Below are 288358 nucleotides of genomic sequence, written 5' to 3' on the forward strand. Positions count from 1 at the left end.
ATGAATAGGAAGGGTTTTGAGGGATATGGGCCAAATGCTGGCAAATGGGACTAGATTAATTTAGGATATCTGGTCAACATGGATGATTTGGGCTGAAGGCTCTGTTTCCATGCTATACAACTCTATGACTAACTGGCTTGATAAAACTTATGAATTGGTTAGGTTCTTTAATGTTCCTGAACGTAATATTAAAACTTTTACCTCTAATATCCAATAGAAATGCAACAACAATGACACTGCCTCCCCAAATTTTTGGAAGAATTTGCTGCCTCACATCTACTGTTTTATTTCAGCCACCCCATGTTGACTACAAGAACACTTCCTAACATGCAAGAAAAACATGGCATGGATCACTGGATCATGCATTGCACACTGAAACTTTATAAACAGCTTGATTTTTAAACTTGAAAAAGGTATTCATTTGAACCAAGCACTATTAAATGAGTTGTGAAATGATAAAACACTTACAAAACAAATTCCATTGTTTAAAAAGACATAATTATCTGCTGAGTACAAATAAATTTTCATAGGGAGATTTTACAAGTTAGTATTGTTGACTCTCCCTTGAATTGAAGATATCTATTCAGGAAAGCTTCTGCCTTGTGTCAACATATGTTTATGCTGCTGTGAGATTTTATTTAATGTTTCCATCATAATTTTGCTTTGAGCTCGAGAGGAAAATCAATTTGAAAAAACAACATTCAAAACTAAATTATTCCGTAACTTCTATTTTTTCATTAGTTGGTTCTCTCTATATAAGCTACTGCCAGATCCCCAGTGAACATGGAGAACAGACATTCAGTTGGGACTCACAACTCCACTACATAGCAAAAGGTTGACTCTGGATGGAACACAAGCACAATGGAGTGAATGATGTGCAAAAGCAGCAAAAAGAAGAAGCCTTTCCATATAGTATGGAATGGCTTGGAGGAATTTTCTGGTAGATTGCTCAGTTTGTGAGACGTTGACACCTGAGGAAGGTATTGAGGCTTTGCAACAATCAGAAACTGTATCTAAAGGGGTTCAGGCTCTGATGGTATCCTAACACATACGTGAGCCTCCTTGACAAACTGTGTCAAGTCAGGGTCTAAGTGTGGACTTTACAGCCTGATGACATCTACCATCGATAAACTCTGCTCCTTGTGTTCAGCCAGCTGCATATATCTTAATCTTGCCATATGTTTATTGTTCTCTGTTTCTCTTCCTTCTCTTGTGATGTACCTCTACTTGGTTTTATTATCACCATCACTACCCATGGAGTTATGGGGCAGGATCTGCAGCTTCTGCCTCTAACAGCTATCAAAATGATTCTGGTTTTCATTGCATGAAGAAGGAAAATTGAATAAAGGATGATTCATCAATGATGTACAATAATAATCTTTTTAGTCTTGGAAGTTGGAGGCAATGAGCATCAGGGATGGAATAAGGGAAGGATGCTGACTTGGACCTGGTACAGAAATGTGATGAGGCATAGAGTGGAATTCTGTGATGTTCCTGGGTGTGGAACATGTGCTTGGTGGGGGGCTTGAGTTGGTGGGGGGGGGGGGGGGGGGGCAGGGCGGGGGGGGGGGGGGGTGAAAAACTGGCTTTCAGAAAGTGGAACGAAAGTTGGTTACACAGGTGGTGCTGGCTTGAGAAGGGGTCCTGCTTCCCGTTGAGAAGCAGCAGAGATCTACTTTTAAAGCATTGTCACATCATAGCTCATTAAAACACTAGCATGGCAGATTAAATTGTACCACTATAATTAAGTATGCAACAAGTGATAAATGTGCCTTCACATTCACAAGGTGACCTTTCTTGTGTAGTCCAGCTTCGGGTTTGGGCTGACAAGTAACACGCTCATCATACAAACACTATCAATTTGGGAGTCACTATTGACCAGTAACTTTACTAAATTGTTGATGATCGTATCCATTTCTTGCTATTTTCAAGTTGACTGATAACGCAATAATTAGTCTGGATTGGATGTGTCCTGCCTGGACAGGACATGTTGTAGCTACAGCAGCAGGATCCAAGGCTAAGAATTCTGTTGTGAACAACTCACCTTCTGCCTCTCCAAAACCTGCCCACCATCTAAAAGGCACAAATGTGAAGGAACATTCTGATTGAATGAATTCAGCTCTAACAACACTCAGGAAGCTAGACATTATTCAGGACAAAGCAGCCAGCTTGCATGTCACCACTGAAATCACCTTCAACATTCAGTCCCTTCACCATTGCTGCCCACTACCAGCACTGTATGCTATTTACAAAATGCACTGTTGTAATTTGTCAAGGCTTCTCTAACTGAAGTCTTTCAAAGCAGCAACCTCCATCATTTGGAAGGATAAAAATCTTCTTCCAAACTTCACATCATCCTGACATGGAAGTATATCACCATTGCTTCACTGTCACTGGATCAAAATCCTGGACCTCCCTTCCTACCACAGTCCTGTTAGGAAGTGTGAGTGTCCTGTACTGAGAGACCTGCAGCAGAGTTACAAGAGATAATGGGAACTGCAGATGCTGGAGAATCCAAGATAATAAAGTGTGAAGCTGGATGAACACAGCAGGCCAAGCAGCATCTCAGGAGCACAAAAGCTGATGTTTCGGGCCTAGACCCTTCATCAGAGAGGGGGATGGGGTGAGGGTTCTGGAATAAATAGGGAGAGAAGGGGAGGCGGACCGAAGATGGAGAGAAAAGAAGATAGGCGGAGAGGAGAATTATAGGTGGGGAGGTAGGGAGGGGATAGGTCAGTCCAGGGAAGATGGACAGGTCAAGGAGGTGGGATGAGGTTAGTAGGTAGGAAATGGAGGTGTGGCTTGAGTTCGGAGGAAGGGATGGATGAGAGGAAGAACAGGTTAGGGAGGCAGAGACAGGCTGGGCTGGTTTTGGGATGCAGTGGGGGGAGGGGATGAGCTGGGCTGGTTTTGGGATGCGGTGGGGGAAGAGGAGATTTTGAAGCTGGTGAAGTCTACATTGATACCATTGGGCTGCAGGGTTCCCAAGCAGAATATGAGATGCTGTTCTTGCAACCTTCGGGTGGCATCATTGTGGCACTGCAGGATGCCCATGATGGACATGTCATCTCAAGAATGGGAGGGGAAGTTAAAATGGTTCGCGACTGGGAGGTGCAGTTGTTTATTGCGAACCGAGCGGAGGTGTTCTGCAAAGCGGTCCCCAAGCCTCCGCTTGGTTTCCCCAATGTAGAGGAAGCCACACCGGGTACAATGGATACAGTATACCACATTGGCAGATGTGCAGGTGAACCTCTGCTTAATATGGAAAGTCATCTTGGGGCCTGGGATGGGCGTGAGGGAGGAGGTGTGGGGGCAAGTGTAGCACTTCCTGCCGTTGCAGGGGAAGGTGCCGGGTGTGGTGGGGTTGGAGGGCAGTGTGGAGTGAACAAGGGAGTCATGGAGAGAGTGGTCTCTCTGGAAGGCAGACAAGGCTGGGGATGGAAAAATGTCTTGGGTGGTGGAGTCGGATTGTAGATGGCGGAAGTGTCGGTGGATGATGCGTTGTATCCGGAGGTTGGTGGGGTGGTGTGTGAGAACGAGGGGGCTCCTCTTAGGGTGCTTGTGGCGGGGGCGGGGTGTGAGGGATGTGTTGCAGGAAATGCGGGAGACACGGTCAAGGGCGTTCTCGACCACTGTGGGGGGAAAGTTGCGGTCCTTGAAGAGCTTGGACATCTGGGATGTGCGGGAGTGGAATGCCTCATTCTGAGCGCAGATGCGGCGGAGGAATTGGGAATAGGGGATGGAATTTTTGCAGGAGGGTGGGTGGGAAGAGTTGTATTCTAGGTAGCTGTGGGAGTCGGTGGGCTTGAAATGGACATCAGTTACAAGCTGGTTGCCTGAGATGGAGATGGAGAGGTCCAGGAAGGTGAGGGGTGTGTTGGAGTTGGCCCAGGTGAACTTGAGGTTGGGGTGAAAGGTGTTGGTGAAGTGGATGAACTGTGTGAGCTCCTCTGGGGAGCAAGAGGCGGCGCCGATACTGTCATCAATGTAACGGAGGAAGAGGTGGGGTTTGGGGGCAGAGTTACAAGGCAGCTCACTACCAGCTTCTCTAGTGTAATTATGGATGGGCAATAAACATTGGCCTAGCTATTATCACATCCCATGGACAAATAAAACTGACATTGTATTTTTCTACTGGTTTCAAGTTTATTCTCCATCTGGGTAAGGTCAACCATTTGGAACCGAATGTGCTGGAGAATGTAAATTACTGAGCTGGTGGAAACAGGATGACTACAGAGTACAGGGTTTGAGGAGGCTGTTTAGCAAGAAGAATGTTTGACGACCGTTCCATCAGTAACATGATCATCACGTCATTCCACTGACCAAACCAGTTTGACACAAATTGCCACACCCTTTTCTAATCTCTGCTAGCTGATCTCCCGTGACATTGCTCACAGCAAGACAAGGGCAAATATAGTGTTAAGGTGGTGGGATTGAATTGAATTCTTCTTCAATATTTGCCTTCACTTTTACATTGCTATTCTTATAAATTACTATTTGACATTACTCACACGATCGTGCCACATTGTGATAATACTATTCCAGTAATAGTGCTGCATCAGTTCAGTAGTGGTTAAGGAGGGAGTATGGAAAACATACTTAGAGGTTGACAAATGTACACGGTCGGTTAGATAGGGATACGAATGTAAAATGAAAAAAAAAGAGAATTTGAAAAGAATAAAGAGAACACACAGTTTCAGGTGGCATAAGCAGAATCGATGTATTTGTGCCTATCAGGCTGAAATATACAGTCACCACGTCGTGCACCCACAAGAGCAGAACCCTCAACACACTGCCTCAGCACTTCCGGGTATGTTTCTCGGTGACGTTACGTTGCTGGGGAGTGACACACGGGTTACCAGGACGTGACGTCCGCGCCGGAACCAGTTGATGAAGCTGGCGGAGAGAGCAATGGGGAAGTGAGCGATTGATTGTCACTAGTGACAGCCCGGGTAATGTCTCTTAACACTATTTCCGACGATCCTGTTTGGTTTGTAGACAGTCTGTGTAGTTTATTCCAGTCGCCCTTATGATTGATAAAAGTGGCAGGGGAACATTGTTCCCCCAGCTGGCATTAGGCTGGAAACCACAACCACAACTGATGTCCTTGAGACAGATCTGCCTTGTAACCGATTTCCTGGTCATGAAGCAGAATTTTGTGCATAAACGCTTCACCCAGTTATGGACCAGTGTTTCCAACATATCAAAGTACACTGCGATGAGATGTGAGGGAGTCTTTGTCAGGATTATTCCAGGGTATTCAAACCTGATACGTACTGTGACTTTACTGAGTCATATTTTATCTTGCGTATTGACTGGATTCCGCAATATGTTATGCAATGTTGTTATATTTATAAATGCAAAATTCCCCATGAGTCCACCCTGGCTGAAGAAAGTTTAGTGTTTATGGAAAAGCAAAATGCTACAGATGTTGGAAATCTGAAACAAGCCCTGACAATACTGAAGAAACTCAGCAGGCCTGGCAGCATCTGTGGAGACAAAAAAAGGAGTTAATGTTACAAGTCTGATATCACTCTTCTTCAAAATAGCTCATTACGTGTTTCTCCGCTGTCGGGCCTGCTGAGTATCTCCAACCTTTTCTGTGTTTCTTTGCATTTATATAAACCCTTCCATAACTTATAGTCAATGAATTACTTTCAGATTTTACAGATCTTTGGAATATTAGATGGACCAAGTATTACTGCCAGAATTAAGGCGAAAGAGTTAATACACATGCTGTCATTCATGTGTGCGTTATAGTAGCATAATGAGGAGATACCATGTGAATTAGAAATCTACACAAGTTCTTAGATATTTTCTGTTGCTCTGCCTTGGCCCATGAAAATAATGGCTCAACTTCCCCAAGTTTCCTGAATTTGATGTGTCTGCATATTATTTGTAAGTTAAACTTTATTGCAGAAAGTTAGGGTCAGAATTCAATGGCGTAAGAATGTTTTTGGTGATGAAATTATGTTCCTGCAATTCTTCTCTACCTCTCTGGCTCAGAAAAAGAGCAGTCTCATTTTGCAAATAATGAATTGAAAAATCTTAAATTCTTTATTTTTCCTCTCGGTCTTTTTCTCTTTTTGATTTGTTTTTTCGTATTTCTCTTTTTGTGCCTCATTTAACAATTTTATTGTTTATTTCTCCTATTTCTTCCTCAGTCATTCAAGTAAGGGAGCTAGGACTAACAGCCTATTATTCAGTAGGCTTCCAGGTGCCCTTTAGCCCATCCAACTTGGGCAAAACATTTTCAAGCATAAAGATAGGGAATAGATACTGATAGGTGGTGTGAGATACTTCCCTCCAGAAAAGTCTAGATCTATATATTCCAATGTCCCTTTACTAATTTTGTCAGCCTCATTGGACAATTTAGTAAAATGTAGAGTTATTGACAACTAAAGAAGTTTCCTTATTTATCAAATGTATCTGTAAACAGTGTTGATACATCCACAGAGATAATGGGAGCTGCAGATCCTGGAGAATCCAAGATAACAAAGTGTGAAGCTGGATGAGCACAGCAGGCCAAGCAGCATCTTAGGAGCACAAAAGCTGATGTTTTGAGCCTAGACCCTTCATCAGAGGGCTCTCTGAAGGGTCTAGGCCCAAAACGTCAGCTTTTGTGCTCCTAAGATGCTGCTTGGCCTGCTGTGTTCATCCAGCTTCACACTTTGGTATCTTGATACACTCCCCACATTAGTTCATGTCTCCAAGTTGTCAATAACAACGATTTAAATACAGAAATCTAAAGTGATAGATAGGGGGAAGGGGCATCACAATAATTTAACAAATAACCTAATATAAAAAACTGATTCGCAGTGCAAAAATGTAAAGGTATTGCATGGCAAATTTATCAGATTAAATCAGAAAAACAGGCTCAGCACAGGAACAAGCTCTATAGCTCACTATGTCTGTGCTGACCACAACGACATTTGAAACTAATCTCATCTGCCTGCATATGGTCCATGTCCTTCTATTCCCTGCCTCTTCATGTCTGTCTAAATACCTCATAATTGTTGCTATCATATATTTGATTCTACCGTTTCTCCTGGCCACATGTTCCTGGCACCTACCACACTCTGGCATAAAATAAACTGACGTTACCCACATCCTTTATACATTCCCTTTTTGCTTTTAAACTGTACTTCTTAGTATTTGACATTTCTACCCTGGGAAATATACTCCCATTATCTTCCCTATCCATGCCTATCATAGTCTTATGTACTTAGCAAATGCTGCACTTAAATGGCCAGTGATAATGGGAACTGCAGATGCTGGAGAATCCAAGATAATAAAATGTGTGGCTGGATGAACACAGCAGGCCCAGCAGCTTCTCGGGAGCACAAAAGCTGACGTTTTGGGCCTAGACCCTTCATCTGATGAAGGGTCTAGGCCCGAAACGTCAGCTTTTGTGCTCCTGAGATGCTGCTGGGCCTGCTGTGTTCATCCAGCCTCACATTTTATTAACTTAAATGGCCATGTGAGGTATGATTTATGTTTGTGCAACACCAGAATTGATTATGAAATATACAAGGCACGTCACCATCTCAGAGCAAAACACTCATTGTTACACCATTCTATGGAAATTATCTATGAGCACTGAGAGATTCTGACACTCACAATAAAAACCAAGAACAAAGAAAATTACAGCACAGGAACAGGCCCTTCAGCCCTCCAAGCCTGCACCGATTGAGATCCTCTGTTTAAACCTGTTGTCTATTTTCTAAGGGTGTGTGTCCCTTTGCTCCCTGCCCATCCATGTACCTGCCCAGATACATCTTAAAAGACACAATCGTGCCTGTGTCTACCACCTCCGCTGGCAACACGTTCCAGGCACCCACCACCCTCTGCGTAAAGAACTTTCCATGCATATCTCCCATAAACTTTCCTCCTCTCACTTTGAACTCACGACCCCTAGTAATTGAGTCCCCCACTCTGGGGAAAAAGCTTCTTGCTATCCACCTTGTCTACACCCCTCATGATTTTGTAGACCTCAATCAGGTCCCCCCTCAATCTCCATCTTTCTAATGAAAATAATCCTAATCTACTCATCCTTTCTTCATGGCTAGCGCCCTCCATACCAGGCAACATCCTGGTGAACCTCCTCTGCACCTTCTCCAAAGCATCCACATCCTTTTGGTAATGTGGCGACCAGAACTGTATGTAGTACTCTAAATGTGGCCAAACCAAAGTTGTATACAACTGTAACATGACCTGCCAACTCTTGTACGCAATACCCTGTCCGATGAAGGAAAGCATGCCGTATGCCTTTTAGACCACTCTAGTGACCTGCATTGCCACTTGCAGGGAACAATGGACCTGAACACCGAGATCTCTCTGTACATCAATTTTCCCCAGGACTTTTCCATTTACTGTATAGTTTGCTGTTGAATTAGATCTTCCAAAATGCATCACCTCGCATTTGCCCGGATTGAACGCTATCAGCCATTTATCTGCCCAGCTCTCCAATCTATCTATATTCTGCTGTAATCTCTGACAGTCTCCTTCACTATCTGCTACTCCACCAATCTTTGTGTTGTCTGCAAACTTGCTAATCAGACCACCTATACCTTCCTCTAAATCATTTACGAATGTCACAAACAACAGTGGTCCCAGCACAGATTCCTGTGGAACTCCACTGGTTACAGGTCACCAATTTGAGAAACCCCCTTCCACTACTACTCTCTGTCTCCTGTTGCCTGGCCAGTTTTTTTAACCATCTAGCTAGCACACACCCTGAACCCCATGCGACTTCACTTTCTCCGTCAGCCTGCCATGGGGAACCTTACCAAACACCTTACCAGAAGTCCATGTATATGACATCTATAGCCTTTCCCTCGTCAATCAATTTTGCCACGTCCTCAAACACTTCTATTAAGTTGGTAGGACATGACCTTCACTGCACAAAACCATGTTGTCTATCACTGATAAGCCCATTTTCTTCCAAACGGGAATAGATCCTATCCCTCAGTATCTTTTCCAGCAGCTTCCCTACCACTGACATTCAGGCTCACCGGTCGATTATTACCTGGATTATCCCTGCCACCCTTCTTAAACAAGGGGACACATTAGCAATCCTCCAGTCCTCTGGGACGTCACCTGTGTTGAAGGATGCTGCAAAGATATCTGGGTTGGATGCTATCTGCACATTGGGTGGAGGATAAAGGGTTACTATACCTGGCTTTTGCATTGCACTAGTCACAGAACAAGGAACATTATTTTTAAATAGCTTCAGGTACTCACTTGGAAAGAACCCAATTTGAAACCTATGCTTTCTTCATTATAAATTCAGAATATAATTGTTCTTTGGTCTTATTCATGCATTTCACTCTGTGTCCTTGTGAATGAGAGTGTTGTGGTCAACAACTCAAGAATGTTTGATCTTAATCTAATTTTGCAGGCAACTTAATCCCAGAACTTTACACGTGACCACATGTGTGACAAGTCCCTGCAATTAACCTAACGTTGTTTGAAAACGTAATGGACTCATTGCAGTTTTTTTCCATTGCTGTGACTGAGTGTATTTCTGAGATGGCTCACACTCATTCTCTGAAGGAAATCTAATTATAATTAGTAGATGTCAAAGTGATGTCAATTCCTACTTATTGAGCTAGCCTCTCCTGTAATAAGCTTTGGGGAAAGAAAGGCGTGTGTTGACACATATTTGTCCCGTCACTCTTACTATTTCTATTTCAATGGTAGATAAGTTGCTCCAAGTCACTGTGAAATGTGTAAAAGTGGCTAGGAGTAATTAGTTCTAATTTTTAAAAAATGATATCCTTCCTCTTTTTTTCAGGAAGTATTGAGTACCATTTTGCTGTCCTTCCTCTGCTCTGACAAAAGACAGATGTTTACCAGTCAGGAAAGTGAACATGTGATAGTGGATCACTGTATTGTTAATTGATAATTTTCGTAGGAAAGTATAACAGTAGGCATCTTGCCCTGAGATGCTGAAGTGCCTAATATATTTCATATTCAGTTTTGATCTTGCAGGAACATGAATCATATCTCACATGGCCAATTAACTGTAGCATTTAACATAAAATTATGAGAGGCATGGATAGGGTGGATAATTGGAGTTTGTACGCTTTTAGATCAGGATGTCCAATTAAGATGAACAAATTATGACATAGAGTTGGTTAGCTTAGGCTGGCTGGACAGCTGCTTTGCATTGGGCAAAATGATGCCAACAGTGTGGGTTCAACTCTCATGCTGGCTGAGGTTACCATGAAAGACTCTCCTTCTCAACCTGTCCCCTTGCTTGAGCCGTGCTGACCCTCAGGGTAAACTTCCTCCAGTCATCTCTGTCTAACAAGACATCAACCCCATGATCCAGTAGGATTAAAGGCAACTTTACTTTTTACCTTTAATTTGCTAGGGAGGAGCAAAATTGGCCTAATATAAATTTGGAGAGGGGCCATAGGGAAGATATTCTGGCAAAAAGAAAATGTGGAGCTGACATTGAGTTTCTGTGCAAATATAGTAATGGCTACTTGCCAGGTTTTTCTGTCCTAGTTAATAAACAGTCAGGTTTTACATTCCACAGCAGCTCGTCGTTAAAGAATAGAGAGATTGTGTGATAATTTCCTTTTCAAAATTATATAAAATATTGCTTGTTTCAAAATAAGTCTTATTATGGAAGGCCATCTTTGAAATAGATTGTTACAGAAATCTAATGTACAATTCAGTGAGCTGCATTGCATTATACAATAGTAGGGAATTCGAAACAAAATGGAAGACATACTGGCACAAAAGTTAATTAAGCAAAAAAAGGACGCCATGTGAGTGCTAGATAACAAAGTGTGGAGCTGGATGAACACAGCAGGCCAAGCAGCATCTCAAGAGCACAAAAGCTGACGTTTCGGGCCTAGACCCTTTCTGATGAAGGGTCTAGGCCCGAAACGTCAGCTGTTGTGCTTCTGAGATGCTGTTTGGCCTGCTGTGTTCATCCAGCTCCACACTTTGTTATCTTGAATTTTCCAGCATCTGCAGTTCCCGTTATCTCTGACCATGTGACTGCTCCCATCTTTGATTCCTGCTGCCATTCTTATCACAGTTCCCATCTTGCTCCCAGGTATTCTGTCTCTTCCATTATTTCTTGATTATATCTGCTGTTACTCCTCTGCTTTTCTCTCCTCTTTATGATCAGTGCATGGTCAGAAAGGTTCCATTATCTTTGAAAATATAATCTTTTATTTCCTTAAAATAGCAGTTTTAAGGGAGAGAGCCTGCTGTGTTCATCCAGCTTCACACTTTGTTATCTTAGTTTTAAGGGAGATCTGGATTGGGGTGGGGCATGTAACTACCACAGAATCAAGCTTGAGTTATCAGAGATTTCTAACTATAAATCCTGAGAGAGATTTATGACCTTGTCAGCAATCCTTCTGTGTTGGGTTAACTGATATTTGTAACAGCCTATTCTGAATTATGTTTGAATGTCCGTGCCCTTGGCTAAGCTAACCTGTGTGACAGGATCTTCCAATGAAAGTCTGCAAGGCTTGCTGCTCACTGCAGGCACAAAGACAGTTGATTGTCACAGTTCCACCAGGGAGGAGCCTGCCTTTGTACTTTTCAACATAGGCAATGGTGGCAAAAGGCCCTGCATTATTCATGTATTTCTCAAGCCTTTTTTCCATTTTTGTTGTACAAATAAGTTAAATAGATAAAGTGTAGAAGGTAATTCATGTCCTTATTGCTTTGTTGTGGTTACTTGTCGTCTGTTACTCTGTGGCTGACTTCAGTTCAGTGTACTAGATGGATAGATTCCAGATTGTACAATATCTATTTTAAAAAACCGAAAGAGCTGCGGATGCTGTAAATCAGGAGCAAAAACAAAGTTACTGGAAAAGCTAAGCAGGTTTAGCAGCATCTGTGAAGGAAAAAAACACAGTTAACGTTTCGGGTCCAGTGACCCTTCCTCAATAGACGAAGGGTCACCAGATCTGAAATGTTAACTCTGTTTTTTCCTTCACAGATGCTGCCAAACCTGCTTAGCTTTTCCAGCAATTTTGTTTTTGTACAATATCTATGTCTGATCAATCTCAGGAGAAGTCTATAGACGACGCCATGTCTTTTACACATGTGATTCATATTTGGTGCTGCCAGTCTAATGCCCTGGTAACAGTATACATTTATTATTTCAAAGTGATAGTTTTCCTTTGAAATGTTTTGTCCATTGCCTTTTCTTTCCAATGATCTTGGTTTTCTTTCAGCAGTTTAAGTTGTTTTGCTGACATTTACTACCTGTTCAGAATTATCCATAGAAGTTGGTGGTGAACTATTCTTGAACAGTGTTGTGCATTGGTATGGGTATGCTGTTGATATTGATTGTAAGAAATTTCAGTATTTTGTCCCAGTGATGATTGGGGATTGATGCTTTATCACCAAGTCAGGATGGTGTGTGATTAGGAGGGAACTTTGCAGGTGGTTGCATACTCATCTTTCTAGATAGTAGGGACGCAGATTTTGGAAGGTTTTGCCAAGAATGTTTTACTGAGTTAATGCAATACATGTATTGGATCAGCCACATTGCATTGGTAGTGATGAGTTTGAATGCGTACATTGGTGGGTAGGGTGCCAATCAAACCAGTGTTTTGGCTTGACTGATGCTGAATTTCTTGAGTGTCATTGGCGCTACACGCATTCAGAAAAATAAAGAGTATTCCATCACACTCCTGATTCATCTTGTAGGCCATAGAGAGGTTATGGTATAGGTGTTACTTCTCACAAAATATCCAGCTATTGACCTGCCTTGAGCCACATTATATTATGAGGTTCATTTAAGGTTTTGATGAATGGTAACTTACAGGGTGTTGTGGGAAATTCAGTGACAAAAAAAACTTGAATTTGAAGGGAACAGAGTTAGGTTCTCTCTGGTTAGGGATGGTAATTCTCTGGCAATAGTGGTGCAAATCGCAAATTATTACTTTGCAGTCAAAGCATGAATGTTGTCCATGCCTTGTTGCACATGGGTATGACTGCTTTGCTGTCTGAGGAGTTGTGAGTAGTTTTGAACACTTTGCAACCACCAGTGAACACCCCCTTCTTTCAATTAGTGATGGAGCAGATGAAGGTGTTTGGGCTGACAAACTCCTACAGTGATGCCCTGAGGCTGACATGATTGATCTCCAAGGACCACAACCATCTTCCACTGTGTGAGAACTCCTTTGAGTGGAGAAGTTTCCTCAAATTCCATTAATTTCAATATATGAAGGTTTCTTGACACTACCCTGATGTAAAGAGCAGTAAATATCACCTCACCCACATAATTCAATTCCTCTATGTTTGACTTCAAACTGAGTACCAATAAGTAGGTCATTGTGGATTAAGCACTGCTTGTTAGCACTACCATGAAACCTTCTCTTACTTTGCATGTGGATTCAGAGAAAACCAATGAGGTAGTAATTGGTCAGATTTGATTTGTCCTGCTTTTGCTGGACACAAGAAATTATATCTTGTTCCTGGTGTTGGTCTCTATTTAAAAGGATAGAAATAGCTCTAATTTTCCAAGGGGTTCTGCAGAATTAACTGTAGGAGTTAAAATATCTCTGGACCATCTCTGCTTACTTAAGAGGTGCCCAAATTGTTTTTAATTTGTTTGTGGGCATCAATGGCGAGGCCAGCATTTATTGCCCATCCCTAATTGCCTTTGAGAAAGTGGTGGTGAGCTGAATTCATCATCCATATTGTGTCATTGTCTACCACATTGCTGTTAGGTAGGGCAATAGTAATACTAACAAATTGAGCAATCCCATTCTGATATTGAAATGTGATTAACGTCAGTTACTTACACAGACTACAACTAAACTGCGGAAATGGTGACATTGTACAAACCTATTTGGAGATTTCTCCTACTATGACATTAACGGTGTATCTGGGAAAATTGAAATCCATCAAATTAGATCATTTGGAAAGTTGAGCTGAGAGATGAGGTAATGTTGTCCATTGTGTCAAACTTTGTTCAAAAGCATATTTATGAACAAGATTCTCTGCATTTTACGTTCTTGCCGGATGCCTGGAAGTTGTTTTTTGATAACTGGGTTGCCAAAGTGCTGCTTCCTGCTCCGGAACCTGTTTGGCCTGAATCTGGAGAAACCAAGAGCCAGATTGTATATTGAAGTAGTAGTATTTAGTGCCTTCCTCGGCATTCTTCCCAGCATAATTGTATAATTTATGGACGGTTATCACCATAACAAATTTCCATTATCTTATGAAGTAGTTAGTACTAACAGCCTGATGAAAAGTACAGGTGCCATGACCATAATGTTACAGATGCTTTGGTGAGCATGCTTTTGGCATCAGCAATTTGCCAGAGTATTTGACTGTGACAATGTAGTTCTGGCTGTGTAATGGTCCATTTCTCTCAGCAACTGTTACAATCATTGTAATTTACATCATCCAGAGAGGATGTTTGAGAATTTTGTATCCTAGCTATATCATACATATTTTGTAGTCAGTCTGTTCAGAGATTTTATGACACACCCCTAGAGCAGGTGGGACTTGACCCAGATTCCCTGGGCATAGGGATACTACTACCGCACTACAAGAGCTTTCCTAGCGAAAGTATAATGAAGTCCTACCTCCACCTGTTTATTCACTGAATCAGTGGTGTGATATAGCCCCAAACCTTATTAGTAATACTCTTATCTCTTGGTACTTTGTTGCATTATTTAAATGCTAATTGGCAAGCTGTAGTTCATCAGGGATACAACAGCCTGTAAAAACACATAAATTAACTGTTTTATCGTCTAAGCTTATTGCTTTAACTAAATGCACCGGGCTTTTTGAAATAAAAATAAATTCTGGTGGGAAGAGATAAATTGTAATTTGTACTGTTACATGTCTATTTCTGATATCATCCCAGAAACTCAGACAATAATAATGACTTCAGTTCAGTAAAATGAATTGGTCATTTTGAGAAAAGAAAATGAATGAGAGTGAGGATTGATCCCAGCCATAAAACTAGTGGAGTTGAAGGACAAGTAACGGCTGCTGGTAGTGAGTTTTCTTTGACCCCCCAAAAAGCGTGATACATCTGGAAATGTAAAACAGCTTGAAGGCTTTGCATGCAATTTCAAAGAGGAAGGAAGATTTCTGGGATAGACCAGAGAAGCATGCAGGTCACGTTTTGTCTATAAACTTTGTTTGAACATCACTGCTAACTTGAAAATCTTTAAATCCGTCATTTCTGTCACGGAAAAATAATTATGAAAGTACATATTTATGTTGTAACTGCATTAAAAAATAAACTTGTTAAGGATGTCTTTGAAAGTCATTCGTTTACTTACACTCCTGAAATCTGTTGTGTGAATTTTTTCCCGATCAATCAAACCATTCTTCTGTTTTCATTTATTTAGGACTGAGCTAAATAATAAGAAGGGATAAAGGTGTTAATAAATTGGAAAAAGGCATAAATATGGAACATACTGCAAAAGAAACCACAGATAACTCTGGTCTCAGTGATGGTGGCATTCTTTCCAGAATGGCTCTCAATGACAACAAAGCTGGAATGGAAGGGTTGGATAAAGAAAAGATTAACAAAATAATTATGGAAGCATCTAAGGTGAGTTAACCTGACATTCACATTTTACAAAGCAAAGCAACGATGAAATTGTTAGTGCTTTTTTTGTTAGGGGATGCATAAACAATACATCTGACAAATAGCTTTTCTGTTGATTCCAACTACAGTAATTAATATTAATAAATAAGACAACAGGCCTAATGGGAAAGAGAATGACAGATAAAGGATGGATTTCCATCTTTGCAGCTGTTATAAAATGGATAAATTCAAAGTGCTTGTCAAAAATTTTTCTGCAGCACATAATCATAAAACCACTGTATGATGAAAATATTCTTGAACTGATTCCACAATGTTATCTAAAAACCAAAAGAACTGTGAATGTTGTAAATCAGGAACAAAAACAAAGTTGCTGGAAAAGATCAGCAGGTCTGGCAGCATCTGTGGAGTAGAAAACAGAGTTAACATTTCGGGCCCAGTGACCCTTCCTCAGAATGGACTGGGTTGTATTCACGTCTCTCTGCAGTTTCTTGTGGTTTTGGGAAGAACAGTTGTATGGTTCTCACTGCTGCTGAAGTATCACTTTTCCTGCATTTGTGTAAATATTTTGGGCTAGCTTGATGTGTTTAACCCATTTGTTTTTCATAAATTCTAAAATACATAAGCGTAGAGCTTTTGTCTTCTAGGAATCTCACTGATTTGATGCTACACCAAATACTCCTTTGAACAATTTTTTACTTTTTACAGGTTTACCCTTAATACTTCAGTCCAACTCAAAGTGATAAATTTACTTTACAGCCCTCAGTGTACAATTGTTACAATGCAGGCCTTCTTCCTGTCATGTTTGTACCTGCTCTCTGAATAACTTGATTTATTTTGTTATTGTCATGTGTAAGTGACAAGTGAAAAGTATTGTTTTGCATGCTATCCAGGCAAATTATACCATACAAAAGTACATCAGGGTCAAAGAACAGACTGCAGTATGTAGCATTACAGCCACAGTGAAAGTGCAGAGAAGGAAGACCTTGACTCATGTCAGCCTTCTAGTATTTCCCCTTAGCCCTGCACATTATTTCTGGTTAAGTGATCATCTGATGTTCCACTTGAATGCTGCAATTGAACCCACTTCCAGGCAATGGATTCCAGTGTATCACTTGCAGCGTGAAAAGGTTTTGTTTCACATATAAATTTATTTCTTTTGCAAATCACTTAATCTGTTTGAACAGCAACATTTTCTCTATCCTTCAGAGATAATGGGAGCTGCAGTTGCTGGAGAATCCAAGACAACAAAGTGTGAAGCTGGATCAACACAGCAGGCCAAGCAGCATCTTAGGAGCACAAAAAGCTTTTGTGCTCCTAAGATGCTGCTTGGCCTGCTGTTTTTCTCTATCCTTACTCTGTCCAGACCACTAATTATTTTAAAAATTTCAATCACAAAACCTCCTAGCTTCCTGTCGTCAAGGACATCAGCTGTAACATCTTCAGTCAGTCTTTATAACTAAAGTGTGTTTGGGTCATCAACTGAAACCATCATATTAACTCTAAATATAGTTGGTAAATGTTTATCTGTTTGAAAAGATCTCACCTATTGAGGGACATATTTCCACAATTCAAACGTAAAAGTTGTGTAATTCAAAACAACAGCAAAACATGAAGTTATTGTTAAAAGATAAAGGCCAAAAGAAGACATAAAGAGGCTATGAGATGATACCAATATATTAAGTGAGCGGACAAAGATCCGGCAAATTGAGTGTCATGTGGGAAATTTGTAAATCTGCATTTTGGCAGGAAGAATAATAAATAAGCAAGTGTTTAAATGGTGAGAATTTGCAGAGCTTCATGATGCAGAGGGTTCTCGATGTCCCAGTGCATGAGTCACAAGAGTTAACATGTGGACGCAGCAAGTAATTTGGAACTCTAGTAAAATGTTATCATTTATTGAAAGTGGAATTGCATAAAAAACTGGGGAGATCATGCTTCATTCATGCAGAACATTAATGAGACCACATCTGGAATACTGTGCAAAGTACTGGTTTCCCATTTTTTTAATTGATTTATGGGATGTGGCATCACCAACTAGGCCAGCACATATATTGCCCCCAGGGCCATTAAGAGTCAATCACATTGGAGTTACGTTTAATTCAGACCAGGTAAGGATAGCAAATTTCCTTTCCTACATTGGTGAATCAGAGTGGTTTTTAACAATATTCGATGGTGGTTGCACAGTCGTCATTAAATTAACTTTTGATTCCAGTTTTGTTATTGAATTCACTTTGCTCTAACTTCAATGGTGGGATTTGACTCTGTGTTGCCTGAACATTAGCCTGGGGTTCTGAATTACTAGACCAATGACATTAATACTGTGCCATTGTAAGCAGTTCAGAGATGGTTACTGCAATTGACTTGCCAATTACATCATATGAGGAAAGGCTGACTAGGCTGGGCTTGTGTCTTCTAGAGTTAGAGAAATAGGGGACAACTTAATTGAAACATTATCAGATCCTGAGGATCCTTGACAGGATTGATGTAGAAAGGATAATTTCCCTTTGGGAGAGTCGAGATTAGGGGCTGCTGCTTAAAAATAAGGGGTCACCCATTTAGACAGAAACAGGAGAATTTCTTCTTTCAGAACATCCTGAGTCTTAGGAATTCTGCAAAAGGGCAGGAACGTGGAATAATCAGATCAACCAAGAATGGCAGAGGAGGCTTGAGAGACTGTGTCGTAACTTTTGCTTTTGAATCATACGTTCATGTGCTATGCTTCTCTACATTCTCCCATTCTACATTTTTGTTTCAAGTTTGTAAAGGCAAAATACTGCAGAAGCTAGAAAGCTGAAACAAACTTGGAATGCTGAAGCAACTCAGCAGGCTTGGCAGCATCTGTGGAGCGGGAAACAGTTAGTGTTTCAAAATCTAGTATGACTCTTCAGAACTGAAAAGCGTTGAATTTTTTTTAATGCTTTAGACAGAGGCAAAGGAGGAGCATGAGGACATATAGTATAGAGGCCCAGTGCAAAAGACAAAGGGATTGGCAATAGTAATAGTGGAGAAAGAAGAAGAGAGATAATTGGATGTTGCTACCAAGTGCAAAGTAAACAAGGTACAAACACACCGTCTCGGCTGTGGAGAATGAGATGGGGGGGCGTTGATGCCAGATTTGAGGTGTTTGTCTTATGGAAGAAACTGAGTAGTTTAGGTTTATATTCTATGAAGTTTAGAAGAATGATAGGAGATCTAATTGGGATATATAAGATGCCGCAGGGACTGACGTAGTAGACATAGGATTTTTCCTCATGTAGACACTCTAGAACAAAAAGTTGTAGTTTTAGGATAACAAATGGCAGATTTAAAACACAGTTGAGGAGGAGTTATTTCTCTCAAAGGGACGGGTATCTGTGGAATTCACTACCCCGGACTCTGGTGAATGCAGGGACATTGACTCATTTTAAGGAAGAGATGGACAGATTTTTAATTAGTAATGGGTTGAAGGGCTATGGAGAGCAGGCAGGAGAATGGAGTTGAATCCGAGATGAAATCAACCATGATAATATCAATTAGTAGATCAGGCTAGAGGGGATGATTGCCTACTCCTGCTTCTAGTTTTTATTTTCTTATGAGAGGCAATGCAAAGTAAATGAGAACAGACATATAATGTAGTCAGTTTCTGAATTTAACTGAATTCAGTGTTGATATTTTGAGGCTGTAAGTGCCTCAGTGGAAAATTAGATGTTGTTCCTCAAGCTTGTGTTGAGCATCATTGGAACATTGTAGCAAGTCCAGGATAGAAGTATCAGCATGAGAACTTGGTGGTTATTGAAACAACAAGTAACTTGGACACTCGGGTCATTGCTATGGATGTGTCCTGCAAAACCACCCAGTCTTGCCAGTGTAGCAAATGGAACTTGAACCCAGGCTTCCTAGCCCAGAGATGATCACAAGAACCCAACATTTCAAGTTTAGATATTTTCTAAAATGTCTGTTAAGCAAAGTTATTATGCACCTCTAGGGCATGTGGGACTTGAATTCAGGCCTCTGGCTCACAGGTAGGGACACTACCATTACACCACAAGGGCCCTTATATACAAAGCACTTATGATAATCATTACCTGCTGGATATCAGTGTTCCATCTCAGCTTGTGTAACTGCATTAACTGCTAATCAAATTGAGAAAATTGCGAATCTTAAGACGTAGCAAGTCAGTGATGATACCTTGTTTGCACTTAGATGCTTAAAGTGCCTGATTTCTAATTAATCCCGAATGGTACTTTTTTTTTAATCCTAGGGATCAAAGTTTTATGAAAATGAACGAAAGAAAGAGCAACAAGTGAACCAGCGAATTCAGAAAATGTTACAGCAGAAAGCACAGATAACAGAGCAATGTCTAAAGAAAAAGCAGCACCAGGTAAGGTTCCGAAGGAAATAAATGCACATTTCCCAAGAGATTCAGAATTTGTCAGTATCGAATTTATTGATTTGCTCATTGGTTTGCAAAGGGAAATGGAAAAGAAAGATATGCTTAACGGAGGAAAAGGTTTTTTAATTTAAAATTTTTAAAACTATTTTTGTTTGGCAAGTTTGTCAGTAATCAGAGATAATAAATTTTAAATAATCAGAGATAATAAATTTGAAACAATTAGCAAAAAGTCCACAGGGGAAATCAGTTTTTTTTTGTTTTCAAACAAGGATTGTGAAGATTTGGAATGTATTCCCTGAAAGTGGTTGAATTAGATTCTGTAGGAGTTTTTAAAAGGCAATGGGATATATACCTATAATAAGAGGGCAGCCCTGTGGTCCTCCAGGACACTGGTCATATTACCTTTACTTGTACAGGACTAGTTTACTTGGTGAGAATGAACAGCTTGGATGTTGGAGCAAATTGAAGAGGTCTTTGAAAGATCATGCAGTGGTTATCTTTGCTGTAACATTATAAACTTGCCAACAAGCAATTGAAAAGTGAAGGAATTAAGCTACGTTTTTGTATAATTGATTTTAATTGCATGAGAGGTCAATTCAAAATATAGGAACAGAAAAATTTGGCAGGCTGACGTGCACATTGAAGATGCCAGGACATGTTTAGAAAGTGATTAAGAGGCATAATAGAATCACATGCCTTATAAATAGATGCAAAACCAATGAAGTCATAATGAACTGTTATAAAAGACCTGTTCAGTGTCAGCTGGGCTATTCGTCTAATTCTAGGCACTGTAATTTAGGATTTTTGTAGGACTTTAGAGAAGGTGTGTTCGTGATTTATCAGAATGGTTCCAAGACTAAGGGACTTGGCTTACTTAATTAGATTTGAGAGGTTGAGAATAATTTCCTGCAAAAAGCAAATTGAAGGAGGTTTGAGAAATGCGTTTATAACAATGAGTGATGAAGACAGGAGATAGAGAGCAATGGATGTCATAGGCATTAGGGTCAAGAACATGTGGACACTAGTGTAAGGTGATTGACAAAACGACCAGAGGAAAAACACCCGAAATGTCAGCTTTCCTATCCCTCTGGAACAGCTGCCTGGCCTCCTGTGCTCCTCAAGCTCCACACAGTGTTATCTATTACATGGTAAGCAATTAGGATGTGGAATGCACTGGCTGACAATTGTGCTGAAGAGGAAAAGCTTAGCAGGGAAGGGATGGGAAAGTGACACTGAGTTCCTCTGCCAAAGAGCATTGGCTTTAGAATGGACTGCAGAGCAAGGTCCAAAAATAGTGGCTTCACTCCTGTTACCATTTATTTGAAGGAATTCTGCACAAACAATACGAGATGTCAGATAAACAATCTAATAATTTAGCAACATTGGTGGAGTTGGGATTCATGACTTGATGAAGAGCTGAATGTCATCAATGTACACTTGAAAACGATTGCTGCCAGTTATGATGGCATTTCCCATGTGTAGTATGTTGATTAAAAAAAACAGGAGCAAGTAATAGATTCTTGGGGATCACCACATTAAATAGATGAAATTGTTCTTAGTCCCATTCAGATGGATAATGCATGGCGAGACCGAACACAAGTATTGTTGCCAGTGACGCCCACATCCTATGAATGAAACATAATTTTTTAATTCATTCAGAGGATGTGGGCTTTATTCATTCCTGCTGTCTACGTCAACATTTATTGCCCACCCCAATTTCCCTTCAGAAGCTAGTGGTAAGCTACCTTCTTGAACTGATGCAGTTCACATGTTGCAAATCGGCCCACATTGTTTTTAAGGAGGGAGTGGTGATGTAGTTCTAAGTCAGGATGTTGTGTTATTTGGAGGGCAACCTCATGTTTATGCTACCTTCTTCAAGATGGTAGAGGTTGTGGATTTGGAAGGTCTGGTCTGAAAAGCCTTGGAGAGTTGTCACAGACCATCTTGTAGATGGTACGTATTCCACTATGTTAATTTGAGCTTATAGGAACAAGATTTTCAGGAAATCTGCTGAAAAGTGTTGTTGCTATATGAAACTTGATACAAAATACCTCCAGCAGTGAGTTACTCTTGCTTTTTGTATACCTCCTGCTTTTAAAAGAATTTTGGAACATTTCAATATTTCAGAATGAGTTGATGTTAGTGTGCCACTACCATTCGTTTACAAAGACAATCCTGTAGTCAGTCCTACCAAAATAAATTATACTTGTGTCGTGCTTATTGAAGTAACCAACAGATGTAATTTTGCTTTATAGAATCAGAGAATTTGTACGGTTTAGAAGGAAGTCATCCAGCCCCTCAAGCCTACCTTCATTCTATAACCCAGTATCATTTTCAAATATTTCCCTTCAAAGATAACCTGGTCTCTGCCTCAACTATGCTTCGCCAATCACTGGTATAAAGAAACCTCTGTCCCTGTCTTTTTTTTTTGTTCTCATGTCCATGCAATGCACTTGACTATTCCCTAAACTGTTGTCCATTCAACTTCTTTTCCTGGTTCCCATGTTTGCTATTATTCCTAGCAGTTCCCTGTCCTCAAACACTATCCTCATTCCCTTCAAATTTGCAATATCACCATCTCCATGAAAACCTGACTGTGGACCCCTCCATGTTGACAAACTACTGACCTATCTCTGATTTCCATTTCCCCTTGAAAGTCCATGAAAGCATCGATCCCTTTAGATAATACGAAGCTTGATTTGCACTTAAGCATGTTGTTTTGGAGGCTAGACTCACTGGTTCAAAAAGCCTTCAAAAAGAGTGTAGCATTCTGAGGAAAAGAAACAAAAGTGCTGGGAGAAGCTCAGCAGGTCTAGCAACACCTGCAGAGAGAGAAAAAGAGGTTAACATTTCAAGTCTGAGGTGACTTCCTCAGAACTGATAAGGGCTGGAAATATTCTGCAATATTTTTCTTTTATTTGCAGCATTCTATATTTTTAATAAAAGGCAATTTTATTAGTTAAGTGTCCTTGCAATCTATTCCATTTTTATCATCTTTTTCTCTTACCTGGATTCCTACTTTTCATCACTTGATGAAATAGATTAAAACCTGTGCTTAATAAAATGGGCCCTACCATTCTATGGTACAATTTGGACCATCAGTAGGTTTAATTCATCATTGTCCCAGAAGACTGTAGGGCCGCTCTCTCATTAGATAGAGGTGACTGGTGGTGAGTTTAATCTGACAGTCACCGTGTCTCAGGTGAGTGACAAGTTAAGGCATCACCATAGCGTCATTCTGCTTTGCAAACCAGTTGCCCAGCTGACTGAGCTAAGTCGACCCCTCCTGCTGATTTACTAGTTAACATTTTCACTTTATGTTTTGTACTATGGTCATGCAGTATTGGATTTGTTTAGAGCAGTATGCTTTGATGTGCTGCACTCTTTGAACAGTAATTAATTTTTTTCTTGAGTACAAACGTAAAACAAATTGTAGACCTTTAACCATCTTTCCAAGTAAAGATCATTCAGTAATGTTTATCGCATTCAGTTTGTTAAGTAAAGTTAGGATTTTGATTTGTCATCCCCTTGTGTTGTGATTCAGATCATGGGTTTAACTGTGAAGAATTTTGAATGGTCACAAGACCAGGAGCAGTCAAAGGGCATGCTGTTAGGAAACATTCACATGATAACAGTTAGTCCTTTTATCTTAATTATAGTCATAACAGGACTAGCTGTGTAAGGAAAGTGTAGTATATGTATGTGTAACTTTTCAAACTTGATAGTGTTTTAAATAGACTACAGAAAATGCTGGAAATGCAGAGCAGATCTGACAGCATCAGCGGAGAGAGAAACAGAATTAAAATTCCTGGGTGATGATCTTTCATCAGAGCTCTCTCCACACATTATGTATCTCATGCACTTTCTTGTCAAAGTGCTGGATGAAGGAGAGCAGGTATTGGGGTTGAGGAATAAACTCAAAAGTCCCCCTGAGGAATTGGTGGCAACTGGCTCTGAAAGAGACAGTGATGTTTGATTTTGAGGTCATGTAGAACAGAATAAAATTGGGTTTATTGTCATGCAAAGTTTACATGTTGCCTCACCTGGCGCCATCTTAGGTACAAATCTTAGATACAAAACAAAGAAATAAAAAAAAGTTACATTACCTTACAGTTATTCATAGTATAAGTTAGAAAAATAAGAAATAAAATTAAAAAGATAAACATTACAGCCTTCCTATAAAGGGCTTGCAGTTGATCAACACAGGGGGCTTCCACACATGGTCCAACCGGGCTTGCAAACTGCTGACAGCCTTTATTTGTCCCCGGTTCGATAACTGTCTCTGCTCCACTCCAGGCATGCTAGCTGACCGAGCTCTGCTTGGGCATAATTTCCAGAAATGGGGGATAATAGAGTGAAATGTGAGGATATGGGAGGTGAAAAGGGAAGTACAGGAAATGGGAGTGACATTATGGAGGGCACTGCCTAGTCTCGTGGAAAGGGCATTTCGGCTGAGAAAATTGGACGGCATTTAAGAAACTCTTGTGCAATGTGACAGGATTGGTTGCTCTGCTATCTAAAGAAATAAGTGGAATTGTTACAGGAACAAAAGTGGGAATAAATACATTGGAGAATGTTGTAGTAGATATCAGTGCTTGCAATATGTAAATTGACTGATCACGCATTTGGATGGAGAGTTCAATACGCTAATTGCACTAATTTAATGAACTAGCTTCGACTATGTAAAGCACCCATTATGTTGTCCTCCCAATTTGAAAGATACACATTGTGACCATATTCTGCTGCTCGTGTATTTTTAATTGCAGCATGAATGCAATCTGGTTTAGCATTGCCAGCACAGTGATTTGAAGTGTTGCTTGAAATTGATTTTACATTTGTATCTGGCAATGGTGTGTTAACTGTTTTACCATTGTAAACAAAAATGCCACTTGACCGCCAAGAAAACAGTCCATTATTGGTGGTAGCAAGCAGCTGCCAAAAATGGTCTTTATCATAATGATGAGTATATGAGAAGTGTTGAAAAATTTGCACACCAAATTCTGATGTTGATCCTGATGCTGAGGATTGACAAAAAAACAATCAATACGGGTAGTTCCCAGGTTGTGAATGGTTTCTACTCTTAAGGTCGTTTGCAAATTGATTCATACACTAGTCAGAATGCAACGTAGGAAAATGTCAGGAAATGTACAGGAAATGTTCATACATCGGATCATTAAAATTATATTCCTAAATGGGATTGTTTTTGTAAGTATGGGGCATTTTTAAGTTAGATGCCCATAAAACTGGGATCCCCTGTTATTTATTGATCCGTGTATTCATCTCTTCGCACTACCCTTCCTGTTATAGAATCTCTTAACATAATAACATCATACACTTGCTGACATTTTTCTCCCCTTTCTAGATTACTAATTAGATAATTCATGATCACTTGATAAGGCCTAGTGAACCTTGCTTTTGATGGTTCTAGAGAGACCAGTCACAGTACTAATATCTTACCTCCAGCAACTAAATCCCAAACTTTGGCCTTTTGATCTACTGTAATTTTTATTGATTGTTATGCAGTTTTCGAAGGCAGCTGTCAAAATTTCTCTCTGAAACCTGACACATTGGTCAAAATTGTGCTCTTCTGAGCTTTGACTTACAAGCTTTTCTTTAATCAATTTGATGAATCCTGTCCCCTCATGCCCATGCATTACTTCAGAAGGATTGAATACTGTCGATTCATTGGGGACATCTCTAATGGGTAATGAGCAGATTCCTTTATCTTGGTCATTAGGGCATTCTTGACGATAAACTTCAATTATGCTCTTCAAAGTTGTCATCTTTCCAATGCTCCTTGAGATTGTGGCTGATAAGTGGAAGATGTAAATTGTTTTATTCCCAAACTATAAATTATTTATTTGAAGAGTTGCGACATAAAATTTGAACTTTGATTTGATTGTATATCTGAGGGTTACCTATGTCTTATGAAAAGAAATTAAACTAACATTTCCATTACCATTATTGGCATAATTTCACAAGAAAGACTGATTCAGTACAGGTAGTTCTCCTGTAACGTGATAGTTGCATTTTTGTGTGACCTGTGCTATAGAAAATCGCATTCTTGGGTAATCGCTATACCTGTATAGCAGAAAGTTAGTGTTATCCAAACAGCGTCCACTATTCATCAATCGCATTACTGCCAATTCGCGTTAACGAAACACATGTTGTAGCAGAACTACCTGTAAATCATGTTAAAAAATGTAAAACTATTAAAGATATTTAATTCCGCTGTAATTTTAGGTAATGTTCCTAAGCAATCTGTTACGACCCTGCACTGTTTTTCTTCAAAAGCTGGGATTTGAATTCAAGGTGCAGCTTTAATTGATGGTTTTAGTTTCATCTCTACTACATGGCAGGCCTGGCAAAATTTGACCCAATCTTTATGTAACTATGGCCAATAAAAATGTTCTAGTACTTTAGGTTTCATTTTCCAAATAACTGTACTTGGATGACATTGGCAGCTTGTGAGCCACTCGTAAAATTTAATTATGATATCAAGATGGAAATATGGCCTATTCCTCATCAGCTGATATTTGTGGTGGCCTGTTTTTTTCATTATTATTCTGTGCTTTAATTACTAACACATTGATTCTGATTCGGTTTCAGAGTAGGCTGTTTGGTGTAACTCACTTAATTTAGGATTCATCTTTGCATTTCTATTAAAAAAGATTTACTAAGCATGTCAGCCTCATTCTTTGTACCTTTGACCCTTTCATTTCGATCTTTGATCATTATTGTCAGATGACATGTCACTTGTAGGTTCTAACTTGTTTATTTATTATGGTGTTCTTATTCCCTAAAGTTACCTTTTCCATTCAAGATTGCCTACTCCTCCAATTTCCTTGTGGATTCCCATTTGATCGTTTCCCTACTTTCAGCTGTTTTGTGAGATATGATGAGTGTCTGCCAGAACTACTGCTTTTTGGAACTTAGATAGTTGATGTTTATCTAAATAAATCTTGTAGGTTTCTTGAATAATATTTTGGAACACTTCCACGAATATTATTCCCCTTACTTTCTCAAATTATGTTCTGTATCGGTACCCAAAAAGTACAATCTGCCGTTACCTCCGCAACAGACTTCAACAAGATGGCACAGTACAGCCAGACACACTAATCACCCTACTGTACCTCAGAGACATAGAGATGATCACAAGCCTACTCAGATCCTAGGTATCAGGGCAGCCCACAAACCAACAACCACCCTGCGACAGCTACTGATGAACTTAAAAGATCCCATACCCACAACCAATACAACTAACGCAAAATACAAAATACCACTCAATGACTATGAGAAACATTACATGGGTTAAACTGGAAGAAAACTGACAATAAGAATACATAAACATCAACTAGCCAACAAGAGACATCACCAATTCTCTCAATACATACAGACAAGAAAGGACACAAATTCAACTGGGATAGCACAATGCAAACAGAGATATATTAGGGAATTCCTGGAGGCCTGGCATTCTAACCAGAATTCCATCAAGAGAAACATTGAACTGGACCCGATTATACAAACCTCTGAAAAACAGAACCGCAAGTAGTGCCAACCACCCCAGCAAACCAAGGCATGTAAATAACAAGCAGGTCAGAACACCAGTGCTTCACCGCAGGCGCACTGACTATGTTACCTAGCAGGCTGATGAAATGTCTGCATCCAAGCTCTCTGGCTCAGCGAGCAAACCTACAACCTCACCCACAACTCGAGCTACAAATCTTTTCGAGAACTTTAAACAATCAAAATTATTGTGAAATTATAATTCCTGTATTATACTTAACAATATCTGCCATTTTTAAGACCAGTGCTTCTATGTACACATTTCTGTGAAGATGCACAGGGTTTTATGGAGACATTGCTAATCATATGACTCAAGGAATTTAAGGTGTCAGTTGTACATTGTGCATGTCTGGAGCTCTGTAGACAATGGGCTTTTTGCTGGATTTAAGATGTTTGTTATCAAATATTTTTTTCCTCAGATGCTGGAAGGCTGAGCCAGCTCACTGGAAGCAATGTTGACTTTCATTGTCAGTGTTAGCTCTCTGTGAGTGGAGGCTCCCAGGCTGTCCAGAGGCTCACTGTAAAGCTTGATGGTTTTGGGCAAAACAAAAGTAGCCAAATTGTTTTGGATTGAGGGTGAGGCATGTTGAACAGTTTTCCCACTCATCCTGTAGATTAGCTCCACTGCACTGAAAATCTCCACAGATATGAAATAGAATCTGTCAGGTAGGGTCATATGTGTGTTGATGCGATGTTCGACCCCAATTTGCACCAGTATTGGGATCTGTTGGTAGGCATCATCACCCGAAGGTTGCAGGAACAGCAACTCATATTCCGCTTGGGAACCCTGCAGCCCAATGGTATCAATGTGGACTTCACCAGCTTCAAAATCTCCCCTTCCCCCACCGCATCCCAAAACCAGCCCAGTTCGTCCCCTCCCCCCACTGCACCACACAACCAGCCCAGCTCTTCCCCTCCACCCACTGCATCCCAAAACCAGTCCAACCTGTCTCTGCCTCCCTAACCTGTTCTTCCTCTCACCCATCCCTTCCTCCCACCCCAAGCCGCACCTCCATCTCCTACCTACTAACCTCATCCCACCTCCTTGACCTGTCCATCTTCCCTGGACTGAGCTATCCCCTCCCTACCTCACCACCTATACTCTCCTCTCCACCTATCTTCTTTTCTCTCCGTCTTTGGTCCGCCTCCCCCTCTCTCCCTATTTATTCCAGAACCCTCACCCCATCCCCCTCTCTGATGAAGGGTCTAGGCCCGAAATGTCAGCTTTTGTGCTCCTGAGATGCTGCTGGGCCTGCTGTGTTCATCCAGCCTCACATTTCATTATCATAACTTGTATGTTGTCATTGCAGCAGGCAGAGGATAGTAATGAATTTTTGCTGGCAGCATTATTTAAGACGGCATTCCAGGCTGACAGATTTGGAGGGTTTTGTGAATGGATGGAATGCACATTGAGATTCTGGAAGGCGCTGTTCAGTACCTGGGAAAAGTAAATAGTGGAGGATTCTTGTAGTGATCTTCCTAGTGGCGGGTGGCGGGCGGCGGGGAGACCTGTCTGGTATTGATGCAGTCAGTCTTGTTACCCTGATTGAAGGTGGTCATAATTACCATGTCTTCTCCCACTCTGGTACCTGATTTTTTTTTCTCTCTCTTTCCCTTTCTCTAGTGTCTTCAAGGATTTTCCTGCTCTTATCCAGCTCCTGCTGTCTCTATCCCTTCCTAATATCCTTGGTTGTGATCTGCGTCTCTCTTGCTCTGGTGTTTTTGATGCAGCTGGCTATAGTGTTCAAGAAGACAACTCAACACCACATTCTTGTGGGGAATTAGAGTTGGACAGCAAATACAGGCCTTGTTAATGACACTTATATCCCATAATTAAATAAAAAGTCCTACATGCTAATTGTGAGTTGAATAGTTAAATAAATAAATAAATATATTTATTTTGGTAACTGTTCATATTTTTACAGGTAATATGAAAATTTTAGCCAGAAGTGAGCAGAACATTTTGGGTGTCACCTTTGGATTCCTTTCCAAAGCATTCCATGTAGAAATGCGGGCTGCATCATGATGATCCATTTGAAATTTGTGTTCTACTAGTGGGCCAAATGTCTTGAGTCACTTTACCTCATCTGATATTTATAGAATGCTGTATCATAAAATGACATTATTTGGCTCATCGTGTCTTTGCTAGCTGTTTGAAAGAACTGTCTAATTTGCTCCACCTTGCTGTATTCCAACAGCACTGCAAGTATTTCATTTTCAAGTGGATATCTGTTCCACTCAAACGTTACTGAATCTACTGCCACCATCCTCTTGGGAATTGCAATCCTGATCTTAAAGGTAGCTACATGGAAAAAAATGAAATTTCTTTATCTCCTGCTTAGTTATTCTGACAATTGGCTGATATTTATCCACTCACATTACAGATCCCCCTGCTAGTGGAACAGTTTCTTCTTATAAACTTTCTCATATTACCTCATAATCTTGAAAATAATTATTTCTCCCTGCTCTAAAGAGACCCAATCAATTTTTTCTAGACTTTACACCATTGAGGTCTATGGTGCCATGGTAGCATTATGTGAGAGACCTCGAAAGGAGAAAAGTGACAAAGCTGTTTGAGGGGAAGAAGCAATCTCATCCTTGCAAGCAGGTTTCATCACAGGCAAAAATAATTGTGCATGGCATGAATTGTTGTCTAATTTGTTTATAATGATTGGCTTGATCTTGTTATTGATCTTGTAGTTGGAGCAACTTGCAAATGAACTGGAGAAGAGCCGTGATCTTAGTCGCACAATTGTACATATTGACATGGATGCTTTTTATGCTGCTGTGGAAATGAAAGATGCTCCAGAGTTGAAAGAAAAACCAATGGCTGTTGGATCATTGAGTATGCTGGTATGGATTGTGATTGTAATCTGAAAATAACATTAATCTCATAAGATCTCTTGCAGTTTTTTGTTACACTAAGCATTACATTGTTCTGAAGTCTCCACATCTAGTATTGGATTTTAACTGCACAATTTTGATTGTAAAATATAATTTTTCAGTGTTGGAAGTGAGAGATTTGTGGACATGTTGCAACAGTTAACTTCTTTAAGTATTAGCAAGTAGAGCTCAAAAGTATCACAGTTTGTGTCTGTGAAAAATATTAGAAACATCTTTAACTAATACAATGCATGTATCAGTCATGAAATTGAAAGTTGTATTTGGAGTATATTGAGTTGACAAAGTAGTGCTTGTGCTGTTTTCTGAAACAAAATCAAATTACAGCACATTTGGCTGTTTCGAGCAATGACATTTACAAGAACCACAATATGTACTCACAAGCACAAAATACAATTTTGCTTCTGTATTTTTTACGATGAAGAAGGAAATATTGTGACGAATTTGATTAATATATGGCTACATCCTGAGTATGTTAGTAAAAAGAATTCCATTGCACAATTATGTTAACATTAGAGCATTGTTTTTCAATAAAACTGCGTATTCCTGTAGTATAATGAAAATTATTGTTGTACTTTGGCAAGATGAGATTTTGCAGAGTACAAATAAAAGATAACAAGTCCAGGTCATAGCTTGACAGAAAATGATCTTAATAATAATTTGTTTTGTTTGATCAGAATTTTATTTTCACTATTCTATTGATAGGAAGTTAGCTACTGCTTGACGCAACAGAAACACTGATAATGTTGAAATAAATACACAGGCAGAATTTCAAGTACCCTTTTCCTACTGATGGAAAGAATCAACGTTTAGGTTTTTATTTTGCTTTCCACAACCTTGAGGCATTCCACGTTGCATCTGAAGTGGAGTCATAGAGTCATTCAGCATGGAAACAGACCCTTTGGTCCAACTGGTCTGCACAGACCAGACATCCCATTCTGACCTTGTCCCATTTGTCACCATTTGGCCCATATCGCTCTCAACCTTTCCTATTCATATAACCATGCCTTTTAAATGTTGTAATTGTACCCGCTTCCACCCCTTCCACTACCAGCTCGTTCCATACCTAGACCACCCTCTGCATGAAAAAGTAGGTCCTCTGGTCCTTTTTAAATCTTTGCCCTCTCACCTTAAACCTATGCCCTGTAGTTTTGGATCCCCATCCAGGAAAATGACCTTGGCTGTTCACCCTATCTGTGGCCCTCATGATAAAACCTCTATAAGCATTGTTGTAATATAGGAAATACAGATGTGAACTTGAGTGCAACAAGGTCTCAAAAGCAGAAATGTGATGATAACTGGAAAATTTTTGGTGGTGCTGTTTGGTGGATGAATATTGGCCCAGAGCTTCAGGGAAAGTCCAACTATTCTTCTCCAACCAAGGACATGAGATCCATTACATTAATCTGTTGGGCAGGTGAACTCGTGGTTAAAATCCCACCTAGAAAACAGTGTCTCAACAATGCAGCACCAGATTCTTGTGCTTATGTCTCTGGAGTTGAAGCCACAACATTCTGATTCAGATGTTTCGCCATTACTTTTACGTATCCTGCATTTTTAGGAGCTATATAATTGTAAATTTACAGTATTTTGTAATATGCATTTTTGTCTGATTCCTTGTACTTTTTGCCATACCATTATATTTTTATTTTTTGGACATTTTCCATTTCTCTCTGCTTTCTTCATTGTTTCTGGTATTGTGTTCCATGCTATAACAATCCCTGGCTTAAAGAAAATCCTCTGAATATTTCACTGTTAATTTTGATCACAAAATGGAGTGTCATACCAAATCTTATCAAAGTAACTTCTGAGCACCGTAATAACCCTATTCATATACTGTGAAACATTTCCTTTCTTTTGGTGGGTTTCTTTTTGTAAAAAAAAAGTCTGTGATGTTTTCTTTTAATTCATTCATAGAAGTGGGTATTATGGATGAATGCCAGCGTTTATTGCCCATCCCTAATTACTGTTGAACTGAGTGGTTTGATAGGCCATTTCAGAGGGCAGTTAGGAGTCCAGCCAATTACTGTAGGTTTGGAATCACCTGTAGGTCAGGTAAGGATGGTGAATTTCCTTCCCTAAAGGACATGACTGAACCAGGTGTTGTTTTTTAAACAATAATCAACAGAAGTTGTCAATATGTCAGCTTTTTAAACCCTAGATTTTAAAAATTGAATTCAAATTTCATTATTTTCCAAGGCAGGATTCAAACCCATGAACCCAGAATATTAGGAGTTCTCAATTACTAATCCAGTGACATTACCACTATACTATCATAAGACCACAAGACAAAGGAACAGAAATTAGGCCATTTGGCCCATTGAGTTTACTCTGTCATTTAATTATTGTTGATAAGTGTCTCAAACCCATTCTGCTGTGTTCTCTGTGTAACCCTTGATTGCCTTGACAATCAAGAAGCTATCTATCTCTGACTTAAATATACTCAATGACCTGGCCTCCACAAGCTTCTATGGCAATGATTTCCACAGATTTACCACTCTCTGGCTGAAGAAATTTCTCCTTTCTACATTTTAAGGGGTCTACCCTTTACTCTAAGGCTGTGCCCATGAGTCCTAGTCTCTCCGGCCAATGAAAGCATCTTCCCAATGTCCACTATGTCCATGCCATTCAATATTCTGTAAGTTTCAGTTAGATTCCCCCCTCATCCTTCTAAATTCACTTGAGTATAGTCCCAGAGTACTCAAACATATCTCAGATATTAAGCCTTTCATTCCTGGGATCATTCTCATGAACCTCCTCTGGACTTGCTCCAGGGCCAGTATATCCTTCCTGAGGTAGGTACCCAAAATTGCTCACAATTCTCCAAATAGTCTGAACAGAGCTTTATAAATCTTCAGACGTACATCCTTGCTTTTATATTCCAGCCTTCTCAAAATAAATGCCAATGTTGTATTTGTCTTCCTAACTACCGACTGAAACTGCAAGTTCACCTTAAGAGAATCCTGGACTAGGACTCCCAAGTCCCTTTGCACTTCAGATTTCTGAATTTTCTCCCAGTAATCTTCCATCTGTCTGCTGGGCTAAAAGCAAGTTACTTTTGTAAGGTGACTTTGTCTAGTCCTGACCAAAATATATCCCTGAATGAAAACCCAATACAATGGATGATATGGAAAGTTGTTCTTCTCGGTGTTTGTGGGATCCCTACAGTGTGCGGTTAGCTGCTGTATTTCTTTATATTACAACAAAGACTACTTCAAAATGCTTCTTTTATTCTGAAGCAGTTAGATAGGTCCTATGACAAAGTTTGAAGGTCCCTAGTCTGATGCCCAATCTGCATGGAAGGGGTTGATTTCAGCAGAGGACAGTACCAATGCTTAACTATTCTGGGTTAGGGAGGCAAAAATGAATGATTATGTTGCTGAATGTTGCTCACCAGTCTGAGTGTACAGTGTGTGCAGGTATAGTTGGGATGTGCCCAGAAATTGTTATCAGCTGTGATGTCTCTTGCGTTGTATTACAGTCAAGACTTTCTCATGAATGTGAACATTTGGACAAGAACTGGAGGATGTTGAAACCCCTTTGTCCCAGCAGTGAGTAAGCAAGTTCAGGAAATTAAAAAGAGAAGGACATTTCAACAGGAATGAGTACAAAAATAATAAGACAGTTTAGTTGACGACAAAAATCAAAATCATCATAATGACTTGTTAACAATTTGTCACGTTTAGTCTTATGGGTGGGCTTTATGCATTTGTTACCTTCGCTGTTTGAGATCGAGAGATCTAGTCTTCGGCAGTTTGTGACATTTTCAAACAAAACGTTTGATGGTTTGTTTACAGTTCTTTGAAGAAGAATAAACATTTTGTATTTATTTTGGCTTTATACTATCGATGATATAAGAAAGCTGCTTTCAGCTTTAAAATATTTGGTGACTTAATATTTGCACATTTAAATTATTTAGCCAGTATTTATTTATCCAGTCTTGTGATATCGAGTTTTGAGAAGATTTGTAGCTCAGGCTGAGTTTCTGGATGTGAGTTTGCTCGCTGAGCTGGAAGGTTAGTTTTCAGACGTTTCGTCACTTTTTTTTATTTGAAAAAATATACTTTATTCATAAGATGTACAAAAAATAAAACATATTTATACACCTACCCAGTCATGCAAGCCGCTCCAGGTGACCCAGGGGGTACATACACCAACTAAAGGAAAAAAAAACAAAGAAGAAGAAGAAAAACAAAGCAAAGAAAATACCCCGGCAGTCGTCACCCCGCACAGTCCCGGTTGGCCCCCTGACCAGTTGGGGAAGGCGCCAGCTGGGCCCAGTTACCAGATAGGGCCCTTTTTTCCATTCTAGACGAGGGGTTTCATACGGTGGCCTTTCCCCACCGCGCCTTGGCGGCAGCTGCCCCAAGCTTTAGCGCGTCCCTCAGCACGTAGAACTGGACCTTGGACTGCGCCAGTCTGCAACACTTGGTCGGGGTCAGTTCTTTCAGCTGGCAGACCAGCAAGTTGCAGGCAGACCAAAGAGCGTCTTTCACCACATTGATGGTCCTCCAGGCGCCGTTGATGTTGGTCTCGGTGTGCGTCCCAGGAAACAGCCCAGAGAGCACGGAGTCCCACGTCACGGAGCTGCTCGGGACGAACCTCAACAAATACCAATGCATCCCCCTCCAGACCTCCTGCGCATAGGCACACTCCAGAAGGAGGTGATCGACAGTCTCATCCGCCTTGAGGGCAGCGTGCGGTGGCGCAGAGATTCTGGGCATGCATAAAGGATCTCACTGGCAGAGCCTCTCTCACCGCCAGCCAAGCAATGTCCTTGTGCTTGTTTTGAAAGTTCTGGCGATGAGGCATTCTGCCAAATGACTTTGGCAGTCTGCGTGGGGAACCACACGACGGGATCCACCCTCCTTTTCCCGAAGGGTCTTGAGGATACTACGTGCTGACCACAGCCTGACGGCCTTGTGGTCAAAGGTGTCTCCTTTCAAAAATTTCTCCACGAAGGACAGGTGGTACGGGACGGTCCAATTACTCGGAGCGTTCCGTGGCAACGAGGCCAGGCCCATCCTTCGCAACACCGGGGACAGGTAGAACCTCAGTAAGTAGTGACACTTGGTGTTTGCGTACTGAGGATCGACGTACAGCTTGATGCAGCCGCACACAAAGGTAGCCGTCAGGGTGAGGGTGGCGTTCGGTACACCCTTTCCCCCATTTTCCAGGTCTTTGTACATGGCGTCCCTGCGGATCCGGTCCATCCTCGACCCCCAAATGAAGTGGAAGATGGCCCGGGTGACCGCAGTGGCGCAGGTCCAGGGAATAGGCCAGGCCTGTGCCACATACAACAGGACCGAAAGCCCCTCGAACCTGACAACCAGGTTCTTACCCGCGATGGAGAGGGACCGGAGCGTCCACCTGCACAGCTTCTGCTTCAATTTGGTGATATGCTCCTCCCAAGTCTTAGTGCACGCCCCAGTTCCACCGAACCAAACACCGAGCACCTTCAGGTAGTCTGTCCTGACGGTGAAGGGGATGAAGGAGCAGTCGTCCCAGTTCCCGAAGAACATGACCTCGCTCTTACCCCTATTGACTTTGGCACCCAAGGCCAGTTCAAACTGGCCGCAGATGTCCAATAGTCTACTCACCGACCGACGATCGTTGCAGAAGACGGCGACGTCGTCCATGTACAGGGAGGTCTTGACCTGAAGGCCTTTGCTGCCTGGGATAGTCACGCCCTTCAGGCTCACGTCCTTCCTGATGGATGCGGCGAAGGGCTCCACACAGCACACGAACAAGGCAGGAGAGAGCAGGCAGCCCTGCCTGACTCCAGATCTGAAGGGAAAACTGTCCGATTCCCACCCGTTGATCGAGACTGCGCTAACGATGTTGGTGTAAAGCAGCCGATCTAATTGCGGATGCCCTCCCCAAACCCCAATTTGGAGAGGACGTCCTTCATGTAAGCATGAGAGACCCTGTCGAAGGCCTTTTCCTGGTCCAGGCTGACGAGGCAGGTGTCCACCCACCTGTCCTGCACGTAGGCTATCGTATCCCTGATGAGCGCGAGGCTGTCAGCGATCTTCCTGCCCGGCACAGCGCAGGTTTGGTCAGGGTGAATCACCGACTCCAGGACAGACCTGACCCGGTTGGCTATGACCTTCGCCAGGATTTTGTAGTCCACATTCAATAGTGAAGTGGGATGCCAATTCTTAATTTCTTCCCTCTCCCCCTTCCTCTTGTAAATGAGGGTGATGATGCCTTTCCTCATGGACTTCCACGTTTCCCCTGCCTGAAGCGCACTATCGTACATCTCCAGCAGGTCCTGGCCGACCAGGTCCACAGAGTGGAATATAGCTCGACCGGTAAGCCGTCGCTCCCGGGAGTCTTATTCCTCTCCAAGGACTTGAGGGCTCTGGTCAGCTCATCCAGGGATATCGACCGGTCCAGCCACTCCCTCGTGCCTTCGTCTAAGACCTCAGTGATAGACGACAGGAACGACTCGGAGGCCGTGCTGTCCGTGGGCTTCGTGTGGTACAGTCCGGCATAGAAGGATCTGCTGATCCTCGAAATGTCGGGCCGAGACGACGTCACCGAGCCGTCGTCCTCCTTCAGCCGGCTAAGCACAGAGCTCTTTTCGTGCACCTTCTGAAAGAAGAAACGCGAGCACGTCTCGTCCTGCTCCACGGAGCGGATCCTGGACCGGAAGATTATCCTGGAGGCTTCCGCGGCGAAGAGCGAGGCTTGCTGGCCCCTCACCTCGCGGAGGTCCTCCGTGACATCGACCCCCATCAACTGCAGAAGGAGCAGGCTCTGCACCCTTTTCTGGAGTCGCGACAGCTTTCCCCGCCTCTCTCTCACCTTCCGATCACCCTTGAGGACAAAGAACCTCTTGAAGTTCTCCTTCACCGTCTCGCATCAGTCACCCGGAGACTCAAAGAGGGGTTTCACGGTTCTCCAAATGGCGTACTCCCTCTTAAGCTCCTCTATGTTCTCTGGGGTCAACAGAGTCGTGTTGAGCTTCCACGTCCCCTTGCTGGCCGGCTGGTCGTCCTGTAAGTGACAGTCGGCCAGCAGGAGGCAGTGGTCAGAGAAGAACACCGGCTCGATGCCGGTGGACCTGATCGAGAACGCCCGTGATGCAAACAGGAAGTCTATCCTTGCGCGAATAGACCCGTCTGGCCGCGACCAGGTGTACCTCTGCTGCGCTCCGTCTGCAGGGGTGCTGAAGACGTCGAGCACCTTGGCGTCCTTCACCGTGCCCATCAGGAATCTGGATGTGACGTCCAGTTGACTCTCCCCACCCACTGTCCCCACGCCAGATCTTCCATCTGCATCAATGATGCAGTTGAAGTCTCCGCCTAGGATGACCGGCCTGGATGTAGCCAACAGGGGCGGAAGCCGCTGCAGGACGGCCAACCGCTCACTCTGTACCGCTGGGGCGTACGCGTTGATCAGCCTCAGGGGAGTGTTCCGGTAGGTGACGTCAGCGCTAGGAGGCGCACCCCCACCACCTCCTGAACTTGAGAGATGGTTACGTTGCGCCCCCACAGCAGAATAGCCAGGCCCGAGGAACGACAGTCGTTACCCCCCGACCAGATCGAAGGCCCACAGGTCCAGGCGCCGGACCATTTCCCATACCTGTTGAGGTGTGGTATCCCGCACTCCTGCAGAAACAGGAGGTCCGCCTTGAAGGTGGTCAGGTAGGCCAACGTGGACACGCATCTTGCGGTGGACTTGACGCTGCGCACATTAATGCTCTCAACTCGTACCCCCATTGTGGGCAGTGACCGCAGTACCCTCCCCAAGTCCAAGGTCCAGCCCCTCCATCTGTCCCTTCATACCCATTGCTCAGGCTAACTGCTGGACGTTCTCCGGGCTGAGGAAACTGTCCGTGCTGCCTTCCAGGTGGCATCCCCCCCGTCGGGGGTACAGAGGCAGGAGAGTCCGGCTCTGGGTCAGGCTGGGGACGCGCTGCTGTTTCCTCCTCCTCGCCTGCAAGTTCCGGGGAGCCCTCCAGGGCCCCAGCGGCACGTGACTGGGTGTCGGAGTGAGCCTCAGGACGCCTCCCGTCACCTGGAAGCAGGGTGCTGCTTTCCTTCTCTCTTGAGATCTTTAGCTTCTGCTTTGGGCGGGCCCTCTCCGACTCTCCCTCGTCAGAGGAGCTCTTATAGTCCCCCTGTAGCTGCTTCTTCCCGCCTGATGGTTGCGGTTCCTGGGCCCGCCGACGCGCCTTCCTCCTCGCTTTCCGGACCGTCGTCCACTCCCCTGGGTCACCTGTCGCTGCCTCCATCGACTCCGGGTTGTCATGGGGGGAGCGGAGCCTGGAGGGGCGCTTTGCTGGCCTCAGGACAATCATGCGGGGCTGGGCCCTCCTGCACGACCTGGCCCTCCTGCACATTAGTGGGGTCCTGGTGCCTTCCTCTCCTCTGGGGGGGGCTGGCCCCGCATTGCCCCTGCTGGCGACCTGGGCGTAGGTGGTCCCCCGCCACGAGCATGCCCTATAGAGGTGGCCCGCTTCCCCGCAAAGGTTGCAGCTTTTTTCTTGTGGGCAATCCTTTGCAAGGTGTCCCTCCTCACTGCAGTTCCTGCAGATGGTGGCTTTGCAGTCGGCCGCCACGTGACCTGACCTTCCACAGGCATGGCAGACTTTAGGTTGCCCTGCGTAGGTCAGGTAGTCCTTGCTCCCGCCGATCGCGAAGCTGGATGGTGGATGTACAATGCTGTCATCCGCGCCCATCCTCCGCGTCACCTTGACCTGCCTCTTACTGGTCCAGATGCCAAAGGGGTCCATGATGTCAGTTAGGTCCCCTTCCACCTTCACGTACCTTCCAAGGAAGGTCAGGACATCAGCTGCTGGCACATGCGGGTTGTACATGTGTACAGTCACCATTCGGCTCCTCTGTGCTGGCATCACGAACAGCGGGACAGCGGTCAATACAGAGAGGGGGCCCTCACCTCCTTTCTCCTTGAAAACCTCCAGGAAGCGCTTGCAAAGCTTGGCACTCCTGAAGGTCACGTCGTAAAAACCTCCTCCGGGGAAATCCTGCAGGCAGTAAATGTCCGCAGCAGCGAACCCACAAGAGTCCAACAGGACCCTCTTCACGAAGAAGGTGCGGTCCACAGGTGCACCTTCATCCACCTTCTTCACGGAAACACGGATGGTGTTCCGGACCCCCTGACGTGGGGCACGAGCACTTGCCGCAGCCATCGTTGCAGATTGGCTGCTCTCCTGAACCAGCATTAGGCCGAAGCCAGCATTAAGAGCCACCGGTTGCAAGGGTGCACAGCCAACCCGACGTCTTCCTTCTACCTCCAACACAGTGCTCTCCTCCTCTCGGAGGGGGTCTTTATTTTGTTCCAGATGTAAGCTGGTTCACTGAACTGGAAGGTTTGTTCCCAGATGTTTTGTCACCATTCTAGGTAACATCATCAGTGATTGTAGATTGATTTGGAGGCAATGTCCCATCCTCTGAGAAAAAGAACAGGAAATGACATCACCAACCCAAGGAAACGTAAACAGATAAATAGAAAGTGGGACATAACACCAGTGCTTCACCGGAGGCTCACTGATGATGTTACCTAGAATGGTGACGAAACGTCTGAAAACTAACCTTCCAGCTCAGCGAGCAAACTCTAATCCAGAGTCATGTGATATATTAGAGAGATTATTTGAGATGATTAACACATAAATGACTAGAGTCTAAAAATTACTCCTGATATAATGGTAGACTGTAGTGGAAATATAAAATTAAGAATACACTATCCTGTTTCCTGATGCCTGAAGGCAATTTTCTATGTTGGTGGCAATAGGAAATTTTAATGCCTTATGAATCATGGCCTGAGTTTATAAAATTTAATGCAATGGTTATAGAAATTACAGAATTATGTATATTTATGTGGCCCTTTCATGCCTTTGTGGTGGTCCAAACTGCTTTACAGCAAATGATCTATTTTTGAAATAATTTGAGCATTGCAAGTTGGTACTGCCATGGGAATGATCCATATTCAAAACTTCCACTATGCCATCTATATGAAATGTTTGTGCAATTGAATCAATACCTTGTTGAGAATGAGAATTTAAATGCTTGTTTTGAATTAAAATACAATGCGCTTTGCATTGCATGTTCTCGTCACATCCAAACTGTTTGAACAAAATCAACAGACAAGGGCGAGCATGGATGTCAGGAGTATGATCACATGTTTTCTTAGCTTCTGCTATGTGAACCATCGTAAATAGTATTCCAGCAGACTTATCCAAGGGAGGTAGCCTTTGGAGGCCCAGAAAAATCAAGGAATAGGTTTTCCACCATTGAGGAAAAAAAAAGTCTAAAAGGCATTGCTGGTAACTTCCAAGCTATTATGGCTGTAAAATTTAATGTATCAAGTTCTTTCCAAAGGTTTTTCTTCCTTTTGTATTCAGAGTGTCTGTTTTCCAAAGTAAGGTTTGTTGTTGCTTAACTTGTCACGAAACTCACTAGCTACATCTGCAACTTGGAGGCACCTGCACCTTTTCGTAGTTATCATCTTGAACTGTTTACTGTCTTCCCTTTCTACAGAGTTGCTGTAGAATCTTGGCAAATTGAAGTTAAAATCTTAAATGATTTGTCTCCATTGTTTCTTGACACTGGTGTTGTCAACTGAACAGTATCAATTCATATATCTTACTGCTGCGTGGAGTTTCCGTAATATACCTTACTTGAAAATGTGATATCTTCTCTTCCGTCATCTCAATACCAGGATTTGTAATAAAACAATTAAACGAAACAAATAAATTCATCACAAAAAATAATTCAGGATACTAATTTATACTTTCCACATAATTATGTTATGGTTAGCTGTGAAGAGATGCAATCATCCCTCTCCTCCCAATACATGATTCGCCATAACAGTATTTTACTTTACAATTTAGAGGCCAAGCTTTGTTTGCAAGTGTATCACGATATTTAGAGGCAATGGAGAATTTACTCAGATGGGTTTCCTTTGGTTAAGCATAGAATAGTGCAAGTTTGTTGAAAGTAATTTTTTAGCTTAGGAAACATACTATGTAAGATAACGCCATTCACATAATCAGACACATTCACAGATGGACATTGACAGCACTGTAAATTATACAACATGAGCACCATTGAGTTCAATTTACTTTCAAGCATATTTGAAATTTTTAATAATTCATGGGATTGAATTGCTGGTTTGGCACTTGATGTTGATGAATTGTCGTCTTGAACTACGAGAGTTCTGCAGTCAAGGTACACTCACAGTGCTGTTAGGGACAGAGTCCAAGATTTTGATTCAATGATAATGAAGGAACAGCAATACAGAGGAACGTGCAGATACTCACATCTATCTGCAAGATATAATCTACAAGATAGATCATAAAATCCCTACAGTGTGAAACAGGCCCTTTGGCCCAACAAGTCTGCACCAACCCTCAGAGCACTCACCATCTCCCCCCCCCCCCCCAATAACCCTGCACACCATGGGCAATTTAGAATGGCCAATCCACCTAACCTGCACATCTTTGGACTGGGGGAGGAAACCGGTGCACCCAGAGAAAACTCATGCAGACACGGGGAGAATGTGCAGACTCCCCAAAAGACCATTGCCTGAGAGTGGAATCGAACCCAGGGCCCTGGCACTTTAAGGCAGCAGTGCTAACCACTGTGCCGCCCCAAGATATGCTGCAACAAGACACCAATGCTCCATCAACAGCACCTTCCAAATCCCCAACCTCTACCACTGTGAAGGACAAGGGTAGCAGATAGATGGGAGTATCTGCATCTTCCTCTGTATCGCTGTTCCTTCATTATCATTAAATCAAAATCTTGGACTCTGTCCCGAACAGCACCGTGAGTATACCTTGACCACAGAACTCTCATTGTTCAAGATGACAATTCATCACCATCACCAAGTGCGCTTAGGGATGAACAATAAATGCTGGCCAAACCAGCAATTCAGTCCCATGATTTATTAAAAATTTCAAATATGCTTGGAAGTAAATTGAAGTCAATCGTGCTTGTGTTGTATAATATAACTTAATTACATGCTGATTATGAACACATGAATTTTTTTGAAGATTTTTGTGAATGTACTCCATAAAATTATTAATTCTTGAATATAGTTTTTTGTGGAGTTCGTTGAGAGTAGTTTTTCCTGATGCAATAACATTTATTCTTTCAGTCAACATCAAATTATCATGCCCGGAAATATGGAGTACGTGCAGCTATGCCTGGATTTATTGCTAAGAAGCTCTGTCCAAATTTGATTATCATTCCAACAAATTTTGCTAAGTATCGAGCAGCAAGTAAGGATGTAAGTCTTGTATTTGATCATTGCTCCAGAATTTATTTACTGCTTCTTTGTCTTCTGCTAAATTTTCTATTTTCTTTCAGTAATATTCCTGAGATCTGTTCCCTTGTCTGATGCTATTTTCTTATCATTTAATTGCACTAATTTCATTTAGGACTTGCCTTACTGATCCCAAAGATTCCTTCAATTTCTTATTATTGTGACATTTGTCTCCTTGCTGCTATTAATTTATTTATACCTGTATATGGGATGTGGGCGATTTGGATGATGGTGAATGGGTACCGAGCAAGCAGCTGCTTTAGTTCTGAGGAAGGGTTACCGGACCCAAAACGTTAACTCTGATTTTTTTTTTCTTTACAGAGACTGCCAGACCTGCTGAGCTTTTCTAGCAACTTTTGGTTTTGTTCCTGATTTGCAGCCTAACTACTATCCCCTAACTACACTTTATCTCCTCCTCAAGGATTATAAATCCTTCACTCCTGGAATCTTCTGCTCTGACTCCAGTTTTGTGGGCATTTCCCCTTCCTGATTTCACTACTGGTGGCCGTACCTTCAGTCATGTTGGACCCTCTTTAAATTCCTTTCCCTCTCCACCACCCATTCACTCTTTAAGACTCCTGTCAAGTGTATCTTTTTGTCCAAGCTACTGGCTTCTCTTAACACTTCCCACTTTGTCCATTTTTCATTTCACCTTTTTGAAGTGTTTGGGATGTTCTTTAAATTTAAAAAAACTTGTACAAATTGAATTTGTTGTGAACAATATAAAATTATTTTCTGTAAACATTTGATTTCCTTTCATTTCATATCAATTAGTACTTTCATACAACTTGGTACTTCATATTTATGGTTTATTTTGCTTAGCTTCATACTTGTGATGGTTGTACCATTCAAAGTTATACTGTTAGTCATCTGGGCTAATAACATTTTATTTTGAATCTTTTGGAAAGGTTTTTTAGTTCCAAGCTTTCAGTTGGTGATATATTTAAATTCTGACTAAGTACTGAGGTCCCCAAAAAATGCAGATGAGCCGTAATTCCAACTTCTAAATGACCATGTCTGTAAAAGTTTGTTTCTTGGTATTGCAAGTACTATTCCTTACATTACTTTGTGTTTGAAGAGTTTTTGAGTAGATATTGAAATATGAAATGGCTAAAGACCTATAATTGTATCTTAGCTTCTTGTCACTGTATTCCTGTACAAGTTGGATTTATGTAAAGACTAATTTTATGTAATGCAGTGAGACCCTTGTGTCCAAGAACCATGATGATAAACTATTAACCGGAACAAGCTACATAATTTGAAACTTTGTAAAGTATAAACAAATTCAACAGCAACATCACTCATAAAACCTCTTGACCTGTTCAGTCTGGAAGACTCCTCCATCCCATTACTTATTGTGGTGGGTTAACTGTTCATTAAAGTTTTTAAATTAATCTTTTTATTATGTTATCCCTCAGAAGCAATACATTTCAAGTTCTATTTATAGAATACAGTATCTTACTTGATATAGACTGAGGTGACTTTTCTTCTGGATTACATGTGGGTAAAGATTTTGTACCAGTTACTAGGCATTCCAGTGTCTTCCATTTTGTTGCTGTAATCCAATATTGAAATTTCATGCAACTAACTGACTATAGAACCAGAGATAGTAGGAACCAGTTCTTTTGTAATATTGTTCAGTATTTCCTCCTTTTTGTGTGCTTCTTACTGTATAACAGTGCGGTGTATTCCAACATCCATTTCTATAATTTCTACCCAGTGGTACAGTATATTTCACTATACTGTACCTTTTTTCTACACTGTATTGAAGCTCATATGTGCCAACATGGTGGTGGGCATATTGAGGGGAATCTTAACCAGCACCTGGATGCCTGGGGACTGGTAGTAGCAGCAGAATATGACAAAAAATGTTTCAATATTTTAAATCAACCTGTTCGGACATATTGTAGAACATTTTCAGCAGAGATGGGAATTGAGCAAATGCCTTCTGGCCCAGAGGCAGAGACAGTGCCATTTTGTCATTAGATCCACAAAAATGTGTCCACCTGATTTGCCCATCTGTTACATCTGTGACCACTGGTCCCAGGCAAGGCACGCTTAACAGTGGCAAGAAACTATTTGATAGGCAATTAAATAACAAACAGCAATACTTGGACAATTTCTCCAGCTATGTGTGGGCTCCATCCTCTGTCAGCATCACAATAGCTGCACGATGGGAAAGTTCAAGTTTTTCTAATTTTGAATGACAAAAACAGTAAGTGCGATTTCTTCTGGAGGCAGAGGCTTGCCATTTTATGAGGGAGGTTCTGGAACTGAAGTCACAAAGCACTGGGATTAACGCTGGGAAGCCATTCCCATCAGACCGACTATGTCTGTACTGTGATAATAAAATGTGAGGCTGGATGAACACAGCAGCTTTGTGTTCATCCAGCCTCACATTTTATTATCTTGGATTCTCCAGCATCTGCAGTTCCCATTATGTCTGTACTGTGTTTCTCCTGCTCCTGCTGCATTCCTTTCAACAACACTGCATTGTGGTAAGTAAGGCTGCTGACTGCCCTTCTGAAGGGATTTGTACAGCTCAACCACCGTCTTCTCAGGGCACCCGATTAAACCATTAGAAAGGTATAAGAGGAAACTTAATCATTAAATTGAAATAGTCTGTTAAAAGGCACAAAATGGATTCTTAATTTTCTTGTAACTACTGTATACAGGGAATACTTTTGTCATGACAATATTCCCCAGGCTGTCCCCTTTAATTTATAAGTTGCTGTTGGTTGCCAATTGGAATGCAATGGATAAAACATTTGTTGCATTTTGATAGAAAAATGTGATATATTATAAATTGTAACTATGATATAGTTTCATTCCTAATCAGAATCTCAATAAGCTTTAAAATATTTTCAAAACTTTTTTCCACTCTAGGTACAAGAGATACTGATGGATTATGACCCCAATTTTCTAGCAATGAGTCTTGATGAAGCCTACCTGGATATAACAGAGCATTTACAACAAAGGCAGAACTGGCCTGAACATAAACGAACATATTACAATCATGGAGAAGGTCATTCAAGTGGTAATAATGCTGCAGGTACTGGAAATCTGAAATTAAAAGAAAAACTGGGGGAAATATTCAGCAAGTCAGAAGTATCTGTTGGGGGGAATTTGAATTAATGTTTCAGGTTGTTGACCTTTCATTGGACCTGGAGGATGGTACTTTTGGCAAAAGATAATTGCAAATTCTTCAACGTTGCCTTTTGCTTCGATTGAGCTTTTCCGTCATGGAGCTTGGTGTTGTTTTATGGAGTCCAGTGCTCTAAAGCTTTGATCCTTTGATTGTGGGACTGCTCAGTTCTGACAATAACGCTCTGCTTCTACTTCTTGGCAGACAAACACAGTTTGTTTTGTAGCTTCTACAATTTGGTGAAACTGATGCTGCAACTGGCATATGCTTCAATTACTATTCATAGCACCAGGGTTAATCCCTTGGCTTGAAGACAGTCGTAGAGCAGGGAATATGCCAAGCCATAAATGCTACTTTAGAAATACAACCAGTCTGATTCCAATCTAAAACACAAACAGATTCTAAACAAGGTCTCACGCCTAACATGCATCGTCTGACCTAAAATGTCACATCATCTTTACTCTGATAAAACCTTTGGTTTTCTCAGCACCGTGACTTGAAAGAAATTTACAAATACATATTAATCAATTAAAACCTTCTAACTGATTAAAGATTTAACAGCATCTTAGGTTTGTTTAGTACATCTTCTTCAATGGGTGAACCTTTGATCTTTTACTTATAAATTCTGTGCCTGATACTACCACTCTCACTAACACCTGAAGAATGACTGAGGCTCCAAAAGCTTGTGCTGTCTAATAAACCTGTTCGACTATAACCAGGTATTGTGTGATTTCTGACCTTGTCTCCCCCATTCCAACACTGATACCTTCACGTCATGAATTTACAGCTTGTGGTTGAATGAGGTTCTGCTACTGCTGGTCACTCAGCACCATAGACACTCAGTTTTGAGCTGATTTGAATCTATCGATATTTAGCAAGCTGGTGCCACACAACATTTCGGAAAGTATGTTTTTCGTGAAGACAGGACCTCATATCTATCAGAACTATTTGGTAGTCCATTGTAGTAATACTGTCCTGGACAGATGCATCAGCAACAGATAGATTGATAAGGACTATGGTCAATCTATGGGTTGATTATTAAATATGTTAAGCAGCAATTTAGGTTTGATACGTTAGTTAACTAGACAAAAAGTGCAATCCTTGGCACCTGAGGATGGTTCACTGATACTAGAGGATAAACAGACAGCTAGCACATTGTGAAAATCACATTAAAATTGTGAAGGCACTGTTGTGCTCTCTCACCAAGTGTTAGCGATCTCTTCCCTGGGTTTTCCTTCTCCTCCTTTTCTAGTACACCATACAACCATAGAAGACCGCTGCCTGACGAGCTCTACAATCTGACAAGGACTGCTGCCTGACCCTAAACACTGGTTTTTGGGATTAGTGATTTAGTTATGTCAGTCACTTGTTTGAACTCTTTCAGCCAATTAGCACTAACACAATACTCACTATGCCAGAATAACTTTCCTCTTATTTGTTAGAAATTATTTATGTTTGGGGAAATCAAGTAATTGCTGTCGCAACGTTGTACAATATCTGATGCTACGTAGGAAATACTGGAAAAAATCCATGTTAAAGGGACTCCAATTTCTAATACATCGAAGTTCCCTGCCCAGAGTACATTACATGCCCTTGTGTTGTGGACCAGACCAGACCCCTCACAATATTTTTAAGAAGGTAGCGTAGACCTACCTTTCCCTGAGGCAAATGTGATGTACCGTCTTCCAGATGCAATGTGACTGGTCAAACTGTTTGGTGTTAAGCAACGCACAGTTTGTTTAAAACACTATTGTTGAAATACAACCAACATTTGGAAAACTAAATCAAATAACAGATACAGTAACTATTAGTAATTAACTGTTCCACTATAGTAACCTCCCATAAACATGCCCTTGGCAAAAAAAAGCAGTTCAGAAAATAGATTTATCTCACAGGTAACCCAGCAACAAAGATAAACTGTAGTTTCTAGCTGTAACCAAGAGAGGGAAAAGATAGCTTCTACCTCATCAAGCTCACAGCAGCAAGTTCTAAAATTAGAAACTAAAAAAACCTTGCCAGTTCTCACAGACCAGGCTTTCTACACCCAGCCAGACTGCCTCTATCAATCCAACTTAAAAAAAAACCCAAGGCCACACAAGCTGTTTACTTTTTTACCGACAGCTTGACACTGCTTGTTCAACTTTTCTTTCTTAAAGAAAAGGACAAAATAACCTCTTAAAGCCACAGCATTGTTACACTTGTGCTTTCTGTACTTACACCAAGTGATCTTCAACATGGAGGAGTACTATTTAATCAGCTGAGGGAGGGTGCTAGTGGTGATCAGAAAATGGGAACAGGGCACCGAGTTGGATGTTTAGCCACGATTGTACTGAATGGCAGAACAGGCTTGAAGGACTAAATGGTCTACTTATGCTTCTATTTTTGTTTCTATTTTGCTATGTTACGAGTTATTCTTGTTCATGCTTGCCTCACTGCCTTGAGACATGATGGGATTTTGGGCCAATGTTGAACATTCTCACTGGAACGCATTCCTGTCTGTATATCATTATGCTGTGACACTTCCTGCTTGGCCTGCCCTGCTGGGTGGGATGTGAGCAAGAAGATTGAATTATCCTGGAACAGTGCTCAGCTTTAGCAGATGAGGGTGGAAACCGGTAGTGTTTCAAGTGGTCCAACCAGATCTGACAGTGGATGGTTAAGCGGGTTGAGCACAAATCCTTTCAATTCTGCATGCCTTGGAGAAAGGTGGGTGAAGATGATAGCTGTGTCAGTAGGATGAGTAGAAAGAGTAATTGTGTTGGGGACCACAGCATCAAGTGGGGGTGGTTACATCAAACAGTCAATGCAGAAATATTGCTGTAAACAGAATGGAAAACCTACATTGTCGGGGTTTTGAAAGTACTGTGAGTAAATTGATACCTTTTTTCCCAATAGATGTAGTTGGATACTACGAGGAAGTGGTCAGAGATGGCATTAACTGCGGTTGAAACTGTGAGAGTTGTGAAACCATAAAAGATGGGTGGCATGGTGGCACAGTGGCTAGCACTGCTGCCTCACAGTGGCAGGGACCTGGATTCAATTCCACCCTCAGGTGACTGTTTGTGTGGAGTTCACACATTCTCCCTGTGTCTGCGTGGGTTTCCTCTGGGCGCTCCAGCTTCCTGCCACAGTCCAAAGATGTGCGGGTTAGGTGGATTGATGATGCTAAGTTGCCCCGAAGTGTTCATGGATGTGTAGATTAGGTGGGCTATAAGGGGATGGGTCTGGGTGGGATGCTCCAAGGGTCGGTGTGGACTTGTTAGGCCGAAGGGCCTGTTTCCACACTATCGGGATTCTATGGTAAGGTTGTGTTCTAGAAAATGATATGGAGACTTTAAATGAAGGAAGAGATGTATATCAAGGGTAAAGATGGTAGAGAACTGCTAGGAGAACTCGATTAATGTATAAACAATGGAAATATTTGACAGGACCACCAGAGGCAAACTATATAGCTTAATATATCAAGTTCCGATCAAGGGACTGAACATAAAATATTAATTAAAATTTTCTTGTTTCAAATGCTGACAGACATAGTGTTTGTGTTAGACCAACTAAGTCTTATGCTTAGTCTGATTTACTAAATGAAAGATAAGGTTTAATATAGAATAAATTAAATGATTAAGTAATTGTGGATATTTGAATTGAGCAACGGATTTATATGTAATGTCAACTTTGTGCAAGGAAATGGATGTGGCAAATGACATTCTAGAAGTCTATATATGCTGACACTGTTTTTCTAAATACTGATGCAGTAAAAGAGAATGTGGAGGGTGTTCAGCAATCCACTGAAGATTTGGGAGACTTTTCACCAATACTTTTTGAAGACAGCCCTCCTGTATTGTCACAGCAACGGTCAGATCAGAGTGAATTGCTGCAGACAGACCCTTATCTGCAAACCAATGGAAGAGAGTCACATCAGCAGAAGGAAGTGATTGTGTTTGGTGTTACAGCAGAAGAAGCTGTCAGAGAAATGCGTTTTAGGATTGAACAGAAGACAAAATTAACAGCAAGTGCAGGTAAAGCATTGCATTTACAGTTTCAGTCAGCTTATCTTTATCTCGTGTCTCCATCTTGGACATGTAAGTTACATTATTAATTAACTAGAAAAAGAGTGTTGGAAATTCACAAAAGACCAATCTGACCATCTGTAAAGCTGAAAATTTCTCAGGTGGAATGTTTTCTCAGAACTCAAAACAGAAGTAAGAACAAGTTGGATTACAAAAAAAGTTGCTACGTGGTATTGAAAGATAATGATGTTATGTTCCAATGAGAGGGAATAATGTTTGGAAAGGAGAAAGAACATAGCATGTTTCATTATTCAAGCCATCTCAGAACCAATTTAATAAAATGTGAGGCTGGATGAACACAGCAGGCCAAGCAGCATCTCAGGAGCACAAAAGCTGACGTTTCGGGCCTAGACCCTTCATCAGAGAGGGGGATGGGGGGAGGGAACTGGAATAAATAGGGAGAGAGGGGGAGGCGGACCGAAGATGGAGAGTAAAGAAGATAGGTGGAGAGGGTGTAGGTGGGGAGGTAGGGAGGGGATAGGTCAGTCCAGGGAAGACGGACAGGTCAAGGAGGTGGGATGAGGTTAGTAGGTAGCTGGGGGTGCGGCTTGGGGTGGGAGGAAGGGATGGGTGAGAGGAAGAACCGGTTAGGGAGGCAGAGACAGGTTGGACTGGTTTTGGGATGCAGTGGGTGGGGGGGAAGAGCTGGGCTGGTTGTGTGGTGCAGTGGGGGGAGGGGATGAACTGGGCTGGTTTAGGGATGCAGTGGGGGAAGGGGAGATTTTGAAACTGGTGAAGTCCACATTGATACCATATGGCTGCAGGGTTCCCAGGCGGAATATGAGTTGCTGTTCCTGCAACCTTCGGGTGGCATCATTGTGGCAGTGCAGGAGGCCCATGATGGACATGTCATCAAGAGAATGGGAGGGGGAGTGGAAATGGTTTGCGACTGGGAGGTGCAGTTGTTTGTTGCGAACTGAGCGGAGGTGTTCTGCAAAGCGGTCCCCAAGCCTCCGCTTGGTTTCCCCAATGTAGAGGAAGCTGCACCGGGTACAGTGGATGCAGTATACCACATTGGCAGATGTGCAGGTGAACCTCTGCTTAATGTGGAATGTCATCTTGGGGCCTGGGATGGGGGTGAGGGAGGAGGTGTGGGGACAAGTGTAGCATTTCCTGCGGTTGCAGGGGAAGGTGCCGGGTGTGGTGGGGTTGGAGGGCAGTGTGGAGCGAACAAGGGAGTCACGGAGAGAGTGGTCTCTCCGGAAAGCAGACAGGGGAGGGGATGGAAAAATGTCTTGGGTGGTGGGGTCGGATTGTAAATGGCGGAAGTGTCGGAGGATAATGCGTTGTATCCGGAGGTTGGTAGGGTGGTGTGTGAGAACGAGGGGGATCCTCTTGGGGCGGTTGTGGCGGGGGCGGGGTGTGAGGGATGTGTCGCGGGAAATGCGGGAGACGCGGTCAAGGGTGTTCTCAATCACCGTGGGGGGAAAGTTGCGGTCCTTAAAGAACTTGGACATCTGGGATGTGCGGGAGTGGAATGTCTTATCGTGGGAGCAGATGCGGCGGAGGCGGAGGAATTGGGAATAGGGGATGGAATTTTTGCAGGAGGGTGGGTGGGAGGAGGTGTATTCTAGGTAGCTGTGGGAGTCGGTGGGCTTGAAATGGACATCAGTTACAAGCTGGTTGCCTGAGATGGAGACTGAGAGGTCCAGGAAGGTGAGGGATGTGCTGGAGATGGCCCAGGTGAACTGAAGGTTGGGGTGGAAGGTGTTGGTGAAGTGGATGAACTGTTCGAGCTCCTCTGGGGAGCAAGAGGCGGCGCCGATACAGTCATCAATGTACCGGAGGAAGAGGTGGGGTTTGGGGCCTGTGTAGGTGCGGAAGATGGACTGTTCCACGTAACCTACAAAGAGGCAGGCATAGCTGGGGCCCATGCGGGTGCCCATGGCCACCCCCTTAGTCTGTAGGAAGTGGGAGGAGTCAAAAGAGAAGTTGTTGAGTGTGAGGACGAGTTCCGCTAAGCGGATGAGAGTGTCGGTGGAGGGGGCCTGGTCGGGCCTGCGGGACAGGAAGAAGCGGAGGGCCTTGAGGCCATCTCCATGCGGAATGCAGGTGTACAGGGACTGGACGTCCATGGTGAATATGAGGTGTTGGGGGCCAGGGAATTGGAAGTCCTGGAGGAGGTGGAGGGCGTGGGTGGTGTCACGGACATAGGTGGGGAGTTCCTGGACCAAAGGGGAGAAAATGGAGTCCAGATAGGTGGAGATGAGTTCGGTGGGGCAGGAGCAGGCTGAGCAGGCTGAGAGGGCCTCCTGCACTGCCACAATGATGCCACCCGAAGGTTGCAGGAACAGCAACTCATATTCCGCCTGGGAACCCTGCAGCCATATGGTATCAATGTGGACTTCACCAGTTTCAAAATCTCCCCTTCCCCCACTGCATCCCTAAACCAGCCCAGTTCATCCCCTCCCCCCACTGCACCACACAACCAGCCCAGCTCTTCCCCCCCACCCACTGCATCCCAAAACCAGTCCAACCTGTCTCTGCCTCCCTAACCGGTTCTTCCTCTCACCCATCCCTTCCTCCCACCCCAAGCCGCACCCCCAGCTACCTACTAACCTCATCCCACCTCCTTGACCTGTCCGTCTTCCCTGGACTGACCTATCCCCTCCCTACCTCCCCACCTACACCCTCTCCACCTATCTTCTTTACTCTCCATCTTCGGTCCGCCTCCCCCTCTCTCCCTATTTATTCCAGTTCCCTCCCCCCATCCCCCTCTCTGATGAAGGGTCTAGGCCCGAAACGTCAGCTTTTGTGCTCCTGAGATGCTGCTCGGCCTGCTGTGTTCATCCAGCCTCACATTTTATTATCTTGGAATCTCCAGCATCTGCAGTTCCCATTATCTCAGAACCAATTTAAGTGCTTTTGAAATATGGTCACTGCTGTAATCGAGGAAAAACAACAAGCTCTCCCAGGGAACCACATAACATTTAAGCAACATCATTAAGATGAACACATACTGGCTGCAGCAAATGTCTCATGCCCTGACAACATCCTGGCTGTACTGCTGATGACTTGTTCTCCAGAGCTTATCATTTCGAGAGACAAACTGTTCCATTACTGTCAAACCATTGGTATTTGCCATCAAAATGGGAAGTAGCCCAGGTATATCCTGGCCACAAAAAACAAAACAAAGCTGATTGATTGATTATGGCCCAGCAGTTTATACTCTAATTAGCTAAATAATAAGAAATATTGTGGGCAGTGCTATTGACTGGCATATACTTTCTGCCAAACATGGACAAAAGAGCAGAGTTCTATAAGTGAGCTGATAGTGACAGCTGTTGACAGCAATGCAGCATTTGACACAGTATGGTATCAGTATACCCTACAAAATGGAAGTCAGTGGGAATTGGATGTAAGATTCTCCACTGTTTGGAATTATACTTAGCACAAAGAAAGATGGTTGTGGTTGTTGGAGTTCAGGACATCACCGTAGGAATGCCAAAGGTGGTATCTTGACTCGAATGTCTTGAGCTGCTTGATCACTGACCTTTCCTCCAACATAAATATGGAGATGGTCATGGCTGATTGCACAGTGTCCAGTTCAATTTAAAAGTTCTTGGATAATGAAGCAAACATATCCCGAACGCGATCACAGCATGACCTCGACAAGAGCCAGGACTGATAACTGGCAACTAACATTTAGACCACAGAAATTCCAAGAAGTAACCATTCCCAATGAGGGAGACTCTAACCACCTCACCTTGACTTTCACTGATATAATCACCCACATCAAATTCCTGAGCATCAGTGTTGTTCAGAAACATATCAAGATCAACCATATGCACACTTTTGACGGAGGCAATGGATCAGAGGCTGCACAATGGCAGCAGTGTATACCAGCTACAAGATATACTGCAGTAACTTGTCAATGCCTGTGACCTCCAACAACTAGAAAGGCAAGAGTACCAGAAACATGGGAACCACTATTTGCAAGTTACCCTCCAAATCACTCATCGTAAGGTCTTGAAAATATATTATAATTCTTTCATTGTCATTCGGTCAAAAACTTGAACATCCTACCTAGTAGCATTTTGGGTACACTATGTGCAATGTAAAGTGTTAGTAAGTCACCTCGGCAACAACTTCTCCAAGGAAATTAGGGCAGTCAATGAATGCTGGCCTTTTTTTATTGATGCTGATATCCATTGAATGATTTTTAAAAATAAATCACACATTATTTAAATGGAAGGTATTAAAATGAATTTCATATTTGTAATTTTTAATAAATTTTAATAACATTAGAATGGTTAGGAAATGATTGAAACAAGTAAAATAAATTTAAGCTATGGAGAAATTGAAAAAAACACACAGAGATGGGAGAAGTCCAAAATGAAGGAAGCGCATAATCCCAATAAAACTGGAAAACAGAGGTCAGCATTCTCAACACAGCCCCCTATAATGGTAGAACTCTGACAGGCTCTAATCTGAAACATTCGTGCTCCCTCTCTCCAGGTTGAAAATCGGTCTTGTAATAAATTGATTAAGAGTTGTGTAGCTGATCTCTGAAATTGTTGTTGTTATGAAGCTTATTAACGTGTATATTGACGGATAGCTAGAAATCTCAGGTCCATCCAAGTTGTTCCACACAAACAGAACACACAATCTCCATCCCATCCAAGAGCATCAGATCTGTGTGGATTAAAAGGTAAGATTAAAAACCCAGAACAATTTAGAGTCATAGAGATATACAGCCCTTCTGTCCAACTCATCCGTGCCAACCAGATATCCCAGGTAAATCTAGTTCCATTTGTGAGTATTTGGCCCATATACCTCCAAACACTTCCTATTTATTTGTCCATCCAGATGCCTTTGTAATTGTACCAGCCTCCACGACTTTCTCTGGCAGATCATTCCACACGCACCACCCTCTGCATGAAAATGTTGCCTCTTAGGTCGCTTTTAAGTCTTTCCCCTCTCACCTTAAACCTGTGCCCTCTAGTTTTGGACTCCCCCATCCTAGGGAAGAGACCTTGTCTATTTACTCTATCCATGGCCGTCATGATTTTATAAACCTCTATAAGATCACCCCTCAGCCTTTGATGCTCCAGGGAAAACAGCCCCAGCCTATTCAGCCTCTCCCTGTAGCTCAAACTCCCCAACCGTGGCAACATTCTTGTAATTCTTTTCTGAACCCTTTCAAGTTTTACAACACCTTTCTTATACTAGGATGACCAGAATTGAACACAGTGTTCCAAACCTGGCCTAACCAACTTCCAGTACAGCCACAACGTGACCTCCCAATTCCTATTCTCAATGCACTGTCTAATAAAGGCAAGCATACCACATGCCTTCTTCACCATCCTATCTACCTGCAACTCCACTTTCAAGGAATTATGAACCTGCACTCCAAGGTCTCTTTGTTCAGCAGCACTCCCCAGGACCTTACTATTAAGTTTGTGGAATGAAATCTGGAAATTCCCACTCTGACCCTTTTAGGTAACTGAAATTAGTCTAGGAAATCAGTCTGGCCCGGATGATTTTTTGTATTATCCACCTTTTAAATGAGATCATCTCTGTACTAGTCAGAAACAGATCCAATTCTCACTTACAGAATGCAGGGAATTATCACTCACTTAATGAACTGTCTGTCTGTTCCACAGGTCAATTTATTATATGTGGAAATGAGCCACTATTGAGGGAGGTGCTGAACAAGGGGAGAATTAAGCCCTTTAGGAGGATTTGAGAGGGAGGGAGAAAATGTTACAATTTAAGGGTTGTTTAACTGAAAAACAGCTTAGGTCTGTGGACACAGGAGAGCTAAGTGGGAAGCAGAGTTTTGTATGATCTTAAGATTGTCAAGGGTAGAATATTAGGGACAGGTGCAGTAGAATAGAGTCATAGAGTTATATAGCATGGAAACAGACCCTTTGTTCCCACTCATCTGTGCCGACCAGGTAGCCTTAACTGATCTACTCCCATTTGCTAGCATTTGGCCCATATCCCTTTGAACTTTCCTGTTCATATACCCATCCAGATGCCTTCTAAATGTTGTAGCCACCTCCACCACCTCTTCTGGCAAACCATTCCATATATGCACTGCCCTCTGCATGAAAAGGTTACTCCTCAGGTCCCATTTAAATCTTGCCCCTCTCACTTTAAACCTATGGTCTCTAGTGTTGGACTCACACACACTGGGGAAAAGATCTTGGCTATTCACCCTATCCATGCGAGTCAAGGTTTTTTGAACCTCTATAATGTCACCCCTCAACCTCTGATGCCCCACGGGAAGAAAGCTCCAGCCTATTCAGCCTCTCCCTGTAGCTCAAACACTCCAATCGTGGCAACATCCTTGCAAATCTTTTCTGAACTCTTTCAAGTTTAACATTATCTTTGCTATAGCAGGGAGATGAGAATTGAATGCAGTATTCTGAAAGCGGCCCCACCAATGTCCACGCAGCCACAACATGAGACCCCAACTCCTACTCTCAGTGCACTGACCAATGAATGCAAGCATGAGAGATTGATATTTTGACCTTCTACTGGACATACAGTGCAAAGCCACAGTTGTATCCATTGTCCTTGGAACAGATCAGGAGCCTGCAGATGAGTGCAATGCTTTACGTGAAACAAATCCCATTTGGAGCTTCTGTGCTAATCTTCACATAGAATAGCATCCTCCTGTCTTCAGTTCACAACAGAATGAGTAATAGGCTAACCAGTTCTGTTCTCAAAAAACAATCACTGCTTGCAAGGTGTCTGGGGTGGGGAGGGAGGGCAGTGGAGGAAGAGAGGGTGGGCAGTTGCAAAAGCACTCCAGTGCATTTAACTTTAGCAGAAGGATATTTCCATAGCCTCATAGGCTTATAGAATCCCTACAGTGTTTAAGCAGGCCATTCAGCCCATCGAGTCCACAGCAACCCTCTGAAGAGCATCCCACTCAAACCCATCTCCACACTCTATCCCCATAACCTCTCATTTCCCATGACTAATCCACCTAGTCTGCACATCTTTGGACTCCTGGATGAAACCGGAGCATCTGGAGAAAAATGTGCAAACTCCATGCAGACTGTGCCCGAGGGTGGAACTGAACCTCCTTTAATATGGTTTTTATTTTATGATGAAACAAAAATTTACTTTGTCTTATGCAACCACAATGCACTAAATTAAATATCTGTTCAAGTCCCCTTTAGGAAATGTTGAATCTGGAGGTAACAAAGGCATGAATGAGAGTTTCAGCACGAGGTTACTTGCGGCAGGTATTGGGGTATATTGTATTGCAATGGAAATCAGCAGTTTCAGTAATGATAGAAATATGTGATCAGAAAGTCATCTTGCATTTAACGAGGTCACCAGGATTGCAAGCAGTCTAGTTCATCTTTGAAGGTTACCAGGCATAGGGACGAATTTGGTACCTTGGTGTTTGCAGCAGGGACCAAAGACAGTGGCTTCAGACTTCCAAATGTTTAACTGGAGGAGAGCTTTGCTTATCTAACACTGGATGACAGAGATGCTGCCTTATGACTTAGAGAGAGTATAGAGGGAGGGAAATGTGGCAATTAATGATATATTTAATTTAAAATGACTTCAAAATGGAGCAAGGCTCATTATTCTTGAAACAGACTGCAGCATTTCAAGAAAGCAGCTCATCACCACTTTAACAAGAGATGGGCAATAAATGCTGGTCCAGCCAGTCATGTTCATTTCCCATGAATAAATTATTAAAAACAATCATATTTAGACTTCAAATTAAAATGCAAAGTTTGGGATTCATCCAAAACGAACACTGTATCACGTAAGATGATCACTAAATGTAATTGGCACGTTGCAGATTTTGATCCACTCTTCTTCCCTTTTGATTTAGAAAGAAATAAAACACATGAGTACAAGTTATTTCCATTCCTTCAAGATTACAGCAGTTAACTGGAGTTCTTTCTTTTGAACTTATTTAAGATCAGCATAACCCAAATTGCAATGCTGTTTTAATCTTTAATGTTTTGCCTAATATTTCCAGGAATTGCACCAAACATGATGTTGTCTAAAGTTTGCAGTGACATGAACAAACCAAATGGCCAGTATCGAATTCCAGCAGAGAGAGATGCTGTGATAGATTTCATAAAGAAATTGCCTATTAGAAAGGTAATCTATTGTGTGTACGTTGCATTTGTTTTATTATTGTCAACGTGGCAAAGAACAGAGAAATTTCAGGGACTGTACCTCTGAAAGTCTCTTCTGTCATTTTTATGTGTATAATGTGACACTCAAAATTTGTTCCTATTTGCACGGTTCCTGGGGCCTACAAAAATTGTGTGGCATCCACTTTCTTTTAGCTTTACTTTTAGAAGTTCGCAAGTTGGCAATAGATTGTATTTGGAATACAAATCCGAATGTATGTGGGGTTATCTCTGAGAAAGATCTCAAAAGTAATTCGCCAAAAACATTTTTCGGAGAGTGCACTTGTGCACTGAAGAGGCCGCACACTGAAAAAGGTGAGCAGATACGCTGGAGGTGAGGGAATTGGGAATAAGGGATGGCATTCTTGAGGAAGGTGGGTGAGAGGAGGTGTATTGTAGGTAGCTGTGGGAGTCGTTAGGCTTGAAATGCAAATCGATTTCCAGGTGGTTACCAGAGATGGAAACAGAGAGGTCCAGGAAGGAGAGAGAGGTATCGTAGATGGTCCAGGTGAACTTAAGGTTGGCGTGGAAGGTGTTAGTAAAGTGGATGAACTGTTCGAGCTCCTCATGGGTGCACGAGGTGGTGCCAATACAGTCATCGATATCACGGAGGAAGAGGTGGGGATGGGGTCAGTGTGAATTTAAGAGTGCTCTAATATATAGAACACTTGTTATCAAAGCCCTGACAGGAATGAAAGCAATGCTGTTTTTAAAGTGTCACTGTTATTCCTCACCCTTTTTCAGTGTGCGGTCCCTTCAAATTTCTTTCTGTTGGTGGACCGCACACAGTTTTCTCACAAAAGGCTGTCTACCCGGTACCTTTCATGTTGTAGTTTAGCATGAAAATTGAATAAGAATCTTCAGTTAAGAAGAGGGATGACAGAAACTATTATTTTCCATCTGAACGCAGAAGAATAAGAGGAGTTTAGATGGAGACATTTTAAAAACATCTACAAAATATTTTGAGATAGTAGGAACTGCCGATGCTGGAGAATCTGAGATAACAAGGTGTAGAGCTAGATGAACACAGCAGGCCACGCAACATCAGAGGAGCAGGAAGGCTGACGATTCGGGTCCGGACCCTTCTTCAGAAATGGGGGAGGGGAAGGGGACTCTGGAATAAATAGAGAGTTGGGGGAGGTGATGACGGAAGGTGGATAAAGGAGCAGATAGGTGGAGGGAAGACGGACAGGTAAAGGAGGTAAACATGGAGCCAGTAAAGGTGAATGTAGGTGGGGTGTTAGGATGGGGATTGGTCAGTTGATGGACAGGTGAAAGAGGCGGGGATGAGGCTAGTAGATAGGAGGTCGGAGTGAGGGTTGGTCAGTGAGGTAGGAGGAGTGGATAGGTGGGATAAGGGATGGACAGGTCAAGGGGGCGGGGACGAGCTGGGTTGGTTTTGGGATGAGATGGGGGTAGGGAGATTTTGAAGCTTGTGAAGTCCACATTGAGACTATTGGACTGCAGGGTTCCCAAGCGGACTATAAGTTACTGTTCTTCCAGCCTTTGGGTAGCATTGTTGTGGCACTGCAGGGGGCCCAGGATAGATATGTTGTCCAAGGAGCGGGAGGTGAAGTGGTTCGTGACTGGGAGTTGCAGTCGTTTGTCACGAACCGAGCGTAGGTGTTCCACAAAGCAGTCTCTAAGCCTCCGCTTGGTTTCCTCGATGTAGAGAGGCCACGTCAGGAACAGCGGATACAATATACTACATTAAACAGATGTTCACCTGCAGACCTGCTAATGTGGAGGGTTTTCTTGGGGCATGGGATGGGGGTGAGGGGAGAAGTGTAGGGGCAGGTATAGCACTTCCTGCGGTTGCAGAGAAAAGTTTCGGGGGTGGTGGGGCTGGTGGGTAGTGTGGAGCGAACAAGGGAGTCATGGACAGAGTGGTCCCTCCAGAAAGCAGATAGGGGTAGGGAGGGAAAAATGTTCTTGGTAGTGGGGTCAGATTGCAGGTGGTGGAAGTGGTGGATGATGCATTGAATCTGGACATTGGTGGGGTGGTACATGAGGACGAGGGGGATTCTGTCTTTGTTGCTATTGCAGGGACGGGATGAGCAATGAGTTGCGGGAAATGCGAGAGATGCGGTCGAGGGTGTTTTCGACCACCATGGAGGGGAAGTTGTGGTCCTTGAAAAACGAGGACATCTGAGACATCTGGGAGTGCAATGAAACATCTCGGGAACAGATACGGCAAGAGGTGAAGGAATTGGGAATAGCGGATCGCATTCTTGAGGAAGGTGGGTGAGAGGAGGTGTATTGTAGGTAGCTGTGGGAGTCGGTAGGCTTGAAATGCAAATCGGTTTCCAGGTGGTTGCCAGAGAAGAAAATGGAGAGGTCCAGGAAGGGGAGAGAGGTATCGGAGATGGTCCAGGTGAACTTGAGTTTGGGTTGGAAGGTGTTAGTAAAGTGGACGAACTGTTCGAGCTCCTCATGGGAGCACGAGGCGGCGCCAAGATGGTCATCGATATCACGGAGGAAGAGGTGGGAGATGGGGCCAGTGTAAATTTAAGATTGGGGTGGAAGGTGTTAGTAAAGTGGATGAACTGTTCGAGCCTAATTAGGGACAAACTGTTTCCATTCTTGGTTGTGTGTGTAAATGCAGGACATAAATTCAAATCAATAAAGTTGAAATCACTTTATTATAACTTCTAGTAGGCAGGTTGGGCCATTTTTGAAAGAGAAGAAATAGAAAGGTAAAGGAATGAAAGAACCTATGTTGATATGGTGCCTTTCAAATGTGGGACAACTAGTATATTACTTCTGTAAAGAACACAAACAAGGAAGATTGTATCGGTTAATACATTTTATATTACAAACTTAATTTTTTTAAACAAACACCTGTTCAGAGCATTTTTCTTTATTCTTTAATAGGATGTGAGTGTTATCGGACTGGCTTAGATAGACTGATTTTGATAGGCATTTGGTTTGTGATGCAGACTGATGCCAACAGCATGGCTTCAATTCCCATACTGGCTGAGGTTAAAGGAATCTCATTGTCAACCTGACCCTTTGCCTGAGGCAAGAAGACCCTCTGGTTAAAACACCACCAGTCTTCTCTCTTTAATGAGAGAGCAGCTGTATGGTCTGATACCTTTATGTATCACAACTTGTATTTAAATAAAACCTTTAAATTGGAACATGCTGCAAGGTACTTCAGAAGGTATTAAGGCAAATGGAGCAACTAAACAGCTCTACGCCAATTAATTTAACTTTGCTTGTGAAGAATGTGTGTTAGGTAAGACATAAAGAAAACTTTGCGCAATAATTCACAAAACTTTTGTAGTTCATTTGGTTTGATATTTTTCTGAAACATAGTAGGGGGAGAAGAAAGGCGTTACATAGATATGTAATGTTGTTGTTTATCTTAAGAGGTTTGGAATATAAAAGCAGCAATGAGCTTCTGAGGCTTTATAAAGCTCAAGTTAGGCCCCATTTAGAATACTGTGTCCAATTTTGGGCCCCACACCTCAGGAAGGACATACTAGCCCTGGAGCGTGTCCAGCGGAGATTCACACAGATGATCCCTGGAATGGTAGGTTTAACGTATGATGAACGGCTAAGGATCCTGGGATTGTACTCATTAGAGTTTAGAAGGTTGACGGGAGATCTAATAGAAACTTACAAGATAATGTATGGCTGAGAAGGGGTGGACGCAAGGAAGTTGTTTCTGTTAGGTGGGGAGACTAGGACTCGTGGGCACAGCCTTAGAATTAGAGGGGGTAAATTTAAAACTGAATTGAGACGACATTTCTTTAGCCAGAGAGTGGTGGGCTTGTGGAATTCATTGCCACGGAGTGCAGTGGAGGCCGGGACTTGGATGCCTTCAAGGCAGAGATCGACAAATTATTGATCTCACAAGGAATCAAGGGCTACGGGGAGAGTGCAGGGAAGTGGAGTTGAAATGCCCATCAGCTATGATTAAAATGGCAGAGTGGACTTGATGGGCCGAATGGCCTTACTTCCACTCCTATGTCTTATGGTCTTATATCTCATTGAAAAACAAAGCATAAACTGTAGAACTTGCACAAATGTAAAACACTGTTTGTGTAATTGGCAGTGTGTACTTGACAGGGACTCGAAAAATTGAAATCCGTACCAATGTTTTTTAATTTCAGTCTATTCTAATTACGCTCTGACCAGAAGCTGTGTTTAAGACAGCTAGAGTTTATGGCGTTACAGGGACACTGTGATCACAAATGAAATGACAAACGGAAAAATCAGCAGAGGGGTTTGCCAATCTATTGTGAGATTCTGTGGCCACTGACATGACAATAGAATAGTGTTGCTCTACAATGCCCCCTGCAGTTTAATAACTTTTAACAGAAAAAGGAGCCACCCAACTGGACAACTGCACCTTTCAACTGAAGAAAGCATGAAATTTCGTAGAAAATAAAGATTATAATTTCGATGGAAAAATAGCAACATGTTTTATTAGACTAAGGTAGTCAATTAAGTCCTTTGTTCTGCTTCTGTTGGTGAATGCTAAGTCTTATTTATTATTTAAATTTGGTAAGTTGTCAGAATGACTTGGCTATCTGTCAGTATTTATCTTGCAGTCTCTTAATTGTAATAGACAATAGTGCCATTTCGAATAATTTTAATTATACTTTCATATCAGAATTTCAGACACTTCTCAAAGGATTTTAGCGAAAGAAATTCATTTTTAAAAAAGTAGATAAATTGTGTCTAATATGCTCATATCAAGGATTGTATTGTAATTCTATTTTCCAAAACTTGAGTTCATCCAAAAATCTGCTGTCTTTCTTCACAGATAGAAAGACCATGTGCAAACATTAAACCTGTTTCAGTGCAACAAAATAGGTGGCAAACTTTATCTCGTTCATTTCACAGGGCAATGTCTTACCAACGAGAATCATTTTGGCTTGTTTAAAATTTAATTGAAGCTTGGCAGTTAACAGTCACTATTTATCCAACCAGTGCGTTCTTCATAGCAACATTTCTACAAATCAGAACCTGCTTGCCAACAAATCAGCACTCATCTCTCACATCATATAAATGTTTTCCCTTCACTTCATACTACTTGTGAATTATCATGATGCGTGTAAAATGTAAAGCTCTGACAAAATATGTCTTTGACTGCAAAAGCTGTATGAATACATGTAGTTGTTGTGATACTAGAAATATATAAATAAACTTGTTTGGTACTTTTATGTGTAGGTACCTGGAATAGGAAAAGTGACAGAGAAGATGCTGAATGCATTAGGAATTACTACATGCACACAACTGTACCAGCAGGGGGCTTTGCTTTCCATCCTTTTCTCTGAGAGCTCCTCGAATCATTTTTTACAGATCTCTCTTGGTCTGAGTGAAAATCACCTAGAAAGGTAAAAACACTGTTATAAATTCTTTAAAGAAACCTATTATATACACCTCAAACCAACTGAAGATCACACAGAACTTGTGATGATTGAATATATTGAAGAGCCGTGTCCCAGTGATTATAAAAACATGACTTGTAGTTAATCTCTTGGACGTATTTACATGCTATCCTTTGCCTGGATCCCAGCAATTTTCTTTATGTTTAAATCAAAGATTGTATTGTAATGTTGCTCATTCAATTTGCTTTCAAAAATCCTTGTTGAATCTGTCTGCCTGCTACTATCAGGTTGTATTCCAGAACCTAAGCACTCATTGTATAAAAATGTTCTCCGTTTTGGTTCCATTTAATTCTTTTGTCCATCATCTTGTATCTGACATTTGACTATTTCATCACCAACAGACTCTCTGTATCTTTTAGTGTACATCTGAGAATGGGGGCAGTAAGGTGGTGAGCAAACTGACAATGGTGCCCATTGTACAGAGAGCCATTCAAATTGAGAAGAGAATGTGAATGTAGTATTAGCATGACCTGATAGCTATTACAGAAACGTAGTTTCAGGGTCAGCAGGGCTGGGACCTGAATGCTGAAGCACATTTGAAATTTTGAAAAGACAGAAAACTAGAAAAGAATTTTGTAGTGGCTCTACTAATTAAGAATGGCATTAACACATCAGTGAGAAGTGACCTTAGCTTGAAAGAATAATAGATGGAGTCAATTTGCATAGAATTAAGAAATAGGAAAGGTGAAATGTTACTTTAGAATGTGGTATTTGGACTCCCTAACAGTAGTTATACTGAGTTTAGAAGTAAGTGGGGCATGTAAGATGCAGGTTTGAAGAATCAGATTGGTAAAGGTAGCCTTGAAAATTGGTGTATTCAGAACATTATTTGAATGTATTCCTGAGCTGTCAAGGTCAGTATTTGTTGCACATGGCTTGCTGGGCCATGTCAGGGAATGGTTCAGGGTCTGGAGTTGCATGTAGGCCAAACTAGATTAGGACATCAGATTTCCTTTGCTAAAGGACATTAGTGAGCCAGTTGGGTTTTTACAACAAATCGTGATTATTTCATGACATCATTATTGATGAATAATTTCCAATTCCTGATTTACTAATTCAGTTCAGATATCACCAGCTGCCATGTGGGATTTGAATCTGCATCCTCCGAGCAATAGCCTGGATCTCTGGATTACTAGTCCAGTGACGTTACAATATACCGTGCGATGGCTGAGACTCACTCATTCATCAGGAACACAAAAGATAAAAAAGAATTATTAGAATTCTTGAGAAAATAATAGACAAGGTGGATAAAGAGAAATCTGTAGATATGTACATGGATTTCCAAAGGATATTTAATAACTTGCTATATTCCTTCACAAAACAAGAGCACAGGTGGAAGGATAACTTTAACGTTGATAAAAGATTGTTTTAAAACCAGAGAGTTGGGATAAGTATTTTTTTTCCCAGTTCTGAAGCTGCGATTGTTAGAATTCCACAGGGACATTGTTGGGGCGTCAACTATTTATAATCCAAATCAATGACTTGGATGAAAGGACAAAATGTATGTTAGCTAAATTTAAGGATGACGCCAAGATAGATCAAAGTTGGTTATTGTTGACAGTTGGTAAAGAACATACAAAAAGATATACATAAGTTGTGTCTAGACAAAGGTTTAACAGGTGGAATATCATACGGGAAAATATGAATTTGTCCATTTTGGCAGAAAGAATAACAGAACAGTATATTATGTAAATTGAACGAGAGTAGTGGTAGAGGGATCAGGGAGTCGCGGTGCATGAATCATGATTAGAATGTAAAGTGTAGGGAAGTAGCTGCAGAGATCATGGTGAAATTACTGGAGTACTATGTACAGTTTTGGTTCCTTCCTTAACAAGGAATATATTTGTTTTAGGCAATCCCAAGACTGTTGACTCCATTAACTTCTGGGATGAAGTGCTTATGTTATGTAGAACAGATAAGGCTTTTGGAGTTTCGGTCAATGAGATGTGGTCTTATTGAAACACATACGATGCTGAGGGGATTTGATATGGTGCATACAGTGTGGGTATTTCTTTTTGAGAGACATAGGGGACAGAGTTTAAAAATAAAGGATCTTCATTTTGAGACAGAGATGAAGCATTTTCTCTGAATGTTGTTAATCTGCAGAATTCTCTTCCACACAAGACAGTGGCATTTGGGTCGCTGAATTTATACAAAACTGAGTTTATTAGATTTTTGATAAACAAGGGAGTCGAAAGTAACGGGAGGTTGATAGGTAGGTATTGTACCATAATCAAATTAGCCATGTTGTTTTGGAGTAGCAGAGCAGGCTGAAAGGGCAAATGGCTAACTGTTGCTCCTAAGTCTTATTTCCATATGTTCTGCCTCCTTTATCTCGACTGCTCATGATTTTGAACACCTGTATCAAATCTCCTCTCAACCCTCTTTGAGGAGAGTAACCCCAAGTTCTCCAGTCTGCCCGTGTAACTCAAATACCTTATCATTGGAATCAGTTCTGTTAATTCACTTGGGGGATGTGGGCAGTGCTGGCTGATCCAGCATGTAATGCAAGTCCCAAATTGCCCTTGAGAAGGTACTGGTGCCCTGCCGTCTTGAACTGCTGAAGCCCAGATGCTGTGCATAGACCCTGAATACCATTAAAGAGGGAATTCCAGGAATTGACTCAGCGACAGTGAAGGAACAGCTGCACTTACCCAGGTAGTGGGGAATATTCCATCACATTCCTGATGTAGAAGGTGTGTACAAGGCCTACAAGATGTAGAAGGCCTTGTAGAAGGTGGGTTAGAGGAGTCAGGAGGTAAGTTAGCTACTGCAGTATTCTTGCCCTCTGACCTGCTCTTATAGCCCGTGTATGTATGTGGTTTGTCTGTCTGGTTGAGTTTCTGATCAAAGGGGATTCAGAGATAGTAATGCTATTGAATGTCAAGAGGAGGCATTTGGTTATTGGTGATGGTCACTGCTTGGCATTTGTGTGCTGCAAGTGTTGCCACTTTTCAGCCCAAGCTTGGATATTGTCCAGGTATTGGATGTATCCAGCTTCAGTAACAGAGGAATCATGAATGCTGCTGAATATTATACAAACATTGGTGAACATCCCCTCTTCTGACTATTTGATGGAGGGAACGTCATTGATGAAGCAGCTGAAGATGGTTGTGCCTCGGACTGTGAGGATCTCATCAAGATGATCTGGAGTTAGCATGACTGACCACCTACTACTACAACTATCCTCTTATGTGCCAGGTATAACTCCAACCAAAGGAGAGGTGTTCTCCTGACTCCCCTTGATTCCAGTTTTGTTCAGGTTCCTTGATATCAAGGATTATCATTCTCACGTCCCCCTGGAATTCAGCTCTTTTGTCTATGTTTGAACCAAGGCTGTAATAAGGTCAGGAGCTGTGCAGCCCTGGCAGAACCAAAACTGGGTGTCAGTGAGCAGTCTACTGTTGAACAAGTTCTGCTTGATAGCATTATTGATGACATCTTCCCTCAGTTTACTGATGATCAAAAATAGACTGACAGGGCAGTAACTGGCTAGGTTGCAGTCATCCTGCTCTATACCTGGGTGATTTTCCACACTTGTGCAGATGAAAGTGCTGTCCTGGAACAGCTTTGCCAGTGTTGTGGCAAATTTGGAGTACAGATCTTCGCTCCTCTTGCTGAATTATTATCAGGTCCCATAATATTTGCAGCATCCAGTTATCCAGTGCCTCTAACTATTCCTTGATATCTCGTGGAGAGTCTGGCATCTGTGATGCTGGAGACCTCTGGAGGCTGAGATGAATCAGCAACTTGGCACTTCCGATTGAAAATTGTTGCAGTTGCTCCTCCTTCTCTTTACCTAAACTTCTCCTGTATTCTCTTTAAAGTATTCACATCCTTCCCAAAGTGCAGTGCCCAGAATTTCTTCCTACCAAGGTGTATCACTTCATACTTCTCTAAATTAAATTTCACCTGTCACATTTCCACCCATTCCATTGGATTGCCTCTTGAATCCTATCACTACCCTGTCAGTTTGTAACACAAGGACAGGGGTTAAAAAGCCAGTTTCAACTGTACAGGTGTGTGCTATCACGTGGACCAGGAGGGTTTAGAGTGTGATGTCCAATGGAGACCATAGTTGAAGAACTATATCCTAGTTACTCTGTGTTGCAGTTAAAGTTTCTCTGCTGCAAGCCAATTTAAAAGGAAACAGGACAGTAAAGGATTCCGTCTCACCCTAAACACTGGAATTCAATCACTGTTAAAATGCATCAAATCTACTGAATCTCAACCAATCCAGAAACTAAGGTTCATGAAGCTGACTGTGCACCTACCTATGTCAATACAATCAGTAACCTCCTCTGTAAAGGCTACATGTTCAGATCTATGGTCTTCTGAGATTGATATGTTTTTTAAAACTGTCTTTTTGAACTTGCCTCTTATTTCTAATCTGTGTATGTGTGTTGGATTAGTATTTCTTCACATTCTTAGTTATAACTAATCTAATTTTGTTAATTCAAGAAATCCTGATTAAATTAGCTCCTTTAAAGATGTAAGCAAATTTGGATCTGGGAGAAAGGTATATACAAAGGAAGAAATCCTTTCTAAATTACTTTGCTGCAACCAGCCGAGTGGGGGTGTGAATAAAGAAAGGGAGCCAGTGCACCCTCCTCACCTTGGAAATTAACAATTTGGGGGTATTGTTAAGGCAAAAATGAAAGAAAAACTGTGAGAAATAAATTTAAGTAAGGAGATTACAGTCATTATGAAATTTTATATGCCACATTACATTCCTCTCCAGACGTAAACATTTCCCTCATTATCGGCACTCTTGTGGTTGCCTTCCCTTTATAACTGTTGGGGTTGTCCGTGGTTCTTAGTTAATATACTGTGGCTGCCCTGGTTTTAGTTGACTTAAAAATGGTCCAAGAAGATTGGTTGCTGACGCAGCAATTTACACAGTCAGAATTGTGGCCTTCATACTCATAACAACCAGACAAGATATAAAGTATTTTCGTAAAAATTACACAATGGGATCTTTTTAAGAAGAAGCAAAAATGTAGCCACTGTTTACACAGTAGATTTGATGAGGGACGTTGTTGGAAGCACTGATTGAAGTCCCCCTTTAAGCTAAAGTTTGATTGCTAATATGGTATTAGAAGGGGAAAAGCTTGACTCACATTAGTTAGGATCCTTTAGGTGCTTGTAACATTATGTACATCTGCACATACATTTATAAATAATGGAATTTTAAGTGTAACAAACATTAAATATTTAACTGAATTTCTCTGGACAGACAGCCTTAGACAGTTGGGAGAAACTTTGAGTCTGTTAGCAGGGAGGAATGAATAACAGGAACAAAAACAGAAGTTGCTGGAAAAGGTCAGCATGTCTGGTAGCATCTTTGAAGAAAAGCTTAGAGCTAACGTTTTGTATGTGGTCCTCAGCAAAGATCACCGGACCAGAAATGTTTACTGATTTTTTCATCACAGATGCTGCTAGACCTGCTGAGCTTTTGCAGCAACTTCTGTTTTTGTTCCTGATTTACAGCATCCATGGTTCTTTAGGTTTTTATTGAGGAACGAATAACACGTTAGGAAGTCAGCAGGATTGGAATGAGGTTGAATAAGATGCATTGTGAAAGTCCAAGGATAAGTGATAAGGGTGTTTGGTTAACACCGTGAGATCATGGCAATACTTAACTGTTCTTTGATCATGCAGTCACATGATTGACCTGATTAATTACATACATATCCGATCAATGACATGATTGCTTTGAAATTAGTTTGTAAATGCTAAGGCTGACTGTTTCCTTTGTCCAGTGAAGAAGCTTCTGGATCCCCAGAGGTTTTCTTCCCACTGGTATGACAGCAATGAACTCTGGGTTACTGCAGGTGGATTCAGAGTATTGAGTGATTCATTTAGTCATTGCGCCTAACAGATATCCTATCTGGAATCGTAATGAACTGGAGAAACCTGCTTGGATTCTGGTCAAAACAATCTTATCATCTCCGAAGGCCCAGGTAGACGCCAAACACCAACAATAAAAGTAGAATTCAAAATTCTGAGTGTCCCATCCACCTACTTCTACAAGCACTGCCTAAGGCAGGGCATGCAGATCTAGCATTGGACTGTTAAGTTATCTCAGAGCCTACAACTCCAGAGTGAGTGTAAGTTATCTGGGGATTGGAAAGATTGTCTAAGAAGGAGAAGAAAACAAGTTAGCATGCAGATACAGCAAGTAAATAAAAAAGTGAAATATTACTGTTTATTGCAATGAGGATAGAATATCATAGCCACAAGGAACATTGTGAGACCACACATGGAGTGCTGAATACTGTCCTGGCCTCCTTATTTAGGAGGGATATACTTGCATTCGAAATAATTTAGTCTGTATTGATTCCTGGGATAAAAGGTCTATAGTTGTTGCAGTTTAGAGAATCTAAGGTGTTCTTCTTGAAACATCTTTCCCTGGCTAAATTAGAATATGGGGCACAGTTTCAAAATAAGAGGGCTGCAATTTAAGAAGCAGGTGAAGAGAGTTTTTTTTTCCCTCTCAAGCTGTTAGCATGTGAAAGTCATTGCTGCAGACAACAACAAAGGCTGGATGTTGAAAGTAATCAGGGTTGAGTGAGATAGGTTTTTGGTCATCTGGGAAATGGGGTATATTCTAACTTCTCAGTCTCCATCACGTTAGTATGAGATGCTGAGTGAAGTCATGTTACATCCTCGTGAGGAAGAGGTAAATTAGAGAGTGAGCCATCAAATATTGATCAAGTAATTGGATTGGTTGTCTTTAAGATTTCTCTGAATAAACTAAGGTGTTGAACGATTTTTGTCAGTTATAATTAGTTTAGACAGATCAGACAAATTTGTAGATAGATCTGGGAACCGATTTTTCTGCTCATCACCAATGGGAAAATATTGTTTGGAGAAAATTAAACAAACAATTTTCTCAACAAAAATGAGGAAAACAGCAAAAATCTGAATAGGGGATAGGAATATTTAGGTTTGATAATATATAGGAACCATGCTTTCACCTTGTCATCAGAAATTGTATTTTGATCGATTGTGGAACTTAAACCTAAAGTAAACATTTGTAGCCAATTGTGTTATCTTGATTGACATCCTAAAAAGTGAGATGCACATCAGTGCAAAATGCCTCCAGTTGACTTGGCTCAAACTCCTCTTTGAACAGCTCCAAATGTTGACTTTATACAAGACTAAATAAAATTGTTGTTAACAATGTTCCATCTTTTTTGGTTGTAGAGATGGTGATCGGAAGAGTATAAGTACAGAAAGGTAAGTCTTTTGCAATAATTCACAACTGTTTTGTGTATGATCCATATTCCAAAAAGTAAGGTTGAGGTTACTGAAGTCTTTACTACTAATGGTTTAGCAGAGAAAGGCAGATAACATTCTTTGGGGATTTGCTGGGATATAAAGCTGGAAGAGTTGAGATAGTAGGGTGAAGTGAGGCCTTTTAGGAATTTTTAAATGCGGATGAAGTATTTGAGTTCCGTCTTGCAGGGTATTGGAGCTGCTGGAAGTTACCAACAGACTACAGTTGATGGAACATTATAAGTGAGAATGTGGATGGCAGGGCTTTGCCTAAGTTGAACCAAGTATCTTGAGAAACCAGCAAGAAAAAAATCTTGAAGTGGAGTTTGGAAGTGTGATCCCAACTGATGGAAATAGTGGACAAGTCTGATCCCTGATGTAAAACTTGATAGACAGTAATTATATTTTGATTTATTTACCATGGAATTAACATATTCGTAAGAGAACGTCAATGTCCTTTTAACTGATAAAACCATTAGTTCTCTCAGGACAGTGCCTTGAAAGGAATTTGGGGATTTACAAATACATATTAATCAATTAAAACCTTCTAACTGATTAAATATTTAACAGTATCTTAGGGTTGCTTAATATATCCTCATCAGTGGTGTGACCCTTTGTTCTTTTACTTACAAGTTGTGTGTCTGATATACCTCTCTGTCTCTTTAACACCTGAAGAGGGACTGACGCTCTGAAAGCATGTGTTTTCAAATAAACCTGTTGGACTATAACCTGGTGTCATGTGGTTTCTGACCTTTTAATGAAAGAATACAGAGGTTTATTACGAATGATTTGAAAAACATAAACCAAATTACACTCGATAAGACCTGTTGGAATGATTCCAGTGCAAATATCGGAAAGAAAGATACATTTGGTAATGCCCTTATGGACGCTCCTATCTTAATTCTAAAACTTTATGCTCAGCAGGCATGTTTAAAATTGGTTCAATGTCAGTAAAATTCTGTTAATGTCCTAGATTCTATTTTCTTCAGTTAGTATCTTTCCATGCAACTCTTAAAGCAAACTGTTAACTCAGTTCATGGTTTCTTAACATACCGTAAACTCTCATATCTTCAACAGCCTTGTCTTCCTCTCTGACACCCCAATAGCCTTCTGCTACTGAAGTTTTCTTCTTGTTGACCTCTAGCATCTCAGGATTTCTGCTAAGCTCAAAGCCTTCCAGCCCTGACTGCTTGAAGGCTACTAATAACAACACTTCTGTTTTTATGGGCCTCTTATCCCTGCATGAACCTTTTCCTTGCTTATGACTCACATTCGGGCAGTTGTAAAACTGAAGTTAGCAAATACTCCTCAGGTAGCATGCTGATGATTTAGCTGAAATCAGATGACTACTTGTAAATCCTGTTTTGAGCTCAATAGTAGAATAGAATCATAGAATCTCTACAGTGTGGAAGCAGGCCAATTCAGCCCATCGAGCTCACATTGACCGTCTGAATAGCAACCCATCCAGACCTACCTCTACTACTTGTAATCCTGCATTTCCCATACTGAATCCATCTAACCTGCACATCTGTAGACACTATGGGCAATTTAATATGGCCAATCCATCTGGCCTGCACATTTTTGGACTGTGAGATGGAACCAGAGCACTGGGAGGAAACCCATACAGTCACCCGAGGGTGGAATCAAACCCAGGTCCCTAGTGCTGAGAGTCAGGAGTGCTAACCACTGAGTCACTGTGCTATTCTGACTATTTTAAAAAGAAAATCAGATCTTTGCAGAAATGGAAAAGTTAAAATCCATTTACCTTCCACTTTAGAACCCAAGTTCTCAAATAACAATAATGTCATGAACCTTCATAACAGGAGGCAACAAAAGCAGAGTGTCAGCAGCAGTGAAAGCAGGCAGTGTTGAAGAGATGAAATAAAGCAAACTTGGCATTTTTTGAGCAATTGGAATTTGCATCTCATCTTAGGGGCAGACAATACATTTGGGCATTGCACTGTTTTTCAACTTGTTACAACAGAATTGCGAGCACAGATACAGAGATTTTAATAGGTGCTGGTTGGGATTACTTTGTGCATTAATGTTTTAGTGAAGATTTGTGGCTCAGGCTGTTTTGCTGCAAAACAACATGACGAACTTTCCTTAATATCTGTACACTTCAACAATGAAGGCCATCAATTTAACTGGGACAAGGTAACCATAGTAGTCCAAGCCAAATATAGACACACACGAGAATTCCTAGAGGCATGGTTCTTAACCCGTAATGCATTCAACGAACATATAGAATTGGACCCCACATACAAACCCATACAGAACAAAACTGGAAATGACACAACTCACCATAATAGACCAGACAGAATAAATTCCAAGCGGTATAGAACAATATCGTTTCATCAGAGGCCTCAATGATGATATCACCCTGCATGGCAACAAAATATCTGAGCAAAAACAAGCCAGCTTGGCGAGCAAGTCAACAACCTTATTTTGCCCGTATTTGGCTATAACACCTCTGAGCTGTTCTAATTTTAGAGAATATTATGCTGGATGGTTGAATGTCAAGAATGAGTTCAGGAGACTGAGGGTTGATTTATCTCTATGAAATAGTATCTTTTAATTAGCTGTTGTGTGTATTTAGGGTTGAAGTTTTAAAAATTAGAACAGTCTTGTGGAAAGATGCATATTTTAGGGGGAAAATAATGTGGTTGTTGTAGTAGAGCATGGAGGCTTAAAATTTTGCTTTTTTTTTAGGAGATGAAAATAAGGCAGAGCTGAAAGCAAGGAAATCTGTCTCCATGTCAGGGCATCTTTAAAGGATCAGCACAGTTCACAGCTTCTAAAACAAACTAGGAAGATATTTACAGCAATAGTGTTTCCATCAGCAAATAATGAAATATTTTAATATGCACAAGCACAATAATTTTTTTTATGATATACTCTGCCGAATTGAGTAAATTGTATTTTAGGGACATCTTTTAAAAGGCATAGTGTTAGCGTATGCACGACTATCAAGTTATCTGCACATGGTATATTTTGATCTTAGAAACTAGATTATGCAATGTTATTTTTGAATTTTAGGACATTCCATGAAATGAGTAAAGCAGCAGAGCAGTACAGCTTATGTCGTGACCTTTGTCATGATCTTGAAGAAGATCTTCAAAAGGAGGGACTAAAGGTGCTGCTTTTGCCTTTTTTAAGCTTGTTCTCTTTGTACTGACCAAAAGGTATTTGAAGTCTTGCTAACAATGATATCGTTTAAATGGGCTATTGTGTAATTCACAAAAAAAAATCTGAGAGTCTGCTGGACGTTTAATGGAATGTTCCATTTAAAAAATAATTCTTCTTTTAAAATCATAGGGGAAAACAGTAACTCTAAAACTGAAGAATGTAAACTTCGAAGTGAAGACCAGAGCCTGCACAGTTCCAGCACCAGTTTCCAAAGAGGAAGAAATTTTTGCAGTGGCACGTGAATTGCTGAAGACAGAGATTAACAGCGTGCATCCTCGGCCCTTGAGATTGAGACTTATGGGTAACGTGCAACCAGAATAATAAATGAATACATACTCTTTAACACGTTATTAATCATGACAAAACTGATGGTTTATCCACTTTCAAGAGATGACAAAAGGAGATTGTAAATAGCAAACGGTCTTTTTTTAAAATCGGATCATACGCAATTCCATACTGTTCTATAATGGAGAGGATAAAATGCGCACAGAGTTGTGCTTTGGCACTAAAGCAGAGAAAAATATTGAATTTCTACAGGTCGCATAGTTTATCCGTCTTAAGAAGTTAACAAGGGTCAGAAATAAAAAGGAAAAAACAACTGCATATTTGTAATAGGTGCAGAAAATATTGGAAATAAAAAGCAGATCAATCCATATCTGCAAAGAGAGAAGATATACTGGTTGACATGCTTCAGACTTCAAAAAGCACAGCCAAAACATGGAAAATATATTCACAATGAGTAGGAGAAGGGAAACAGCCGTTCTTTACCCAGTTCTGCTTATCACTTACAAAAACAATCAAGATCATAGTGGGAAATGTCTGTATCATTCTAATAAATTAATTCATCAGACAGCAAGAATGGTTGCTCTGTTGTAGGCGCATATGACGAATTGCATAGATTGTGATCTTGAAGATAGTTCCAGTGAAAAGTGTAAGGAATAACAGAACTCATTTGAATTTTTTTTTGTAGAAAACAATGGGGGAAGGGTGTTTGAAGTGACTTTTCAAACAGGTATTAAGAACACTGTCTTTGAATTTGTAGAACAGACAAATGTTGTATTTAATTCTCCTTTATTTTGGATTCACTGAGGTCATGAATGATTCACTGATTGTGAGGGTAAGCAGCAGCAACTTATTTTTTAAGCATCAGTTCCAAAGAGATTTGAATGACTGCTCTATTGTTTTTGTTTCTCCTGTCTGGAGATGGGTTAGTCTTTAATTGGAAGTTCCTAGACTTCTTGGCTTGGCTATTGAATAAACAGTGAACCAATATGTTGTGGTGGTTCACTGTTAGCTATGCTTAATCAGACCAGTATATTTAATATTCTTTGTAAATTATGTGCAAGACAGTTTTCAGTCTTTCATGTGCTCCCTAGGGTATTTTGTCTTTGAATATTTCTCATTTTGATTATCGTGGTAAATTTAGTAATTTGTTGCTTTTGTGCTATTAATGGGTTATTACTTCTCCCTTGTGTTCCCCCTGTACAGGTGTGCGAGTGTCTGGATTTGTACAACAAGAAGAAAAAAAATCTGGCCAGAAAAGCATCACCAAATTTTTGTGTACTGGAAGATCTGAGAGCACCACTATGTCTGATAGCTTAGTTGTCAAGGACCAAGCAGAACTTTCAGAAGTACCCAAAGAAGAGCGCGTTTTCATTAAAAAGTGGCAACGAAGCAATCAACAATCCTTCTTCAACCAGATTCTTGCAAAGAAGCACCGAGAAAGGTGCAAACCTGAAGGAGAAATCCCTGCAGGCACTGATTGTGAGGGCAGCGGTATGGATCCAAAATTAAACGTTACTAGTAATTGTCCAACATGCTTCAAAAAGCAGGGCCTACCAGCTTTAGGAGTATTTAACAAGCATGTTGATGAATGTCTATGTGTAACTAGGCCTCTTGAAATTGCAGAGACGATAAGAGAACCAAAAACAAGTTCTACAAATATGAAGACAGCATCTGGCTTAGATAATGATGTGAAAAATGCAGTCATCAATCTAAAAAGTGACCAGTTAAATCAGGGACCTTCAGAAACATATTTACCAAGAGAAACAGGAAATAACAGCATTAGCTGGGAATCTTCAACCAACAATAATGCATGCTGTAGTGGGCATTTTGGTGACTGGACAAATATTAAAGCAACACTTACAAATCATGTGAAACTTCCTAATAATTCAGCAAAATGCTTGTCATTCACTAATGATGAAGATATGTTGGAAGAGGAATTTTCAGACTGCAGCCATTCACTGAGCAATAAATTATCGAGTAAATCTGCTAATGCAACACAGAAAGAGAAGAGATTTAGTCTGCAAGAATCAAGTGCTAGCATATTAAATCAACCCTCATTTGTACAATATGACCAGTTAATACAGACAACTGAACAACAACAGTCAAACCAGTTACTAAATAATACCAGATCATCACAGGAAAGGCCTGCTGTTCACTTAAAGGAACCAGTTGGACTAGTTTGTCCAATTTGTAACATTAACCAAGAAACAACTGATCTCTCATTGTTCAACAAGCATGTTGACATTTGTCTAAATCAAGGGGTTATACAAGAACTAACTGAAAGACCAACACACCCTCCTATTACAGAATGCAATTCAAATGAAATGGGTGAGCAGTCATTTTTCCGGTGTTCAATTTTTGTGTTGCTGTTTAATCTTGGATGTTTTTGAGGTGTTGTATTCCCTGAAGTGCAGCTTCATCCTGGAATGTGATGGCATCCCGTCATCTAAGTGAACCACTGAGGTGAGATCATGGAAAACAGCCAGTCCAATCTACCTGCAATTGATATCCAGATATTTGTACATGCTTGCTACATGATTACAATAGATCACCTTCAGGATTGTGTGCCTGGCTGTGTTTTTTGCTCCCTACCTCAGGAACACAGAGGACAATTGTAATTTCCCTTGCTGTGTCGATGCTAATCATCTATCTCAGTAGGGGTTGAAACTGTTAGATTGCTTTTGTCTTGCGCTGATCCACATCAGGTGCATGTAATTGTTAAAGTGGAATTACTTTATTAATGAGTGAGCTGGTAAAATCACTGGATTAGTAATCCAGAGGTTTAGGCTAAAGTTACAGAGGCAAGGGTTCAAAACCCACTACAGAAGCTGATGGAATTTAAGTGCAATTAATTAATAAACATTTTGTGGTTAAAAGCTGGTCCCGGTTAGAATAACCAAGAAATTATCATTAATTGTCATAAGAACTCATCTGGTTCATTAATATCTTTTAGGACAGGAGATCGGCAGTCGTGCCTGGTGATCCCAGACCCAAAATAATGTGGATCATTCTTAACCATCCACTCAAATGACCTAGTAAGCCGCATTGTTTTACCAACAGAATACAATAGAAAAATCAAAATGAATAACAACTAATAGAAAATGAGCATCAAACGAGGCACCAGAAACAACAACAACATGTCCAATGCTATTGATTCTGTCGTGTTTTTCTTACTAATATCTGGTGACTTATGCTAAAGTTGGAAAAACTGTCAATCAAGCAACAGGCTGACATTCATGCAGAATCATACTTTACATCCAAAGTTCAGACACCATAAACACTATCCGTGGATAAGTCCTCAACAGGGCTGGACCACCAGAGGAGGTGACACAGTGGTAAACAGTTGGGAATACAACAGGCAACACATTAATTGTGGATGACTTTTTAAAGTTCATCTAAACTGGGATAGTCAGAAAGGCAGAAGTAGGTACAAGGAAGAATTTGTAGTGTGTGCTTGGGCGGTTTCCTAGGATAATGTGTTGTGGATATAGCCAGGGCTTAGGCATTTTTGGATTTGGTGATTTGTAATCATAGAATCCCTACAGTGTGGAAACAGGCCATTTGGCCCAACAAGTCCACACTGTCCCTCCAAAGAGCATCCCAACCAGACCAATTCCCCTACCCTTTCCCTGTAACCTGGCATTTCCTATGACTAATCCACCTAATATACACATCTCTGGACACTACAGGCAATTTAGCGTGACCCAATCCACCTAACGTGCACATCTTTGGACTGTGGGAAGAAACGGAGCATTCAGAGGAACCTCGTGCAGACACTGGGAGAATGTGCAAACTCCACACAGACAGTCGCCTGAGGGTAGAATTGAGACTGGGTCCCTGGTACTGTGAGGCAGCTTTCATAAATGATGTTGGAATAAAAGATCCGTAATGAAATTGGGACCAGGGTAGATTTTAGCATTCAGTTCGAGAAGGAGGAACTTCAGTCAGAAACAACAAAGCTAATCTTAAATAAAGGTAATTACGAAGCTAGCTGGAGTGGACTGGAAAAAGAGTTCAGCAGCAAAGATGGTTAAGGAAAAATAGCAGATGTTGAAGAAAGTAGTTATGGCTTGCAACAGAAGCCGGATCCTGATGAGAAAGAAAGATTTGAGGACAGGGACAAACCAGCCATGGTTAACCAGGGAAATTAATGAGAGCATCAAATTGAAAGAAAAGTAAGTCCTAAAATGGGCAAAGATAAGTGGTAAGCGAGAAGAAAGGCAAAATTTTAAAAATCAGCAAAACACAAAAAAAAGGAAAAAATCAACTTTGATGGTAAACTTGTGAGTAATACCTGGTACAGAAACATGTGTCCATGACAAGAGTTACCAGTGCACAATCTTGAGGAGATGAAATACTGTCGTCGTGCGGCAGCGGAGGGGGGTGGATACCCTCCGGAGTTTAGTGCTGAACTTACACTTGTTCAAAATGGGATAGATTTAAAACAGATCTACCAATTCAACATCAGAGATAATGGGAACTGCAGATGCTGGAGATTCCAAGATAATAAAATGTGAGGCTGGATGAACACAGCAGGCCAAGCAGCATCTCAGGAGCACAAAAGCTGACGTTTCGGGCCTAGACCCTTCATCAGAGAGGGGGGTGGGGGGAGGGAACTGGAATAAATAGGGAGAGAGGGGGAGGCGGACCGAAGGTGGAGAGAAAACAAGATGGGTAGAGAGGAGAGTATAGGTAGGGAGGGGATAGGTCAGTCCAGGGAAGACGGACAGGTCAAGGAGGTGGGATGAGGTTAGTAGGTAGCTGGGGGTGCGGCTTGGGGTGGGAGGAAGGGATGGGTGACCTGTCCGTCTTCCCTGGACTGACCTATCCCCTCCCTACCTCCCCACCTACACCCTCTCCACCTATCTTCTTTACTCTCCATCTTCGGTCCGCCTCCCCCTCTCTCCCTATTTATTCCAGTTCCCTCCCCCCATCCCCCTCTCTGATGAAGGGTCTAGGCCCGAAACGTCAGCTTTTGTGCTCCTGAGATGCTGCTTGGCCTGCTGTGTTCATCCAGCCTCACATTTTATCACCAATTCAACATGTTCACATCCATAAGGCACTGTGGTTCATTGGCAGCTGACATCTCAAGTAACAAGCACGTCGGAGTCATACAGCAAAAAAACAGCCCCTTCAGTCTGACTCGTCCGTGCTGACCAGCTTTCCCAAACTAAAACTAGTCCCATTTGTCTGTGGTTAGCCCATATCCCTGTAAACCCACTTAGGATCCCTGCTTACGACCCAGCTTAGAAGGTGTACCACCAGAAATGAAATGAGGCACGATTAGCTAATCCCATCTCTTAGCTTATCCCTGGTTTTCACCACCTTCCCTGGTGACCCTTTCTCTAGCTCTGCTTCTCAACTGAAAAAAACAAATAAAAGGTGTCATTAGTTGGTCCTTCAATTTGGCAATTTTTAATGTTATTACTTACTTAAATTATCAATCTGTTACTTCAGATTTTTTTCTCTGAAATTTATTAATTTTGTGGCAAATTTGCTTACTGATCAGTGTTCTTTCGTTCTGTACAGTTAGCAAAGTATAGAACTCCATAACTACAGAAATGACATTCTCCTTTTATCTATGTCTCACTCAATGGAATTGCAGCCCTTTTATGAAACAGTCCATGGTTGCTCTCAGCATATTCCTGATTCCTGTTTCTCCGAGTAGTAACATTCACTGTCCCCTGATGCTTTCATTAGTTTTTGGAGAGCTGGCAGTCATGCCTGTCACAATCATTACTTTTTACCTCACTGGCCATGTCAAGATAAATCCCGTGGAATCCTCTAAAGAAAGCAGGATGGAAATCTTTGGCAGAGGCTGTCTCCCTACTAAATACCACTTATTTTAAAACTTTCCTTCCTTTGTCTTCAATCCCTCCGTGACCTCACCCTTCCTTACCTCTGCAAATTCACTGGCTCCAAAATGCACCCAAATATTTATCATATCCTACCCTCTTGAACATCCCCAATTTAACTCCTTCCCTCAGGTGCTTGTACCTTTGTGGCCCAGGCACTAAGCTCCGGAATTTCCTCCCTAAATTTTGCTTTCTCTCTCTCTCTCTACTTCAGATACTGGCACTGTTTAATATTCCTGTCTTTCTACAAGCTTCTGGCCAATTTTCCTCATAGCACCTTGATGTAGCTTAATACTAAATTTTGTTTTATAATGCTCCTGTAAAATATCTTGGGACACTTTGATTTAAATATTATTGTAACAACTCGGAAATCTGTCTGATTTTTAGGGGGAAATGAAAGTCTGGGATTTTAGTCAGCTTCTTGAGTATCTGTATTGTCTCACTTGGAAGTGTGTTTGCTAATGCTGCTTCATAAAATCAGAAAATATTCCATTCTTTTCACTGACATCCTTCAATTGGACAAGCAAGAGTTTGGATTGGATGCTATTCCTTGTGAATTGTTTAATCTGCATCAAGGCAAAAAAAGTCATATATTTATATTGACAGGTCTGGCGGTGTTTGAGAAACAGTCTTCAAATTCAAGCGTTCGAACAAAAAGGTGAGATAATAAAGGTTTTAGTATACCTCCATTTTCTAATTAAAACTTAGTGTTATTTATACATTTTAGTCACATGTTAAGTTGCAGGATCTTTATTTCTACAAAACAATGGCTTTGCCGTGAAATAGTTTTGACTGTATATTTTTATTCATGGAACATGGCTGTGGTTTCTATTTTAGTTTTCCAACAACATCCCTGTAAATTTAATCTTTGGGATAACATATCGTGTTTGTTTATAACATTGGAATACATTCTTCATTTTTCTGCTTAATTATGATTATCTTGAGAGGATGAGACATATGCTTAGACAAATTGGTATGTACCGTCTTTTGAAATGAATAGGAGACTTGGAGTTCATGTTGTGTCTGATGCATTTTAGTGAAGAAAGAGCATTGCTCATTACCAGTTTCAGATTCTGAGAATTGTAAGTGTCCTTGTGGAAATGATTGGGAGAAAGTTTGAAAATAGGTCTCTTGTTGGTAACAAAGCGAGTGGTTAATGTTTTAAAGGCTGGCAATTGAAGAGACCCATTCATATAAAATCTGGGAAGTTCGTATTTGCTGTTCCTGCTGATTGATTGACTGTGAACTGAGGGGAATAGTGGAATTGTAGTAATCCAGAGGCCCGGCCTAATGCTTTGGGGATGTGGGTTCAAATTCTATCACAGCAGCTCTTGGAATTTAAATTCAAATTAATAAAAGAAATCTGAAGAATGGTGGAATTGTAAGCTTGTCTTGCTTTTCTCACTAACATTGACTATAATTTCATTGCCCTTTCGGGAACGAAATCTGACATCCTCACCTCTCTGTGTTACATCTTGCAAATCTGGAGTCATAATATGGTTGACTGTTAACTGCCCTCTGAAACCTACTCAGTTCAAGGACAGTTTTCACGAATTGCTAATCCTGCATCCCATGAAAGTATAAAAGAAAAATGATCAAAAATGCTCAATGTATAATATGGCCTCAGATTGCTGGGTAATGTGGAAGAGTGTCCTTGAGCTTAAATGTCAGGAAGGATCTGATTTCATAATTTAAATTGAACTGAATATGGGCAATGTTGGAAGTTTGCTGTACGAAGAACTGTAGATGTGACAAAGTTGGCTGTTTTCTTTCTTCTATGTATCTTCAACATTAGTCTTGGGTTTTTGAGTAGGTAATCAGTTCTTTTTCTTCTTCCATCACTACCCTCAAACAAAATGCTAAAGGAGAATCCATCACTCTTTCATTTTATTCATCCTTGTGTATCATTTTAATATGTTCTAAATCTGGAGATAAACTGAGGAGTCAATTTATATGTAATTCTTGCTGTTTTGTCGTTTGTAAATTTGTTTATTGAATATTTTCCTTTTAAAATTGTTTTCAGAACTGGATCCATAACCCAGCAACAAACAACAAAGAAAGCAAGATGTAAGGGTTCCAAGAACACCATTGATAGATTTTTTAAATAATTAAGCTAATAAAACAAACAGATTTAAAATAAGTTAATTGTCATTGTTATAATGCACAGAGTACGGTACAGATTATAAAGCTCTTCTGTTTATATAGTTAGTATATTCTCGGCTAGTTTGTTTTTTCTTTGATCAGTTTGTCGAACAATTGTTCCATAGACATCTAAGCCAGAAATTTTGGATGTCAAAATAAATTTTAGCTGTTACCAGTAATATATAATTACATTTCCAGACTGAATTTAAATAGATATGGAATCAAAAAATCCATTCTTTAAAATAAGAACAGTGCAATATTTTTAATCCTGGAAAACACAAATCACGTACTCAAAAAAATCATGTAATATACAAAAGTGTATAAAAGATTTTTTTATAGTAATATATTTTTCAACCATTTATGTTTCTATAGAAAGATTGCTATTCATGTACTGAATTTATTTATCAAAGATGCAAGCATATTTTAAACAATAAAGTATTTCTGTTCTGTCAAATGGTAGTTCTTGATCGCTGTAGTAGGATTTTACTTTTCCCAATTTTACTTAAGTATTTGTCTGTATTACTTTATGCTATTTATTAAATCTCTTTAGGTGATCAGAATCTGTTTGAATGCTGGCTATCTTCTATATTGGTTCACTAGCTAAATTTTATTAAGATTTTTATGCAGCAATTTATCTCCAAAAGAGTGGTGGGATTCAGGATGGTCATAGATCATAGAATCCTTACAATGTAGAAACAGGCCCTTTGACCTAACAAATTCATACCAATCATTGGAGCATCACACCCAGACCCATCCCCCTATAACCTAAGCTACATATCCCTGAACACTACGGGCAATTTAGCACGGCCAATCCACCTAACCTGCACATCTTTGGACTGTGGAAGGAAACTGGAGCACCTGGAGGAAACCCATGCAGACACGGGGAGAATGTCCAAACTCCACACAGACAGTTGCCCAAGTCTGGAATCAAACCTGAATCCCTGATGCTATGAGGCAGCAGTGCTAACCACTGAGCCACTGTGCTGCCCCATATGGTATTTGCTTTTTTTTAAACTTTTTAAACAAATTTGCACAAATTTTAACATCTGGATATTAGAAATGTTGATGTGGAATAAAAAGAAAGTCAAAATATAAAATATGAAGTAAATAGAAAAGTGAGGACAAGGCCAGCAGAAATTGTTTTTTTAAGCTTCTAAGAGTTTGACTGTAACATTCAGCCAAGACTTAGTAACATATATGATTTAAAGACCTTTGGAGGAGAGAGAGGCAGGTTACATCTATACTGGAAAATGTGTCAGGAGGCTGGATTATGCTCGTTGAAATTATGGAACAACAGCAGTAAAATGCTAACCTCGAAGCAAAAGTACTCTCATTAATTGTGTGTAAATCTTTGTTGTGAATGGTTGAATACTTTATGTAGAAAAATGAGATAATGTTTTGGCTTGAAGATTAACATTTAAAAAAAGTTATTTTTCTAATGTGTGTAATTTCATATTTACCACTATGCTATTTGTTTGCAGGCAGAGCATAATCAATAAATCTGAATTTCTTGGTGTGACTGTGCTTACACTTAGAACAATGTAGATCTAGGAATTTTGAAAATTTGTTTAGTTTCAGGGCATTAACCTAAATCTGGGGATAAAGATTTAATGCTTTGCTTTCTAGTTGCAACCACTGTCCCATTGTTGTTAATTGGTGGGTCACTGCGCTGGGAAGGAACAAACGTTGTGAAGACATATATGGGATGAAAACAGTACTTTTTTTCGTGAGTAGGCATAGTACGCCTATAGAATTCTGAGGCTATTTTTGGTCTTTACATTGTCCCATTTCATATAGTAGCCTAACTGGGAACACAGAAACAATACATGAAGGCATTTTGGCCACAGTCCATCACAGTTGCTTGTCATGGAGGGTTGAAATTTTTAGCCGGTGGTTTGTAAATGAGTTTTAGGATCATGAATTGATATTTCACTACAGGTGAAGGTGTAACATCAATTTGATAATATATAGTACTATTAATAAAAGTCCCATGGTGCTACATGTCTCTTTATTAACTTTTGCCACAGGCTTAGTGAAGCTATTCCTATCATTTCATTTTGGTTTTCTTAAAGCCTCCCTCAGTCCATTTCAATGTAACTCACAGATTCAATTTTCCTTCTTTCTCCTCTGTTGTCCCCTCAATTTTTCCTTCAGTTGTTGCCAGAACCAGTCTGTTTGAACCCTCTTTTCCATTGTCTGTACTTGGCTGTCTTTCGAACTGTACTAAACAGACCGTTTGATTTATGATCTTGCGCTTTTGACCTAATCCACTACTAATTTGTCTTTCTGTCCATGCAGCTGATTCTGAGACAGGATGTAATGTCTATTCCAAGTTGCCCTTGAAGTTACCGCAGTCATTTCTTTCTTCAAAGCATTGGAATCAATGTGGTGAAGATATTCTCATAGTGTTTTTAGGTGGGGAATTCCAGGATATCGAAACAAGTGGAAGAACAGTGGTATATTTCCAGGCAAGATGTTATGTTACTTAGAGTGAAACTGATGGTGTTACCAAGTATCTGTTGCATTTACTATCTTGATAGTCAAGGTCACTGGATTTGGAAAATGCTGTTGATGATGTTCTTGTGTTTTATTGAAGTGCATTTGGTGGATTGTATACAAGGGTGGTGTTAAGCTCCTTGAATTCTGTTGAAACTGCATCTAGTGCAGGCAAATAGAAGACATTTGATCACATTCCTGACTAGTGCATTGGAGATAGTGGGAAAGCTTTTGGGAGTCAGGTGGTGAGGCACTCACCAGAGATTACCTAGCCTGTTGTCCAACATTCCCATTGAGCAATGTTCTTATTGCAACCACTGGGAAGATCTGCACATGCAGATTGGCGTGCTGATAAATGGCTTCTGTGCCACATGTAGACCTCGGAGGTCTGTTGTCTTGGATCACTGAGCCTATCCAAGCGGTTCTTTTCAGTTTCGGTTAAATGTAGTTAAGAGAAGGCTCAACAACAGCAATTCGCATAAATACAAACATTCATTGAGTAATAATAAAAGATGAAAAAAAGAAAGGAACATTTATTAAGTGAATGAAAAAGAAAGGGGTAAAAACATGAAGCCTCTTGCCTTTCTGGCTGTCGGGGACCCCTCACTCGACAGCTGCTCTTGAGGCTGGGCTTGTTCCTGGCACAGTTGATGATCCTGGTCTGAAGTGAAGTCTAGCGACTTGGAACAAAACTCTGTCTCTTATACAGTGTAACAAACAGCCAGGCACAGAAGAAAAATCTACACAAAAAACATGTTGATTGTGCCCGTTTTGGCACTTTCAGGAATGTTGGCAGGACTCATTCAAAGTCATACAGCTATTGAATATCAAGTTTAGCCCTTCAGCCCATCCTATACAATCCACCCCAATGATATTTGACAGCCCATGTTATAATTGCAGATGCAGACGCAAATCAACGACAGCTGCGCGAGAATGTATAGTAAGAGTACATAACCTACACTAGAAGATCAAAACTATAATAAAAATAATTAACATCAATACGAACAATACAACAATCGGGTGTAACATCAAGTTAACAATGACAGTGGTCTTTGGGGACTGACCCTTAAACATACATCCCACCTATGATGTGCAGCCAAGACTGTGATGGAACCAGCAAGTCATGTCACCTGACTGAGGTGACCAGAATATCATCATTTTTTCTCAGTTAATCAATTTACATAATTTGCTCTAAAATTCAGCACATTTCCAGATTCAGGTTCCTTAATTTCTATTTTTTTCATTCTCCAGTTTCCTATCCACAGATCACCTTAACCAATAACAGTAAAATAACATCATACATGGACTCAAAATTTCTCCTGCTGTCTTCAACTGTATCTGCCTTGGGGATACTTCTTCAATATATTTCTCTCCTTGCCACTTTTAGGAATGATTGTATCATTCAGTGGTAACTGCCTCCAAATGCAGGTAGGCTCTTTGAGCTACAACATATAGGGTATCAAACAATACAGATCTAATGTTCATCAGGCCTCACCTTCAACTTTTGCTTCCTGCCATTTATTTTCCCCGGGATTCCCTTAACACAGACGCCTACACCACCTGACTCTTAGCCTTCTTTCACATACACTAACTGTCCTAACACATTACAGTTTCAACTAAGGTTTAAACACTGGAGTACATGCACCATACAAATGCTCAAGATGGGCTTTCTGTGTGTCATCCGCTGGGCCCTTTCACTCAGTCCCCCATTACTCTTCCTACAGTCCATATATTCTTTCATTTCTGTAACATTTTGTCATAATAACCAATCACACTGTTTATTTTGATTGTAATTCTTTTTACCTCTCTCACTAATACTACCTACACTGTTGTAAAGTCACTTTCTCAATGGATTTTGTGTCAGTGTCTTATCGTTTAAACTATATTTTTGTGGTCTTCCAAACCACACTAATCCTTTCGCCAAATGTGTGTACATGTCTGAAACCTGTTCTTCAGTGCATGTTTTTTTACCATCTCATGTTTGTTACCTCCGAGGTAACATTCACTTTTGCACTCATACACTAATGTTCCAAGACCATGTCACACATTCTTGACTCCCACATGATCTTATCAAATTATCTATGAGGTTTTACTTATCTTTCCATGTTGGGTTCCAATGCCATGGGTAGTGGCTTGATCACCAATTCAGTTCTTTTAAAAGGAAAGGCAAGGACACAGACATTACCAAAAGAAAGCTATTAGTTTCATGCTGTCATCTGAACCTCCTTTTCACTACTATAACATTTTAACCTGAATTGTTGCTTCAACTCATTCTTCTAAATTTTTTTTTGCCTTTTGCCACCAGTTTCCATTCTTAATTACTGTGTCTCATCCAAGTTTGCAATTTAAATATGATCACCATATCTAATTCCACAGTTGTGTAGAGATTTGTAGTCCATGGAACGTAATCTTTATAGTATTTTAAAACAGAAATCAAACATTTGTTTGATTCAGGCACAACATACTTTGTTCTTTTTCTAAGTTAACCCACACTTTTTAAAGTTACTTGATAACTCATTCTAGATATTTGATATATCTCGAGGTAAATTTGTCCAAATTCAATATTCTGTTTACTCCCTTAAAGTTACTAAACATTCTTGTATGAATTGAAACCACTGAGGCTGTGTCCATGCACTTTGTCATTTCCCAGAATCCCTTTAAATTTTCAGGTAACAATTCCATTTAAATGTTTTAGAATATCAGATCATGTGGCTCTTAATACAGTTTTTGTCATGACATGCATAAACGTACCCAGGCTCCGTGGTTTCCAGATTCCTGACACTCACTACAATTAATATTTCCACAGTACTACCCCAATGCTGAAATGTGTTCTTGATGAATAGCTTGATGGGTTGAGGGTGCTTCATTCCATTTAACTGAAATTTTGCAAATGGGTTCAGGTTTAGTGTCTCCAACTTCTTAAAATAAAAACGAAGCTCCATCCCCTCCACATTAAGCAGAGTGGGTTAATTAGTATTAATCTACTACAGATTCAAAAAGAGGGTGGGGTGTAAACTCCTGCACGTAATTACATCAAAAATTTCTCCTCTTCCCTGAAGGAAGGAAAATCCCACCCCTTTGTTAACTTTGCCTTTCCTAAACCCCTCACACACAGGGTGTTGCATTGAACATTCCAATACCCCTATCACTTGGATATTAACGATGAATCATTCTTATCATTCGGAATTAAAGATTCACTTGTGTTAAAACAGTATTTTGAAGTTCACTCTGAACAGTAAATGAAATTCTAAAGATGCTAATTTCCAAAATTAAAGTTACCCAATCCAAACACAACACGGTGATATTTCAAAAGGTAAATTTTTACCAAGCTTTGCAAAAACAAATTTTTGAATCAACATTTCGCAGATTTTTTGCTTTACACAACCACTGATTTCTTAAAAGGACATTACATTAACTGTACATATCCCACACTGATACAGGCACACAATACACTTTCAAATCACCAAACATTCCCAAAATGCAAACTAAAACTTCAAAGTGTCCCCAGATTTTGAGCTCCAGGGAACAAAAAGTCACAAATTATACGAGACAACATTTAGCCACCAACAAACAAAGGTGCACTCAGACCAAGTCACAAAGAGTTAACACTTCTACAGGGTTCAGTGCATTTTCACAGTGCAGAAGCCTGGCCTCCAGTTTTCTCTTTTTCCAGTTATAACTGTCCCCATCCTTTTGGGAGTCCTAATTCTGCTAACATATTAGCTACAGACCTGAATCCAGAGTCTGCCGCATTCTACCCTGGAATATGGATGGTCTGCAGAGCATCAGGTTGCTTTTCCGTTCTCTTACACATTTTCCCAAATCGCATCCTTGTTGCTAAAAATGTCTTGGATCACACTGTATCCAAGTGGTTCTTTTCAGATTCAGTTAAATGTAGTTAAGAGAAGAACACAACAACAGCAATTTGCTTAAATACTTATGTTTATTATGTAATAATAAAGATGAAAAAAAGAAAAGAACACTTATTTAGTAAATAAAAGGAATGTAAAAGAGAGGGATAAAACAGTAAGCCTCTCAGCCTTCTGCCCGTTGGGGACACCTCGATCGACAGCTGGCCTGGAGCTGAGATGGTTCCAGGCACTGTTCGGGATCCTGGTCTTGAGGTAAAGTCCAGCGACTTGGAATGAAATTTTCCCTCATACGGTATAACAAACAGCCAGGTACAGAGAAAGCAGCTACAGAAAACATGTTGATTCTGCTGGCTTCGGTATGTATGAGAAAGTTCACAGGACTCCTGCAGCTGTCAAATATCGTCAACAAGTTTAGCCCTTCAGCCCATTCTATACATCTGTACAACAGCAAAAGCAAATTACAGGGAATATTGCTGTGACCTACCGTGGAAGGTACAGTACCTATGCTGTTGATCCAGTTAAGTTTGTAGTCAGCAGGGTGGATCAGTGGTTACCACTGCTGTCTCATAGCACCAGGGACCTGGGTTTGATTCCACCCTTAAGCGACTGTCTGTATGGAGTTTGCACATTCTCCGGTGTCTGTGTGAGTTTCCTTTGGTTGCTGTAGTTTCCACAGTGCAAAGATGTGTAGGCTTGGTGGATTAGCCTTGGGAAATACAGAATTACGTTAATCAAACATGTCCCACACTGATACAAGGATAGGGTATGGGGTGAGTCTGGGTGGGATGCTCTTCGGAGGATTGATGTAGACTTGATGGGCCAAACGGCCTGCTTCCATACTGTCAGGATTCTATGATTGTAAGTTCTGGTCAGCAATAACCTACAGGATGTTGATCGTGGAAATCTTGAAGATAGTGATAACGTTGAATGTCAAATTAAGGTACTTGGACACTCACTTGTAATAATCATTATTTGGTGCTTAAGTGACAGATTGTATTTATGACACTTGTCAATCCTAATCTGACTATTGTCAAGGTCTTGTTACATATGCTCACGGATTGCTTGAGTATATAAAGAATAGCAAAATCCTGGCTGGGAAAGGTCGGCAAAAAGTTTGCAGATGACACTAAAGTCGGTGGAGTGGTGGACAGTGTTGAAGAATGTTGCAGGTTGCAGGGAGACTTGGATAAACTGCAGAATTGGACCGAAAGGTGGCAAACGGAGTTTAATACAGATAAATGTAGGTGATTCACTTTGGGAAGAATAATAGGAAGGCAGAATACCGGGTCAATGGAAAGATTCTTGGTAGTGTAGATGTGCAGAGGGATCTTGGTGTCCATGTCCATAGATCCCTGAAAGTTGCCACCCAGGTTGATAGTGCTGTTAAGAAGGCTTACGGTGTTTTAGATTTTATGCTGATGACTTTCATGTTGTATAAGGGGGCATAGCTACAAATTGAGGGGTGATAGATTTAAGACAGATGTCAGAGGCAAGTTCTTTACTCAGAGAGTGGTAAGCGCGTGGAACACCCTCCCTGCCAATTCAATTAACTCAGCCACATTAGGGGCATTTAAACAGTCCTTGGATAAACATATGGATCATGACGGGATAGTGTAGGGGCAGGGGCTTAGATTACTTCACAGGTCGGCGCAACATCGAGGGCAGAAGGGCCTGTTCTGTGCTGAATTGTTCTAACTCTTGACAATTCCAGGCACCATTCATAGGTGTCCTCCTAGTAACACTCAGTGAATAGTAAACTGGTAGGAATTGCTACAGATGTGCTAATCATCCTGAATTATAGATTTTGGCAGGAATGCAGATTGCTAAAGCCAAAATGTTTTCAAGTTTGGGAGGCTTCGGCAACCTCTACCTTTTATTCTGAAAGCTGAACACAATGTAAACTCAAACAAAAACAGAAATTGCTGGAGAAACTCAGGTCTGGCAACATTTGTGGAGTGACAAACAGAATTTCATTCCAAGTCGCTGGACTTTACCTCAAGACCAGGATCCCAACATTTCGAGTCCAGTGACCTTTCAATTTAAATTACTTCCTCATTGTGGTAATCATGTTTTCAGACATGTTGTTTTGTTGGTCCAAGTGTGGACCATAGATCTTAGAAACCTAATGCAATGTACAGATGGCAATCACCAGATGCCATTTCTGCCACCTCCACCTCCAGTGAGATGCCACAACCCGACAAACTTTCCCCTCCCCTTTCTTGTCCACCTTCCATAGGGACCTTTCCTTCCGGGGCACCCTGGTCCACACTTCCTTCACTCCCAACATCCGCGCCCCCCCCCCCCACAGCACCTTCCCCTGTAACTGGCAAAGATGCAACACCTGCCCGTTTACTTCCTCCCTCCCCAGTATCCAAGGGCCCAAACACAGCTTCCAGTTGAAGCAGCACTTTACCTGCACTTCCCACAATCCAGTCTAATGCATTCGCTGTTCACAATATAGTCTCCTCTACGTTGGGGAAGCATAGGTTGGGTACCTAGAATGGTGACGAAACGTCTGAAAACGAACCTTCCAGCTCAGCGAGCAAACTCACATCCAGAACCTCAACCTGAGCTACAAATCTTCTCAAAACTCGCTAGACCCAGAGCTAACTGTTGCATGTCGCTTTAACATGCCACCCTGTTTCCTGGCCGGCCAACATCTTGGTATCTGGCTTGCTGCAGTGTTCCAATGAAGGTCTTTACAAGCTGGAAGAACAGCACCTTGTTTTCCACCTGGAGACCCTGAAGCCCTCTGGATTCAATATAGAGTTCAATAATTTTAGGGCCTAAACTCTCCCATGTCCTAGCCCCCTACCCCACACATGTTATTACACAGCCTGCCATTACACACCACTTGTTAGTCACTTATAGTCCCCATCAGCAACTATTCATCCTTTTAGGCAGATCATTTTTGACTCGTTTGTACGTCCAACAGTTCTCTCTCTTTGGGCTCTATCCTGTCGTTTACTCCCTGCTCCAACCCCTCCCTATTTTCTGCATATAAACTGATGTTTTCCCAGCCACCATCAGTGCTGAGGAAGGGTCACTGGACCCAAAATGTTAACTCTGATTTTTTTTTTCTTCAAAGATGCTGCCAGACCAGCTGAGCTTTTCCAGCAACTTCTGTTTTTGATACAAATCCAGGTTCCATTCTTTTGCATATATATTCCTGATTTTCACTGAACCTGATCGGCTCTTTCCAAATTCTCAAATGTTGAAACTAGTCTTCAAGAAGTGTAGATAGTTTATAATCAACCTGTTTGGAGATGTTACCTCTGGAGCAAATGGCAGTTGAACGCAGACCCTGTGGTAGGGACAGATGCCCCTCTAGCTGGAAGTATAAGTTGAGCCAAATTTCTTACAGACAGCAGGGTATTTTATCTCAGCTCTTGTCCATGAAACTTAAACATACTGTAGGACTTTTTCCTGGATGTTGTTTTGTAGCTCTCTGTACACGATTTTGAAAAAAGACAGCGTTAAGTTCTGACTGGTGCACCCATCACTACCTCTGTAAAAGAGAAAGTTGCCATTGTCTTACCAGACCATCAGGCTGCTGTCTGGTGAGAGACAGAGATGACTGGTGGTAATTTAACCCAAGGATCACCAGACCTTAGGTAAAGGGAGAGGTGGAGAAGGAGAAATCCTTCATGGTAACTTCAGCCAGTGCAGGAATTGAATCCATGCTGTTGACATCAGGGTGCACTGCAAACTAAGCAAATTTGCAAAGCCTAACATCGGATTGTTCAGATATGACCCACCTCTGGGGCAGGTGGGCCTTAAAATCGGACCTCCTAGCTCAGAGGCAGCGACAATACCACTGCGCCATAAACTGTTGGTCAAAACAACGATAGTAGGAACTGCAAATGCTGCAGAATCTAAGAAATACAAGGTGTAGAGCTGGATGCACACAGCAGGCCAAACGGCATCAGAGGAGAAAGAAAGCTGACGTTTCGGGTCAAAAAGGAAGAAGGGTCAAATGATTAAAGGTCTCGGCCCGAAACGTCAGCTTTTGTGCTCCTGAGATGCTGTTTGGCTCGCTGTGTTCATCGGATTCTCCAGCATCTGCAGTTCCCATTATCTATGAAAATAACGAGCCCAGTGTTTCTCGATACCCTGGACGGAGAAAATTACACTAACGATACCTGCACAATTTTTTTTTTGGTTTAGGACTACGCCTAGTTTTTAACTTCCCCACCTAATTTCTGATTTCTTTGTAAAGCCAATAAGTGAAAGGCAGCAGCGAATTTGTCAGCACAAAAGGGGGAACAACCTTCGTCACGAGTATTAAAATGACGTTGGAACAACAGCCACACCTTCTGGGTTTCCTTAACTCTTGAAACTATTTACTGATAGAACAGGTTTCAGCTTTGTTGTACACGACGGCTGCCATCGATCAGAGTGAGGAGAAAAATAAACTTTCGTCAGGTGCTGGTCTTCGGTAATTACACATCGTTAAGACAAACTAATTGAAAAAGATGTGCCTCTCTTTCAAGTATCAGTTTGCGGATCATTTTAATTTAAATATATACATATCTGTAGGATTTCAAGTTGATATATCGAGTAACAGCAATTCCTCGTGAACTATGCAACCTTCGTTCGGAAACATGAAAGAATTTGTCGAAAGCTTCGTCAAGGGTCCCTCAAGGGATGGGTCATCTCAAATGGAGATCTGTGAGTACACATAAAATCGGGTGTTCCAGATTTGGGAACGTGATAGTGCTGGGATGTATTTGTAGCCTTAAGAGGCTTAAAACCAGTCACTCAACATTTTACTAAGAGTTGTGCAATATATACACCACACACATAAAGGTGTATTACATACAGTATGTGATGTTGACGTTCATGATATCCTCACATCCCAAAAGGCGATTTTCGCAATGCAAACTGGCACTAAATAACATAAGGCCATTTGTTTCAATGCTAATATAGGGATAGATGTAAGCCCAAGAAACCAGAAACCAGCCACGATTTTAGTTAGTGCCATGGGACCTTTTCTATCCGTTGGGGTTAACCACTGTGGACCTCAAGTTGATGATTCATAAAGCCGCAGACAATGCCCTGCTCCCTCAGTACTGTGCTGAGATCCTTGGTTCTCCTACTCCGATCCACAGGGAGTTCGTAGCGGTTCCATGGTCCAGGACTGCCCAGAGTTGAATGACATTGTTAAAGTCCTGTTTGCCATAACTAGGAGTTGAGAAACGGCCAGAGATGTGTTCTGTTCCTGCTCCTTGAATTTTTGCTGTATACTTGAATGACACAACACAATCACAGTTAGTGCAAAGCAGCATTATAGTCTGTTAGCTAAGCATTCCAATTGTTATGTGTTGCCTTTAACAATTTCTGTGTTAAACCTCTGCACATTTTTCTTACTGATTTCAACTAATTGACAGTATTAATCCTTGAATGGTTCATGTTTTCCATTTCATCTGTTTTTGTCGATTAGAGAGGCAATAAAAGAGTTGAAAGTTTGACTCAAAATAGATATTTTATGAACATGGTTGTTTTGCTACAATATATGACAATTTAGCTGTAAACATTATGGATGAATTGGATGTAATCAGAAAGATTATTAATATAGTAACATGAAATAGATTAAGGAAATCACAGGAGGTCAGATCTAGAACATAGAACATTACAGCACAGTACAGGCCCTTCGGCCCTCGATGTTGTGCCAACCTGTCATACCGATCTCAAGCCCATCTAACCTACACTATTCCATGTGCTTATCCAATGACGACTTAAATGTACCTAAAGTTGGCGAATCTACTACCGTTGCAGGCAAAGCAATCCATTCCCTTACTACTCTGAGTGAAGAAACTACCTCTGACACCTGTCCTATATCTTTCACTCCTCAATTTAAAGCTACGCCCCCTTGTGCTCGCCGTCACCATCCCAGGAAAAAGGCTCTCCCTATCCACCCTATCTAACCCTCTGATTATTTTATATGTTTCAATTAAGTCACCTCTCAACCTGCTTCTTCCTAATGAAAACAGCCTCAAGTCCCTCAGCCTTTCCTCGTAAGACCTTCCCTCCATACCAGGCAACATCCTAGTAAATCTCCTCTGCACCCTTTCCAAAGCTTCCACATTCTTCTTACAATGCGGTGACCCAGAACTGTACACAATACTCCAAGTGCGGCCGCACCAGAGTTTTGTACAGCTTCGCCATAACCTCTTGGTTCCGGAACTCGATCCCTCTATTAATAAAAGCTAAAACACTGTATGCCTTCTTAACAACCCTGTCAACCTGGGTGGCAATTTTCAAGGATCTGTGTACATGGACACCGAGATCTCTCTGCTCATCTACACTACTAAGAATCTTACCATTAGCCCTGTACTTTGCCTTCTGGTTACTCCTACCAAAGTGCATCACCTCACACTTGTCTGCATTAAACTGCATTTGCCACCTCTCAGCCCAGCTCTGCAGCTTATCTATGTTTCTCTGCAACCTACAGCATCCTTCGTTACTATCCACAACTCCACCGACCTTAGTATCGTCTGCAAATTTACTAGCGCATCCTTCTACGCCCTCATCCAGGTCATTTATAAAAATGACAAACAGCAGTGGACCCAACACTGACCCTTGCGGTACACCACTAGTAACTGGTCTCCAGGATGAACATTTCCCATCAACTACAACCCTCTGTCTTCTTTCAGCAAGCCAATTTCCGATCCAAACTGCTATATCTCCCACAATCCCATTCCTCCGCATTTTGTAAAATAGCCTACTATGGGGAACCTTAGCGAACGCCTTGCTGAAATCCATATACACCACATCAACCGGTTTACTCTCATCTACCTGTTTGGTTACCTTCTCAAAGAACTCAATAAGGTTTGTGAGGCACGACCTTCCCTTCACAAAACCGTGCTGACTATCCCTAATCAATTTATTCTTTTCTAGATGATTATAAATCCTATCCCTTATAACCTTTTCCAACACTTGACCAACAACTGAGGTAAGGCTCACTGGTCTATAATTACTTGGGTTGTCTCCACTCCACTTCTTGAACAGCGGAACCACATTTGCTATCCTATCTCATGAGCTAATTCACCTTTTTTTTAAACGTTGAATGTGAGCATTGCTGGAAAGGTAGGCATTTATTGCCCATCCATAGTTCCGTAGAAGGTGCTTTGAAAAAGTGAACTATCTTCTTCAATGTTCGGGTATACCTACACGATACAGACAGTACAGTTAGGATGGGAATTCCGGGATTTTGACCCAGCGGTTGTAAAGGATTGGAGAATAATGTTCAGAATGGTGTTTTACACATGGTAAAACTTGCGTGTTTCCATGACACTGTTGCCCTTTTCTTGGAGAGGTTGCAGATTTTGAAGGAGCTGTCAGAGGAGCCTTAATGAGTTCATGTAGTGTATCCTGAACACTACTGCCACTGTGTGTGGATGGTTGATGGGTGGCCTCAGAGGGTTGCTTTGTCCTGGATGATGCCGAGCTTCTCAATTGATGTTGGAGCTGCCCCTGTCCAAGCATGTTTGGAGTACTCCATCGCATTCTGGACTTATGCTTTGATGGTGAACATTCTTTGGGAGGTCTGGAGGTAAATTATTCAACGCAGGTTGTCCAGTCTCTAGTTGAAAGTATTTATGTGATTGATCCAGTTATATTTCTAGTCAGCCGTAAACTGCAGAATGTTGATGATGAGAACTTCACTTACTGGTAATGCTGTTGAATGTCAAATGGAGTGAGTCAGATTCTTGCTGGTTGGAAACAGTCATTGTGCAGCACTTACATCATAGGAATGTTACATGCAATTTATCATAGTGTGCCATCTTTCTTTAACAAAGTTCCTACCCTGAAAGATCTTAATCCCAAGTTTTACATGTATTGCATTTTTCTAAGCTTGATGCCAAGAATAGATACTGATCCATATATCTTTGCCCACAGTCACAGGAACTGACATATTTTGGTAGATACTGTTTCTCCGATTACTATTTAGGCTAATCTGTTAGATTATATAATAGAAAATCTCCCGGGTTATTTTTGTATCACAGATAATATCATAGTTTTTCATAAAAATACACATGAGCATAACACAAACCTTCATTAGGTCATGGAAGCAGGAAGAAAACATTGTCTTGTTTTTAATAGCAAAGAATGTTGAGACAACATGAGCCAGATTGTTCACAATGAGTGTGTGGAGTTTGCACATTCTGCCCATATCTGCATGGGGTTCCTCCGGGTGCACTGGTTTCCTCCTACAGTCTAAAGAACCCTTTTCTAAAAGGGATCAGAAAAGACTTAACAAGGATGTCGCCAGGGTTTGGAGGGTTTGAGCTATGTGGAGAGGCTGAATAGGCTGAGTCTGTTTTCCCTGGAGTGTTGCAGGCTGACAGGTGACCTTATAGAGGTTTATAGAATCATGAGGGGCATGGATGGAGTGAATAGCCAAGATTTTATTCTCAGAGTAGGGAAGCTCAAAACTAATGGGCACAGGTTTAAGGTGAGGGGGGATAGATGCAAAAGAATCCTTAGGGGCAGCTTGTTCATGCAGGTGCTGGTGCATGTGACTCACAGTCATCATTAGACTCTTAATTCCAGATATTTATTGAATTCAAATTCCACCGTTTGCACCCAGAGGAAACTCTAGCAGTCACGGAAGAATGTGCAGTCTCCACACAGGCAGTCTCCTGACAGTGGAATTGAACCCAGGTCCCTGGTGCTGTGAGGCAGCAGTGCTAACCACTGAGCCACTGTGCTGCCCAGTCTCCTGCTGCATACTTAAAGAAGAAACTATAAGACTGTTAAATTCGAAAGTTAAGTCAAACCTATAGATCTGATGGAGAAAGGAGTTCTGTCTTTTGGTGTTGGGGGTGATGGGGCGTGGGGGGTGGGGTGCGTTGTTTCATGGTTACAGTTACCTAATAAAGGCAGTTGATGATTTGTAGTGATTTTCTGATACAAGGGATTCTACTATAAATTGTGTTTCGGCATCGTGATTGATGAATAGGGGAACGCTGGGAAAAGATGTGCAGGCTAGCTGGATTGTCCATGCCAAATTGGCCATAGTGTTCAGGGATGTTTAGATTCTGGGGATGGCTGTGGGTGGGAAACTCTGAGGGTCGGTGTGGACTTGTTGAGCTGAACACTGTAGGGATTCTGTGATGATTCTTGTGAACTTGTGTTGGCTATAACACACTTCCATTGAGTAGCCATCTTGGTGTCAGGAGCCCTTTGCTAATGATACCTACAGTGTACTTGTACAATGCAGTGATTCTGAGAGACGCAGAGAAATTTTCCCTATCAGCCTCCATTAAAGCTCAAAAGTAAGAAGCCAGCAGGTCTGTAATCAGGAAAAGTAGTGTGTTAAGGGACAGTGAAAAGCAGTATATCTAACAGTATTTCCTTGAAAGGAAACACTGTGAGACATAGGACCTGGGTACACCAGGAAGGTCCAGCAGCCTTTAGAAGTAATTAGTCAGATCATGGTTGACTTATGTTTCAACCTGATTTTCCCACCTTTGCTGTATAGCCCTTGATACCCTTGTGTGGTGATAAGATCGTTAAGGAGTCTGAGTTGCAATGGCAACATACAAATGTGTATACGTCACAGACAGGAGCAGTGGATAGTGGAGACAGAATCTCCAATTTTGTTTAAGTCACACGGCTAACCAGGAATCTCTGCCAATCTTACAGTCTGCTACTGACAGAGTTGGAAGAATTTGCTGATTGAGTATCAATCTTTTTCGTTGCATTGGGAACGCACCTTCCCAGACCATTGAGTTCTGAGGCAGGACTTGAACTTAGATCTTCTTTCCTTACAAAGGCTTACACCTTTCACAACCTCAGGATGTTATAAAGAGCTTCACAGCCACTGAAGTATTTTTGAAGTGCAGTCATTGTTGAAAATACAGAAGCTAATTTTCACACAACACTCTCCCACAAGCAGCAATGTGATAATGACCAGAGCAGCTGTCATTGTGTTGCTGACTAAGGAATAAATATTAATCAGGATACCTGGGTAACTGTTCCGTACTTTTTGTAAATAGTGAGGACAGTTGTATCAATCCGAGAAGGAGGTACAGAGCTGTTGTCACGGTCAGACCAACCTGTCTGAACAGCTACTGAAGTAGTGCTATCCTTTGTGTTACACTTTTTTGGTGATCTGTCCCTGACACCACTTTTCCATAGGCCCAGTTATTAATATAGCACAATTTTCTACTACCCAGTGTTGTGCTGGAACGCAACAATCGCGTTCTAGCAGAACCGTCTGTAGATTATTGAATTTATTGGGAAGCAGCAATTTAGTTATGATGCATTAGTTAATTAGGTCAAGAAAAGTACATAACCATAATAATTGAGAATCATTCACTGATCCCAGAGGACAAACAGGCTGCTAGTGTAGAATGTGTTGATCTTGTTAAAGTTGTGGTGGTAGCATCCTGCTTTCTGGCTGTGGGGTTAGGGAACTCTTCCCTGTTTCTTCCTCCTCTTCTAGTTTGCCTTCCACCTGGAGAAGAAAACTCTCTGAGGTCCACCGGATAAGGACAGTTTAATGAGGACTGTCCCCAAGAACTACCCGACAAGGACCACTGACTACAAGGACTGCTCTCTGCCCCTGAGCAGTTGTTGATATGCCCTATTTCTAAGGGCAAGTCACTTAATCCGTGTCAGTCAGTTGAATACTTTTGCCCATTACCATGATGTCTGTGAATGATGTCACCATTGCTCACCTTGTTTTGAAGATTAGCTTTCATTCCTCTAAGAACAAAACATCTTATTTTTGAGATAATGGGTATCAGAGATAATGGGACTGCAGATGCTGGCGAATCTGAGATAACAAAATATGGAGCTGGATGAATATAGCCGGCCAAGCAGCATCTTGGCCTGCCATGTTCATCCAGCTCCACACTTTATTGTTTTTGAAAACATTGTATTCATTATAGGATAGTGTGGCACCCAATAAATATTTGTTTACACTGGTAGAAAGCAAGTTACCATGGTTAAATGAAGTCTCATGTTACACAGGAAATGCATAATTTGGAATACTAAAAGCATGCAGTTTTAAACGGGACCCCAGTTTCACACACCTCTAGTATTTGAAAGGATTTTAAGGGATGCTGTTGAGATAGATAAAATATTGTCTTTCATTGTGTGTTCCAAAATCTATCACACTGTGTTATGTAAATAGATCGGCTCATTCTGTCTTATTTTATTATGTGTAATTAATTGAACACTTCCCAGTATTTTGTTTGGACCCACAGTCATGTTTTCAGTTGAGGGTGCTGACATGGATTGTGGCATCCTGGAAATTCCAAATGGCAAAAGCTAGAAGTCGGATTTATTGGGATGGTCTGATCCCTTGGACTTTGACCTTTATGCCCTCTATCTGAGGGTAAAAATAAATGACGATTGTCTGACATCAGTGACGTATTTTTGTTTCTGTCTAATGCTTGAAGTTGAATGCTTTTGTTGGATTTGGGAAGAAAGGGCAGTAATAAAAGTCAATTATCTGAATAACTCAGTTGAGATCTTTTGCTACTACTAGATGCTCTGCCCAGATTTGCTGAAAGGTTATGACACACAATTATGATGTTTTACATGGGGCAACATAAGTTATATGTTCAGAAACAGGTGTTCAACCCAATCAATTCAGACTTGCATTAATGTTCCACTTAATGGCCCTCCCATCTTTTTTCATCTATAACTGTTAGCAGAACCATCTCTTTCCTTTGGTCTGTTATCCTTGTCTAGCCTTCCCTTAAAGGCATCTGTTACTGGCCTCAGCCACTCACTACTAGCCTGTCCCTTGAAGGGAAGTGGTCCTCTACTTCCGGTGGGGAAGGAATTTAAATTCACAAAACTTGGAACCAATCACAGTTTCACTGCTATTGAAACTTTATTCATCTCTTTCTGGAAAATATGGGTGAGGAAAAGAAAAAGCAAACTTTGAAATGTTTGTTCAAATGCACTTAATCATGATTTTGTATGAAGTCTGACATCTGAAATGCAGTTTGCGTGGGGTACTTGTACTATACAGGTGGTTATGTTCAGTTGTCCGTATAATTCAGCTGGTAGTAGTAGTTTCACCTAACTCAAAAGTATGAAGATTGAAGTTTCCTGCAATACTGAAAATCACCTTAGATCTAGGAATCAGTGCAATCTGAGGACAGTGTTGCATTGTCGGAGGTAATGTGCATCAGATGAGGACTGAAAGCAAAACCTTGTATGCCTAATGCCTATCCAACTAGATGTAAAGGCTTCATTTTAAGAAGGACTGGATGATGTAGTCAACATTTTTTCTCCAACCAATGCTTAAAAAAAATTAATTCTTCATCTCTTTTGCAGTTTGTTGTACCTGTTATGCACCAATTAGCTGCCTTGCTTGCCTTTACTGAAGGGCTTCAAGGGCTGCAGAGTACTTAGGGACTAAGTAAGAACTGAAAACCATTATGTCAATGCAAGTTCTTGCTGTCTAATGCTGTTAGAAATCCGAAGGAAGTAAAAATCTGTCAATGTAATTTTGTCATGTTTCCTTCATACTAAAACTTTGGGTTTCTATATTCACAGAAGTAACTGGAATTGTTCATTTTTCCCTTTCCAAAACAGTGTTGCCAGCAGAGAAAGAATTCCTTAATGCCGCTAAAAGCAATGATATCAACACTTTGTCAAGATGCTTAAATATGAAGGTTCAGATTAATGTTAAGACTGAAGTAAGTAATTATGCTCATCTGCTACAGATGATGCATTATGCTTTGCTATTCTTTGAGTCTAGCATGACTTTTGGATTCTGCCTATGGCCACAGAGGAATAGAGACAGGGAGTTAAAAATGACAGGCAGCATTCAGTTCTGAATTCCCATCCCAGTTTATGGTGACGTGGGATAAGGGTGCAGATAGCGAGCCCACACCTTGTACTTCTGTCCAGTGTAGGAGACAAACACAGGAAAGGAACGACATTAGATCCAGTGCTCAGAGATAATGGGAACTGCAGATGCTGGAGAATCCAAGATAACAAAGTGTGAAGGCTCTCTGATGAAGGGTCTAGGCCTGAAACATCAGCTTTTGTGCTACTGAGATGCTGCTTGGCCTGCTGCGTTCATCCAGCTTCACACTTTGTTATCTTAGATCCAGTGCTGTTTGGGCTCCCAAAATTCAGGCTTTCACAAATGCAAATCAACTTTCCAATGTCTCTAACAAAGAACCTGTTGGCTGGGACCTAATGCGCTCAAGGCTTCATTGAAGATTAAACATCACAGTCTCCATGGGATGGTCGTCTCGGAACTTCGAGGGCAAATGAATTAGCCTAAAACATGTTTCCTGTTCCATCCCTCCCATTCACAGACCCTTTCAAAATTCAATATTGCGCTGGACTTGTCAGGTCCCTGAAATCACATCTGAGACCATGATTTCAAAATCATGCCCATGCTGAGACTTGGCCCCAGAGGCCCTGAAAATATTTCCTATTATGTTTGTTTTCTTTGGATGAATGAGGACTGTAGCAGCTAGTCTGTGTCTCTTAAGTGGTATTATAATTTGAAATGAACATAACATTCTGTAAAATGGTGGGAATTTGACAGTTGTTATTTATGTAAGGTTCTGATCCCATCCATGTGCTTCACCTAATGAGAGGCGATTATTATTACTTACTTTCAAAGTGATGTTGGCAGATGCTTACACACTGATTGCTGATGGAACTAGTTTGGCATTGCACAAGTCATTGAGCTTTGCAGCATTGTAAAGACCCTTCAATCCAATTCCACTGAGTTCTGAGCACTGCAACATTTTAGAGGTGGCCTCCCAGTTAGAGAGCCAATGGAGTTTGCTCTCAGTCCCCTAATTACAAACCTGCAAGACTCAGATGGCCAGCTTTGCTCTCAAAATCATTCCTGCATTTGGTTTCCCTGTCAATGTAGATGGTCCTAAATATCCTATTGCTATCTAAGAGTAGAACTATTTTGCATGATCACTGTGCCTTAGCCTTGGTTGCCTCTCCTGGTTGAGATGCTGACAGTTCATGGATGTCAGTCCCACCTGGACCTTTTTCTTTTCCACTTGCTGCCCTTAATTGGATGGCAACTAATGAGATGCCCAATTAGGAGCCAATCTTCTATAAAGTTATGCCCATGAGTATGCTGCTGGCAAATATGTTACCCTGGATTTACATATCGTCCTGGCTTTAGCTCCAAACACTCACTGGAAAAATTCTGTCTGATTTAGGCACGCAGGGGAATGTCAAATGATCCTGCTTAACATGCACCTCGTTATATTGCCCAGCTGTGATTGTTAACCATTAACTTAAAGCTCCACTTATACTGAACAACTTAAACAGCAAGAATAACTCTCCGTTTGCCTGAAGTATTTTACCTTATTTTTACTTATTTCTGTCTTTGCGTTTACCTCTTTATAGGTTTTTCTCTCTCTAAGTCTCTTACTGTTAATTTCTTCAGCATTTTCGACCTCAGTATACCACTTTCTGGCTATCCCTTTATCTCCCTTACTTTGCTGCAGCTGAATCATTTTTATAAATCATTAATGTTTAAAAAATTTTGTAATGAGATCAGAACAACATGATAGCAAATTGGTGCATTGTCTATACAGTATGTATTTTTTGTGAGATGAGTTAATTGTGATTAATTCTGCCTCTATTTCTGAGCAGTTGGGTCGCACTGCCTTACAGTATGCCGTTGCTAACATGAATGAAAATGCTGTTACCTTTCTCCTCAAACACAATGCAGTGGTGGACATTAAAGATAAGGTTTGTGAAAATCCTACTGTTAAATGACAGTTACACAACAGTTGTACATCTCTTCCTGGTGCAGTTGGTGATATGTTACCAATCAGCCAAGGAATTCATGTTGCTGTGGCAGTATGCAATTTGTCATGCCTGTTGTAGTAGCTTTGGCTAGCAATGGTAAAGGGGGGGTGGGGTGGGGGGGCTGGGGGGGGGGGGTGGGGGGGCGGGGGGGGGTGGGGGGGCGGGGGGGGGGCTGGGGGGGGGGGTGGGGTGGGGGGGCTGGGGGGGGGGGGGTGGGGGGCGGGGGGGGGGTGGGGGGGCGGGGGGGGGGCTGGGGGGGGGGGGGGGGGGCTGGGGGGGGGGGTGGGGTGGGGGGGCTGGGGGGGGGGGGTGGGGGGGCGGGGGGGGGTGGGGGGGCGGGGGGGGGGCTGGGGGGGGGGGTGGGGGGGGGGGGGCTGGGGGGGGGGGGGCTGGGGGGGGGGGGTGGGGGGGGGGGGGCTGGGGGGGGGTGGGGGGGCGGCTGGGGGGGGGGGGGTGGGGCGGCGGCTGGGGGGGGGGGTGGGGGGGCTGGGGGTGGGGGGGCGGGGGGGGGGCGGGGGGGGGTGGGGGTGGGGGGGCGGGCTGGGGGGGGGGGGGGGTGGGGGGGGGTGGGGGTGGGGGGGCGGGCTGGGGGGGGGGGGGGGGGGGTGGGGGGGGGGGGGGGGGTGGGGGGGGGGGCTGGGGGGGGGGGGGGTGGCTGGGGGGGGGGGGGTGGGGGGGGGGGGCTGGGGGGGGGGGGGGGGGGGGTGGGGGGGGGGGGCTGGGGGGGGGGGGGGTGGGGGGGGGGGGCTGGGGGGGGGGGGGGGGTGGGGGGGGGGTGGGGGGGGGGCTGGGGGGGGGGGGGGGGTGGGGGGGGGGGGGCTGGGGGGGGGGGGGGGGTGGGGGGGGGGGGGGCTGGGGGGGGGGGGGCTGGGGGGGGGGGGGGGTGGGGGGGGGGGGGGCTGGGGGGGGGGGGGGTGGGGGGGGGGGGCTGGGGGGGGGGGGGGTGGGGGGGCGGGGTGGGGGGGGCTGGGGGGGGGGGGGGTGGGGGGGGGGGTGGGGGGGGGGGGGGGGGTGGGGGGGGGGGGGGGTGGGGGGGGGGGGTGGGGGGGGTGGGGGGGTGGGGGGGGGGGTGGGGGGGTGGGGTGGGGGGGCTGGGGGGGGGGGTGGGGGGGGGGGTGGGGGGGGCGGCTGGGGGGGGGGGGGGGGTGGGGGGGCTGGGGGGGGGGGTGGGGGGGGGGGCTGGGGGGGGGGTGGGGGGGGGGTGGGGGGGCTGGGGGTGGGGGGGCGGGGGCGGGGGGGGGGGGGGCGGGGGCGGGGGGGGGGGGGCGGGGGGGGGGGGGGGCGGGGGCGGGGGGGGGGGCGGGGGGGGCGGGGGGGGCGGGGGGGGGGGGCGGGGGGGGCGGGGGGGGCGGGGGGGGGCGGGGGGGGGGGGCGGGGGGGGGCGGGGGGGGCGGCGGGGGGGGGGGCGGGGGGGGGGGCGGGGGCGGGGGGGGCGGGGGGGGGGGGGCGGGGGGGGCGGCGGGGGGGGGGGCGGGGGGGGGGGCGGGGGCGGGGGGGGCGGGGGGGGGGGGGCGGGGGGGGGGGGGGGGGCGGGGGCGGGGGGGGGGGGGGGGGGGGGGGGGGCGGGGGCGGGGGGGGGGGCGGGGGGGGGGGGGCGGGGGGGGGGGGGCGGGGGGGGGGGCGGGGGGGGGGGCGGGGGGGGGGGCGGCGGGGGGGGGGGGGCGGCGGGGGGGGGGGGGCGGCGGGGGGGGGGGGGGCGGGGGCGGGGGGGGGGGGCGGGGGGGGGGGGGCGGGGGGGGGGGGCGGGGGGGGGGGGGCGGCGGGGGGGGGGGGCGGCGGGGGGGGGGGGCGGGGGGGGGGCGGGGGGGGGGGGGGCGGGGGGGGGGGGGGCGGGGGGGGGGGGGGGGCGGGGGCGGGGGGGGGGCGGGGGCGGGGGGGGGGCGGGGGGGGTGGGGTGGGGGGGCTGGGGGGGGGGGGGTGGGGGGGGGGGCGGGGGGGCGGGGGGGGGGGGGGGGGGGCGGGGGGGGGGGGGCGGGGGGGGGGGGGGCGGGGGCGGGGGGGGGGCGGGGGCGGGGGGGGGGGGGCGGGGGGGGGGGCGGGGGGGGGGGGGGGGCGGGGGGGGGGGCGGGGGGGGCGGGGGGGTGGTGGTGGTGGGGGGGGGGGTGTTGAGGATGAAGGAAATGTGGACCAGGGTGTCCTGAAGGGAACGGTCCTTGTGGAAGGCTGACAAGGGGGTGGAGGGGAATATATGTCTGGTGGTGGAAATTGTGGTTAATGATCCTCTGGATGTGATTGCTGGTGTGATGGTAGGTAACGACAAGGGGCACCCAATCATTGTTGTGGAAAATAAGAGAGGGGGCGAGGGCTGAAGTGTGGGAGATGGGTCAGATGTGGCTGAGGGGCTTGTCAAAAGCAGTTCTGGAGAATCCTCGATTGAGGAAGAAGGTGGTCAGGGGTGGCCCAGTTGCCTGCCACTTCAACTCACCACCCTGTTCCCTGGCCAGCATTTCTGTCTCAGGCTTGCTGCGATGTTCCAGTGAAGCTCAGGCAAGCTGGAAGAACAGCACCTCATTTTCCACTTGGGGACCATGCAGCCCTCCAGACTCAATATTGAGTTCAATAACTTTAGGGTTTGAGCTCTCCCATGTTCTTACTTCAACCCCTACAACTCAGGCCTTGTCATCACATAGCCTGCTATTACACACGACTCATTGTAAGCCACTGACTGTCCCCAATAACAGCTATTCTCTCTCCGGCCAGATTGTCATCCACTTCTTTCTCTGGACTATATCCCCATCTAGCATTTACACCTTATCCCCTCCCCACACTTCATCTTCTGCATATAAACCAACATTTTCCTAGCTACCATCAATTCTGAGGAAATGTCACTCGCTCTGAAACATTAACTCTGATTTCTCTCCATAGATGCTGCCAGATCTGCTGAACTTTTCCAGCAATTTCTGTTTTTGTCTCAAGTACTATGCATGTATAAATAATGGGTCACTTAGTGACCAGATACTGGCTTCTCTGAAGTTATTGCAGCTACAACAATCTTTCCATCACATGACTGACCAGGAATCTCTCCTGCTTTTACTGCCTGCTAATGGTATGTGTTGGAAGAGTTTGTAGGTTGATGGTCAAGGTCACATCATGAATACACTTGCCTTGATCACCAGATCCTGGACTGGCATCAATAAAGGGATTTCTGGCTTAGGGGAAAGAAATGCTATGCTAACAAGAAGACCATTTGTAGGACAATGCAATTTGGTAAACTCAACTTTCTGATGGTGTGGCAGTGAAAAAAATTCAAGGGTGATTTTGACTTTGAGTGACTAACATAGGCACAATCAGATAAATTGCCCATTTTACAAACCTTCTGAGTTATATTTTCATTGAGTTTAAAAGAAGTGAAATTTGGAAGAAATACATAATGGACAAATAATGTGATATCACCCCTTTTGCACCATCAGCCATAGACATTATGTTGACTCTGAGTTTCTGTTGTTATTGGAATTCAGTCAGAGTGTTTAGTTGCTTAGTTTACTAAATGTTAATCTGGAATGAAATTACTATTACTTCAGCTTGTTCCCTCATATACCTCAAACATCAGGAGAATGAGCCTCATTTGGTCTGAAGTGACTCCATTATGTTTGCTTACCAGAATTGAAAAATGCCTCAATTAAAATTGTCCAGCAAATAGCTCAGATAAGAATTGATATATGTTAAAATTCATAGTGTAGGTGCAGAACAATGAAAGTTTTTCTTTGGCTTCTGGGCAACAAAACAGTCTCCAGTGATCCATTAAGAATAAATGGTCCTAATCTGTTTTACTTCCAGTTTAAGATAATTCCTAACAGCGGGAAGTTGAAGAGAAATTCACGTTTAAACGTAAAATGATGCTATTTGGGAATGTGCTCCTTGAAATTTCATTGTAGCAGATTAATACTAGTTTTTGTAAGGGATTTGGATCAATTTTCGAAAAGAAATAATTCAGGGATTGTGAGCAGGAGCTGGGATATCTTTTTCAAAGAGGCAGCATAGACCTAATGAGCCAATTGCTGTCCTTTTATGCTGCATGATTTCATGTTCTGTGCAGCCAGTGGGGTCTCAAGTGTGAAGGAGATTCATAGAATGATGCTGACAAGATGGTTTTCATTTTTCTTTGAAGTATGGAATGAATGCCTTTCTTCTCGCAGCCTGGTTTGGACACCTGAGTATTCTGAAAATGTTGATTGAGAAAGGTGCTGATCAAAAATCCAAAAATGAGGTATGTGTCGAATTATTCAGCCACGTGCTCAATGTAACAGGAGTGCACTTGGTATTGAGATATGTAAAGTATTTGTAGTTTGATACTTGAGGTGGAACACATATAATAATTTTTATTTCCCTTTTCACTCTTGAACTATCTTGATCAGATTCAGATAGATTGTTTTCATTACTGCTGCCCCATGTTGCTTTGTCTATTTAAGAGTTGTGTATTTTGGGAAGAAGCATTGGGCCAGTGGTAAACTTCTAAGTCTTTAAAGCATACGGTGATAATGATGTAACTTTCTGTTAAACTATCATAATATTCTTGTTCACTGTATCAGTTTTTCAGATTTGTAAATGTTTAACTAAGCAATATATATTAGACTGTTTTGCTTGAGTGTTTACTGCAGATACCAGTCATCTAAACACACCAGTCATCTAAACACACCATTATTTAGCTTTTAAAAAGTGATACTTGTGATACTAAGACAAAAGGTGCCTCTCCAGAAAGTAATGTTCATCTTCTACAAAGATGACAAAAGCATTGAGACTAGATATTGATCTAAAAACAATGCAAGTTGATGTCACTGCATCATGTCTACTTCATAATCCTGTGAAATTCAATTTCAAATTTGTTGTATTTTTAACCTTTGATTGCTAGCCTGAAGTAGGAAGGATTAAGAACACTCCAGTTTACTCCACTAACCAGATGTTATTATTTTTATCTCAATTTTGACTATCATTCAGGGCTGATTTTACAGATGTTCACTGATTATAACCCATTAGAAGGCTGGACATTTTTTGATAGCTGTTTTCTAAATTGACGGTAATAGTTGATGTAAAATGTTATTCTATTAATATTTTATAGTATGACAGTTGCTTATTGCTGAAAAGATCTAAATCACCTTGTCCTTGCCTTTAGGAAGGAATGAACGCTTTCCACTGTGCTGCTCAAAACAACCATAATTCAGTTGTACAATATATAGTTAAAGAAGCGCAGTTGGATTTGAACAAGTCCACAGAGGTATGAAAAACAAAATTAAACAATAGTTCATTTTGACTGAATCTTTTCAAGACATACCTAAAAGAAATGGGAGAAACATGCATAAAATTGTGGTTTTGATCTAATGCAGTATCTTGGGAAAGTTGGCTTTTTGCATGCCTCCATTATTGGCCAACACTTCTCTCTATCCCAGAGATGTCTTCTGACCCTGGTTAAATTTCGAGTCTTGTATCATGTATAGCAGACAGGTTCTTCTGCTAGAGTTTTAGGCCAGTATGGTAGTGGATGGTGATGATGAAGGGTCTAGGCCCGAAACGACAGCTTTTGTGCTCCTGAGATGCTGCTTGGCCTGCTGTGTTCATCCAGCTGCACACTTTGTCATCTTGGCAGTGGATGGTGACGTACCTGGGCATATAAATAGTGGGGAGGTAGGATTTCGGCAGAGTTGCTTCCCGTTTCTGTCCATTATAGATTCATCAAGTGAAATTTCCAGGAAGAGCCTGGGAGAAAGTACAATGCAAATGCAGTTTTGCAGTGAACTACTGCATTTCTTCTTTTACAGAAGGGTAAAAAACCTTATCACTTGGCAGCTGAAAACGGACATCTTGAAATGGTGAAGACTTTGGCTGAGTTTGAATATGCTACTCAGGAGAAGGACAAGGTAATAGCATCTGAATGGTTTTTACTTACATGGCCGCATTACTTATTGTTCAACCTTCAGCATCTCTTAATGTTTGCAAGCAAATTTTGCCCTTTCTCACAGTAATGGATCATCATTGGCAACAAAAAATGATGAAGGTCTCCTGCCCAAAAATACTGAAAACTCTGGATATGCTTCTTACAGATGCTTAGTCATCTTGATATCAGCATATTTCTGACTCTCCAAAGCTTATGCACCACTTACCATCACTTTCAAGTTGTGAATATTCTAGAAAACCCTCCACTTGCCTGGAAAAGTGCAACTCACACAGCGCTCAAGAAGCTCAACACCATCTAAGATTATACAGCCCACTTCTTTGGCACATTACCTGCCACCTTAAACATTCATTCCCTACACTACTAATGCTCAGTGGAAGAAGTATTTACTGTCTATGTATGAAATGCACCTTAGGAACTCACCAAGGTTTCTTTGACAGCACCTTCTAAAACTCTACCTCTGCCACCTAGAAGAACAAGGGCAAGATGCATTGGACACCAGTTCTTGCAAATTGCGCTCCAAATCACTTACCATCCCAATTTGGAACTATATTGCAGTTCCTGTGCTGTTGCTGGGTTAGAATTCTGGAACTTCGACCCTTATTGTATTGAGAGTGTTAACCACATCATTCGCAGTTCATGAAGGTGACTTAATTCCACCTACTCGAGGGCAAATAGGAATGGGCAATAAATGCTGGCCTTTCCAGCCAAATACTTTTTCTATATAAAACAAACATCTGTGGATTCTGGAAATCTGAAACAAAACAGAAATTGCAGACACTCAGCAGATCTGGCAGCATCTGTGGAGAGAAGCAATAAATATTTTAAGTCTAGTGATCCTTCTGCAGAACTGATGAAGCAAGCACTGGTGGGGTGGCACGGTGGCTCAGTGGTTAGCACTGCTGCCTCGCAGTGCTAGAGACCTGGGTTCAGTTTCACCCTTGGGTGACTCTGTGTGGAGTTTGCACATTCTGCCCGTGTCTACGTGGGTTTCCTCTGGGTGCTGTGCTTTCCTCCCACAGTCTAAACATTTGGAAGTTAGGTGGTTTGGCCAAACTAAATTGCTCATAATGTCAAGGGATGTGTGGGCAAGATGGATTAGCCTTGAAAAATGCAGGGTTACAGGATAGCGTGAGGGTGTTGGGTGAGTGGGATGGTCTTCAAGGGTTGTTGTGGACTCAATGGGCCAAATGGCCTGCCTCTGTGCTATAGGGATTCTATGAATCTAACTGGTCTCAAATCGTTCATTCTAATTTCTCTCCACAGATGTCACAAGACCTCTTTTGTGTTTCTTTAGCAGTTTCGGTTTTTGACTCATTCTGTGAATGTTTTAAAATTCGTGATGTGTTTATGTAGAGTCACCGGTTTTATGAAAGCAAAGTCATGTTTGACAGATTGAAGTTCTTTAAGGATGCAACAGGCAGGGTGTATAAAGGAGAATGAGTAAATGCAGAATGTACCCAGATTTTGAAAAGGCATTTGACAAGATAGAAATCTGCTCCACACAATAAGAGCTCATAGAGTTGGGTAGCTTATAAGCATGGATGGAGGATTGGTAGAAAACTAACTAGAAACAGAGAGAGGGAGAAATAGGTCACATTCAGGTTGTCAGATTGTGACATGTTGGATACCACAATTAGCAGTACTAGAGCCTAAACAATTTACCATCTATAGTAATGGCTTGGATAAATGGACAGAGGATATTTGAGTCAAATTTGCTGTAGGTCGGTAAACTGTGAGAAGAGAAAAAGGCAGTGTGAAAGAATGTAAATTGGCTAAGTGAGTAGCTAAAAATTTTTCAGATGGAATATCTTGTGGGCAAGTGTCAGGTTATCCACCGTGGTTGGAAGAATAGAAAAGCAGAATGCTATATAAACGGAGAGAGACTACATATTGTGGCACAGAGGGATCTGGGAGACCTCATATCAAACACAAAAGTTATGTGTACAGGTATAGCAAGTAATTAAGGAGACATATGCAGTGTTAGCCTTTATTGCAAAAGGAATGGAGTATAAAAGAGGGAAGTCTTGTTTGAACTATACAGAGCATTGGTGTAGTTTTAATCCTTTATTTAAGGCGGAATGTAGTTTCATCGGAGGCATTGTGGTAAAGGTTTTTATTTGAAGAAATGTTGAGCAGGTTTACTTATTGTGGTTTAAGAATTGCGAATTGTGCAAACTAACAAATGGGCTGAAGATAACTGTTTGGTCCTGAAAAGTGCCCAGTTTATCTCAGATTGCAGTTGAAGGGTAAAGAATTGCCAAAGTTGGGCAACTGGTGAACTCTTTCACAAAGCAACAGTGCACTAACAACACAAATGGTATTCTCCAATGACTGAATGCTACTGTCAAGCCAAAAAGACATTCTGCCCAGTACACAAATTCTGTAAATGAACTTCAGTGCTGGTGTGATGTCAGGTGAAAGTGATGGTAAGTGGTGTATAAGCTTTGGAGAGTCAGAAATATGCTGATATCAAGATGACTAAGCATCTGTAAGAAGCATATCCAGAGTTTTCAGTATTTTTGGGCAGGAGCAGCATATCTTTTGGTGGTTTGTAATAGGCAGAGTACTGACTGTGCTCAACCAGTCCATGCTTGCAAAATTCTGCTTTTTGATTCTTTTTGCCAAAATGAACAACTCCACATTTTTCCACACTATACTCTCATCTGCCACATTTTAACTTATTCACTCAACCTTTCTGTATCCATTTACCTTGTATTATCTTCAGGGTACACTTTTTTACTCATCTTTGTGCCACATCTGCAAATTTAGTGATCGTATTTTCGCTTCCCTCGTCCAAGTCATTGATGTAAATTGTAGAAAGTTAGCTGCTAGGCCAAATTCTTTGGGGGCCTCACTCATCACATCCTCTTAATCAGAAAAAAGATCCATGTACGCATACTCTCTGTCTTCTGCCAACCAGCCAATCTACTGTCAATACTAATATGTTAGTCCTCTATACCATGAGCTTTTGGGCTCCCCTTTATCCAAAGAGCATTTTTTCTCCTTCAAAAAAGGCTATTAGTTAAACATGATTTTACTTTCTCAGAACTTCGCAGAATCTTCCCAACTGTCTTAGGTTTTTCTAAGTGCACAGCTGTCACCTCTTTAATGATTTGATTTTAATAGATGTTGAGCAAGCTGCCCATTATTTCCTGCTTACTACCTCTGTGCCCTCTTGAAAAGGGGGGATTACATTTGTTATGTCCCAGTCTGATGGAACCTTTCCTGAATCTCTGGCATTTTGGAAAATTTTACACCAGCGTATCTAGCTCAATAGTAACCTCTTTTAAGACCCTAGAATGACATCCATCTGTCACTTGTCAGCCTGTAGATCCATTAGTTCGTGTAGTACCACTCCTCTCATAATTTTAATTTCACCCAATCCGTCTCTTGATTGCTATTACTGGAATTTTGTTTTTGTATCCTTTATAGTGAAGACAGAAGCAAAATATTTGTTCTTCTCTTGTGAATGCCAGTGAGGTTTCTTTTCATGTAGAATCTTACAATCTTAAAGGATTGAAGAGAGACATTTAATTTGTCCTGCTTGTGGCCTGTCAATAAGTGATATCCACTTAGTTCCCCTTATCTTTCAGTGGCTGCAGCAGTCATTTTTCTTTACTGTCTCTTTCAAAGATTTTTCTGGTGTTAGCTTGAACTAATAAAATAAGTTTTTGCTCCTATTGTGCAGGAAGGTAACACACCCTTACACCTTGCTGGCAAAAATGGTCACGCAGCAGTTGTTGAGGAGCTGCTGAGAGAGTGGAATCTAATAGATGAGGAGAATGAGGTAAGTTATTGCAAGGAAGTTGTCAACGAGAAATCCTTACTCTTCATGTACCTTTCAAATATCAGAAAATAACCTCAAGGGCAATTAGGAATGGGTAATAAATGCTGGCCTAGCCAGTAATGCTCACATCCCAGAAAATAATGAAAAATGGGCAGATTCATCATAGATGTTTAGAAATAGTTTGTGTTGTCTCTGCTTGTCAGTGCCTTAAAGAAAAGGTTGACGTTCTTTTAAAAGATCTACTGGACTATGTTGATGCTGGTTAGTTCAGGGCATATTCATGTTCCAGAAACTGCGTGTTCTGCAATAAATGGTGTAATTCATTAATAACACATGTGAACGTATGAAATTTCACCCATTCTGTTATTTCAAACTGTTGAGCTATCAGAGGGATTGGAATTAAAATTCATGCTAGTTCTCTGGCCCAAGCTTAAATAAGTTGTTTGGAGTTTCAGTATCTTGAAAAGCTGAGGGGAAATAATCAACTTAATAAAGGATTGGGATATGCTTGATGAAATCTCATGACTGAAATAGATATTCTCAGGAAACTGCACCTGTGCACTTAAATTCTCAATGTCTAGATTACCGGAGCAGTGAAAATGTGTTTTATACAATAACACCTCTATTATTGACAGGAGGGTGAAACCGCTTTTTATCTGGCTGTTGTAGGAAATCACCAGGAATGTGTGCAACTGTTGCTGGAAGCCGGAAGTGACATTGATATTTTACCAAAGGTACCTCAGACACTATATCCTTTAGAAAGGAATCCTTTGTCTCATTTAGATTTGTTGAGGCTCCTTCTGTATATTTATCTCTAGGCTCAAAAGAAATGAGAGACATAGGGATAGAGATTTCTTTAGCTCCAGGATTCAACTGGTCACCAGGTACACCATAGGCATCATTAATGTTCAGGTGAAGAGCTGCTGGTGCCTGTGTCACTGTTACCTATTTTCAAAAAATTCTCATTGGCTGTCTGCCATTCCAAATCCTAAAGGTGGGCTGGACTGGCAATGGAATTATTGATTTGGTATTGGATGGGGTATAGGATATGAAGAAATGGAGATAAGTGGGGAGGGGTGAAAAGAGAGAAAGGAGGGATGGAGAGAGTATAAGAGTCTACAGGAAGGAAAGAGGTAGGCAAAGGTTTGAGAAGTTAAGGGGGAGGAGAAAGGAGTGGTGAGATGGAGGAGAGTTGTGCAAGGGAACTGGACAGGAGGGGAAGGGAAATGTGAGGAGATAAGGAAGTAGAGCAGAGGATGAGACTGAGAAGCATGACAGTGGGAAATGGAGTGCAAGGAGCAAAGTGGTGAGAAGGGCAGAGGGGTCAAGTGGAGAAGAAGCAGAGAGAGGAGGCAAGGAAGAATGGGAGAAATTGTTGTAATTGCCAGGGAAAAGAGAGAGGAGAGGGGCTTAGAGAGGGAGAGAATTATAATACTTTGAGAAGCCAAAATGGAGCTGGTTAGATTATTTTACATTTTGTTTCCTAAAATATGATCAGAAGGTGTAGAAGCAGAAGTAGACCATTCATCCTGATGAAAGTGACAACTGCAGTTTTATTGAAATGAAGTTAGCCGCTTTAACACGATCATCTTTGAGAAATAATTTCAGTAGAATCACTGTGAGATCAAGGACTAAATACACCACTGTCTTCCACCTTAAATACCCCATGAGAAAATGTTTAGGTATTAGCTGTGGTATCAGAGCTACATTAGCAATATTGGATGATCTCTGCAGTGAAATGCTAGTTCCTGCATTGTGTTAGCAATATTGAAAATATGAAATGTAGTTTGAAATTAAAGATATTATATGGTTGAATTTTTTTTAAATTGTAGAAATTGAGATTTGTTTTCCTGCGATTTCAGCTAAGAATTAGTCACATGGCAGGTTGTGAGTTAGAGGGTGTCCAGTAGCCTCATTATCTGAATTATCATGCTGGTTCATTCTTAAACATAATTTGACAAATTTTACTTAATTCCCTTTCAGACCAATTTGAGTCCCTTGCACATTGCAACAGAGAGAGGTGATACTTCCATTGCCTCGATTCTTATCAATGCTGGAATTAATTGTAACGTTCAAAATAATGTAAGTACCACAGGCTGTGAAAAGGGGATATAGCTCAGAAATACAAGCCATACATAGTGACACCATGAGCCATTCTGACCTGTGATTTTTTTCTTTAATCTGTTATAGAAAAAGGAAACCCCTCTACATTTGGCTGTTAAAAACAGACACACCTCAGTTGCGCAACTCCTCGTGGAATCCAAGTGTGATGTTAACATTGTCGATGAAGTAAGTTTTCAAAGGCTGGTCACACTGTATGGATTTAGACAAATAGCAGAATGTGTCATAGTTGTTTGGGAATGAATTACACGGAGGCTAATTTTCCTCTGGTTGCAGTAATGCACAACACCAGAAAAAGGGTTAGCAAAAGAGATTGCTAATGCTGAGCTATTGAGAACTGCAGATGCTGGAGAATCTGAGATAACAAAGTGTGGAGCTGGATGAACACAGCAGGCCAAGCAGCATCTTAGAAGCACAAAAGCTGATATTTCGGGCCTAGACCGTCATCAGAAAAGGGGGATGGGGAGACGGTTCTGAAATAAATAGGGAGAGAGAGGGAGGCAGATTGCTCCCCTCCCCCACTGCATCCCAAAACCAGCCCATCTCGTCGCTGCTTCCCTAACCTGTTCTTCCTTTCACCTATCCCCTCCTCTCACCTCAAGCCGCACCTCCATTTCCTACCTACTAACCTCATCCCATACCCTTGACTTGCCCATCCTCCCCGGACTGACCTATCCCCTCCCTACCTCCCCACCTATACTCTCCTCTCCACCTATCTTCTCTATCCATCTTCGGTCCGCCTCCCTCTCACTCCCTATTTATTTCAGAACTCTCTCCCCATTCCCCTTTTCTGATGAAGGGTCTAGTCCCGAAACATCAACTTTTGTGCTCCCAAGATGCTGCTTGGCCTGCTGTGTTCATCCAGCTCCACACTTTGTTATCTCTGCTAATGCTGAGCCTTCACTTGATCAGTGTTGCCCTGGAATTCAGGAAGATTCCTCATAAAGGGAACTGAGCATTCTAATCCAGCATAGATGAAGCAAGAAAGACCTAAACAGTCCCCTGCTGCATTTTCCCCTCTTACAGTTGGGCAAGAACACATTAGGGCCATGAGAAGTCATCCTTAGGCCCTTGTTGTAGCCCTGCCCAAATTACAGGATTTGCGAAGGGCATTCAGACTGAGGACACTATCAAAATGAAGTGGTTCCGTTTTTCCAAGGTGGGCAGGAATGTTTCAAGGATTGAGGAATTCTTGTGGTCATTGAATGTGCATTATCTAAGATGTACTCCCACAACCTGCCGTTTGTAATCTTGCTGGAAGGCTTTCCAGCAGATGTACACTAGGCATGAACTAATATGGACGAATCAAGTTTGGTTCAACTAGATCAGATTAAATTTTGTATACTTTCGATCTGCTTAGAGTCCAGCTCTGTTTGGGGGACATGGGGTGGGCAAGGGCGCAGACTGCTGTAGGATAGTGGCCCTAATATTTTTCAGTTATCTTTAACCTAGCGCTTCTACCAGCTTTTGCAAAGCTGCTTGAGTTTTTGCCAGTGAATTGAAATGCTTGATAAATTGTCATATTCAGTATACGACATAAGAATTGAAAACAGTTGCAAAAATGTAGTGAATGAGTTAAAAGGATGGAAGGTGAGGAATATTAAAATTCATGTCATTTTATCATGTTACAGTATTGTTCTTTTGTTTTGGGATTTACTTGAGTTTTTTTAAAGCGTATGATCGGTGACGTTTTAAGGACTGAGTGCCAATATCACACATGTATCTAACTTACAATTAAAATATGGTTTCTAAATGATTTCTTAGGCTTGACAGAAAGACCTACATCAGGAAGTATAAAAATGAATGTCCTATTCCTCTGACTTCCTTAGTGAATATTTCTTCTTGTTTGTTCATTGGTAGAGCACATTGAGGGAAGTGTTCTCTTGTTGGGTACATGGACTCTGAAACTGTCTCCACTTTGCAGAATTAGCATGTTCTGGGATTATCAACAGAGCAAGGAAAAAATAATGAGTAGCAAACCTAGTATAACCCTAAAGGGAATAAGTTAAAATGTTCTAAGGCAATTTAATCTTTTGTTGTCCAGAGAAACCAGAATCCATTGCATCTGGCAGCTGAGCTCGGAAGAACTGACTTGGTTGAACTGCTCTTGAAAGCGGATATTGACTTGAAACAAAAGGATAAGGTTTGATGACTGGGCACAATGTGACATATTGGATGGTGTGTTGGGTATTAAATGGTTTCGACATATATACAGTTCAACAAAGTCTGTGTTCAGGCTAAATTGGTTAAAGTTAAAATGGACAGTGGTGCGGGTTCACAGGATTCTCTGGAGCACTTTGTATGGTTTATTGTCATTAGAAATCATTTGAATAGCTTTTAAAAAGTAGCACATTCTATGAGGAGTGGTTTCGAGTTATCTCGTTTAAACATGCAATTGCTCCCATGCTAGACAGCAAAATTAGTTCCTTTAAAGTAGAGTCTTTATGGCAAATGTCCCACCCAGTCCTCCGACAAATTTCCCCGGTTTGTTACGGATCCAGTTGGGCTACCGCAAATCATTAAGCTCCCAGGCATAGAGGGTTGAACTGGCCCCAATTCTTTACTTTCCTGCTCCCCCACCCCTGGTTGGTCACAGAAGGGATCCTTTCCCTTGCGGATACCTTTCTCCTAAACCAAGTTTTTGAGCCTTTTAAAATGACTAAACTTGAGAAGAAATAACAGGACTCCACGCGCATCCCAAACAGATTAGAAGTAAGAATTGAGCACAAGGAAAGGTAAAAGTCAAATATCTGGATCAATCTCTGAGTCACTTGCAAGTACTAGATAGTAGGATGTTGTTAGCTGAACAGTTGATTTCTAGATTCTTGGCGTTGCAAGTTAGTCAAAATTCTTTTGACTTGTTTACCTTTGAACTGGCTTACTTTATTAGCTTTCAGCATTTAGAAGGGTTTATTTTCTGGTACTTGTTACTCACGGGTGACTAGTGGTTAGTTCTTCAGCTGTGACTTGTATATCACACCAGTGCTCAAACCCAGGCTAGTGCACTCGAGTAGCTCCAGAAATAACAGTTCATTTTGTTGTAAACTTCTCAAGCTGAACCCTCTTTGGCACTTTTGGATGTGACCTTCCAGAATTCCTCCCCAAGCAGCCACTGAATTTACATTCACAGCCATCTTTTTAAAAACATGTGTTGCAGTTAGTATCAGAGATAATGGGAACTGCAGATGCTGGAGAATTCCAAGATAATAAAATGTGAGGCTGGATGAACACAGCAGGCCAAGCAGCATCTCAGGAGCACAAAAGCTGACGTTTCGGGCCTAGACCCTTCATCAGAGAAACGTCAGCTTTTGTGCTCCTGAGATGCTGCTTGGCCTGCTGTGTTCATCCAGCCTCACATTTTATTATGTTGCAGTTAGTAGTTCAGTATGCCCTCGGGGTTTCTGAGATTATGATCTGCAATCATAACATTAAGAAGGAACCCATTTGGCCCATCGAATCCACACTGGCAAGCAAACTCCAATAGGCTACACATAAGTATAATTAATATTGAAGATATTGGAACGGAATCAGAGAAAGTCAGTAAAGGTGGTACTGAATCTGTAATCATTGAGTAGCCATAGCTACCACTTATCAAGAAATAAACATTTGAGACTGCAAGGCTGTCTTGCTAGAATTGAAACTACTGAACCCCTATGTCTCTCTATTCAGCAGCACTACCCAGAGCTCTACCATTAAGTGTATAAGTTCTGTCCTTATTTGTTTTACCAAAATGCAATACCTCCAAATTAAACTCTGTTTGCCACTCCTCAACCCATTGGCCCATTTGATCAAGATGCCTTTGTAATCTTAGACAACCTTCTTCACTGTGACTATATCACGAAGTTTGGTGTCATCCATAAACTTGCTAACTGTGCCTCCTAAATTCTCATCCAAATTGTTTATATAAATGTCAAACAAAAGTGGTCTCAGAACTGATCCCTGTAGAAAACTGCTAGTTCCAGGTCTCCAGTCTGAAAAATAACCCTCCACCATCACCCTCTGTCACCTACTGTCAAGCCAATTTTGTATCCAATTGGAAATCTCTCCCTGAATCCCGTGTGATCTAATTTTACTCGTTAAAGGCTTGTCAAAGGCTTTACTAAAGTCCATGTAGACACCATCTCTTGCTGTGCTGTCATCAAACGTTTTGGTTATGTCCTCAAAAAAACTCAATCAAGTTTTGAGAGACATGGTTTCCCACGTACAAAGCCATGCTGATTATCCCTAATCAATCCTTGCCTCTCCAAATGCATGTAAATCCTATCTCTCAGAAGCCTCTCCAACAACTTGCCCGCCACTGATATCAGACTCATTGGTCTATAATTCCGAGCCTCCTCCTTAGAGCCTTTCTTAAATAAAGGTACAACATCAACTACCCTGTAGCACCTCACCTTTGGCTGTAGATGATATATATGTATCTACTAGGGGGCCCACAATTTCTTCCCTAACTTCCCACCACATGGTAGCATACATTTGATCAGGTTTGGGAGCTGTAGCCACCTTTTATGTTTTTAAGGGCTCCAGAACTTCCTCTTCTGCAATGTGGGCTGTTTCCAAAATAGCAATATTTATTTCCCTGAGTTCCCTCGCCTCCATTTTTTTCTCCATAGTAAAAACTGACGCAAAATATGTTTAGAATCTCACCCATCTCCTGTGGTTCCACACACAGACCTCTGTGCACAGACCTCCAAGGGGCCCTATTCTCTCACTGGCTGTTCTTTTGCTGTTCATGTACTTATATAGTCTCTTTGGATTATCCTTAACCTTACCTGCTAGGGCTAATTCATATCCCCTTTTTGGCCTCCAGAATTCCCTGTTAAGAATTCCCCTATACGCCTGAACTCTTCAAAGGATTCACTTGATCCACTTGTCTGTATCAAATATATGATTTCTTCCTTCCATGCTTACAAAGTCGCAGAGAGTACACATGCTTATAAGTAAACAAATGTATAAAATTTGTATCTTCTTTCAATGAAACCCATTTTAGTTTACTCAGGGTATTTCTTAATTTAACACCATTAAAGATGCAACATGTTACTTTTAGAAATGTTCAGTTAAATCCCTAAAGTATGGAAGAGATATATCAAAAAATATAATAATTACTGCTTTCATGCTTGAGTGAATATTGTACCTGGTCACTTATTTGCTACAAATCGGAATAAAAATGTGCCAACCATATTTTTTGCCAATGCTAATTATTCTAATGTCAGCAACTGGAATTCAGGAAGTACAATTTCCAGAGAAAAATGTTTTAAACTTTTCATTTACTATTCTGCAGCAAGGCAAAACTCCACTGGGAGTAGCAGCAAGAGTCAACCATATTATTATTGTGGATATGATAATCAAAGCTGAAAGATACTCTGCATGGAAAGAGGTGAGTCAACTTAGAACTGTTGCTTTGAGAATCAGGTACACTAGACAAAGCTTAGGACAATCTTGCATTTTCCCAACTGTTTCCTTAACATTTAATTATGATGGTTTCTCTAAGATCAATGCAACTATTTTCCTGTAGTTTAAAATATGCTATGAAAGATATTCTGGCATTGAAGGCATTCCAGAGAATGACCACTAGCTTGATTTCAAGTATGGTAGGATTTTCTTTTGTGATGAAAGATTGAGCAGATTGTGCTTATGCTCACTGGAGTTTTGTAGAATGAGAGGAGATCTGATTGAAACATTAAGATTACTTAACAGGCTTGACCGGATAGATATGGAGAGATTGTTTTCCTTTGTGAGCACCCTCAACATCTTTTCCATCGCTTTTCAATGATTGAGAATAGACAGATGGATTTGGCCTATTTTTTGAGGACAGACATACCTAGACAATTTTCCAAATTGGCAGGTAAATTACATTGCTGTGGCTGTACTGGGCAGCTTTGCCATGGACGCAGCAAGTTCTGGAGTGCACAGCCTCAGGACTGTTACCTGAATAGGAATCAAATTGAATCTGTGTCCAATGCCATATGTCAAAGCACTATGCAACAGTGTTTCACTCAAGAGTTTGCATGGTTGCACCTTCTGATAATTTTAAAAAAAGCCCTAAACATATGGACTAATTATTACTGAATTTTACAGACAATAACTGTGTAGAAATGCCACATGTCCTAATTGATTCATGTTCATAAATAGGTATTGAGTATCAAATTATGCTGAACTTTCCTAGTTTGATGACCACTAGAATATTGGGTTGAAGAAGCTGGGATTGTTCTCCTTCATGGAACGGTGGTTAAGGGAGGAACTGATGGAGACTTTCACTAAGTAGATTAGGGAAAGCTGTTCCCATTAGTGAGCGGTATAATGTTTGGGAGATGTACATTTAATGTTTTGAGCAGCTGATGCGGGGCACCTATCCAGCACATTGGTAATAACGTGGAATGTGCTGACCTCATGCTCAGTGATCAACTATTTCAAAAGGAAATTGGATGGGCACTTAAGGGAACTGAGTGAATGGGGCAACAGTGATAAACAGAGGAGTAGGACTAGCTGGATTACTTCCTGCATTTCATGTGGCAAATGGTCTCCTTTGGAATGACTATTATTTTAATGTGGTCCATTTTTCCTTTTCTCATGCATTGGCTCTTTATAGGAGTATGCTTCTATGGGCAGAAAGTCAGTATTTGTTACATTTAATGCTGAATTGTGATTCTTGACAATATTATAAGGTTTTATCCTTGGAGGCATTGCAATTCCTTGACCTCCACATACAACTGATCAAGCTATCTCGGGCAAAACTAGTTGATCTGGTTTAATTGCAATTTGCTTTTAGTTCATAAAAGGTTCTGCGTTTCTCAGTAACTACTGAATATATCTGAACAAAATTATTTCAGTAAGATAGACCCGCCATAATAACAACATTTCCATTGTTTCAGTTTAATGGGGTAAAGTTTCCATCTTGGGCACAATGTCCTCTCCTGCTCTGAAGTTTTGTTTTTCCTCTTGTTCTTCCATGCAAACTCATTCGTACATCACTGAACACACAATCTGCCATGAACTGTGTGGCTAAACATTTCAAATATAATTTAAAACAAAATTGGAGAGGTGACTGAAATGATTTACAGACTATTTTAGGCTACTCCCCAAATTAAACATTTTAAATAAATGTCAGTCCACCAGCTGTGAAGAACCTGATGTTAGGCAACTAAAAACGTTGTGTTTTGTCAGCTCCCTTGCCTTTTTTATTTGCTGGTGGGAGGTGGGTGCTGCTGGCTGGCCAACATTTATTGCCCATTCCTAGCTGCCCTTGAATGCACTAGCTTGCTAGGCCATTTCAGAGGGCAATTGAGAGTCAACCACATTGCTTTGGGTCTGGAGTCACACATAGGCCTGACCAGGTCAGGATAGCAGATTTCCTTTCCTGAAGAATATTAGTGAGCCAGTGAGCCATCAATGGTTTTGTGGCTGTCAGCAGATTCTTAATTCCAGATTTTTTCTCTATTTATTGAATTCAAACTCCACCAAATGCCATATTGGGATTTGAGTCCTCAGCCCCAGAACATTAGCCTTCTCACCCACTCCAGCCTATCCCCCACAGAATGGGCAACCCTCCGCTCCAACCCCAACCTCACCATCAAAGCCGCAGACAAGGGTGGCGCAGTGGTAGTATGGCGCACTGACCTCTACATCGCCAAGGCCAAACGCCAGCTCTCCGACACCACCTTCTACCGCCCCCTTGATCATGACCCCACCCCCGAGCACCAAACCATCATCTCCAATACTATCCATGACCTCATCACCTCAGGGGACCTCCCACCCACAGCCTCCGACCTCATTATTCCCCAACCCCGCATGGCCCGTTTCTATCTCCTTCCCAAAATCCACAAACCTGCCTGCCCTGGTCGACCTATTGTCTCTGCCTGTTCCCGCCCCACCAAACTCATGTCCACCTATCTGGACTCCATTTTCTCCCCTTTGGTCCAGGAACTCCCCACCTACGTCCATGATACCACCCACGCCCTCCACCTCCTCCAGAACTTCCAATTCCCTGGCCCCCAATACCTCATTTTTACCATGGACATCCAGTCCCTATACACCTGTATTCCTCATGCAGATGGCCTCAAGGCCCTCCGCTTCTTCCTGTCCCGCAGGCCCAACCAGTCCGGCTCCACCGACATCCTCATCCACCTAGCCGAACTCGTCCTCACTCTCAACAACTGCTCTTTCGATTCCTCCCACTTCCTGCAGACAAAGGGGGTGGCCATGGGTACCCGCGTGAGCCCAAGCTATGCCTGCCTCTTTGTAGGTTACGTGGAACAGTCCCTCTTCCGCACCTACACAGGCCCCAAATCCCACCTCTTCCTCCGTTATATTGATGACTGTATCGGTGCTGCCTCTTGATCCCCAGAGGAGCTCAAACAGTTCATCCACACCTTCCACCCCAACCTCAAGTTCACCTGGGCCATCTCCAACACATCCCTCACCTTCCTGAACCTCTCAGTCTCCATCTCAGGTAACCAGCTGGAAACTGATATCCATTTCAAGCCCACTGACTCCCACAGCTACCTAGAATACACCTCCCACCCACCCTCCTGCAAAAATTCCATCCCCTATTCCCAATTCCTCCGCCTCCACCGCATACATGAGGATCAATGGTCGGCACAACATTGTGGGCTGAAGGGCCTGTTCTGTGCTGTACTGTTCTATCTATCTATCTGCTCCCACGATGAGGCATTCCACTCCTGCACATCCCAGATGTCCAAGTTCTTCAAGGACTGCAACTTGCCCCCCACAGTGGTCAAGAAGGCCTTGACTGCGTCTCCTGCATTTTGCGCAACACATCCCTCACACCCCGCCCCCGCCACAACCACCCCAAGAGGATCCCCCTCGTTCTCACACACCACCCCAGAAACCTCCGGATACAACGCATCATCCTCCGACACTTCCGCCATCTACAATCTGACCCCACCACCCAAGACATTTTTCCATCCCCACCCTTGTCTGCCTTCCGGAGAGACTCCGTGACTCCCTTGTTCGCTCCACACTCCCCTCCAACCACACCACACCTGGCACCTTCCCCTGCAACTGCAGGAAATGCTACACTTGCCCCCACACCTTCTCCCTCACCCCCATCCCAGGCCCCAAGATAACTTTCCACATTAAGCAGAGGTTCACCTGCACATCTGCCAATGTGGTATATTGTATCCATTGTACCCAGTGTGGCTCCCTCTACGTTGGGGAAACCAAGCGGAGGCTTGGGGACCACTTTGCAGAACACCTCCACTCGGTTCGCAATAAACAACTGCACCTCCCAGTTGCAAACCATTTTAACTCCCCCTCCCATTCTTTTGACGACATGTCCGTCATGGGCCTCCTGCAGTGCCACAAGGGTGCCACCCGAAGGTTGCAGGAACAGCAACTCATATTCCGCTTGGGAACCCTGCAGCCCAATGGTATCAATGTGGACTTCACCAGCTTCAAAATCTCCCCTTCCTCCACTGCATCCCAAAACCAGCCCAGTTCGTCCCCTCCCCCCACTGCAGCACATAACCAGCCCAGCTCATCCCCTTCCCCCACTGCATCCCAAAACCAGCCCAGCCGGTCTCTACCTCCCTAACCTGTTCTTCCACTCACCCATCCCTTCCTCCCACTTCAAGCCGCACCTCCATTTCCTACCTACTAACCTCATCCCACCTCCTTGACCTGTCCGTCTTCCCTGGACTGACCTATCCCCTCCCTACCTCCCCACCTATACTCTCCTCTCCACCTTTTCTCTCCATCTCTCTTCTTTTCTCTCCATCTTTGGTCCGCCTCCCCCTCTCTCCCTATTTATTCCAGAACCCTCTCCCCAACCCCTCTCTGATGAAGGGTCTAGACCCAAAACATCAGCTTTTGTGCTCCTGAGATGCTGCTTGGCCCGCTGTGTTCATCCAGTGTCACACTTTGTTCCCCTGTCAGTTCTCTTGGGTGGATGAAACAGATCCCAAGCTCCAATTTTGAGGAAGAGCAGCAGAGTTCTCCCCCAGTATTCTAGGCAACATTTATCCATCAATTTATTAACATTACTGAAACAGACTGTCTGGTCATTTTCACGTTGTTGTTTGTGACAGCTTCTATCCTGTGCTACTTTACTGAGAATTCATGTCAAAAAATACTTCAATGTCTGTAAAGTGCTTTAAAATGTCCAGTGAAGGTAACAGACACAGCAGGGAGTAAGTTATCTCCCATTCTACACCATCTGTCTGAACTAGCTCCAGGATCTTCATTTTGTTCACTCCACTTTACAATATAAATATTAATTTTTGGATAAAATGTTAGTATTGTTGATGAAATATTGCTGACGTTTTAAACAAAGTCCATTTCTTATGTACTAAAAAGACATTTGTATTATAAAGTTTAATGATCTGTCAACTAAAATTATTGCTCACATGGAAGGAATATCAATGTGACACTTGGCTGCTGACTTATTTCAGCTTGTTTCTGCAAGCTGATGATTAATTGTAAGAGCTGAATACCGATCCATTCCTTTTCTTGTACCTAATGAGTGCATTGAAAGGCGCATACACCTTTTAAAGAACAGTACACTTGTACTGAGGTGTCAGATTGCGGTCATATCGTAGCAACAAACAACAGCATTATAAACTCTTCTCAGTTTCTTCCTGTTGCATCAAATTTCTCTCTTTCTTATTTTCAAGCTCTTGTAAAATTGAACGCCCATATTGTGAAATTAGCGAATAGAGGTTGTTGAACAAGTTGACTTTGACATGCCAACATTATTAATTTTGCATGTGAAAACAGTCATAAATCTGGATACTTTGCACAAATTGGGCAGGTGAGTTGTAGCCACTCTGAGTGATTACTGCAAAACTGCCAGGAATGTGCTGAGCCTTGGCACAAAGGGCTTTCCTTTGCAGAGATTTATGCTTATTATGAATACAAGTTAACTGACAGTTTAGCAGGAAATCTACCTCACTTTTCCTATCTGGGAAGAGAGAAGGAAGAGGAGCAGGGGCTAGAATGGGGCCAAAAATTATTTGCTTTCCTTTTGAGGCAGTGGGAGCTGGAATGTCCTACCAGGACCCAACAAGAGAACTCCCCTTGTTGTGGCACTCTCCTTCCTGAGCACTTGGCTCCACAAGTGTACCTTGTCACACACAATCTTATTGAGAAGTGGTGCAGACTGGAGGGGCCAAATGCCTATTCCTGCAACTTACTTGTATGTTTTCCTGTACCTGTTGTTATTGGATGGTCACAGCATGCGTGATTTTCCAGGAGACTTTGAAGGTTAGAATGAACGCAGCATGCCTTTTCTCTGGCTTCGTGCCATTCCCTGTTACCCGGTGAGCGCCAATTACATTTGAGCAGTCTGAGTTGTTTTGCATTATGTCAAGAGGTTTTGCATTGCTGGAAAGGATAGCATTTATTGTTCATCCCTAATTGATCTCAAGGTGAGTCAGCATCTTGAACTGTTGTGTATTAACTTCTGTTAGGGAGGGAGATCCTGGATTTTGACCCATGACAGTGAAGGAACAGCGATATAGTTCCATCCCAGAATAGTGTGTAGCTTGGAGGGAAATTTGGAGATGGAAAATTTCATAAATGGTTTGGAAGATCGTGTTGTAGGAGCCTTAGAGAGTTGTATCTTGTTGGTGATATACACAGCCACCACTGTGCATTGGAGATGGTGGGGGAATGAAAACTTAAAGTGGTGAATAAAGGACAATTATTGGACGTATTTATCCTGAATCGTGTTGCGCATCTTGATTATTTTTGTACAGTCACATATTTATTAGGTTAGTCCAGTTCAGCTTCTCATCAAAAGTAACCCCCACCCCTCGGCTTGTTGATGGTGTTTTGTACAAGCCCAGTAGAAAATTCTATTTGCTGAGCATTTCCAGCATTTTTAATTGTTATTTTAGATTTCTAATGTCTGCAGGATATTGGTTTTGCAAAGATAACTAATTGGGTCATTGAACATGTTGGGGAGTTGTCATCCTTAGTCATCTCAGGCCAAAGTGAATGATCCCTGTTTAAGGTACTCAATGGGAGAAGTTGCGAATTTTTGACAGTGATAGTGCAAGGGCTAGAGGACAATGGTTGCTTAAGGGTGGCAGATTCTTTGGGAAGAGGAATTGTTTCTTTCATCATAGAAGCCTGTGGGGAAACTACTTCCTGATTCCTTTTCCATTCATATCGCCTATTGTTCAATGAAATTGAAAATGGGAGTGTCATTAAAGCAATAGAAGAAGAAAGCACAGGATCATGAGTTGTGGAGAAGTGAGCAGAGGACCTGCCCTTGAGAGATCACCAGTACACACAAAAACGTGTGAAGTGGAAGAGCTAAGGACTGGTTCTCTCCTATCCTTGTAGCTCCTAAAGACTGCTGTTGAACAGTCTCCTATAGTTCAGCAGGCTTTTCGCACAACTTTGCACCAGCATCTGTACTCACATGAATGCAAGTGAGCAGATCCAGGAATAAACAATAAGTTTTTTAGTCCAAAGGAGCAACAGCATGGCAACTTGTTTTGAAGACAGCTGAGTCCCGGAGGTCCAAAGCACATTGAAATTGAAAGTGCCACAAATACATTTTGAGTGTCATACTGGATCCAGAATGGACCTGATGGAAATAAAACCAACCAACTTATAATGGTTGTTACAGGTTTTCTTTTAATGATCAGCAATCCAGGGGAAAGTTCAAAGTTCAGGGCGCCAGTAAGCAACAACGTGGATTTGATTCTGCTGAAGAGTTACCAGACTTGAAACATTCACTCTGCTTTCTTCTCACAGACCTGCTGAGCTGCTCTAGCAATTTCTGTTTCTGGCGCATTAATATAGCATTTTTAGTGCAGTAAAATTCACAAGGTACTTCATAGGACAAAACCACGATAATGAAAGGAATGATCGAAAGCAAAATCAAAAAGGCATGCCTTAAAGAGTGTTTTGAAGGAGAAGAGAGAATAAGATTGGTTTAGAGAAGGAAATCTAGAACTTATGGCCTAGATAATGAAGGCTTGACCACCAATGACAAAGCAATGAAAATATATAAAGCGCAAGATATCAGAATTTGTGGAATGCAGAGATCTCACGGTGTTATCAAAGTGGCTGTGGACGCAGAGAACTCATTGGTGGAACAGGGTCTACAAATATACCTATCCTCAACAATGGACGACCCCAACACATCTGTACAAAAGGTACCCAATGATAGTAGCCAATCGTGTTGAGTGATCCAACTTAGCCTCCTCCAGAGGTCCTCAGCATCACAGATACTAGCCTTCAGCCAATTCAATTCACTCTATGTGATGTCTAGAAACTACTGGATGCATTGGATACGACAAAGGCTGTCAGCTGGACAACATTCCAGCAATACTACTGAAAATGTGCTGCAGAACACCTGTTGCCGTACACCTAATTAAAGTGTTCCAGTGTGCTGCAACACTAGCATCTATCTGACCATGTGGAAATTTACCTACCTATAACCTGTACATGCACCAAACAAAGCAACCTGGATAACTACCAACCAGCCTACTCTTAATCATAAATAAAGTGATGGAAGATGTATCAAGCAGCACTTGCTTAGCAATAAATAATCTGCTCTCTGATACTTGGTTTGGATTTCACCAGGGCCACATAGCTCCTGACATCATTCCAACCTTGTTGAGCCATGAACAAAGGAGCTGAGTCCCAAAAGTGAGGTGAGAGTAACTGCCCTTGACATCAAGGCTTCATTTGATTGAGTGTGGCATCAGGAGCCCTAGCAAAACTGGAGTCACTGAGAATCAAGTGGAAGATGGACATTGGAGTCAGGCTTGGCAGGATGGAAGATGGTTGTCGTTTTTGGAAGTTAATAATTTTACATCTAGGACATTTATGTAGGAATTCCTTAGGATAGTGTTCTAGGTTCAACCTTCTTCAGCTGCTTTATCAATGACCCACCCTCCTTCATAAGGACAGAACTGGTGATGTTCACCAATTGATTGTGCAGTGTTCAGCACCATTTGTCATTCCTCAGATGTGAAAGCATTCCATGTCTGGTTTTTGTTACATTTGGCCAGTATCCAGGTTTGGGCAGATAAGTGGCAAATAACATTCAGAGCATCAAGTGCCAGGCAATGATTGTTTCCCACAAGAGAGAATCTAACCACAATCACTTGACATTCAATGGCATTACTCACGCATCAATATCTTGGGAATTACGATTGACCAGGAACTGGACTAGCCGTATAAATACTGTCACTAGAAGACCAGTTCTGAAGCTTGGAATCCTATGGCGCGTAACTCACCACCTGACTCCCCAAAGCTTGTTCAGCATTTACAAGGCACAAATCAGCTGTGTAATGGGATACTCTCCATTTTCCTGGTTGGGTACAGCTGCAACATCACTCCAGAAGCTTGACACCATACAGGACAAAGTAGCCGACTTGATTGGCACTACATCCACAAGTGTCCACTCCCTCCATTAACTATGCTCAGTTGCAGCAGTGTGTATGATCTACAAGATGCACTGCAGAAATTCACCAAAGTTCCTTAGACAGCACCTTCCAAACACACGACTGGTACCATCCAGTGGTCCTTCTGAACTGCATTCCTATGCATGCTGATTGGCGTGCAGATGCACTGACTTCCAGTCCCCCAAGTTACTACCCCACATGGGACCCCAGACAGTCACACAGTGGCAAGAAAAATGAGAAAGCAGCTGCCATCTAAAAAGACAAGGGCAGCAGATTCATGGCTACACTGCCACATGCAAGTCCTCCTCCGGTCAACTCAACACCCTGACTTAGAAATATATCGTTTCTGCAGTGTTGCTGGGTCAAAATTCTGGAACCTCTGTCCTTAACAGCATTGTGAGTCTGCCTACATAAAATGGACTGTAGCGGTTCAGGTAGGCAGCTCACCACCTCCTTCTCAAGGGCAACTAGGAATGGGTCGTAAATTTTTGTCCATCCAGTGATGTCCACATTCCATGAGCGAAGTTAAAAAAAAATGCGCTCTGTTGCAATGATTCATTTTTTTTTCAATCAGTTTCTTAAGCTAATTATTCTGGGATACGGTATTACTTGGACTGAATGATAGTCTGAGCAGCGTAGCTCAAGCCATCCATATCACAGCTGCATCAAGAGTTGGAAAAAGCTCTTGTATGCTTTTAAATATGGTCCTTTATGTTTCAGGAAGTCCAGGATAGCTCTGTAATTCCACCAAGGAGTTATCCATTGTCATTCAAACCAGATCACACCACAGAAACGAGCCAGCTCCGTGTGGCCATATGGAGTTTGGCAAACCATCAACTGAAACCAAAAGATTGGAAGAAACTTGCTGTCCAATGGAATTTCACTGAGGAGCAGATTAAAGGAATTGGGGAACAATGGACAGGTAGGAAATCTGTAAAAGTGCGGGTAAACGCTCAAAATAAAGTACATTTATAAATTGATGTCATGAAGAGGCATGAAATGATCATGATTATCCCCTCTCCTGATTCCATTCTATCTTCCACATCATTCTCCAGCATGAATGGACATTCTGTTCCCAGCAATTTCTGTTTGATAGTGAGTGCAGTCATTTCAAGATGAGTCATTCTCCTTCACTATAGAGGAGACTGAACCTCTGCTACCTCTGGTTTGTATTGTGAGCTTGCTATGCAAGCACAGAAAGACACTGCACCTCCAATTCATAAAAAGTGTTTGCCAAATATTGCATCATTTTGCAAATGATGAATCAGTATTCCCCTATGCTGAGCACCACTTGGAGGAAGTACTGAGGATTGCAAGGGTACAGATATTACTCTGGATTGGAGACTTCAATGTCCAACACCAAGAATGGTTTTATCAGCACCAATACTGATTGAGCTTGCTGAGTCCTAGAGGACATTGCTGCAAGACTGAGTCTCTGGTAGTTGATGAAAAAAACCAATAAGATTTTGGTAAAAACAAACAGGGACGGGTCTTGTACAATTAAAAGTAGTGCCTTGGATAGCGCTGTAGAACGGAGACTTGGGGATTGAGGCACATAATTATTTGAAGTTTGCATCACGTTTTGATAGGGTGGTTAAGAATGCATTTATCTTGCTTGCCTTCATTCCTCAGACCTTTGAGTGTAGGATTTGGGACGTTCTGTTGAGGCAGTACGGGATGTTGATGAGACCTCTTTTGGAGTACTGTGTCCAGTTCTGGTCACATTGTTATAGGAAAGATATATTATTAAGCTGATAGGGGTTCAGAAAAGATATACCAGAATGTTGCCGGGAATGGAGGGTTTGAGTTATAAGGAGATGCTTTTTAGACTGGGACATTTTTCACTGCAGCGTAGGAGGTTGACGGGTGACCAAATAGAGGTTTATAAAATCATAGATAAGGTGGATGGCAGGTGTCTTTTCCCTGGATTGGGGGAATTTAAAGACTCTGGGGCATATTTTTAAGGTGAGAGGAGGGAGATTTTAAAAAAGACATGAGGGCCAATTTCTTTACACAGAAAGTAATAGGAACTGCCGATGATGGAGAATCTGAGATGACAAGGTGTAGAGCTGGATGAACACAGCAGGCCAAGCAGCGTCAGAGGAGCAGGAAAGCTGACGTAAGAAGGGCCTAGGCCCAAAACATCAGCCTTCCTGCTCCTCTGATGCTGCTTGGCCTGCTGTGTTCATCCAGCTCTACACCTTCTTTACACAGAACGCGGTTTGTGTGTGGAATTAACTTCCAGAGGAAGAGGTGGATGTGGGTATGGTTACGTTTAAAAGGCATTTAGATAAATACATGGATAAGAAATGTTTGGAGTGAAAAGTCCTGTCCCTGTTTGTTTTTATCAAAATCTTGTTGGTTTTCTTGCCAGCTACCAGAGACTCAGTCTGGCAGGCAGGTGGGTGGCACTGGTTTATTTTGGGGTTATGGCTGGCATAGACTGGTTGGACTGAAGATACTGTTTCCATGCTGTTTGACTCTACGACTCCAAGATAAAAGAACAAATTACTATACCTCAGCAAAAATCTGCCTGTCTGTGATAGTATTCCCAAGAGTGACTGCAAAGTCCTTGCAAAGACAATGTCCTGTGTTTGCTTTGAGGATACTCTCCATTGGTTTGTGTAGCACTGTCAGCATGCTCAGTGGGGTAGGCTTTGAACAGATCTAGCAACTCGTGTTTGGGCATCCATGAGGTGCTGTGGGCTATTGACAGCTGCAGAATTGTACTCCAGCACAGTCTGTATAGCCTGGTATCTCCCCCATTCTACCATCAGCATCAGGTGATCAACATGTACAACGAAGGGCACAAGAGGGCATTCTGGGATCAGGACCAGATATATTAAAAATGAGGTAAACCTTTAACTCTACTGCATACCAAACAGTACAACCAGCAGGTGATAGACTGAGCTAAGAAATTCCACAGTGGATCAGATCAAAGTCCAGAGGTCCTGTCACATCCAGTTGTGAACAATGGTGGACATTAAAACACAGTGGAGGAAAATGGCCCATAAATGTCAGCCATGATCACGGTGAATGGCAGAGCAAGTTTTTCCAGTACAAGTAGGATGGAGAAGGAAACTGCAGGGGATGGGCACATTAGAAATGTGGAGCTTATTCAAGGAAAAGCTCCTGTGTGTCCTAGGTAAGTATGTACCTATCAGGCAGGGAGGAAGCTGTAGAGCGTGGGAACCATGGTTTACGAAGGAAGTGGAATCTCTGGTCAAGAGGAAGAAGAAGGCTTATGTTAGGATGAGATGTGAAGGCTCAGGGTGCTTGAGGGCTACGAGGTAGCCAGGAAAGACCTAAAGAGAGAGCTCAGAAGAGCCAGGAGGAGACATGAGAAGCTGTTGGCGGATAGGATCAGGGTAAACCCTAAGGCTTTCTATAGTTATTTAAGGAATAAAAGAATGACGAAAGTAAGATTAGGCCCAATCTAGGATAGTAGTGGTAAGTTGTGTGTGGAGTCAGAGGAGATAGGGGAAGCAGTAAATGAATATTTTTCGACAGTATTCACTCTAGAAAACGACAATGCTGTCGAGGACAATACTGAGATACAGGCTACCAGACTAGGTGGGATTGAGGCTCACAAGGAAGAGGTATTAGAAATCCGACAGAGGGTGAAGATAGATAAGTCCCCGGGCCGGATGGGATTTATCTTAGGATCCTCTGGGACGCCAGGGAGGAGATTGCTGAGCCTTTGGCATTGATCTTTAACTGGCCATTGTCTACAGGAATAGTGCCAGACGACTGGAGGATAGCAAATGTGGTTCCCCTGTTCAAGAAGGGGAGTAGAGACAACCCTGGTAATTATAGACCAGTGGGCCTTACCTCAGTTGTTGGTCAAGTGTTGGAAAAGGTTATAAGGGATAGGATTTATAATCATCTAGAAAAGAATAAATTGATTAGGGATAGTCAGCACAGTTTTGTGAAGGGTAGGTCGTGCCTCACAAACCTTATTGAGTTCTTTGAGAAGGTGACCAAACAGGTAGGTGAGAGTAAACCGGTTGATGTGGTGTATATGGATTTCAGCAAGGCGTTCGATAAGGTTCCCCACAATAGGCTATTGTACAAAATGAGGAGGAATGGGATCGTGGGGGATATAGCAGTTTGGATCAGAAATTGGCTTGCTGAAAGAAGACAGAGGGTGGTAGTTGATGGGAAATGTTCATCCTGGAGACCAGTTACTAGTGGTGTACCGCAAGGGTCGGTGTTGGGTCCACTGTTGTTCGTCATTTTTATAAATGACCTGGATGAGGGTGTAGAAGGATGGGTTAGTAAATTTACAGACGACACTAAGGTCGGTGGAGTTGTGGATAGTGACGAAGGATGCTGTAGGTTACGGAGAGACATAGATAAGCTGCAGAGCTGGGCTGAGAGGTGGCAAATGCAGTTTATTGCGGACAAGTGTGAGGTGATGCACTTTGGTAGGAGTAACCGGAAGGCAAACTACAGGGCTAATGGTAAGATTCTTAACAGTGTAGATGAGCAGAGAGATCTCGGTGTCCATGTACACAGATCCTTGAAAGTTGCCACCCAGGTTGACAGGGTTGTTAAGAAGGCATACAGTGTTTTAGCTTTTATTAATAGAGCGATCGAGTTCCGGAACCACGAGGTATGCTGCAACTGTACAAAACTCTGGTGTGGCCGCCCTTGGAGTATTGCGTCCAGTTCTGGTCACCGCATTATAAGAAGGATGTGGAAGCTTTGGAAAGGGTGCAGAGGAGATTTACTAGGATGTTGCCTGGTATGGAGGGAAGGTCTTACGAGGAAAGGCTGAGGGACTTGAGGCTGTTTTCGTTAGAGGGGGCATAGCTTTAAATTGAGGGGTGAAAGATATAGGACAGATGTCAGAGGTAGTTTCTTTACTCAGAGAGTAGTAAGGGAATGGAACGCTTTGCCTGCAATGGTAGCAGATTCGCCAACTTTAAGTACATTTAAGTCATCATTGGGCAAGCATATGGACGTACATGGAATAGTGTAGGTTAGATGGACTTCAAATCGGTATGGCAGGTCGGCACAACATCGAGGGCCGAAGGGCCTGTACTGCGCTGTAATGTTCTATGTTCTATGTAAGTTACAAGACTGGCATCTACTGACAATGTGGAAAATTGTCCAGGTGTCATCCTGAACACACAAAGACAAATCCAACCTGACCAATTACTGCTCCGGGAGTCTATTCTCGATCTTCAGGAAAGTGAAAGAAGGCCTCATCAGTAGTGCTAGCACGCAGCACTTGCTTAGCAATAACCTGCTTTCTGACTCCCAGTTTGCATTCCACCAGACCGATTAATTCCTGACCTCATTACAGACTTGGTTCTAATATGGACAAAAGAGCTAAATTCCAGAGGTGAGGTGAAATTGACATCAAGACTGTGTGTAGCATCAAGGAGCCCTTGCAACACTGGAGTCAGTGGGAATCTCTGCTGGCAGGAAGGAGGATGTTTGTGGTTGTTGAAGGTCAGTCAGTCTCAACTCCAGAACATGGATGGAGGAGGAGTTCCTCAGGATAATGTTCTTGGCCCTGCTTCATCAACGACCTTGCTTCCATCATAAGGTCGGAAGTGAGGATGTTCACTAACATTCGACTCATCATATACTGAAACAGTTCAAGTCCAAATGCAGCAAAACATGGACAGTATCTAGGCTTGGGCAAACAAGTATCAAGCAACATTCATGCCGTGCAAGTGCCAAGTAATGACTGTCTCCAACAATACAGAATCTAACCATTGCCCTTTGATATTCAGTGGCATCACTGAATCCTCCACCAGCAACATCCTTGGGGTTACAATTGATTAGAAATGGAACTGGATCAGCTACATAAATACTGTGGCTGCAGGAGCAGGTCAGAAGCTAGGAATCCTACAGGAATAACCCACCACCTGACTCCCCAAAAGCTGTTCACAATCTGCAAGGCACAAGTCAGGCATGTGATAAAATACCCCCATCGCCATGGGTCAAATCACGGAATTCCATCCCTAGCAGCATTTGCGTCAATCTGTAGCATGTGGATTGCAGCAGTTCAAGAAGGCAGCTCACCACGAGCTTCTCAAGTGTAACTACTATGCTAGTCTAACCAATGATTCCTGTTTGTCATAATGAACAACATAAGCTTGACTTGCATGTACCATCATGTTGAAAATAATGAGTAGTTGTTTTGGATATCCTACGTAAACTGAACATCTCCCAGACCATCCATAACCTCATCACCTCAGGTGACCTCCCAGACACAGCCTCCAACCTCATCGTTCCCCATTTCTATCTCCTTCCCAAAATCCACAAACCTGACTGCCCTGGTTGACCCATCGTCTCCACCTGCTCCTGACCCACCGAGCTTATCTCCACCTATCTGGACTCCATTTTCTCCCCCTTGGTCCAGGAACTCCCCACCTATGTCCGGGACACCAACCACGCCCTCCACCTCCTCAAAACTTCCGATTCCCTTGCCCCTAACACCTCGTCTTCACCATGGACGTCCAGTCCCTGTATACTTGCATTCCCCAGGCAGATGGCCTAAAAGCCCTCCACTTCTTCCCCTCCCAAAGGCCCAACCCGTTTTCGCCCCCACCAACTGACACCCTTATCCACTTAACTTGCCCTTCCCCTTACAACTTCTCTTTCAATTCCTCCCACGTCCAACAGACAAAGGAAGTGGCCATGGGTACTCACATGGGCCCAAGCTATGTCTGCCTCTTTTGTAGGATACGTGGAACAGTCCCTCTTCCATACCTACACTGGCCCTAAGCCACACCTCTTCCTCCGCTACATCGATAACACTATCGGCGCCGCCTTGTGCTACCATGAGGAGCTCGAACAGTTCATCCACTTGACCAGCACCTTCCACCCCAGCCTTCAGTTCACCTGGACCATCTGCGATACTTCCCTCTCCTTCCTGGACCTCCCTGTCTCCATCTCTGGTAACCACCTTGAAACTGATATCTGTTTCAAGCCCACCAATTCCCACAGCTATGTAGAATACACCTCCTCTCACCCATCTTCCTGCAAGAATATGATCCCCTACTCCCGATTCCTCCGCCTTCACCAGATTTACTCCCAAAATGAGGTGTTCCACTCCTGAACATGCCAGATATCCTCGTATTTCAAGGACCACAACTTACCCTAAAACGCCCTTGACCGCATCTTCTGCATTTCCTGCACCTCAGCCCTCACAGCCCCTCCCCACAATAAAAGCAAAGACAGAATTCTCCTTGTCCTCACATACCATTACTTGATCAAATACAGTCAACACGGCTTTGTGAGGGGTAGGTCATGCCTTACAAACCTTATAGAGTTTTTTGAGGATGTGACTAGTAAGGTTGATGAGGGTCAAGCTGTGGATGTGGTGTATATGGACTTCAGTAAGGCATTTGATAAGGTTCCCCATGGAAGGCTCATTCAGAAGGTCAGGAGGAATGGGATACAGGGGAACTTAGCTGCTTGGATACAGAATTGGCTGGCCAACAGAAGACAGCGAGTGGTAGTAGAAGGAAAATATTCTGCCTGGAAGTCAGTGGTGAGTGGGGTTCCACAGGGCTCTGTCCTTGGGCCTCTACTGTTTGTAATTTTTATTAATGACTTGGACGAGGGAATTGAAGGATGGGTCAGCAAGTTTGCAGACGACACAAAGGTCGGAGGTGTCGTTGACAGTGTAGAGGGCTGTTGTAGGCTGCAGCGGGACATTGACAGGATGCAGAGATGGGCTGAGAGGTGGCAGATGGAGTTCAACCTGGATAAATGCGAGGTGATGCATTTTGGAAGGTCGAATTTGAAAGCTGAGTACAGGATTAAGGATAGGATTCTTGGCAGCGTGGAGGAACAGAGGGATCTTGGTGTGCAGATACATAGATCCCTTAAAATGGCCACCCAAGTGGACAGGGTTGTTAAGAAAGCATATGGTGTTTTGGCTTTCATTAACAGGGGGATTGAGTTTGAGTCGTGAGATCTTGTTGCAGCTCTATAAAACTTTGGTTAGACCGCACTTGGAATACTGCGTCCAGTTCTGGGCGCCCTATTATAGGAAAGATGTGGATGCTTTGGAGAGGGTTCAGAGGAGGTTTACCAGGATTCTGCCTGGACTGGAGGGCTTATCTTATGAAGAGAGGTTGACTGAGCTCGGTCTCTTTTCATTGGAGAAAAGGAGGAGGAGAGGGGACCTAATTGAGGTATACAAGATAATGAGAGGCATAGATAGAGTTGATAGCCAGAGACTATTTCCCAGGGCAGAAATGGCTAGCACGAGGGGTCATAGTTTTAAGCTGGTTGGTGGAAAGTATAGAGGGGATGTCAGAGGCAGGTTCTTTACGCAGAGAGTTGTGAGAGCATGGAATGCATTGCCAGCAGCAGTTGTGGAAGCAAGGTCATTGGGGTCATTTAAGAGACTGCTGGACATGCATATGGTCACAGAAATTTGAGGGTGCATCCATGAGGATCAATGGTCGGCACAACATTGTGGGCTGAAGGGCCTGTTCTGTGCTGCACTGTTCTATGTTCTATGTTCTCTATATCACCCCATCAACTTCTGGATTCTCCACCACCTGCAATCTGACCCCACTACAAAGGACATATTTCCCTCCCCATCCTTATGTGCCTTCCGGAGGGACCGCTCTCTATATCACTCCCTTGTTCAAGCCACACTCCCCACTAGCCCCACCACCCTGGCACCTTGCCCTGCAACAGCAGGAGGTTCTACACCTCCCCCCCCGCCAACCTCCTTCCCCAGCCCCAAAACAACCTTCCACGTTAAACGGATGTTCACCTGCGCATCCGCTAAAGTGGCCTATTGTATCCGCTGTTCAGGATGTGGCCTCCTGTACATCAGGGAGACCAAACGGTGGCTTGGAGACTGCTTTGTGGAACACCTACGCTTGGTTCGTGACAAACGACTACACCTTCCATGCGCAAACCATTTCAACTCCCCCTCCCACTCCCTGGACGTCATGTCCATTCTGGGCCTCCTCCAGTGCCACAGCGATGCCACCCATAAACTGGAGGAACAGCACCTCATATTCTGCCTTGGAAGCCTACAACCCCATGGTCTCAATGTGGACCTTATTAGCTTCAAAATCGACCACTCCTGACCTCATCCCAAGACCAGCACCCCCTCTCATCTCCGCCTCCTTGACCTGTCCACCTTCCCTCCCACCTATTCGCTCCTCCCACCTCACTGGCCAATTCCCACCACTACCTACCTACCTACACTCACTTTTACTGGCTTCACCCCAGCCTCCTTGACCTGTCCGTCTTCTCTACCACCCTATCGGCTCCATTGCTCACCTGCTATCACCGTGCCCCCCTCCCATTTATTTCAGAGTCCCCTTCCCCTAACTCATTTATGAAGAAGGGTCTAGATCCGAAACGTCAGCTTTCCTGCTCCTGTGAGGCTGCTTGGCCTGCTGTGTTCCTCCAGCTCCACACTTGTTATCTCAGACTCCAGAATCGGCAGTTCCTACTATCTTAGAACTTAACACATTCTTCATAAAAGAATACATGTTATTTTAACTGAGTAATGGTATGAATTCATTCCCATGCAAACAAATGTGGGTTCAACCAGGCAATTCAATTAATTTCTGACTGTTGGCAGTCTTTCTGCAGTTTGTTTGTTACTTCTAAGATTGTTGAAAAACCAACGCTGAGAAGAAAATGACTGGCATGTGTGGGAAGATTGCAATTTTTTATATCAAGCGAGCGAAACTTTCATCAGGATCTTTTCCCTGCATTGTTTGTAGGCTTTAAGACATTGCGATGAGATTTTTGATGAGTCTTTGATTGCTGATAGCTCCTTGATCAAAAAGAAAACATTGGCATCCAAATTCTGGATGTGCATGTTTGGTGTAGGAATGTCAAATGTAGCCTGCAGCTGTGGTTAATGTTTACTGTAGCTTTAGCTATCAATTTTTAGGTTACAGTTCGAGGTTTATTTGAAATCAGAAACTTTGGAGCGCTGCTCCTTCATCAAGTGAAGCCACTTCACCTGATCTTGTCCACCCTAGTCCAACAATGGCACCTCCATATTATGGCTATCAACTTTCAGTGCAGAGAAGGGCAGGCATTATCATTTATACTGCTGGCTAACATGCTGGTTTAAGAGGCTTGAAGCATGAAGGACTACCCACTAGTACGTGAAGTGTAACCTGTTGTTTTATTTGTCCACAAGGGCAGTTAAGAGTCAATCACATTGCTTAATGGTTTGGAGTCATATTTAACGTAAGGATGACGGATTTCCTTACTCAGTTGACATTAGTAGACCAGATGGGTTTAATGACAATTGACAGTAGTTACATGGTTGCCTCCAGCTTTTTATTTCAGATTTTTATTGAATTGAACATTCACAGTTAAATTTGAGTCCATGTTCCCAGAACATTAGTTTGGAGTTCTGGATTTACTTGTTCAGTGATACTGCTACCACCATTCTATTAGTTGTGGTGTGTGAATGAAAATCTATTGACAAAGAATTTACTAGTAGGTCTTCTGTGGGGGGTGCGGGATGGGTTGAGGCCTTACCATTGGGTCCATTGCAAGAGATAGTCCTCCTCTGGCAGTCAGGGAGCAGGTAACACTTCAGACAGGCTTTGAAACTTCTTCCTTCTGCTCAGTCAAAGCTGTGGTCTCAAACTGTTGATGAGTGGGTGTACCCTTCCACAACAATGGCTAGGCTTTTGTGGCTATATTTTAATTTACAACTTTTAAATGTTTTCGGGAGGGAACCTGTTGATGGAGGTGCCTCTCTCTCTTAGCTGAGCTGCCAGCTGCTGCTCCTTAGGTTCAGGAGGACCTCCTATTGATCCTCTAGCCTAGAGAGCTTGTGCTCCATGTTTGACTGGAAGAAGGCCATTCTTCAGCCATGAATTGGTTAATTTGGGTAAAATCACTGCCAGGTGACTGTTTCCTGTACATTGCAGGATCAGAGGCTTGGAATCTTCATTTGAACCTATTGATGAACTTTCTTGGTCCAAAACCCAAAACCCCACTCTGAGATAATGGGAACTGCAGATGCTGGAGAATTCCAAGATAATAAAATGTGAGGCTGGATGAACACAGCAGGCCAAGCAGCATCTCAGGAGCACAAAAGCTGACGTTTCGGGCCTAGACCCTTCATCAGAGAGGGGGATGGGGAGAGGGAACTGGAATAAATAGGGAGAGAGGGGGAGGCGGACCGAAGATGGAGAGTAAAGAAGATAGGTGGAGAGAGTGTAGGTGGGGAGGTAGGGAGGGGATAGGTCAGTCCAGGGAAGACGGACAGGTCAAGGAGGTGGGATGAGGTTAGTAGGTAGCTGGGGGTGCGGCTTGGGGTGGGAGGAAGGGATGGGTGAGAGGAAGAACCGGTTAGGGAGGCAGAGACAGGTTGGACTGGTTTTGGGATGCAGTGGATGGGGGGGGAAGAGCTGGGCTGGTTGTGTGGTGCAGTGGGGGGAGGGGACGAACTGGGCTGGTTTAGGGATGCAGTAGGAGAAGGGGAGATTTTGAAACTGGTGAAATCCACATTGATACCATTAGGCTGCAGGGTTCCCAGGCGGAATATGAGTTGCTGTTCCTGCAACCTTCGGGTGGCATCATTGTGGCACTGCAGGAGGCCCATGATGGACATGTCCTCTAGAGAATGGGAGGGGGAGTGGAAATGGTTTGCGACTGGGAGGTGCAAGTTGTTTGTTGCGGACTGAGCGGAGGTGTTCTGCAAAGCGGTCTCCAAGCCTCCACAGGGAGTGGAAATGGTTTGCGACTGGGAGGTGCAAGTTGTTTGTTGCGGACTGAGCGGAGGTGTTCTGCAAAGCGGTCTCCAAGCCTCCACAACAAACAACTTGCACCTCCCAGTCGCAAACCATTTCCACTCCCCCTCCCATTCTCTAGAGGACATGTCCATCATGGGCCTCCTGCACTGCCACAATGATGCCACCCGAAGGTTGCAGGAACAGCAACTCATATTCCGCCTGGGAACCCTGCAGCCCAATGGTATCAATGTGGACTTCACCAGTTTCAAAATCTCCCCTTCCCCTACTGCATCCCTAAACCAGCCCAGTTCGTCCCCTCCCCCCACTGCACCACACAACCAGCCCAGCTCTTCCCCCCCCACCCACTGCATCCCAAAACCAGTCCAACCTGTCTCTGCCTCCCTAACCGGTTCTTCCTCTCACCCATCCCTTCCTCCCACCCCAAGCCGCACCCCCAGCTACCTACTAACCTCATCCCACCTCCTTGACCTGTCCGTCTTCCCTGGACTGACCTATCCCCTCCCTACCTCCCCACCTACACTCTCTCCACCTATCTTCTTTACTCTCCATCTTCGGTCCGCCTCCCCCTCTCTCCCTATTTATTCCAGTTCCCTCTCCCCATCCCCCTCTCTGATGAAGGGTCTAGGCCCGAAACGTCAGCTTTTGTGCTCCTGAGATGCTGCTTGGCCTGCTGTGTTCATCCAGCCTCACATTTTATTACCCCACTCTGAGGTTCTGGTTGGGAATTCTCTTCTTTCGCTACTCCACCTCTAAACCTTTATTTGAGACACTCCTGGAAAATTTATTACTTTGATCAAGGTTTTACTTAACACACCTTTACTGTCCCCTTCAGCATTTAGCATGCATATCATTCCTGTGTCTCTGTAAATCACCTTAGGATACTTTTTATTGTTGCAGCAGTTAATTAAATACAGGTTGACAGCTCTATCTCTGAACATGATGCATGAGGTTTGAATACCACTTAACTTGGAACCTAAAACCCTGAGCTTTCTTCCATTATTTAACAAGACACATCTACGTGAACTTATTTATGTGCATTGGGTAAGGATATTTGCATGGAGAATGGGGCATCAATTTGTTTGCATAAATTCGTCAGCTGGTCTTTTACTCTAACCTGGTTCTTGTCAACATTGCCAAAGTTCAGACAGCTTGCCAGCAAATTGCTCTTTTTAAAAGATAAAAATAATCAAAATTAAAATCAAGTGGTAACTGAAGTGTTCTATTCAATTGGAGTTCTTTGCTAAACAGTATTTCTGTCTTTTGTTTGAAATTATGGGCCCAGAGAGAAGACTAAAAATCAGGATGTGTTGAGTTCTAATTCACTTCAATGCATGAAAACTGGCAGTTTTTATCTTCCTGACTGAAAACTGAAAATAACATTTACTATCTTGATGTGTTATGACAGAACTTGAATTCTTTGAAAGAAATGTTTATTTGCATTTAACATTTAAAATGCCAACAAATTCCATATGTTGTATTCACTCCACTATATGCTCATACCTGCCCCAGGACTGAGCTTGTTGATCACTCCTTATTCTCAGCTTTCTAGTATTACATTAATTATTCAAAATCATCCCTAGGCAGATACAAGTGTTCATTGTCGCTTGAGGATGGCTAGATAAAATCATTTTTAATTTTGTTTTATTTGTTCACAGGATGTGAGTTTCACTGGTAAAGGCAGCCTTTATTGTCCAGCTTTATTCAAAAGTAAAAATCTGATTTCTCTTGGAATTCCTTAGCCATCTTCCTTAGGTGACATGTGAAATAACTCCACAGAGGCTGGTGTCCTGTCACCAAGTCACTCTTTATTTACTTATTCTTTGACGCTGATCCAGCTCCCTCAGAGCCAGCTCTCAGTGTGACCAGGATGTCTGGCACTGTAATCAGAGGTAATGGGAACTGCAGATGCTGGAGAATCCAAGATAATAAAATGTGAGGCTGGATGAACACAGCAGGCCAAGCAGCATCTCAGGAGCACAAAAGCTGACGTTTCGGGCCTAGACCTTCATCAGAGAGGGGGATGGGGAGAGGGTTCTCACCTTGACCCTGCCTCCCTAACCTGTTCTTCCTCTCACCCATCCCCTCCTCCCATCTCAAGCCGCACTTCCATTTCCCACCTACAAACCTCATCCTGCCTCCTTGATCTGTCCATCCTCCCCGGACTGACCTATCCCCTCCCCACCTATACTCTCCTCTCTACCTATCTTCTTCTCTATCCATCTTCGGTCCACCTCCCCCTCTCTCCCAATTTATTTCAGAACCCTCTCCCCATCCCCCTCTCTGATGAAGGGTCTAGGCCTGAAATGTCAGCTTTTGTGCTCCTGAGATGCTCCTTGGCCTGCTGTGTTCATCCAGCCTCACATTTTGTTATCATGCCTGACACTGTAACTACGTGAGGCATTCTGGATCATGACATTATTACAATGAAACCCCAAATGATTATGAATGATAAATCATCATGTGTATTCTCTGGTTGGTTCACTCGCCGAGCTGGTGCATTAGTTCGCAGTCATTTCATTACCCTGCTGGGTAACATCAGTGCAGCCTCTGATAAAGCGCTGTTGTGTTTTCCTGCCTGTCATTGGAACGCTGGTGTCTGTTGAGCTGGATTACCTCCCCTCCGGTTTTCCTTCGCAATGGTGTCAAGCTCTATGTGTTTGATGATGGCTTTCTTAGTGGAGAACCAGGCTTCTAGGAATTCTCATGCTTGTCTCTGCTTCGCCTGTCCCAGGATCCTGGTGTTGTCCCAGTCGAATTGGTGGGTTTCTTATCCATGTGGATTCCATGTGGATGGAGATGATTGAGTGTTGGTCGTGCCTTTTTGTTGCCAGTTGATGTTCATGTACTCTTGTAATTAATTTCTTTCCTGTTTGTCCAATTTAATGTTTGTCGCTGTCTCAGCAGGGAATCTTTTATATGATGTTGGTCCTGTCCATAGTGGATCTTTGGCCTAGTTGAGCAGTTGTTGTAGTGCTCATGTGGGTTTATGTGCTACTCTGATGCCCAGTAGTCGTAGGAGTCTCTGTCACTTCAGATGTGTTCCTTATGTAAGGTAGCATGATGAGTGTGATGGGGAGTGTACTATCTTCCTGATGTCATGCGTGTTACAGACATCTTCTGAGCCAGATTTTCAGGTATCCATTGTCCTTGAATACTTGCAAGAGGTACTCTTCTTCTTTTTGGTGTAGCTCTGTGCTGCTGCAGTGTGCTGTTGCTCATTTAAGTATTGTTCTCATGCAACTTTGTTTGTGTGTGTTAGGGTGGTTGCTGTTGAAATTCAGTACTTGGTCAGTGTGTGTGGATTTCCTGTGTACTTTTGTTAGGAATTCCCCATTGGTCCTGCGTTCCACCATGACTCCCTGCCAGGTACACCATCACATAGATTAGCCAAGGAGCTACAAAGGAGACTAAGGCACCTTGTCAGCAAGTCACCCCACTCAATCCACTCAGCCCAAGAGTTCCTCAGTTCCATCAAGGACATGAGAATAGACGACAATGAGACCATGGTATCATTTGACATTATAGCCCTAGTCACATCGATAGACATACCACTGGCAAGAGAAACACTAGCGACACCACTAAAACAAGAACAAAGACCGGAGTGATACCATCTCCACAGACAACATGCTGAAGCTGCTGGACCTATGCCTCACCACTCGCTTCACCTTTAACAGCCATATATATGAACAGATCAACGGGACACGCATGGGATCACCTATTTCTGGACTAATAGCTGAAGCAGTGATGCAGAGACTTGAAAGTATGGCCCTTCCGCTAATCCAACCGAAACTATGGATACGCTACATGAACGACACCTCCGTAATTTTTAGCGGACCAAACTCGAGGAGACACACAAACTAAAAATCCCTTCACTGGGATCAGAATCACTAGAGAGGAGGAGAAGAACAAACAGCTCCAATTCCTGGACATCATTGTGAAACCAGCTCAGTGAGCCAAACAACCAGAGCATCCACAACCCGAGCTACAAATCTACTCAGTAACCTTAGAGACACCATGTGTGTCTGTCGTCTTTTATACGTGGTTAGCAGTAGTAGAGGAAAATCATTCCTTTGACTTTTATCCCTAATCAATATGGGTTCCTCTGTGCCATTAAGATACTAATGCTTTATAGATTCTGTATAAATATTAGACACTAAAATTTTATTGTCACTTCATGTTTCTTCCCTTGAAATCTTTTTACTAATGTCTCCAGAGCTTTATTAGAAATAGGAACCTTCCCTTTACCCCTCTACACCCTCCCTTCACCCTTCCAGACCATTAGCTCCCACCCTTCTGTGTGCACTTTCTTCTCTCTGTTCTCCCCTCCACTGGTTCCACCAGTACCCCCTGCCACCCTGAATCCTACCTCTGTACCTCTGAATTCAGCTTCAATAGAGCTCTTCCTCTCCACCGAGCGCAGTTGCTGCTTGGAGCTAAGCTGCAGGAGTGGATGAGGCAGCAGAGCTCCCTGGGAGAGAGTGACCGAGTGAAGGCAGCACTGTACCCTGCACCATGATGGTGCTGGCAATGGAAATGTCGGACAGAAGTATGACAGAACAAGGACACTTGCCCACTTAGATGGTTGTTTAGTTTGGCAGCATATTCTAAATCTATGGGGTTTATTCCATCATGTTATTTATTTGGTTGGTCAGGCATTTCTAGGCAAACTTCACACACATTCTTCAGCAGTGCTTCAGCTGATGTACAAAGGTCTTTGACTGATCTTGCTATCTTGTATTGTTGCTAAATCAACGTGGTAACTCAAATTAAGATTTTACTTATGAAATGTATTGGCTTGTGAAATCACATCCACCACCAAATGATAATATGCCTAAGTATGTACTTGGAATGCAGATGCTACCTAGTGAGTATTTTACCTAAGTCAGTTTTTCCCCTTTTATTCTTTAATGGCCTATGTATGTTATTGCTAAGATCAGCATTTGTTGCCTAGCCCTAAGTTCCATTGAACTGAGTGGCCTGCAAGGTCATTTCAGAGGGTAGTTATGAGTCAGCCACATTGCTGTGGATTTGAAGTCACATGTCGGCCAGACAAGGTAAGAATGGCAGATGTCCTTCCCTAAAGCACCTTGGTGAACCAGTTGGGTTTTTAATGACAACTGAGATAGCTTTATGGCATCATTATTGAGATTAGCTTTAAAGTCCACGTGTATTAATTAATTTGAAGTCACACCAGCTGCTGTGGCAGGATTTGAACCTGTGTCCCCAGACCATGTGTCAGATAAGTGGATTACTTTTGCGTGGTACCACAATGCAAGGTCGTGGTCTAATTGTGCAGTATGTTCTTATTCATCCAGCTTGTTGCAAATTGTTTAAGAACATTTATTTCTGCTTATTTAGGCTCAAAGAGCTACAGGGAACATGGCCACAGAATGTTGTTGATATGGTTACATGGAATCCTTTTAACTGGCAAGAACCCAGTCAAAGACTTGTACGAAGGTCTAATTAACATTGAACAGAGGAACTTAGCTGGTAAGTAATGAATAAAGGTTTAATTTTGAAGTAAAGACTCATGCTTTAATGACAGATTAAGTTCACTTGTGAAATAACTATCTTCTATGCATGTTTACTTGACTAATTAAATTGTACCACAGACGTTTTAATTTATAGAGTGCAGACTACAATTATAATAACTTTTTAAAACTTGACTGGAAATTCATATGGAGACATTCTGGTATTTCCTGTCAGGAACACCCTTCAGCCTTTATAAACTTTAACAACAGGTTCTGAGGAAGGGTCTCTGGAGCAAAATCGTTAACTCTGATTTCTCTCCATAGATGTTGTCAGACCTGCTGAGCTTTTCCAGCAATTTCTGTTTTGATAAACCTTTACATTGCCCAACCAGCTAACCAGACATTTACAATTAAGCTAATAGAGAGACAGGAATGCATGTTATGCAGTGTTATCTCCTGTTACCTCATGAAGACATTTTGGGAAACCTTTTTCCAAATAGTTCAAGTGCTGAAGAGGTGCCAAGATGGAGTTTGAAGCAAAAATGGCTTTTCAGTCTTTGTTTAATGCAAGATAGTGATTGGTAACACAATTGATCATAGCGCTGGGAATGATTGAATGGTAGTGAATCACATGGGTTTTTACGACTGTCTGTGGAAATACGGTTGTCATTAGTTAGCTAACTTTTATTCATTACTTTTATTAAATTGAAATTTCATTGTCAGTCACTGTGGGATTTGAACCTAAGCCCCTAGAACATTAGCACAAGGTTCTGGATTACTAGTTCAATGACATTATCATTATACCATTATAATCCTTCTGTGTTCTTGTGGCCACTATTTATTTGGCTGCTCCAGTTCAATTTCTGGATAATAATAGCCTCCCAGGATGTTGATAGTGGGGGATTCAGCGATAGAGATGCCATTGAATGCCAAAGGGTGATGGTCACAATCTCTGTTGTTGGAAATGGTAATTGCCTGGCACTTGTGTAGTATGAATGCTACTTGCCACTTGTCACGTCGTACCTGGATATTGTCAGGTCTTCCTGCATTTGAATGTATAATTGGTGTCTGAGGAGTCATAAATGGTGATGTACAATCATCCACAAACATCCCAGTTCTGACCTTAACGATCAAAGGAAGACCATTGATGTAGCAGCTGAAGATGGTTGGGCCTAGGACACTATATATAGATTATTTCAACATTGCTAATGGACCTGTGAAGTGACCCTCTGAAATGCATCAGAAGATTTTTGGGAAACTCTGTACTGACTTTTACCAACATTCAAACAATTAAACAGAATTTCCAGAAATCGTCTATACTTGAAAAGTGTAACTATTGGCTGTTGGCACCTTACTTCATAGAATTCACCAGGAGAGAGTGCATGATTTGTCAATGGCATCTTGATGGGAGTCCCCTCGATCTGGACAAGATATACAGGAATGATATATGGCCAGTCAGGACAGTGTGAACTTCTCCAGGAGAAGGTGAAGAGAGCAAAATGGCATCTTTATTGTAACACAATACATCTTAATGATTTAGATGAGGGAACTAAATGTAGTACCTCCAAGTTTGCAGATGATACAAAGCTGGATGGGAGGCTGAACTGCAAGGAGAATGTGTCAGTGTGATTTGGAAAAGTTGAATTAGTGGGTAAATGCATGATAGATGACGTATCATGTGGATAAATGTGAGGTTATGCACTTTGGATAGTCTTTCTTCCTGTTTTTGCTCCCAGACAGTTCTAGATTGGGAAAGGGCAACATGAAATAGGACTGAAATGTCCTTGTGAACCAGTGGCTTAAAGTAAACAAGTGGGTGCAGTAGGCGGTGAAGAAGAGCTGTAGTATGTTGGTGTTCGTAGTGAGAAGATTTGAATGCAGGAGCATGGATATCTTGCTGCAGTTGTGCTAGGGCCTTGGTGAGACCACACCCGGAGTTTTGTATGCAGTTTCAATCTCCTTATTTGAATAAGAATGTTCTCGTATTGAGGGAGTGCAACAAAGATTTTCCAAACTGATTCCTGGGATGGCAGGACTGACAAATGGAGAGAGACTTGGATCCATTGGGGCTGTATTCACTGAAATTTAGAAGAATGAGAAGTAAATCTTATAGAAACTTTACAAAATTTTTACAAAGTTAGACATGGCAAATGCAAGAAGAATGTTCCTGATGCCCAGCAGTCCAGAACCAGGGGTCACAGCTTATGGATATAGAGATTGGCCATTTAGGATTGAGATGATGAGAAATTACTTCACCCCGAGAGGTGAGCCAATAGAATTCTCTGTCACAGAAAGCAGTTTAGGCCAAAACATTGAATGTTTTCGAGCAAGAGCCAGGTATGGGAAGAAAACAGGAACACGGAACTGAGTTGGATGACCAGCTATGATCATCTTGACTGGCATAGCAAGCTCGAAAGGTAGAATAGCCTCTCTGACTCATGTTTTCTTCTTTCTGATTTGCATATAAGATTCATATTTCATCATGAAGCATGTGAACTCTGTCAAGGTGAACTATTATTATTATTTGTTCAAATGATGTCTTTAATACAATCATTGGGTGTGTTTCCATGGCACTCCTTATTCATTAAATTATACTTTTCCAAAGCTTTCCAGTTCATGTTTACATTCCAGTTGCTGATGTGATTTTGCATATCGATGGATGATAAGAATGTAATGTAAGTAAACATATTTCATGGTCACTGTTATTGTATGGACTGAGTAACACCACCTATAAAAATCATAATATTTACTGATTTGATTGTAACTTATTGGGGCTTGTAAGGGTTGATCCATTCCTATAGCATCCTTGTGCATTGTAATGCTGAATCATGTCACAGTGTGCTTCTATAAAACTACGGATTCCTTCATTTCCCCTTCTGAGTGATACTTGTCCTAACGGGCAGATAAAACTGAACAATAAACTGAGCGTGCATTAACCTGTTTCAAATGGCACAAGTGAAAGCCTGGCAAAATGGGGTGGCGGTGGCGGCGGCGAATATTGTTCAGGAAATGCAGAGCAAAACCTGAAAAAGGCAGAGACCGCTTACAACATTTTTGGTAATATCAATTTCAACAAGGTTGGGAAAATGAGGGGGAGATATAAGAGATCAACTGTTATCAGCTTCAGAAGTAAAGTTCAAATAAAAAAAATAGAAGTTTCTGGCAAAACCCGACAGCTCTGGCAGCATCTGTGGAGAGAAAGCAGAGTTACTGTTTCAAATCCGTTGACTCTTTAGTTCTGCAAACTGTATAATACTATGACGAGAACAAAACTCCCATGTATATAGCATTTTTTGTGACCTGTGGACATTTTAAAGTGCTTTACAGCCAATTAAGTATTTTTTGGAACATAGTCACCATTGTAGAAAGCGGGGCTGCCAATTTGGAAACTGCATTTGAGCATACAAATGAACAGCAAGAGTAGGTTACTTGATCCTTCAAGCATGCTCCACCATTCACTAAGATCGTGGCAGATCTGATTACTCCAGCATATCCATGATGACCTTTTCACTTGTGGATTATCAAGCATTCAATTTTTCGAAGAACTCTGCTTCCACCATCTCTGAGGAAGAGAGTTCCAATCACTCTTGCCCTTCTGAGAAAACAGATCTACTTAACTCTGCTTTGAAGGATTGACTTCTTATTTTTAAAGTGGCTCTTTAGTTTTAGAATCTTCCAGAAGCATGCTTTCCATGTGCATTCTGTCAATACCTCGCAGGAGCTTCTGTGTTTCAATTAAGATGTTTCTTAATCTTATAAATGCCCAATGGATAAAACTGTACAACATTTCCTCATAAGACCACTCACCCATTGCAGGTAGTAGTCTAATAAACCTACTCTGAATGGCTTCCAGTGTGCTTATATCCTTGAAATAATGTGACCAATACTGTACATAGTATTCCAGACCTAGTTTTACCAGTGCCCTGTATAACTGAACCATAACCTTACTACTTTTCTGTTGAATTCACATTGCAATAAACCATAGTATTTTACCGGGTTTCCTTATTACTTGCGATACCTGCAGATTAACGTTTTGAGCTTCATGTACCAAGATATCTAGACATTTTTGCAACTCTGCATTCTGTAATGTCTACCATTTAATTATATGCTTGTTTTATTTATCCTGCTAAAATGGACAACTTTATATTTTTCTGCATGTTGCTCCATTTCAAAATTTTGAAATTTCACTTATGTAGCCTCCTTATGACCTCTTGACAACTTACTTTTCTACCAAGCTTTGCACCGTCAGCAAATTCACCTAAATCTTCAGTCACTCCTTCCAAATCATTTATATAAAGTTGTAAAAAGTTGAGGACCCAGCACTGATCCCTGTCCATATTGGTCATTACATCTTGGCAACCGGTAAACAACCCATTTATGCCTTCCTTATTTTCTGTTAGCTAGCCATTCGTGCCTGCGTTACTCCCTGGGCTATGAACTTGTATTTTACGTAATAACTTTTGATGTAGCACTTTGTCAAATGCCTCCTAAAAATGTAAGTACTCCATATTCACCTGTATTCTCCTTTATCCATGGCACATCTTACTGCTTCAAAGAACACCAGTAAATTGTTGAACATAGCTTCCCTTTTGCACAACCATGTTGAATCTGCCTGAATTACCTTGAAGGTTTCCAAGTATCTGTAATAGCAACTTTAATGATGGCTTCTGGTATCTTCCCTACGATACAGCTTAAGCTAACTGACCTGTAATTTCCTGCTTTTTGTCTCCTTCCCTTTTGGATAAAGAAGTTACACATGCTGTTCTCCATTAAATAGACGTCCTTGAACCTATAAGATTTTGGAAAATTAAAACCATTGCATCGACTATCGCACTAGCCATGTTTTTATTTAAAAGATCATAGGATGAAGTCCATCTGAAACTGGAGGCTTGTTATCCTGTAGCTCCAGCTGTTTACTGTGCTACATTCCTGTAATTTTCTCGACATCCCCCTTTCCTTCCATTTCCAGACTTACAGATAATGTTGGAATGTTTATTTCTACTCACTATAGTGAAGACTGAGGAAAAATGACTTTAGTTTATTTGTTATCTCCTTGTTTTCCATTATTAATGCCCCAGACACACTTAATATAAGACCAATACTTAATTAGTTAACTTTTACCTTTCTAAAATGTTTATAGAATCTCTTCCTGTTTTTAAATATTTCTAGCCAGTTTTCTCTTTTTGCCTCTTTCCCTCTATTTTAGTCATTCTTAGCTGCTTGGGAAGAGGTGTCACTGGCTTTGCCATCGTTAGTTCTGTAGCTGCTATTGAGAAGATGGTGGTTAGCGGCCTCCATGATCTGTTGCACTCCATTTTGTGTAAACTGACCTACAGTGCCACTGAGGAGGGAGTTCCATGCTTTTGACTCAGCAACACTTAAGGAATGTGATATATATTTCCAGGTCACGATGGTGAGTGGCTGGAGGGGGAACTTGAAGGTAGTGATGCTGTCATTGTCCTGCTGTCCTTGTCTTTGAGATGGAAATTGTCATGAGTTCGTAAGGTCCTGTCTGAGAAGCCTTATTCATTTAGCAGTCATGTTTTTGTACATACTAATTTCTTTTTGTGCTATTAGTATTTGTTTTCTTTTAAATGCAATGGGCCTGTACTGTGCTGTAACATTCTATGTTCTATGTTACTTCGTCATATTTATTGATTACTCAGATTTGTGCTTTTTATCCATCCCTGTCACAATCTGAATTTCCAATATTAATAGCTTTCTCAGTTGTTCTCTTTGAACAGGATAGGGTGAATAGCCAAGGTCTTTTCCCTAGGGTGCGGAGTCCAAAACTCAAGGGCATAGATTAATGTGAGAGAAAAGGTTTAAAAAGGACTTGAGAGGTAACTGTTTTTCCATGCAGAGGAGGTGGTGGAGGCAAGTACAATTAGTCAGTAGTCAGCAAATAGTCAGAAATGGGAGAGGAGAGGTAACACTGCTGGGAGTTTTTTATAGGCCTCCGCAAAGTTCCAGGGATGTGGAGGAGAGGATTGGCAAAACGATTCTGGGCAGGAGTGAAAGGAACAAGTTGGTCATTATAGGAGACTTTAACTTCCCTAACATTGACTGGAAATGCTATAACTCTAGTACGTCAGATGGATCAGTTTTTGTCCAATGTGTGCAGGACGGTTTCCTGACACAGTACGTCGAAGGGCCGACAAAAGGGGAGGCCACAATGGATCTGGTACTTGGTAACGAGCCAGGCCAGGTGTTTGATTTAGTGGTAGATGAGTACTTTGGAGAGAGTGACCATAACTCAGTTACATTTAGTTTAACAATGGAAAGGGATAGGAACATGCCACAGGGCAAGAGTTATAGATGGGGGAAGGGCAATTATAATGCGATTAGGCAAGACTTACGAGGCATAGAATGGGTTAGCAAAATGCAGGGGATGGGGACAATTAAAATGTGGAGCTGGTTTAAGGAACAGATATTGCGTGTCCTTGACAGGTATGTCCCTGTCAGGCAGGGTAGAAGTGATAAGGGAAGGGAACCGTGGTTTACTAAAGAAATTGTATCTCTTGTTAAGCGGAAGAGGGAGGATTATGTGACGATGAGACGAGATGGCTCAGATGAGGTGATAGAGAATTACAGATTAGCTAGGAAGGATTTAAAGAGAGAGTTAGGAAGAGCAAGGAGGGGCCATGAACAGACATTGGCAGGTAGAATAAAGGAGAACCCTAAAGCTTTCTATAGGTATATGAGGAATAAGAGGATGACTAGGGTAGGAATAGGGCCAGTCAAAGACAGAATTGGGAAGTTGTGTGTGGATCCTGTGGAGATCGGAGAGGTGCTAAACAAATATTTCTCATCTGTTTTCACTCAGGAAAGAGAATATTGTAGAGGAGAAGACTGAGTTACGGGCTAATAGAATTGAAAGGATTGAGGTTAGTAAGGAGGAGGTGTTATCAATTCTAGAAGGTGTGAAGGTAAATAAATCCCCTGGGCCAGATGAGATTTTTCTGAGGATTCTCTGGGAAGTTAGGGAGGTGGTGGCGGAGCCTTTGGCCTTGATCTTTGAGTCCTCGTTGTCTACAGGTTTAGTACCAGAGGACCGGACGACTGCAAATGTTGTGCCCTTGTTCAAAAAGGGCAGTAGAGATGACCCAAGTAATTATAGACCTGTGAGCCTTATGTTTGTTGTAGGAAAAGTTTTGGAAAGGATTATAAGAGATAGGATTTATAATCATCTAGCAAGCCACAATTTGATTGGAGGTAGTCAACATGGATTCGTCAAGGGCAGTTTGTGTCTCTCAAACCTCATTGAGTTTTTTGAGGTGACCAAGCATGTCAATGAAGGTAGGGTAGTTGACGTGGTGTACATGGACTTCAGTAAAGCTTTTGATAAGGTTCCACATGATAAGCTATTGGAGAAAATACTGAGGCATGGGATTGAGGGAGATTTAGCAATTTGGATTAGAAACTGGCTTTCTGTAAAAAGACAACAAGTGGTGGTTGATGGAAAATATTCAGCCTGGAGTCTGGTTACTTTTGGTGTGCCTCTAGGATCTGTTTTGGGACCAATGCTGTTTATCATTTTTATAAATGACTTGGATGCAGGTATAGGTGGATGGGTTAGTAAGTTTGCGGATGACACTAAAGTCGGTGGAGTTGTGGTCAGTGTGGAAGAATGTTGCAGGGAGACTTGGATAAACTGCAGAATTGGGTTGAAAGGTGGCAAATGGAGTTCAGTGCAGATAAATGTGAGGTGATTCACTTTGAGAGGAATAATAAGGCAGAATACTGGGTCAGTGGAAAGATTCTTGGTAGTGTGGATGTGCAGAGGGATCTTGGTGTCTATGTACATAGATCCCTAAAAGTTGCCACCCAGGTTGATAGTGCTGTTAAGAAGGCTTACGGTGTGTTAGGTTTTATTGGTAGAGGGATTGAGTTCCGGAGCCGTGATGTCATGCTGCAACTGTACAAAACGCTAGTGCGGCCTCATTTGGAATATCGCATGCAGTTCTGGTCGCCCCATTACAGGAAGAATGTGGAAGCATTGGAAAAGGTGCAGAGGAGATTTACCAGGATGTTGCCTGGTCTGGAGTGAAGGCCTTATGAAGAAAGGCTGAGGGACTTGGGTCTGTTCTCATTGGAGAGAAGGAGGCTAAGAGGGGATTTAATAGAGACATTCAAGATGATCAGAGGATTAGACAGGGTGGACAGTGAGAGTCTTTTTCCGAGGATGATGACGTCAGCTTGTACAAGGGGGCATAGCTACTAAGTGAGGGGTGATAGATTTAAGACAGAGGTCAGAGGCAGGTTCTTTACTTAGAGAGTGGTAAGGGCGAGGAACGCCCTGCCTGCCAATGTAGTGAACTCAGCCACATTAGGGGCATTTAAACAGTCCTCGGATAAGCATATGGATGATGATGGGATAGTGTAGGGGGAGGGGCTTAGATTAGTTCACAGGCCAGCGCAACATCGAGGGCCAAAGGGCCTGTTCTGCGCTGTATTGTTCTATGTTCTATAATTACAATATTTAAATGGCATCTGGATGGACATAACTATGAAGGAGTTAGAGAAATATTAACCAAATGGCACGAGGCCATAATGGGATGTCTCGTCAGCCCGGATAAGAAGGACCAAAGAGTCTGTTTTGTGCTGTATCTCTGAGTTTACTGCATCTTCCCAAATTTGATCCCTGCCCTCATTACATAACTTAAATTTTCCTAAATAAGCAGATTAGAACACTAGCCAGAACATTAGATGTCGACTGTCCTAGTGGTACAGCCCCCATTTTGTCTGGTACAAACCAAAACCTACTTCTACTTGATACACACAGTATTTTCTCTGATCTAATTTGCGAGTGGCTCAGGTAATATTTCAGAAACTATTATCTTTGAGACCATGCTTCCTAATTTAGTGCTCAGCTTGCCCTGCCTATTGTGTTATCATGGGGTGTGACTTAAAGATATTAAATTCCTTGATGGATCAATGGGTGCAGCTTGGCCTCTAGTTTGTAAACACTGAATTGGCAGCCACAAGCACTTACTGCAGATGTGTTTGCCTTGGACCACATCAGCATCCAGAAACCCCTACATCCTGCATTTACATCACCGGCCCTGCCATTTTTGTGTATACAATTTAATACTTTTTCATGATTAATAACCCTACCATAGCCAATAAGTATTATGGCTAGAAACTTCACTAACAATTTATTCACAACTGTATGATTTTATCTTAATTTTGAGGAATAAATGCATGAGACACTTGCCCATCTATCACAATACCTGTTTCCTTATGTTGATTGAAGGATAAATACGGGTCAGAGTATGACCTTGCATTCCTTTACATTCACCTCAGGACAACCCAATTTAATGTCTTATTCAAAAGACAGCACCTCCAACAGTGCAGAGCTTTATCTCTGCGGTGTTTTGATCTTTGTGCTCAACTCGAGGAGAGGGATTACTATACAAAACCTTCTGACTCAAGAGTTGAGTAATACCAACTTAGCAAGTTTGGCAAGTAAATAAAGTACTCCAGTGAGTGGTTCTAATGTCATTTTTCAGCTTTGCATCAACTGGTTTATTAGCTTCTATACCTGTTACAAGTTACTTCAAAATATTGCAAGAATGACTGCATGTTAAAGCCAATAAGAAACTTCTTGACAATTCTTTGGAATGATCTGACAGGAGCCACATAAATACTATTATGCTTTTCAGTATTTTATGGATATCTTCTGGGTAATTATATTTCACAACAAGCGAGAAATATATTGAAGAATTGAACAGGTCACACTTGGTACCAAATACATGCCCTAGTTCACTTTACAAAACACCAGGAACATCATCACAATGTAAATTCAGGATAGGTTTATTATCAATGGTGCCAATTTGTTTCTAATTTTCAAATTTCCTTCTGAAAATATGCATGATGCTGAAAGACATGTTTGTTTTCTAGTCTTAGGTGATTGTTCTTCTGGAATTGCTGTAGTCCTAACAGTTGGAGTGTGTGCTCCATCACACAAGCAGTGTATCCTGGATGGTGTTTTGTTGTGGCAGCTGTACCCGTCCAAGTGCATATTGAGTTCACCATCACTAAACTGATTTGACCCTTAATTAGGGAAATAGTGAGAGGTCAGGAGCTTAAACCTCTCCAGAATTATGTTAGCATGGATTGGTCTTTGTCTTAGTTTGTTAAGCTAGCAGAGCTAGTGAAAACTGAATAAATCTATTGCATATTTTTAAAATTGTAACATTAATTAAAATTTTACTCAGGGGATGCAGACCTCACATTAATTACGCATCCCTTAATGCCTCAAGAAGGTGGTGATGAGCTGCCTTCTTGAACTACTGCAGTCTGTTTGATGTAGGTACACCAATTATGAAATTTACTTTGTGAATAAATAAAGTACTTTCTGAAATTAAAACTATAAAATAGGACAGCTTAACTTTCTGTAGCACTCTTCAGGTGCGGAAACATTTATCAGATGCACTTGCAAGATTATAGACTCTAATCAAAAGAGGAGAAAAATTAAACAGATATGCTCTGCAGAAGTCTTTAAAGACTGGCAAGCAGAAGATAAGGTACAACTGCTAGTGGAGAGTTTAGAAGGCAAACCAGAAAACATATATATGGGTGTCCAACTGGAACAGATCACTGTTGGTTTTGACCCGTTGGTAGTAACAGAGCTTATTCTGAAGCTGCATTGGTGATTGTAACTACAGAAGTGGATGACTTTGGTTTTGCATCCACTTAAATAAAAAGGTCATCCTCGAGTTCAGAGGATTGGAGCATAAAGTAGGGAAGTTTAGGCAAAACTATACAAGGCATTAGTTAGACCACAGCTGGAATTACTGTGAACAATGTTGGGCCCATAATTTAGGGAAAAAATGTCCTGGCATTGGAGGCAGTTGAGAGAAAGTTCATCAAGCTGCTATTATGTATGGTTGACTTGAGAAATTAAGTAGGTTGGGCCTGTGTTCAGTGGAATTTAGAAGAATGAAAGGCAACCTAATTGAAGCATGCAAGACCCAGGTTGACAGGTTAGATGCAGAACGGTTGTATTTCCTTGTGGGACAGTCTAGGACCAGAGAACATAATCTCTGAGTAACAAGCTGTAATACTTACAAGACTTTCTCTTTTCCCCTGTGTGATTGATGTCACAGTGGGAAAACGTCAAAATATTCATTGACAAATTTTAGTTTGACGTCTTGCTCAATGGTCTTGCATGCAAAGGCCTACATTCACCTCCTGCCAAGGGAACTTCTTCCATCTTTGATATGTAAAATATTTCTCATTGTATTTTTGTGTACATACTTCTATTGCCATCAAAATACAAAATTTAGCTATGTGCCAGGACTCCAGCCAATGTAGTCTCATAACTGAAGTTACTAAATATCATTTCCAAGGCTAGTTCACTTTTTGTTGTATGTAGTTGCATAGAATCTGTTTGGAATAGAAAGCAGTGCTGGAAAGGAACCAGCTGAGACCTCTTCGTCATAACTAAGGTTTTTTTTTGTTCTCATTACAGAAAAGATCAGGAAGGAAATTAATGGTGTACAATCTCCACAGAAGTGCTCAATTTCCTAAAGCTTGTATCTACTAATTTGGACCCATTGATTTTGCTGCTCAGGTGGACTGAAAGGAAACAAACAGGGCTGATTTATATGAAATGTTAAAGTAAGTCAATACTCTCCTGAGCCAAATAAAGTATACAACATGGTGACTATTTACTGCAAATACAAAAGGATGCCATTTCAGTGTAGTTGGAAATTTGACGCATCATTATTATTTGGTGCCGCTTCTTTGAAAGGCAGAATGACATTGATGAAAAGGAAGGAGACACAGAGCCCCGGATGAAACAGTGAAGGCAAAACTATGAACATTGAATTACGAAAACAGAAAATACGTGGAGGACTAGTATTTTACTCCCCCTAGATGAATCAGCTAGATTAAAGGACTGTCTGCTTTGAAATATGGTGTGAAGATGAGAAATTCAAAACATCCAGCTGTGCTAAACTTCTACATCACTCTTGTTTTAATACACCTCAAATTTACAACTTAGATGAAGTTTTTATGGTTTACAGGGCTGTGTCAAATTTTATTTAACATTCACATGAGGTGCCTCAAGATATTTTACTACATTAAATAAAAATGCTCTTGCTAAAAAAACCTCAAAGAATGAGTCCATATTAATATTTCTTCCAGAAAGGAGTTTTACATGAAAATAATTGAATATAGTAAGCTTCATAGAAAAGTGTTGGTCAACAATAATTTGCACATGGAATACAGCAAATACATAATCTGGTTTTTATCCTACAAATGATCCAATGACCCACACTGTGGTCTCCTCTTGTTTTATATTTGAAATTGTACCATATGGGATCAATAATTAGAGAAGGGAGCTGATCTCAGTAACAGTAGTGAACATAAAACTACCAACAAATATTGGTAGTTTTCTGAAGAAGGATCTTCAGACCCAAAACATCAAACTTTCCTGCTCCTCTGATGCTGCTTGGCCTGTGTTAATCCAGCTTTACACCGTGTTATCTCAGATTCTCCAGCATCGGCAGTTCCTACTGCCTCTGTTGTGAAACTCACTTGTGTGTACTCACATCCTTTAAAAGGAAGGAAAAGTGACAGTGACAATCTTGAGTGGCCTACATCTGACTTCACACCCACCTTAGTGTAGTTGAAACTTGACTGTCTCCAAATTGATCCAGTAAGCCGTTACATTGTACCAAACTGCCGTAGAAAAAGGACCTGCATGTCGTCAAGGTGGTGACCTCAAAAGCAAACGTGTGGGATGGGCAACAAATATGATCAAGTAACATGCAAGAACATGAACTAAAATAATCATTACAAATAAGGGAAGTGTCATCTGACCATATGCATTGAGCAGTTGCTTACAGGATAGGGCTTACATTAGTCTCAAATCAGACATGCACCTTTGGGTATAATCATTCTCCAGTTTAAAACATATCAAAAAGTTTGACACACAAGCCTGTTGGACATCACATTTCTGGCTTCCATCAGCTCCACATTAATTTTGTTTTGAAAGGTTCCAAATAATGCACAAATGAGGAACCAGTGTGATGCTCAGGATTTACAACTTAAAATAATTAATTAAAAAATTCATTGTGAATTTAGCTAATAATTATAATGCATATCTATGATATTTCTTCATACCACTTTATCCAGCTTGTTTGGCACATTTAAATTATGACATTTTCTAGGCTTCTCTTAGATTTTAAATTCTGTTTTCAGCTAAAGTTCCAAAATTTCAAATGGAATGTTAACAAATCTGATGGGAAGATTTTTACAATCAAGTGGGCTGGTTATGAAACAGGCAGTGCATACACATGTTCACCTTGTCTTGGTGCTTTTGTATGTACAGCAAGTTACATGCATTAACACACAAGGCATTGTTCTTTGCAGACAGACTGAACAAGCATGCACTCAGTGCCTGTTCCAACAACAAAAAAAGTAACAGCCATTGACTTATTCATGTTTAAGGTAATATTGTGACCAACCAACTTGCCCAGCTTGCCACTTAAAGCTGAACAGTTAACTGTCAATCATTCTAAATTTGTGCATCTCCAAGGCATCACTGTCACCAGTTACAATCCACTTGTCACAAGTTAGCACACCCCCTCGTGCAATGTGAACAGCTTGGACAAAATGTATTTTCAGCAATTCTTAAGGCCCATGCTACCAAATGACTATAAATTACTTTTGAAAAATACTCTCTTTATTCCACAATATGAAAATACAAGTAATCAGATCGGGGATACATTTGTTGTAGTTCTATAATAACAAATTAAAAATCTGCAATACAAAAGTTAAAAGTGAAGTGTACATATTTATACAGAAGAAATTTACATTATACCTGTAAACCAAACTTCGATTTGTACTCCAAAAATGAACAAAACTGCTTACATTGCACAGTTGAATAGGAACTATAAGTTATATTACAAAAACTAGCTCTTCAAACCAAATATATCTGGCAAAATTTTATTTCAAGATGAACAAGTTTTAACAATGAAAATTAAAAACAATGGTTTCTGATGACCAGCTCAAACATGATCTAACACTCAGCTGTGCCAAGCCCAATGTCAGTATTCTTTAGTATATGGAATGGATCAGGTTCAAGAACATTCTTGGTTTGAACAGGTAAAACAAATTTAAGACACTTTAAGGCCATATGTATCTCAACAATAATATTACCATCCCACACCCCTTAACACTGCCAAGTCTATCCATGTCCCTTATTATTGCATAATGGGGACAGTGGAAGAAAGAGTTTCAAAAAAATTAGTATTCCTATTCCCAAATTGCACTCTGCCATTCTTATAAAAGCAGCAGATAGGTGCTCTGCATCATGTCTGCTGTTTCAGCATATTTCTAAAAACTGCATGAATTCAGATTTTAAATTCCCAATGGCAATGCCAGAAATTGATTACATAAAATGTACTTGATAAGACAATAGAAGTGGCAGCATTGATACAAAATTAAAATACAAGTGTTTTAATGATGCTTTCCAGTCAAAAGATTTAATTCTGCAATCTATTATTGGTGACAACTTGTTTTAATAGTTGCTCAAATAGTTCTTCCTAAAATGTCCCACTTACTACCACAGATTTTGACAATATATCCTGGCCCATAATGTGATTAGCAGACAGGAAATGGAAATAAAATTGAGCATTAATGTTATTTAAGGATTCTACTTAATCTAGCATTACTTAGAAAGTGTATTTTTATGCAACCACTTAGTTGTATTATCATAAAGCACATAAATAGTAACTCTAAAACACTGCCAAATACTTCTTCCATGGGTTTGAAAAATAGAGTGGAGAATACTGTACAACTCCAATTGTGGAGCTACATCTCCTTAACTCACAATTCCTACAATGATAGATGCTGTCTTTAAACAAAAAAAAACCTTATGGTTGAGTTCATAACTTTACAAGGTTCTTTTAACCCTGTAATCAATAGTGAGTTTCGCAGCATTTAAAGAATATTGATACATTCCCTGCACAAGTCAAACTCTACACTGTCTGCAAAATACTTTGAATGGACACCACATACAATAATGCAATTGCAAATTTGCATATAGGTTAGATCATTAGCATTAGTAAGGGTGACGACTGAAAACCCAAAAGATGGAAAAGCCTGGAGACTTCAGTGGCTTCCACAATGCATCACCCACTCACTAGGTTTCTAGCATTTTTGATGATGAGGCACTCAGTCAACAACTTTTATTGATTGGACGCCACAGCTGACAGGAGGTGATTTTGCATTCTGACCTGCAACTTTCCCTCCTGAGGGAGGCTGGTTTGACCGAGGATACTTGGCTGCTGTCCCTTGACCAATGGTTTGCTAAGGACAGATAAAAGGATAAATAAGCAACACCTCACATGTCTAAAGTATATGCTGATTCACCAATCCAATGTATTATTATTTTTGAATAAAAATGTGTAGTATTCCCAGTGGGGTCTTTAAACTTATATTATTCCTTTAAGAATTTAACAGAAAATAATATTTCAGTACACCAATTTATAAAAGGAGCTTGGTTTATCATTGTCAGATTGTTGAATGCCTGGAGTATTAAAAATCTATCATTCATGCAATCAAGATGTATCAACAATTGTTCTCAGTACTCCTTTTACTATTTACATTGTACAAAAAGCCCCCTCTACCAAATCAGGGTTTGAATTTTCACCAGGTTATTGCTAGATGAGCTTGTGGTGTATTCTCAATCACAATGATACAAATGGCTGTCAGCAAATCCAAATACAAATGCCAATCACAGACAATCTCTTTTTTAGTTAAAAAGCAACCATTCTGGCCAGGTGAAGCAATGTAATAAGCCTGAGAAATGGTAGTGCACAGGGATAGTAGAAATAAGCTGTTAATCACATTTACAAGATTTTGTGTTAACATTCAGTTAGTCTGGAATATATTCATTAGCTTGTCCACAAGACTCAAAAGGAATTCACTGAAAATAATCTGAGATTTCAAAGATGTTGTAGTGTGATAGGAGTTTAGGTTTCTTTTATTCAAAAAAAAGTTACTTTTTTTTGCTTTATACAATCATTCTAAATGTGTGCCATCTCCAAGGCATCACTGTCACCAGTTAGAGTTTTAATGCAGTTTCATTGTCACATTTAAACAATTTTTTCACCTGTTGGTGTATTAAGAAAGGAATACACAGTAGTTCTGTAAGACACTTGGGTCTAGATTTAAGTATATCCTACATTTTTATTGCAGGTCCTTAGCTTATGAGTTGGTGATAATTTTCAAACCAGTAAAATTGGAATTAAGATCATAAAAACAAATGCATTCAAACAATTGAAGGTATACATTCTGTGTAATCTAGCTTATCTAACTAGAATGTAGTTTAACATTCTAGATTTGGGCTTGGTTTGAGAATTCAAAAAGGCTAAAATGAGATTCTGCACATCAACTTAAACCAAAAGACCAAAAAATTAAACTCTGCTTCCTTTTTGGAAAGAAAGCACGCAAGATAAATCAAGACTTAACGTCACCAAAATCTAATTTTACCAAAACTTCCAGATGTAGATACAAACCAGATCCTCGTTTAACAGATTGCCAACTTCTCAAGTTAAATCCTAAATGTGAAAAATATCTAGGTGGGTTACTGTAAGGAATAATGTTCAGACCCTGAGAAGCAGATTAAAGCTAGGCCCATGATAAGTCAAGAGGAGCAGCCAAGGCTTTAAAACAATATGTTCTTTGAGTCAAAAACAGATCAAAAACAATCTGAAACTTTGTAAACTGCAGAAAAGTCGAAAAACCTAACTTGAATGCAAGGTTCCCTGTTTTTAAGTTGAAGGTTACACAAAGCAAAAATATAGGTTAGAATACCTTCCTTTTTTTTAATGTATTTGTTTGAACAGAATGTTCATGGGATGTAGGATTTTGGCCTAGAGGGGACCAGTCTGCTTGCACCACTGCAGTCCTTGGAATGTTGGGATACACACAATGCTGATAGGAAGTACAATTTGTATTTTACTACATTCCTGACGTGTGCCTGTAGACAGTAGACAAGTATTAGGGAGACAGGAGATCATGACTATAGTTATAGTTGTTCACCATAGAATTCCTAATTTCTGACCTGCTCTTGTAACCATGGTGTTCATATTGTCAGTCCAGGTTAGTTTCTGGTCAAAGGTAATGCACAGGACAATGACAGTTAAAGATTCACAGTGCTTAAGTTGAAGGTTATGAATTTTACTCCCCACTTATTAGCTCAAACCTCGATGCTACTCTAGGTCTTGCAGGTGAACCTTGTACAATCAGCAGCAAGCAACCCCACTTCTCACCTTCTAAAGGTCATCGAAGAAGCTGAAGATGGTTAGGCTAGGACACCACCCTTGGGAATTTGCAGACTTCCTGCGGCTATGATGATTAACCTCCGATAACCACCTCCCTTTCCACGAGTGTATGATTCCAACCAGCAGAGTTCCCCTCTTCTTTCATTTTGTTAGGGCTCCTAGATGTTAAGAGCAGTCATTCTCATTTCACCTGTAGAGTTCAGCTCTTTTCCCCACATTTGGCTTGGCAGATGCATTATCTACTTCTGGCTGAAAGATTATTGCAAATATTTCAGCCTCATCTTCTGCACTGATGTGCTGGTCTCCACTATTATTGAGGATGGGTATATTTGAGGAGCCTCCAACTCTAGCATGACATTGGCAGGGACCATGTAATATGTAATGATAGGGGGTTTTAACTTTCCACAGAGACTTGGGCTGCCATAATGTTAAGGGGTTGGATGGGAAGTAATTTGTTAAGCACACAAGAAAAATTTTTTTCAGCATATGGATGAACCTACAAGAGCAGGAACAAAACAACCTTCTCTTAGCAGGGCAAGTGACAAAGGTGTCAGTGGGAGAGGACTTTGGGGCCAGTGATCATAATTCTATTAGTTTTAAAATAGTTACGGAAAAGGTTAGATCAGGTCTAAAAGTTCTAAATTGGAGGAAGGTAAATTTTGAGGCAGAAACTTTTGAAAGTTGATTGAGAGAGGCTATTATAGGGTAAAAGGGACAGTTGGAAAATAGGAGGCCTTCAAAAGCAAGAGCAAATCCGTTGGAGAGAGGAATACTGGATGACAGAAATTGAGGCTGTGGTCCAGAAAAAGGAGGGACATGGTAGGTATAGCAGCTGGAATCCCTCAAGGAGTATAAGGGCAGCAGGAATATACTCAAGAGGGAAATCAGGAGGGGGGGTGGGAAAAGGGCACGAGATAACTTTGGCAAATAGGGTTACAAAGGAGAATTCAAGAAGATTCTACAAATGCATTAATGGCAAGAGAGTAACTAAAGCAAGGATAGGGCCCCATAAAGATCAGCAAGGCTATCTATTTGTAGACCTGCAGGAGGTAAGTGTGATATCAAGTGGATATTTTGCATCAGTATTTATAGTGAAGAATAATATGGAAGCTAGAGAACTTTAAGAAATATTCAAAGTGTGCCTAGTACAGAGGTGGTGGTGCTGGATGTCTGAAAATGCATGAAGGTGGATAAATCCCCAGGGCATGATCAGGTGTATCCCAGAACTTTGTGGGAAGGTAGGGAAGTCATTACTGAGATATTTGTATAATCAATAGCCATAAGTAATGTGTCGGTAAAGTGGAGGGTGGCTAATGCAGTGCCATTATTTAAGAAAGGTGGTAAGGAAAAGTCAGGGAACTACAGACCAGAGAGCTTGGCATTAGGGGGTTCTGAAAAAACAGGATTTACAAGTATTTGGAAAAGAAAGGACTAATTAAGGATAAATAATATGGCTTTCTTCATGGGAAATCATGTCTCACTAATTTGATTGAGGTTTCTGAAGTGACAAATAAGATTGATGAAGGCAGAACAGTGGATGTCGTCTACATGGATTTTAGGAAGGCATTCAACAAGGTTCCACATGGTAGACTGGTTAACAAGATTAGATCACATGGAACCCAGGGAGAGCTAGCTATTTGGATACAAAATTGGCTTGAAGGCAAGAGACAGAGGGTGGTGATAGAGGGTTGTTTTTCAGGCTGGAAGCCTCTGAGCAGTAAAGTGACTCAAGGATCAGTGCTGGGTCCACTGCTTTTTGTCAGTTAAATGACAAAATGACTTGGATGCGATTATAGGAGGAACAGTTAGTAAGTTTGCAAATGACACCAAAATTGGTGGTGTAGTGGACAGTGCAGCAGCTAATCTCAGAATACAATGGGACTGTGATCGCTTGGGCTGAGGAGTGGGAGATGGAACTTGATTTATCTAAATGTGAGGTGTTGAATTTTAGTAAGGCAAACCAGGGCATGACTTATACATTAAAGATAGAGTCCTACCAAGCAAAGTGACCTTGGTTGCAGGTTCATAGTTCCTTGAATGTCGAGTCAAGGTAGACAGGGTAATGAAGAAGGTATTTAGCACATGTCTTTACTAGTCAGTACATTGAGTATAGGAATTGGGATGTCATGTTGTGGCTGCGCAGGACATTAGCTAGGCCACTTTTGGAATACTGCATTCAATTCTTGTCTCCTTGCTAATCGGAAAGATGCTGTGAAACTTGAAAAGGTTGCTGAAAAGATTTACAAGAATGTTGCTGGGGTTTCAGCTATAGGGAAAGACTGAATTTTTTCCCTGGAGCGGAGGCTGAGGGGTAACTTGAAAGAGCTTTATAAAAATCATGAGGGACACAGATAGGGCAAACAGCCAAGATCTTTTTCCCAGGGTAGGGTAGTCCAGTCCAAAACTAGACGGTATGGGTTAAAGGTGAGAGGGGTAAGATATAAAAAGGGACCCAAGGCATGAGATGCCAGAGGAAGTGTTGGAGGCTGGTACAATTACAACATTTGAAAGGCATGTAGTTGGTATATCAATAGGAAGGGTTTGGAGGGCTATGAGCAAATAGGACTAGATTACACGGAATGGACTGAAAGATCTTTTTCCGTGCTGTACAACTCTATGGGCAGTGCTGGTATTCAGCAAGAGGTTTACTTGCCAACTTTTGAACTTGTCCCATAAGACTGTAGACGTGAGTCAATGATGGCGTCCCAGAGCAACACCCTCCCTACTGTACACTGCTATGCTCACCACCTCTGGTGCGTTTGTCCTGATGGTTGGACAGTACATACCGTCATGGTGGTGTCTGTGACATCATCTGTAGGGTATGATTTCATGGTTACGATTGTTAGGTCATTGCTCAACTGGTGTATGCATAACTTTTGGCACATCCCCTAGACACTGGGAAAGAGGACTTTGAGGTTGACAAGGCTGTGCATGCGTTGGGTGCTTCAAGCGCCACATTCAGTACCAGGTGATCTATCTAGTTTCATTCCTGTCTTTAGATTTTGTTGCAGTTTGATAGGACATCTCAGAGTACATTTAAGAATCAAACATATTGCTCAGGGTCAGCATGGCATCACACTTCGACTACAGCTTGCAAGTCATTGGATATGCACTCACACCCAAGTAAATGGTCAGTGTTCCATCACACACCCAACTTGTACCTTTTATATAGTGAACGTTGTCTATAAGAGAGTTACTTGCTGCAATATTCCCAGCCTCTGACTGCTCTTAGAATCACAGTATTTATAATGGCTGGCTTAGTTCTGTTCCTGATCAATAGCAACCCTCAGGATGTTTAAGGGTCACCTTCATCTGCAACTCCAGATTTCTGCTTTTATTAATAAGGATGTAAGAGAGGTAATTGTGAGTAACAATTGAAAATTCAAGACTCTGTAACCATGTGATTATTAGATACAGCCAAAAACATACACTCTGATATAATCAGCTCAGTTCTGTATAAACTATGAAAGCCATCAATAAGTGGGCAGTTAGGTAGCTCTTTGCACGAACAAGATACCTGGGCAGCCATTGTCCAGGAACAGCTACAACCTAAAATAGATTTCCAAAATGTTCAAAAACCTTTCACCCCTCGAATCAAAATGAAATATCAAACTCATTAAATAATCAAGTATGTTGAACAAATACAGGGTCATTTTGTAGATTAGTTTCATCCAACAAAACATGCAATTGAGTTGATCCAGTAAATCTCAGCTGAAGTTCTGCAGGCAGTTAGCAAATCTGAATTCTGCATTTTAATACAATGAGAACCGATGAACATTGTAGGTTATAGCAGTTCCAGACCATGATCTCTGCAAAATCATTTATATTGCACAATCTTGCACATTGCTAGGTGTTTGCCAGCTCGAATATTGAGCTTTGTGATGCAAAGGCTAAATGGATAAAATAAACAAATTAAACACCTCAAATTAGATCACCCCTTAACCTTAGAATGGAACATAGATGAAGTTAGGACAACCCCTCTCGTAAGGACGACTCAAAGCCCTGGTGTAATTCTAGTATCTTTACACTGTATCCTTTCCAATGCCAATACCTCCTTTCTGAATCAGTAATTAAGATCAAATTCAGTATTCATTCTTTGATCTGACAATTAAAGCACTTCTTCACTTTTGAATTCAGCATCAGGGATGATGGGCAATACTCTTAAAATTTTTATCTACTTTTTAAATATTATACCTGTGCACTAGCTTTTTGAATTGTGTACATGGATAGTTAAACTTTTCTAAAAAGTGTCTAGTTTCTCACCATAAAGAAAGCATTCCAATTCGTCTCAGATCTACAGTAGACAATATCACATTTCACCACATTGAATTCATCTGGGGATAGTTTACGCACTTAGTCTACGCACAGTTTTATCATCTTGCACTCATCTGCATAACATTGCCCAAACATAGTGTCATCAAAATTCTTGTGTAGGTAGTTATCATCCAAGTCACTTTTGGGAAAATATCCACTGACAACTACTATCACTAAGCATTGCTACTGTCCTTTTTATACCATGACCTAGAACCATCCTCAAGTCTGTTGTGTGGCACTGTATGAAACACCTTGTGCAAGTTCATTTGTACCAACAGCAACACCCTATCTGTCCATAGTCTTTAAGCCACTTCCTGCTGATCTAACATGGCTAAGAACCACTAATACAGTTTTCCAGTTTTATTTTTCATTAAAGATTGCATACTTGTGAAAACAGTAGCAGAATGCTGCTAGCAAAAGAAAAATTGATGAAAAAAAGTCACCTCAAAATAAAACACAATTTAAGGAATGGTTTCTGAAGATGTTAAATTGTCATTACTATGATTTAAAAGCAAAATAGGGCAGATGCTGGAAATCTGAAAGAACAAAAAGTGTTAGAAACACAATAGATCTGGCAGCACTTGTGGAGAGAGAAAAAAGCAGAGTTAATGTTTAAAGTCAAACAGAACTTCTTTTCAGATTTTCTGAAGAAGCCATATTTGGCTCAAAATAGGAACATCGGTTTCTATCTCCATACATGCTACCAGATCAGCTTTTTCCATAACTTTCTGTTCGCATTACTAAACAAGTGCCACTTTTAAGTTAAAAACCAAACTCTTAAAAGTTGTCCTGTATCAATGACTTCCGAAGATACTGCTGATCCTTCCAGCTGCAAGTTACTTAATACACTTGCATTGAAAAGGATTAGAATCAGGGTGACAGAAAGGATTGAAGTGGCTGTGTTATGTTTAGAGCCTTAGTGCTGAGCTGTAGAAGATCCGTCTCTTTCTTCAGTTTCTACAGGTATAATTAATCAATCAGGGTGGCTCACAGTGCTGGGGACCCAGCTTCAACGCCAGTCTTGGGCAACGGTTTGTGTAGAGTTTGCATATTCTCCCTGTGTCTGTGTAAGTTCTCTCCAAGTGCTCCAGTTTCCTCCCACAGTCTAAAGACATGCAGATTAGGTGAATTGGCCAAGCTAAAATTACCCATGCTAAATTGTCCATAGTATCCAAGGAATGTGTAGGTTAGGTGGATTATCCACGGCAAATGCAGGACTACAAGGATAGAGTTGGGGGGCGGGGGGGGGGCGGGGGGTGGGGGGCGGTGAGAGATGAGTCTGGTCGGGATGCTCTTCAGTGTTGGTGTGGACTCATTGGGCTGAATGGCCTGTTTTCAGACTGTAGGAATTCTAAACAAGAATAGTTACAGTAGAGAAGGAGGTCATTCAGCCCATTGAGATCATGCCAACAGGGAGCAAGGAGAAAAAAGGTAAATAGTGGGTATTCTCCTAGAATCAGTTTTGAGGATACTGATTTTCTTGATCTATATCAATGGTCTAGAATTGTACATGGCACAATTTCAAAATCTGGAGATGACAAAAAAAAACGACCCAGGTTACTTTGAACTGCAAAGAGAATAGATAAAGACTTGAAAAGGAACAGGTGGGGTGTACAAACACTTGACAAGTAAAAATTTAACAGAGATGTATGAAATGATACATCTTGGTAGAGATAACAAATATAAAAGATACAATTCTAAAGCATATGCTGGAACAGAGCTGTAGAAGTGCTTAAACTATTACAGGTGGCAGGTCAGGTTGATAAGTGGTCATGAGGCTTGGGCATTACAGAGGCAGAAATAAAAGCAAGGAAGGTACGATGAAACCTTATTAAAATTCTGGTTTGGCTTGAACTGGAGCAGTATGGCCAATTTTGAGCATCACTCTTTAGGAAGGATGTGAAGACTTGTGAATTTTTTCTGAACCCTCTCCAATGACATACATGGATAGATTAGTGAAGCTATTCTCTTTAAAGAATGTTCAGAGGAGATTTGATAGGGATGTTCAGTCATGAAGAATCTAGGCTGTAGATAGAGAGAAACTGTTCCCAGGTGCATATATATCAAGAACAGGAGGATACAATTTTAATAACTGATAAAATTGGTAATTGGCAAAGAACCAGAAACAAAAAAGTGTGGAAAACATTTTTAATGCAGCAAGCAGTTATGATCTACGCTCCCCGAGAGTGTGGACAAGGTGGATTCAATTGACGATTTTGAAAGAGAAATTCGTTAATACCTGAAGAGTAAAAATCTACAAGTCTTCAGAGAAAGCTTAGACCATTGTGCTATTTACTATTAGAGGTTTTCTACATTCTATAATTGGTTCAGCACTGAAGGATCTTCAGGAGAGAAAAAAGGGTTAAACAGAGGTATAGCTCCAGTATATTGATACAAGTAAAAACTGTTATCAATGCCTCTAGAAATGAGAATGTGTAACCAATTTGCTCAGGTGTAAGGAAAGCTTATAGGATCCCGTGGTTTATAGAGGCACACAGCATAAAAGAAAGGAAGGAATGTTACACCTCTACAAATCACTGGCCAGATCACTTTTGGACTAGTGTGTTCAGCTCTGGACACGTCTTTTAAGGAAGGATGTTAAAGTTCTGGAGAGAGTGCAAAGATTTACTAGAATGATACCAGGAATGAGGGATTTTACATACAAGGAAAGATTAGAGAAATTGGGCTTAATCTTCTCTGTTCCAAGGAGAAGAGGCGATCTTATTGAGATGTTCAAAATCATGAGCCAGGAGTGAGATGAAGAGAAAGTTTTTCTTCCTCTTACTCAGAGTTGGTAGGATTTGGAATGTGCTGCCTGGCGAAATGGTAGAGGCAGATGCCATATGAGGTTTCAAAAGAGAGTTGAATACATATTTGAAAGATGATGAATTTAAAGGACTACAGAGAAGGGGCTAGAGAACAGGGCTGGCTGGATAGCTTTTCAGGGAGCTGGTACAGACACAAAGGGTTGAATGACGTTTTCCTGTATTGTAAATTCTACGATTACTGAAACTCGTCCACAGAACAAATCCGGAGGATTCATGGATATAAATAGCATTATTTCACTGCATCTGAAGCAATTACAGTTCAACCCAGTGTTTTATTGAAAAAAGGAAGTTACCTGTGTAACTGGATGATGTTTTTCTACACATACTGTAGTCATTGGTGGTGCCACTCCCTGGCATGATCCAAATTTAACTCCTTTCAGGAACGGGTCAGATCGCCCTGTTAAACGTGCCACTATGGTTTTTCCAGCGTTTTGCTGTATCGATGTCACACACTTAGTCGTGGGCTAAACAGGATGAGAAAATTGGTTTTATAATAAAAAAGTTGCACATCATTTTTATTTAAAACAATGAACATACCAAAAATGACAGGCAAGTACGGCCAGTGAAGCAAAGCCTGTACTTCTCTCCCCTCCGATTTCTAAATTTTATTCCACCCTTCCAGCTATTAAAACTCCTGCTATAGCCAGTTTCAAGGATGTTCTTCAAATTCCTTTGGTACCTTGTGCTTGTGCTGGAAGACAATGATACAGGAGACATTTTGACACAACCTATGAATTGGCTAAAATTCATATATGAGCCTAGATGGTGAACACAGTCAGGCTATTTGATGCAAGAGCAAATAATTAAAGCTTGATCTTTACCAGAGAGAGTGAATCTTGCTAAAAGGAGCAAGAGGACAGTGATTTAGCAATCTGTCCATATCCTTAGTGCAAATACCCAAATTAACTACTGTCTTTCAGGGAAGGCAATTACCATCTTACCTGGACTGGCCTACATGTGACTCCAGACCCACAGCATTTGGTTGGCTCTTAACTGCCCTCTGGGGAAGTAGGGATGGGAAATAAATCTTAGCCAAGCCAGTGATGATTCATTCCACGAATGAATAAGAAACAAATGCCTGGCCTGAGTTCATTAACTTTCCTGAGTCTATGAATACAGTTTGTACTCGTGTCCATGCAGCAGTGCAACTTCTGTCTGTGTCAAAAACATTTCCGATCTCGTATCTGTTTTAATTAACAAGGTTAATGAAGTAACAAACAAAAGGCAACTGAGCAGGAACCAGACATGAAACTTTGTATACAAAACTAGTGTGCAGGACAACATACATTTAGCTAGGTCTATAGATCAAAACTGTAAACAGATATTGCAATGGCCTCTCTCAAATGTAGGTTGAGCAAATTCAAATGCATTGTCCGATTCACTGATCAATTTATATATAAACTGCTAAATGGTTTCTCAGTCTCAAAGTATAGTCGAACATCTTAAGATATAGGTGCATAAATCTAACACTGGCAACAGTGTGAAATGGATAAATTAGTAGTCTTTTTAAAAATGAAATCATGGTTAAGAAATTAGGACAGAGTGCAAAATGGGCTTGTGATTTGACCCTTGAATTTTTGGTTTTGGTTTGGCTTAAAGGAAAATGGATATACTATGAACTCAAATAGTCTTGAATTATTACCAGCTTCTGAGTGGCTTGGAATCCTGACGCTGAAGATGACATAGCAACAGTAACTGGTTGAATACTTGGCTCCCCAGGTCTGGTTTGATCAACATTTGTAGAACCAAAATGTAAAGCAACCTAAGTAGAAATGATCAAAATAGTTTAAAAACTTGCAGCAAGCAAGTTAGGTTTCAGCTGCATGCAATCTTCTGCATAATGTTTAACTTTATATACTTATTGACTAGTATAGAAAATGTTCTAAATGTGTTTACCAAAGCATAGTTGAAAATAAACTGCCAAAAGGAGGAATTATGAAGAAACATAAAATCTGATCAGAAAAATGTTTTGGTCAAGTTCGAGGGAAACACAGAAGTGAGAGGCCTGGACTGCCAAAGGCATCGTTACCCATCTGTAGAAATCTAAGGGACATGCACAAAAAGCAATTCCAGGAAAAAGGAGGAATGAGGGGATGAAATCTTAGGGGTTAAAATTGGGTTCTATGAATTGATAATGTAATGACAGGATGGTAAACTGGGGCAGTTGGAGGATAAGGAACTTGTGGAGGTTGGTGAGAATAGCAAAAACGAGTGACAGTGAGACAGAAAACAGATTTTCTGGATGAGCTGAATGGTTGAGGTAAAAACATCATAAGCATTTGCAAGGATGAAGAAACGGACAATTTTAGAGATGGAACCTAGTAGCATTTGGGACTCAGCTATGACATGAATAGGATGTTGCTCGTATTCCCAATCAAGTTCTACCTGAGAAAGTGAGGTAGGAGATGAATCTGTGATGAGGCCAAAGACAAAATCTTTATTCTTTCAACCCTCAACTGAATAAAATCAAAGTTCACTTGATGAAAAACGCCAGCAATGCAGCAGTAAAAAGCACATGGTACAAAGGCAGAGTGGGGATTGCTGACTTGCATGGATACATGGGTGTGTGACTGGAGATAAGACGATGGAGGATAAATAGTTAGGAGAGATTCCAAGGACAATTGAAGGGAAGACGAAATGAGCAAGCAGTTGGAGATGTTGCATTGGTAGATGTATTATGAAGAAAGGGCAATTCAACTAAGCTAGACAAGGGTGGTGAATTTTTGGGGTAGGTCAGTGTGATTGATAAAAGTCAAATCTACAGAAGACACAACAGTGAGCATCATGGAAAAGGTATCAGAAGATAGCATTGGTGACTTTAAGCCACTTCAGTTCTGTGCCAGGATTTTTATTATACAGCAAATCTGCTTAATGGTAGGTGTCTTCGCCAAGGATGGGGATTTTAAAAACTAGGAGGCATATTTTTAACATGAGAGGTCACAGAGGGACAGAGATTTATAAAAGACAAAAAGGAGCAATTTTTTAAAAAAAAAACGAAAGAGAGAGGGTGGTTTGTATGCGGAATGAACTTTTTAAAGTGGTGGTGGGTGTGGGGACACTTATCCAAGTACACGAATAGGGAAGGTTTGGATATGGGCCAGGAGCAGACTGCAGGGAATAATTTAGTTTGGGATTATGTTCAGCATGGCCTGGTTAGACCAAAGTGTCCACTTCCATGCCGTATGACTGTTCGACTCAGAATTTTCAATTTGAATCTCTCTGTTGACGCTGTTGTGGAGTTTAAAATTTCAACATTAAAAACTGGATGTAGATAAGGGTGAGAAATATAGTAGGAATAAAGAAAATTCAGCCTTACCGAGGAAAACACTTGCATATTTTAGTTTTTCTTTTCAAAAAAAATTTACAACAGTTAGTGCAGTTATAAGGAGGATCAATCATATCAGGAGTATAAATTGAAAATACAAGCCAATTAACTGTGACATTCAACATGTTGACAAGAGGACAGAATACTTTTAATTGTCTCTGCTACAGTGACCTTTAGTGACAAAAAGGTGCAATTAAAGCGGAGATGTATTCAAGCAAATATTGAAGAGTAAAAATGAAGATTAGGAAGTATAGCAGCACGAGCAAAAAAAAAAGACAAAAGCTCAAATTTCCTTTAATCGGTATGGGAAAAGGTTGATCAAAAGCTGAAGCCACCCAGGACCAAAAAGACCACCTTATAGTCAAAAAATGACAATAGAAGGCAGATGAGAGTACTGGCAGTTGGCAAATAAGAATTCTTATTCTTTAAAAATTAATGGGACTAGGAGATTTGCTTAGTTGATAGGGCAAAAAAAAAGCGTTGTGCCTAATAACGGCAAATTTTTCAAAAGGAAGAAAGAGTGGCAAATATTCTATCCCATTCAGATCACACTGGAAAATGCAGGTCAGTTGGCTTTGTCTCAGAGGTTTGGCTAGGGGCCCTGAAATTTCTCCATATTATTTCCACCTGGTTTCAACTGCCAGCCTGAGACTGTGTCAAATGGATTGAGCAAGTACCTTTGCAAAAGTTTTGAGCCTCTTGAAGCATTCATTGAGACGAGGCCAGCATTTGATTTTTTTGCTACTTGTCATAAGATACAAGAGCACAATTTGACCATTTGGCCCATCTACTCAGTTATTTGATCATGGCTGATGTTGTTCAGCACCATCCTCCTGCCTTCTCTCCCGACATTTGCTCCCCTTACAAACCAAGAACACTCAATGACTTTGCCATGGAAGGCTGTTAAGGCAATGAGTTCCACAGATCCAGTTTTGAGGAAGAGTCACCAGATGGGAAACATTAACTTAGTTTTCTCCCTCGCAGATGCTGAGCTTTTCCAGCAACTTTGTTTTTGTTCCTGATTTACAGCATCTGCAGTTCTTTTGTCCGGCTGAAGAAATTCCGCATCTCAGTTCGACAGTCACCCTTCACCGAGGCTGCGCCCTCAAGTCCTCGCCCCTGATGAGTGGAAACATCATCGCCACATCTATTCTGTCCAGGGCTCTCAGTATTCTGTACGTTTCAATGGCATTCTCCCTAATCCTTCCAAATTTCAAGGCCTTAACCACTCATCATATGATCATACAGTCTCAACATTGACCCCTTCAGAACTCCAGTACTCATCAGCTACCAGCCTGAAAGAGACCTCTTTATCTCTACTGTCAGTCATCTGCTAGTTAGCCAGGCTTCTATCCATGGTAGAACCTTGCCCCTAATACCACAGGCTCTTATCTTATTTAGCAGCCTCCTGCGGGGTACCTTGTCAAAGGGCTTCTGGAAATCCAAACGGTTCACGTTAACTGTCTCTCCTTTGTCTAATTTCCTTGTTACTTCAAACAATTCTAACAGATGGACTTGATCATGGATTGGGGGTGGGGGGCTGGGTGGCATCCGCTTTGGAGGTTCAATGTGGAATTGATAGACCGAATAGTCTGGTTCCACACAGTAGGGATTCTATGAATAGTCAATGTGATGTCACAACAGTGTGAATAGTGAGCTGCCTCAACACAGCATTAAGTTACTGCAGAGGGACCAGGAATATTTGAGCAAAAGGCACTTTTTTTTTTCCTGAACACAGGTTATATTTTCTTTTTGCAGCCCAATTTTCCCTTGATAGTGTCTACACTTCCTGAAGTATGGCTTCAATAATATTGGAATTCCTTACTCCTTGCCCAAATGCTCTTGATGAGACAAGATAAATAATATCCTCTCAGCAAATTATAGTGCTGAACAGAAAGTCTTCGAAGATTTGAGTGAAAAGCTGTAAATGTGAGAAACCCAGAACATTTACCATACTTTCCCAATTCTGCAACTGGCAACTAGCAGAATGAAGAACTTGTTTAAAAACAAGTATGCCATGTGGCATAATAAGTCATTTGAAATGTTAACAAGTGACACTCCTGGATCACAAATAATATTTATGGAACACTAGTTTTTCTCCATTATAGAAAGCAGACACTAGTCATACAAATCACTAAGTCTGCTCCGCAATACGTATTTTTTCTATAATTACAACCCAAAATGAGAACACGTACTTAGGGAATGGCCAAACAAAGCAAGTTATTTTAACAAAGTATCATTTTTAAAATGCATCTCAAAAAGACCACACCGTAGTGGTACTTTTAACCTCCAAATCAAACATTGCTAAATATGTCACAGATGGTTTTCAGGGTGTACCAAGTTGGTTTCTCACATTCAGCAGCAAGGCCTGCTCAAATTAGTCGGTCTTCTATGTACCATATCTGGTAAGAGAACACCATCCACATTTGAACAGAACAGGTTACTTACAACATAGGGGAGGTGATGACCTAATGGTATTATCACTAGACTGTATTTCCCGGAGATCCAGGTCATGCCCCAGGGTCCTTGGTTTAAATCCTGCACAGCAGATGGTAGAATTTGAATTCAATAGAAATTTGGAATTAAGAGCCTGAAGATGACCATGTAACCTCTGCCGATTGTCAGGAAATGCCCATCTGCTTCACTAATGCCCTTTAAAGGAAGGAAATCTGTCCTTACCTGGTCTGGCGTACGCACAAGCCCAAACCCACAGCAATGTGTCTGACTCTTAACTGCCCTCTGGGTAATTAATTCTGGTCTATCCAGTGACACCCACGCTCTGTGGATGAGTGAACATGTAAAAAAAAAAATTGCTGAATGAAAATAACATGCTCAAATCAGTTTTTTGAGAAACAAAGGACAACTTCCAAATTGTGGGTATTAAATTATATACTACAAATCAGATTTAGAAAACCAGGAAGTTCATTTCTTATTGTTTTATGAATGAAAGCTTTACACAGAATTGATAGCACAGAGCCTGGCCATTCAGTCCAACCTGTCCCTGCCAGCATTTATGCTTCAAAAGTCAGGACTGCCTTCACTGGTGTTCAGATGAATTGAGGGTCAGAGGGCGGTAGATTCAGGGAGAATGTTCCCAATGGTGGTTATGTCCAGACCCAAGAGTCACAGTCTGGGGATTCGGGGTGGGGTGAAGAGACATATCCTCACTCAAAGAGTGGTGAACCTGCGGAATTCATTACCACAGGAAATAGTTGATGCCAAAACATGGAATGTATTCAAGAGGTGACTAGATATAGCACTTTGGGCAAATGGGATCAAAGGTTACGGGGCGAAAGCAGGATTAGGCTACCGAGTTGGACGATCAGCCATGACTGTGATGAATGGTGGAGCCTCCTTGAGGGCCAAATGGCCTCATCTGGCTCCTCTCTTCTAGGTCTCCTTTCCGCTGTAACCATATTAACATAAACGCCCCTTTCACTCATGTGCTGATCTGGCTCCTGCTAAAGTGCAATTTATCTCAGTCTCCTCACGGCAGTGCCTTACAAGTTCTTAAGGCAATAATATTATTTTCCAGCACTGTTTTTATTATGCTTGATACAGTTGTGCAGTTCAGCTCCTGAACAACACTGACCAACACTGGCCCCCAAGCAATCAAATTTGGAGGGCTTGAAAATTAAGGCACTGAAGACTGAAAGAGACTGATGGCATTTTTCTTGTATATGGTTAACAGTCTGGTACTTGGCAGGTACAAGTTATTAGCAAATAGCATTCAGTCTATCAGATAGCATGGAATGCTTTCCACACCCCCCCCCGACCCCTTTCATACAATGGGCCAACATCCCCAATTACACGAACAACCAGTTGAAATGCAAGAGGCAGTTGAGTGTCAAATTGCTGTGGGTCTGGAATTACATATGGGCCAGATCAGATAAGGATAGCATGGCTTCCTTCCCCAATGGACATAGGTGAACCAAGTACACTTTCAAGACAACAAAGTGTGGAGCTGGATGAACACAGCAGGCCAAGCAGCATCTCAGGAGCACAAAAGCTGACGTTTCGGGCCAAGACCTTTAATCAGAGAGGGGGATGGGGAAGAGGGAACTGGAATAAATAGGGAGAGGGGGGGAGGCGGACCGAAGATGGAGAGAAAAGATGATAGGTAGAGAGGAGAGTATAGGTGGAGAGGTAGGGAGGGATATGTCAGTCCAGAGAAGACGGACAGGTCAAGGAGGCGGGATGAGGTGGTAGGTAGGAAATGGAGGTGCGGCTTGAGGTGGGAGGAAGGGATGGGTGAGAGGAAGAACAGGTTAGGGAAGCGGAGACAGGCTGGGCTGGTTTTGGGATGCAGTGGGGGGGGAGGGGACGAGCTGGGCTGGTTTTGTGATGCAGTGGGGAGAGGGGAAGAACTGGGCTGGTTTTGGGATGCAGTGATGGAAGGGGAGATTTTGAAGCTGGTGAAGCCCACATTGATACCATTGGGCTGCAGGGTTCCCAAGGGGAATATGAGTTGCTGTTCTTGCAACCTTCGGGTGGCATCATTGTGGCACTGCAGGAGGCCCATGATGGACAAGTCATCTGAGGATGGGAGGGGGAGTTAAAATGGCTCGTGACCACGAGGTGCAGTTGTTTGTTGCGAACTGAGCGGAGGTGTTCTGCAAAGCGGTCCCCAAGCCTCTGCTTGGTTTCCCCAATGTAGAGGAAGCCACACCGGGTACAATGGATATGATATACCACATTGCCAGATCCATTGCACACGGTGTGGCTTCCTCTACATTGGGGAAACCAAGCGGAGGCTTGGGGACCGCTTTGCAGAACACCTCTGCTCTGTTTGCAAAAAACAACTGCACCTCCCAGTCGTGAACCATTTTAACTCCCCCTCCCATTCCTCAGACAACAAGTCCGTCATGGGCCTCCTGCAGTGCCACAATGATGCCACCTGAAGGTCGCAAGAACAGCAACTCATATTCCACTTGGGAACCCTGCAGCCCAATGGTATCAATGTGGACTTCACCAGCTTCAAAATCTCCCCTTCCACCACTGCATCCCAACACCAGCCCAGCTCATCCCCTCCCCCCAGTGCATCCCAAAACCAGCCCAGCCTGTCTCCGCTTCCCGAACCTGTTCTTCATCTCACCCATCCTCTCCTCCCACCTCAAGCCGCACCTCCATTTCCTACCTACCACCTCATCCCGCCTCCTTGACCTGTCTGTCTTCCCTGGACTGACCTATCCCCTCCCTACCTCCTCACCTATACTCTCCTCTCCATCTTGCTTCTCCTCTATCCATCTTCGGTCCGCCTCCCTCTCTCTCCCTATTTATTCCAGTTCCCTCACCCCATCTCCCTCTCTGATGAAGGGTCTAGGCCTGAAATGTCAGCTTTTGTGCTCCTGAGATGCTGCTTGGCCTGCTGTGTTCATCCAGCTCCACACTTTGTTATCTTGGATTCTGCAGCATCTGCAGTTCCCATTATCTCTGATACACTTTCAAGATCCTTTGATAGTTTGTCACTCTTCCTCAGGCTAACTTCAAACTCCTGATTTCAGTTAAACAAATTTTAGTTCTAGCAGGTGCCACGGGATTTGAGTAAGTGCCTCCAGAGGATTAGCATGGGTCCCTGGGTTACTCAGTGACACTCCATTAGACAATCATATTCATTTTACCTGGTTGACTGAGCAACATTCCTGTGCAAACTTCATGATGATCTATGCTGCAGCTTTCTGGATTTAGGTGAATTAAACAGCCTGGCGGATACTGTATGGTCCATAATGAGTAACCAGAAACCGTGCAGGTGAATAAATCCCTCGATTGTTTCATAAAAACAATCAAGACTGCTTTCCTGCCCATCCAAAAAGCTGATCACTATAAGATGTATCACTGGAAGTTTGAAAGATCACCTCTGTATAGTGTACATTTCTTCCATAGTTTTTGTGGTACTATAGCTCAATTTCCATTGGCAAAGGGTTTCAAAATTTAGCCTAATGCCTCTAAGAAGAGTTATCGACAAAGTTGATACAAAGATCTAATCTCAGCACAGCTGTGTACTGAAAGACAGGACAGCCACATGAGCAACTCCAGGCTTTTTCCATTTGCAGCATCTGGGGCTAGGGCAGAATACTCACCTCAGGTCTTTTACCTTTAAACATAGGGTCACTTGTTCCCAAAAGCCAAGTCATTGCCATTGTTTTCTCTATAGCCAAGACTACAATCGCAGACATTGAAACTTCTAATGATCCCTTTAAATATTTAAAAGGGTTAAGTGAAAACTGTTTTGGTGCAAAAGTGTTTATTGACAACAGTAGTGGGCAGATCAACAACTTATTGGTTAGGTCACTGGACTAACTTCAATTACTTCAGCTGGCAAAGAAGCAATGCTCTGAAAGCTTGTGATTTCAAATCAACCTGTTGGACTATAACTTCATGTCACGTGACTTCAGACTTTGGCACCTCCACATAACCTTGTGTCTAATTGAAGTTATTTGCCCAAAATATTTATTCAGTTTCTCTCCATAGATGCTGCCAGACCTGAACATTTCCAGCATTTTGTTGTTGTTTTGTTGCAGAATTTTATTTATAAAAGCAACTTCAGCAATTTATCACAGGACTCCGATGTTATTCCCACCAAGAATCCTTTGCCTTTTTCATTTGGTTGCACATGGAGGCTAACCAACCAGACTGTCTATAAAGAAGTATGGTAAAAGGATGAAGGATGAAGGAAGAAGGGGCAAAAAGTAATGGAAAGATTAACAAGTGCTAATAACAATTTTTAAAGTTTTTGAAAATCTTGAGCCATATATCCTTAAATATTGATGCAGTGTTTTGATTGGAATTTTAATAATTTATTGCTTTGAACTATTGCCACAACTATTGCTGCAAGTTGACATAAACAAAATTAAAATATTCATTTGTCTTACTACACTGCCACCAATTCTGCATCTAAAACCAAAGTTTCAAAAAAGAAGCAAAGGACATGTTGGTTCCTGAAAAATTTAAAACATACCAAGTAGTTCAATAGGACAAAATTAGAGTAACAAATTAATCAAACTTTACCTTTTGGAAATAATATTAGTACACACAAGGTCTAGCTTAAGTGCCAAGAACTGCTGTGTGCTGCTTTCATCATGGAAGGGACTGAGAGGGCATAAACATGATCCCAGTGCTTCAGAGAACTGTTACAGTATGGGGAACAACTTAGCTTCAGCAATCCAGGAGATTTCAAATTAATTCAAGTTTTAGATTTCGTGCATGAAATTTTATAAATGCCAACTTCATTGGCTGAGATGCTAATTTCTTGCCAATAGTTTGCATAAAACTGAGCACTGCACACATTTTTTTGAACAGTTGCAAATTTTTACAAACCTAATATTGCAGATCAGAAATAAAACACACATTTTTACTAATCTAAATTTGTACACACGCCTCATTCAATCGACTGGACTATCATTAATTCTGGTGATAGAAGCTTTAGAACTCAGCTGGGAAGAGTCAAATCACACAGAATCCAGGAATGGAAATAAAAGCAAGAAGCAAGCCAATTCATCTAAGATGCAGTAGCACAGGTAAAAAGGGTCTTCAGTTTATATTTGTGACTAGAATATTTAACGAGCCCTTTATCTGATGACCAAACTCAAAAATAAAGACTTTCAAATATTCAGCAGGTTTCAACTTGGCGTTCTTTGTTTCAGTGGAATTAATCCCAATAGCTGAAGTGCAAAAAAAGATGTATTCTTAAGAGATTCAAAATTTATTTGCTTTCCTTTGAAATGCAAGCCTGGTTCAAAACATGGACAAAAACAGCTGAACTCTAGAGGAAGACAGAGTGACTAATCTCAACATCAAGGCCACATTTGATCAAATAGGGCACCAAGGTAACCCAGCAAAACTTGAGTCATTGCACATTGGGGGAAAGCTTCACTGCTTAAGAGTCACTCCCAACGTAAGGAGAGATAGAAGTGGCTATTGGAGGAGAGTCACTTCAATGCCAGGACGTCACTCCATACTGGTAATAGCATCATCATTGCTGAATACCCCACAATCAACATCTCAGGGTTCCCTTTCAGAAACCAAACTAATTAGCTATACAAATACTGTGGACGCAAGAGCAGTTCAGAGACTAGGAATCCTGCAGCAAGTAATTACCTTCCTGATTGCCAAAGCCTGCCCACCATCAAGACACAAGTGATTGAACACCCTCCAGTTGCCTGAATAAGTGCAGCTCCAATAATACTACAGTATCCAGTACAAGGTAGCCCATTTGATGATGCCAAATTCTCAAACATTCATTATCCCAGTGACATGCAGTAGCAACACTATGGACCATCCACAAATATGCTGCAGAAATTCACTAAGAATTTTAGGGAGCACCTTCCAAATCCGTGACCACTACTGTAGAGAGAAAAAGGCAGCAAATATATGGGAACTAACCACCTGCAAATTTCCACTCAAGCTACTCATCATTCTGACTTGTAGTGCTCTTCATTCACTGTTGCTGCGTCAAAATTCTAGAACTCCCTTTAACAGTATTGTGGGTGTATCTACAGCAAATGAACTACAAAGGCTCAAGGTAGCAATTCACCACCGCCTTCAATAACAATTATGGATGGACAATAAATGCTGGACCAGCCAACGCCTGAAACTAAGTAGCACTGCGGAAAACAAAATCTTGCTGCGCCATTCACTGCAACTATAACGCCATCCTCTCAAACACTCAGTGACACACATTGCTGCTCTTTGAAAAACTAAGAACAATCCTGACATTTAAATCAAGTCCAGTTTATTGCTTACCATTCGATCAGATTCGAAAGGAATTGAAGGATCCAAAGTTGTAGAAATAGGAGCAACCAAACCTCCATCTGCTTGGGGTGCAGAATCAAAGCAGTGATTCGGATCTTCTCTTCTGTGTTCAGAGTCGGACTCTGATTTTGGAAGGAAATACATAATTAGAATTTGACAAAGCAACAAAAGCTCTTAAAAATTTTTCAATTTACACGGCAGAAAATTGTAAGAGCGTTTAGGCAGGGCAGAATTAGTATGTACAAAATGTGTGGTGGGACTCTAGTGAAATTAAGTGCTAACTAGTTAATCCACAATGGCTAATGTTATTAAAGATTGTTTTAACAGCAATATCCTCTTTCTTTCCCTATCCAGATTATTTAGTATTAAATCTTCAATATTGCTAGAAAGTGAAAGTAGTGTAAATTTACAGTAGCGTTTTGTTAGTGCAGACTCCATGTTTCAAAGGCCCTCTTTTGTATTATTCTATGATTCCCTAATCAACAGCGTTAATTAGAACTTTAAAGGAAATCTTAAAGTCAGGAAATGTTGAAACCACAAATGACCATTAATATGGTGATCAGGGAAAAAGTGCTTAGTGTAATATTACATTCTTACTGCTTGGTATTAAGGAGGACCACAACAGCTGCTACTGTTGATGCTCACACCAGAATACAAGTAATAACAGAAGGTCATATGGTCCCTTGAACCAGTTCCACTATACTCTAACATAACTAATCTTCAACAACTGTTCCCCCACCCAATCTTTATTTCTCAATTCTCTTCAGTCCAAACATCTATGGAGTTCCACTATGGCGTTACTGACCAGATGACCACCCATAACTCTAGACAAGAATATTTCAAAAGAGTCACAAGTCAAGTAAAGAAAATTTTTAATCCTGCATGAGGTCCTGCACTATTCAGCCATGGGAAACAATCTCTCAGTACCTGGCCTGTCAAGCCTTTAATAATTTCATATATTTCAATCTTCAAAAATAGTAATCAAAATACAAATTGCATTGAAATGTCCCATAACATTTTTTAAAATCATTCATGGAATGTGGGCATCATGAATCTAAATAAGACTGAGCCAAGATATTTGGGTAGCCAGTCGAAATCTTGGTCAGAAACAAGTTTTAAGGTGCATCTATATTGTGAAAAGGAAGATAGACAGGCATAAGGGGTTAGGATGGGAATTCCAGAATTTAGGGTTAAGGCAGCTAAAGATACTGCAACCAACTGTAGTGAAAAGCTTGGTTCATCCTCCATTAGCTACCTGTGAGAAGAATGGAGTTGGTGTCTGGAAAGAAGCACTTTAGGCAAGGATTGAAGAAAATGGTTTCCGTCTTCCCAATACTCAATTGACAGAAATTTCTTATCCTGTACTGAATGTCATACAAATTCTTACAATTCAAATGGTGGAAGAAAAGTGATGGTGACAGAGTTGGCATTATCATAAAAACTGTTTCCATAATGGCAAACTTGAAACAGGGAAGGCCAGATCCTGAGGGATACCATGAGTAAGTGCAGTTGCAGGAAGGGAAACCAATGTAGGTGAATCACTGATAAGCCAGGCTAAAAAAAGTAAACAGAGTGCCACCTAGTGGGAGAAGAACTGTTTGTAGGCCATGACAGATGCAGAGAGCGCGAATATGCCAGTTGACAGAAAAGGGAATACAAAAATATTCTACCAGTAAATAAAAAGTGGATCTATTAGATTGATGGGGATGGTATAAATACTCAAAGGCCTTGGGCAAGGTGTATACTTGGTATCATGATTAAACAAGGAGGATAATGCTGGCAAGAGAGATCATGGGTGCTTGAAAATTATTTGAAAGAGTGTATTGGAAATGCTAGTTTCTTAGAGAAGATATTTCACCCAGTCCAGATGGCTTGCGTCCAGGTTGCTAAAGGAAATGGGAATGGAGATAATATTTACTCCAATTTTCCCCAAAATAGAAGAGGCCTGAGGTCTGGAGATTGGCAAATGTGACATCCTCATTCAAAAGAAGAATCAGGATATTCTTGGTAACTACAGGCTGACTGGCTTAATAATAGTGAAAATATTAGAATGTGCATTGCCATGGCTCACCAAGACTCCTTGAATAGTACCTTAGAAACCCACAAGGGCAAGGGCTACAGGTACATGAGAACACTACCACCTGCAATGTTCTGGCATTGCATCACCATTCCTCCAGCGATACTTGATGGAAATCCCTTCCCAATAGCAATGTGGAATACTTACACCTCTTGGGTTGAGGCAATTCAGAAACAAGCTACCACTACCTTCTCCAGGATAATGAGCAATGGCAATTAATGCTAGCCTAGCCAGTGATGCTCGCATTATAAAAGAATTCGAGTGGCCAACACATTGTAAACTCAAACACAGACTGAATTCAATAAAGTGCAAAAGAATAAGCCAGACATTAAAATCACAGGATCATAACTGTTACGGCGTAGAAGGAAACCATTAGACCCATTTTGTGCCTGCACTAGTTCTATTACCTAGAGCCAGTCTCTTCCCCATTTCTTTCCAAATAATCATCCAGTGCTCTCAATTATCTTAATTGTACCTACCTTCATCATATTGCCAGGCAGCACATTCCATACCCTACTTGCCCTGAAAAAAAATTCTTCACATTATTGCTGTTTCATTTGCACATTACTAAATCAATGCCGCTTGTTCTTTATTCTTGTATGAGTGGGAGCTGTTTCTCCTTATCTACTCTATTCAGCCCACTTACAATTTTGAAAACCTTAATTAAATCTTTTCAAGAGACCCAACATCTTCAAACTTTCCTCTTAACTGGAATTTTTAATTCCTGGAACCATTCTCAAACACCATTTCACTCTTCTACATTCCCGTTGTTCTTACAATGTGACACACACAACTGTAAACAATGGTCCAGCTGAGCTCTAACAAGTGTCTGAATCAAATTCAAGATCACCTCTCTGCTGGTTTTCTTTTTCCCTATTAATAAATCAGAGAACACGAAACTATAATTAATTGCTGTCCCCACCTGTCCTGCTATCTTATGATCTCTGCACGTATACACGTAGCTCCGTCTCCTCCTGCACTGTTTTGTATTGTCCTTCAATGTTCTTCTGACCAAATCAGATTTTCAGAAAAGTTTGTTTAGACTTTCAGAATGATTACAAATTCTCACTGATTTAAGGCCTGATAAAAATTTCCTTTGCAAGGCAACACTCATATTTAAATAGTAATCAAGAAATTATGAAGCAGTGTTAGACACACCAGATCACCTGAATTTTGAAAATTTAAGAACAATGCCACAGCATAGTAATTTCTTCAAGGAGTATGTAGAGTTCAATGAGAAAAATAAATTCAATTCCTAATGACTCATTTCATTAAGATGAGCACATAGTGAAGAACTCCGATGTAACAAATTTTGGTCAAATTGAGCACCTGGAAGATCTTGTCGTTGCTGAATTTGAAGTCCTGGGGCTGAAAAGAAAACTTGATACCCCCATTTGCTGATCCAATGATTTTCATAGAGAAACCAGTGTACAGATTTCAAAGCAAGGACAATTTTGGGTTTAGTAATGGTGCATACCATAGTGGAATAGCATGACAGCAAATGTGTACAAGCTCAGACATGAAGAACAAGGAAGTGAAAGAAGTTGAGGTATGGCAATCAGCATTAGAAAAACCTATCGCTAGGGACATTATTGATGGTATAAAGGTTAAAGATCTGGCAGGCAGAGAAATGCACAAGCAGTTTCCCAGAATTTTACACCATCGTATGAATACACTTGCTCTATAACTATAAAATCAACCCATGATTGAAATCCGAGGGTATATGCTGAAAATGCAGTGTTCTCTTTCATCAGTAAAAGTGTCGTGCAGATGATTTCTAACTGAATCCACTCAATACAAAAAAAACAATTATCTTCAAGTTTCTAAACTAAATGCAAACGTTTATTAAATCCATCAACTATTCCACTTCAGTAGTAGAGATCAAAACTATACGGTGGGAGTTTTTCATAGAGCTGCAGTATTTTAAGCAAATGAAATGTAGGATACGCCTCCTGTTTAACCATAGTTTTATCTTCAGAATTGAGTCGAGTCAGAACTGAGTCAGTTTTAAAAACAAATCTTGTATTGCAGAATTTCACTAGCAGTAGCTGCAGTTATTCCCACAATTCACTGAAAATACAACTTATAATAATCTCTATTAATATAGGTTTAGCCATCAACCTCCAAATTAACATCAAATTTAATAATCATTCTCCACATTCTAAACCAATCCATTGATAAATCCAGTAGTTAATTAAAACAAATAAGAACAAGGAGCTGGGAGCAAGAGTAGGCAATAAGCCCCTGAAGCCTGCCCCGTCATTTAATAGGATCATTGCTGATCTCATCTTGGCCTTGACTCGACCTTCATCCCTGCTCCCGATAACCCTTTAAAAGGATCTGATTTAACTGATTACTTAAGATTTATCTCTTCAAATTTATGCAGTGTTCCTGCATCCAACACTGAGATAGTGAATTCACAGATTAACGACACTCTGTAAAGCAAGTCTGCATCATCTTTAGTTTTAAGGTGAGAGGAGGCAGATTTAAAAGAGTAACCTTGTTCTAGGAGCAAATTATTGCAGATGCTGGAATCTGAACTGAAAACAAAAATGCTAAAGATTGTAGCAGGTCAGAGAGCAAAGGACAGAAAGCTAGCTAATGTTGAGTCCAGATGACTTTTCAGAACTGAAGTGTGGAGGGAGCAGCATTTATGCAATAGTTGGCGGGGGGAAGAAGAGAGAGAAGCAGGAAAGAAAGGATGCTGATAATTCAGATTATGTGATCGGAATGTGAGAAAGGCAGAACAACGGTGTGACTAACTGCCAAACTGGAGAGATGACAGTCCCACTGGGGTAGGAGGAGGGGAGAGAAACGTAACAAGCAATTTGCATCATCATTAGCCACAGGAGGGGTCCTGGAGGTTGGTGAATGTCGTGCCCTTGTTCAAGGAGGGCTGCAAAGAAAAACCATGGGATTTATAGACCAATAAGCCTAACATCTGAGCTCGGTAAGTTACTTAAGAACATCCTGAGGGATGAGACATACATACATTTGGAAAGACACGGCTTGATTAGGAGTAGTCAGCATAGCTTTGTGCATGGGAGATCATGCCTAAACAAATTTGTTAGAGTTCTTTGATAAAGTGACCAGGGAGGTTGACGAGGGTAGGGAAGTAGATGTAGTCAATATGAATTTCAGTAAGGCCTTTGATAAGGTTCCACACAGTAGGTTGATCTGGAAGGTTAGATCATATGGAATCCAGGGCAAGCTGGCAAACTGGATACACAATTGAATTGATGGTAGGAAGCAGTGAATAATTGTGGAAGGATGCTTGTTGGATTGGTGGCCTGTGACTAGTGGCGTGCCTCAGGGATCGGTGCTGGGCCCATTGCTGTTAGCTATATCAATGATTTGGATAAGAAAGTACAAGATATGATTAGTAATTTTGCAGATGACACTACAATAGGCAGTATTGTGGGCAGGGATAATAGGAGCTGCTGATGCTGCAGAATCTGAGATAACATGGTGTGAGGCTGGATGAACACAGCAGGCCAAGCAGCAGAGGAGCAGGAAAGCTTGACATTTTGGGTTGGGACCCTTCTTCAGTACTGTGGGCAGCGAGGAAGGTTATTATAAATTGCAGCAGGATCTTGATCAACTAGGGAAGTAAGCCAAAAATTGGCAAATGGAGTTTAATATAGTTATGTTAATATAGAGAATTGTGAGGTGTTGCATTTTGGAAAGTCAAATCAAGGTAGGAGTTTCATGGTGAATGGTAGGGCCTTAACAAGTGTGCTGGAAGAGAGGGATCTTGGAGTTCAGGTGCAAAGTTCTCTGAAAACTGAGTCACAGGCAGTGAAGACAGCTTTCAGCACACTGGCCTTCAGTCAGGGCAGTGAGTACTGAAGTTGGGAAATTATGTTGCAGTTGTACCGGATGTTGGTAAGGCTGCACTTGGAATATTGTGTTCTGTTTTGGTCATCTTGCTATAGGAAGGATGCTATTAAACTTGAAAAAGAGTGCAGAAGAAATTTACAATTATGTTGCAGGGACTCAAGGGAGTGAATGATAGGGAGAGATTGCACAGACCATAGGAGGCAGAGGAGCATCTTATCGAAGTGTATAAGATCATGACAGGAAATGATGGAGAGGGGAAAATTGAGAATAAGAGGGCATCAGTTTAAGGTAAGAAGAGAAAGAATACATGGGAACCTGAGGGGCAACTTTTTTTTAAAAGCAGTGAGTGGAATGCAAATGGAATGAACTGCCAGTGGAAGCGGTTGGCATTTTTACAAAGGCATTTCGATGAATGCATGGATAAGAAAGGTTTAGAAGGATATGGGCCAAGTGCAGGGAAATGGGGTTAGTGTGAATGGACATTTTGGTTGGCATGAACCAGTTTGGGCTGAAGGGCCTGTCTCGTGCTGTTGAACTCTATGACTCTAAGCAAAGCTAAAAGTCAAGGAAAGAATGGGTTCACAATGGGAGGGTGGCGAACTCAAGATTGAGCCCAGAAAGTTGTAAACTGCCTAGTTTGAAGATAAGATGTTGCTCCTCCACTTTGCATTGAGATTTGCCGGAACACTGCAGCATGCCAAGGCCAGACAAGTGGACATACGAGCAAAGTTCTCAGAGTTAAAATGACCAGCTACAGGAAGGTTGGGGTTATTCTTGCACACAGAATGAAGGTTCTGCAAAGTGGTACAACAACTGTTTTGGTGCCATTTCATGCTTCTACCTGAACCTTGAAAAATTTGTTCATTTTGCCTCTAATTTCCACCTCGTCCAATTCCAACACTTCCCTTCTTTTCCTTGATCTCCAAGTCTCCAATGCAGGGAATAAACTGTCCACTGCCAGCCACTACAAAGCCACTAACTCTCAGTTACCTTCACTACAACTCTTTCCACCCCACATCCTGCAAGGATTCCACTCAATTCTCCCAGTTCCTTTGCCTATGTTGTATCGCTTCAGCTGATGCCACCTTCCAAAACAGTGCTAACATAATCAATTAAACATAACTAGAAAAGCAAGATCTCATTAAGGTGATAAAGTACGACAAAGGACAGGAACAGTAGGAAAACTGAACACTATGCAGAAAGTGATATTTATTGAGCTGCACCATAGAAATGGTACACCAGGGAAAAGAAATATAGGTGGTTATCTTATACAGGTGAAGGAGAAATGATGGATTAACAAAAAAGATACAAGGGGTTAAAAGTAGACATTTAAATTTTGCTAGTAGTCTAAATGGATGGGGGGGGGGGGGGGGTGTGTTGGGTGGAGGAAGACTAATTTAAAAATGGCCAATAGCACTATTGGTGACAATACTGCCATTGTTGAAAAATAGGGAGTACAGTAAAGTTCGTGGAACAGTAACGGTCTGCTGTAATTATGAGAATATCAGTTCTCTTCTGGGAAGAGGATGGGAAGCTTTAACTACAATCTATTTCTCCAACCAATGTGAAGTTCTTGAACACAGGCAAGCTGAAGTAGTTCTTTCTCCAAGTTTTTCACAGAAGACAAATAATTCTATCTGTAGGATAATTTTCTGACTCAGCTTCGCCTGCCGAGAATGCAGAAAAGGTATACATTGAGGAATTTCTGTGATATTAGTGGATGAAGTTCTGTCCCCAGTGGATAAAACTCCGTATCCACAAAGTTAGAGAGTGTATTCCATATAAAATCACTGTGACGTTCTATGGTCTGGTGCAACGGAAATGGTGATAAGGTTTAACTTGTTTGGAGTCCCATACAATTTCCTTGACACAGCAGAAGCAATTAGGGACTTAAATAAGGTTTTGATGCTATGTAGGTTGGAGACTGATTGGGATAACCAATCTTATGATTTCCTTTCCTACATGGTCTTTTGAGCACTTTTCCAATTAGAAATCTTCATCTGGCAAACTATGAACACTGTATAGAGTGTGTCAGTTATACTATCCATCAAGTCACCATTTCTCCTCCAGGAATCTCCTCACCATGAATTGTAAAGTAGGTATCAATTTTAAAACAGTGGAAATATGGTGTTTGTTAAATAATGCAAGGGCTTTGAATGGGAAAAGTATGACAGAATCCAGTTTGGTAGTCCACTCACTCTTTCCAAATCAAAGCAATTGAAGTGCAAAGCTGACTGCAAGTTTAAAAAAACAATCATCACACTTGGCCACCTCCAAAAATATGTGAAATAAATTAAATAATCTTAAAGGGAGAGCAGGAATCAAGGCTTGAGGGTCATATGTAAAAATCCAAAAAAGGCAGCAGGCTAACAGAGGAATTCAGTCCAAAAATGTAAGGATCCTAGACTCATTTTTAAAAAAAGCAGAAAAAAAGGATGTTATACAGGACTTATATACATCATAGTTGAAGCTTTAACTAGAGAATAGCATCCAATTCCAGCCACCATACTTTGTCCAGAGCACGTTGCGTGCGGAGATGGTATGGTGAAAATCGGCTTGAGCAACTCTGATCTTTGACTCAAAGACTGGCATTAATAATAATCAGTCTTTACACCACTTACTGCACTCGAGTTCTGATGGCAAGAACTAAATGGTTTATCTGTAGTCTGATCATAATTTTTTCCAACACCTTGGTTATATAATTCAACATTTATTGGTTTTGTAGATTTCAGCATTTGTTGAAAAGTTCATTTTAAAAGCTTCTGAAGTATTTTGAAATTTTAAAAATAAGAACACCATATACATTCACATGGCTTCAGAATGAAAAATTACTTGATAATCATCTATGAATCCCACTTGAAGAAAAGGAGACGTGATTTTAGATTAAAGCATTTCATGCTCACTGCTCACTTATTTAAAAAAAGAGCATTCTTGTGTTTTGCTCAAGGAAAAAAATAATCAATTCTTACACTTTGTCAACCAATAAGAATGGTAGTTGCTTTTTAGGTAAGTCTGCTGACTTTAATTGGATTTTGAACAAACAGCATGACTAAGATTAATACAGTTCTAGTGGCAACATCCAAAATGGTTATTTCATTGTGCAATCATGTCTAAATTAAGCCACACCTGTTCAGATTAAAACCTGTAAGCAGCAAGCAATATAATGTCCTCAAAACTGATACGCATGTAATGTCTATAGCTCACACGTTTATTCCTATGGATGTTAGTTGTCACCCGCAAAGAATTAGCCAATCAAAAAAAAACATAATATTCAATACAGATGGAATCCAGGAACTGATACTGGCCATTGGATGAAGTAGAATCTGGGACTGAACTGAAGTGAGTGAACCAAGCACAAGAAGAAAAAAACACAAACAAAAAAAAACTTTGTTTAGAAAACTGAACAAAAAAAATAAATTCTTGACGTAAACTGAAAACAGACTGCAAGAGAAATTCTGCAAAACGAACAAGGATCAAAGATTTCAACTTTTTTGAAGTGGGAGAAGAATTAGCAATAAATGACAACTAAATAATTCAGAAAAAAATATAGAGCAGAGTGCAACACAGTAACCAGGATTTTTCAAACAAGAGCACTTGCTGTTGATCTTCACCAGTTAATGTATGTGATGAGCGCGCTTCACTCTCCCCTACAGCATCTTTCTTCTTTTACTATTCAAATTGCCAATTTTAATTTACGTACAGCTGTCCAAGCAATAGCCTTTCAAAATCAGGTCGAAGTAAATTCAAACTTTACCATTATTTTGGCACAGTATAAATTCTGTGTTACCTGTTAGAAATTTGAGTTACAGGTTAATTATGAAATTCTTTTCATTTTCAGTTCTCTTTGGCATACCACTAAAAATAACCAGAAGGAAAGACTTTTTTGGAATTTCAGAACAATTACAGGTAACTGTACAAAAAGTTTCACTTTATTTATATCCGCTTATTCAGTTGAAAAAGATTCTTGAAATTTTCATTGACATGTTCTTCATGAGTACTGACCGTGTTCCACTCTCCTGTTTCCATTCTGAAACATACTCATTGCCTCTAGGTTGAGAGCACATACACCACGCATGAATGCTTTCTTCATAGAATCAGTATACTTGTCCTTTTCAGCTAACAACCGTCTTATCTCTGCTTTTGCGCTTTCCAATTCCTCCCTTGACTAAAATTTCAAATGAAGCAATGTTAGAAAAGACTGCAATTTTCAACAATGCATAACACCTATTTTCATCATGAATATTTTGGATCACACATCCAAACTCAACATCCTCCTCCTGCTAATATGATCTTTTCTATTAAAACCTCTACATTATCCTAATGAATTTAAATCAAAAAGCTTCTCTTATTTATTTTAAAAATGTGAATAAACAGAACATACAACATTGCTCTCAAATGGAGCACATAGCCATCTGGGCTACAAAAAAAGTTAACAATTTCCATATTTTCACAAGCATTTCAGCTTGCTAATAAATTGGAAATACTTCCTATCCAAATTTAAAACATGGCCCTTTCAGATGCCTTTTGTATTCTTCCCCCGCTCTCCCCCCCCACCAACTCCCCACAAAATGCTAATTTTTCCAAGGAATGGGGTCATTCTCAAGTCCAGGAAGTAAACATTTCCATTAGCTAAATCACTACAAACATACCAAAAGTGTTAAAGTAGAAATTTCATGAAGATTTGCATTTTCTCAAAACAAGAGTTACATTGTTATAGTATCATGTCCCCAAACTCAGATTTTCACGACCAGTTAACAGAAAGCTTTTGGCTTGTGGTGCAAGTTTTCGCTAATGACTACATATTACTGGCTCCAAAATAAAGAGGGATGAAACAGTCTGAGAATATTCTAAATATTCCTCTAACTTTGGCAGAAGAACTGCAGAGAACACTGTAAAAAAGCAGAATGACTGAAAGTTTGGAGACACAAGCAACAGAAACCACAAATATTTACTCTTTCTCCCCATATCAAGATGTTTTGCAGTAAATATGTGTGCAAGTACATTTGATCAATTGCCTGTGAACACAAAGGAACTTTTTTTTTAAACAGGTTATTTTTCTGGCACTTACTGTATCGAGCTGTCTTTCGTAATCCCTGGATAACTGGATACAGACCTCCTCAGCACGAGCTTGACACGCCTTTTCTACTCTCTCTTTCCATTTTGTTTGCATTTCTGATTTCCAAGCTGTACACACCTTCTTCATCAGACAGAACTTATAGTGTCTTTCAGCCAGGGCATTTGCATACGCCTTGAAGAGAATGAGACAATTACTTAAATTGTTCCAACTGGATAGCAAGATAGCATGTCAAATGATTTTTCAGTCACCTTGTAAAATAACAGTTCAAGTTGTACAAGCGTGCATTGAACATGGCATTATCAATTCAGATTAGTTGCAGAAAGAGCATAGAAATACATTCAAACTAAACACTTTCTTTGCTGTATTCTGAACTGTCATAACAACTTTATGAAGCATTACGAAGTCAGTATTCAATTTGGACTTGAAAGGCAATTCTTTCACTGGCCATTACAATCTTAAATCATTCAAATGAGCTGCACTTTGCAATAAAAGGATGTCATGATGACAAGGAGTCTAGAATCATGGGTCACAGTCTAAGAACTGTGGGTAGGCCATTTCAGGATCGAGATGGGGAGAAATCTCTTCACCCAGAGATTGGCAAGCCTGTACAAGTCACTGCCACAGAAAGTAGCCAAGGCCAAAACACTGAAATATTTAGAAGTAGGAAAAAGATTATCTTTCTTAGGTCCAAATGGATCAAAGGGTATAAGGAAATGGCAGAAGCACAGCACTGCGTTGGATGTTCAGTCATGATTGTAGTGACTGGTAGAACAGAACGGCCGACTCTAGCTCCTATTTTCTATACTTAAAAATTTATGTAGCTCTTGTCACCTTGTGGAGAAAAGTGCTCCAATTTTAAAGAAAACATTTGAATCACAAAACAAGACACTGAAAACGTTGGAACAAACAAATAGGTCAACATTGGTGGGAAGACATTCAAGGTTTAATCCTTAGACTGTAAACAGAGATTTCAGTAAAGTTAAGAAAAGGAGAAAAGGAAACACAATACATTCTCTGAACTGCAAGTCTAAGTGACAGATGAACAAATCAACTTTAAAAAGACAGTAAAGGATCGCCTGGCAACTAAGTGTTTAACATCTAGTATAGCAAACAGCCCATTCACAAAATCTTATCATTGCCCATTTTAAGAGATTAAACGACACTTTGGAATGGAACAAAGTTTGTACCTGATGACCTAAAATTAAAAACATTGGAAAGACCGAATTCTGCAAGAACAACAAGCCATGAGTCACTTAAAAAGTCCAGATCTCCACCCTAAATGAAATATACATTAACAAAGATAATCCTTATATTTGAAAATAAATTGGCTTGATATCCAGTTATCAAATCAATCACCAATACATACGAAATGGTCACGGTGTCCTTCACACAAAGTCTACAGGCACATCTAATACAAAATATCTTCCACAAGGTCAACCCAAGAAAAGATTCCATTAGCAAATTAAATAAGCAGGCATAGGCGTCACCTCAGAACAGAACACAGTAAGCAATTACAGACAGACACTCCCCTTATGGATATTCCCATCCAGTGAAGCAATTCCATTGCCAATTTTTTGAATTACAGCTGACCCCATATTCATAAATGAGCTGTTGTTTCCAGTGTAGCCAATGTGGACACTGAACCCATATTGCTGGCATCATGGCATTGCAAAACAGCAAATCGAGCCAGCCAAACTAACCAATCCCCTGAATTAAGATAAATAGGACATGCAGACTTATTGCAGCTTCAAATGCTCCAGCCTACACATTTTAAATTATTTCCCAACTTTCTGTCCTCCTTGCTGTCGTATACGTAGGGAAAACTATGAACTGATTTTTAAAAATCCCTCAACTTCCTTCCTAATCTGAAGGTATTTGGCACAACAGCAGGAACAGGATATTGATTGTGGATGATCAGCCATGATCATAATGAATGGAGGTGCTGGCTCGAAGGGCCGAATGGCCTACTCCTGCACCTATTGTCTACTGTTGCTGTGATGAAAACGTACTGCAGACTGAAAACTAACTTGGGGAGCCCAAGTGGGGCTTATATTTTAAGTCTGAAACTGCTGATTAGAAGCAGTTTTTTTCCCCCTAAAATTCCTTTAAAAAAATCCACATTCTAATGTCAATAACTAATCATATACAACGAAAAGACATTAAGTTTGAAGGAAGGGTGAACTCTAAACAAATTGTGGACAGCAACTTTTCAGCCGAGAGGTGCACATCATAGAATAGTGCTGGAACATCTAGGATTGTATTCAACACATACTTCCATTTTTGCTTCCGAATGTTGAAGTCGCCACTGTGTAAATCGGCGCATCAATTCTATCTTCTCTTTCAGATTTTGAATGCCATGGATCAAATTGGTGATCACCTTTGTGGACAAAATAAAGAAATGCAATCAATGATCACCTTATTTTATTGGTAATAATTATGGAAGATTAATTAAATGTACTTTAAACAAAAACAAAGTGGCTGTAAAAGCCCAGTAGGTCTGGCAACATCTGTGAAGGAAAAAACAGAATTAAATGTTTTGGGTCCGGTGACTCTTCCTCAGAAGGAAAAAGTCTGCTTTAGAAGACAACTCAAAACAACAGATACTGTAAATAAGGAACAAAATCAGAAGTTGCTGCAACAGCTTTAGAACAGCTTTCCAAAGCTGGTTATATAAATTTGAAGATGCATTGCAGTGAACCAACGGCTAACATCTAACTTGTGTATTAAGATAACAAAGTGTGGGGCTGGATGAATACAGCAGGCCAAGCAGCATCTTAGGAGCACTAAAGTTGACGTTTCATTACCAGACCCTTCATCAGAAAAGCCTTTTCTGATGAAGGGTCTGGGCCCGAAACATCAACTTTTGTGGTCCCAAGATGTTGCTTGGCCTGCTATGTTCATCCAACCCCACACTTTGTTATCTTGGATTCTCCAGCGTCTGCAGTTCCCATTATCTCTTGTGTATTAAGATTAGATTAGATTCCTTACAGTGTGGAAACAGGGCCTTCAGCCCAACAAGTTCACACTGCCCCTTGGGATGCCCTTGGAGCATCCCACCCAGAGCCATCCGCCTATAACCCACATGTTCCTGAACACTACGGGCAATTTAGCATGGCCGATCCACCTAGCCTACACATCTTTGGACTGTGGGAGGAAACTGGAGCACCTGGGGGAAACCCACGCAGACACGGGGAGAACATGCAAATTCCACACAGACAGTTGCCAGAGGCTGGAATCGAACCTGGGTCCCTGGCACTGTGAGGCTGCAGTGCCAACCACTGAGCCACCGTGCTGCCCAATAATATTAATATAATATTAAATAATATTAGTAATATAATAATATTAAAACTCTGGGCCATAATTTGCATTTGCTATAGGTTAGTTTGGCCCATTTAATTGCATCAATATCTTACACAGCAAATTGCTGGAAATTACAACTGAAAAGCTTGAAGGAAACTTTGCAACTGGCACCAAAATGCACCGGGCAAGCAACAGAATCCCTCACAAAACAGATTAAGTGCTCTGACATTAGTAGTGTAAGGATTGACAAAAGAAATGGTAAATACAGCCGGTGGGTTCTACATCTGAGAGCGCAAAGGGAGCTGCGGAAGAAAAGGAAGAGGAAATCACAAAAAATAATTGACTTTTTAGATTTACATTTCTGAAATATTCAATGAGTAATTTTAGGAGAATGATTTCACACTCGTTTAGTTGTTTAGTAGTACTTTATTAAAACAGACTTAAAATGGCTCCAAACAGATTAATTTTCTATGACGAAACAAAGGAGGTGCTGCTTTCCTTAAAATAGGACCACCGTCTCTGGAATTGTTCATTGGTATACTTACATGTAAATTATTTTTGTAAAGGATAGCATCTTATTAGTCTGTACGTGCTGTGCTTGCATATTAATCTTGTGACTCATGCGATCTCTCAAAATCTCACTGAACCTCAGAATTCTAGTCATTCTCCGTTTAAGCTCTTTTCTCATAATACCTTCTAGGCTGAACAATGTCACATTTACCCATATCACCATCTGACAGATTTTTTGCTCACTCAACTCATCTCTATCCATTTGGAACTTCCTTTTGCCTTCAACATATTTTACTACCCATCTTGGTGTTGTCTGCAAATATAGTTATCATGCTTTGCTTCTTTCATCCAAGTCATTGATATGAACTGTAAAAAACTGACAGCCCTGCAGGACTTCACTCATAACTTTCTGTCAATCAAATACCAAATCTATACACACACTCGGTTTTCTGCCAGCAATCTCCATCCATGCTAACATATTACTCCCTTGCATTGAGGTTGTTTTCCATAATGCCTTTTATAAATTAAAAGCCATTATGTGTCAGAGTAGGTTTGGCAGGCCAAAGTGTCTGTTCCTGTGCTGTACTGTACTGTATTGATGCGTTTCTTTGTAATTATTTGAGATAAAATTAATTAGTCACAGAAAAAGGTGGATTAATTAGGAACAGTCAGTATGGATCTCTAAAGGGTAAAATAGTGTTCAACTAACTTGTAATTTTTTCCAGAGATAATTGGGGTGGGCAGCAGCACGATGGCTCAGTGGTTAACACCGCTCCCTCAAGTGCCAGGGACCCAAGTTCAATTCCATCCTCGGTCTGTGTGGAGTTTGCACATTCTCCCCGTGTCTGCGTGAGTTTCCTCTGGGTGCTCCGGTTTCCTCCCACAGTCCAAAGATGGGCATGCTAGGTGGATTGGCTATGCTAAATTGCCCAGTGTTCAGGGATGTGTAGCTCAGCCGGTTTATAGGAGGGTGGTCTGTAAGGGATGCTCCAAAAGGTCAGTTTCCACAATTGTAGGGATTCTATGACTAAAAAAAACTATGATAGTAAAGATTCAATGAGGGTAATACAATTGGACATGGTGTTCATGGACTGTCAGGAAGTGTATGATGTGGTGCCACACAACAGGTAGAAAAGGGAAATTGTGTAGATACAAAATTGGTTGAATGATTGGAAACAGTAGTGCTCAATGGATATTTAATCAGACTGGGACAGATTTGCAGTGGAGATCCTCAGGGTTCAGTATTTGGACCCTTGCTTTTCTCTGATATAATAAGTGTAGATTCTAGGTACAGCTGACAAATTCAATGCTCGCAGAGAACACTTAACCTGGACGAACTTTAAACTGACAGGACAGGGTAGACCTCCAAAAGAACATAGACAGGTTGGAGATGTGGATGGATAGATGGCAGCTGGGGCTCAATGTAGAGAAGTAGGGGCATTGCATTTTGGTACTAAGGTCATTGAAAGACATTATAAAATGGAGGGAACAATTCTAAGTGGGGCGGGGAGAAATAAAAGGACAGAATGATATGGGTATGTGTACAAATGAAGGTGGCAGCATAGATAGAGAAGTAACCCATGAAACATAGTATCCTTGATTTTATTAATGGGACAGAGTACAAGAGCAAGGAAATGATGTTAATTTTTTTAAGGCATTTGTTGGAAATCAGTTGAAGCATTGTGTAGCACCCAGAAGCATACATCACTGGAAAGATGTGAATGAATTGAACAATTCTTGAACAACTGTCCTGTGAAGAAAAAGCTAAAAGATCTGATCAAGGTTTGCAAATTCATGCGCAGTCTTGATCGAGTAGAAAGTGAAATTATTCCTGTTCGTGAAAGAATCAAGAATGGGGGGGGGGGGGGCACAGAATTAAAGTAATTTGTAAAGGGAGCAAATGTGATGCAAACTTTTTAAAACACTAATTGGGAGGAAAGGTCTTGTAACAGTTTTGATCATAAGGAACAAATTTTTGGAAAACTAACGGAACTAAAGACAGTCAAGTCACCAAGACCTGAATCCAAGGGTTTGAGAGGAAGTGGCTGCAGAGATGGTGAGAGAGTCTAGGACCTGAGGGTACAGTGTCAAAGTGAAGGGACTAAGCTTTAGAACTGTGAGGAGGAGGAATTTCTTCAGCAAGATGGTGGTTTAGCTATAGAGCTCATTGCCACAGAAGGATGCAGAGGCCAAGTCATTGACCACATTTAGGGTGGAACGGTGACTCAGCAATTAGACCGCTCCATCACAGCACCAACGACCTCGCTTCCAATCAGCCTCGGGCAACTGTTTATGCAGAGTTTGCATGTTCCTCCACGTGTGGGGGGGGTTTCCTCTAGGTGCTCTGGTTTCCTCCCCCAAAGATATGCAGGCCGGTAGATTAGTCATGCTAAATTGCCCATAGTGGTCAGGCTAGGTGGACTAAATGTTGGAAATGCAGCATTACAGGGATAAGGTGGGGGGGGGGGGGGGGGGGGGGGGGGGGGGCGCGGGGAGATCTGGGTAGGATGCTCTGAGGAGGGTCGGTGTGGACTCAAGCCGAGCGGCATGTGTCCACAATGTAGGATTCTATGTTCTATGAAAGAGATAAATAGGTTCTTGACTAGTAAGGAGATCGGAGGTTACAGGGAGAAGGCAAGAGAATGGGGTTCAGAGACATAAATCGGCCAGGACAGAATGGTAAAGTAAACTTTAAGGCCTAGGTAGCCCAATTCTGCTCCACTACCTTATGGTCTTATTGTACTAATGTCCTTCAGGGAAAGGAAATCTGCTGTTCTCACCTGGTTTGGCCTCCAAACCCACAGCAATATGGCTGACTCTAGCAAGCCAGTCAGTGAGTCTCAAAGTCTCAAAGAAATGAAACCAGATTGGACTACCTAGCGTTGGCCTATGCACTGGAAAAGACAATGGTAAAAACAGCTCTGTCAACTCTGCAAAGTCTTCCTTATTAACACCTGGTGTCGAGCACTAAAATTGGGACAGTTATCTCACAGACTAGTGAAATAGTAGCCCGATGTGGTCATACCCATGGATTTATACCTTACAACAATATCCCAGACAACTCCATTACAATCATGGAATCTGACCTGCCCCAATAGCGGGGCAGGCCCCGCAGACTTGAAATCACACTTGTATATAGTCAGGAGAGGTTTACCCTCGGAGTCCTCAACACAGACTCCAAATCAGTGGTTGTCTTCTGGCTTCACACTAAACATGGCAGGAAACCTGGAACTGATTACCACGTACCGTCCTCCCTCAGTTGAGGAATCAATACTCCTTCACGGTGAACCATACTTGTAGTAAGCACTGAGTATGCTAACTGCATAAAATGTATCCTGGGTGGGAGACTTCAATGTCCAATAAGAGGAGCTGGGCAGAAGCACTACTGACTGAACAGGTCAGGTCTTAAAGAACACAGCTGCCAGGCTGGGTTTGCAACAGGTGGTGAAGGAACCAACATGAGGGAAAAACATACTTGACCTCATGCTCACCATTCTGTCAGCCGCAGATGCACCTGCCTATTATAATATTGGCAAGGCTGATGAGCATACAGTTCTTGGAGACAAAGCCCCTACCATCACATTAAGAATGCCTTTGTTTTGTGTGGTACTGTCATTGTGTTAAATGGGACAGAATTTTGAACAGATTTAGAAAAATCAAGATCAGGCATCCATGAGGTGCTCTAGATTTAACAGCAGTAGAATTGTATTCCAGCCCAAAAAAACCAACCTGCAACCTGGCATATCTCCCAATCATCAATATCAAGCCAGGGGATCAACCTTAGTGTTTTGGCCATCCTATACACCAAAAGTTAATGACAATATTAGACAGTTATATGAGAAAACAGATTGTATAGGATGGGCTGAAGGGCTAAAATTATTGATGATACTTGACAAGCTGCATGATCTTGGAGGAGTCCTGTGAACATTCCCATATATGCCGCAGATAGCATAATTTAAAAAATTTGTTTTCTGTACACGCCAGCAGTTTCATCTATTGTATCTGTTTTCTGTACTGGTTGCAATACTGTGTGAGAGTTGGAGAGAGTACGCGCATGCGAGTCAGACAGAGAACTTGTGCATATGTCCAGACAGCAAGCCAGAGTGTTTCATTCCAAGGCTGCTGGACTTCACCTCAGACCGGGATTGCAAACGGTGCTAGGAACGAACCTAAGCCTCCAGATCAACTGCCGGTCAAGGCCCAAAGGGCAGAAGGATGTGAGACTTGTTATGCGTCACTTGTCCTTTTCTTTTTCTCTTCCATTTATTAGTGCCATTACAATCATCATTTATTACTACTTAGTAAACATTCATATTTAAGTAACTTGTTGCTGAGCCTTCTCTTAAAATGTATTTACCAGAATCTGCAAAAAACTGCTTGGACACGCTGTGATCCAAGACATTTTTGGTGATGAGGAAGGGATTCGGGAAAATATTTGAGAAGGGAAAGGCAACCTGATGCTCTGGAAACCCTCCAAGATAGACTGTGGCAGACTCTGGCTTCATGTCTGTAGCTAATTTGTTAGCACAATTAGGTCCCTGCATGAACAGGGGACTGTCATTACCGAAGAAATAGAGTAACGAGGGTTAGACAATTAGGCTGCCGTGCATGAGTGCTTGCGGGAGGCACGCTTCCCGAGAAACAGGAACAATCTACCACAAATGGGATGGACGCAACTTTCCCCCCTGCAGTAGTCGAGAACACCCATGACTGTGTCTCCCTCATTTCCCGCAACACATCCCTCACACCACCACCACCCCCCCCGACAATAACCACCCAAAACAGAATCCCTCTAGTCCTCATACCACCCCACCAACCTCCAGATACAACGCATCATCCTCTGACACTTCTGCCACCTACAATCCGACCTCACCACCCAAGACATTTTTCCATCCCCACTCTTGTCTGCCTTCTGGACAGACCACTCTCTCCGTAACTCCCTTGTCCACTCCACACTCCCCTCCAACTCCGGCACCTTCCCCTGCAACCGCAGGAAGTGCTACACTTGTCCCCACACCACCTCCCTCACTCCCAGGCCCCAAGATGACTTTCCATATCAAGCAGATGTTCACCTGCACATCCGCCAATGTGGTATACTGTATCCACTGTACCCGTTGTGACTTCCTCTACATTGGGGAAACCAAGCAGAGGCTTGGGGACCACTTTGCAGAACACCTCCGCTCGGTTCGCATTAAACAACTACACCTCCCAGTCGCGAACCATTTTAACACGCCCTCCCATTCCTCAGACGACATGTCCATCCTGGGCCTCCTGCAGTGCCAGAATGAAGGCACCTGAAGGTTTCAGGAACCGCAATTCATATTCCGCTTGGGAACCCTGCAGCCCAATGGTATCAATGTGGACTTCACAAGCTTCAAAATCTCTCCTTTCCCCACTGCATCCCAAAACCAGCCTAGCTCATCCCCACCTCCCGAACCCGTTCTTCCTCTCATCTATCCCCTCCTCCCACCTCAAGCCGCACCTCCATTTCCCATCTACTAACCTCAGCCCACCTACTTGACCTGTCCATCCTGCCCAGACTGACCTATCCCCTCCCTACCTATTTTCTCCTCTATCCATCTTCAGTCCGCCTCCCCTTCTCTCCCTATTTATTCCAGAACCCTCTCCTCATCCCCCTCTCTGATGAAGGGTCTAGGCCCGAAACGTCAGCTTTTGTGCTCCCGAGATGTTGCTTGGCCTGCTGTGTTAATCCAACTTCACACTGTTGTTATCTTGGATATTGTTAAAAGCTTTACATACTACATGTAGGGAATTGGAAGAGTGCCAGGCCAGAAACAGGCAGTTTGAGGCCACATTGGTGGTAGTAGAACAGTGTAATGTTATTTAACAGAAGCAGTTAAGACAGCGCAGAAGAGAGGTGAGAAAGCAGAGGAGAAACAGAACCAGACAGTATGCTGCCCGGTTACAGTATAAACAGAAAAAGAGCGGAAAACAACAAAATTGGAAAGGTGACCCAGGCAAAGTGTGCACGTTATTAACCACGCAATGGGACCCCAACCATTTGGAGGCGGGGGGGGGGGGGGGGGGGGGGGGGCGGCAGGGGGGTAACATCTGGTATGCATCTGATTCAATGTCTGAATGGACTGATGGGGAAGGGGTGACAGAGCCATTCTCAGAGAAGGGACTGAACAGCACAACCCCTAACAACAAATAAAGACAAAAAACACAGAATCCACAAAATTCAAGAATAGTGAGAAATTATCCTATGCCCAAATTACAGGACTTGGAGCCACACTTTAAGCGGAAGTCAGGTGAAGCCTTAGCCTGTTGGCTGATGTGGGGCCAGGGTACCACCCATATTATGCTGAGTGCCACAAAGTGAATAGGGAAACACAAGTGTTGATGCTCATGCGAATAATGTCTTTAGAAACACAGGGCAAACTGGGACATTGTGGAATACGCTGACACTAGCAGTAGGAAACAAATACCCTTCCCTGATAGATTGGGAAGGTGATGTTAAAAAAATGGGAGCGCGTACCAGAAGGTATAAAACATTTGAGGGATTTGGTTATGCAAGCGACTATGTATTCTCCACAGGTTCAGAATGCAGAACAGGAAGCTTTCACAGCAGGAATGGAGGAGCCAGCTAATGCAAAGAGTGATGCAAGCTGATATAAGGTATCCTATCAGGGCCAGCCCAGGGACAGGCATGTTTGTTGTTAGGACTGTTAGAGGATATGGAAGCTGGTATGCAGAGAGTTGGGCCCACCGTGCAAGCAGTAAAACAGGGACAAGGTGCAGATGGAGTAGGTTCGAAGGTGAAACAAAAGTTAACCAGAAAAGAAATGTTTCCTGCATTATTAAAAAGCAGAAAGAGAGAGCAGTAGAGAGAATACTTTACAGATGTCATGTACACTATGTGCAGAACGCACTGCTCTCCAAACCGTAAGTAGCGAGATCAAATCAGATATGCAGGGAAGAAAGGAAAACAGAAGAGTGTGCACGCCACTTTAACACAAAGTGCTGGAAAAAAAAAGTGATAATACACAAGGCAGCCAAAGCTGTTCCAAATCAGAATTCATTCATTCAAGATGTGTATGTCTTTCCTACTGACAAACAATGTCCCACTGCAACTAGGCAGATTCCACAAAAGTGGAATGCATGCACCTTTTATAAAAAGGTGTGATAATTTCCAGTGCTACATGCAATCAGTTAACACATCCATGACTTTTGCAATCAATCCAAATTCAACTTTAAAAGAATCTGAAAACAAAGTCATGTTACTGCTATAAAATCAAGGTGATTCAATCTCACAATTTATGTGCATCAAACCTGCCTACAATAGTCCAGTTACCAAAACAGTATGAGGTACAGTCAGAACCTTTACCTTCCTTTCATAGTTTGCTTCACTATCAAATCCAGTACCAACACGTTTGGGCCTATCAAGAAATTCAAATCCATCGTTCAGAAGCCGATACAGAAAGATGAGTGTTTAAACAGTTCTCTAATGGAAGCTATCCAACCAGGGAAAAGCAAAGAACAGCTTAGAAAGATTTCTGATACAGTTATAAGTGCACTGAATTTTGTACAAGAGTTAACTCTGTGGTCTGGTTTGAATGCACCTTTATTTGTCAATTGCTAAATGTAATCTCGTATAATGTGTGCCTTTTTGTTCCCTGGAGCTGGAGATCGGAGGATACTTTGAAGTTTAGTTAGCATTTTAGGATGTATGGTGATTTGAAACGTGTTGTGTGCCTGCATTTGTGTGAAGCATGCACAGTTAATGCATTGAATGTTTAAGAAGCCAGTGGTTACATAAAGCCAAAACTTGCAAAATATTGATTCAAAAATTTGGTTCGTAAAGCTTGGTAGACATTTACCTTTTGGAATTGGCTCCTTGTTGCATTCGAACTGGGGGTAAATTTAAATTCTAGAAATTACCATGTTTGGAGTTTCACTTACTCAGATTGAACTTCCAAATCTTAAATTCTGGATAATAGAGTGACTCATTGTTAATGTGCAAATGATTGGGATATTGGAACGTTGAAAATAAACTCCTTGCACGCAGGTAGTTGTAAGAAAAGCAAATGTAACAAAGAGATCATGGGAACTGTAGATAGTGGAGAATTTGAGATAACAGTGTGAAGCTGGATGAACACAGCAGACCAAGCAGCATCTTAGGAGCACAAAAGCTGACGTTTCGAGCCTAGACCCTTCAAAAAAAAGGGCAATGGGGAGAGGATTCTGAAATAAATAGGGAGAGAGGGGGAGGTGGACCGAAGATGGATAAAGGAGGGAAGATAGGTGGAGAGGAGTGTAAGGGTGAGGAGGTAGGGAGGGGATAGGTCAGTCCAGGGAGGATGGACAGGTCAAGGGGGCAGGATGAGGTTAGTAGATAGGAAATGGAGGTGCGGCTTGAGGTGGGAGGGGATAGGGTGAGGGGAAGAACAGGTTAGGGAGGCGGGGACGAGATGGGCAGGTTTTGGGATGAAGGGTCTAGGCCCAAAACAGCAGCTTTCCTGCTCCTAAGGTGTTGCTTGGCCTGCTGGGTTCATCCAGCTCTACACCTTGTTAAAACGATAAGAAACTAACATTACAAAAATGAAAGCAGTATTAGTGAAAAGGGATCTAAAACAAATAAATTACAATCAAAATAAGAAATGTCATTGTAACATGTTAACATAATAGCCAGAAAAGAAAGAGTAAGGATTCTGGGAGGAATAATGGTGGACTGGGTGAAGGGCCCATTGGATGGCATACAGATAGCCCACCTTGAGCATTTGTACGACTCCACCAGTAGGTGAAATTGTAATGTGTTAGGGTAGTTAGTGTATGTGGGGGAAAAAACGGTTGAGCTAAGGCTCAGGTAGAGTATGAGCCTGGGGGATAGGGATTTGAAAAAAAAATTTAAAGGAACCTGAATCTGGAATCTACTGAATTTTAGAGCAAATTATGTAAATCGGCTAACTGAATAACAGACGATATTCTGGTCAGTTCAATCAGGTGCCACGACTTGCTTGTTCCATTATGGCCTTGATTGTACATCAGCGTGGTGTGTGTATATATTATACAACCAACATATTTAAAGGTCGATCCCCAAAAGGCCACAGTGATCATTAATTTGATGTACACCCTATTGTTGTATTCTTTGCATTGATACTAGTTATTTTCATTGTAGTTTTAATCTAGTGCAGGCTATAAGCTCTTATCATATGTTTTTGCATGGCTGTTGCTGATTTGCTTCTGCATTTGCAATTGTAAGATGCACTGTCAAATATCATTGGGGTGGATTGTATAGAATGGGCTGAAGGGCTAACTTGATACTTGACAAGCTGCACAACTTTGAATGAGTCCTGTGAACATTCCCATACTTGCCGCAGATAGCGCAATTAAAACAAAAATTGTTTTCCATATGACACAGCAGTTCTGTCTACTGGATCTGTTGTTTTCTATATTGGTTGTTTGAAATACTGTGAGAAAGACAGAGTTTTGTTCCAAGGCTGCTGGACTTCACCTCAGACCAGGATTGTGAACGGTGCCAGGAACGAACCTAAGCCTCCAGACCAACCGTTGATTGAGGGGTCCCTGAAGGGCAGAGTGATGCAAGACTTATTGCTTGTTTTTCCCTTTTTCTCCTTCTATTTATTATTACCATTACAATCATTACTAATTAAATGAATGTTTATTAAGTAAGTTGCTGTCATTAAAACATCTCTTAATTATATTTACCCAAATCTGAAAAGAACTGTTTGGACACACACAGTGACTCACCAAGACACTTGGTTCAGTGGGACAAACCACAAACAGCACCAGGTATACTTAAAAATACACACACAGTCAGTGTCAACATGGTGAAGCTACCAAACAGGACAAATGGCTAGTGATAGACAGGGTTACGCAATCCTACAACCAACACAGATTATATCCAAATTCTGCAGTCCTGCCACATGAATGGTGGACAATTAAACAACTCACTGGAGGAGAATGCCTTACATCCTCAAATGCTGAAAAAGCCCAGCAAATCAGTGCAAAACAGATAAAGCTGAAGAATTCTCAACAATTTTGAGCCAGAGGTGCCAAGTGGATGATTCATCTCAGTCTCTTCTGCAAGAGAGAATTTTCAGCCAATATGATTCACTCCATGTGATACAGAAATCATTGGAGGCACTGGGCAGAGTAAAAGCTACGGTGCCAGGCAATATTCTGGCTATAACACTGAAGACTTCTGCTCTAGAACTTGCTGCAATCCTAGCCAAGCTGTTTCAGTACAGTTAGAACACTGGCATCTATCCGATCTGGAAATTTATAGGACATAGAACATAACAGCACAGTACAGGCCCTTCGGCCCTCGATGTTGTGCCGACCTGTCATACCGATCAAGCCCATCTAACCTACACTATTCCATGTACGTCCATATGCTCATCCAATGATGACTTAAATGTACCTAAAGTTGGTGAATCTACTACCGCTGCAGGCAAAGCGTTCCATTCCCTTACTACTCCGAGTAAAGAAACTACCTCTGACATCTGTCCTATATCTTTCAGCCTTCAATTTAAAGCTATGCCCCCTCGTGCTTGCCGTCACCATCTCAGGAAAAAGGCTCTCCCTATCTAACCCTCTGATTATTTTATATGTTTCAATTAAGTCACCTCTCAACCTTCTTCTCTCTAATGAAAACAGCCTCAAGTCCCTCAGCCTTTCCTCGTAAGACCTTCCCTCCATACCTGGCAACATCCTAGTAAATCTCCTCTGCACCCTTTCCAAAGCTTCCACATCCTTCTTATAATGCGGTGACCAGAACTGTACACAATACTCCAAGTGCGGCTGCACCAGAGTTTTGTACAGCTTCACCATAACCTCTTGGTTCCGGAACTCGATTCCTCTATTAATAAAAGCTAAAACACTGCATGCCTTCTTAACAACCCTGTCAACCTGGGTGGCAACTTTCAAAGGATCTGTGTACATGGACACCTCCTCATCTACATTACTAAGAATCTTACAATTAGCCCAGTACTTTGCCTTCCGGTTATTTGGTGAGGTACGTTGTTAAAAAAGTACAAGTTCAACTTGGCCAATTACTGCTGCAGTGTAATCTCAACCATCATCACTGGAAGGGATCATCAACAGTCCATTTGAGCAACAACCTGCTCACTGACACCGACTCAGCTCCTGACCAGATTACAGCCTTGGATGTGTAGAAGAGCTTAATTCCGGAGGGGAGGCGAGAGAGTGACAGTCCCTGACATCAAGGAGCCCTAGCAAAGCTGAATTAATCGGAATTGGGGAGAAAACCCTCCACTCTGAGCTGTACCTCATTGATAGGAAGATGGTGCGGTTCTTGGAGGTCAGTGATTTCAGCTCCAGGACATCTCTGCTGGAGTTCCTCAAAGTAGTGTTGTCAGCCCAACCATCTTTAGCTGCTTCAAATGACCTCTGTCCATTATAAAGTCAGTTAGGAATGTTCACTGATGATTTGTACAATGTTTCAGCACGATTCATGACTCCCGAGATACTGAAGTAGTGCTTGTTCAAATGAAACAAGATTTGAACAATATCAAAGCTTTGCCTGTCAAGTCTCAAATAACATTATCTCTCAAATGTCAGGTAACGATCATCTCCAATGACAGAGACAATCTAACCATCACCCGTCGACATTTAATAGTGTTACGATCACAGTCCCCAACTAACATCATCCAGAAACTCAACAGGGTTCATCACAAGAACAGTGGCTACATGAGGAGGTCAGAGCCTAGGAATGCTGCTGTGAATAACTCACCTCCTGATTCTCCAAAGTCTTTCCACACCTACAAGCCACCAATCAGGAGTGCGATGGAATATTGCCCACTTGTTTGGATGAGTGCAGCTCCAACAATACTAAGCTTGGCACTATCCAAGACAAAGCTGTCTTCTTAATTAGTATCACACCAAGCATCTACTCCCTCCATCACACTCTGCAGCAGAGTGTTCTATTTATGCGATCAACTGCAGAAATTCACCAAAAGTCATTAGACAGCACTCTCTAAATCTACGACCACTTGCAACTCAAAAGGACAATGGCAGAAGACATGTGGAAACACCACTGCAAGTTCCTCTCCATGCTACACACCATCTTGACTTAAGAATGTATTGCTATTCCTTCATGGTCCAAATCCTGGAAATTCCTCCCTAAGGACACAGTCAAACTACCTACACCACGGACTAGTGGTTCAAAGAAGCAGATCACTATCACCTTCTCAACAGCCATTAGGCATGGACAATTAATGCCAACCAGCCAACAATGCCCATGCCCTATGATTGACTAAAAAGGAAAACAGATAGCTTGTTAGCAGGCACAAACTGGGCAGATGGAGTTTGATTAGCAAAGTGAGAGGGCATGCATGAAATGAGAAAAATTAAAAAGCACTATTACTTAAAAGATGACAGATTCCACAAACAAAACACAATAATATGGAAGCTGCTACGTTTTGGTACAGCAAATCAGGGCAGCACTTATACACTTAATGGCAAGGTTTTGAGATAGGTGGGTGTGGATGCGTGGCCGAACAGCACCAAAAGAAAACACCACCACCTTGGAGTGCAGGTTCATAGTTCCTTGAAAGTGAAATTGCAGGTAAACAGGGTAGTGCTGTATAGCAAACCCATGCGACACACCGGTGCACCTCCTCTGAGCCTCCTCCAGAACAATCCCATAATGTGAACGGAACTGTATCCATTCCTCCAGGTCTAACCAAAAAGAGTGTTTTACAGCTCCAACATAAACCTCCTTATTTTTATAATCTATGCTACAATTGATAAGGTCAAGTATCAATCAGGCACAGTGGTTAGCACTGCTGCTTCACAGCAGCAAATGAACTTCAAAGACCCTATACAGACAAGCAAAAATGAATGTCATCTACAAAATACCTTGCAAGAACTGTGACAAACACTACATTGGACAAACAGGCAGAAAGCTAGCCACCAGGATACATGAACATCAACTAGCCACAAAACAACATGACCCACTCTCACTCGTATCCTTACACACAGATGAGGAAGGACACCACTTTGATTGGGACAACACATCCATCCTAGGACAAGCCAAACACAGAGACACGCACGAGAATTCCTAGAAGCTTGGCATGCCAACCGGAACTCCATCAAACACATTGGATTGATTTGATTTGAAGCCAATCTACCATCCTCTGAGAAAAAGAACAGGAAATGACATCACCAACCCAAGGAAACCTAAACCGATAAATAGAATGCAGGACATAACACCAGCACTTCGGAGGCTCACTGATGTTACCTAGAATGGCGACAAAATGTCTGAAAACTAACCTTCCAGCTCAGCGAGCAAACTTACATCCAGAACCTCAACTGGAGCTACAAATCTTCTTAAAACTCGCTAGTGCAAAGGATCCAGGTTCAATTCCACCTGTGGACAACTGTCTACGTGGAGTCTGCATGGGTTTCCAACCACAGTCCAAAAGATGTGCAGGTTAGGTAGATTGGCCACGCTAAATTGCCCAAAGTGTCCAGGGATAGTGTGGGACGCTCTCCAGAGGCTCAATGCAACTCAATGGGCTGACTGACCTACTTCCATACTGTAGGGATTCTTAAAACAAAAGGCAGTTTAAACTGCCTTATTAACCTGCCTGGTCACCTTCAGGGATTTATAGGCAAGCACCCCAATATCTCCCTTCCTCCAAACTTCCCAGTGTTCTGCCATTCATTCATCAGTGTTACTTCTTCCAAAGTGCATCACCTCTTACTTTTCAGGGTTAAATTCCATTCGTCATTAATCTGTGCATCTGATCAGTACATCGATATCTTCTTGCAACCCCAGACCTTCTTACTATTAACCACCCAGCCTCTCTAACATTCCACAAACTGATTTATGAATACCTCAAAATTCTGGAAGCTTCTGGTACATTGCAAGGTAAGATTCCTCACATCTAAAGGTAATCAGGCTGCTGCTTGACTAGCCCATGGGACAATTTTCCTGACTTTAAAAAGATGTCTAGAGGCTAGTAAGAATTACTTATAGGGCTGAGAGAGTTCGACTTGCTGCTTAAATGGTAACGCCAGGTAGTCCACCCATTTTATTAATAAAGAGGGTTCAGGAGATCAGATTAAAGATATTTAATACATATGCAGGAAGAGCCAATCTTGCCATGAAGTGTGAATCTAAACTTTGATGATTACAAATGCCTTTAAAGTTTTATACAAATCATTACAGCATACATATTACATTATCAACTGTTTCCCACTGTTTTTCCAGTAGTATTGTGTGTGTTATTCCCAAGGTGAGTACCATTTTCCTGATAATACAGTTCCTCTACTTCTAGTCTGCCTTTGAGGTGCTCATTTACTTTTACCATAACTTAAAATTTAACCCTCAATTAACAACTTGATTCAACCTGTTCTGTCCAGTATTATCCCTTTGTTTAGATTTTGTAGCAATTTCATTCAACAGTTAACCATGGTGCTCCAGATCACTCATACGAAAACCAGACAAGGGAATAATATAGATTTTGTTCCCAAATGGGCATTAGTGAATCAGATTTTTTTTTAAAAAAAATGAAAATTGACATGGTTTTTATTTTGAAAGATTTATGACGACGATGTAGGAAAGAGAAACAAACTTTGAAGGAAATGGAAGCATAAGCATTGCCAGTTTTTGTTTTCATGATGTAGATGAACATTTATCAGAATCTTTAAGCACTGAAGAATGCCATTTATGCCATCACAGCTATGCTACTTTATGAAAGCTATTCAATTAGTTTCATTCATCTACTCTTTTCCCACTACCAAAGGGAAAAACGTTTACAAGGTTATGTTTAATTTTCAATTTGAATGTTACCAATGACGTTTCAGACAGCTTATTCTGGATCATAAAAATTTGCTGCACAAGAAATATTATTTCCTTCACTATTCTTTTGCCAGGAAATTTTATTAAGATTAACATAAAACACTTTAAATAGCTACTTTGAATAACATTACTCATTATGCCAGAAGAGTTGCAGGTATTTGAAGTGTTTGCGAGTTGTCACATATCGCAGCAGTTGCTTAGAACAGAGCTCAGGAACCAGGTATTATCCACTTTTACCAACCACTGATTCTTTCATCTTCTTTATTTTGAACTTTGGTCAGAAAAGAAATTAATTTATACTCTTACTGCAATGAGAACATAATTTTTTGACTCTGTCATGACAGAACTCCACAGATATAGCACGAATAGAGCATTCAGTTATATGCAGATACTGTTTTAGGTAAAGATTACAAACCTCATTGAAAAAGAAAGTTCACTTATTGCTTCTGTTCCACGCAAAGGAAATTTTAAGCTTTACACCAGATTTAGATCAGAGATGGCAGTTTAGTCACTAGTCTCTCCAGTGATATGGATGATGCCATTTCTCTAATATGTTGAACACCATTCATATGCATTACATGTGGGTAAACTCAAAAGCTTTTTTGTTAGAGAAATTTTATTTATTCCAAAGAATGAAGGTGATTCTATGTCAGAAATGTAATAAATTATTTGAACATAAGTGTCTAAAATAACAGCGTAAGTGATCTAATTCATGATAATGAATAACTGTAACATGATTTATTTTTAATATTTTCTGCGTAGCAATTACTATACCTCATCTTTTCTTCGAACGGATTCCTCATATGTACAAATTAGTTGGTTCAAGTTCTCAGCCTGACAGATCATTTGTGCAACTTGAGCTTCATGTTTCATCTTTTCATCTTGCAACTCCTGTTTGTGCTGCTCAATGACTGACAATCTCCATTGGCGAATTTCAGATAGAATATTGGCCTTCAAAAAGAAGCAGGGGAACTTGATCAGTGATCAAATAAATTGCCGCTTCGTACATATTTCTTCAAAATGCATTTGTGAATAATAATTAAATTTGTACAGGCCACATGTCAATCACATTTAGTTAGCAATGTACTAGAAAAGTAGTTGCATCAATAATAGAGATTGATTAGGAGAGCATGATTGTCTTACTCCAAAACTCCCAGTAGACAAAACAGACTAAAATTGACTTTTACATTCACATTCTATTTGTTCCCTCTGTACTCCTTCTTGTACAGTATTACTTTCATTAGAGGATGCCGCAAAAATCAATGCTGAACATTTACAACCCACACAAATAGAACTTAAAGGGAATAAGTGCAACCTAAGTTTGCTAATATTGTAGTTGAGTGGGAAATTAAGCTGTGGATGCAATGACGTAAAGACACATTTGAGGGCACGTAAGAACATAACACATGGAGAAGAAGAATGAAGGTAAAATACAAGTATTTTTACGATTAAGACAGACTAGCAAATATTGATATTGCATATCTTTTTGTTCATTTACAAGGTTAACATACTTGAAAACAAGTAATTTAGAAAACAAACAAAGTTGTTCTTTACTGCAAAGGAATTGCAGCAAAGAGTAAAGAAGTCACACTGTAATTACACAGATGGTGCTGAGCATTTTACAGTTTGGATTTCCTTACAATAGGAATTCAGTAGACCAATTCTTGAGATTAAAGGTTGTCCCATCAAAGTTTGATTAGGTTATGCCCATATTCCTTAATTTAGAAATATTAGAAATAATGTCAATGTCTTAAGAGCTTCAACACTGTAGATGCTGGGAGTCTACAGCTACGGATCAGTCTTAAAACAAAGAGTTGTATGCTTAATACAAACATCATTGTTGGGAACTTTTGAAATTGTCTGTCCCGGAAAGATACGAACAGTCAGATGTTGAGCACATGCTTGGTAGTTCAATAGGTTTACGGATGGAGAAATGGGGATAGTGAAGGAAGGCATATTTGAGCTAAATAATCAGTGAGGATTTTCATTAATTTGAAACAGGTATAATTCCTGCTTTTTAAAAAAGGTTACGCTCTTTCATGTTAAATGGGAAAAAATATTGTTTACAATATTTAAAATTGAAAAATATGCACACAATCTCATTTTATTGCAGACTTAATCAAATTCCTTCCAAAACTAAAAACTTCCTCAACAGTACCTCTTTAAATCATTGCAGCGAATTACCACTACCAATCTTCACTTGTTCAGTTTCATTGTTTGAATAGTGTGTACTGTCAATTTGGTATTGGATTTTACAATATATTGAATTGAGTGCCACAAACCAGTTACAATAAGATGCTGCTTGCAAAAAGCATTTCCGAATACCTCTGTCATAACAATGGTTAGTGGAGCCTACATTTGGCTCTGGAATTCCTTCATTCAATATTCAAGGCTGACACACTAAAAACAACTTTTTTTTTCAAACTAATAATTCCTCTTTAACCAACTGATCATTGAACATGCTGCCAATAATAAATTCAATTAAATTTACTGACCTTAAGTTGGTCACTGGCAGTGTTGAGTATATTTTCTACCTTGTCCAGATTCTCAGCTGGAATAGATAACTGACATACTGGGTCAGACATTTCAGGTTTTCTGGAAACCAGCAAATTTGAAGAAGCTCTTTCAGAAAAAGTGAATGGTCCAACAGGCAAATCTGTGTTTGAAACGGATGAAGGAGTCCGATGATGAACTTCCTGGTCTGTAAAATGCAATCAGAAAATCTGGTATGAATGTGCAATGGATGGTCCATACATGAAAAAGTGTACTTAAATCTGTTAAAACAAAAATATGAATTGAGTGCCATACACGAGATTTAGTCCTTAACACAACCTATCATTTTGATTACATATCTAAAATAACAGTAAACTTTTTTTACGCTAAAATTTCAATATAGTAGAAATGCCACCGCAATATTACTGGGAACTAATAATCTAACAATACATATAGAAGGAATACACAGCCAATAATCAAAAAAATTCACTGGGCATGCCTTAAGAGAATCTCACCCTCTATCAAATGCAAACTTCATACAGTGACATCATAATTGTTAAACACATCATAATGGATGTCATATATAATTAGTAAAATGCTAAACAGACATTACACAATACAGATCATAACCATGATAAAAGACAATTACAATCTGTATTTGAATTCCTATTGCTGAAAATAAGGATGCCTTAAAAACAATATTTACTGTGTAACATGACAGCTATTACTAGATTTTCTGAATGTAAAGTACTAACATATGAAAACAAAGGAAAGAACAACAAAAACAGTGGCCACAATCCCCATGGAACTAGCATCAATTTGTTGTCAAATATACCTTATTATTGAAAATAAACAGTCGACCCGTAGAAAGAAGAATGGTAATCTAAACCTTAGATGAAGGCAGGTTAGGGGACAACAATCATCCAACACCACGAGGTGTTGGCCAAAAGAATTCAAAATTGATCGACCAGGGCAGGACTTCTTCCCTAAAATAAACTGATACATCAAATGCTTTCGCTACAGGAAAATTCTGGGAGGGCAGTAACGCAGACTTTGTAGACAGCAGTTCTCAGACAGACAGAAAATGGAGCGGAAGTAGAGGAGGAAGACTGGAGGGAAGTATTTCCCAATAGCCTTGGCTAGAGAACTGGATGCTGCCCCCACCACTTTAATTAAATTAAACCATTCTGTGTCAACTATCTGAGATAATGGGAACTGCAGATGCTGGAGAATTACAAGATAATAAAATGTGAGGCTGGATGAACACAATGATGCCACCCGAAGGTTGCAGGAACAGCAACTCATATTCCGCCTGGGAACCCTGCAGCCTAATGGTATCAATGTGGACTTCACCAGTTTCAAAATCTCCCCTTCCCCAATTGCATCCCTAAACCAGCCCAGTTCGTCCCCTCCCCCACTGCACCACACAACCAGCCCAGCTCTTCCCCCCCACCCACTGCATCCCAAAACCAGTCCAACCTGTCTCTGCCTCCCTAACCTGTTCTTCCTCTCACCCATCCCTTCCTCCCACCCCAAGCCGCACCCCCATCTACCTACTAACCTCATCCCACCTCCTTGACCTGTCCGTCTTCCCTGGACTGACCTATCCCCTCCCTACCTCCCCACCTATCTTCTTTACTCTCCATCTTCGGTCCGCCTCCCCCTCTCTCCCTATTTATTCCAGAACCCTCACCCCATCCCCCTCTCTGATGAAGGGTCTAGGCCCAAAACGTCAGCTTTTGTGCTCCTGAGATGCTGCTTGGCCTGCTGTGTCAACTATCTGTTTGTCATGTGATATCAGTAAGCCATCCACAACTGTCACAGCTGTACACTTTAATTAAAACATTCATCGTATCAGACTGTTGCTTTTTAAACTCAGTAAGCTAACATTACTTGCAATCTTCAACTAATGATATTAGTTAACTATGAGCATGAACCCCTAAAAAAACCACCAATGAAACTGTCAAATAGCTTTAACCAGTTTAAAGTTTCAAAAAAAAATACTGGAACAGTATAGATTTAGTCAACTGTCACCCATACTACAAGTGTACCAGTGAAGGAAAATCAAGATTATTGAACACAACCTCAAGGACACAAGAAAACTTAGGAAGAGATGTTTAGGCCCACAAATCAATCCATTCTGTTCCTTTTGGCTAGATTCCAACCCGATCTCTCATCGCAGACAAAACCTTTTCTTGCTTCTTTTGCCCATTGGTAAAAATCTGCAAAATGCAAGCTCTGGGAACAAGTCTAATCATCTACTATAATCTTGGTGCTCATAATACATTACTCTCCACTATAATATTACTTCAATAGGCTGATCTATGCTATGATCTGGAATTTAAATGCCACATGCCAGATCTGCTGTATATTGATGTCAAAAGACATTAGCAAGAGCTCCAGAAGATGAATGAAACCGACTGTTTGATTGTTATATAATCAGGCTTCTATCAAAGTTATTTTTCTAGAAAATTTAAATGAAAAATGCATTTGCAAATAAAGGACAACCCAGCATTTGACTATGGGAGCACAATACAGGGGACTAGTTAGTCAAAAAATGGCCAAGTTCAATGAAATGCACCTGTTATCATTTCAGTAATAGCTTGATACATGATACAAGATTAAATGAGCTAACTAAATGGCAGTGGTAGAATGTGAATTCAATAAAAATCCGGAATTAAGAGTCTAATGATGATTATGAAACCATTGTCGATTGTTGGAAAAAGCCATTTGGGCTACCAATGAAGGCAGAGGGGGGGATAGGGTAGCGGTAGCCTGGCAAACTGACCTCTACATCACTGAGGCCAGACGCCAACTCCCCCTATCATCCCCTCAATCAAGACCCCACCTCTGATCACCCAGACCATTGACAACCTCATCACCTCAGGAGATCTCACGTCCAAAGCCTCCAATCCCATAGAAACGGGTGGTGCGGGGTTGGAGAACTTTCTCCTATCCAAGGTCCATTAAATCAGACTGCCCCAGTTGACCCATTGTCTCTGCTTGCTCCTGCTCCACCGAGCTCATCTCTTATCAAATCCGTTCTTTCCCCTTTGGTCCAGGAACTGCCCACCTATGTTCGGGACACAACGCACACTCCAACTTTTCCAAAGCTGGCCCCCAACATCTCATCTTTACTACAGACATTCAGTCCCCGTAGACCTGCACCCCTTGCCAGACTGGCCTAAAAGCCCCTCACTTCTTCGTCTCCCCTAGGTTCACCCAGTCCCCCTTAACAGACACATCCGCTTGTTTGAACTGGTTCTCACCCTCAACAATTTTTCATTTGATTCCTCTCACTTCCTACAAACCAAAGGGGTGGCTTTGAGCACCAGCATGGGCCCAAGCTAAGCCTGCTTCTTAAGATTCTTGGAAGAGACGCTCTTCAACACCAACAAAATCCCCACCTCTTACTCCACTATACTGATGACTGCACTGGTGCTGTCCTGTGCTCCTGCGAGGGAGAACAGTTCATTACCTTTACCAATACCTTTCACCGCATCCTCAGATTCACCTGGACCATTTCATTTCTGTCTTCATCTCTGGTAACCAACTCCCCACTGACATCCAATTCAAACCCACTGATTCCTACAATTACCTCAACTGCACCTCCTCTCATTCAATCTCCTGCAAAAATTCTATCCCATACTCAATTTTCCATCTTCACCACATCTGCTCCCACACTGAGCCGTTCTACTCAAGGACTTCCCAGATATCTGCCTACTTTGGGAAACTATAGTTTCCCAATCTGTTACGAAGGCTGTCCGCAACCACATCTTCATTTCCCATGCTTCTGCCCTCAAACTCTATCCTTATTGTTGGGGCCCTCCAACATTTCTGCCAGCGACAATCAGACCCCAACAATGAAAAAAATATTTCCCTCCCCAGCCCGTCCACTTTCCACAGGACCGTTCACTCAAGGACTCTCACATTAGCTCCACACTCCCCACCAACCTCTCCACTACACCCAGTACATTTCTCTGCAACCACAGGAGGTGTTACACCTGCCCCTCACATCCCCTCTCACTTCTGTCCAAGGCCCCAAACAATCCTTCCAGATCCGAGATTCGTCTGCACTTCATCTAACCTCATCTACTGTATCCACTGCTCCCAGTACATCCCGCCCAGACCCATACCCCTATAACCCACCTATCTACGCATCCCCGAATACTACGGGCAATTTAGCATGGCCAATCCATCTAGCCTGCACATCTTTGCACTGAGAGGAAACCAGAGCAGCTGCAGGAAACCCACAGACATGAGGAGAACATGCAAACTCCACACAGTCCCCTGTAGGTGGAATCGAACCTGGGTCCCTGGTGCTGTGAGGCAGCAGTGTTAACCACCGGGCCGCCATGCCGCCGCCAAAAAAAAAATAGCAGAGCAATACTTGCATTCCCTAACCAGGAAGCGAACGTGGACTGCGGTGGTGAAAGTGCTGAATCCTAACTTCTAGACTGCCAGGGAAGGCACCAGGTGTATGTGCACATTTTCTCAATTACAAGTTCAAGTTTTCTGCTTTATCTTGCTTAATGTGGTTCTTTGTAACCAGGGACTCTAGATATGGCAGTATCAATCTTTCTTCACGTAGAGAGGTCTATACTGTGCCTGTGGCACCGGCCTATTGAATATCTCCCAGTGGTTTCTCTTCAGTTAGCTGTAACATTTAGCCCAATTTTGCCAGATTATCTCTTAAGTTCATAAAGTGTACCTTCCTGATAATCCACTTTTGCCTTCCACTAATGATGTTAAATCCAACAATAATCAGGATCACCATCTGTAAAATGGTCACCCACCACTACTTCATTCCCTACATTTCCAAAGACTGAATCTCACTGCACTGGTTACATACTGCTTAAAATAGCTCTTTGAATGCAGCTCAAAAATTCTGCACCCTCTGTACCTTTCACATTGTTTGCACCTCACATTAAATGTGATTGAGGCCCCCAATTTTTCCTTCAAATGACACTTTCAACACTGATATTTGACAATTGTTAAGTCTGCTCCACCATTTAATACGATCATGACATTTAGTCACATCATTATTCTAAAGTTAGCTGCAAAGGCCTGAAGACCTAGCCAAATGTTACGCTCCACTTATTCCCAATCAGCATAAATGCGCAAAATAAAGTTTGAAAATAACGGAATGGTACATTGCTTTGAAAGACCATACTAACTTCCAGATCTAGTGTCTAGGCAGTACATTTATAAAAGCCTCAACTACAAAAAGTAAGTCCCAAGCTTCAGAATATTTAAGTGATCAGTTTGTGATAACCTGAGTTACTATACAACAAAAATAAAAATGCTAGACAAACTCAACAGGTCTGGTGGCATCTGTTGACAGAAAAACAAAGTTAAATGTTGAGTCCAGTATGGCTCTTCTAGACATTTTATTTCAGATTTCCAGCATGCACTCTTTTGCATTTATTGTTATTAAATGATCCTGATCGTGTAAGTTTTTTGAACATAAAGGCTTGAACAAGCCCAAGTATGTTTCAAAATGTAACAGGCTTCCCACAACCTGCAAGTGTAAAATCATCTTTAAATCCAGCTGCCCCAAAGTTAACATTTTTGAAAACAATACACTATATTACAGTAATAGTTCAGTTCAAATACTATGATCATATCAGAAGTCTATCTTGCAGAATGATACAGCACAGAAGAAATCAGTCCCAAATCCCAGTTTCTTGAATAAGACGGTTAACCAATTAGATCCACTCCTCTTTCCCCAAAGGGCTACAACTTCTTTGAATTTATACCTTCTGCTGGTTTTGTTACTGTTGCTGCATCAGGTTTGTCTGAGACCACTTGTATGTCTGCAGTCTGCTGTCTGAAAGCACTTTCATGTCTTTCTTCTAAAGTTGCACCTGCTTGAACATCAATTCAAGTGTTAATTCACAAACTACTAGCATTCTACATAGATTACAGCAAACAAAATAGTAGTGATTGATTCCAGCGAACGTAATAAGAGTATAATACTAAAAAAGCTCCATTTTAAAAAAAGCAGAAAGCAAAACCTCCCTTTCTCTTAAGGCCAAACTAATCAAGTACATGGTGCTGAAGTGGTAGTGTGCAAGCTCCTTCATAGTTCAGAAGTCTGTTTTCTGGTTTCTTGGAATTAATCACCATTGTCATCATTTAATCTAACTTTGAATATTCATAGTGAAACAATTTATTGGAGAAATTGGCAATTTTCCCTTTTAACATGAACAAAAGGGTGGACCACTCAGCCTTCTAACCTGCCTGGCCATTCAATAAGATCATGGTGGATTCCATTTTAACCTCAGCTTTACATTCTTGCATATCTCTGATAATCTTCCATCCCTTTAATAATCAAAAATCTACCTACCTCTGCTTTAAAAATATTTGAAGAGTTGCATCCACTGCTTTTTGAGAAAGGAATTCTAAAGACTCCACCCTTGGAGTGAAAATTTATTCTATACCTCTTAAATGGGCGACACCTTACTTTTAAGCTACAACCCCTAATCATAGATTCTCCCACAAGAGAAACCAGCTTTTCCACACCCACCCGATCGAACTCCCTCAGGGTCTTCGAGTTAGTCACCTCTAGCTCTTCTAAACTCGAGAATACAGGCTTAGCCTATCTAGTTTTTTTGCTCATAATACAATCCAGTAATTCCAGCCAGATGTAGTCTTACCACAAAAGCAGAATACAGGAACAGTAGAAGGCTATTTGGCTCAAGCCTGCTCCACCATTCAACGTGATCAGGGCGGATCATCCAACTCTGTACCCTGCTCCTGCTTCCATCCCATACCCTTCAACACCTTGGGAATCAAGAACTACGTCTGTCTCCTTCAGGATATTTAATGCTTTGACTTAAATCACTTTGCAGCAAAAAAATTCTATAGGTTCACCAATCTCTGAACAAATTTCTCTTAATCCAAGTCCCAAATGAAACATTCCATATCCTTAGGCTGAGACCCCTAGTTCTAGACCACCCTACTCTTGTATTGAAGCACTTTCAGGGAAGTTAAGTTCAGGGTCATCTCTGTATTGTGGCAAAACAATATCTATTTGGCTTTGATTCTAAAGCAGAAATGCTTGCACGCTCACCCAAACTGTGGCATCTAATCCACAAGTACAACTCATTTAAAAAAAAAGAAAAAATTTGCATACTATGTGGATATAGTCATAGAAGTTCAGAATACCCGAAATCACTAATGTAATCTTAAAAGTCTTCAGCTAAGTGAATTCGCATAAAATCCATGGGCACCTGTAATCGGGGACTGAAACCAATCTAGGGAAATACTGAAATTGGGGAGCTTTGTGAAGGGGTGAAGCAAACACACTGGACACAGCCCCAACCAACCAAACTGAAGATTTTAAATATTGGCTTCAAAATGGGGAAAAAAGTGACAGATGTGGATTATCATCACTTGTTGAAAAAGATGAACCACAAAGACAAAACACGATTAATGGCTAGTATCAAGCTGATCAAACTTCTGTATGTTGACTCATTTGTGTTTAATATATTTTCAGTACACAATGTTGAAAATCTTTACCCTTTTAAAAGAAGACTTAAACATATTTAGCAATTCACCATTGTTTGTAAGCAAAGCCCACTGCTGACTGAATTCAAGAGTCAATTACACTGGCACCAGGAATCCAGCAAGGTAAATCAACACATGGTACACCCACACAGGGAAAATCCTTCCCTAAAATAGCTTGGCCCACAAATGTAGCATTGCTTAACTTATAAATAGGAAGTGATGACTAAATCACTCTGGTACTTGCGCCACACTGCAGTCACTCAAAATTTCTCTTCTCTTTACCACATTTACGAATTCACTGATCTGTTTCTATGATTTTCTGCTTCTTGCTTCAGTTCAGCAACTTGTTCTTCTTCTGTGATGATCCCTCAGTTCAAACCCTCCCTATTTTGACTTTAAAAGGGCTTTTCAAAGGGTTCTGCTTGAAGGGAAATTGCCTAATGGACATTTTAAATTCCGAGGCAATGCCCTCAGAGTTTGCAGTGTTAGGAATGCTACACAGCCCAGGCTGCACCTACAACATTTTGGCCATTGGAATGTCTAGACTCTATTGTCTATGAAAAGAAATATTTTAATTTTCCAAGACACTTCAGCAGAAAACTTAAAGACAACAAAAAAAAAGGGGGCTGGTAAGATAAAAGTTGCCATTGACGCCATTATTGAAAGTAACTTGGCTAGGTTCAGTTCTGGCAAAGCAGTATCTGAATAAACTAGAAGCATGTAGGATGTGTTAGTAGTCAAGCTCATGTTGCAGTGGAGGATACTCATCTGGTGCTGCAAGTATTAAAGATGACATGTGTGATATACATTAAGTGAACTTTCTAGTAACATTTCTTGTTGTATGTACGCTATTGCTAATTTAAATGGCAAATATTTATATGGTTAACTGGCAAAATTTTCTGTATCATTTTCCAACTTGAATTAGTACAGCAGGCTTTTTTAAAGTGTCAGAATATACCTACAGAAGGTAATCTCTATTCTTTGAGAGAAGTTCATTTCACATTCCAATACCTTGAAACGCATACTTTTGCCATTCTGATACCTTTCCATTGAGAGGCAAGATATATTTGGGTAGCTTGCAAATATTTTTTCATCTCTGCCTAAGCAAAGCTGTTCCAAGTTTAACCACTATGTGTGAAACTACTATGCTGTCATGACATCAGCCTGCAGATATAATCAGCAATAAAGGACACAGGGCAAAGTATGTGTTAGGAGGCATCAAGATCATAGAATCCCTACAGCATGGAAACAGGCCCTTCGGACCAAGAAATCCACAGTGACCCTCAGGGCATCCCACCCAGACCCATCCCAACACGACGGGCAATTTAGCATGGCCAATCTACCTAACATGCACATCTTTGGATTGTGGGAGGAAACCCACACAGTCACAGGGAGAACATGCAAACTCCACACAGAGTGTCGCCAAGGGGTGGAACTGAACCCAAGTCCCTGGCGCTGTGAGGCAGCAGTGTTAACCACTGAGCCACCGTGCTGAGTTGGGTAGCTTGTTGGACTACTAAAAGGACGAAAGATTATCAGGAACATGCATGAATATAAAATGGAGGTTAAAATCAGCTCAGCTGTGATTTGATTACCTACATGGCAGAAGAGGCTCGAGTGATCCAGTGGCTTACTCTTGTTCCTTGCTGATATGTTAGATTTAAGGGAGAGAGAAAGTATCTTTGTCGCAGAAAGTTCAGAGCTGCAAAGATCACTGAACAGTTAGCTAAAGAAGTCAATTTATGGATAATAACCCTTGCCCAAAACCTGCAGCGTCAAAGTAAAAATCTTTGTTCTTAATGTAGGCAGAGGCTGACATTTTAACCAAGTCAGAAGAGTGAACTGTACAGGAATTTCATTAGATCCTGATTCAGCAGTTTACTCCATCACCAGAATGGGTTATTCCTTTCTAACAAGTTATCCACCTTTCAAGGTGAAGATAAAAGACTGCACATGCACTCTCGACTTGTACAAAGACAGCAGAGGATGTGGTTTCTCCATGGTAAACCCCAAGAACTTCCTCAAGTAATTATGCAGTAGAATTATTTCTTAAGGCACAGCTACGCAAGCTATTTTCTCTATTTATTGTACTATGACAAACTTTGATTGCGAGACTGAAGACCATATATTTACACAGTGCCATACATGCTACAATGTTTTACAGTCAATTAATGGATGCTGAAGTGGAGTCACAACTGTATTTTTAGGCAGACAGGGTAATCAAAAGTGAATAAAGCAAGATACCACAAACAGAAGAAAGTAATCAGAGCGTATGAAGCTAATAAACGAGAGAGGCCAGGAGAATTAACACATTTTTTAACATTAACACATCTATCCTCACCATAAAGCACCCAAGTAACTTATCTGGAAAGCAGCATCTCAGTAAGTGTGAAAACCTCTTAGCATTACAACATCTGCCTAGAATAAATATTTAAAATTAGTGCACAAACTCAGTTTTCTGCCTCATAACTATGTTATCACCAAGTCAGGGCTGACACCAGGACATTATGGGGAAGCTGAATAAACCAAATTTGTACATTTTCTGATCAGATTAAAATCTGATTGTTAATACCTGGTTCAAAACAATAATAATTTAAGAAGCAACAGTAGCTGTCTAAAACTTAGGAGGAAGTTTAACTTATTCTAGTTGAAGCAATTTTAAAAGCACAAGGACCATATTTACAGGACCTTTCAAAATCTGATTTGAAATAATTAGGCTTCACCTGCAAAATGCTGAGGAGATTGGTCATCTGGCACTGCACTGGAACCTCTGTTGCCTGTTGAAAGTCTTGTTACACAACGTGATTGCTTGGGGGAGTCAGAAACCCACTTTGGAGTTACTACTGCATAACGCAGGAGCTCTTCATACTCATCCTTACAGGCAGACAAAAAACACATTTAGTGCCATAAAGACATAGAAAATTCTATTTTTTCCAAAGTAACCACATCAGCACACAATAGAAAATAAAAGCTCACAGTGCAATTAACTTTAATTATAAAAGCAGAACATTCCAGGTGTTGGAAATATTCGGCAGACCAGGCAATCCACTTTCGGCCTTGGATGATATAATTGCTGAAATATTTCAAAACTGGATGTCCATATAATATTACAATAACGTGCTCATTCTCATGAGATGGAATTTGCAACTTCAGCAAATGCAAGTTGGCCATGTGCTAGGAATCTGAATGATGTTGTCTTTTACAGTTTTGCCACTCAGCAAAGTTGAAAGATCCATCCATGCTAATAAGTTGGGAAACAATCACAGAAGCCGCAGCGTGGAAACGAGCCATTTGGCCCAACAAGTCCACACCGATCCTCTGAACAGCATGCCACCCAGACCCATGCCTCTACCCTATCCCTGTGACCTTGTATTTGCCATGACTAATCCATCTATCTTATACATTCCTGGACACTATGGACAATTTTGCACAGCTAGTCCACCTAACCTGCACGTCTTTAGACTGTGGGAGGAAACCTGAGTACCCAGTGGAAACCCACAGACAGGGGCAGAATCTGCAAATTCCACACAGTCACCTGAGGGTGGAACTGAACCCGGGTCTCTGGCGCTGAGGCAGCATTGCTAACCACTCCTAAGAGCTACATTGATGGGATGTAGGCATCACAGAATAGGTCAGCCTTTATTTCCCATCACAAATTCCCCTTGAAGTGTTGGTCATAGTGATGGCAATCTTGAACCACTTCACTCGTTTTATTCTCAGAACATCATAATGCTGTTATGGAGGGAGTTGCAGGATTTTATTTTAGTGACACTGAAGGAATTTTGAGTCAGGATAGTGAGTGGCTCAGAAAGGCCAGGTATCCACGTATCTGCTGCCCTTATCCTTTTAGGTGGAAGTGGTCACAGGTTAGTGAGGTGCTTTCCAAAGAGTCTCGGTGAATTTCTGCAGCATATCTTACAGATGGTATACATTGTTGCTACTGTGTGTAAACAGCAGACGCAATTAATGTTTACGGATGCATCATTGCAAGCAGCACTCATAATAGAGATTAATGGGAACTGCAGATGCTGGAGAGTCTGAGATAACGTGTGGAGCTGGATGAACACAGCAGGCCAAGCTGCATCTTAGGAGCACAAAAGCTTTTGTGCTCCTAAGATGCTGCTTGTCCTGCTGCGTTCATCCAGCTCCACACTTTGTTATGTCAAAATAAGTATGGCTGGTTGGCAAATTCAGTCCTCAAAAGTCCCAGTGATCCTGAAAATTGGCCAGGGGTATACCAGATAACTGCGGAATGGGCAAACACGATGAAGAATGACAAAATTTGAAAGAAGAAATTCATCTAATCATAGGGAGGTAGCAAAAGGGAATGTTGAAGCAAGTTTGGATGGAGAGGACAGACTGAAGTTGACTTCAAAACAAATAAAGTTGGGGGTGTGGGAAATAAAAAAAAGGAAGGGAGGATGCCAAGGGGGAACAAACAGTCTTAGCTCAGTTTTCCTTTTGTTGACGGATTTAACTGGAATCAAGAAACTAACAGTACTACTGGCATTTCAAACAGCATAACCAGCAAATGATGGACTGACCTAAGCAGTTCCAAAACCAACAGATCAAATTCAAGCTCTGCAGTTCTGCCACATCCTATCACGATGAAGGACAATGAAACAACTAACCAGAGGCATATCTCTGCAAATAACCCCACCCTCAGTGATATGCGAACCTTGTACTTCACCTCAGTATCACTCACCTGCCAGTATCCAGAGAATTTGATTTATTGCTTGTGATATTGAGACATGACTGAAGACACTGCAAGGATTTTCCCCTGACAAAATTCTGTAAAGGTGAAGTGAGAGCGATCGCTCTTGACATCAAGGCAGTATTTGATCCCTGATTGGAAAAGCAGTTTCTTTTAAAATGTTGCCATTCTACGTGTGGTATCAAGCAGGTTCCTCCTCGGCAGCATTGTGGGTTTATCAACATCAAATGCACTTTGTAGGAGGCGATGCCCCTGTGGTATTATCTCTGGACTGTTAATCCAGAGACCCAGATAACATTCTGGGAACCAGGGTTCAAATCCCGCCATTGCAGATGGTGGAATTTGAATTCAATAACTATCTGGAATTAAGAATCTAATGATGATTGTGAATCCATTGTCAACGGTCAGGAAAAATCCATCCGGTTCACCGATGTCCTTTAGGGAAGGAAACTGCCATTCTTACCTGGTCTGGCCTACATTTGACTCCAGACCCACAGAAATGTGGTTGACTCTGAACTGCCCTCTGGGCAATTAAGGATGGGCAACAAATGTTGCTTAGCCAGTGACGCCCTCATCCCAAGAATGAATAAAGAAAAACAGTAGTATCCACCAAAAGGAACGCTTTCTTAAACAGTGACCCAATGGTTCCTGATTCCCGTATGAGTGGAAACGGTCTCTCCATATCCACCCTGTCAAACGCGGCGTTAATGACTAAGCACAGTGCTGATTGATTGGCATAGGCATTATTGTGGAGAATGTAATGCTTTTTGAAGCATGATTGGTAACTGTTAAATTTTGTTTAAATTTTAAACAAGGCTGGGTCACTTGGATTGGTCAATGCTTTGCCTTGGGGAAAAAATTCTAAAGATCCTATTCTGTTGAATTGAAACAGGTGTAGCAAGTGTACATGTTCTTCCTAGGGGCGAGCCTCAGACAATCTGGAATGGGCTGCCAGTGTAATTTATTGCTGACTCGTATTACTTACGAAATGTTGTCCAGAACATCTACTGTCAGACAGAGTTTAGACACTGCGCAGGCTGTTGCAAACAGAAGTGCTAGGTTAGTGAGTTTTGAGAAGATTTGTAACTCAGGTTGAGGTTCTGGATGCGAGTTTGCTCGCTGAGCTGGAAGGTTCGTTTTCAGACGTTTCGTCACCATTCTGGGTAACATCATCAGTGAGCCTCCGATGAAGCACTGGTGTTATGTCCTGCTTTCTATTTATCTGTTCAGGTTTCCTTGGGTTGGTGATGTCATTTCCTGTTCTTTTTCTCAGAGGATGGTAGATAGGCTCCAAATCAATGTGTTTGTTGATGGAGTTCTGGTTGGAATGCCATGCTTCTAGGAATTCTCGTGTGTGTCTCTGTTTGGCTTGTCCTAGGATGGATGTGTTGTCCCAATCAAAGTGGTGTCCTTCCTCATCTGTATGTAAGGATACTAGTGATAGTGGATCATATCTTTTTGTGGCTAGTTGATGTTCATGTATCCTGGTGGCTAGCTTGCTGCCTGTTTGTCCAATGTAGTGTTTGTCACAGTTCTTGCAAGATATTTTGTGCTAGGTTATTTGACACAACTGGCCAGACTTTGGGATGTACAGACTATATGCCCAGCTCCACATCAGCATCAAAATTTGTATGTTACATTCCTGATCTGCACAATAGGCAGAATGCCTTTTTTTCTTCTGAAAGTGCCCAATTTAAACTTAGATTCAGAATAATGTTTCTCGAAAGTTTGAGCAACAGGCTAAGGTAGCTGTTTCACATTGACTCATTCTGCATAGTAGCAAAGTGGCAGCGGTGATGGGTAATTAAAACTTGAAGAACAGGAGGACTCTGGTAACAGAATCTGTAATAAAAAGCAAAGCTAATGGGGACAATGTAGGCACCATCAGCTGTTGCTAAAAAAATGATTCACTAATGTGCTTACCTGGTCTGGCCTACCTGTGGCTCAATACTCACTAGCATGTGGTTGACTCTTGGCTAATCTTTGTGCAATTAAAGCTGGCCCATGCCAGTGCCATGCGCACTGTATGAACAAGTAATGGTGCTGAAACAAAATGCACATTTTCCTCCCCAAGCAATACATAAAACCTACGCTATCAAACGACTATTCTTTTTAAATATTTAAAGTGTTCAATTATGTTTATCTTTAGATACTCAAAAATGAAATTCCTCTTCCCTACCTGTAGATCAGAAGAAACTGAACTACCTCGATCTGAATCTTTGGGGAGTACAGGGCTGGAAATCCTTTCATCATCAGAGGACATCTGCACAAGAGAAAGCAATCAATTTTTTTTTCCCCCGAGTACTAATCTAGGCCCAGAAGAGAGACAACAAAATCAGTACAATTTTGATAATATCTGTTTACTATTTCAATCTTCTGATCTGAAAAGTATTAATCTTTCTGACCTCAAATTTAACCTGAGCCACCATCCCCCAGTAGATATTATGTTAACATGCTTCTTGCAATCACAGATACAATAAGATGGCTCACGAGAGTCAATTCCCTTAGACTACATACAATGCCACTTAAAAAGAATGTATGAAGTGTGAACTCAAACCCGTTCTTTAAGGGTATTTCCTACAAAAATTAGAGAACAGTGAGCACAGCTTTCTTAAAAAAAACTTTAGTAAGTAAATACTTCAAGGAATTTAATAGGGTCACGATCCAGCTCACCAAAATCAAAGTCTAGTTCTTTTTAAAAATTCTAGGCAAGTTACGAGTTTTCTTACCATTATAATCAATTTTCGTATGGAGGACAAATTTCTAGCTCAAAATGGTATGAGTTTGGCTACTTCCAATTTGATCCTACCTGAATAAATTAATTAATGTAAACAAACTACTTCAGTAGAACATGCTGGTAACAGAATCGTACTTCAGCTACATTTACAATTGCGCAATTTTAAAAAAAAACCCACCAAACATTTTGCCAATCCACTGACATTCATACTAAATTAGTTGAGATTTTCAACTCTTTACATTAAGGGAACTTATTAAGAGCTTCTGAAATTAAGAGCATGAAGCAGTATATTTCTTTCAGTTCTGATTATGAAGGCAGTGCCAGAACACAGGTAGCAGGTTTCATTAAGAAAAAAAAAACCATCATGTTAATCTTTCTCCATGAAAGCCAAAGATACATCTATATTGCAACTTTCAAACAGTGAAACATCTTAACTTATAGGAAGGTAAACAGAAAAATAAACTAATGGTAACTAAGCAAGGAATCATTAGGAAAAGTTTTTAAATTTATTATATAATGGAATGAGAATCATTGGCATTTATTGCCCATCCATAACTGCCCTAGAACAAGTTAGCTTACTAGAGAACGGTTCTTAAGAGTGAATCGCATCACTGTAGAATCTGGAGTAACACGTAGACCAGACAAGGCAAGGATCATAGATGCTCTTCCTCAGAAAGAAGAAGTGAACTAAGAACACAAATAAAAGAAGTCCATTCAGCTTCTCAAGTCTGCCCCACCATTTAACAAGACCACAACTGATCTGCCGATGGTATCGACCCCATTTTCATGCCAGCTCAGAACAGCTGTCAATCTGTGATATTTGAAATGTCTATCTACCTCATCTTTAAACACTTCCAGTGATCCAGCATCCACAATTCTCAGGGATAGAAAACCTCAGACATGATTACTATCTGTGAAAAGAAATTAATTCAAATTTCACTTCTCAATGAGTGACCCCTTATCCTGCAACTATCTCTTATTTAAATATCTTCTCAATATCTACCCTGTCCTTGATAAGTAACCCCTTTCATCCCAGAAATCAACTTTGAATATCCTTCTATGCCAGTATAACCTTTTTTAAAACATACAAGGACCAAAACTGTACACAGTAGAATAAAGTTAATGTTTCAAGTCCAATATTAGTCTTCTCCAGTTATGTCATATTGGTCTAGAACCAATAACTTTTTCACTCTAGATGCTGCCAGACCTGCTGAGTTTTCCAGCATTTTGCGTTTATTTCAGATTTCCATCATCCCACTATTTTACGTTCATTCAGCAAAATTATCATGCATTAAACATTAAGTCAGTCATAGAAGTTAACACAGATATTCGATGGCTTCCATGTTCACCTAAAACATCCTCAATACAAGTCAGTTTCTATGCAGGCACAATCCACGCATGAGAAGGAAATTTATATCAGGATACCTATAGATTAAGTGAATAGGTATAACTGTAGTAGATCGAGATCAATTTAAGGAACTGCTTTTACATCAACCAGAGTCCAAGATATCCTATCTTATAAAAGCAAGCAGTCAAGATGCTGCTGGGTGGGATTCTCCGAGGGTCGGTGTGGACTTGTTATGCCGAAGGGCCTGTTTCCATACTGTAGGGATTCTGTTCTACGTCTCCCGCTGAGCTTTGCCAGCAACTTGTTTTAGTTCCCGATTAACAGCAGCCGTAGATCTTTCGGTTTTTGCTTCATAAGGAGCAGGCGACTGGAACACTGGGCCTGATCGTCAGGAATGAAGTTCGACCCGCGGCTACCGCCGCCTTATTGTTAACGGGACTGCGAGCTTCAGCTGAAGGACCCAGGATATTTAACATAGCTCAGTTTAACCGCGACTAAATCACCGAACACCCTTACCATATCCACCAACCGCCGCTCCTGACCTCCGTCCGTGCTCTCTCCTAAACCGTTTCAAACGGACCGCACGCTAATAACCGCCCAAACTATTGGAGGCTCAGACAAGCAAGGCTCACCCTGATTGGTCTAACCTGCAACACCAACGTTGAACCGCCTTGTGCGCGGATTGGATAGAACTCCCGGATGCGTGTGGTTGCCATGGCGCAGAGACGCGGGACGCTCACCCCCAATTGGCTGGGCGTCTCTCCCAACCCGCGCTTGAGAATTAGCGAGTGATCAGAAGCTTCTTAAGGTCTGCGCTTTGTCAGGGGATAGTGGAGCATTTCTTGGCGCTGACTATTCAGAAAAAAAGAAAATTTCCATTGTCCTAGCCATTTTTAATTTAAAAACCCTGTCATCAAAAATACGTCAACTGATCCACTCGCTATTTGGAGAGCCTAGCAGGGAAGATAGTGCAGCAGCTTTGGCAGGAATTTCTGGGAGTAATTCAGAAATTCATCCCAAGGACGAAGAAACATGTGGGGGTGGGGGTAGGTGATGAAGCAACCATGACTGACAAGGGAATTCAAGGACAAAGTAAAAGTGAAAAGAAAAAGCATCCAACGTGATGAAGACTAGTGGGAAGTCAGAGGTTGGAGAAGCAGTAAGTGTGGGACTTGGGGTGGCGGGGTGTGCAAAAGAAATGGTGGAGGAGATATATTACGTCAGTTTTCACAGTGGAAGACACCAACAATGTACCAGAGCATCAAGAGAGTCAGGGGCAAGAATGAGTGTCGTGGCCACCGCTAAGGAGAAGTTGCTGGAGAAGCTGAAAGGAAATCACCTGGATCAGATGAGATTGAGGAATACTTGGAAGTTCATGGTAGAATAGGGCAGAGTCAGTACAGCTTTGTCAACGGGAGGTCGTGCCTGACAGATCTGTTAGAATTCTTTGAGGAGGTACTGAGCAAGTTAGACAAAGGAGAGACAGTGGACATGATCTATTTGGATTTCCAGAAAGCCTTTGTCAAGGTGCTGCATAGACGGCTGCTGAATAAGGTAAGAGTCTGTGTTAGAGGCAAGGCACTGAGATGAATAGAGGCTTGGCTACCTGACAGAAGGCAAACAGTAGGGATAAAAGGGTCTTTCTTAGAATGGCAGCTGGTGACTAGTGGAGTTCCATGGGTGTCCGTGTTGAGACAGCAACTATTGATGTTATACATTAATGATCTGAACAAAGGAATTGAGGGCATTCTTGCTAAGTTTGCAGATGACACAAAGTTAGGTGGAGGGACAGGCACTGTTGACGAAGAGGGAATACTGCAGAAGAAAATAGCAAGAGAGGCAGATGCTGAAGTCAGAGTCAAAACAGTGTGGAGCTGGATGAACACAGCAGGTCAGGCAGCATCAGAGGAGCAGGAAAGTCGATGTTTTGGTTCATTCACTTCATCAGGATTGCAGAAGGACTTGGAACAGGCTTGGAGAACGGGCAAAGAATTAACGGATAGAATACAATGTGGTTGTGCACTTTGGTAATAAAAGAGGCATAGACTATTTTCTAAATGAGGAATGACTTTGGAAATCTGAAGCAAAAAAGGACTGGCAGTCTTAATTCACAATTTTCTTAATGTTAACTCACAGGTTCAGCTAGCAGTTAGGAAGCCAAATGCAATGTTAGAATTCATTTTGAGATGGCTAGAAAACAAGAGCACAGACGTACTGTTGAGGCTGCAAAGGCTCTGGTCAAACTGCATTTGGAAAATTATGAATGGCTTTGGGCCCCATATCTCGAGAAGGATGTGCTGGCATGGGTACAGAGAAAGTTTATGAGAATGATCCTGGGATGAAGGCCTTGACATATGAGAAGAGGGTGAGGACTCTGGGTCTGTACTTGAAGTAGTTTAGAAGGATGAGAGAAGAATCTCATAGAAACTTACAGAATACTAAGAGGCCTGGATAAGAGTGGATGTGCAGAAAATGTTTCTACGAGTGGGAGAGGCTATGATCTGAGGGTACAGCCTCAGAATGACAGGATAACCGAGATGAGGAGGAATCCTTTTCAGCTAGAGCGTGGTTAAGCTGTGGAACTCATTGCCACAGAAGCCTGTGGAGGTGAAGGCATTGAATGTATTTAAGACACAGACAGGTGCTTGATTAGTAAAGGGAGAAGGCAGGAGAATGAGATTGAGAAACATATCAGCCGTGAGTGAATGGTGATGCAGATTCAATGGACTGAATGACCTAATTCTGCTGTTGTGATCTTATGGTCTGCTGGAAAGTAAACCAATAGAACCTATGATCCAAAAGCAAGATAAACCAATGAAAACAACATAAGATTGTATAAAAACAGCATTAGTCACATTGGAATATTCTAAAATAGTAAAGAATAAGAGCAAAATCAAAAAAGGTAGAAAAGAGAAATGTATACCTCTGCAAAATGTCACACTGGCATATTCAATCAATGTTGTAGTAATCTGGTTTATCTCCCAGCTCATTTTCCTGTAGGGAAATGAGGGAAATGATAATGGGGAACAAAGAAACAGCAGGAGAATTGATCACATACAATGGTTCTGTCTTCACAAAAGAGATCACAAATAATTTCACACAAATCTTGGGGAAACCAACGATCTAATGAAAGGGAGGAATTGAAAAGAAATCAGAGTTTTTAAACTAAATTGTTTAAAGAGAGACAAGTTCTCAAGTCCTGATAATCTGTGTCCAGAGTACCGATAGAAGGGGCCCTGAAAATATTGGATGTATTGGTGGTCATCTTCCAAATTTCTAAAGATTCTGGAGCAGATAGTACAGATTTGAAGGTGGCAAATGTAACTCAACTATTTAAAAAGAGAAGGGAGAAAGAAAAGCGGGCATGGATTAGGTATTGCTTTACAAACCAGCAACAGAGGTTGGGAATAAATCTGTCTTTTTCCAGGTAAACGGTGGTAATTAGTAGTGTATCACAAGGATTGAATGAAGTAACCAAAAGCAATGTTTCCACGTTTGTTGAAAAAAAACTAGATGAGGTTTTGAGTTGTGAGGAAGATTCAAAGAATCTTCGGATCCATAGAGAGAATAATTGTGAGGGAAAACACATGAGAGAATAACATGTCTAAATATGAGCATTTACACACTTTGGTGTGAAAAACAGAAAGAAAGAATGTTATTTAAATCTGAAATACAGGGAAATATGCATATACAAACGGACTTTGTGTCATTGTACACCAGTCAATGAAAGTAAACAAACAGGTACAGCATGAACCTCGGAAAGCAAATTGGCCAATGGTAGAGGATTTTTGTTCAGAAGTAAGGATGTCATAGTACAGCAATACAGGACCTACTACTTGAGCATTGTGTGCCTTTTTGGTGTTCCTGCCTAAGGGAGGCCTGGTCTGGAGGACAGGCCCTATGAAGAAAGGCTGAGGGACTTGGGTCTGTTCTCATTGGAGAGAAGGAGGCTAAGAGGGGATTTAATAGAGACATACAAGATGATCAGAGGATTAGATAGGGTGGACAGTGAGAGTCTTTTTCTGAGGATGATGACTTCAGCTTGTACAAGGGGGCATAGCTACAAATTGAGGGGTGATAGATTTAAGACAGATGTCAGAGGCAGGTTCTTTACTCAGAGAGTGATAAGGGCGTGGAATGCCCTGCCTGCCAATGTAGTTAACTCAGCCACATTAGGGGCATTTAAACAGTCCTTGGATAAGCATATGGATAATGATGGGATAGTGTAGGGGGAGGGGCTTAGATTAGTTCACAGGTCGGCACAACATCGAGGGCCGAAGGGCCTGTTCTGCGCCGTATTGTTTTATGTTCTATGTTTGCTGTAGAGAGAGTGCAGCAAAAGTTCACAAGACTGAAACTGGGGTTAGTAGGACTGTCGTATGAGGAGAAATTGGTTTGACTGGTTCTGTTTTTACTAGAGTTTAGAAGAATGAAAGGTGATCTGATTGAAATGTATAAAATTCTGATGGGACTGGAAAACTGAATGAGAGGAGGTTGTCTTCCTGATTTGGGAAGTCCAGAACCAGGGGTTTCAGTCTCAGTAGGCCATTTAGGACAAAGATGAGGAAACATTTCTTCACTTAGAGGGTGGTCAACCTGTGGAATTCACTAACACAAAAGCTGAATCATTGAGCATATTCAAGAAAGTTTGATAAATTTTTAGTTAGTGAGGACCACAAGGGAGAGCAAGAGGATATATGGCATTGAGTTAGAAAATCAGCCACAATCATATTGAATGGTGGAGCAGGCTCGAAGGGTCGAATGGCTTTCTCCAGCTCCTAGTTTCTATATCTCTGTAGAGTTGCTAAACTATCATAAAAAGGATGATCTTGCAAAGTGATTGGCATTTCAGAATTTAGACAGGAGATGGTAAGAAATGATGACAACAAGATGACCACAACTTTTAAGGAAAATAATCATTCATTGTGCAGATATTACCTAGCCAATTCAAGATTCACAATGAGCTGTTCATGTGCTGCTCATGTGTTTCCAAGACAATTACAGTTCAGGGTGCCTCTGACCACGCACAGGTCATAAGTTTAATAAATGGGTCAATTGGCAAGAAAGAAGACCGGGCACAAAAGGAGAGATTTGGTGGGCATAAGAGAATAAGAGACTTGTACCCAGCCAATCAGTGACATTGCAAAGTGGATTGACTGAAAAGCATTTTTGTTATAAAGTATTATTTATTTTGTAGCTTGCATGATAAACTACATAAATTTGGTAAAACCCATGAAAATATATTTGTACCTGAAATTAGGCTTATATCTAATCAGGATGAGTTAACTGTAGATTGACTCTTTCAAAGTCAGTCTATAAATGTAAGCGACTTAGGACTACAATTCAAGTTAAAGTGACACCCAAAATCTTCAATATGGATCAAGAAACAAATAGAGGAAGAGCTGAATTCTCCAAGGAGATCAGCAGTTTGGGATTGCCACTCGGCTCAACTTTTCAATGTGTGGATTCGCTGAGCCACAAATCTGCACACTGCTCTAAGTCCTAATTCTGTCGCTTGGAGTATGACTGTTTTAGGAAAAACCTGAGGCAAGTTCTTTTCTACATCCTGATGTTTCGGAGAGCTACACTACAATTTAACACAACAGCTAATGCACTGTGACTGGCAATGTCCTTTTGGGAATTTGACAAGTTTTCATTTAAGGGCCTGTAGTGGCGTGACACTCACCATTCGTTGCCTGTGTTTCTTCCAGATCCTGATGACTCTGTAAAATCATGCCATCTTATAACTATCAGCATGGTTGTCAAAGCTCAGATCACCAGATGGTAACTGACAGAAAACTGAATGCAACTCGTTATTCATTTAGCACCTTTGATTTACAAAGATACATAAATATATACCAAGAGATTTCAGCGTACTTCTATTTATATGTGCACAGGAATGTCCCCCACCTGGCTGCAGCTTTCTCTCAATGATTAAATGATTAATTGATTCTTTGCTAGCTGTAAATATAAGTGTCAAACAACAGATACACAATAGAAATTAAGCTTCGAGAAACAAGGTGGAGGACACACCCTTGTCTGAATAGATGGTACTGAGGTAGAGGTGGTCAAGAGCTTCAAATTCCGAGGAGTGACTATCACTAATGATCTATTCTGGTCCATCCCCATGTCTACACTGCTGTCAAGAAAGCACACTAACATGTCTATTTCCTCAGAAGGCTAAGGAAATTTGGCATGTCCACCATGATTCTTACCAAATTTTACAGAAAGGACCCTATCCCGATGCGTCACAGCTTGGTATGACAATTGCTCTGCCCAAGGCCACAAGAAAATACAGAGAGTTGTGGACACAGCCCAGTCCCTCATAAAAACCAGCCTTCCTACCATTGACTCTGTCTCTACTTCCTGCTGTCTCGGGAAAACAATGAACATAATTAAAGACGCTCCCAAGCACGTTATACTCTTTTCCACACACTTCTATTGGGCAGAAGATACAAAAGTTTGAAAACACATACCAACAGATTCAAGAACAGCTTCTTCCCTGCTGCTATCAGACTTATGAAAGGATCTCTCATATGTTAGAGTTGATTTTTCTCTGTAACTTTTGTGCAGCTGTAACACTATATTCTGCATTATGTTCAATTACCCTGATGTACATAGGTAAGGTATGATTTTTCTGGTTAGCTTGCAAAACAATTCCTGAGAGATTACTGTCAATGTATCCATTATCCCTGTAGTTAATTCCTTCAATATTCTGGGATACATTCCATCAGGGATCTATTAGCCTTTAACCCCATTTGTTTCCCTAGCACTTTTTCTCTGGTGATAATTATTATATTTATTTCCTTTCCTCCTTTTCCATATGGTTATTTAGTAATTTTAGAATGCTATTCATGTCATTTATTGTGAAAGCTAGCGCAAAGTATTTATTCAATATGTCCTCCATTTCCTGATTCCCCGTTAATTCCCCAGCCTCATTCTCTTGGGGAACCTATGCTCACACAGGCTTCTCTCTTCTGAACTATGTATTTAAAGAAGCTCTTGCCACTGGTCTTGGTATTACTTGCAAATTTAACCTCATGTATGAAGTATTTTAGACCATAAATAATCTAACTTCAAAATCACAGGATGAATCTTAAAGGGGTCTGCATGGCATGAGCCAAAGCTGGATTGTGGCTGAAATGTGCAAAAAGTCAGGTGAGGCCTAGCTTGACTTTGGGATCATTTCTGCATCTTCTAGGCATAAAGACGAGTTTCTCACTAGGTACTGGCAAGTTGATAATTAGGGGCCTTATTACCAGCAAATCTTAGCTTGTTAATATGCAGCTTCCTATCTCACCAAATGTGCATACAAGCCAGAGGTCATGCATTCTCAACATGAAAGTCTGAGTGGGTACTTAGCAACTTCAGGTTGCCTCTGGCTATGAATGATGTAGAACTGGAAAGGAGGGAATAAGTAACAACAATGGCCAAACTGAGTAATGAGATTAATGTGAGCAATCCACTGTATTGACTTGGCAAGAATTACTAGAAATGACACAACCCAAAAGTGTATTTCAGAGTAAATGAATAGTATAGACCCATTTAACATTTCCGTATGCCCTGTTTTCATATATTTAAACTAAAATGGAGGTAAGATAGTAGGAATATTATACAGCAAGTTAAACTAATTTCTGGAATTTAGAACTTAAAACAAGGAAGATGTTGTGGTGAGGGGTAGTAGGAACTGCAGATGCTGGAGAATCTGAGATAACAAGGGGTAGAACTGGGTTAACACAGCAGGCCAAGCAGCATCAGAGGAGCAGGAAAGCTGGCTTTTTGGGCCTAGACCCTTCTTCAGAAATGGGGGAGGGGAAGGGGGTTCAGAAATAAATAGGGAGAGAGGGAGACGTGGATAGAAGATGGATAGAGGAGAAGATAGGTGGAGAGGAGACAGACAGGTCAAAGAGGCGGGGATGGAGCCAGTAAAGTTGAGTGTACTGTCTATCACTGGAGTTAGGGAGGACATAGGTCAGTCCAGGGAGGATGGACAGGTCAAGGGGGGTGGGATGAGGCTAGTAGGTAGTAGATGGGGGTGGGGCTTGAGGTGGGAGGAGGGGATAGGTGGGTGGAGAGACAGGTTAGGGAGGTGGGGACAAGCTGGACTGGTTTTGGGATGCAGTTGGGGGAGGGGAGATTTTGGAACATGCAACAATAAATCAAATCAAATCAAATACCATGCACATTTGCTCTGGCAACTTAGTCTCCTTGGAGGTCCAGTTATCTGGTTCAGATCAGATTGGTGCTAATGACAGTGAGTTTGATCCCTGCTCCATCTAGAGCGGGTGGTGTAGTGGTGATGTCACTTGTCTAGCGATCCAGAACAATTACTGGTAAAGGAGTATCTCACAACTGTACTGGGAGAGGATATCGTAGAGGACTTGTGCAGTGAGCCAATATGGGTACAACACAGGAAGTGGATAAGTGAAATCAGAATGCTGGAGGCATACTAAGGCCTTCCAACAGTCAGTGGGAGATAGAGGACAGAATATGTGGACAGATTTTAGAAAGATGTAAAATCAGCAGTATTGTTGTGAAGGTGATTTGAACTTCCCCTATACTGACTGGGGCTCACTTTGTGCAGGGGGCTTAGATGGGGTTGAATCTGTACGGACAATTCAGGAGGGTTTCTTGACACAGTATGTAAACAGCCCAACCAGTAAGATCATCAGACCCGAAACGTTAATTCTGTTTTTTCTCTTTCACAGGTGCTGCCAGACCTGTCGAGCTTTTCCAGCAATTTCTGTTTTGTTTCCTGTTTAAGGTGTTACACTGGACCTGGTTTTGATAAATAAGCCCAGCCACGTGAGTGAAGTTTCAGTGGGGCTGCAATACCATGAGTTCTAGGATACTCATGAATAGGGATAACAGCAGTCCTCAGGTGAAGGTGTTAATTCAAGGGAAGGTGAACTGCGGCAATATTACGCAGGAACTGGAGAACTTTGATTGGAGGTGGCTGTATGAGGGTAAATCCACATTAGAAATGTGGGAGTCTTTCAAACGGCAGTTGGTAAGAATTCAGGTGTGATAATGAAGAATAGGTATGGCAAGTTATGTCAACCTTGGATGACTAGGGATGTTATCACCTTGATCAAAGAGAAAAAGGAAGTACACGTGAGGTCTAGGAGGATGGGAACTGATGAAACCCTTGATGTATATAAGGAAAGTAAGAAAGAACTTAAACAAAAAAATAGAAGGGGTCATGAAAAGTCATTAGCAAACAGGATAAGGAAAATCCTGAGGCTTTTTATATATAAAAAAAGAGTGTTGCCAGGGAACAGGTTGGCCCATTCAAGGACAAAGGAGGGATTCTACGTGTAGAGCCAGAAGAGGTAGGTGAGGTCCTAAACAAGAACTTTGTGTCAATATTCACCAATGAGAAGGAACTGAGGGAAGATGATCTCAGGGAAGGGAGTGTCAAATTTCTAAGGTGAGTTGCCATTAAAAAGAAGAGTTGTGCATCTTAAAAGTATTAAGGTAGATTAAGTCCCTGGGTCCTGATGGGATCAATCCCAGAATATTTAGGGAGGCAAGAGAACAAATTGCTGGAGCATTGATAGACATCTTTATATCCTCTTTAGCCACAGGTGAAGCCCCAGAGGACTGTGGAATAGCTAGTGTTGTCCCATTGTTTAAGAAGGGTAGCAGGATAATCCAGGAAAGTACAGACCTGTGAGTCTCACATTGGTGGTAGTGAAATTATTAGAAAAAATTCTCAGGGACAACAGCTATATGCATTTAGAAGCAAATGGGCTTATCAGTGATAGACAGCATGATGGGTAGGTCATGTTTCACTAGCTTGTTCGAGTTTTTTAAGGAGGTGACAAAAATGATTAATGAGGGCAAAGCAGTTAATGTTGTCTGCTTGGATGTCAGTAAAGCCTTTGATGAAGTCCGTCATGGCAGATTGGTACAAAAGATGAAGTAACGGGTGAGCTGGCAAAATAGATGCAGAACTGGCTTAGTCATAGGAGACAGAGGGTAGTGGTAGGAGAATGCTTTTTGGAATGGAGGGCTGTGACTAGTGGTGTTCCACAGGGCTCAGTGCTAGGACCTCCGCAGTTCATGGTCAACATAGATGATTTGGACGTAAATGTGGCTGGTCTAATTAGTAAGTTTGCAGACAATTCAAAGATCGATAGCATTGCAGATAGTGAGGAGGCTTGTCAGAGGATACAGCAGGATATAGATCAATTGGATGCGTGGGCAGAAAAATGGTAGATGGAGTTTAATCTGGATAAATGTGATGCGATGCATTTTGGAAGGTCATGTACAGTTGGAAATTATACAGTGAATGGAAGAACCCTCAAGAGTATTGATATGCAGAGGGATCTGGGTGTGCAGGTCCACAGATTACTGAAGGTGGCAGCGCAGGAAAATAAGGTAGTAAAAAAGGCATATGGCATACTTACCTTCATTGGAAGGGGCATTAAGTATAAGGATAGACAAATTATGCTGAAGCTTTCTAGAACTTTAGTTAGGTCACACTTGGAATATTGTGTCTTGTTCTGGTCACCACACTACCAGAAGGATGTGGATGTTTTAGAGATGGTACAGATAAGGTTTACCAGGATGTTGCTTTTATGGGGGATTTTAGCTATGAAGAATGGTTAGATAGACTGGGTTTGTTTTCACTGGAACACATGAAGTTAAAGGGCAACCTGATGGAAGTTTATAAGATTGTGATTGGCATAGATAGAGTGGAAGGTATGAGGCTTTTTCCCAGGGTGGAGGGGTCAATTACTTGGGGACACAGTTTCATGGTGTGGGGAGAGGGAGTTTAAAGGAGATAGGTGAGGCAGGTTTTTCACACAGAGGGTGGGGATTGCCTGGAATGTGCTGCCAGAGGAGGCGTTGGAAGCAGACACAACAGGAGCATTCAAGAAGAACCTGGACAATTACATGAATAGGAAAAGAATAGAAGGAAATGGATCCTGTAAGTTAAGACAGCTTTCATATGGGAGGGCAAAATATGTCTGCGGAGGCTTGGAGGGCCAAAGGGCCTTTTGCAGTCTGTTGTTGTTCGTTCTTTGTTCTTGTTCACTTGCCAAAGTTCTGTGATGTATGGCAAATGATGAAACTTGAATTCAATAAACTCTGAAACTAACAGTGGTCAGATGGGCTACAAAGTAACTATTGCTGATTGTCATTATGTCCTTTCGGTAAGGAAATCTGCTCTCCTTGCCTGGTATGGCCTACATGTAATTCCAGAACTGCAGCAATGTGGTTGATTCTTAATTTACCCTCTAAGCAATTGGAGCTGGGTGATAAATGCTAACCCAGCCAGTGATGCCCACACCCTCTGAACAAATTAAGAGAAACAGTTCTGAAGAAAGGTCACTGGGCTTAAAATGATAACTCTGTTTTCTCCACAGATGCTACTAGTGCTGCTGAGTTTTTCCATCAATTTCTGTTTATTAAAAAACAACTGACTCCATGCCCAGCCTGCGGGCTGAGGGTTGGACCTGCTTTTAAGGACAACATTAAAACAGACCCAATGGAACTAATAATTTGCTATTAATACATATTGCTTACCAGAGCTTGAATGGGAACGATGGAATCGTTCAAAAATTATTGAATGATGATTATCAGTTAATTACTGCAAAGTATTATAATCAGCACATTTGGTCTTTGGAAATGAATACACATCTCTAGCAGCATAATATATTTATTACACTCCCCTGCCCAGCTAATAAATAATTTTTGAAATACAAATTTAGGCTCAGCTGAATCTTTGACTGGTATTTGGGAGATCCTGCAGAGAAAATGATACGTTTTCTCAGCTGGAAGGATGAGAGAAATGCACTTGAGTATGCTATTGAGGCTGGTTTGTCTAGTGTATAATGCGAGTTCTGCACATTAAAAAGTCAAAAGCTTATAGAAAGGGTTGAGCAGGGACTAGCATTCATACATGTACTAAAGATACCTAGTTTCACCTCTGTACCCATGATTCCATGTCTATTGTTGCAGCTCAACATTGGTAAATTTGAAGAAATTATGCTTGTGGCCTACCAGAAACCCTTCACCCAAATCCAAATTCTACTCTATTCCTGAATGTTCATTTCTCAGCACAATGACTCCCACATGTCTCCTGCTACCTGATTCTCTGTTTTGGCCCAACACCTGACAGTCATTTCTGTGCAGTTTATTGTGAGAGCTTGTTTTATTCTCTCAGCCCTTCACATGGGACAAATCTACATTGAAGTTGAATGAAGGCCACAGAACCTTGGCCATAACTTAAGAGAACTTAAAGGGCTTTGGTTTAATGTCTTACCCAAAATATACATGGCTTAGAAATGCAATTCTTCGTAAGGTTTTTAGGTGCATTAAACAGAAAAACAAGAGTCGAATATGCTGGGAAATGCAGATATTTAGCTACTTATACCAGAACTGTGCAGCCTTCCATATTGGATTTAGCTGTTCAATAGATACTCAAGATGCATCTTGGAAATATTTCAGAGCTTTATAATATGAAAATAAAGACCTTACATTTGTTGTAGGATCCTTTTGTGACTTCAGTTTACCTTACCAGCAAACATGACCAGCAAACCATAATGCTAATAGTGAGAGAGTACCTTGCAGGAATCCCACTTACAGGCCTAATCCATTTCATAAAGGTATTTGAAACACGAATAGAAAGTTCTGGAGAAACCCTGCAAGTCTAGCAGTATCTGTGGAGAAAGAAACAGAATTTATGTTTCGAGGCTCTGAAGAGGTATTAGGCTAGTTTTTTTAAAATTGAATTCAAATTTCCCACCTGCCATGCTGGTATTCAAACACATGTCACTATAACAAGAGCCTGGGGCTTTAGATTACTAAATCAAGTAACATTATCACCATCTACTACCTGGTCTGTTTGCATGGGATAGACCCATGGATCTCACTGCAGATGGGGTCCATCTCTCCCCTCACAGCAGAAGCCTAGCAGCTTCTGGATTTTATATTTATATTTTAAAAAGTGCCTGGTATCCTACTTTTTTACATACCAACCCAGTCATCTTATAAATTACTGATGAGTGTGAATAAATGAATAATTAAATATCTAAATGTGCCTATGGCACCAAGTTAAGAGGGAACATATGCTGTGTAGGTGACAGTAGGAAGTTATGGAAGCGCTTCAATAGACTAACAGAAACACAATTTATATCAGACTTTGTCAATGTGAGGGACAAGCTTTCGCCTGATGAAGGGGCAGTGCTGTGAAAGCTTGTGATTTCAAATAAACCTGTTGGACTATAATCTGGCATTGTGTGACTTCTGACTTTGTCCACCCCAGCCCGAAACCAGCATCTCCACATCATTTCTTGATGGTGGGAGACTATTAGGTGTGGGAGAACAAAAAGGCTAATGCATACATAAACGCAAGTCAAGAAAAACTAGTGCACAGTTCTAACATTGATGCTTTGACTGTACAGACCGTTGATTAGACCCCATCTAGAGCACTGCATTTAGCATCAAGCATTACAACTCAGTATGTATGTATAGATACTACATAAATTATGAGGACACGAGCATAAGCCTTGTTTATATCCTCTCTGCTTTGAATTTAATCTAATCATATATTTAATATGATAAAAGATTTAATAGGACAGATATACAGAAATTATTTCCTTTGGAAGTACAATGGAAAACAAAGGGCATCTTAACATTAACACAGCACTAAAATAACCTCAACCAAAGTCAAACACTTCATTTTCAATGACTTTGGCATATTTTCCTTCCTCATTCTCCCCTTCCATTACCCAGTTAATCGTAGCCAGAGTACCTCAGGAATGGTTTCTCTTCTACCTCACTACCATTGTCTTCTCTTTCTCATCTTTAAACATTTCCCTGATTACATTGCTCGCAGACATGGAATTAACTTCCACATGTACACTGTCAACACCTAACCTGGCCTGCCCATCTCTTGTTTCACATCCCCTTCAATGCTTTTGGGCTATCTAAGTGCATCTTGGACATTAAGTCACAGATGAAGTAAAACTGAATCTAGCTAAAAATTGGGACAATAAAATCCACTTTCTTTAATCTTTGCCTCTAGTTTTATGCACTTCCCATTGTCTCATCACTGGTCACTATCTCTGTTGGTTCAGACTGTTTTCAACAATGACACCCTATTCAAGTCTGATCCTCAATGTGAACTTTTGAATTTCCCATACCCATTATAATAGCTACTTGTTTCACCTTTTTAATGCAAAATTCTTAAGCACATTTTTATGAACTCTTTTTCCTTACACTTTTCATTACAAGACTCACTCATCCAAAGTCATATTGTTTGGCTTCCCATCATGCATCTACCAACAACTTTAGTTCATCAAGAACTCTGCTCGACCTAACCCTATATTGGAAATTTAGCAATTTAATAATTGTATTATTAGACTAGTGATCCGAACTGATAATTTAGCAAAATAAGCGTTCAGTTCCTATCATTGCAGTTTGAGAATTTGAATACAGTTTAACTAAAGGAATGGAGAAATCAGCAGTGCACATACCTCTGCCATTTTAATAGTTATTATTACATAACTCTGACCTGAGACTTTCCCTGCCTGGCTGGTGACCAATAACTACAAAGCTGATAAAAATACATAGAACATAGAACATAGAACATAGAACAGTACAGCACAGAACAGGCCCTTCAGCCCACAATGTTGTGCCGACCATTGATCCTCATGTATGCACCCTCAAATTTCTGTGACCATATACATGTCCAGCAGTCTCTTAAATGACCCCAATGACCTTGCTTCCACAACTGCTGCTGGCAACGCATTCCATGCTCTCACAACTCTCTGCGTAAAGAACCTGCCTCTGACATCCCCTCTATACTTTCCACCAACCAGCTTAAAACTATGACCCCTCGTGCTAGCCATTTCTGCCCTGGGAAATAGTCTCTGGCTATCAACTCTATCTATGCCTCTCATTATCTTGTATACCTCAATTAGGTCCCCTCTCCTCCTCCTTTTCTCCAATGAAAAGAGACCGAGCTCAGTCAACCTCTCTTCATAAGATAAGCCCTCCAGTCCAGGCAGCATCCTGGTAAACCTCCTCTGAACCCTCTCCAAAGCATCCACATCTTTCCTATAATAGGGCGCCCAGAACTGGACGCAGTATTCCAAGTGCGGTCTAACCAAAGTTTTACAGAGCTGCAACAAGATCTCACGACTCTGAAACTCAATCCCCGTTAATGAAAGCCAAAACACCATATGCTTTCTTAACAACCCTGTCCACTTGGGTGGCCATTTTAAGGGATCTATGTATCTGCACACCAAGATCCCTCTGTTCCTCCACGCTGCCAAGAATCCTATCCTTAATCCTGTACTCAGCTTTCAAATTCGACCTTCCAAAATGCATCACCTCGCATTTATCCAGGTTGAACTCCATCTGCCACCTCTCAGCCAATCTCTGCATCCTGTCAATGTCCCGCTGCAGCCTACAACAGCCCTCTACACTGTCAACGACACCTCCGACCTTTGTGTCGTCTGCAAACTTGCTGACCCATCCTTCAATTCCCTCGTCCAAGTCATTAATAAAAATTACAAACAGTAGAGGCCCAAGGACAGAGCCCTGTGGAACTCCACTCACCACTGACTTCCAGGCAGAATATTTTCCTTCTACTACCACTTGCTGTCTTCTGTTGGCCAGCCAATTCTGTATCCAAGCAGCTAAGCTCCCCTGTATCCCATTCCTCCTGACCCTCTGAATGAGCCCACCATGGGGAACCCTATCAAACGCCCTACTGAAGTCCATATACACCACATCCACAGCTCGACCCTCATCAACTTTTCTAGTCACATCCTCAAAAAACTCGATAAGGTTTGTAAGGCATGACCTACCCCTCACAAAGCCGTGTTGACTGTATTTGATCAAGCCATGCTCTTCCAGATGGTCATAAATCTTATCCCTCAGAATCCTTTCTAACACCTTGCAGACGACAGACGTGAGACTTACCGGTCTATAATTGCCGGGGATTTCCCTATTTCCTTTCTTGAAGAGAGGAATTACATTTGCCTCTCTCCAGTCCTCAGGTACGACTCCAGTGGAGAGCGAGGATGCAAAGATCTTCGCAAGTGGCGAAGCAATTGCATTTCTCGCTTCCCAAAGCAGCCGAGGACAAATCTGATCCGGGCCTGGCGACTTGTCAATCTTAATGTTTGACAAAATTTTCAGCACATCAGCTTCGTCTATCTCTATCCATTCCAGCATGCACACCTGCTCTTCAAAGGTTTCATTCACTACGCAGGTCGTTTCTTTCGTAAAGACAGAAGCAAAAAACTCATTTAGGGCTTCCCCTACCTCCTCAGGCTCCACACACAAGTTCCCTATGCTATCCCTGATCGGCCCTACTCTTTCTTTGACCATTCTCTTATTCCTCACGTAAGTGTAAAATGCCTTTGTGTTTTCCCGGATTCCTTCTGCCAAGCCTTTCTCGTGCCCCCTCCTGGCTCTCCTCAGACCATTTTTGAGCTCCTTCCTTGCCTGCATGTAATCCTCTCTAGCTGAACTTGACCCTAGCTTCCTCCACCTTATGTAAGCTACCTTCTTCCTTTTCACTAGAAGCTCCACCGCTCTCGTCATCCAAGGTTCTTTAATCTTACCCCTTTAATCTTACATCTTTTATTAAGAACTTCCACCTCAAAAGCCAGGTTCCAGGTCGATCCATATTTAACAATCTGCCCTGAAAATTCTGTTCATATTTTGTGAGGCATTTCTCCACAGCAATTAAGACAATTGAGAACTTTCTATAACTCTTAAGAACATACTAAATAAAAAAAACATCAACATTCTTTAGACGAAGTCAATTTACCCTATCTCTTGATGTTAATCAATCCTTTTGAAAACACTTTGGAATCTGGATCTAGATCCACAATTTCAAAAAATCTAATCACCTCTCTTTGGTTCATACTTGACTTGCACGCACTGCTTAAATTCCATCTGTTGTGAATGAACCCATGTTCCCTGCTTATTAGCCTGGGTTGCTAGTTTATTAGCCTATTGACATTGAGACATCATTGTCATTTCCCATGCAGGGGAGGCTACTTATGGAAAATAGCTCAAATTATCTTTAACTTAGGTATGTGAATGCTTATCTACTTGCCTGGAGAATTTGAAGTCGGGGTATTTGAACATAATTTGCTTGCCTGCTGGATATTTCTTGGTCACCTTATCAACTTCCCCGTTCCTTTGTAATTCAGCTACTATTGTATTAAAGCTGCCACTTAACAAAAAAATTGCTCACCAGCTAATACAGGAAATGTGAATCCCTACTTGATTGGGTTAATGTCAATTTGGATCCAAAAGTACTTTGGCAATATAATTTACAAAATTGTAATCAGATTTAATTCAGAGTTCTGTCGTTAATTATTAGCTTAATCCCTGAATGTCTATTTGTACTCTCAACGATTATGTAAATTAACAGTAATATCCAAATTTTGTTGAGTGTCCAAAATTCTTATTTCTCTATGCTCTACTAATGTTTAAACGTTACTGTACATGTGAGGTTTCAACTCAAAATTATATAGTTCTGCATTTCCCTTTATTTAACACTGGTTAGGCTTCCTTTGAATTAATAATTCTATAGATTATATTTTTATTGCAATTGCATATTAGCGACAATCAGAAGTTGCTTACAGTACAACAATTTGATCTGCAGCAGGCAGTGGGCAAAAGATTTTAACATAAGCTTGCCAATTGGATACAAAATTGGAGTGATGGCAGGAGACAGCAGGTGGTGGTGGAGAGTTCTTTTTCAGGCTGGAGGCCTGTGATCAGTGGTGTTGCACAGGAATTGGTACTGAATCTACTTTTGTTTGCCATTTATATAAAAGATTTATATGGGAATACAGGAGACACAGTTGGTAGATTTGCGGATGGCACTAAAATTAATAGTATAGTAGGTAGTGAAGAAAGTTATCTCAGATTATAAAGAGATCTTAATCAGATGCGCCAAGGGGCTGAGGAGCTTCAAATGGAGTTTAATTTAGATAAATGCAAGTTGTTGCGTTTTGGTAAAAGAAACAAGGGCAGTGAAATAATTCCACAGAGGCTGGTATTCCCATCACCATGTCATCCTTTATTTACACATGGAGAGTCCTTGGCACTGATCCAGCTCCCTCAGAGCTAGCTGCCAGAGTGAACAGGATGCCTGACGCTCCTGCTCTTACCTGTCAGCCAGGAATCCCTGACTGGACCAGATAAACAGCACCAATCAAGGAACTCATAATCTATAAGGTCCACCTGGCTGACCATGTCACAATCACTAAATGCAGGACTTATACAATTAACGGTAGGTCCCTGAGTAGTGTTGTAGAATAGAAATTCTTAGAAACATGTGTCAGAGGTAGGTTGGTTAAAAAGGCATTTAACATGCTTGTCTTCATTACTTAATCTTTTGAGTATAGATGTAGGTAGAGGTGTCACGTTGACATTGTTCATGATGATGGTAAGGCTTCTTCTGGAGCACTGTGTGCAGTTCTGGTTACCCTGCCACAGGAAAAATATTATCAAATTGGAGAAAGTTCAAAAGAGATTTACCAGGATGTTGCCAGGATTGAAGGATTTGAATTGTAAACATAGGCTGGATAGACAGTGACCTTTCTCACTGAAAGGAGGTTGAGGGGTGACTTTCTCAAGGTTTATAAAAATATGAGGGGCATAGATAAGGTGAATAGCAATTCTTTTTCCCAGGGTGGGTGTGGGGATGCAAGTTCAAACCTAGAGGGCTCATTTTTAAGTTGAGAGAAGAAAGGTTTAAAAAAGGTATATAGGGCAACTTTTTTTACACAGGGAGTAGTTCTGGTGTGGAATGAACTGCTGGTGCAGGTGGAAAAAGCAGGTATAGTTACAACGTTTCAAAGATATTTTGATAAGTAGACAAAAAGGAAAAGTTTGGAGGCATATGAGCCAAATGCAGGCAAGTGGAACTCGTTTAGTTTTGCAACTAGTTGGTATGGACTGGTTGGGCCAAAGGGTCTGTTTCTATGCTCTCTGACTCTATGACTCTATTAATGGTAATAAATTGATGACTGGATGAGAGACTAGTTTCCTTTGTATCTGAATAGTTGGCTCCCAGTTGAAATTTGGGAGACCCAAAACATCAGTCTTCCTGCTCCTCTGATGCTGCTTGGCCTGCTGTGTTCATCCAGCTCTACACCTTGTTATCTGAACGTTGGGAGGGTTCCTTTTGATACTGTAGACCTGCCAAATGCTATGTTCCGGTGGGTCTGTAATTGTCAAAAAAGCCCACACACTTGAAATAAGCCTATTGGCAATATCCCAATCATAGCAGACTCTCCCTCTAGGGCCCGATTGCAAAATTCAGATAAACTTCTAACCAGTTGACACAGGCATTGAGTGACCAATCAACTGTAGTTCAAGTGAAATGCGTGTTGTTACTTACTTCCCACCTGCCATCTTTGTGACCTGTCTGAGCCAATTAGATCATGTCTTTACACAGCTATCAGTTTGCTTGATAACTCTACATGTACTTATCTTTCTCTCTGGGAAATGGTGAGGAAGTGGTTGAAGGATTAGCAGGCTGATTATTAACCTGTTCAACCACGTCATGAACACTTTGTGGTCACCATGTCCTGGATGGGACCTGAATCTAAAGCTACTGAGTACTACCTATTGAATCACACAATAAAAACCAACAGAACTGTGGATGCCGTAAATCTGGCACAAAAAGTTGCTGGAAAAGCTCAGCAGGTCTGGCAGCTTCTGCGAAGGAAAAAAAAAACCTGACTTAATGTTTTGGGACTGGTGATCCTTCCTGAACCCCAGTTCTGATGAAGGGTCACTGGACCTGAAACGTTAACTCTGATTTTTTTCTTCACGGAAGCTGCCAGTTCTGCTGAACTTGTCCAGCAGCTTTGTTTTTGCTACTGAATCATAAGATCCTTCAGTTTCAATTACAGGCTTCGACTAATAGGAGATTGATTGAGATTGACCACATTACTTTCATTGAATCTGACTTCAAACAAAGCTATTTGAGAATGCCTGCAGTCTGTTAAATGCAACTTTGAAGTTAAATTGTGGGATTCCTCAGTAACATTGACATTGTGATTGTTATGAGCATTCCTGACTTGAGAATAATGAGGCATATGCTTGTCACTAGGCAGGGAACGTAGCAATTTTTTAATTAAAAAAAAACTTTATCCATAGAAGTACAAAAAATAAACATATTTACACACCTACCCGGTCATGCTAGCTGCTCCAGACTACCCTGAGGGTATGCACACCAACTAAAAGGAAAAAAACACAAAAGAAAACTCCAAGATAACAAGGTGTGGAGCTGGATGAACACAGCAGACCAAGCAGCATCTTAAGAGCAGGAATGCTGACGTTTTGGGCCTAGACCCTTCATCAGAAATGGGGAGGGGAAGAGGGTTCTGAAATAAATAGGGAGAGAGGGGGAGGCAGATAGAAGATGGATAGAGGAGAAGATAGGTGGAGAGGAGACAGACAAGTTAAAGAGGCGGGGATGGCAGTGGGGGAGAGATGCCCTGAAGTTTGTCCGGAGGCAGGAAGGTAACTTCTTCAGGCTAGGCATCCTTAGAAGAGGCTTGGCAGTGGGTTTGAAATTGTATCAGTGATAATAGGAACTGCAGATGCTGGACAATCTGAAGTATAGAGCTGGATGAACACAGCAGGCCAGGTGATGCCTAACCTGAAGAAGTCCCCGTTGGCCCCCTGACCAGTTGGAGGAGGTGCCAGCTGGGCCCAATTACTGATTAGGGACCCTGTTACATTCTGGCCGAGGGGTCTCATACGGTGGTCTTTCCCCACCGCGCCTTGGCGGCGGCTGCCCCAACTTTAGTGCGTCCCTCAGCACGTAGTCCTGGACCTTGGAGTGCGCCAGTCTGCAACACTCGGTCGGGGTTAATTCTTTCAACCAGAAGACCAACAAGTTGCAGACAGACCAAAGAGCATCCTTCACCACGTTGATGGTCCTCCAGGCGCAGTTAATGTTGGACTCAGTGTGTGTCCCGGGAAGCAGCCTGTAGAGCACGGAGTCCCGTGTCACGGAGCTGCTCAGGACGAACCTTGACACGAACCATTGCATTCCCCTCCAGACCGCCTGTGCATAGGCACACTCCAGAAAGAGGTGATAGACAGTCTGGTCCCCCCTGCAGCTACCTCGAGGGCAGCATGCGGTGGTGCAGAGAGCCTGGGCATGCATAAAGGATCTCACTGGCCGAGCCCCTCTCACCATCAGCCAAGCAATGTCCTGTGCTTGTTCGAAAGCTTTGGTGATGAGGCACTCTGCCAAACATCCTTGGCAGTCTGCATGGGGAACCACCCAACTGGATCCACCGTCTCCTTTTCCTGAAGGGTCTCAAGGACGCTATGTGCTGACCACTGCCTGATGGCCTTGTGGCCAAAGGTGTTTCCTTTCAAATATTTCTCCACGAAGGACAGGTGATATGGGATGGTCCAACTACTTGGAGTGTTCCACGGCAGTGCGGCCAAGCCTATTCTTCACAACACCGGGGACAGGTAGAGCCTCAGTAAGTAGTGACACTTGGTGTTTGCGTACTGAGGATCAACGCACAGCTTGATGCAGCCGCACACAAAGGTAGCCATCGGGGCAGGGAACCTAACAATTAATTCAATTGAAGGGACTTCTGTAGCCAACCATTCAATGTGTATGAAGGGTGTATACCTATTTTGACAAGGAAGAGTTCTACTCTTTAAATCTGAGTGAGATGCAATACGAAGAATGTCATCATGATTATCAACCAGGCAAGATCTTTCCAGGTCTAGATGACAGAAGAAGTTTGAATTTTAGTGGAAATCGCACTACCTTCCTAAATTCGCCATACTATTTATGCACCAAGATCCTATGGCACGCTGGTCTTTGTAAACTCCCACTGACGACAGGCAGAAGTATTCTCCACTACTGGGACCACCTAGGGTCCTTGGTACTGGTGCCACCTTTAAAACCTAACCATGCCAGTCAAGATCTGTCAATCTGGAGTTGCCTTTCACTGTGCATTTACTGGGAGTGATCCAAAAATTTCGTAGGGTACATGTGTGGAATGGTAATACCTAATTACACATACAAGTGCTATTTGTCTGCTGCTAATGTTATTTAAGAACCAAGCAACACAGATTACCTGTCCTCAGCCTGAATGTATTTTATAACCCAGTCTAAGAGAGTGCTAATCTTTCTCCAAGGGGCACAGTGTAGGTCAGCACTCCCAGTAAATGCACAGTGAAAGGCAACTCCAGATTGACAGATCTTGACTGGGCATGGTTAGGTTTTAAAGGTGGCACCAGTACCAAGGACCCTAGGAGGTCGCAGTAGTGTAGGTCAGCATCTTTTCGTTATGCAATGTGAGACAATGTACAGGAAAGCCTTCAAACATTTCAAGACATTCACTTACGCTCAGCAACAACAAAAATGAAAAATTAAACAGATAGAAACTGCTTTTGCCTTAAAGATTGTTATCTTTTGAGGGCCAAAAGAGATTAAACTCATCAATGGTCACTGCACTCAGTTCACATACCCTAGAAGTGGGTAGCTATTAAGTACTGCCTGGTTTGCTGCACTTGATGCTGCATCATTGTATCATACAGAAGATGATGTTCCTGTTGCTCAATGTCCTCATCTTGCTCCTCAGAAAACTGCTGCTGCTCCGCTACTTCTTTAGCATCTATCACATCCCCTTCTTGCCTACTCCAGGTAATGCAGAGTGCAGCGTGCAAGGTTTATGCAGTGCACTCTGTCTGGAATGCCCTACAAGGCCATGCCTACCCTGGACTGATCTAAGCATCAGAACCTTCTTTTCAGGAGGCCTTTTGTGTGCACCACTATAGTCTTGGTCGATGAATGGGCTATATTGTATTTGTACTGCATTTGGTCTTGGTCAGGGATTGCACAGTTGAGTCATCAGCCATGGTTGCCGGGATTACCAGATCTCCAACTAATCATTCATGTAAGGCATCCACCTCTAGAAGCAAACCAGGAACATGAGCATTCTCAAGGATATAGGCATCATGGCAGCTTCTATGCTACTTGGCACACAGTTCTAAGGTGTGGTACCAATGATCACAGATGACCTGTGGAATGGAACCCTTTTCTGTGGATAGTATCAGGTGCATTATTATATGGAGCAGTCAACATGACAAGGATAGAGTCCAGACAATAGGCTAGCGTTATTGTCCAATTCTACTGCCTAGGCTGCAGAACTGACCTTGTCAGGGGGAAATTAGATGAAGTGATATGATCATCACAAATTGCAATGGCAACAGCCTTAATGCATTTGTATATTAAGGGATAACATAAAAGTCACCAGTGGATAATGGGAAGCAGCTAGCAGTGTCCTTGATGTCCTAGATGGCCACCCACTCTTCATGTTGCTAATCCTGCTCCAACCATTAGCATTGTTTGTACCAGTGTCCTGGGACATCCTCAGTCTGTACCAGTACTGTGCCCTGTTCATCTGGACGCAATAACATTGAGGATGATAGACTCTGTGCCTCCTATATTTCTTGCACATCCCGAGAGGGCCTTCAGCTGTGGCCTCATCCTGTGGACATTGTTCAGCATTTGCTTGGGGTTGCAGCTGCTCCTGGACTTGCTGGTGCAACTGTTTCTCCTTCATCTCCCTGTGTCTTTGTTGGACCATAGCAAAAATGACAATGACACTTGGTTTAGCTGAATCTGTTGGTCACGCTTTTCATGAACCTGTGTGGGGAGTATAAAAAAATAGGTCCTTAGTAATGTGAATTGTCAGCATGACTCACAGATGACATTTTAACTTGTCTTTCAAACAGTGGGTCATGAGACACTCCAACAAGAAAGAAGTATTGACATAGAGGCCTTATATTAATAGAAGCAGAACCAGTCATGTTGCGTGTAGACAGTAGGAGATTGTGGGTGCTTATGAGTCCCGATACCATGTCCTCCCACCCCCATCACCAATGAAAGGCAACATTGCATAGAAGAACATTTTGTTGAATACTTACACTTCAAGGTGAGAGACAATCAGTTCAATGCTATTGTGCAGCCTATGAGATCTTATCTTTGTGCTTTGTGGTCCACAGGTGACACTTTTAAGGTCACCTGTAACTACATCTTCCAGAGATGACTATCTTCAATTTGCAAAGAACAATGATATGGTCAAGATTGCTTATGACCAGTATTTACACTCAGTTGGACAATATACATTTCATATATAGAATGAAATGATTACAGCTGATTTCAACATATACAGGGGGTCACTGATTTACATATATCTGACTTATAAACACTCGTGCTTATGAACATGATTCTAATTTTAAAGACCCAACATACAGACATTTCCTGTACTTGTGAACGTCTGCTTTCTATTGTCCTGCATTGTGCTCCAACTTGCATACAAATCAACTCACAAGTGGACTTCAGAATGGATCTGTTCACAAGTTGGGGACTGTCTGTATTCTGAATGCGCCTGATTAATGCAGTTACCCTTAAATGGCCTCATATTGCTCAAAAGTAGAGCTCGCATGCTCAGATAGAAAAAAACTCATTCTGCCCATTCCAGTTGTGGTCACTGCCGATTCCCACTTGCATTGTGCTTTTATAATGTGGCAACACAGGTCATGCTTGGTTCTGTGGGTCACAGGCTCAGCCTAGTAATCAAGGAGACCTCCCTGAGCTTCCATGTTCCTTTTGTTCTGATACGTTCTCTCAATGCTATCAGTACTGAACATTAATATTTGCTCCAACACACCACTTTGATGTATAGCTTCATCTCTCAAATTTATCCTTGAGCATTAGACCTATTGTTTAATTATGCCAACTATTGTGCTCTACTGTTCCCCTACTGTTTTGTGCCTAGTAAATATAGGACAGGCTTTGGGGTGACAGGAGGTGAGTTAATAGAGACAGAATTGCTAACTTCTGACCTTCTCTTGTAGTCACAGTATTTATAAGGCTAGCCCAGTTCATTTGCTTGACAATGGTAACCCTCAGTATATGAAAAATGGAAGCTTCAATGATGGTAATGCTTTTAAATGTCAAGGCAAAATGGTTACGTTTTTTTCTGTTAAAAATGGTGATTGCCTGGACCTTGTATGGCATGAACATTACTTAGCAGTTATCAGCCCAAGTCTGAACTTTGCTGCATTTGGACACAACCCACTTCAGATTCTGAGAGTTGTGAATGGTTCAGAACATTGTACAATTGTCAGCGCACATCCTCACTTCTGATCTTATGATGGAAATGAAATAACTGATAAGGAAACACAGGAAATCAATGAATTTATTGGCTGGTTAGAAACTGTTGTTTGTGACTCATTGTAAATTGTTATAGATCAGAAAAATGTATTATTATTTTGGAAAGAAGGATGGTAGGGCCCTGGGGAATGTTGTCAAACAGAGGCACCTAAGTTTGTAGGAGCATTATTCCTTGAAATTGGTGCCAGAGGTAGACAGAGTGGGGGAGAGTGCATGCTTGCCTATATTGGTTGGTGGACTGAGTCCAGGAGTTGGAACGTAATCTTTTGGCTGTATAGGACATTGGAATGACCTCTTTTAGAGTACTGCATACAATTCTGGTCACCCTGCTGCAGGGAGGATGCTATTAAACTGGAGAGGGTACTGAAAAGATACACAAGGATCTTGCCAGGACTGGATAGTTTGAGTTATAAGAAGAGGGAGGATACAGTCATAGAGATGTACAGGTGGAAATGGACCTTTGGTGCAACTTGTCCATGCCGACCAGACATTCTAAATTAAGTGAGTCTCATTTGTCAGCATTTGGCTCTTTTCCCTCTAAACCCTTCCTATTCATATGCCCATTCGATGCCTCTTAAATGTCATAATTGTACCAGCTTCCACGACCTCCTCTGACAGCTCATTCCATACATGTACTACCCTCTGTGTGACAAAAAAAAATCTGGTCTTCCTGTGAGAGAAAAGTTGTTGTGAAACTTGAAAGAGTTCAGAAGAATGGGGGCAGCATGGTGGCTCAGTGGCCAGCACTGCTCCCTCACAGTGCCCAGGGGCCTGGGATTGATCTCACTCTTGGGTGACTATGTGGAATTTGCATTTTTCCCATTTCTGCATGGATTTCCTCTGGGTGTGCTGGTTTCCTCCCACAATCCAAAGATGTGAGGTTAGGTAGATTGACCATGGAAAATGCAGGGTTACAGGGATAGAGTATTGGGGGAGGTTGTTAGGTCTGGGTGGGATGCCCTTTTGGAGGGTTTGTGTGGACCTGATGGGCCAATTGGCCTGTTTCCATATTGTAGGGATTCTATAAAAAAGATTTACAAGGATGTTGCTAAAGTTGGAGGGTTTGAACTTTTGGGATAGGCTAGGGCCATTTTTCCTAGAGTCTAAGGGGTGACCTTATTAGTGGTTTATAAAATCATGAGATGCACAGATAGATAGATAGCCAAGATCTTTTCCCGAGGGTGGAGGAATCCAAAACTTGACGGCATAGGTTTGGGGTGAGAGGGGACAGATTTAAAAGCGATCTGAGGGGCAACTTTTTCACAAAACGGGTGGTGATTATATGATACAAACTGCCAGAGGAAGTGGAAGACAATTACAACATTTAGAAGCCATTTTGACAGGTACATGGATAGGAAGGGTTTAGAGGGACATGGGACTAGTTCAGTTCGGGCAATCTGGTTAGCATGGACAAATTGGACCGAAGGATCTGTTCCCGTGCCATATGACTCAATGATACGAGAAATAAATGCACGTCAGAGCTAATTTAGTAAAGGAAAGGAGTAAACCAAAGTAGGATCAGGGAAGGAGAGTAAAGTTAACATAATAGTTTAAGATTAATATAGCAAAGGAGCTCTATATGTGGGCAATGTTAAATACACCTGGCAGTTTGGCTGACCACATGTATAGGAAGTGCCACCAGTTTTTGATCAACTTGAGATAGATTTCAGGTTCTGGAGCTTGAGTGTTGGCTGGACAGGAGCTGAGAGTTAAGCAACAGAATATTCTTAGGTGTGGTCTAGCCCACAGCTTAAGGAATTGCATTAGAGAAAGAGTATGGGTGACCATCCTTTAGAAGGAAGGTGGAAGACAGCTCAACAGTCAGGTCCCAGAGTGAATCTCATTCACGAACAAGCTTTCTGTGTTGGAAAACGATGAGAGTGATGGCTTCTCTGGGGAGTGCGGCCAAAGTCTATCAGCATGAGACAGAAGGGTAGAGACAGGGAGAACCATAATGATAGGAGATTTAATACATACGGGTACAGGCAGGCATTTCTTAGGTCATAGCAGTGACTTCAGAATGGTGTGTTGCCTGCCTGGGGCTAGGGTCAGGGATGTCTTTGACTGGCTGCAGTGCATTCTGAAGGGTGAAGGTGAGCAGTCAGAAATCATGGCTCACATTGAGACTGAAGACTTAGATGGAGGTTGAAACTAAATTTGGCACAGGGTTGGGATAAGGAGAGGAGGTACAGTAGGGGGCAATGCACAGACAAGTAAAGAAGAAGAACCAAGTCAGTATCAAAGGCAATGCCAATGTTATCACTTTTTCAATTCTTCTGAGTTCTGAAGAATTGCTGCTGAGAGGATTGGTAGCTGGTGAATGGAACATGTAATGGGGGAACAATACAATGGTTATTTCTTTGAGTTAGTATAAAATAGGATATTATGGAATGGAATTTTCATGTACAGATAAAACGTTAAGCAGTCTTTACTTTTGTATTTTGAATGTTCTGATAAGTTCATAAGATAAATAAATGTTATCTTGATAATTGTCAAAGAACATGGAAATAAGAAATTGTAGCTAAATAGGAGCTATTTCAAGACAGTAATCTCATCAAATGATTCAGGTGATATAAATTGTGAGAGTAAAGTTAAAACTGTTTATAGGAGGGCCCTTGTGATGCAATGTCCATACCTCTGAGCCAGGAGGCCAAGTTTCAAGTCCTGCCTGTCCCAGAGGTGTGCAAAAATATTCCTGATTAAAAGTATTGAAGATTGTTTTATACAAAGGCAAAATGCAGCAGCTGCTGAAAATCTGAAAAGCTAACTGAAAATATTAGAGATAAACATCTTTGGAGACAGAGAATTAAACTTCCAAATCAAAGATGCTTTGTCAGAACAGAAAGTGGTTATTACATCATTTAAACTGAAGAGGGCATCTAAACCTCCAAATTACTATTCCACGTGAACTATTTCTATAGTACGACCTGTGAGGGATGTGCTCTATAGTTTTTAGTATATTTGTTTAGTGGGAAAAAAACATTTAGTTGTTTAGTGAAGTATATTTTACTTCAATTTGAAGACTCATAGCCAAAGTACTGTAACATTGCTGATATATGTAGATAATTGCAATAAGAGAGAATACTGATGTCCACATAATTGATTGCCATCAAAGCGATGGTGGACAAGACAGTTGACATCAGTGCACCTAGATACATGAAGTGAAAAATGAGCCAAGGTTATCACTCTTGACTGCTGTTTTGCAATTCGCATCGCAAAACAAGAATGTTAACCAGAGATAGTAGGAACTGCAGATGCTAGAGAATTTGAGATAACAAGGTGTAGAGCTGGATGAACACACCAGGCCAAGCAGCTGCTCCTATGATGCTGCTTGGCCTGCTGTGTTCATCCAGCTCTACACCTTGCTATGCATGGATAACCAAGTGACTAAATGAGGCCTAGCTGTGATTTTCTAAGGGAAAAAAGAATTTGAACTTTTACAATGCTTTTTGGAGTTCAAGATGTTCCACAGTGCTCCTAATTTTGAAGTGTAGGTACTAATGTAAGGGAAATGCAAGCTGTTCACAGCAATGAGATAAAAGATCAAATAGTTGTTTTAATGGCATTACTTGGAAGGATAAATATGACGGTGTAGACATCCAACGAGTTCCATTGCTCTTCTTCTGAGATATCACAATACCATTGATTGTTTGAAAAGAAGCTGCAGGAAGATATCTAAGCATTAGTCATTGACAGCAGGAATGGAAAATATGGAATTCAGCCTGGAGAAAGATGAGTTAATGTATTGGGTAGGAACACAAAGCCAAGGGAATGTACAGTAAGCAGCAGGATACTGAGAAATCTACAGGAAGACAAGGACATTACAATGCATGTCCCTAGATCGAGGAAGGTCGCAGGACGGGCAGAAAACATGAGTGAAATTTACCTTTATTAGTAGATTTTTAAAAAAATCAACTTGTTTAGAAATGTTAGGACACATGTCTGGAGCAGGTTGGGCTTGAACTCAGCCCTCCTGGAACAGAGGTTCATCGTTAGAACTCTTAGGGCAGAATGGGCGTCACTGGGCAAGGGCTTGCAGTCATGGGACATCAGAAGAAAAGCCTGTTGTGGCAGGAAACATGGTGACAATGTATACTCAATAGTGGGAGAGGCTACACATCAGCCTCCCTGTTGCATGGAAACCTAATGTATGTTGGGGGAGGGGAAGTCTAAAAGCCAACAGAGGAAACGTGCTTGCTTGTGCCAGGATGTCAAAGTTAGCCTTATCACTGAATCGACTCACTGGAATTTGGTGGTGGCTCAGGGATTAAATAGCAGTCAAACAGCTTTTCTGTTTCTTCCACAGGGTGCTTAGCAAACCATGTTGGCTTAGCCTGAGGTCTTCTAGCACATGGGGTCCTTCTTTCAAAGGAGAAAGCTGGTACTGGGAAGGGGTGAGACAGCTTAAAGCCATTCTGTTCCCTTGCCTCCTTCCATCCGCTTTGGCAATACCCTGTCTGAGGCTTGCAACCTGACCTCACTTCCCTGAAACAAGTGATCCAATGGTGGTCCCTGGTAAAGACCCTGAAGCCTCAATAGCAGCAGTTTTGGAAAGCTGACAGCGTAAGACTGACTCCAAAAAGGCCTGACACTTCTCAGTTATGCCTGATGGATGCTGAATTCTGTTTGCCTTCTGCCTCACAAACTACATAAGTTTTACATTGGTTCTCCAAGAGTTGGGATGTCATCTTCATTAAGTTTTGCTCAGAGTCTCCACTTACAAGTGATGGGTAGCAGTGGTTGCCATCCACCCATGAAACTGTACCTGCCATTAAGAGAAATAGGGGAGAAATAATTATCTGACATCACTGTGCAAGCTCCTTTCACACCCAATGCCAATAACATTAATTATTTAATGATAATATCAAACACACCCAATAACATTAAGTGATGTGATAATGGGAACTGAAGATGCTGGAGAATCAGATGAAGGGTCTAGGCCCGAAACGTCAGCTTTTGTGCTCTTGAGATGCTGCTGGGCCTGCTGTGTTCATCCAGCCTCACATTTCGTTATCTAACATTAAATGATGCTTGGTTTTGGCAAATAAGTTCTGGTCACAAACCAATTATATCTGCAAATTTCAAGCTTTCAGAAAAGTCAGACTTCCTCTGTTTCATTCTGCTGGAATAAGATTTCAGAGAAAGATAGCAGAATGCATTACCAACAACAATACACAAATTTTGGCCATTTAATGAGATTTTGCTGAGTGTTTTGTCACCTTTCATGGATTGAATGCTGTTTTCCAACATCTGCAGTGAGAAGGTCTGATTCATGATGACTCATTCTAAGTGTTTCCCACTGATAAAAAGACTAGTGTAATGGCAGGTCCATCGCACTTGCATTGAATTTCCAAGTAGCTGAATATTTCTGTCAGGCACGTTGAATGTTTTGTGTTCACCATAAAGAATGCAGAAGAGGTAGGTGTTCTGTGGGTGGACTAAAGTTTTGTGATTGACATTAGCTGCTGGCGGGTCGTCAAATGGAGAGCCAAATTATTTATAATTGTGCCTACAGCCTCTTTCACTATTACAATGTCACGCAGATTGGATGCATTACATAGAGCACTTCTGAAATCCAAATAAAACATCCCTGACTCAAAATGTATGAATATATTCACTTTATGTATTTGTTTTTCTGAGAATAAGATGTTTTTTTCTTTTTTTAAGACATTAAGGAAATTGTGTGCAATGTAACTTAAATGTTTGCCTTGCAGGTATTTTTGATTTGTTCCTTATTTTCTGATGCCTGGAGATTTTATTTATTAAAGGCCTTTCAGTTACAATGTTTTTCCTACCACAAATGACAATATGTCTTTTTATCTGTGTTGCATTCAGTAAAATCCATTACCAGTTCTTTGTTTAAATTCTGCACACATATTCTACTTATGGGCTATAAAGAGATCCAATCTGTTCCAGAACAGTAATCACAAACCATTAAAATGTACTCCGACGACTTTTTCCCTTGTTACTTGTACTGCTGTTTCTCTGTGTGGTTCCAAACAAAACATCACACTGCATATCATGAAGAGCACTTTATTCTAGCCCCTGAGCTGATCAGACATGAGCGAGATTTTAAAATTATTGCTAATAGCCTAGACAGATTGAAAAACACTTAGGTAAAATAAATATCTCTCTTGCTTTGGGGAAACATTTAAGGTTATCGAAATTGTCAGCAACATCATGATTCATTTGAATGAGTGCTTAGGTGCATGCAGTGTTTCCTGGATGAATAGAAAAGTACTTAAAACTTAATGTAAAATAGTCCATAATGAAAGTATTCCATCAATATCGCCATTGAGACATATGTTTCAATGGTATAGCAAATTGTAATTTATTTGCTGAGTATGGTTAGTTTTCAGCAGCTCAAGTTTTCTTTTCTTACCAGCCAGTGGATCCTTTTCCAAAGAGTGTAGACCATAACGAGAAACTGTCAGGCCATGTTTGCTGTCTATATGTGGGTTGGAAAATTCAATACAGTGATTTTGAAATTTCTAAATCAAATTGTTTTGTGTTTGAATGTGTTTTGTATAAGCTATTTTTCAACTCTTTAGATGCGAGCATTGTCATTAGAATTAATGAAATGAATTCAAAAAACATCCATCATCTGAACTTTAATGGGAAACACAACACCCAGAAGGGAACGTTTGCTGGAATAGGAATCCTTCCAAGCAATGCATTGCAGCTATTTTAACCATCTTGCAGGGAGTTTCAGCAGTAACAAATTATTTTCAGACATTCTTTGCAAATTTCTCAGAGGTATAAAGACACTAAATGATTATAAAATGACTCAATAGAACAATAATTCAAAAGCAATACTGGCATAATGTTTAATGGATGGAAATATTACTAACACGATAATGATTTTCTGAGCCTTTCACGTGGACTTAATGACTTACTTCTACAAGACTAATCAAGTGGCACGTCAGTTGACCCTCATCCCTACAAACTCAGCATCACCAACAAGAGGAAGTTTTGCCAGGAGTGTTTACGTCATGTCAAGGTGGGTGTGGGATTTCAGGTTGGGCAGAGAGAGGGTGGATGAGTGTTGGGTCGTTTTGAGGAGATGGGACTCTGTCAGAACCTGAGGAAGTGTGGCAGAGGGTGATATGTGGAGGCCTACTGGTTCCCCTTGGGATGTGGTATTGATTCTGGTGTTGATAGGAGTGGAATTTGGCTCCAGTGGTTATGTGGTGATGTTGATTTTGGTTCAGGGTTTGAGAGCTCTTGGGGTGTGGGAGAAGTTCAGTTGGGGGAATGTGAGTTAAGTTGGGGGGGTGTGTGTGGTATAGTCGCTTTAAGCATTACCTAGAAGTTAGACTAATTGCTTAACTTTTCCTGAATCACTATGTACCTAACTGCGATGAATACTTTTCAGACAGTTCCAGGTGTAGAAGAGTTGCCCATTGAAATCTTAATTTTTCTGGGCTTTCGTCCCCTATAGGCAGCTCCCATCTACACCAGCAACAATTATTTGGCCTTTGGAAAGTCTGGGCAACCTGTTTATTGATGCTTGTGATGTCCTTTCTATAACAGAATGCCAAAGGAAACCATAGTTGTTGTCTTTCAGAGCAGATTCTCAATGTTCTTGAAGATGATTACTTTTCAGAACTTACGGTGGAGACAATCAATGATGAAACTGAGTAATCCCAATTTACAATTTATGGATTTGGATTTATTTAAATGCATTGCAGGTTCACATTGTCAAAATTAATTTATAGGGAGTTTTTGATGAAGCTTTGTAGCAATTTAAGTACAAAGTGGCTGCCAAATCGTATAAATTTTTTTTGTAAATTGGATCTTGCTTCAGGACGAGTCACTTCTTTAGTGGAATCTCTATCAAGACTCAATAATCGAAAGAACATCCGCTGTGGAAAAAATGCATAATTTAACTTCCCAAATGAACATTTATATGCAGGATGAACCAATAGAAAATAAAACTTGTGTCAGGGACTTCTTGGTTCACCACATCCAAATGTAGTGTTAAGAAAATGGCATGATTGGATAACCATGTAGGCACCATATTGATTTCCGGACGCAGTGAACAACATTCAAAACTGAAAATATGCAATTTCATAATAGAGTACCATTTCACTTGACTATGGCTATCATTTCACATCGTCAATTGCTCAACAGTTTGGGTGAATCCTACGTCTAGGTTTTAATGCAATTTCTTATGACACAAGCTGACGATAACATTGGAAAAATCTAGAACCCATGATAAATCTTTATTTAATAACTATAAGCTTGATTTGGCCAGTTTGTTCACAGTAGTACTCTATTTTGAACACAACCACAAGAAGCTGACAAATATGCTTTTAACAAAAGAACATCGACATCTATATCCTACAAAAGGAAGACAAAAAAAGAACTATTTTACGCACGTAAGAGCTACTTGAGATGGCCCTGCTGTAATTATCAGGAATTCAATGTTCAACTTTTTTACCCTTATGAGATGAAGTCTTAGTGAAGGGGCACTCCTTTTTCCACTTAAAACTTCCTTGTTTAGTTGACACAGCCACTCGCTCAATGCTATTTGTTTTGTTAATGTCTCTTCCTGAGTCTCCTAAACTAATTGCTAACAGAGCTCACTTATTTCTTAACATGAATTCCTTAAACTTTTCTTCCATAACGTTCTGTTCATGGACATGGAGCTTTGTCTTACTGTCATGATACCATTCAGGATTTCTTTCTTCCCTGAATGACCCGCTTCTATTTGAAAGAAACCTGAATGCTCACTGACTTTCTGAATGGTTCTATCTTTGTAAAAAGAACTGTTTTCTGTCATAAGATAATAAAATGTGAGGCTGGATGAACACAGCAGGCCAAGCAGCATCCCAGGAGCACAAAAGCTGACGTTTCGGGCCTAGACCCTTCATCAGAGAGGGGGATGGGGAGAGGGAACTGGAATAAATAGGGAGAGAGGGGGAGGCGGACCGAAGATGGAGAGTAAAGAAGATAGGTGGAGAGGGTGTAGGTGGGGAGGTAGGGAGGGGATAGGTCAGTCCAGGGAAGACGGACAGGTCAAGGAGGTGGGATGAGGTTAGTAGGTAGCTGGGGGTGCGGCTTGGGGTGGGAGGAAGGGATGGGTGAGAGGAAGAACCGGTTAGGGAGGCAGAGCTGGGGGTACGGCTTGGGGTGGGAGGAACTGTCTTACTGAGTCACACTCACATTGTTGCTCAGCAAAGCTTTCATTCTCTCCTACTCTTTGTTTTCTAAAAAATCAACTATTAATTTCAATGGTTGTTAAAAGCCTAATTTGAGAGCATGTAAACAAATTTCCAGATAGCCAAATGCCACTGATAGAATATAGGAATTTATAGAAATGTAAATCAAACTTTAAAAAAGTCATGGTTTTCTCTACTTTGGAGCACACCTTTCCAAAACAATCTTCTTGAAACTTCACCACACGTTGCAGTAAATTTCTTGCGGGAATGTATCTAATATGTGCTAATCCTTCATCATTGTAGAAGTATCAAATATATAGCTGCTTGAAAATAATAAAACACTGTTATAGTGATTAAGACAAATAATTGTTTAGTACTTCAGGTTTTGAGTACTGCTGAAAAAATTGTTGATGCTATTCATTTTGTACTTAACAGGCCATTTCACAAGAATACCAATTCAAGAGGAAAATCAACATTTAACGCTGTCTGACAGGACAATGCTGATTGGTTGATAAATTACAATAAACTGACAGGGGAGTTGCCATGAAGAATGCACGCATTAATGCTGATAAATGGTTAAAAGTCAGGCTTTGTTTTCAATTTAAACCAGGTAGGTTGACTCAGATTGGTCAGTCCATTGCCCTGAGAAATGAGCCAGTAAATGGTTGTCGCCCATTTTGTTGAGCTGAAACAGGTGCCATGCATATAAATGCTCTTTTTGTCTTGCATATCTTTTATAATAGTATATACAGATTCTAGTACATGTAAGTACACCACATTGTGAGGCTGACAGACGATACTAAATTGGTTTCCAGTGTAATTCCTCTGCCTCTTTTAATTTTATCCAATGACTCAGCCTTGATTTTCTCTTTGGAATGGAATTCCAAAGACTACTGATCCCTGAAAAAAGAAATTCTTTCTAATCTCAGTTTGAATTATGCATACTCTTATTTATGGATTGTGCCTTTATAGCGATTAGAATGAGGGCTATGTGGATCTCATTACTATGAAATCCCTAACTGGGCTGCTATCCTGGGCCAATCAGGAAGCCCTGTCTGACAGATATAAACAACGATTCAGGGAGTGTCCAACTGAATCTGGCTGGTCAGAACCAGTGTACTGTGCACGGGATACCGGCCTCTGTGCAGTTATTTCAACCTTCTCATTCTAATCTCTCACATGAGGGAAAATGTTCTTCTTTGTTTTATGCTCCCAACATCTTCCATGTCAAGCCCATTCCTTGTCTTATATGTTTTAATAAGATCACCTTTCATCCTTCAAAATTTCGATAAGTTTGACACAAACAGTTCAATATCTTCATAAGACAAATCCTGCATTTCAGGAATTAACTTTCTGAACACTCTTTAAGCTGTTTCCAATATGAGTATATCCTTTTGTAAATGAGAAATGCAGAACCTTAAACCATGAACCACTCTATATATCTGCAGCAAGATTTTCATATTTTATATTCCATTTTCCTTACAATAAAAGAAAACATTCCATTTGCCTTCCTAATTGCTTGCTGTACTTGCATGCTGACATTTTTGTCATCCACAAGGGCACCCAGATCCCTCTGTACTGCATTTCTGTTCTGCATTTTCCTCCATTTAAATAATATCCTGCTTTTCTGTTCTTCTTACCAAAGTGGATAGCCTCACGTTTTTTTCTCGTTATATTCCCATGGTTAATTTTTTTGCCTATTCACTTTGTTCTTGACAACTTGCTTTTCTACCCATCTTTGTATAATCAGCAATTCTGGTTCAAATTCAGTCTGTGCTTTCATCTAAGTCATTTGTATTGATTGTAAGTAGTTTTGGCCCTCGCACTGGTCCTTGCAGCATTGCATAAGTTACAGTTTGCCAAACTAAAATTATCTTTTTATCTTGACACTTTGACTTTTTTAGATAACTAGTCCCCCTTGCTAAGCCATGGAGGAAACATGATGGTAATATCACTGGGCCTTATAAGTTAGAGGGCCAGGCTAATTCTCTGAAGAAAGTGGTTCAATTCCCAGCAGAGAGAGCTTTCTGGGACTTGAATTTGGTCCAATTAATGCAATCTGGATGTTAAAGATAATTTTGGTAATGGTGACATGAATCTACAATCAATTACTGTAAGAATCCATCTGGTTTACTAATTTCCTTTAGGGAAGACATTTTGCCATTTTTACCTGGTGTGACCACAAGTGACTCCAGGCCTGTAACAATGTACTTGACTCTTCTTAACTGCCCGCTGAAGTGACCTCACAAGCCATTCAGTTCAAGGCGAATTGAAGGGCCTAGGCCCGAAACGTCGACTTTCCTGCTCCTCTGATGCTGCTTGGCCTGCTGTGTTCATGAAGCTCTACACCTTGTTATCTCAAGGCAAATTGGGATAGGCAACTAACACTGACAATGAAAGAATAAAGAAGAAAAAATGTTTTATGATCCCAACTCCATGAGTTTTTATCTTGTGCAAGTAACCTTCTTATGTAGCACTCTATTAAATGCCTTTTAGAAATCCAAATACACTACCTCTACTGCTTCCCCTCTATCCATCCAACTTGTTACATGCCGAAAGGTATCTAGCAAATTTTTCAATTAATATTTCCCTTTCACAAGACTGTGGCATTTGAGAGGTACTTGGATAGCTTTTTGGATAACAATTGTTTGCAGGAAAATCGGACAAAGGTAGGAGAGTGGCACTAGATAATGGAGCCAGATTGGATATTTGTATCATAATAATTGTGATTCTGAGTTGACTCCCCTTGATTGTATTTTAATTTTCTGAGTGCCTCATTAGTACTGTCACCTCCTTAATAAAAGATTCAGATAAGGTACAATTTATTACACTTTCATTACAAATGTTCAAAAATTGACCACATATTAAAAACAAAGCCATGAAATGATATTATGTTGACATCTAACACTGACAGGAACACTTGATTGCTATAATAAACAGGATCAAAAGTGTATCTCTTGATTCTATAGGAATTCAACTAGTCTGAAATATCATTGCAATGGTGCTCAACAGTCATTAGATTTCTTTAAGTCTGTTGATGTTAGTAAATAGAAACTAATTTCTTGTTGTTATTTAATATTGTTGAGTGTAAGTCAGGAAACAGGTTTTCTGAGTGTTTGTCATTTGCTGCTTCTCACTCTCATCAATTACCTTTGGTGTTTGCATCAATGCATGTGATGCCTTCAGAATTGAATATCAGATGAAAAGTAGGCAAACTGATATCTAACTTCGATATTTGATTTTTACAAAAAGGACAGAATCTGTTTACAACAAAACCAAACCAAGAATAACAAGATGCAAATACTTCTTTTCACAACAATTTCTGGAAGAGAAAGATTCTCCAGAGTGCTGTGAAAGCAGAGGTCAGCTGGGAGCAAGTTGAAGAGAGAAACACAGGTCGAAGAATTGACCTAATGAGAAATGCTGTTAAACTATTAGAAAGTAACATGTTACAATAACAATTTAATATCCCAGCAGACCTCTGAGTTTTTTTATATTTAAACCTGCTAAAAAGAGAGAGTATCAGTGACATTATTCAAGTAATTAAAATCTATGGGTCTAAACCCCTCATTCTGGTCTTGCCTTTTATTCCCATTGAAGATATTTAGGAATAGGACATAAGTGGAGATAACAAGGTGTAGAGCTGGATGAACACAGCAGGCCAAGCAGCATCAGAGGAGCAGGAAAGCTGACGTTTCAGGCCTAGACCCTTCTTCAGAAATAGGGGACGGGGAGGAGGTTCTAAAGTAAACAAGGAGAGAGGGGGAGGTGGATAGAAGATGGATAGAGGAGAAGATAGGTGGAGAGGAGACAGACAAGCCAAAGAGGCGGGGATGGAGCCAGTAAAAGTGAGTGTAGGTGGGGAAGTAGAGAGGAGATAGGTCAGTCCAGGGAGGATGGACAGGCTAGGGGGATGGGATGAGGTTAGTAGGTAGGAAATGGAGGTGCGGCTTGAGGTGGGAGGAGGGGATAGGTGGAAGGACAGGTTAGGGAGGTGGAGACGAGCTGGGCTGGTTTTGGGATACGGTGGGGGGAGGGAAGATTTTGAAGCTTGTGAAGTCCACATTGACACCATTAGGCTGCAGGGTTCCCATGCGGAATATGAGTTGCTGTTCCTGCAACCTTTGGGTAGCATCGTTGTGGCACTGCAGGAGGCACAAGATGGACATCTGTGAATGGTAAGGAGTGTTGAAATGGTTTGCGACTTGGAGGTGCAGTTGTTTATTGTGAACTGAGCGTAGGTGTTCTGTAAAGTGGTCCCCAAGCCTCTGCTTGGTTTCCCCGATGTAGACGAGGCCACAACGGGAATAGCGGATACAATATACCACATTAGCAGATGTGCAGGTGAACACCTGCTTGATGTGGAAAGTCTTATTGGGGCCTGGGATGAGGGTGAGGGGGGAGGTGTAGGGCCAGGTGTAGCACTTCCTGCGGTTGCAGGGAAAAGTGCCGGGTGTGGTTGCACTGGAGGGGAGTGTGGAGTGGACAAGGGAGTCCTGGAGAGAGTGGTCTCTCTGGAAGGCAGATAAGGGTGTGGAGGGAAAAATGTCTTTGGTGATGGGGTCGGATTGCAGATGGCAGAAGTGTCGGAGGGTGATGAGTTGGATCCGGAGGTTGGTGGGGTGGTACGTGAGGACGAGGGGCATTCTGTTCTGGTTTTTTTTAATTTCAGGGAGGAGATGTGAGGGATGTGTTCTGGGAAATGCGGGAGACACAGTCGAAGGCATTCTCGACTGCTGAGGGGGAGAAGTTGCGGATCTTGAAAAACGAGGCCATCTGAGATATACGGGAGTGGAATGTCTCATCCTGGGAGAAGATGCGGCGGAGGCAAAGGAATTGGGTATCTGGAAACCATTGAGTCTGGGCACATTTAAGCATATCATGATTAAAACAATATTAAGACTATTAAGTCTTTCTGAAGAAGGGTCTAGACTCAAAATGTCAGCTTTCCTGCTCCTCTGATGCTGCTTGGCTACTATCTCTGAAAGGATGTAATTGGATATGGAATTTTCTCTCAGCTCAGGCTACGATTATATGTCTTTAGGGATGAGGAAGAAAAGCTGAGCATGTTATGATTGGAGAGATAGTAGGAACTGCCAATGCTGGAGACTCTGAGATAACACAGTGTAGAGCTGGATGAACACAGCAGGCCAAACAGCATCAGAGGATCAGGAAAGCTGACGCTTCAGGTCGAGGCCTTTCTTCAGAAATGGGGGAGGGGAAGTGGATTCTGAAATAAATAGGGAGAGAGTGGGAGGTGGATAGAAGATGGATAAAGGAGAAGATAGGTGGAGAGGACAGGTCAAAGAGGCGGGGTTGGAGCCAGTGAAGGTGAATGTAGCTGGGGAGTTAGGGAGGCGATAGGTCAGTCCAGGGAGGATGGACAGGTCAAGGAGGCGGGCTGAGGTTGGTGGGTAGGAGATGGGGGTGGGACTTGAGTTGGGAGGCATGGTTAGGGAGGTGGGGACTAGCTGGGCTAGTTTTAGGATGTGGTTGCGGGAGGGGAGATTTTGAAGCTTGTGAAGTCCACATTGATACCCTTGGGCTACAGGGTTCCCAAGTGAAATATGAGATGCTGTCCCTGCAGCTTTCGGGTAGCATCATTGTGACAATGCAGCAGACCCAGGAGGTGAAGAAATTGGGAATAGGGGATGGCATTTTTGCAGGAAGGTGGGTGAAAGGAGGTATATTCTAGGTAGTTGTAGGAGTCAGTAGGTTTGAAATGGATATCGTTTCCAGGTGGATGCCAGCGACGGAGGCAGAGAGGTCTAGGAAGGAGATAGATGTATCAGAGACTGTTCAGATAAACTTAAGGTTGGGGTGGAAGGTGTTAGTGAGATGGATGAACTGTTCGAACTCCTTGTGGGAGCATGAGGCAGCACCGATACATGTCATCAATATAACGGAGGAAAAGATGGGGAATAGGGCCAGTGTAGCTTTAGAAGAGGGATTGTTCCATGTATCCTACAAAGAGGCAGGCACAGCTTGGGCCCATGCGGGTACCCATGGCCACCCCCTTTGTCTGTAGGAAGTGGGAGGAATTGAAAGAGAAGTTGTTGAGGGTGAGAATGAGTTCAGCTAAGCAGATGCGGGTGTCAGTGGAAGGGGACACGAAGAAGTGGAGGGCCTTTAGGCCATCTGCATGAGGAATGCAGGTGTATAGGGACTGGACGACCATGGTAAAAATGATGTGTTGGGGACCAGGAAATTGGAAGTTCTGGAGTAGGTGGAGGGTGTTGGTGGTGTCATGGACATAAGTAGTGAGTTCCTGGACCAAGGGGGAGAAAATGGAATTGAGATAGGTGGAGATAAGTTTAGTGGGGCAGGAGCAGGTGGACATATTGGGCCGACCAGAGCATTCAAGTTTGTGGATTTTGGGAAGGAGATAGAATCGGGCGGTGCAGGGTCGGGGAGTGATGAGGTTAGAGGCTGTGGGTGGGAGGTCACCTGAGGTGATGAGGTTGTGGATGGTTTGGGAGATGATGGTTTGGTGTTCGGGGGTGGGGTCATGATCAAGGTGGGGGGTAGGAGGAGGTGACGGAGAGCTATGATTAGGGTTGATTTTCACTCTATTCTTCCCAAAAATTGTCTTAAATCTAAATATTACCTTGATGATAAAAATGAGTCAATGAGGAGGTTCCTGTTACACTTGTTTCCTAAATTTACAAAAAGCTCATGATAGTTACAAGGAGGGAATAGCATAGTGTGTTTGTGGTGCTATGTGTAGAAATCATAGGAAGGCAGATGACCTACTAAATTTAATGGCAGGAATTTATTATTACGTTATGACTGCGTTTCTTGTCCAATAGCTGGTTAGAATAATAGGCTGGTTGTCTGCCAGGTGAATGGCCCAACCGTCAAAAACTTGGGAAAGCGGGAAAGATCGAGTATGGTGATGGATTACTAATTGGGAAGACAGATGACAGACTCAGGAGTGGAATTGTTTTTAGGAGGGGTGTGGTATAAGGGCCAACCAATTTCCATAAGTTTACTTGGGAAACTGGAAGACCATTCCCGATCATCCTGGCTATCAAGCACCTTTAGAGAAAGTGCTTGCCTGCTAGATTCGAACTCCTGTTAGATGCTGGGTTTTCACTATGCTGGAGGACATGACCCGCGATCACTGAATTTAAATCAGGCTCTTGACAACGCTCTGGGCCCTCAACTCAAACATTATATTGAAGTACAATGGTACACTGGAATGCCACACCATGGTAAAATGAATCAGGTGCCTACATAGTCTATAGGCGCCCAGTGAATTATGAGCAGAATTAGGCTATTTCACACTTTAAAACTGCTTTATTATTGAATAAGATCATCACCAATCTGTTTGTGGTCTGAATTCCACATCCCCACACCTCCCCTTTCATTCCAATATCTGCTGTACTAATGTTTTGTTTTTTATTTTTAACCTCGTTCACCCTCTCCGGTCCATTTTTGAAGTGACGGCTGTAATTAAAAAGTTCCCACTGATTTTATTGCATTCAACATTTTACATAATTTATTAAAGCCATTTTGATAGAAAGGGCCCAACCTGTACGTCATAAAACTGCGAAGCTCTCAAGTAGTTTGATAAGAATCATCTTGCATCATTACATATTACTGATGTGTGCTGGCTTGGGCTTTTAAGTTGACAAGAGTGTAGTTTCATTTCAGTAATGGTTTCTATTAAGAAAGACAACTGAAGGATCCTTTTCAGAGATAATGGGAACTGCAGATGCTGGAGATTCCAAGATAATAAAATGTGAGGCTGGATGAACACAGCAGGCCAAGCAGCATCTCAGGAGCACAAAAGCTGACGTTTCGGGCCTAGACCCTTCATCAGAGAGGGGGATGGGGGGAGGGAACTGGAATAAATAGGGAGAGAGGGGGAGGCGGACCGAAGATGGAGAGTAAAGAAGATAGGTGGAGAAGGTGTGGGTGGGGAGGTAGGGAGGGGATAGGTCAGTCCAGGGAAGACGGACAGGTCAAGGAGGTGGGATGAGGTTAGTAGGTAGCTGGGGGTGCGGCTTGGGGTGGGAGGAAGGGATGGGTGAGAGGAAGAACCGGTTAGGGAGGCAGAGACAGGTTGGACTGGTTTTGGGATGCAGTGGGTGGGGGGGAAGAGCTGGGCTGGTTGTGTGGTGCAGTGGGGGGAGGGGATGAACTGGGCTGGTTTAGGGATGCAGTGGGGGAAGGGGAGATTTTGAAACTGGTGAAGTCCACATTGATACCATATGGCTGCAGGGTTCCCAGGCGGAATATGAGCAACTCATATTCCGCCTGGGAACCCTGCAGCCATATGGTATCAATGTGGACTTCACCAGTTTCAAAATCTCCCCTTCCCCCACTGCATCCCTAAACCAGCCCAGTTCATCCCCTCCCCCCACTGCACCACACAACCAGCCCAGCTCTTCCCCCCCACCCACTGCATCCCAAAACCAGTCCAACCTGTCTCTGCCTCCCTAACCGGTTCTTCCTCTCACCCATCCCTTCCTCCCACCCCAAGCCGCACCCCCAGCTACCTACTAACCTCATCCCACCTCCTTGACCTGTCCGTCTTCCCTGGACTGACCTATCCCCTCCCTACCTCCCCACCCACACCTTCTCCACCTATCTTCTTTACTCTCCATCTTCGGTCCGCCTCCCCCTCTCTCCCTATTTATTCCAGTTCCCTCCCCCCATCCCCCTCTCTGATGAAGGGTCTAGGCCCGAAACGTCAGCTTTTGTGCTCCTGAGATGCTGCTTGGCCTGCTGTGTTCATCCAGCCTCACATTTTATTATCTTATGAAGGATCCTTTTGTTAGATTTCAGCATTATGGATAATCAGTCATTTTCTTCCCACAGATTTTATGCAATTTTAGCCTTCAGTCATTTTGAAATTGTGAGGTTCCTGATCTTTCAGCAAAATGTCCATGGAACAAGCTGTTTTTGCAATTTTTCATCATCATGTTATTGAGGTACAGCCTACTAAAGAGCTTCTTCTTCTTTATCCATGGCATGTCTCATGTCTACAAAAACATACCCGATGTTGATCAGTATTTCTCCCTCTAGAAGGAGGATGCTGGTGGTGTTCCTCATGATTTGGTATTATGACCTCTGGTCTTTTTAAAATAAATGTTAAGGATCTTTACATGAACTTCATTTCAAAGTGTACACATAAATTGCTAGTCAGACATGTAGTAAACCTTGAAGGGGACAACAATAGGTTTCATAAGGAAGTAAACAAAATGGTAAAATGGGAAGTGTTATGACCAATATATGTTAACAAAAAGAATTATGAAATGATACATTTGAATGAAGAAGGAATAAAGCAATAAAGTGGTAAACATTTTACAGGGAGAACAGCAACAAAGTAACGCGGATGTGTATGTGCATAGATTTTTGACAGGAGAAGGACAAGTGTAAACAATGTGTAAGATCCATGGTATTGTTAGTAGAAACATTGAGTGGCATTTATGGAGGCGATGGCAGTCTTGCCTTTCAGCTGGTGAGCCAGCAAAAAAGTTGCCTTCTTTTTCAGGGACACCACTGCAACTTATTAGAATCTTTTTGACTTGTTTATTCTTTCAGAGGCTGCTAATTGTCCTATGTCTGATCAGCTTGCTCGGTTATTTCAGAAAGCATTTAAGACTCAAACAAATCAGCAAAGGACTATACACTTAATGGTAAGGTCCTGGGGAGTGTTGCTGAACAAAGAGACCTTAGAGAGTAGGTTCATAGTTCCTTGCAAGTGGAGTTGCAGGTAGACAGGATAGTGAAGAAGACAATTGGTACGCTTACCTTTATTGGCAAGTGCATTGAGTATAGGAGTTGAGAGGTCATGTTGCAGCTGTACAGGACATAGGATAGGCCATGTTGGAATACTGTGTTCAGTCCTGGTCTCCCTGCTATCGGAAGGATGTTGTGAAACTTGAAAGGGTTCAGAAAAGATTTACAAGGATATTGCCAGGGTTGGACAGTTTGAGCTATAGGGAGGGGTCGAATAGACTGGGGCTATTTTCCCTGGAGTGTTGGAGTCTGAGGGGTGACCTTGTAGAGGTTTATAAAATCATGAGGGTATGGATAGGGTGAATAGACAATGTCTTTTCCCCAGGGTGGCAGAGTCAAAAGCCAGATAGCACTGGTGTAAGGTGAGAGGGAAAAGATTTAAAAGGGACGGAAGGGGCAACATTTTCACGGTGGTGTGTGTCTGGAATGAGCTGCCAGAGGAAGTGGTGGAAGATGATACAATTATAACACTTAAAAGCCTACTGGATGGGTATATGAATAGGAAGGCTTCAAAGGGATATAAGACAAATGCTGGCAAATGGGACTAGATTTATCTAGGATACCTGGTAGGCTTGAGTGGGCTGAAGGGTCTATTTCAGTGCTTTACAGCTCTATGATTCTATGACATTGTTGTGGACCTTGGTTCACATATAGGCCTGGCAAGGTGAGGACAGCAGGCTGTCTTCCCGAGAGAACCAGTGAACCAGATGGGTTTTTCTGATAATTTATGATAGTATCATGATACCCATTATTGAGAACAGGTTTCAATTCCAATCATTAATAATTGAATCAATGAATTTCAGTTAAAGTTCACTAGCTGCTGTGGTGGAATCAGGACTTGTCTCACAACCTTTGGTTATCTCTTAACCATCCTCTGGAATGGTCCAGCAAGCCTCTCAGTTTGACCAAATCACTGCCATAAAAGTCAAACCAGATAGATTTCAGTGGTTCAGGAAGTTGGGGCACAACCATCTTCTAAAGGACAACAATCATGGGAGACAAATATATTGCTTGTGATACTCACATCTCATGAAGTATTGTTTAAAAAATGACTCAGAGGATATTGGGACTAATTCTTGGGGAGATGCTGTCAAAATCCCACTGAAACAAGAAGTAGGTGATACATCTATTGTGAAGATACCAAATAGTTTGGCTGTATTTAAAATTGATATCAGAGAGGATGCAAGATGCTGAGGGAATTAATAGAGAATTTTGTACAGGCACTGGCCACAATTTTCCAATCATCCTGAGATACAACAGTGATGCTTCAGGGCTAGAGAATTGAAAATGCACTTTTTCAACAATGTTGGCTGTGTCTCTGTTCATGAATGATGTCTACTCAGGGTGATAAGTTTCAGCTTTTTGTCTTCATGTGACTGAACAAGCTGATTGTCAATCCACAGATTTCTGGGCACATGGGACAGGATGTGCAACAATGTAGTGGGATCTGGAGTACAGGATTCGGTTTCTTGTTTGCTTCACTGCTTTGGATCTGCCTCATTATTAAGACTGTAATATACAGTGTGATACAGCTTCTGGACAAATTGTCACCATTTTAAATGAGTGGTAGTAAGGCCCTCCCAGTAATTAACTTGAATGCTGTCATTCTTCAAAGAAAGCCTCAGACTGCCTTTTAAGTGATTTTCTCCATCCTCCCCTGGAAAGCCAGCTACTTGAGAGCTCATAGGGGAGCTATGCCCATCTGTACATTGTGTCCAGCCAATGAAAATGCTTGTGGAGCTAGCTTCATAAAGGTCATACGTATTCATTTGATATTCCTTGCATTCAGTCTGGAATGGGGCAGATGCAATAGAGTTCTTCAAGTGTCCTTGTATGTCACTGAGACACAGTCCAAGTCTCATTATAGTACAGGAGCATGATGATGACAACTGCGCTGTACACGAGGACTTTGATAGTTGATAGAAAGTTTTGTTGTCAAACACTGGCTACTGTAGTTCACAGAGATTTGAGCAGTCACAACTGAACTAGTGTTGGATTTCCTTGACAGGGGTGGTCTTCTGAGGTACGGGAACTGCTTGGACATCTGCTGCAGCCTATATTCACCATATGTGGGTGTGCAAGGTTGACTAGGTGTGGATTGATTTAGGAGTGTTAACATTAACCAGATTCAAAGGCAGGCCAAGTTTTTTGCAGAACTGTGTACAGAATTGAAGGGATCAAGAATGGCCTGCAAATTTGCTTCAGAGTGGATGATAACTATACAGCGATCTGTAAACTGTAGCTCATATATATCTACAGTGATCAGTTTAAGAATTTTCCATCTAGACAGTTTCTAATGCTGGGAACAGGGGGCAGATGATCTTTAATGATGTGAATAGCTACAGTCAGCTCGATTGTCAATTGTTTTGAGATTATCACACAACTGACTTGATCACAGGGATCGGCTTTAGTTTTTCCAGTCAAATCAGTAGCAGTCACATCATGAAATAATTGGGAGAAAGGAACACAGGGACAGGAGGACATTTAGCTGCTCGAGTCTTTTCCACTATTTAATGAGATCATGGCTGGTCTGTGGCCTAACTCCATGTAACTGTCTTTGGTCCATATCCCTTAATACTTTTGCTTAACAAAAATTTGTCTACCTCAGATTTAAGACTAACAACTGAAATATCTTCAACTACCATTTGTGGAAGAGAGTTCCAAACTTCTATCATCCTTTGAATGTGCAGAGGTGCTTCCTAACATGTTCCCTGAATGGTCTATCACTGATTCTCAGACTATGCCTACTCATTCAAGAATCTCCAACCAGTGGAATTAATTTGTTTTTCTCTACACTGATGAAGTTTTTTGGATATCCAAAGCTTTGGAGCATAAACCACAAAGTCTCATGAATTACTGAATTACATGCATTGGTCAAATTAACATAAGAGTTCCTGATGGTTTTTGCAACATTTTGATAGATTTGTCTATCTAGACTAGTCTATCTAGACAAATCTATCTAGATTGTTAACAAAGGCTGTCTGAATGATCCCTCTGAAAGGTCTAAAGGCGTGCAGATTTTCTGGAGGACTTCCTGAGCCGCAGGAATCAGAAGTGCCAGGGGAATGTTAGGGTTTTCACTGCTATAGAAAAGAAAGAAATACCTCAACTGTTCCCAAGCTATGCGGCATTACCCGTCCTGTAGCAAGTTATGATTGTTATATTCCTGAAATTTGAGGGTGGGTGTGATAGTTCTTTCTCCCTCCAAATCTGTAGTTTGAGTGCATAGATGTGAGCCAATCTACCAGCCTGGAAAATCTCAACTGGAATACCATTGGGGGCAGCAGGTTTTGTTGTTTTCTGCCCTTTTGGTTGCTTGTTTCAGTTCTCCTGTTCATGGTGATTCACTCATATTTACTACTGTTCTTTATCTGTCCATGGTGTGTTATTATCAACTAATTAACTCCCGTCTTTCAGTAGGATATATTTCGCCTGGACTGTATTGGTCACCATTTTACTGTTTAGTATTCTACTTCCTTGTTCATCAGTAATTTTTCTGTTTTCTCACTTCTTAAAATCAGCTATTTTTCAAATTTTTTTCAAATTAACATTATTGTCTTTGTCTTGAATGTATCTTTCTCAAACTTCACTATATTGTGATCGCGATTCTGCTTTGACATCTACATCTTCTGTGGCTTTTGGTCAATTTATTTTCCTTTTTCTGTAATTGTGGAGTTACCTGTAACAATGAAATTTTAAATCAATGCTGTCAAATAAAGAAATGTGAGAATATGTTGTAGACAGTATTCTCTGGAAGTAATGTGAGGCTGATTACTTCGTACTAACCAGATGGTTAGCATTGATCATTGAACTGAAGAATTCATTCCATTGTCAGGACATCTCTGTTGGAGTTCCTTGGGGTAGTGTCCATGGCCCAACCATCTTCAGCTACTTCATTGATGATCTTCCCTCCATCATAAAGTCAGAAGTGAGGATATTCACCAACGATTGCCCAATGTTCAGCACCATTCGTGACTCCTCAGATACTGAAGCTATCTGTGTGCAAATACAACAAGATCTGGACAATATCCAAACTTGATGTAGTTGTGACAGCTTCAACTTCAGAATGTATGTACTAATTCTTCTTGGCTGGGACAATATATAATGTTGCTACTCAGTGCAATTCATAATTAATAATTGTTTTCTTTGTCAATTTCTAGATCAATAAATACCTTAAAAGATACCTTGCCAAGTGGGTAAATGTAGTCATGTTCAGTTCCATTCATTTCTGAAGGGCATTCATTCTAATTATTGAATTTAAGAAAAGAAAAACACTGGCTGTACTTTTCTAATAAAGCCACCAAAGGTTGCTTAACCTCCTTATAGGCTTTCAACTTCATCTAAACTTCATCTTTCATTTACTCTGATTTTGCCATTTTTCTTTGACTGTTTCATACATTCTTTTCTGTTTGACTTCACATCCATTCCTGAATTAGGTTCAAAAAGATTGTTGTGTAGCAAATCAAGTCAATTAGATGGCTTGATCTTGTCACTGAAGCCTTCACTTCACCCTTGTGATTTTCTGGAGAGGCATCAGATATTCTAACCAATGAATAAATCAAACACCTACACAATGGATGCCTCTCAAACTAGTTATGTCAGCAATGACAATTATACAGGTTACAGATGTTGTGCATATTTCTGCTGATGTAACAAGATACAACTATCACTGCTATGCCAATTTGTAGGCTAGGCCTGCCAATAATTCCTTTTTGCTTTTATCTTTGCTGTTTTGTAACGTTACGGGTAGAAATTACTCATAAAAGCTAATGCTGTCATGCTGGGTAATAGAAATTTGCTTTTTTGATCAGGGACAGGATGGTGTGGGATCCAGCTGTTATCATCCACATTGGTGCCAATGACATTGAAAGGACTAGAAAGGATGATCTGCTTGAAGAATTCAAGCAGTCAGGAGGTAAATTGAAAATGAGAAACTCTAAAGTATTAATCTATGGATAACTGCCTGAGCCACTTGCAAACTTGTGTAGGATAAATAAAGTTAAGGAGTTAAATGATTGGTGTGGGTGGACTGGGTTTCAGGTTTGGGACACTAGTATCAGTACTGTGGTAAGAGGGAGCTGTTCCATTATGACAGGCTTCACTTGAGCTGTGCAATTCAAGTACGTGGGGCTGTACAGAGGGCTTTAAACTAATTAGAGGGGAGCAGTTTGTGGAAAGGGAAAATGAAGGCTTGCAAAGTAAAAGGATATGTCAGCATTACAGGGTAGGCAGTTGGACAACAATATCAGAATGCGACAGGAAGGGACTGCATGTGCAACATAGGAAAACAGCTGTAAATTGCATCAAAGAGGGAAAATAAAATGGTAACCAGGCAACATTCATGGATCTTCACTTGAATTCATGCAGTATAAAATAAATGAATAAGTGCATTGATGGGGACTGGTTAATGGGTATGACCTTATAGTCATTATGAATACTAGGTTGTAAGGGGATCAAAGTTCAATGGTAATATTCAGTAATAGTCAGTGGTACATGACTTTTCAAAAAGACTGGAAAGGAGAGAAATTGTGACTGGGGTAGCATTGTTAGCATGGGATGGAATACATATGATGGCAGGAAATTATCTCAGTTTGGAGTATGCAGAATCCACGAAGGTAGAAGTAAGAAATAACAATAGGGAGAAGACACTGATAGCAGTAGACTATTGGCCCTATAAAATTAGCCATTTGGTAATAATAATCGAAGAAGAATAAATTGGAAATCATAGAATCCCTACAGTGTGGAATCAGGCTATTCAGCCCACTGAATTTACAGCTGTTTTCTCTCTGAAGAGAATCCCATCCAGACCCACCCTATCCCTAAAACCCTACATTTCCCATGGCTAATCCACCTAATCTGCACATCCTTGTTCACTACAGGCATTTTGCCATGGCCAATCTACCTCCCCTCTCTTTGGACTGTAGGAAGAAACTGGAGCCCCTGGAGGAAATACATGTAAACAAGTGGACAATGGACAAATTCCACACAGACAGTCTTCCAAGGGTGGAATTGAATCCAGGTCCCAGTGCTGTGAGGCAGCAGTGCTAACTATGTGCCACCCATACATAATGAGGGCATGTAGAAAAGTCAGTACATTAATCACGGGTAACTTTAGTCTTCATCTGGATTGGGAAACTCAGTTGGCAGAAGTAACGAAGAGCAACGATTCATACATTGCATTCGGAGTTGTTCCCCATAACAATATGTTATGGATCCAACCAAGAATCAGACTATTTGAATCTAGTATAGCAAGGTGTAGAGCTGGATGAACACAGTAGGCCAAGCAGCATCATAGGAGCAGGAAGGCTGATGTTTCAGGCCTAGGTCCTTCTCTATTTGAATCGAGTGATGTGTAATGAGGCAAGTTTAATAAATGATCTTAAAGTAAAAGGCCTTACTGAAAACAGTGGCCACACCATGGTAGAATTTATCATTCAGCTTCAGAAGAAAGACTTGAGTGAGAAACAACTGTGATAAACTTACATAAGGATAATTACAAAGGAATGACAGTGGAGCTAGCTGGAGTGCACTGAGAAAAGGGTTTAGCATCAAAGATGTTTGAGGGACAATGGCAGATGTTTAATAAAATAGCTCATGACTTACAATAAAGTTATGTCCCAGTGAGAAAGAGGAATTCTAGGCAGGACATAAACATACCATGGTTAAACAGGGAAGTTAAGGATGACACTAAATTGGAAAAAAAAATGCCCAATATGGCAAAGATTAGTGTTATTCCAAAGGATTAGATGCATTTTAAAAACCAACAAAAGATGATGAAAAAAGGTTAAATTTGTAGGTAATACCAAGATGGAAAGCAAGAGGCTCTTTAAATATATTTATAGAAAAAACAAGAAATTAAAATGAACATATGCCCCTACGGAACAAGGCTGTGTAAACAATACTGGGGAACCAGGAAATTGCAAGGAATGGAATGGTTTGCATCAGTCTTCATTGAAGAAGACTTTAATAGCATTCCAAAAATATTAAATAATCAAGGGCAAAAAAAACCGAGAGGAAATAAATACAATAACCATCATAAGAGAAAAAGTGAGAGGTAAACTAACGGGGCTAAAACCGATAAATCCCCAGGAACTTACAGGATGTATCACAAGATATTAAAAGAAACAGAAAAACTGGATTCACCCATAATAATCTCCTAAGAATCTTTAGATTTTCTTTACGCAGAGAGTTGTGGGAGCATGGAATGCGTTGCCAGCAGCAGTTGTGGAAGCAAGGTCATTGGGGTCATTTAAGAGACTGCTGGACATGTATATGGTCACAGAAATTTGAGGGTGCATACATGAGGATCAATGGTCGGCACAACATTGTGGGCTGAAGGGCCTGTTCTGTGCTGTACTGTTCTATGTTCTATGTTCTATGTTCTATTCTGGAAAAATGATGGTGGATTAGAAACCAGCTAATGTAACACATTTATTCAAAAAGGGAAGGAAAGGAGAAAAAAATAGTGACTACAGGCCAGCGTGCTTAACATCTGTTATTACAAAAATGTTGTAACATATTATAAGGAATATAATAGCAAACCATTTAGAAATGCACAATATGATCAAACAGAGTCAGTATTGCTTCATGAAGGGGAAATCATTCCTGACAAATTTATTGGAATTCTTTGAGGAGGTAACAAGCAGGATAGATAAAATAGAATCAGTAGATGTAATGTATTTGGATTTTCAAAAGGCATTTGTTAACATAGCATACATTAGGCTACTTGATAAGGTAAGAGCCTATGGTGTCAGTGGTGGTTTGTTGACACGAGTAGAGGATTGACTAACTAATAAATGACAGAGAGTTTGGATAAAGGAGTCATTTTCAGGACGGCAACCTTTAACTAGTGGAATGCTACAGTGATCAGTGCTGGGTCCTCAATTACCAGCAATATACAGTAACAGCTTTGATGAGAGAAGTGAAAGTATTACAATCAGCTTTGCAGATGACACAGAAATTGATGGGAAAACAAATGGTGAGGACAACACAAAATAACTTCAGAGGAATATAAATACGTGAATCAAATGGGCAAAAATTGGCAGATGAAATATAATATGAAAAAATGTGAGGTTATGCATTTTGGTAGGAGTAATAGTATGGTTCAATATCCTTTAAATGGAGAAAGACTGCAGAATTCTATAATACAGATGAATTTGGAGCCCTCATACATAAATCTCTAAAAGCTAACATCTTTGTTCAACAGGCAACAGGGAATGTTGAACAAAAGTTTCAATTTCGAGGGGACAAGTATAACGATAGGGAAGTCTTACGAAAAATACAAAAGTTGCTAGTTAGACAACACGCTGATTATGATGATCAGTTTTGGTTCCCTTGTCTAAGAAACAATATACTTGCATCAGCCGCAGTCTGGAGAAGGTTGACTAAACTGATACCAGGTATAGAGGGACCGTGCTACGTGGGGAGGTTGAGTCGGCTTGCAGTCATTAGACTTTAGAAGCAGAAATGAATACTTGAAGAGACAAATACCTTGCTCCTGTGCCAGCTGTATGTTCCTATAAAAACACTTCTGTATGCAACTTATATTTACAACAACTAAATAGAACTGAAACAAAAACAGAAATTGCTGGAGAAACTCAGCAGATCTGGCAGCATATGTGGGGAAAAACAGTGTTACCACTTTGAGTCTAGTGACTCTTCTTCAGAATAGAACTATTTTGTTTTTATATCTAGCGCACTAATAAAATGAATATTTTCTTCACTAGCCTTTAAGGAGTATTAAAGCCTCTCCAGACAAGCCCGGGGGAATTCTTAGTTCCTGAGGGTGAATTTCTATTCTTTTCCTTTCTCAGTCCAGGTGATGTTCATTCTCAGAATGGTCTTATCCATTGGATGGCTTTCTCCCATTGAGATTTTTCCTCTAGCTAAAGCTAAACAAATTTTCCAGACTTATTTTAGTTTTTTATGAATTTTGTCCTTCCTGTCTAATGAAAGCTTCCATCCACATTTCAGGATAATTTTTTTTGATATTTAGTGATATTTTAGGAAACTATTCCCATCCTCAAACCCATTTCTATGGCTCTATGAATCGCAAGAGCCTTCTATCCACGCTGGTTAGTTATGCTAGAGACACCAAGCCTCTTCCATCTTGGAAGTACACTGACAGCTCAAAATATAAATATTTATAATGTCAACAATTTTATGGGACATTGGAGATTTACACTTTGACCACAACTACTATATAGGCCACTGCCTCTGTTTCCAAGTCAAAATTCCTTGCACCTTTTTTCCTGTTTGGTTTTTTGTAATCTCCAGCAATCAAATCACCCAGGTTACTCAGGCAGGTTTCAGAGCAAGTCATACAATTCCCATCATTTTACTCTAAAGTAAGACATAGTTACAAAAACATGGACAAGATTGAATCCCACTTGATTGGAAGACCAGTGGGTAGGGAGTTGTTATTGGACACATTTAAAAAATAGGAAACCAGAAAACTGAATCTGGGAGCAAGGAACAAGGACTGTTTTAAAAGAATTGAATAGCCGAGCTAGTCAACTTGGTGTAGTCTTTTCTCCATTGGACTCCCTTTTGTTTGTAGTAGGTGCTGGACAAGAATAGGTCCCAAGTGGAGCAGGAAACTGGAAATGAACTTGAAGAAGGGTCTAGGCCCGAAACGTCAGCTTTCCTACTCCTCTGATGTTGCTTGGTCTGCTGTGTTCATCCAGCTCTACACCTTGTTATCTCATGAACTTGAGAAAGACAGAGTTTTGAAGACTGTGTGGTTGTGTGTGGTGTCATACATACAAGGTGGAATGCTTATTGAAGCCATCAAATCTATCTTTGTTGAATATGCTTGTTAATGTATAATTTATGGTTTGTATTGGCTACAATTTTCCTGTTAATTCATGCTTAATTTATGCTAATTTTTGTTATATTATTGAAGTAAATGTTCTAAAAAATTGTTTTTCTGTTGGCATCATTAAGTAAATTTGGTTCTGTTGGTTTGCTATTCTCCACAGGAATCATAACAAGATGCAAAGGTTGAAATATTACTTAACCACTTGTCAGTCTAAGGGAATCAATTTGGATACATTTAGTCAAAAATCTTTCTTTCAAAATGAAATTTAATAAGAATTTGGTTTTGTTTTTGTAATGGCCAAAGGAACCATATTCTTGATAATTACATTGGATTATTTCTGCATATAATCTCATACTGGACAATTCCAGTTGAAGTCTCCAGGAATAAAATTGGCAACAGTCCATAGTTTAAATGCAATTCTTTTCAAAGGGCTACATTCTTGAGGTGAAAATTGTTGATTTATTTTCTTTCAAATGCTGCAATATGAATTAAGACATATTTAGCGAGGCAAGCCCAAAGAAGGATGGTCATTCCCAACCATTGATGTCAAGCTAATTGTATGGGCAACTAAAAAATTACCACTGATACCTATATTTACAGTGTGAATAGACGTTTATGGTTATGGAACACCTAATTGGAAGGATGGATATTTACAGCTTTAGTTAAGAGTGACAGGCAATTATTGGTTATTTTAAGCTGCAGTGTACTTTTCCTCTGCTTTTCTAGAAGATTTTTGTGTAATATTTATATTCAAATACAAAGGCCAGAATGTATTTATTTTGTGACTGTAGGCCATAACATGTGAATGTTTTGCCATGAAGATATTGAACAGAAAAAATATCTGCATTGAAACTTCTAATTCTCCAAATCAAAAAAGTTAGGCAAAATTGGGTAAAAGATGAGCTCGGAAGTTGTGAGGAAGGAAGGCAAAGTAAATGATCAAATAGTTTATTGTATGTGCAAATGACTTTGCAAATGTATTGTATCAGAGCTGACTAAATTTGGTTTTAAAGATATATAAATATCTTGAAGTTTCAGCATGTTAGCCTGTGGCTGAGATACTGCAGAAGGCCCTCATTTAGTATAGTAATTAATGTCTGTATGAGTGATTTGTTGTCATTTCCATGTTTTCAATTTTTTGATAAATCTGCAAATTTGAAAATCACAAGCAATCAGTTGGAGGACGTCTAATAAATTGAGGGAAAGACACAACAGGCAGGAGTTAGGATTGCAATAGTTTTGTATAAAATATATATTTATGCTTGATTTCAATTTAAAACCATAAAATAGTCTACATTCCACGTCCATTGTGTCTACAGTATGACATAATCCTTCAACTATGTGCCTATTCACAAAATGTATCCAACCTAACGTTGTATTCAGGAACAGGAATGTGCGAACCATCATAAGAGTAGGCAGCTTTAGATGTGTAACTTTGTCAGATGTAAATTGTTTTCTTAGTAAACCTCAACTTTCAATGCCTTGTACACTACAATCAAGTAACTCCTCACTCTACTGAACTCCAGTAGAAACAAATTCAACCTGTCCAACCTATCGTTCTAAGACAGTCCACTCCTTCCAGGTTTCAAACTAGTAAAGCCCCTCAATGCCTCACATTTGTGGTGGAATGAACTGGTCTAGTCTGCTATATTTGAAAAATGGCATGCATCTAATGTCAACTTGACAAACTTTATTGAATTACAGTGGCATTAGGGTTTTTAAGCTGCCACATATGGACACCATGGCCTGGGAAAGAGAAATGAGAATGAACAGAAGCTACTTGAACTTGGCCACTACAACAAGCCTGTGTAACTATAACTTTCTTTCAGAACAAACAATGCCTTGAGGCATACTGGGAGACACCTGAGATCAGGCCATGTGCTCCTAAGATGCTGCTTGGTCTGCTGTGTTCATCCAGCTCCACGCTTGGTTAACTAGTAGTAACTATGCTTGATATGAAATCGGAAATTGATGGAAAAACCCAGCAGGCCTGGATATGGTCAGCACTAGACATGACTCTCAGAGCACATTCTCATGTCACATAGGCATAGCAGTGCTAATTATGTTCCAGCTCATTCCTTGTGTAACAGGGTGAACATGCAAAACTTGAAGCTTTATCATTCAGAGCAGAAGTGCAATCCTTGCATCAAATTTAGCTATACTCTGTACCCAGCTAAAAGCCAGGACTTCCACAACTTGATTGAACAAGTGCCCCCTGGCATTCCCTCACAGAGTGTAAAAGTGAAATGGAACCTCAAGACACTATCTACGATCCCATACTCCCAATCTACGGGAGGCAGGAGCAGAATCCAAGTCTGAGGATAACTCCAGCCTGTTGGAAACAAAAACAGAAACTATTAGAAAAACCCATCAGGTCTGGCAGGATCTGCAGAGAGTAATCAGAATTAATGTTTGAGGTCCAGTGACCCTGCCGGATCTGAAACATTTTAACTCAGATTTGTCTGCACAGTTGATGCCAGACCTATTGATTTTTACAGCAGCTTCCGTTTTTGTTCCTGATTTCCAGCGTGCACAGTTCTTTTGTTTTTTTTAATCCAGCCAGGTGGAACCTATCATTCAAGCCAAGTGATGTACTATCATTAATTAGATGAGAGATATGAGCGAGAAAATTCTGAAAGCACTAAGAAACACACAGAGTATTGTACAACAGAAGGTGAGGAGATGGCAACAATTGCAACAATTAGTGAGGCATTGCCTTGCAGAGCATTGTGGGAAAAGATTTGCTCATGATGCCCTTGTCAGGTTGCAGATC

General features: G+C 41.6%; 3 protein-coding genes across 11 annotated transcripts; 2 read left to right on the forward strand and 1 right to left on the reverse strand.

The window, feature by feature from the left end:
• Positions 1-4855: 4855 nt before the first annotated feature.
• On the forward strand, positions 4856-83511 carry polk (polymerase (DNA directed) kappa). Of its 2 annotated transcripts, XM_048527919.2 has the most exons (15): positions 4856-4952; positions 15357-15562; positions 19800-19919; positions 30198-30350; positions 42528-42659; positions 45582-45747; positions 49593-49856; positions 57865-57989; positions 63206-63372; positions 70636-70668; positions 73747-73843; positions 74026-74197; positions 75385-76509; positions 80643-80694; positions 82060-83510. In XM_048527919.2, the coding sequence occupies exons 2-15, from the start codon at positions 15416-15418 to the stop codon at positions 82142-82144; spliced, it is 2838 nt and encodes a 945-aa protein (XP_048383876.1). In that variant the 5' UTR covers positions 4856-4952; positions 15357-15415; the 3' UTR covers positions 82145-83510. The 2 variants fall into 2 exon arrangements, with proteins under 2 accessions (XP_048383876.1, XP_048383877.1); XM_048527920.2 differs by lacking the exon at positions 30198-30350 and having other exon boundaries at positions 82060-83511.
• Positions 83512-92865: 9354 nt separating this feature from the next.
• Positions 92866-193031, forward strand: LOC125450997 (ankyrin repeat and death domain-containing protein 1A-like). Of its 4 annotated transcripts, none has more exons than XM_048527588.2 (17): positions 92881-92984; positions 93086-93217; positions 101111-101214; positions 103160-103258; positions 107427-107525; positions 108429-108530; positions 109072-109170; positions 112897-112995; positions 113631-113729; positions 114979-115077; positions 115186-115284; positions 117161-117259; positions 120395-120490; positions 130218-130419; positions 146582-146713; positions 149300-149369; positions 158171-158773. In XM_048527588.2, the coding sequence occupies exons 2-16, from the start codon at positions 93130-93132 to the stop codon at positions 149335-149337; spliced, it is 1554 nt and encodes a 517-aa protein (XP_048383545.1). In that variant the 5' UTR covers positions 92881-92984; positions 93086-93129; the 3' UTR covers positions 149338-149369; positions 158171-158773. The 4 variants fall into 4 exon arrangements, 3 of the variants coding, with proteins under 3 accessions (XP_048383544.1, XP_048383545.1, XP_048383542.1); XR_007247190.2 differs by lacking the exon at positions 149300-149369 and adding an exon at positions 192971-193031 and having other exon boundaries at positions 92884-92984; positions 158171-158319; XM_048527587.1 differs by lacking the exon at positions 149300-149369 and having other exon boundaries at positions 92866-92971.
• poc5 (POC5 centriolar protein homolog (Chlamydomonas)) lies at positions 160405-232226 on the reverse strand. Of its 5 annotated transcripts, XM_048527583.2 has the most exons (14): positions 232152-232188; positions 231125-231198; positions 229730-229813; positions 225560-225710; positions 221084-221194; positions 215327-215532; positions 213606-213782; positions 196482-196586; positions 194201-194380; positions 193135-193297; positions 183207-183337; positions 172782-172901; positions 171433-171603; positions 160406-162018 (listed from the first exon to the last, which is right to left on the reverse strand). In XM_048527583.2, the coding sequence occupies exons 3-14, from the start codon at positions 229811-229813 to the stop codon at positions 161884-161886; spliced, it is 1734 nt and encodes a 577-aa protein (XP_048383540.1). In that variant the 5' UTR covers positions 231125-231198; positions 232152-232188; the 3' UTR covers positions 160406-161883. The 5 variants fall into 5 exon arrangements, with proteins under 5 accessions (XP_059500786.1, XP_048383540.1, XP_048383539.1 ...); XM_048527582.2 differs by lacking the exon at positions 231125-231198 and having other exon boundaries at positions 221084-221191; positions 232152-232226; XM_048527581.2 differs by lacking the exon at positions 231125-231198 and having other exon boundaries at positions 232152-232226.
• Positions 232227-288358: the final 56132 nt, after the last annotated feature.

This window comes from Stegostoma tigrinum, chromosome 3 (genome assembly GCF_030684315.1).
Source record: "Stegostoma tigrinum isolate sSteTig4 chromosome 3, sSteTig4.hap1, whole genome shotgun sequence".
Classification (NCBI taxonomy): domain Eukaryota; kingdom Metazoa; phylum Chordata; class Chondrichthyes; order Orectolobiformes; family Stegostomatidae; genus Stegostoma; species Stegostoma tigrinum.

Coding starts and splice junctions, on each gene's coding strand:
- LOC125450997 (XM_048527587.1), top strand. CDS start 93,130: ATGCAACCTTCGTTCGGAAACATGAAAGAATTTGTCGAAAGCTTCGTC. Junction 113,730..114,978: donor ACATTGATATTTTACCAAAG/GTACCTCAGACA, acceptor ATTCCCTTTCAG/ACCAATTTGAGTCCCTTGCA. Junction 120,491..130,217: donor GATACTCTGCATGGAAAGAG/GTGAGTCAACTT, acceptor TTTATGTTTCAG/GAAGTCCAGGATAGCTCTGT.
- poc5 (XM_048527581.2), bottom strand. Junction 215,533..221,083: donor AGTAACAAAACCAGCAGAAG/GTATAAATTCAA, acceptor TGCATTTTACAG/ACCAGGAAGTTCATCATCGG. Junction 213,783..215,326: donor CTGCCAGTGACCAACTTAAG/GTCAGTAAATTT, acceptor TTCTTTTTGAAG/GCCAATATTCTATCTGAAAT.
- polk (XM_048527919.2), top strand. CDS start 15,416: ATGGAACATACTGCAAAAGAAACCACAGATAACTCTGGTCTCAGTGAT. Junction 15,563..19,799: donor TAATTATGGAAGCATCTAAG/GTGAGTTAACCT, acceptor TTTTAATCCTAG/GGATCAAAGTTTTATGAAAA. Junction 76,510..80,642: donor ATGCAATTCAAATGAAATGG/GTGAGCAGTCAT, acceptor TTATATTGACAG/GTCTGGCGGTGTTTGAGAAA.